This window comes from Panthera onca, chromosome D3 (assembly GCF_046562875.1).
Source record: "Panthera onca isolate mPanOnc1 chromosome D3, mPanOnc1 haplotype 2, whole genome shotgun sequence".
Classification (NCBI taxonomy): Eukaryota; Metazoa; Chordata; class Mammalia; order Carnivora; family Felidae; genus Panthera; species Panthera onca.
The window spans coordinates 81,925,389-82,213,746 of NC_138350.1; the positions used below are offsets into that span (position 1 = coordinate 81,925,389).

General features: G+C 38.3%; 1 protein-coding gene across 1 annotated transcript; it reads left to right on the forward strand.

The window, feature by feature from the left end:
* The first annotated feature begins 64,455 nt into the window (after positions 1–64,455).
* CDH7 (cadherin 7) lies at positions 64,456–173,264 on the forward strand. The gene is made up of 11 exons (XM_060614051.3): positions 64,456–64,777; positions 107,749–108,043; positions 111,764–111,883; positions 118,904–119,071; positions 121,707–121,894; positions 137,395–137,648; positions 150,033–150,169; positions 150,971–151,092; positions 151,747–151,864; positions 154,926–155,177; positions 171,473–173,264. The coding sequence occupies exons 1-11, from the start codon at positions 64,568–64,570 to the stop codon at positions 171,964–171,966; spliced, it is 2,358 nt and encodes a 785-aa protein (XP_060470034.1). The 5' UTR covers positions 64,456–64,567; the 3' UTR covers positions 171,967–173,264.
* Positions 173,265–288,358: the final 115,094 nt, after the last annotated feature.

Below are 288,358 nucleotides of genomic sequence, written 5' to 3' on the forward strand. Positions count from 1 at the left end.
CCGTGGAGCCACCCAGGCACCCCCCTAATACCTTTAAATAACAATCCTTTCTCTGGATAGAAGACAGAATGCGCGGCATATTTTAACTAAGAGTGAGTCATCTTAACAGATTTATGTAGAACATCTCTAACAAATGTAAAATAAATGTGAAACAGCAGTTTTCTTTTGTCATTGACAAATAAGACTAATGGTCAGTCTTAGTATAAATTTATTTTATCTTCTGTTTGATATAATATAAAACCTCCATCTTATAAAACTTTTAAAAATCATAAAAACAATCAATTCATATAAAAAATTGACAGGATCATTAAATTTTCAATTCAGGGAGATCATATAGTTGGAAAAAAAACACATCAAGGATTGTATAATTTAGCTCCCTGTTCACTAATGAGATACATACTATGAAAGATAGAAAGGAGAATTTTATATAACTTGTCTTCCTTAAGAATTTATAATCTATGCAGGGGTGCCTGGGTGGCTCAGGCGTTTGGGCATCTGACTTCAGCTCAGGTCAAAATCTCACAGTTTGTGAGTTTGAGCCCCGCACTGGGCTCTCTGCTGTCAGCTGGGAGCCTGGAGTCTGCTTCTGATTCTGTGTCTCCTGATCGCTCCGCCCCTCCCCCCTTGTGTTCTGTCTCTGTCTCTGTCTCTGTCTCTCTCTCTCTAAAATAAATACACATTAAAAACATTTTTTTTTTCTTTTTTTTTTTTTTTTTTTTTTTTAATTTTTTTTTTCAACGTTTTTTATTTATTATTTTTGGGACAGAGAGAGACAGAGCATGAACGGGGGAGGGGCAGAGAGAGAGGGAGACACAGAATCGGAAACAGGCTCCAGGCTCCGAGCCATCAGCCCAGAGCCTGACGCGGGGCTCGAACTCACAGACCGCGAGATCGTGACCTGGCTGAAGTCGGACGCTTAACCGACTGCGCCACCCAGGCGCCCCTTAAAAACATTTAAAAAAAGAATGTATAATCTATGTAGAAAGGAAGATATAAGTATGTTACAAGTTAAATAAGGCAAAGATAATCGTCGCAAAGTGAGGTAAAAGTAAAATCTTTTGGGGCGCCTGGGTGGCTCGGTCGGTTAAGCGTCCGACTTCGGCTCAGGTCATGATCTCGCGATCCGTGAGTTCGAGCCCCGCGTCGGGCTCTGTGCTGACAGCTCAGAGCCTGGAGCCTGTTTCAGATTCTGTGTCTCCCTCTCTCTGACCCTCCCCCGTTCATGCTCTGTCTCTCTCTGTCTCAAAAATAAATAAACGTTAAAAAAAAATTTTAAAATAAAAGTAAAATCTCTTGAATCACATGTATTCAATTTGTTAGAAAATGAAACAAACCTAAGTCATTTCCATACTAATCTCCTAATTCAGGCACTAGGGTTAATATATTAAAGAGTGTTTTTATAGATTGTCTTGGCTACAAAAAAAAAAAAAAGTAAATGGGAAAATGTCAGAGATTTTAAAGTCTAATCTGTCCTCACATTTTAAAGATATCAGATTACATGGCTTGTCAAAGATCAAAAGTTAGCATATTGAAAACTGTCAGGATTGGAAGAAATCATCCAGGCATTCCAGTTACCGACAAACTTCTCCACGGCTGAACTGAAACTGGATCATTTGACTCCCAACTGAGCATTTTGCGTTTGTTTTTGTTTTTGTTTTCTGCCGCAAAGTGGGTTATAGATAGTTGCTTTGATTTGGGGAGGACCAAACTGACTTCATCTGAAATGCCTTTCACCTTTGTTCTAGAATGCCCTCTAAAACCCCTGAAATAGAAGACATAGGAACCCCTCACTGTCCACTTTCAGTTGCCATAACAACTGTGAAATTTATCCAAACCTCAATGTCTCCTGCATCAAATCTGCATGCTCATGCAAGGCAAATATTCAAATTGGGTGAATCCAAGGAAGAGGCTGTGAGGCGAGCTACAGTCATAGCTCCTATGTCCTCCTCATGGGATCGTATCTTTTATTTGTGCTTTTGTGCATTAGTATTTTTTAGTATTTTCATAGGCCCCTTATTTTTAAGTAAAAACTTAAAAAAAAAGTTGTATGAAGGGTAAAGTCCTGAGAATAAAGTGGCCTAGAGAAACTGATTGAACCGAATAAAATTTGGTAAAGAAACTTATTGAGATGAAACTCATGTAACATGGGGGGCCAACTATACTTCCATTAAAAAAAATTATTGAGAGAGGTGTGTACCCATGAAGAAGTTTAGCCGTGCACAAGTTGCGTGAAAGTTTTGTTGATTCTGGATATTCTCTCTAAGATACTTGAGCACTTTGTAATATTTTTGAAGCCCCAGATAAACATCATTACAGAAGATTGAAAAGCCATAGGCAGTGGGGGTACCATTGTATATCTTGTGGATGTTGGAGCAGACATGTTGGAAAGACTTTGAAGAGCTGAAAAAGAAAAAGGTAGCAGAAAGAAATGATTGAAAGACTGAGTTCCAAAGCAGGTTTGAGATGGTTTGGGAAATTTGAGACTACTTCGTGATTATAATTTGAGGATCACAGGTGAAACAGCTTATGTACAAAATTAAGCTACACCACGCTCTCCCAGTAGCATGAGTTGGCTGCACTGCAAAGAAGATATTCTGATTTGTTAATACAGGGGTCTTTGGAAATATATGACAATTTTTTTTTTCTGATAATATCAGAATGTGAAAAAACGTACTGGCACCTTCAATGCCCAAAGATAGGCTCACCCTGCTCTCGAGTAGAAATTATGAAGATGGACGTAAAATGTTTGTCGGTATATAACTCCAAAAACTGCAAGACCCTTTAAATAATATTGTAGAGCACACAGCCTGTTATATAGAATTCAAATCATAAAGCCTAAGTGGCAAAGGAGGTCATTCAATGTTGAAGAAATTTATAACACAAGAAGGAAACTCTTAAAGCTGTACTCTTTGACAATAGCACTTCAAGGATGTATTGATTTACAAAGGATTTATTGATTTACAGAGATAATACTGAAGTGCATTGTTTTCCTCATAATACACGATTATCGTAACTCTTTGGACCAGATTGTCTTCACAACGTCCACAGCATATTCTAAACTGTGGTTCAGCTGCTAATGGAGATGATACTGATTCAACGAAGAACTTACGAAAGAGCTTGGGTATCAAGGAGACACTTTAGGCTTGAAAGAAAAGCAGCAAAATAGAGAACAGAGAATAGGAGAAACTATTTGCTGTTTTCTCGATTTCCAAGGTGTTGAGGAACTGTCTGCCCAGCCTACTCTCAAAGAATTGAATACATCTTAGATCTGGAAATGGCCGGATTTAATGCATGGGGGGGGGGGGGGAACATGTTGCAAAACTGTTAACATCAAATAATGAAGAACTCACTCCTGGGGTATTCGATTTGATTCATCTCAGTGATCAGAGAACAGAAAGATGAGTAGTCATGAATACTGAATGCCAATAATTTAGTTGAAATTTTAAGTAATGAAAAAAAATCTGTGAGCATCATCATAACATGAGCCGATGTATCACATTTAAAAAACTGTAATGACAAGTTGGTCTTAAGCTATTAGGATTCTTGGAGTTATCAAGAGTCTTGAGTATAGGTTTCTTGGATTTGATCATCAGTGAGCCTCTAGGATTTACTGTTGGCCTGGTTCCATCACTGGCACTTAATCTGCCACCCATATGCATTGTGACTGTTTACTTTGTCTCTCTCCTGTCATTACCAAACCTCATTGAAGCAATTCCACCATCATGAAGTAGCAATTTTACTTAGTGTTATTTGAATCCTTATGTATTCTTAACATGTTATTTTGACTTTTAATAACATTGGTGTTGGATGACTATCCATCACAGTTTATGACTATAGTCTTAGTGTAATTTTAATACCACATCACACTCAAAACTGATGTGGTTTGTGTATTAAGTGACAAAATCGTAGTACTTATGGCAGGTATTTGTTGCATTTTAGGAAAAAAGTGAATGTGTTTGATCGTTCCATGCCAACAACAACAACAACAAATTTCTAAGTTCATTAATTGATAAATAATTGGGTAATTTGTGTTTCATGGCTCCACTGTGGGCTTTGCACAACTATTTTACAGTGTTTTTAAAAATCTTTTTCAATTTGTTTTTATGTATTTTCAATGAGAGGGAGAGCGTGAGCAGGGGAGGGACAGAGAGAGGAAGAGAGAGAACTCGAAGCAGGCTCCATGCTGTCAGCACAGAGCCCGACATGGGGCTCAATGCCACCAACCGAGAGATCATGACCTGAGTCAAAATCAAGAGTTGAACGCTTAACTGACTGAGCCACCCAGGCGCCCCTGTTTTACAGTGTTTTTAAGCTATTTGAAAAAATTTGAGGTTTTATGTAGAGTGGAAATATATGATCATCGTTCCCGTTCAAATGAATGGTATACAGATGGAGATGACCACTGTCTGAAAATTCGTTATCTAGTTAGTTTTCAGGAACTGATTAATTTTGATACGTGAGGAATACTTGGACTACCATTTGATCAGAAGGTGAATCACAGATTTATAAAATAAAATCACGGCTCACTGATCCGTATGTATTGCAATGGAGCATTATTGAGTTTGTTTTGTTCATGGAAATAAAGTCCAAAAGGGATGGGAAGTCCAATCCTTTTTGCCCAGTATCTCTGACTCAGTCAACAAATAGAGTCAGGGTTCCTGGTCAGCATCCTGAGGTGAAATTGAGGGATGAATTGTATTTATGGATAATTAGATTAAGACACTGTTTGTTTTTATCTAATTTGTGTGACATGCTATTTTTTTCTTTCAATTATAGAACTAGTAAGGGCAAATTTATTAATCTTCTTGGAAAGAAAATTATTTTGTTTTGTTTTCCAAACGTGGCCTGGATTAAGTCTACTGGCATGACTAACAGAAAGATAATTGTTATAAAAATGTAATGGGTTATCAAGATTAGTATTATTGAACTACCGTTATACGCTGACACAGCTTTCATTTAAGTGCACAGAATAAATGAATAGATCTCTTCTGTAACTGAGATTCAGCTGGGCTTTTATTTGATCATCTCATTGCCTGTAATAAACTAGGGCTTATTCAAACAGAGTGAGCTAGCTCTTCTCTTTTTAAATCTGAATTAGGAAGCATTTTAATGGGTGAAATCATGGAGCTTGCATCTAGGATGCACTGCTTCCATCGGTGGGGGAAAAAACCTGATGCCGATTGAGGACATAGATGAATTAGCAATACTTTCTCCTTTTATTAAAAAAAAAAGAGAGAGAGAGATTTGCATTTGCATCATAAAGACATGCATATTTGAAATGGATTCAACCTTCACATAAATGTTGATGTTTCAAATTTCATAATTATTTTATTGAAGAATTAACGAATCTACTCATCACATTAAGCAAGAATATAGGTCTGCTTTCTTAGGGCTAAGCTTGAAGAAATTATGGCCGATTTGTGATCCCATTAACCATTCAACTCGTAAGATTCAGTGGAGGTATCTATCCATATCTCATACCTGTATCTGTATCTGTATCTATCTCTATATCTATATAATCATCTATATCTGTATCATCATCCAAATCTATATCATCATCTGTGTCTGTATATTTAGTTAGCTAGCTAGATGAGATTGGTAATCATGTATGAGTGGCACTTCTTGCCAGAATTTGACTTGTCCCATTAGGTAAACTGGTGACCACTGGCAAAGAAAAAATAATATGTAGCCAAGGTAGAACTGAAAATTATGTTTTAAATTAAAACATAAAATATCCCCTGTATTCCTAAAGCAAAGCCTATAACCAGGCTCTAAATTTATTTGTTTCTTTGTCAGGTTCACTGATTCACTTAATGTGACAGTCAATTTCCGACAGGAAGTGCTATTCATACATGATTACTAGTGTGCTTAATAGTCACCAAATAATTTCAGCGATCATACATTTCAAATTTCCAATTGAAATGTGTTGGACAAACAATTCATTACAGAGTACAAACGATGATAACAAATCACCTTTTCTTCTGTTGTTCCTCATCACCATTTTCCTTTGGCCAATAAGCCTATTTAGGGGGAAAAAAAATAAGTCGGTTCACAAATAAATAACCAATCTTTAAAAAGACCTAAGGAAAGTATCACATCTGTTGATATAAATGTATAAAACAAAGAAGAGAAAAATATTGTTATTAGCTCTATATACATATATATTAATTCATTTATTCAATTATTCTTTCAATTGTTCATTCACATCTTCTGTCAATGAATATTTGAGGAACCCTACCATGTGTAAGCCATTGTGCTGAGTGTTGTGATATAAACAGAAGTCTGCCATATACCTAAGCTTTTAGGTTTTCCAGATTTGAGCAACATAAATACATAGGCAATTTTAATATACTAAAATAAGCACTAACATAGAGGTAAACTCAGGGAAGAAGCTACTCCATGAGCATAGGTCACGTGTTTGACTTGGGTCTGCCTGGGCTAAAATCAAGATATAGTTGGGATGTGTTCCTTTTTGGAAGCTCAAGGTTAGGATGTGTTTGCTTGTTTATTCTAGTCATTGTCAATGAGGTCCCCAGTTCCTTGGTGACTGACATCATTTCTCAGCTTCTAGAAGCCACCCACATTCCTTGGTGCGAGGCTTTCTTCACTTCAAAACCAATGACACAGTCCTTCCCATTGCTCATCTCTCCTGTTTCTTCTTCCATCATCAGATATCTCTGACCAATTCTTTGTCTTCCTCTTCCACTTTTTAGGGCCATTGTGATTACAGTATTCATAGATTATAGGGATTAGGGCATAAATATCTTCACATGACTATTAATCCGCCTATCACACTATTCCTGTTCATTTTCACTGTATATGATCTTAGGAAGATATAATTATCTACTAATGCTTTAATATAAAAATCACACATTCTTCTAAAGGTTGACAAACTTCTTACTTGAAATAATCTCTCATAACTTCACTGCACATTATCCCCTCAAATGCAAGAAGTGATTCTGCTTCATTAATCATTTGGTGTCAAAAAATACTTTTTTTAATTTATGGTTTTTTAAATTTTTTTAACGTTTATTTATTTTTTGAGAGACAGAGAGGGACAGAGCATGAGCAGGGAATAGGTGGAGAGAGGGAGTAACAGGTTCCAAAGCAGGATCCGGGCTCGGAGCTGTCAACAAAGAGCCTGACCCTAGGGCTCAAACTCACAAACCACAAGATCATGACGAGAGCCGAAGTTAGACTCTTAACCGACTGAGCCACGCAGGTGCCCCAAAAACTAGTTTTTTGTATTTTACAGTTGCTTTCCCGAGTTCCTTCTGTTTGCATTACCTCAAAGTAGTATTGATTGCATATATTATATTGCAAATATTGCATATATTATATATTTAATAATATATTTTATTAATATAATCTTCATTACTTTGTAAACTATTCATATAACCTTTGATTTTTACACCCTCTTGGAACAAATTAGTTCTTATAATTTTAATTAGTACATATGTGCTTTTCCCATCTACTTTTATAATTTCAGATTAATTTTGTTTTTCTCTCTTATCGAATCATTGTTTTTGTTGTTATTGGTATTTGTTGAACACCAGGTCAGTCTACCCAACCAGAATGACTTCCTGTCAACAACAGCATTCTGTCAATCACATAACCGCTTTCTATCTTTCGTGTATAGATTCTAGAAATTAACCAAAAGCTATCATTACTTGAGAAAGAGACATTTTGACAGTGTTTAATCAACGCAGTAATATAACGACACCCTGTTTTGGGAATCTTTGCCACCCGGAGTAGAAATAGGATGGTTAGATCTGCAAGCTTAGTGACCTGAGAGCATGTTAGGAGGACTGTCCAGCTGCAAAGCAAGAAGGTTCTAGAGATGAAACACAGAGAAAGTATCAAAGAATGTTTTAGAGACCAAAGCGGGGAGAGTCAGTCATTTCATATTTGATAAGTGGGGAAGAATGGAGTAAAAGTTGAGTCTCATGTCAGTGCCTAGTTTACTGATAGTGACTTCTCAAAAATAAGGTCAGAGAGGAGCAGGCTTTTGCGGGTTAGGTAAATCGAGTTTGCGACATATTCGGGTTCTGGTGCCAATGAGAAACGCAAGTTGAGCCCTGGATTTGGGAATCGTCCATTTCAAATCCATTCAATCCATAAAAGCAATTAAGATTATGCAGGGAGAGAGAGCAGAGGAAGAGAGAACCTGGGGAATGCTGATATTTAATGTAGGGGCAGAAAAAAGAGAATTCAGAATGGCATATGCAGAGCACAGTCTTAGGGTGGTAAGTTACATTGTAGGCAAAAGTAGGAAAAACAAATCCCAGTAGACACGATCTTCTGAAGGTTTCAGATAGGTCAAAGAATTTGAAAATTAGAATGTAATTATGGACATTGGTAAAGCTCGGGAGCTATTAGGTTTTTATCATCTTTGGTAGATGGACTTAGGAAGTTTAAGTAACATGCCTACAGTTACCCGGCCAATAAACCAGAGAATATCATTTTAGCCAAGGTTATTTGACTCCTTGATCTTAAACCTTAGAGAAAAAAAAAAAATGCTCAAATAAACACAACGCTAAGATAAAGGAGTGACAAACATTTATTGGTTCCAGTGGTGGAAAGAATTTTCTAAATGTGAAAGCTTTTGAAGAAAGCTAAATTAGAGGGGAAACTTTTTTTCATAAAAATTGATTCCATATATATATATATATATATATATATATATATATATATATATAATGGCAACCTAAGAGGGAAACATTCACATTTTTAAATGACATACCTGTGAATTTTAAATTAAAATGTACTGAGCTTCTCCCAACTTTTTAAAGCACCTAAGGTGACTCAGACACACCAAATCTTGCAAGAATACCGAAGACTCTCTAGCATTACAATAATCTGAGAGGAAGTACAAGGCCTACGGGGCTGAACTGAGAATCACAATTGGCAGCTGACATGGGCCTTGCCAACTGGAGCAGATGGTATAGATATGATTTGGTTCCGTGCCACAACCTCCCCCTGGTAAGAGACCAGACTTTATGCCAACGGAAAACTTGGAGGCTGCCCTCCCACTGCACAGATAGAAGATTTTCAGGGGATCAAAGCCGACCCGCTTTCCTGTTGCGACCCTGTGGCAGGCAAGGAAAATGGAAAATTCTAAAAACAGGAATGAAGGCGGAGAGCCTGGGTTTGGTAAATCATATCCTGTGAGGCATTGACACAACGTGTTCAATTCTGTGGGAAAGATCAACAGATATGCCACTCGTGGTATCTGCTGGAGACAGAAGTTTTTTGTTGTTGTTGTTGTTTTGTTTTATTTTTATGTTTCGTTTTCTGAATTCTTTTTGCATAGTGACAGAAAAAGATGCCATGGCTTTTTGAGAACATCCACCTCAGTCAAGTAGATTAAAGAACCTTAATATATATAATATATATATATATAATATATATACCTTACTATATATAATATGCATATTATATATAATATGCATATTATATATATAATATTTTTATATATTATTATATATAATATATAATATTATATATTATATATATATAATATATATTAGCACAGGAAATAGGTCTGAGAAGCCTGTCAACAATCTAATGTATACAAACCAAGAAGCACAGCGTTGTTTGCTCTCTTCCTTCCTCTCTACCAGACAGGCTGGTGTGTGAGTTTTCTGGTCAGAAAACAAATGCTTGGTCTCCCTTAGTCCATTGGCTTGAACCACACAAAACTTCGCCAAATTGAGGCTTGAATATGAAAACATAAAGCTTTAGTCCAGCAATTCTTTTCTGATGCGATCTGAGAAGCATACCCAATGGACAGTGAGAAAACACAGGATAAGCCAGAACACTTTTGTTTTTCTTTTTTAACTCGAAACACTGAATGTGCCAAGCAACGCTTCATTTTATGCAAGCAAACAAAACCAAAGCTCCATGTGAGACTTGGCGGGGGCTGGGGGGGAAGTGTGGGGCCGTGAATAAGGAACAAAGTGCCTTTAAGATTCAGAGGAAGATTCTGTACACAAAGATTAACTTTCTGAAATCATACAATCAGACATCCTCTACATCCCGATGTTTCCCGCTGTTCTGCCCCATCATTGCCTTTACTCCCGATTTTCATCCTCATTGAGGATGAAATTCCATTTCCTTCCTCTAACGCAGTTTTTCTTCATTACTTCCTATCCAGTATGTATACATATATGAAGAGTATGAAAATAAATCACATCATTATAAATATGTATTTATCTCGTTATAAATATGTATTTATTATGTATACCATATATATGTCACCTTATACATACATTATATGTATGTATACATATATTTATGTTCCTACTCTTTATATAGTTGCTTCTTCCACATAGAGTGGAGTGGTTTAGCCATTAAATTAAATTTAGTCAACTCTCTTGAGACTCATCCTGATCTCCCCCTCCCTCTCAGCACAGGACCTTGCTTTACAAATTGATGAGTCCTCATCAGATGAGAACATGTTCCACTTTTTATCACCAAACTTAAAAACTGTATTGTCATTAGTCTTTATTTCTTCTTGTTGTAGAGGGAAGAGTGTCTTTCTTGTCCAAATAGGGACACACAGTGGGAGCAGCACCACTTCTAAGACGGATTGGATGTTTTAGGGGATGGCTATTAGTTGTCATGGCTGATGGATGAATATTACTAGCATCCACTGGGTAGAAATCAGTGAAACAGGAAGTTCTAACATTTTTTAATGTTTATTTATTTTTTTTTTTCAAGAGAGAGACAGAGTGTAAGCTGGGGAGGGGCAAAGAGAGAGGGAGACACAGAATCGGAAGCAGGCTCCAGACTCTGAGCGGTCAGCCCAGTGTCCGATGCGGGGCTCGAACTCACGAACAGTGAGATCATGACCTGAGCTGAAGTCGGACACTTCACCGACTGAGCCACCCAGGCACCCCAAGACGTTCTAACATGTTAAGGGAAGTCCCTTCATCGAAATGGCCCATCTCTTGCCATGACTTTCAAATGTCTCTCTGGAGTTCAAATAGGTGAAAAATTTGTTTATGAGCATAGAGCCTAATATGATTTAGGTGTAGCACATCACTTTTTGCAGGTGTATAATATACTGAGAGTTCCAGAAGTACAACTATGATAAGTGTCCAGGGAAATTTTATATGTCTTGTTCAAATTTTACTAAAAATTGTTCAACTTTTCCTTTTGGGGTGGATGTTCTGTTCTTATTATACCTATGGATTATGTGAGAAAATGATAAGGGCAACAGAAAATAAAACTAAAGTCAGGAGAGTGAGGAATCCTAGAGATTTGTAATTTAAATGGATGTCGGTTTAGGCCTAGGAGAAAGTGACTTTTGAGCCCGCTTTTGAGGAAGTGAAGGAGGTATCCATTTATGAATTAAGGAATGCACAAGAAAGAATAACCACTAATAGGAACCTCACACACTCATGCCCTTGAAGGTCTCAGTAATGACAGCTAGAATAGCTCTTGTTACTGGTGCAGTTAATAGGATAATCTCGGTTTGAAAATAGAGCGTGTCCTAAAAGGAATCTGTACATTTATGTCATTCATCACAAGAAATGTGATTACTCTGCAAATACTGAAATGCTTAGTTCAAGTATTGTAATAAAATATAATAATGAAAATTTGAAAACAACCTAAATGCCCATTTAAAAGCTAAAGTATTATGAAGTAATTGCAGTTTTGTTTAATAAACTTTGAGTAAATAAAATATGAATTTTACTTTTTCTATAGTTAACAGAAGTTGTTGGCTTACTACAAAGAGCAATAATAAAATATTTCTAAATGGACTTCAAAATTTAAATGATAAAGTAACAACAAAGTTTTCTCGTTTTATTGTAAATGATTGTATTAGGTATTTATATTTTATTAATATTTTTGGTTTTCATTTTATATGGTTAATTTCATATTATAAGCATAATATATATGTATATATGTTATTATATATCATTATTGTACTTCACTATTTAAGTATGTAAGGACTATGAATAATTGAGACCAAATGTTTGTAGACATCCTATTGACATTTTCATTAACCAATAGGATTATTCCTATTGTAATATTTTTTTAATTTAAATTTTTTTTACATTTATTTATTTTTGAGAGACAGAGCACAAGCGGGGGAGGGGCAGAGAGAGAATGAGACACAGAATCCAAAGCAGGCTCCAGGCTCTGAGCTGTCAGCACAGAGTCCAACGTGGGGCTCGAACTCACCAACCGTGAGATCGTGACCTGAGCCGAAGTCGACGTTTAACCGACTGAGCCACCCATGCACCCCTCTATTGTAACATTTTTATTAAAAAATAAATGGATACCTACTCACACATTTAAATAACAATGTTTGCAAATTGCAGAACACTGAGACTACATAATAGATCATACATTTATAAAGATTGAATTTCAGGTTATATTTTTGTATTTTAAATTGACTGTGGGTGTATTGAGGGGTGATATAAAAGAATGAGGAAAAAGCACCCCATCATAAAGACTTAGAAATAAGCACCCCATCATGAAGTCTTAGCAATAAGACGTAGGAGTTATATCTGCTTCCTCACCACCATTGTTTTTACCCAACAGTTAAATGTTTGTAAGCATTTCAAAAATTTCTCAAAGGATGTCTGTGCTCCTTAAAGTAGATGTCATTTGTGAAATAAAATATAAATATTCATAAATGTAGTGTGTGGGTATATACAATATTGATTTTTTTAACAAGATCTCAAAGTAGACCATTGTTGAAAGAATAGTGAAATGCCAAAGGAAGAAATGTTTCATTGTCTATTATACATTGGCACAAAAAGAGAGGTCACCAATGTGAATACTCTCTTTTCTTGTGGCCAAAGAAATTTTTAGTAAAGAAAAAATAAGCTAAAATGCATCTGTGAATCTTAATAGAGATTCAGGGAGACATTTTACAGTTTGCTTAATAATGTTATGCAAAGATCCTTTAAATACAAAATAAAAGTGTAGCAGATTTTTTTGTGATCGAGATGACACTGATTACTCATTCAAATCAAAATTAATTTCTTTCAGAATGAAAACATACCTTTTGCGTATAGTAAGTGATAATTCTGTTACAGTTGTCTGCAGAATCTCAAACCCCTGAGTGAAATGTCTCAAAATCTAGTGGTTTGGCCTCTTATAAATATTTTTAAATGTTTATTTATTTTTGAGAGAGAGTGAGACAGAACATGAGCAGTGAGGGGCAGAGAGAGAGAGAGAGAGAGAGAGAGAGAGAATCCAAAACAGGCTCCAGACTCTGAGCTGTCAGCCCAGAGTCCCATGTGGGGCTCGAACTCATGAACTGCGAGATCTGAACTGAAGCCAGACGCTTAACCAATTGAGCCACCCAGGGGCCCCTGTTTGGCCTCTTATTAACCAAGCTATGGACACAACTGATTAAACTGTTCAATTTTCACTTAAATATTTTACAATTAACTAATACTACTCTAAGTTAGTGCATCATGGGTGCTATATCCCGCTGCTTATATTTTCTTTAGAGTTTCAAGTGTTTTTGTTTCCAAAGTACTGATATTTTCCCGAAGTTTTCCAACATCCTGTTATTATCTTTTACTTGCTAATGTAGAATGTACACACGATGTGTATGTATAGTGCTCTTTAAACACTCATTTTTTGCAACAGTGCTCTATAAATAATATAATTAAAAATAGATATGTTTTGTGTTGAGCATTTTATTTTAACACATTACTGTACCTTTTTGTTTTCTTTTGTTTGACCTTCACCCACCTTTCAATCATCCCTTTTTAGTTGGCGAAATGAATTTCGTTATTCACGTAATCATTTCATTTACTTAGCAGAGCATTCTTTTGGTAAAAAAACTTTTCTAGATATAAAAATAATTGATGGCATATGATCATGTTATCTCCGAAAGTCAAGTGGCTTTAAAATGAAGGGGACCCTTGAGAGGACACTGGAGGCAGTGTCTGAGAAATTGTGCAGAACTGCTGACTGAATGGACTGAGTCTGCTGTGTCCCTGTCAATAATAAGGGTATTGTGGATTTTCACAATGGGTCATGTGTTTGAGCCGAAACCGAGCTAAACAATGGTTAACTCAAACTGTCTGACTTACTGCTCAATCATTATTTTTCACTGTAGCTATTTTAGCTGTAATTGTAGAATTAGTTGTTTAACTGACTAACCCCATTAAAGGGTAGTACGTTTTAACATATAAATTTATTTATCCCCCCCCTTTTTTAAATTAATTTTTATTTTATTCCAGTATGGTTTCAGGTGTACAATATAGTGATTCAACAATTCTATACATTACTCAGTGCTCATCATGACAAGTGTATTCTTAAACCCCATCACCCATTTCACCCATACACCTACCTACCTCCCTTCTGGGAACCACCAGTTCTCTAGGGTGAAGAGTCTGTGTTTTCAGGGTGTCTGGTGGCTCAGTCAGTTAAGCGTCTGACTTCGTCTCAGGTCACGATCTCGCGGCCCGTGAGAGTTCAAGCCCCGCATCAGGTTCTGTGCTGACAGCTCGGAGCCCGGAGCCTGCTTGGCATTCTCTGTCTCCCTCCTTCTCTGCCCCTCCCCCACTTGCACTCCGTCTCTCTCTTTCTCTCAAAAATAAATAAACCTTAAAAAAAAAGAGTCTGTGTTTTGGTTTCTCTCTCTCTTTTCCTTCGCTCATCTGTTTTGTTTCTTAAATTCCACATATGAGTGAAATCATATGATATTTGTCTTTCTCTGACTTACTCCACTTAGCACAATAGTCTCTGACTCTATCCATGTCATTGCAAACAGCAAGATTGCATTCTTTTTTGTAGCTGAGTGATATTCCACTTCTATAAAGAAGCTGTAGCAAATACATAAATTTATTTTTTGTGGTTTGTTCCTCTTTATTTTTAAATTTCATTTTTATTAAATTTTTTAATGTTTGTTTATTTTTGAGAGAGAGAGAGAGAACGTGAGCAGGGAGGGGCAGAGAGAGGGAGACACAGAATCCGAAACAGGCTGCAGGCTCCGAGCTGTCAGCACAGAGCCCCATGTGGGGCTCGAACTCACGAGCAGTGAGATCGTGACCTTAACCCAAGTCAGACGCTTTACCAACTGAGCCACCCAGGTGTCCCTAATTTTATTTTAATAAAAATTGCACGTATTTAGATTTTGATTATGACATGTTCAGAAATTTAAAAGTCATTTTGAGAATTCCAGTTATTTTGGATATAGTAAATGAATATCAGTTTGTGTAAGTTACTGTTTTTTTAATGTTTATTTATTTTGGAGGGAGACAGAGAGACAGTGTGAGCAGGGGAGGGCCAGAGAGAGAGGGAGACACAGAATCTGAAGCAGCTCCAGGCTCTGAGCTGTCAGCAGAGCCAGATGGTGGGGCTGGAACCCACAAACCGTGAGATCATGACCTGAACCGAAGTTGGACGCTTAACAGACTGAGCCACCCAGGTGCCCCAAAATTAAAGATAAATATTTCTGCTCTGATGACATGTTGAGAACATTTTGCAAATGTTTTTGATAAATTCTAGTTATTTTATAAATAACAAATAAGTATTTATTTGGGGAAATGTTTTAAATATATATATTCCATTCTCTGTAGCTACAATACACTTAGTTTACAAATAGGACAGCACTCATATATTAATATTTACATAGAATGTATGAAGGTTTATGTGAATTAATGAAATTTGATACTTCTGTTTATGAATGCGATATGATCTCAACCTGAAACATGGTACTAGAAAAGGGATTAGTATAAAATGATGAATATTTTATTGACTACTCAAGAAATAAATATCAACATCTTACATTAGAAAAATATGGTCTTAATATTATAAACTTTAGACAGTTCATATTTGCTTTATAGGGAACCTCCCTTTTGGATTAGTTTCACATATCAGTTGTAAAATTTTACAGCCCTTCAAATCTAACCTTCTAAAGGAAAATATTCATTAACAGGAGCAAAGAGAATTTTATGAATAAATGCTAAAGAAGGTGGCTTCAAAACTAAAGTAGCCTGTTAAAGGCCGTGGAATTTCATTCAAGTACATTGTTAAATTTGCTTAATTCCAATGAATTGATCAAAGTTGTATTTGCAGATTGTTCGTAGCATCCATGAATGGCTAAAAAAAGGAAGGAAAACTAATAATGTACTAATTTGGCATTACTCCCTTCTGAAACATAGGAAACTTTTGATATTTCAGTAAAATGTCTTGAAAATCTGCCATAGTGTACACAGAGATTATGTCAATCTTAATTAAAAAGGGACACAAGTCCCTCCAAAAGTAATGGGTTCAGAATGATTTTAATAATTTAAATGTCTTGGAGATACACCATTGTAAGATGCTGACATAAAAACAGAATAGACAGATGGAAAACAATAGAGAGTCTAGACATAAAACCACACATATACGGTTAACTGGTCTTCAACGTAAGCGCCAAGGACACATTGTGGAGAAAGTATGGTCTCTCCATCAAATGATGTTAGAAAAACTGGATATACGTATGCGAAAGAATGAATTTGGAATAGTATACTTACACCATACAAAACAAACTCAAAGTAGATTAAAAACTTCACCATGAGACCTGAAACTATAAGACTCCCGTAAGAAAACGTAAGAGAAAAACTGCATCACCTTGATCTTGGCAACGATCTCCTAGACATGACACCTTAAAAGCACAGCAATGAAAGCAAAAATAGACAAGTGGGATGACATCAAAATAAAAAGCTTCCGAACAGCCGAAGAAACAATTGGCAGAGTGAAAAAGCAACCTACAGAAGGGGAGAAGGTATTTGCAAACCACATACCTCGCAATGGGTCAACATCTAAAATGTATAAGGAACTCATACAGCATAATTGTAATCACAAACAAAACCAAATGACTTGAATAAAACATGGTCAAAGGACTTAACTAGATCTTCTCCACAGAACACATACAAATAGCAAACAGGTCTATAAAAAGATGCTCAACATTATTAATCATCAGGGAAATGCAGAGCAAAAGCACAGTGTGATGTCATCTCTTACCTGTCGGAATGGCTATCGTCGAAAAACACCTGTTGGTGAAGATGTGGAGAAACGAGGTGCACTGTTGGTGGGAGTGTGAACTCTATACCTGCTCTGGAAAACAGTATGGAGTTTCCAACAAAAATTAAAAACCAGAACTGCGATGCAATCCAGTCATTTCACTTCTGGGTATATTTCCAAAGGACTGAAATCGCTATCTTGAAGATATATCTGCACTCCTGGTTTTATTGTAGCGTTGTTCACAATAGCCAAGACGTGGAAACAACCAAACTGTTCATTGACGAGTACATAAACAAAGAAAATATAATATATATACAAATGTGACTGGTGGTTGTAGGGACCAGGAGGTGGGGAGAATTGGAGTTCAATGCGTGTATTGAGAATTGAATGGAGAATTGAGAATGGAGAATTACTGTTCAATGCATGTATTGCTTTAATTATACAAGATAAATAATTTTTAAAGATCTGTACAGCACTGGGCCTGTAGTTCACATTAGTGTATTGGGCATTTAAAAATTTTTCCAGAGGGGCCTCAGTCTAACTGTCCGCAACACAATATAAATGAATGAATGAATGAATGAATGAATGAATGAATAATAAACATTTTAAAATTAAATACAACTATTTAATGAGAACACTCGAGAAAAATGCAATGATATAGGCATTCTACTTCACAGCTAGTAACTGTATAAACTAGTATGCTTTTAGAAAAAATTATTTGGTAACATGTCAATATGTTAATTGAATTAACATACAGTGTTATATTAGTTTGAGATGTATAACATAGTGATTTGATATGTATATGCGTTATGAAATGACCACCAGAATAAGTCTAGTTACCCCCGTCACCATGAAAGGTTGATATAGTGTCATTGACTATATTCCCTATGACATATATTACATTCCCATGTCTTATTTATCTTCTAACTAGAAGACTGTACCTCTTAATCCCCTTCACCTATTTTGTCCATCCCCTAACTATCTCCCCTTTGGCATCCATCAGTTTGTTTTCTATATCTATGAGTCTGTTTCTGTTTTGTTTGTTTGGTTGGTTGGTTATATTTTTCCATTCCACGTATAAGCAAAACTACAGTTTTTCTCCACCTGACTTATTTTACTTGGCATAATACCCTCTAGGTCCATCCATGTTGTCCCAAAGGCAAGATTTCATTATTTTTTTTTATAGCTGAGTAATATTCCATTGTACATATATTTCACTTCTTTATCCATTCATCTATCAATGAACATTTAGATGGATTTCGTATCTTGACCGTTGTAAGTAATGCTGCAATGAACATAGGGGTGCACATTCTTTTCAAATTAATGTTATCATTTTTTTAATAAATACCAAGTAATGGAATTACTGAATCATATGATAATTCTATTTTTAACATTTTGAGGAAACTCTGTACTGTTTTCCACAGTGGCTTTGCCAATCACATTCCCATCAACAGTGCAAGATGATTCCTTTCCTCTATATCCTCAGCAGTACTTGTTATTTCTTTTGTTTTTGATACTAGTTATTCTGACAAGTGTGAAAATAATATCTCATTGTGGCTTGATTTGCCTTTCTCTAATGTTAGTCATGTTAAGCATCTTTTCACGTGCCTGTTGGCCATCTGTCTGTCTTCTTTGAAAAAATGTCTATTTAAGTGCTCCACTCATTTTTTTAACTGGATTTTTCGTGTTAAGTTGCCTTTGTTCTTTATATATTTTGGATATTCACCCCTTATCATATACATCATTTGCAAATATATTCTCCCATTCAACAGTTTGCCTTTGTGTTTTGTTGATGATTTCCTTTGCTGCGCACAAGCTTTTTATTTTGATGTGGTCCCAATGGTTTACTTTTGCTTTTGTTCTCTTGCCTGACAATGCTAGAAAAATATTTCCACACCCGATTTCAAAAAAATTGCTGTGTGTGTTTTCTTCTAGGACTTGTACGGTTTCAGGTCTCATATTTAGATCTTTAATCTACTTTGAGTTTATTTTTGTGTGTGGTATAAGAAAATGGTCCAGTTTCAGTTTTTTGCACATCACCATCCACTTTTCCCAACATTGCTTCCTGACGAAATGCTCTTTTCCCCATTGGATGGTCTTGCCTCCTTTTTCCTAGGTTAATTGACCATATAAGCATGAATTTATTTCTGGGCTCTGTATTCTGTTCCATTGATATATTTGTCTGTCTTTGTACCAGTGCCATACTGTTTAATTACTATAGCTCTGTAGTATATTTTGAAATCTGAGTGTGTGATACTTACCGTTTTCTCTTCTTTATTAAGATTTCTTTGGCTATTCAGGATCCTTTGTGGTTCCATGCAAGTTTTAGGATTATTTGTTCTAGTTTGTTAAAAAAAATGCCATTTGTATTTTGATAGGAGTTGCATTAAATCTGTAGATTTCTTTGGGTTGTATGGACATTTTAACAATATTAATTCTTCTAATATATAAGCACAGTATACCTATTTGTGTCACCTTCAATTTCTTTCATCATTGTTTCATAGATTTGGGGGGATAAGTTTTTCAGTTCCTTGGTTAAGTTTATTCCTAAATATATTGTTATTTCTGGTGGAATTATAAATTGGATTGTTTTCTTAATTTCTCTCTCTGAGAGTTTGTTATTAGTGTATGGAAAGGCAACAACTTTCTGTATTTTGATTTTGTATCCTGCAACGTTACTAAATTTCTTTTTTAGATCTAACAGATTTTTGTGGAGGTAGAGGGTTTTCTATAGATAGCATTATGTCATCTGCAAATAGTGACAGTGTTACTCCTTCCTCTCCAATTTGGATGCCTTTTCCTTCTTTTTCTTGCCTAATTGCGTTGGCTAGGACTTACAATACTGTGTTGAATAAAAGTGGTGAAAGTGGATATTGTATTATTCTTGGTCTTTAGAAAGAGCTTTCAGGTTTACTGTTGAGTATGAAATTAGCTGTAGGTTTGTCAGATATGGTCTTTATTATGTTGAGGTGTACTCCCTCTACATACATTTTGTTGAGAGTTTTTCTCATAAATGGCTGTTGGATTTTGTCAAATGTTCCTTCTACATTTATTTAAATAATCACATAAATTTTATCTTTTGTTTTCTTTTTTTAAAGTGTATTTATTTTTGAGAGAGAGCAAGCATAAGTTGGGGAGGGGAAGAGAGAGAGAGGGAGAAAGAATTCCAAGATAGTTCTGGACTGTCAGCACAGAGCCCAGACAGAGGGCTTAGCTCACAAACCAAACACTTAACCAACTGAGCCAGCCAAGTGACCTCTTTGGTTTTCTTCATGTGGTCTATCATGTTGATTGAGTTGACTCATGATTATGTTTGTTGATAAACATAAAGGAATTAACTGTAAGTTAAAAAATTACAGACCTGGAAAAGGAGACGCTAGCAGATGAATGTAGTGGCATTTGGTCATAAAACTCATGAGAATCCACATGATTTACACATTGGCTTACTTAGCCTTTACAATCTTTTATATTGTACATTTAGTGTTAGAAACCAAACAGAAAATGACTTATATAATAAAACTGATACCAGACAGCATTTAACTTTTTTCATTTATAAATATGTTTTAATATCAATTATAATACAATAATAATATTCAAATCTCATTAAAATGTTACACATATCAGAAAATTTTAGAAGAATTATCTTAGTCTACAAATAGTACTATTTTCCCTTTAAATAGGCATTCATTAAAATTGCTAATTTGAATTTGGAGAAACTAAGACATAAAACATTCAGAAAGTCAGTGATATAATTATCAATAAAATGGAAAATTATTATTTGATAATATTTAGATTTTCATAGTGCTTGATAATTCAGTTCACTTGTCTGTGTATAATAAGGTGATATTGAAAGTGGGTGTGAAATTATATTTAATAGACAATAAACTGGGAAGAGAGCATTTCATGACCAATTCAGTTTTAAGACCTGATTGTATAAAAAAATGACAAGGCAATTAGCATTATAGATTTCGTTCAGAGTACGAAATCCTGAATGGCTGATTCTTCCCAAAATACAGAGGAGTGTTGTAAAAATTGGATTCCAGAAATTATAAGACATTCCATTCCCAATAAAAGTAAGATATAAGTTAAAAATTCTATAGGATTTCAAATATAAATGAGCAAAGTGATCATAAAGTTATGCTATTTGGCATGCAACATATAAAGGGATGCTTTGTAACAACATAAAGGAGGGCTGCAGGACAGAGGTATATAGGTTGGTTCATGGATTTTGTATGCTATTGAAATTTAGTTGGTATCTATTTTAATTGGACTATTATTAATTTTGGATGTTAAATGTAATCCCTATGAAGATATATATATATATATATATATATATGTATATGTATATATATATATATATGTATATGTATATATATATATGTATATACATAATATTTTTAAAATGTACACAAAAGGAAGTTTGAAGGAAATCAAGGGTTCACTAAAAATATCAACCAAACACAAAAGAAGGCATTAATAGATGAAATAAGGGACACCTCCCCCTAAAAAAAAAAAAAAAAAAAAAAAAAAAAAAAAAAAAAAAAAAAAAAACAACTATAAGATATATAGAAAACAAATAGCAAAATGGCAGAAGTAAATCCTTCCTTATCAGTAATTGTTTTAATGGAAATGGGTTAAGCTTTCCAACCAAAAGATAGGGGTTGGTAGATGAAATAAAAAATAAAAAAAAAGTAAATAAATATATGCCATCTACATCTACTAAAGGCATAGTTTAGTTCCAAAGACACAAATTGATTAAAACTGAAAAGATGGAAAAACATTATATACAAATAGTTACCAAAAGAGAGCCGGTGTGGTTATACCAATATCAGACAAATTAGATTTAATAAGGGAAAAATTGTTACAAGAGAAAGGATATTATACATTGATAAAAGTATCAATTTATCAAGACAATATAACAATTAAAAACACATGCACAAGAGGATTCTGGGACCTAGGAAGCACCAGGAATTTGTCTCCCATCTAGACAACAATTGTATTAGCAGAATCTGTCTAATGTAACTCTTTTGGGAATCCTCTGGAGTGTATTGGAGGCTTGGAACTTACAGGAGATGTCATGGAGGGAAGATTGCAGTTAATTTCAGTCAATTTTAGCTCTGAGAACAGTTGTAGCTACAAACCCCCTACCCTTCAACCTCCTGGCTAGCAACTATGCATGTATTCCTGGATCAGCTTGCACGCACTTCGCAGGAGCTAGGGTGGGCAAAAGGATCCTGTCCTAAAAATGTGTTGAGCCTGTGCTCTCTTTGGTGATTGCTGCTTCTGATTACAGAGATAATAACAGAGGTCAGGTAGGTAGCCACTTTTGTTTGCATCTGCCCCATTGTTACAAGCCCCTCCCCCTTCTGTTGAAGTGACTTCCAGGGAATTCAAAAGGTCAGTACTCATTATCTGCCCTTTCATTTTTGTCCTTTTTTTTTTTTCCTGTTGGAAGCCAGACTCTGAAGACTAGACCATTCAAAAACAGCTACATATACAGGATAAATTAGAAAGTGATTGCATACGCCCAGAGCAAAATACCAACTCAGAAGAAACTGAGAAGACCTATAGTTTACACCTCAGACTGATTCTTGGAACAGAAACAGCCTATAATAACCAAACAAATAAAATTTTTTTTACACAAAACAGCACGGACGATGTGATTTCCAGAGAAACATAATTAGATTCAAATATCTAATATTAAAAAAAAATCCAAGATATACAATAAAACAGGAAAGTGTGCCCTATTTAAAAGAAAGAATAAATAAATTAACAAAAAACTATCCCTGAAAAAGACCCACTGGCAGATTTACTAGACAAAGACTTTAAGACAGCTCTCCTAAAGATGCTGAAAGAACTAAAGGAAGATGCAGAAGAAGTCAAGAGTACAATATATAAAGAGAATGGAAACATCAGTAAAGAGATACAAAACTAAAGGAAAAAGAAGAAATTCCAGAGTTTAAAATATAATAATGAAATGAAAAGCTCACTAGAGAGAATCAGAGGCAGATATGAGTAGGCAGAAGAAAGAATCAGAGAACGTGAAGACAGGATGATCGAAAAGATCAATTCTGAGGGACAGAAAAAAGACAGATTGAAGAAAAGTAAACAGAACTTAAGGTAATTGTGGGATACTATCAAGCCAACCAACATACACATTGCGGGAATCCCAGAAGGAGAAGAGGTGGGGAAAGGGGCAGAGAGGATATTTGAAAAAACTAATAGCTGAAAACTTCTCAGATTTGATGAAAGACCACTAATATAAACATCCAAGGAGTTCAAAACCCAATATGAAATAATGTAAATATTGAAAAAGGTCAAAGAATTGCAAGTAAGATGAGCTAAAAGGGTTTCACCTCAGGAAACACTATAATCAAATTTTTGAAAGACAAAAACAGAAAGAGTTGAACATCGTTGGCAGGAATGAAAAATGGTACAGCTGCCATAGAAAACAATGTGGTAGTGCCTTAAAAAGATGAAGATAGAATTACCACATGACTTATCAATTTCACTATTATATATTTACCAAAACAAAACAAAACAGTTATAGATGGTCTTGGATTTTCAATGGTTCACTCAACGATTTTTCAACTTGACAATGGTACAAAATTGATACACATTCAGTAGAAACCGTACTTTTTTTTTTAAAAAAATTATTGTTTATTTTTGAGAGAGAGCGTGTGCAGACCTGCCTGAGAGTGGGGAGGGGCGGAGAGAAAGGGAGAGGGTGGATCCAAAGCGGGCTCTGTGCTGACAGCAGAGATCCTGATGTAGGGCGCCAACTCATAAACTGTGAGATCATGACTTGAGCCGAAGTCAGACCCTTAACCAACTGAGCCACCCAGGCGCCCCCTTTCAATTTTGAATTTGGGTCTTTTCCAGGTTAGTAACATGTGGTCAATACTCTTTCATGATGCTGGGCAGTGGCAGGGAGCTGTAGCTCCCAGCCAGTCGTGCAAATCACAAAGGTAAACAACGGATAGAATTACAACTGTTCTGTCCCCATACACCATTCTGCTTTGGTTTTTTTGTTTTTCGTTGTTTACTTTCAGTATGATGTTGTTGCATGAGACATTCAACACGTTATTACAAAATGAGCTTTGTGTTAGATGATTTTGACCAACTAGAGGCTAATGTAAGTGTTCTGAGCACATTTAAGGTAGGTCTGCCTAAGCTATGATGTTTAAGTAGGTTAGGTGTATTGAATGCATTTTGTACTTACAATAACTTAACTTATGGGATTATTGGAACAGAACCCCATTGTAAGTCAAAGAAGATCTGTACAACAATGTTAACTGCATGATTATTCATAATAGCCAAAAGGTGGAAACAACCGAAGTGTCTATCTACAAATAATAGATACAGAAGATAAGGTACATACATAACCGATATCAGCCTGAAAAAATGAATGAGATTATGATACATGCTACGGCATGGATAGATGTTGAAGCAATATGCTAAGTAAAATAAGCCAGACACTAAAGGACAAATATTGTATGACTCCACTTATATGAAATATCTAGGCGAATCATATAGATAGTAAATTAGAGGTTATCAGGTGCTGGGGGAAGGGAAGGATAGACAGTGATTTTTGTTTGGGTTCTTGATGGAACCTTGGAGATAGTGGTGATGTTTGCACAACATTGTGGATATGTATAATGCTACCGAATTGTATGCTTAAAATGGTTAAAATAGAAAAATTTGTGTTGTATATTTTGCACCAATAAAAATAAATGAAATCCCCCAATTTACCAAAATATAACATAAGCAAACAAAACAACAATAGCAACAAGCATGGGAATCAAGAATTAGATGCAACAACATTAGAAATCTTTGACTTATAGAAATGTACCTATAAAAAAATTTATTGACAGTTAGGGTGGTTGGGTGGCTCGGTTAAGCGTCTGACTCTTGGTTTCAGCTCAGGTCATGAGCTCATGGTTTTTGAGATCAAGCCTGGCATTGGGCTCTGAGCTGTCAGCACAGTGCCAACCTAGGATTCTTTCTCTCCCTCTCTCTTTGCCCCTCCCCTGCTGAGGGTCTCTAGCTCATGCTCTGTAATAGACTCTGGGACTGGAGTTCTTTCTTATCCCGTAAGAAAGCAGGACACAGAACTAAGAAGCGAGAGATGGCTAATGTCCAGGGTGAGACAAGAGTCTCGATTAAGGGTCCTTGCTCCGTTTTTATTAGGATCAGGAGGGTTACAAACATGGTGATGGACACGCGCAAAGAGACAATGATCATTCACTCATGGGCGTGAGGGAAAGGGCGTTTTGAAGATATAGGGTGTTAGGAGCTTGGGTCAATATAAAACAAAATCCTGGCACTGGGCAGATGCTTGTTAACAGCAGACATGAGGGGCCATGTTTATCTTAGCTGGCCCAGGGGATGAGACCAAGAGAGCCTGCTACCTCAGGGTCCACAGGGCACCTTTCTTTTGCTAATTAGCTCTTCTCTGGGCAACTTCACCCCACAGCAGTCTATAGCCCTACTTACCGGTTTACCTAATTTGGTCCTTCCTTCCTGGGAAAGCAGCTTTCTGCTATTGTACTAAGTTGGGGGTGTTTCCCCCCTGAATACCTAATCTCCTTTACATCATATACCTTTGTCCTATACTGGGGCCTTTGCCCCACCTGCCTTACCTATTCTTATTTACCTAATCTTGTTTACCCAAACTTGGGTGTGAGCATCCTATGGCTTTCTAATTCTTTATGCCTTGTTAACCCATCTGTGCAAGCCCAGGGAATTCCTCAGCTTATTCCCCATAGCAAGCTCTTGCTCACTCTCTCTCTCCCTCTCAAAAATAAATAAATAAACATTCAAAATATATTTTTTAAATATATAAAAAATGAAGTTATTTAACAAGAATAAAAAAGGAGTTGATTAACAAGTTATTTCATCAAATGTAATATTTCACATGAAACAAAAACAAAAATTATCTCCTATGAAATCTGATTTTGCTGAAATGCATTAAAAGCATTACAATGCATGAAATGCATTTTAAAAGCATTAAAAATATGAATTCAGTATAAATAAATACATAAATATAAAATATACTAGGGGTGCCCGGGTGGCTCAGTTGGTTAAGTGTCCGACTTCTGCTCAGGTCATGATCTTATGGTTCCTGAGTTTGAGCCCTGCATTGGGCTCTGTGCTGATAGCTCAGAGACTGGAGCCTGCTTTGGATTCTGTGTCTTCCTCGCTTTCTCTCTCTCTGCCCCTCCCCCACTCATGTTCTGTCTTTCTCTCTCACAAATAAGCATTTAAAATTTTTTTAAAAATTTAAAAACATAAAATAATCTATATTCAATAATGAGCTTCTAAGGGCAGGAATAGTTTCATATTTTAAAAATTATTGAAGACCTTAGGAACTCTCAATAATGTGTGTTATACTTACCAATACTTGCTAATTGTAAATGTAAATAGACATTTAAAAAATATGGCTGTATTAACTAATTAAAAAAATAGAGATCCATTCATGTTAACCTAAGTACTTTGTGTAAAAATATTATTTGAAAAAATATGGACCTCATTATTTTACATTTTTGCAAATCTATTTAATGTCTGGCTTTAAAAAAAAGACACAGAAATTCTAATATTTGCCTCCGTATTCTATTTGTTACGATGTGTTGTTTTGCTTAAAGAATGTGAGAAAAATCCAACCTTACATGGATAGGTAGCCCGACAGGGAGAATCTAACTGACCCCAGAAAATGTCTCAGAGACCCCAGGGGACTTCCAGCCACACTTTGAAACCACAGATCTATCTGTAAACAAAGTTATCCAAAAGTCATCATCATTTATGACAGAGACAGATTCTAGCTAGAGTTATACTGATTCTCCAGAACTTAATACGAATGACACATTTGTCTGGAGACAACCTCAGATATTCATATTTCAGGATAGCTAAGTCTCTTCTGTTTTCCCACAAATCCTGGCTTGTCTCCATCCCTACTGTATCATAAGCAATTTTACTTAAGGTTCTTCTCGCTCATCAGACCGCCAGCTCTCCGGGGACTTCAGAAATACTGTCCTTTCACTAGTTGGGATCAAGTCACAAGCGAAAGGCACAATGAATCAGTCTTTAATGAATGCACGAGCTAGCAGATGAAGGAAAATGTTTGAAATTCTGTTTAAAAGAGAATACGATGTCTTCTTATAGGATTTGGAGATAATAGAAGTGTCCGTGTTCTGAGAGGATTGGGAAAGACAGAGAGTGAGAAAACTGTATTCATTGACACTGGCGAAGAATTTGATATCTTCCAGACCTCTGGCCGTTATCCCAGACAGTTAAAAACAAGTTTTTGTTTTGTTTTGTTTTGTTTTGTTTTGTTTTTTTCAGTATGCTAAGGTGGTTTCAATGGTAGATAGCACTGCTTTAATATTGATCTCAGTGTGTACAATCTGAAAAAAAAGAATTATAAAAACAATTTAATCTAAAAATAATTCTCTAAATTGAAATAATATGGTAGAAGAAATAAGAAAGGGAAAAAAAAACAACGTATAATAAAAAAATACTCTGTCTAGTCCCCCAGCTAGATATCTAATAGTAAGACTTCTTACACCTCCATCCAACCCCTGAAAGGATGATTCCATCATTGTGTTTCATTTATTTGTTCCTTTTCCTGCGGTTTTGTATTGACTGTAAACTTAGGTCTCTGAGTTTGTGCACACGTGCGTGCACATGAGGAACACAGGAAAAATAACGTGCAGCCTACAGAACACACATACAAAATCTTGCAATTTTTGTAGGAATTTTACCTTTTCCCAGTTATGTTATTGTAAAGTTTGTCATTTCTCTCCCTACACTAATACATGAGGAGGGAAAACATAACCCTCTATGTTTTAAAGATACGGAAACAGGGGTCACATGAATTGTCCAAAAGCATTTAGCAAGCCTGGAGTAAAAACTTCTGCATCTGTAGTTTTGTTTTCACTTCACTGCTTGCCTCTTTCCTCCTCCTCTTACCGGTCCAACTTTATTAACCTAAATGTGTGTTTCCTCTTCCCTATCATGGTTTGGATGAATGCATAGCTGACTTTGTAGATCTTCTTGTATGATGAAGCATCTGGTGGTGGCCCCGAAGCTTCTGGCACTCTGGTGAGTTCGCCCCACAGCTCAGTGCAGATGGCAGAATTATTGATGGGAACGACTGCCTCCTGTGTGAACGGCAGCCACAGGGACAGCTTCTGTCCTTGTCTTCAGCACCAAACCCCACTCTCTTACTCATGGGAGCTGTTCACCAGGCAGCCGTTGGGTGGGGGCAGAGGTGAATCCTTTGTAAGAGGACAAGGACTTAATTGACAAGTGTGATAAAGTGTTGTCCCCAGTTCCTATCTGGAAGCAAACTGGCAGTCTCAAATTCAGATGCGGAGTTAATGTCCGAGGTTTCGTTATCTAGGATACCTTCTGTATAACGCGTTAATTGCAGAGATCTTTATTGTGTCACACACACACGCTACACAGTCCAAGGACTAAACATAATCATTAATTCATATAATAGCGAGCAGAATGCCAATTTATCGTTGTCATTGATGATAAAATTTTCTTTCTGATAGATCTTATTCGCTGGGCCATTTTTGTCTCTTTGAGTATGTATGTGATAATTTTGCTTCAGTGTGGCAATTTACAAAAATGATAGTTTATTGCATTTTTTCTCCTTACTTCTGGTGCTTTGTGATTGTTGGAGTTACATTCATCAAACAGCACATTCATACGCAGCAACATAATTGTGGCCGTTTAGTATCTATAATCACTTAAAGAGAATGAGTGGGGATTAGCCCTTAGCTGGAGTGTTTAAAGAGGGAAAGAGGGAGCTTTAGTGTTTAAAAACAGATGAGCCATTTTCTACCTCCAGATTTCTTGCAGGATTTGTGCCTCGTCTGATTTTCTTTAGATTGAGGAAAATGCTTGTATCTATGAAGAATTTAAATGAGTACATTATACAAATGTTGGATTCAGGTGGAATGTAGTATTATATAGTAGTCTATTTAGGGGATTCAATGCCTGGAAATCCAGCATGCTGGAAAGTTCCATACCCTCAGACTTTTGTGTTTTAGAGACAATGTGAAAGAATTGCTTGAAAAATTCACCTCACATATAAGAGAAAGCCCCCCCCGCCCCGCCCTTCTCATGCATGCTTGTAACAAGTGTGGAAATAACAACTGAAAATGGTAATACCACAAGAATATTGGCCTCAGATTATAATCAGGTGATGTTCTAATGGAGAAACATCAGTGAGTGGTGTTGCTGAATGTATTATTTTGTGTTTGTTTGATTTTCCATCGGAGACACAACACTCTACCGTCTTTTCAATGTGAGGAGAAGGGCGCAGGGGTATTGGAGTATCTAATTTGGAAAAAGAGGTCAATTTTGAATGGTTTTTTCTTTTCTTTTAAAATTGTCTTCCTTGGGGTGCCTGGGTGGCTCAGTTGGTTAAATGTCTGACTCTTAGTTTTAGTTCAGGTCATGATCGTGCAGTTCGTGAGGTTGAGCCCCACTTGAGGCTCTGCGCTGCTTGGGATTCTCTCTCTCTCTCCCTCTCTCTCTGCCTCTCTCTCCTCTCTCTCTCTCTTTCTCTCAAAGATAAATAAATAAACTTTTTAAAAATCTTAAAATACAATTGTCCTCATTTGCTTATTGTCAAGAATGCCAGCTTTAAGATGAAGTGTTTCACAAGAAAAATTTTCTTTTGTTTAAATCTTTTAATGTTTATTTAGTTTTGAGAGAGAGAGAGAGAGAGACAGAGACAGAGAGACTGTGAGTGGGGGAGGGGCAGAGAGAGAGAGACACGCAGAATCCGAAGCAGGCTCCAGGCTCTGAGCTGTCAGCACGGAGCCCTATGAGGGGCTCAAACTCACAGATTGCGAGACCATCAGCTGAGCTGAAGTTGGACACTTCACTGACTGAGCCACCCAGGTGCCCCAAATCCCTCTACTTTCTTTTTTTAAATTCTTTTTTATGGGATAGAGAGCTTTATCAATAACTATAAGCATAGTGAGCAAACAAGATATTCAGCTTTTCCATATATATCTCATTTTGCTTAAGCATGTTATGAAAAGTGTCGGAAATAGGTGAAAATTGCATTTAGCAATCAAATGCTATCTTCAACATTTTCACTATCCTACTGCAACCGAATGGATAGCATGGTTCTTCATCTGTCTCATTTATGGCCACTGCGTAATTCTACAGGATGCTTCAGTAATAACTTCGGGATCTAAAATAGGAACAAAATGACCCATCCAAATATATCATGGAAATGTGATGACTATAAAGACATGAATAAGGAAAACTAGAAAATAAATGAGGATTTAGGGAAGTAGTGGTAGGAGTAATAATAATAATAATAATGATAATGATAATGTCTAGTTATTCATTGAACTCTGTGCCTGCTTCTATACTAAGAGATGCATATGCCTTAACTTTAACCCCCATAATTCTACAATAAAGGTTTATTTTTTTAGCAGATGGGAAAGCAGCGGAGTGAGGAAATGCAGCTTGCCTAAGATTTCCCTGAAATGGAGTGACAGGAGAGAGATTCCAAAGTGCATTTATTATGACTATGAAATTGAATGTAAGGAAAAGTAGATATTTTACTCTTGTCCAATGCCCTACAGTCCACAAAGTGCCATCATGCTACCATTTGCTCCTTTCAAGAACTCAAGGATATACAGATATGACTACCCCAGTTGTACAGACAAATAAATAAATACGTAAAATAACAATAATCACACGCTAATAAGGCACCAAGCCTCAAGTAGAGACAAGTGCACTGTCTTCTATATGAAGTCAAGCCACTTGGCCTAGAGAATGGACTGAAAGTAAAGAATAGAGATGTACAGGGAGAAGCAAGATATACATTCTGGAGGCCAATTCAGTTGAGGATTTGTGGGTTTGTGTATTTATTATTGTTCTACGGGTTACTAGAAGAAATGTGCCTGGAGGGGTACCATGGGAAGAAAAAATATTTGAGGAAATAAAGGTGGCTTACAAAGGCTTTGTGTGTCGGCAGCGTTCTGGAGCAGCTAAATCCACCCCCAGTGAAGGGAGGCAGTGAGTTACGAGGAGAAGAGAGCACTGGGTCTGACGGCAGCTATGGTGGGTTCCAGGCCAGGCTCAGACACTCCCAAGCTGAGGGATCCCGGGGACTTATTCTCCCTGCTCGTAAAACGAGAGGGTTGAATTCTATGATGTCTAATGAACTGGACGGCTTGAAAAAGTTGTTTCGACCCTAGAGTTTCATTATATTTCAAGCCTCATTAAGAGGTTATCGCAGATATCAGACAGCTCAGCGGGCTCTCCAGAGAAGGAAGAGGCCTCTGAATATCTCCCACCTGCTATCATGGGGCCTCCACCGAAACATCAACTTGAAGCCAGGGTAGGCTGTAGTATTAGCCTGCTACTTTGTCCCCAGTAGTCTGCCTTGCCATTCATTCTGGTGAAAACAGAAACATTCAGAGGAAATAGAAAGATCAAGGAGAGGGGCTCCTGGGTGGCTCAGTCGGTTAAGCAGCCGACTTCGGCTCAGGTCATGATCTCGCAGTCCGTGAGTTCGAGCCCTGCGTCGGGCTCTGTGCTGACAGCTCAGAGCCTGGAGCCTGTTTCAGATTCTGTGTCTCCCTCTCTCTGACCCTCCCCCGTTCATGCTTTGTCTCTCTCTGTCTCAAAAATAAATAAACGTTAAAAAAATAATAAAAAAAAAGAAAGATCAAGGAGAGAGAAAATGGGGTGCAAAAGACACCCCTTGATTTTGTAATTCTCAGAGGATTATCTGCAGGCTGCTTTCACACAAGACCATAGACCTGTAGAAATAAACAAGTAACAGCATATTCTTTAAGGCGGGCGAGTGGCGGTGTTTGGACAGTATGTGTTCTTCCCAAACTTTCTGATGATCTTAACTCCAGGAAACCTCCGTTCTCTCTATTCAAGGGCTGATCAGGTACCTCTCTGCCCTTAAATACAGCAAAGAAAGGGCTGTATGTTCTTGAGACTCAGTGTTAGGCACTATGTTTCTTCTGAATGCATCACAAAAAGCCAGAGATACGTTTTCTGGATCCCCCAAAACACAATCCCTCTGCCCTTCCGAAATGCATCTAAATCGATCACTTGCCCTGTAGGTACGCTGGAACTGGTGAAGTAGTCTTGCCCCACCCCAACCATTTCCGTATGGAAATGTCCATTATTTTAGTATAAATTGCTTTTTCTGTCTCATTTACTTTTTGTTGGAACATCATATCGATTTTTTTTTTAGTTATTATAAGTGTATAGGTGGGTTTACCATCTATGAATTTCATTTCAGGATATTAAATGACCATTAGAAAGCACTTATTCAGGAAGAAATCACTGGGCCTCATAGAAGTCAGGCTCACTGGTGTAGAATAGCTTACATTATTTACTGGAGTTTTCCAAGTTGGGTAGGCGATGCCTCCGTGAGCTCCAGGGTTTCCTTAACATCTTTGATTAGCCAGCTTCCTAATTTCCAAGCTTAGCTGGTCATCTGATTTTTTGTTGTTGTTGTTGTTCATAGACAGATTAGGAACACATGGGCAAAAAAGGCTGAAATCAGAGTTGTCCCCTTCTAAGCCCTGTAATAATCTGCTTAGCTAACATTTACTGAAAACATACATTGTGAAAGCTATCTGTTCAAAGGATACCACGTGGTCACTATCTCAAGAAGGTAATACTTATCGTTGGCAGGGTAGAGAGAGACACGTGAACATAAACCATAAGCCATATGTGAGAAAACAAATGACATGCTATAAAACTGCAGGAGAAACAATTCTTACAACAGCATTCAGGGTAAGTTTTAGGACAGAAATAACATTTGAATAGAGGCTTAAGGGTCGAATGAGGTTTTGATATAGTAGGAGAGCAAACAGTCTGAACAAAGTTAATTGCCATAAAAATGTGGCCATGTCCAGGGAATAATAAGCAGTCAATATGAGCACTGAAGTGTGTTCCCAGATGGGGCTCACAGGCAGGATGTGGCCAGATCTCGGGCAGTTTTAAATGCCACACTTAGGAATTTTAACCTGTCCCCTTGGACAATAAGGAGATCCTGCATGTTTTGGGGAGAAGGTGCTGGCATCATTGAAATTAGTTTGGAGAAGTTGACTGGCGGCAGTGTAAGGGATAAAAAGGAGAGCAAATGAAAAGAAAAGGGGCAGGGAGATGATGAGGGGTTGCTTCCATAATCCAGCGGTGGGATCACCTGGGTGGCCCAGTGGGTGAAGCCGACTGACTGTTGGTTTCAGCTCAGGTCATAATCTCATGGTTCTGTGAGTTCAAGCCCCGCATTTGGCTTTGCACTGCCAGCATGGATCCTGCCTGGGATTCTCTCTGTCTCTCTCTCTCTCTCTCTCGTCCCTCCTTCCTTATGTTTACTCTCTCTCTCTCTCTCTCTCAGAATAAATTTAAAAAACAAACAAACAAATAAACAAAACCACACATAACCCAGAGGTGAGTTAACACAGCAGGACTGAAGTTAGGCACTGAAGCAAGAGTGGGAAGGAGGAAGGCAGATGGGAGGGAAAACGACATATCCTAACTGTGGGTGTAGGGGGCAAGGAAAGCGAAAGATGAGGAGATGACCCCAAGCCCCCTCATATGGATGATATTAATAAGTGAAGGAGACAATTATCACTCTGGAGGACTGAATATTTAGGAAAAGGACAATGAATTTGGTTTGGAACACACTGAGTATCCCCCAAAGAAGCTTTCCCCTCAATGGAGGTACCATCAGCACTGAAAGCAAATACCACCCCCCAAGTCAATACTAACTTGTTTTCATGGCCAGTCATGGCTGGCTTAAAAAGTCACTCAAAATATAAAGGGGGTTCTATTAGGATTTACAGAAGAGGTCATTGAATCATGGGGGCATCAGCATCATTGGTGGACTTGATGAGCAAATATAAAACAAAGTTCTTGAATGAATGCTACCCTCGAAAACATGTATTGTGTACATCATCTGCCAATAAAACGCAGCTGTTCACACTCCTTGACGTGGTGGGAGGGGGGATGTGACAGGATATGACACTATGCTGAGGAATACAACAAAGTTCACGCCAATGGAGCAGATACTAATGTGCGGGCACATCCTCACTCCGCTTTAAGAAACTCGCTCTGAGGGTAACATTCTGTCCATCACCAAGTGTTAATATTTTCTTTTTTTTTTTTTTAATTTTTTTTAACATTTATTTATTTTTGAGACAGAAAGAGACAGAACATGAACGGGGGAGGGGCAGAGAGAGAGGGAGACACAGAATTGGAAGCAGGCTCCAGGCTCTGGGCCATCAGCCCAGAGCCTGACGCGGGGCTCGAACTCACGGACCGCGAGATCGTGACCTGAGCCGAAGTCGGACGCTCAACCGACTGAGCCACCCAGGCACCCCAATATTTTCCTTTTTTACTCTTGTTCCTCGGAAGCATTTCGGGGGCCCCTCACTGAGACAACAAGACTTGTTTTTCTGTGATGGCCTAATTTTACTATCCTATAAAAATAAGTGACTGCAACGATCTGGCTTTTATATCCGAAATGACCTATCGTCTCTTCATCTCACAATCCCAGGGAAATGTTCTTGCTCGGGCTTCTGGCACTGTTCTGAGTGGGTGTAGTGGGGAAGGAAGGACTTCAGAACTGGAGAGACGCCCCTCCCCAGCACTCGGTGGATTGAATTAGTTGAATTAGACATCAGCGAAGCCATTTCATGCATTTATTTTTTTTAATTTATTTTTATTTCTTTGGAGAGACATAGAGCAAGCAGGGAGGGGCAGAGAGAGAGGGAGCGAGAATAACAAGCCGGCTTCACACACTGTCAGCACAGAGACCAACGTGGGGCTCGAACTCATGAACCGTGAGATCATGACCTGAGATGAAATTCAGAATCAGGTGCGTAACCAGCTGAGCCACCCAGGTGCCTGTGAAGCCATTTGAAAGAGAGGACAAGAGCACCCAGATGAGACAGGGCTTGGGGAAAACAACACGTAGCTGATGGCTGTAACTAGAGAAGTCAAGTGTTAATAAGAAAAAAAGAGGCTAGTCGGAAATGGAAGCACAGTGGTAAATACTAAGCTATTGGGGTTGATACGCGCGAGTCTATTTTAGCCAGACGCCTTTACACTTTTAAATCCCATATTCACAGTCTTCAATCTGACTTCATGCTCACCAAGTAGCAGGCTGATAATAATGTGGCTTCCTGTGTGGTATGCCGGCAGGTAGACTGTCTGGTTGCCTCTCCAATTAGACGGCTCATTATAAATTGATAAACTGGTGTACATCATTCCTTTTGAGCCTGGAGAATCTGAGATCACCCCTGCTTCTGGTATGTTGATAAATCAGCTTTGTAAGCCACCTACACTTAGAGCCAGTCCTTGAACCATAATGAATTTAAGGCTGCCTCCCTATGAAGCTTCTTTGGAGATAGATAGAAATGCGTTCCTTTAAGGCTGCCAATATCTCATTGAGCACAACTTTTTTTGAATTGAAGTGCAATCATTGTCACCGTTGGTAGATTGAGAGTCAGGATTAGATAAACTACATAGCGGCACCTCGGACCCAGTACCGTCTTAAAGCCAGGGTAAGCGTGCAATGTAGAGTTCGACGGCAGGTCAATTTGAGGGTGAAATGGAACACTCACCAAATTTGAGAATAGGATAAAAAGAGAAAACAGTTTTCAAAGAGGACTGTTCTAAGAAAACAATGGTATATGGCCACCCTACTCAACTCAAATCAATCTTGAGACTGAAGTTGAGATTTTTCTTAGGATTCTTTTGTGAATCTATAATGAACCAGTACCGAAAGATACAGCTTTTTGTCTCTCATCCAAACATGAACCTCGCTCAAAACTTCCTGGGACAGCTCCCTTGTGGCTTCTGCACTTGGCATTCCATAGGACAAGCAAAATTTATCCATTATGATGACCTCCCAACCTGGTGACCTAAGTTGTGCACGTAGGTTATTCCCTATCTGCTGTGTCTTATCTGAGCACATCTATTCTCCAGGGAGAAAAAATCAAGTTTAGGTCTATACAAAATTGCCAAAGATTTAAAAGTGGCTTTCTTTGGAGAGAGGCAATGGGAATCCAAAGGAAGGTAAACCATTTACTTTTTATTTATAATTTTTGTACTACTTGAATTTTCTTGAATCATTTGACTTTTTTCTTGTTTTTTCAAAATGTTTACTTATTTATTTTGAAGAAAAGAAAGAGTGCATGGGCGAGGGGCAGAGAAAGAGAGAGAGAGCGAGAGAGAGAGAGAGAGAGACAGAGAGAGAGAGAATCCCAAGCAGGCTCCATGCTGTCAGCACTGAGCCCAATGAGGAACTCAACCCCACCAATGGCAAGATCATGACCCAAGCCAAAATTAAGAGTTGGATGGTTAACTGACTGCACCATCCAGGAGCCCCTTGAGTTCGTTTGGTATTTTAATGACAGTCTTTAAAGAAAAAAAGTCACCTTACCCTTTCTAAAATTCTTACGGACTTGTGCAACTGTGCAATAAAGGCCCCTATAGGAGGCCCTCGTGATTCTGAGGAGAGCGGAAGAAATAATAGGGTTTATTATTTTTAGTATCCCAGGGTCTTACAGAAGGTTTTAGTAGAGAGAAAAATCATATCTTAAAAATAATATAATATGTATAACAAAATACTAATATGCGTTATATACTTAATTTTATTTATTTTACTAGCTTATTTAATTATAGCAATGTATGTATATATTTTTGTCTATGTGCATAACATATATTACATATATGTAACATACTCACATATTATGTTATATATAAATGTATATAAGCACGAATACATATGCAATATATATAATGTAGGCTATATATATTATATATATGTATTCAGATTTGCTACCTCCTACTGTGTCATTTCTACACTGGATTTCCCTTTCTCTCCTGATTATCCTTAGTTCAGGTTTATCTCTGAGAACAGTCATGCTGACGTCCCCATGGTATGTAAAGTGAGATGTCTGGATACAGACTTCATTTGCTGAGTAAGATTCCTCTGAGCATACTTTACAGATGGAGACAGCTGCTATAAATCATGTGGAATTAAAGAGTACATTTTAAATTTCTGAAAATGGAATTAATTAAAATGAAAATATAAACATGTGGGTGCATCAGTATAGAAAAGCAATTTAAAACTCAACAGCAAATTGTTATGGCTTAAAATCAACTCCATGTTCAAGGTTGCTTTCGGGTACCATATCAATGATGGTATAAAATACATTATGAAGGTGAAATCTAAAGAGAAAAATTCCAGTATAAGTGACTCTGACAATGGAAATCATGGAGATCACAGCCAAGAAATAAGTTGCATACACATCTTCTTGGCTTCTAATGTAGATACTGTAATTCCTCTGAAACAAGTCGTCTTCCAAACTTATTGACTTTCAATATATGCCCAATCTTAGATAGATTGTGATCAGATTAAGAGCACCTCAGTCTAGTAGTAGCAAAAGAAGAGGAAGAAATTTAAAAGGGAAATACTAGAAACTAATTGGGGAGGATATATTTAAATGTAATATGTTACATATATTTAATGCATTTTTCAAAATATCACATTTAACAAGTAAATAATTGTATTGGTACTATACTTACAGTTGTTTAGAGATTTTGAATTCCTATGACAGAAAAACAGAACCTGTGAAAATGAAAATTGTTGATGCATTAAGATAGATAGGTAAGATGATAATGGAGAACACCCAAAAGCCACGGATCAAAAAGATAGAAAGTTATTTGTCTTTCATGTTTAGGGAAGATGAGCAGGTTCTGAGCAACGAAATGAGCCAGTGTCCTGGGCCCACAATGGCTCTGCCGTATTTACCACAGCTTCCAAGGCCACTCTGGACACAATCCTTTCAGACAATGGGAAGGGGAAGAACAGAAGGGTAGAGGCAGGGATTCCCTCATACGCAAGAGAAGTGGACGTTACACAAATCAGTTCTACTCACATTCCATTGAGGAGACCTTTGGGCTCCTGACCTTGTGCAATTCAAGGCAGACTGAAAAAGGTACCCTATTCAAAAGCTTACTAGAGGAGAAAGATCAGCATGGGGAGTTGCCAGTCTTAGCCTCACGGGCAGGGTGGATATTTTTCGTCCTTTCCTTGTATTATTAGTATTTATTCAGTAAAGTAATAAAAAGTCAGTGGGAATTGGGAACCATCTCCAAAATAATCCACGATTTGTTCCTTTGGGTCTTCAGTGGAAACTCAGAAGTCTTTCGGAGTTGAGAATCGGTTGTGACATAAAAGTAAAGATCACGTGACTTCAATTGCCATATGCAATCCTTTTGTGAGAAAAAATATGAGTTGCCATTCTAAGCAGGCAGAGGGTGCATCTCATCTGGTGGCCAATACCAGATGTTTCACTAAGAGGAATAAACCTCCCATCATATACTTAATTTCGCAATATTATACCATGGGGGGGCATATCTTCCTGACCCATCTGGTGAGCAGTTTCTGCCCTCAAGCATGAAGATTGATAGCGGGTGTAATTCTATCCTAGCTCGTGTACTGTAACTGCAGATGCCAGCCTTCCTCACATGAATCTCTAATTATCTTTAGGATCATTTTCTCTCATTCGCCTTCGCTTGCCTGGTATACAGGTTAAAAATGTTGCTAATTCTTGAACATTATTCTAAAAAAAAAAAACTACTTATGAATGTTTAATATATTATTCTGTCTTGTTTTATTAGCTACAGGTCACCTGTGTCTTTTTTTTTAATGTTCTATTTATATTTTATATTGCCCCCAGTGATTTGAGAGGTGCATTGACAAAATAATTTTTCTCAAAATATATCATTGTCTCCATTTCCCCTATGCCGAATGTCTTTGTTTATTTTCCATGACAATTTATAGTCATGAACTAACTTCCTTGCTGCTAATTTCACTGTAAATTTCATTGTGTTACCAGACACCCTCTGGACTCAACTCTAACAGATCAATACACTGAATTTATATTTGGTACGGAGCTATTAGCACCAGTATCAGCAGGGTAATTAACTTCCCAAATAGAGATATCATTCCCCGTCCTCATTATTAATAGCGTGTATATCTTGAGGAAATACTTCTGTTTCCACCTAACACACATCAAAAGAACTTGTGACTCAATTCCAACGTCCATGTGAATTCTAGACTTTGGGGACATCATTTCTTGGCACAGGATAATTTTAAGATCTATTAGGACAGGAATAGAGAAGAATAGAGAAATTGCCCGTCATGAAAAGAGCTACACACAGAAACAAACTATAGAGGCCGCATGGAAGAAAGAGCTCGATATGAAAGACTACTCAGCATTTTGATCATCCTTCAGAAATAATAGTCAATCCCTATCTAAATGACCATGAAATTCACTTGAAGGTCAGCATTCACTTTGGTAAAGCAAAGGCCGATGACTTCTCATTGACAAAATAAGTTGCCCTTCATAATTTAAGAGGTAACTACCTTAGTTGAAAAATATGCTATATGCTTAATGATAGTTGGAAAAAATGTGCAATGTCTTCCACATATGTGCATCTGTTCCTTTTTTTGTGTGATGGCATTATATACTAATGTAGTATAAATTAATATTTAAACATGCTTCATGTAATGAGTGCATAAGCTATGCAAGATTCTCTACTGAATTCTTTGAATAGAACTCAGCAATATTACCCATCCTCGTCGGGATAAGAAGAAAAATATTCTGAAGCAAAAGTTCTAACATATAAAAATTTCACCACTATCTATGGATGGGAGATCTGGGATTGAATTGGGCTCATGGAATAATTGCCCTGAACTCTGACTCACTAATATATGTTGAAAACTGAAAAGTGTGGAATTGACAATATGAATTTTAAGGAATATAATTTCACCAAAAAAAAAAAAAATCTCACTTATACTTAGGGAATATTTGCCTAATGTTTTTATCTCAATGAATGGGTCAGGAACATTTTATATTAAAAGTAAATACGATTTGGATGTAAATTAAAAAACTAAAACTAAAAAAAAAAAGTAAATATGAGATCTTTGAAACAAGTCCTCCTAAAATTTCTTTCTTCCCCCCAACCCTTTCAAAAGCCCTGATTTAAAATGAGAGTGCCATTTAAATCAATTTATGCTCATTTTCATGTAATTAATTTCTGTTGTTATTCGACAATATTTTCCTTTACTCTTTGTTTTTGGAATAGATTTATTAGGTTTAAACTGCTTATATACTCCTATGCTTAAATTGGGAGACAATCCATCCAACTTTGCCTAACCATTGCTTTGCTTAAGATCGCTTCCTGCCTAATGGATTTTTTTTTTCTTGATAAATGTCTTTAGCCCTCTGCATGTGTCCTGTGCACATAATGAGTTTGTTGTCGAAGTGACAGTGAGAATTCCACAGATGTCACGAAGACACAGAAATGTAAGGCGCTTGATAATTAGTTGTAACTTCATAAACGCCCAGGTACTGTTTTCTCTTATGGTCATTCATATAACTATCTTGTAGATTCTTATGTCATTATGGCCTCCCTCTCAATCTGGCCATGTCTTAATATCCAGTGTATCAAATCTAATCCTACGGTTTATTGTGGGCCACCCCAGTTGGTCTGTTCTGAGCTCTTTCCTCCCTTCTGAATGAATAGGAGTTATACTTATGCCCTGCTGGTGGCTTGAATCACCTCAATTTGTTCTGGCAATCAGAGGCGGCCACTTCACGGGAAAGGCGTGAGGACCACTGAACACCACATTAAGATTGACCTCAAGCTAAATGTAAAAGGCTCAGTCCTTTCTGCCAGGCCAGCAGAGCATGTGCAAACAGATTGGCTCAAGTGCGAAATGGTCCAGTGATGGAAAGCAAGTCTTGGTCTCTTTTCTCTGTTTCATTCTCTCTCTCTCTCTCTCTTTCTCTCACTTTTCTTTCTTCCTTTAAAAATGAAACAGGATAGTGGACAGGCTAGTATAATCTTTGCAACATCTGTTGCCTTTCACAAGGGTCTTAGCTAAGGACAATAGGTTTCAAAAGGGGACTGAGATCCTGTTGATGGGGTAAAATAAAAGCTCTCCACTGAAAGGAATACATGTTTCCCCACACAGTTGAGCCCTTTTGTGCCTTCGGTAAGAATGGACACGAAGAAACCTTTTTTTTTTTTTTCCTGATGAAACTGCCAGGAAAAAAAAAAAAATCTTTCCCAATTAGTGCTTAATGGACTTAAAGAAGTGAAGAAAAGTTACATTTCCCCCCTCCTTGCTTTTAGTCTCAATACCTCAATCTTAAGCTTGGTTAATCAGAAGTGTGAAGGAATTTATGCTTTCCCTTCTTTCACATCTGTTCTGTTACTTCTGAGCTTTCTAACTTTTTTATACTAAGTCCAGAAAGTTTAGAGAGAGAATGTTAGGCTCTTACATTTTTTTTTTTCTTGGCCAAAATGAGTATTTCACAGTGATTATTCTTTCTTTTGAATTTGATGTGTTCATCTGACTCCAATGATCATCCATTGGGCATTAAATTTACATAATTTATATAGTATCAGTAACCTGCTTTTTGTTGGCAAGATATTTTTCACAAGCAATTTTGTTCACTCCAACCATGGCATCCTTTCCTATAAATGAGATACGATACAGCTGATGTGTGTGTAACTCCTGCAGCCTTCTGTTTCTTAAAACAAAAAAGCAAAGCAAACAAACAAAAGTCAATTGCAATATCTATACTTTTATTGACTTGTGTATGTTTCGGAACCCTTCTTATAGTTTTGAAAAAAAAATAGAGAATATCTAGACTTAGAGATTTACATCTATCAAGAGAATAATAGGTTTGTATAGATTTTAATGATTATGATCCATGTTTTATTTATAACAAAGATATATAAATAATTCTGAACAAGTGTGAACGAATTCAAGTTTTTTTTAAAAAAATAATGTAGGGGCGCCTGGGTGGCTCAGTCGGTTAAGCGTCTGACTTTGGCTCACGTCATGATCTCACAGTTCGTGAGTTCAAGCCCCGCGTCAGGCTCTGTGCTGACAGCTCAGAGCCTGGAGCCTGCTTCCCATTCTGTGTCTCCCTCTCTCTCTGCCCCTTCCCTGCTCATGCTGTGTCTCTCTCTGTCTCAAAAATAAATAAACATTAAAATAAATAAATAAATAAATAAAATAAAAAAATAATGTAATGGTGGGGCACCCGAGTGGCTCAGTCGACTTCAGCCCAGGTCATGATTTCACGGTTTGTGAGTTAAGAGCCCCACGTTGGGCTCTGTGCTGGCAGCTCAGAGCCTGGAGCCTGCTTTGGATTCTATGTCTCCCTCCCTCTTTACCCCTCCTCTGCTCACACTCTGTCTCTCTCTCTCCTTCAAAAATAAATAAACATTAACAAAACTTTTTTTAATAAGATAAAATAAAACAATATAATGGGTCCTTTGACACTCATATGCTTTTACCAACATAGTATATTCATACATGATATATGTAATAAATGTTTAAAATGCCCTTTAAACATGTTAGTTAAAATGGGTATAATTTATTTTATTCCAAAATGATAATGTAAATGCCTCAAAAGTTTTAAAAATATTCCTTGTAGTTTAAATGCATGTTTATATATCCAATTCTATTTACATAGGCACTATTAAAAATATAAAATACAATGTTGTATCCATATCTTGTATGATTCTTATTACTGATTATCAAGTCATCCTATTTTTAAAAAAGCTTTAATGTGTTTACTTATTTTTGAGAGAAAGAGACAGAGGGACAGAATCGAAGCAGGCTCCAGGCTCTGAGCTGTCAGCACAGAGCCCGACGTGGGGCTCTAACCCATGAACCATGAGATCATGACCTGAGCTGACGTCAGATGCTCACCTGACTGAGCCACCCAGGTGCCCCTCAAGTGATCCTGTTTTTAAACTCAAAGTAAAAATAACAAAAGTCAATGTAAGGAGTGGAATTTAGGAATATAAAGACCATATATTACAAATATGGAAGAATATGCGGGGCATGATTGAAACGACTATATTTTGCAAAAAAAGGAATCTTTATAAACTGGGCTTTAATTAACATCTGATAATCCCATTAGGATAGGGGAAACTAAAATTACTTGGGAGTATTTCAGAACTAGTCTTCATGAAATGAGATACATCGCGTTTTGCTTTTCTTGCTTCTGATACTTTTATGTGGATGCTAAGGTCCCATTTAAATCAATAGGAGTACCAAAACTAGAAAACATTGATAGCATAAATAAAATAAGGGAAAAAAATAGATCAGAAGTCTTTTGCAAACTTACATATAATAAGGTAGATATGTCCCAGTGGGTGGTACTAAGATTTTCCAGGTAATGTAACAGGGCAGATAGACTAATACTGAGGTTTTCACTCACTTCCAATATATCCTACAGGTAACTTCTATCACAAGAATGACAAAATCTCATTATGTCTAGTGATTAAATGAAAAAAAAAATGTCTGAAGACTTCTTTTTTTTAACTTTTTCATTTTGTAAAATAAGACACACTTTATAAAAATTCTTAGACTTTTAAGTCTGCCTACTCACATGCTATGCTATGGACTGAATGTTTGTGTTCCCCGCCCCCTACCCCCCAAATTCATATGTTGAGGCCCTAATCCCCAATGTGATGGTGACTTTGGAGCTGGAGTCTTTGGGACATAATTGGATTTGGATGAGATCACTGGGGTGGAGCCCTCACCATGGGATTGATTTCCATGTAAGGGGATAAAGAGGGCATATCTCATTCTTGGCTTCATGAGGACACCACCAGAGGGTGGCTGTCTCTAAGCCAGGAAGAGAGCTCTCACCCGAACCTGACCATGCTGATGCCTTGACTTGAGACTTGTGGCTCCTGGAATTGTGAGAGATTAGTGTTTGCTGTCTAAGCTACAGTGTGTGGAATTTTCTTATAACAGCTTGAGCAGACTGAGACATTGTACCCTTGACACTAGGGATCATTATTTGTACACCCATAAACTGCTACCAGTTAAATTAAGGACTCAGATGACTGTGGTAAACAGGACTGTACACGTCCCATCTCAAGGAAACAGAAAATGCTCAAGTTCAATCATACTCTACAATATGAAAATGCTCAAGTTCAATCATACTTTACAATATGAAATTGCAGCCCAGCTTGGTCAGAATTTTGGCGTATAAAAGAGAAGTCAGAAATAGGGACCTGGATGCATGATCTTCCAATAACAAATACGGGAAGATACTTATGTAAAAAATGAAAACAAAAAACTCTGTGGGCCAAAGTCATGTGGAAGATGGGCTCCGTGTAAACCAGAGGAACCCCCAGTTGGTACACCTTGGTTACACAAACTAAAACATCTGAAACACTATTGGCCTTGCTCTTTTCTGGTATTCACACAAACAGGAGACACAATCTAAGCAAATTTTCAAGAGCAGTTAAGGAGCTGTTTTTCCAGAAATTTAGAAATATTTATTTTGTCTTAATCTATTGGGGAAAATTGGGATGTTTAAAGGAATCTAATAATTTTCTATAAAGTCATGGAGCTATTTCTATTCCTAACTATGATTTAAATAAACTTACTTTTTTTTTTTTTAATTTGTTAACTTTTGGGTGGAAACTACTTGACATTTCATATGATAATGGAATTGAATTATCAATAAATATGGATTCTAACAGCAAATGGCTTTCTTGCCATGAGCTAGTCCTTTGCCTTTTTAATTCTCCACCATATAGGCATTTTGCCCTGAAGCAAATGGCTCATTCAATTCTTATTCTCCTAAGAATGAAAATTATGATGTATATTTGTATTTAAATAAAATTTTAAGGTGTGATGGAAATCCATGTTTTCAGATTTATAATATACATTCAATTTTTGTAATTATACAGTCACTACAGTCTGAGCTGTAAATATCATATTAAAAATGAGAAAGGCTACAACCAAATTATTTTTCCATTGCTCAGACACACTATGAAATGTAAACAAAAATCTTTCTTGGTATTTGAAATGCAAAATATCAAATAATTAAGTACCAGTATCTAAGATCTTTAAGAATCCTGCTTCGGGTATTGTGGGATAGACCAATCAGCATGCTTTCATTACCGGGTTTTGATTCTTACTTCCATACTTGAAATTTATCCTACGAGTATGAACCAATCTCGTTCCCTCTCTGAATTTCAGTTTCATCATTGATAAAGTAAGGGAATATGATTAAATGTCTTCAAAGGTGTCTTATGTAGGTCATTTCATGCATAAGGTATTGGTTCCAATTATCCTCAGTGACTGGTGGTAATTTAGTGGCTTGCCAAGACCCATTAACCCTTTCAGACCAGCATCTGTATCCACAGATATATTTGCAAGGAAGTCTTTAAATTACTTACTATAACATTTTTTTTTTTTGTCTGTCAACATTAAAAGTAAAAATCCCTAGCTAACAAACATGGCATAATGAGAACTCATTTCAACCACAACTGTTCTCACACGAACACGTGAAGGCATTGGGAAATATTGTGCCTTATTTTGCCCATGAAGTATGTTTGTTCCTATTGGTCCTAATGTAACTGCATCAGTCTGAATTGGGTTTGTTCTTTATTTAATCATTTGCAGTCGGGGGACCTCCTTTAATTTGGACTTTAGAGTGACCATTTTGTTAGATGGGGAATGAAATAAAACAGAGACGCTTGTTCTATTCATTTTTAATCATTCGGCCCTCAAAGTGGAAAGGGAAACCATCTGTAGTTCACAAAGATAATGACTGCTTCAGATTTTGCCTTTGTGCGTGTAGTTCAAGTTCATAAAAAGACTACTGCTCTCCTTAACCCGAAGTATCTTCTAGGGCGGTGGTTCTTCACGACTTTATTAAGCATGCTTGACTTCTTAAAAAACTCACCTTCGGAGAAACTGGCTCATTTCATCTAAGCTTTCTCACTGAGGTATATAGTTTCCCCTCCTATTTTCTCAGATTTTCCTTCTGAACATGAGTGTGGCCTCAAAGTCATGTAGCGCCATGCAGCCGCTGGAGGCAGGGTCATTCCTACATGCACAGTTTATGTCTGTTAGGAGAGCACTAAGTATAATTGAGTGGCACCAGCTGTAAAATCTGCAGAACCCAGGGCACGCCCGTTCTCTGGACCTCCATGCAGGGAACAACCAGGTCAGCGTTGAGCTCAGTGGGCTTGGGCGGAGGAATAGTGTCCCAAATACAAGCGGAACAGCTGACTGCATGCTTGGGGAGCCCTCTTTCTGTCTCGGTGAGAAGAGGATTACGTAGAATCTAATTTTATCTGAAATAAAAAAAATCCCTTTGCTCCTTGGAGATGGTTTCCAGTTCTGTGAATAATGTCCTGATTTGCTGTTGACTCCTACTGGCTCTAGTCATGTCCTAGACCCAAGGGAAATGCCATACTTTTTTCTTTTTAATTATTATGTATGTATGCATGTATGTATGTATTTAGAGAGGGAGATGGGGGAGGAGTAGAGAGGGAGGGAGAAAGAGAAGCTTAAGGAGGCTCGATGCCCAGCAGGGAGCCCCATGGCGGGGCTCGATCTCACAGTCATGAGATCATGACCTGAGCCGAAATCAAGTCAGACTCTTCAGTTAACGCTCCAGTAGAAACTATTATCTCCGCCTTTCAAATCTGGTAACTCTCTGTGTGTGCACTGTACCCTTCCTGAGTTTAGCCTCATCTCTCCCTTCTTTTATATTTACGTGCCGGCAATACAACTGTGGGGTCTTGGCCTTTCTTTCCCTTTTGGTTCCTGCGGTGTGTGGCATTAAACCTGGAGTGCAGTTCATACTCAAGAAATATATTTGAAATGAGTTTATTGAGAAAATCCACATTTGTCCAGAGATTCTATTGCTTATCACAGAGAGTGCACTGTTTAGCAGAAGTTTGCATTGTTGCTTTTCTCTCTGAAGGTTTTCGAAGGCTTTTATGGAACCACTGTGATTCAACAGACAGCGCAGGCCTCGCCGTATTACTTCTGACAATTGTGATTTGAGCTGCTTTTTAAAAAAGTCATTTGTGTTCCGACTATTTTCAACCCTGAGATACAACTGCATTAGTATATGCCATTTAAAGAAGTAGGTGTTCCCTTGCTTTGGCATTTAATACCAAATCCAAACCAGATGTTTATCTGCTGGAGTTTGTTCTTCAGAAAGAAAGTGTTGAGAAATTTGACATGTAGCAGGAGAAAATTCTGCTTCTACTTACAAATCATACCCAATGGCCGAGAACAGCTCAGCTATTCTCAAGCCTCGACGGGAAGCCCTGGATATCTGGAGGAAACTGGATGGATAGTCAGGACCACCTCCTTTGCTTAGATCTGGGGAAACACGAATTCATCACTTTTGTATGCCATTCCTGCTATGTCCTTTTGTTCCCATTTTCTCTCTGTGGGTGTTTTTGTTTTTGTTTTCTAAATGGTTTGCGGGAGGAGTGAGCCACCTGCAAGGTCACAGCCAACACGGAACCTTTGGCGGCACAAACTGAGAGTCTCAGGGAAATTTTCCATGTAGATTTTCACTTGCTTCCTCCCAGACCACGGACCATTGAGCATCCTGCATTCTTTTTCTTTCTTTCTTCTTCTTTTTTTTTTTTTTCAAATTTTTAATGTTTATTTAGTGTTGAGAGAGAGAGACAAAGCTTGAACAGGGGAGGGGCAGAGAGAGAGAGGGAGACACAGAATCTGAAGCAGACTCCAGGCCTTGAGCTGTCAGCACAGAACCCGACACGGGGCTCGAACCCACGAACCATGAGATCATGACCTGAGCTGAAGTCAGACGCTCAACCGACTGAGCCACCCAGGCGCCCCGAGCATCCTGCATTCTTAAGGATTCAGGCTCCTGAAAGTCCTGTTGCCCTCCTCTCCACACGGAGAAACTTCTAAGGGATGACTTCCTTTGGCCCCAATAGACATCTTTGTATTTTCTAAATAATTCTGTGCTGACTTCGTATCTCTCCTGTCCGCGAATCTCTTCAGGGCCCTTCAACTGAGTGCCACACCCTGCAAGTATTCATTTTTGAACAGACTGACTTTCTGAATGATGAAAAAGGAGCCCTTGAGAATAGCCTAAGCAACAAAGTTGTATTACCCCAGACTTTGGATTCTTCCAGCCCAGTGTTCTGCGAGGGATACTGTCACCAGTAGGAGGTGATTGGGGGCGATTCCACGATGCTACTTGTAGGCACATGTCTATCACCTTTCAGTGTTCATTTATGCTCCCTTATTGATAATTATATATCTATAGATAGATGATAGATATAGATAGATTTAGATACAGATTTTCTGATTTCAAATCCAAGAGATATTCAAACATTAGTGTCACAAGTAGAGTCCAGGCCCAGATGTTTCTTTCCTGGATTTCTGGAATAATTTCCTAAACATTTCCTAACCTCTAGTCCAGTAACGTCTTCCAAGGCTGCCGGAGTGTTCCTTCTTCTACTGGAGTTATGGTAATGACTCTCCCTCATAAAACTCTTAGTGATACCTTATTGTCCTCATGGCACACCCCAAATTATTCTCGCATTCAAGACTTTCTGTCATATGGCCCCTTTTATGGGCCCCTACACTTGACATTTATGCATGCTTCATCACAACGTTTATCATGGTATATGGAGATGTACCCCCTGCCTGATTTTCACCATAGGTTGGAAGGTTCCTAAGGGTAGGAACTACATCTGAAATTCATCTCTGTAGTCCATCCTTCAGCGGGGGTTCAATTCATGCTTACCTAATTGGCCAATGAGTATATTGAGCTAGAACCTCTCCTCCTAAAACCTTCATTTTCTAGAAGATGGAAGCATGCTTAATTACATAAAATAAATTGAAGAACATAGACACCCTCTGGAAAATGCTAAGCATTACATAATGAAAAAAAAAACCATATTTATTAGCCACTGGCTTATGTTGAAGAAACTATAAATTCCTCTACTTGACAGTTTGCCTGATTTAGGTGCTTCTTTCTTCCTGTCGCATCTATGTTTTCCTACCGGAACCCCCTGAATTTCTACCGCTACTCAATTCTCAATGGTTAGCTGTCTTCAGCTCTTAGCTGCAAGATCCTTGAGCCTCATTTGGTTTTAGAGGAAGTCCAGGATAGAATGAATATAACCTTATCAGCAATCTCATCAGAACCTTCTTACTTGTACCAAATCTGCTTTGAGAGATAAAATATGTAGGGAAGTACCTTCTATGGTGACACAAGACATGACAGAGTTCGCCTACCTTTTCTGACTTCTCCTTTTCCAAAATATAGCTCTGGTACAGCTGATTTTATTGATTTCATCAAGAGTAAAAAAAAAAAATAAATTGAAAGGAGGGTTGCTTTTTTCAACAGAGAAGGGAACATTAATCAAATTTGTGTATACCATTATATGACACTGAAGAAATAAAACCTTCCACTGAAGGGATTGGAGAAAGGTTATTATATATAAGAATAGAAATATGAAAACATAAATTTGAAAATTATATGGAAACATTATGAAGTTTCTTAAATAAGCATGTGCAGTTATGACTTACATTTGTATTTCATGGAATCTTAAACATTTGCCAGACACCTTAGGATTTATCTAGTACAGTGAATTTTTATTTGTGTTTCTCAGGAAACTAGGTTTTCCAACCAACTAGAGTTTTAGGAAAAGGAGGGGAGAGTAAAAGAATCTAATAAAACAGGTCTTGTCCCTGGACTTGACCACAGCCTAAACCTGCGGAGTTCTTGTCTTACTGGCCGTTCAGAACAAATGTCAGGCTTCTTTCTGAGAATAAAATAACGAACACCTTTCAGGGACCTAGAGGGACCTGGGAATGTGTCCCTGCCCCAGCAACCCCTCCCCCCCTCCCCTCCCCACTTGATGCATCTAGACTTTCCCCTTCTTACAATACTTCAGGTTTCTCAAACACGCCCAAAGCTTTCCTTCTGTAGATATTCGACTTTATTCTGCCCAGGTTTTTTCCTTCAGATCTTCACAAGCGCGACTCATTCGTACCATCACCTCGAGCTTAAGTGCCACCTCTGCAGAGAGGTCATCCCAGATGTCCTAGGAAAAGGGGTGTCCACGATTCTTTATCTTGTCCCCGAGGTAGAGAGGCACTTAGACCTTCCTCTATGATGAATGGCTTGTGACTCTAAGGACCAGAACTGGTATTCTGTTTAACTGAGCTCATCTCACCCCTTCTACAATCCCTGTAAAAGTTATGGCTTCAGGATTGTTTTGTTTTGTTATTTATTTGAGAGAGAGAGAGAGAGAGAGAGAGCACGCACAGGAACGAGCAAGGGAGGCGCAGGGAGAGAGGGGGACAGAAGATTCAAAGCGGGTTCCATGCTGACAGCAGAGAGCCCAAAGCAGGGCTCAAACTCAGTAACCAAAGCCCAAGTTGGACACTTAACAGACTGAACCACCCAGGTGCCCTAGTTTAAGAGATTTTTTTTTTTTTTTTTTTTTTAAGAAGGCAGATTACATGGAAGCATGTGGTTCAGGATAGAAGCCAAATTTGTGATCAATATTTATGGGGAGGCACAAAAAAAAAAAAAAAAAAAAAAAAAAAAAAAAAAAGGTAAGTTGTGGGAAAAAAACTTAAAAAAAATGATCTCCAATTTGTTTTCCTTTGATTAAAACAAATATGGCACAGTACCTATTTCCTCATATCATCTCATAGATGAAAGACCCAGGAGATCAATGAGCAGGTTACAAATAGCATGGTGTCCTCAGGCTTGTGGTAATTGCTGGATGAGATACAAACATTCTCTTCTTTATTTAACAGATATCTATCATGGCCCAAGTCTGTGCGGTGTCTTGATCCTACTGAATATCAATGTGAAACCTTTGTTCTCCCGAGTCTTTTAGTCCAGAACAATTATAAGAATTGGTCCCATCCCAGCAATGCGTTCATAAGACAAAGCAAGGCGCATGCACGTATGGCCGTCAGAAAAATGTAAAGTTCTAGATTGTATGGTATTAGCCAGAATAATTAAGGATTTTAATACAGAAAAAAAAAAAAAAAACAAAACATGTCAAAGGCCTCAAAGATGAAGCCAATGTTTAATGTCTGGGTACCTGGAAAATGATAATGCCCTTGACAGAGAAAAGAATACTGGGGAAATCCAGTATTCAGATAGGTCTGTTCTGAACATCCTGAGTTTGGGTGATGACACAGTTGAGTGGAAGTGAACTATGAAATGGCCACCCAAGCGGGCCTGGAGTTGGGGAGGTTTCGAGTGGGAGATCGAACTTTAAAAATGAAGCAATGTTTAGTAAACAGCAACGCTAGGCATCTGGAACTCAGCAGGAGTTTAAAAAAAAAAAAAAATTGCTGGTGGAATTGTTAGCAAAGGACTGTTTTAAAGACTAAGAAGATGCAAGCTGAACGGGCAGGATGGACCGGATGGGGGAGAGCCAGTGTGCCTGAATGAACAGGAAAGCAGAGGGTGCTGACAAGGACAAGCCTTGCACCCACATTCGCTGTTAAGGATGGATAAGAGAAGCAGGGCACGTTCCCCTGACAGAATAGGAAAAACGAACGCACTCAGAAAGGATCTGTTCACCTCCCGAACCCTGACGACAGAACACCTAGCCGTCAGGTGAAATCAAGCACCTGAGCCGAGGAAAACAAAGCGGGCTCAACTCTCCTGGCTGCAGCGCGCTCTCCGCACAAGCCCGGATCCCCTTCCCCACCTCCCGAGGGTCCTTCCACCCCACCCCGCGCGTAAATCGCACCCCGCAGAAGTTCTGCGTTAGAGAACGCAGCGGGGAAGAACATTTTCTGCAAGTAAAGAAAGTAAAACTAGGGCAGTCCGAGGAGATTGAAAGGGCAACACTATCACGCAAGAAAACTGTAAGTTCTGATTACTTTCATGACTTTGCCTTCATGCCTCAGGAGCTCAATTGATCACGGCTTCCACGACAGGTTGGGGGTGGGAGGGGAGGGCGCTCGGGAAAAAAAAAAAAAAAAATCTCAAAACTCTCCTCCAGCTTCCGCGCTCTCAGATGCAAATACCTGGCGGAGAGATGGATGGGCCGCAGCCCCTCCTACTTTCCCCGCTCCCCTTGATTTCCCCGCGAAGGACTCCATCTGTACGGAGCCGTCAGGAGGGCGCTGGAGGAGGGGTGCGCGAGTGTGCGCGCGCGTGTGTGCGCGCGTGGCGGCGGAGCGGCTTCCTCTCCAACAGCCCTCACTGGGTCTCCAGGAGGTGCCCAAGTCTCAGTGGCTCCCCGGGCCGGGGTCGCCCGGCGCCGACCGCAGGCCTCCGCCGCCGACCACCCTCACCTCCTCGCCTCCCTCCTGCGCTGGCCCGGCGCCCTCTCGTCTTCTCTCGGGCGCTCGCCCTCTCGCCCTCTCTCCGGACGCGCGCTCCCGCTGGCTCCGGACCTGGCGTCTGAGCCGCTCGGGGAGAGGCGGCCGGCCCCTTGGAGCGGGCGGCGGCGGGCCGGGGGCGCCCGCGGCCCGGGCCGGGGCAGGGGCCCCGCGCCCCGCGGAGAGGGCTGTGATTGGAGCAGGAGCCCGCGCCCGGCCGGCCGCAGCGGGTGCCGGGCGGGCGCCGCCAGTCCGCCCCGCGCGCCGAGCTGCGCGCACTGGGTCCCGAAGCGCACGCGGGCGCCCGGCCGCTGAGCGCGCGCCCTCTCGGATGCCAACAGCCGGGTCGCTGGCGCCGGACGCCGCCGGGAGGGCAGCGAGGCCCCAGGTGAGTGCGTCCGCCCGCGCGGGGCCGGGGAAGGCGCCGCCGGGCAGGAGCGCGCGCCCTCGCCGTGCGCCTCCGGGGGCCGGACTCGGCGGTGAGCGGCAGGCGGGCGGGGGGATCCGTGCGGAGTTTCCCTCGGCGTCCCCAAGTTTCCGCTGTGCGGCCGGGAGACGTGGCTCGGCGGGGCAGCACAGACGTGCGTACCGAGCCGCGGGCGCTCGGCCCCCCGAGAGCCCGAGCCGACCGCCGCCGGGGGCGGCGCGTGTTGGCGAGTTCGGGGCGAGAGCGGATCCGCGCACGCTCCCGACGAAGCGGTGAGGCCGGACTCTTGGACCGCCGTCCTCCAGGAGGGACGCGAGTGGGCCGTCGCTGACCTGGGGTGCAGGGGGGGGGGGGGGGGCAGGACTCCGCGCTGGCGGGGCCGCCGGCTCCGCGGCGGTCTGAGACTGGAAGGGGGGTGTGCGCCGGCGTGCACGGGAGTCCTTGTAGCCGTCCACGCTGGACTCCTTTTACCTTTGGAGAAGGTGCCACTCGTCTAAGGGTGTTTTGCTCTTGCCTGTAATTAGTATTCTGCTGCGACGGTGCGTCTGCAGGGCTTGCCTCTGCTCGGCGCCCCCGCTTCCCCTCCTCCTGGCGGTACCTTAGGTTTGCGCTGGGAAAAGGGCACCCTGTTTCTCTGAATGCGCGGTGGACGTCTTCGTGGGTGCACCTGCTACGCGGCTAGTTGCCGGTATCCAACCTCCCTGCGTGGATTAATGAGAAGGGACCTTTGGTCTGTATTGGCTTCACGTTGTAGATCGTTAACCTTTTCGGATTTCATAGATATAGTTCAGGTGAGTAAAAGATTGGCCGTGAGTTCACCCAGCCTTGGGCAGTTGAGAACTGTGAAGAAATCATCAAGGACTGGGTGTCTCAAGGCTTTGGAGATCTGCAGATTGAACCGTGAATATACTTATGTTGCAAGAAATATCTTCCTTTTATTAGATGAGTGAAGTGAAATATCTTTAAGTAGGAGCCATCCTTCCTAATTCCTGTAACCAGACAGGTGTTCAGCAGATCATTTTCCATACAGAAGTAGATAAACAGAACTTTATGGCAAGCGTACATTTAAAAGATCAGGTTCACGGCACAAAAGGACACATTTTAAAAGAGTTTAGGGGCGGTAACATCCCGTGTTTTAAAGGAAAGTTTGCATTGATTCACTGCCAGCAACATCTAAATAGTTTGTGTCTTTATAAAGACAAGTTGGTGGGCGGGGGGGGGGGGGGGGGAGAGCTAAGGAAAAAAAGTAATTACGTTAGGAGGCTTTCAGTAACTCACCAGGAATTACTTTTTTTTCCCCAAAGAACTAGTCAGACTTTATGTTTACCCAAGCTCTTGGCTCGTTACGGTATGTGACAGGAAAATACATCAAGAATCAGTTTCTTCATTTTTAGGGCTATTTGGAATAGTATGAATGAAAATGCAAAAGAATGGAGACCATGTAGTGAAACTGACAACTTTGTGGAAGTCTTGTTTATAGGTTAGTGTTTAATAAGGAGTGGAGTGGGAAAAGCAATTAGGTGGCCTTCAGTGTTAATAGTCTTATCTGGTAATGTCTGTGGACAGAAAAATAAAACAATAATCAGTAGTGCAGACCATCACCCTGCAAAAAGCTATTTTGGATTGCAGCTTTAATAAAAGGGCATTGTGTGCTTACAACGTGAGATATTATTGTAATTAAGGGCTGCAATAGGTCATTGGAATTGTGTGGACAATCAGCTGACAGGCTCACAACTCTCCTTCAGTTTACTTTTGATACAATAGCACAGAGCTTTTCCCTTTTTTATAAAAGGGGAATTGTAAAGCATCTGTATTACTGCAGTTTACCCTTGAATTGACTCTAGTTTTTAGTGTCCAATGAAAAAGACAGGGTGGGGAGCATACTGAGTTTTGGCTACTGTTCAGCCTTCCCTAGATGTAAAAAACCAACCCCACTGTGTCTCCTCAGGCATGATTTCTTTGCTGGTCTCCCTATCGTTCAGCACTGTAGTTAATTTGACGGCAAAGCTGTTTTAAACTTCTCTGCATAGAGTCAGATACTTTGTCACGTCTTTCAGAAATCTTTTATAAAGTAAAAGCCCATAGATTGTTTAGTGTTGTGAGTATTTATGCCTCAGTGATCTTAAGCTTCCTTGATTTCACAAGGTTTTGCATTTGTTGTGCTAGGGGTTTGTATCCTATCATGGTTCTCTCTCACACGCGCACACAAACATTTTTTTGCTTGGTTGGAAGGCTTCAGAGCCTTAGTTTAAAATGGGAGCTTCAGGAACTTCTAAAATAACTAACACGCATTAGCGTGTTGCAAAGGGATTGTGATGGGAGCTTTTCTCCTTGGCGTAAAGGAATCCGTTGCTTCCAAATGGGGGGATAAAGGGGAGCTGAGGACAAGGAAAAAGACATGTGATCAGAGTCCTGTGTGTGACCATCTCCTCAGCCTCTGACAAGCAGAGCACATTTAGCTGTAACCAGCAATACGCGAGTGCCTCCTCTGGGGATTTGCCGGTTTTGCAGAAAAGCTACCCCTGCAAACATTTTCCCCCTTGTTGTTCGCAAGACTCCTCCCTGACAGAATTATCAGTGCAAATGACTATGCAGACATCTGTCCATATATTCATCTCAGATTATACTCTAGATTTTCATTCTGGTAGAATTTCTTTTAGGTTGTTTTGCAAAATGTTTATTGAAACATGGTGCCTTTAAAAAAAAAAAGAAAAAAACATGATGCCTTTTATTGAAGTCACATACATCATACCTGGCTCAGTGTAAATGCTAAGGTAAATTACACAGTAAAATTGAGATGGCTGGGATGTTGTAGAAGCATAAAGGAAAAACACTATAAGTATATTTTCACTGTTATAATTGTACATGCATACGTATGTTATGTATAACATATAAATAGCTCAGATGGACTGTGGGATGTCATTTTGTTTTCTTTTTAATTTGCATGGGCTTCTTCTAGTTAATTATAAACTCTTGCTCCTCTTTTCTTTTTCATTCCTTTTACCCGTGACAAGTTATTTGTGCTTCGTTGAAATCGACTCTGTAATCCACTTAGAGAAGTTTTCATTCCATGTCTGATAGCCAGATGCACGCTACAGGCTGTGTGATTCATTTCCAGGGCCCCTGCCTGAATATTTAGGCCAGTTAACGGTGGGAGGCTGTGGTCTGTGGTTGTAATGTTATCTGGCCCAGGGAGCTAATGGAGTTGATCACAGTTTCTTTACGTGAGAAGTCGCATATCATGGAGGGTCCCAGCCTCACTAATTAAAATGTAAAAAATTATACCTTTTAAGTTAAAAAAAAAAAAAAAAAAAGAAGAGGGCTGTTTCATCAGTGTTAGCATTACTGAAGCTAATCCTAAACTTTCAATGGTATATGGATAGAGAAGTTAAATGATAGTATGTTTTATAATAGAAGCTAAAGATGACACTATTAAATCTAAATAGTAAATGGCTATAGATAGGAGCAGACAGTCCTTTCAAAATATAGGATTTGTAGCAACAACCAAATAACCATACATATACATCCTTACATCTTAAGATATTGAGTTGGTAGCCTATTTCTACAACATTCAAAGAGCTATTGTTTAAACTTCAGTGGACATCTATAGTGTCACAGTGTGGTAGGTATTCTTTGATCACCAGATTTGGAAAGGAGAGGAGATTTTAAAGTTGGATCTTCCTCAGTGTGCCTTTTGGGTAATATGGAAACGACAGTCCTAAATGGGTCTGTTCCCCCTTATTCTCACTCTGCACTCATGACCCTTCTGGATAGAATAATCCTGCTTGGAGAATTCCAACTCATGGTCCTATAAAAATTGGAGTATGATTAAACTTACTTTTCTTGGCTTTTGAAGAATATAATCTATTCCAAAGAATATAATCTATTCCAAAGAATATAATCTATTCCAAAGAATATAATCTATTCCAAAGATGATAAATTAGAAGGATCTTTAGTATCAGAATGAGAAATGTTTAACATTTTAAGTTTTCTGGTGTAACCAATGATGCCCAGTGCCATTAAGAACTTGTCGCGTGACCTTGGGCATTTCACTAGAATTCTGTAGATACCGTTTTTCTTAGGGAAAAAAAAAAAAAAAAAGAAGAGGCCACCTTAGGTTTTTCTAATGTCTGTTCCAGTTTTGTGGTTCCACCACTCAAGGAACCTTCAAACATCAGGAGGAACAGAGGGTTTAGGGACTTCTTTATTTATTTATTTTTTTCTTTTTGCAACATGAACCCTCAGGAGAGCCAAGCGATTACCTTCCTCAGCACTGAAGTAACATTCTCTCTGTCCCATAAACATTATCCTTGAAAGCTCTGCTTATATGTGGTGGTCGGAAAATGTGGCCACAGATCTTGAAATGCTCCTTGCCCTGGATTACTTTCTGTCTATTGTGGAATTATGACATCTGCCCATTCATGAACAGGAGATTAGACTATCTTTTCTTTCTTTTGTATTCCCTCAAATGTATTCAGTGGTTCTACTTTAAAAATAAATACAAGTAACAATGAACAAGTATTATCCTTTTTACCAAGCAGACTGCTCTAACTTTATGGACAGAGATAAGTCACAGTGAGGACCTCAGTGGTGACAGGTGGCTGCTGTCCTGGGGAAAGCAAGGGCAAAGGAAAGTCTTTTAAGAAGGCCTTGGGTGAATCAGGAGGCAGTCTTTTCGTTGAATTTAAATAATGCTATTAAATGCTCAAGGACTATTTTAAAAAGGCATATTTTTTTTTGTCAGACAAAAAGGTACAAAAGAACAGATACATGGAAGGTTATTCTTAAGGCAATGGTAGTATTTTCATAGTGCCCTCTAACCACTGCTGTGAAATGGTATCATTTCCACTTTTGAGCATGTATATTGTTCTCTCTTCATAAGGATCCATTAAAAATATGTTGCTTGTCAGAATGTAGTTCCACTTTCAATCAGTCTGGGAAATGACAGTTTCTTCCCAAAAGGCCAACAGCAAGATTTTAAAAATTTTTGTTACTGTTGCAACTGTGATTTCTGGTACTGTTATGTTTTATAGATTAGCGAGCAAAACATCTTAGGGAATATCAGTTAGAGTCGAGAGATGTTGGACAGTCATCCATTATGGATTTTTTGCATTCTCACTGATTATTTTCTGTCAAGTACACGGAGTCCTCGAATGTTATTCTTACCACCGTTTTTCTAGAAAATGCAAGTAAGAATTTACTTTGGGGATATCACGATCCACATAATTGTGAACCGTACCTGTTTTTAAAGGAGAGGCACAAGTTGTTCGAATCTTCATTGACTTACCAGGAGATAAGAAATTATGTGTTCATGTGGTATATAGTCAGTACATTTCAAAATAGTTTCAGACCCGTGTGTGATGCAGCTCCAGACACAGAGAGCATGAGTGTCTGTCCCTTGCTTGTCATTTAGAGAAACTGTTGATAGTATTGAACTGAGCTAAGCCAGCGGTTACTTACATTGAGCTGCAAAGAGAATATTCCACCCTAACTTTGCCACAGAACCTAAAATACGAATATGTTCCCCTTTAACATAACTGATCATCCTCTTTCATAGCTCAAGTGATTTCTAGAAGGCATGTAGCACTTGGAGAGAAGCAGTTTAGCATGTATAAGTTAATTGGTAATCAGGCATGTGTTGAAAACTACTCTTGTGTTTGTATGTTAATGTGACTGGCTGAATACGATCCGTTTCATGCGATTTGTCCTGCTTTTAGCATGTTGCCTGTAATTTAGATGGAGCAGGTCCTGGCAGATTTATGCTTTTGCTGATTAGCACTTGGGATGCTGATGCATACAAAATATTGTTTTGTCGTTAAGGGATTTTTAGTCCTTGTGTTGAGGTATGAACCAAACATTGTTTTGAGCCTATGATAGTCACTTGCTCTGATTTTGAAAAGTGGTTTCCCCGAGATGTTAAGTAGAGCAGAAAATCCAAGAAAATTTTATACTAATGAATTTGTTTGGGTAAAATGATAGGAGCTATTAAGGTTAAGTGAATAATAAACCATCTACTTGGAAATAATTCTTTGCCACTTAGTTGAACAAAAATAATTGGAACCAAAAAGTAGCACGGTAAAAGTGGTGTCAGGTCAAATAAATGATGTTGACGCAGTAAATAACTACTTGACGGATCCTTACCACGGACTTTTTTTCTTTTCTTTTTTCCTTTTTGCTTCCATCCACTTAAAATTTCCTTTTGGAGGTTCTCTCTTCTGTTCTTTTGATTAAGGTGTGTTGTGTTGTGTTGATCCCACTATTATGATTTTCATGTGCTTTTAGTTTGGCAGAAAAAAAGAAGTTATATGTTAAAAAACACGGGTTTTTATCAGTTTTATTTTCTGATAGGGATTGCGTTCAGTGTGTAGATTGCTTTGGGTAGTACAGACATGTTAGCACTTTGTCCTTCTAGTCCGTGGGCAGGGAATGTCTTTCCATTTCTTTGTCTCCTCTGGAGTTTCTTTCATCAGTGTTTCATAGTTTTCAGGAAACAGGCCTTTTGCCTCTTTGCCAAGTTAGGTTTTTTTCCTAGGATATTGGGTGGTTTTTGGTGCAGTTGTAAGTGGGCTTCATCCCTTACAAGTTTTAGCTTTAAAATGTCAAGAGGAAAACATTTTAAACCTTACTCAGATATGTGTGTGTGTGTGTGTGTGTGTGTGTGTGTGTAATCTAAAATTTAATGTATGTATATATATGTATATCTTAAATTTTAGATTATATATATTAGATATATATGCATACATTAAATTTTAAATTACCAGTCCGGTAGCAGCCACTACTGTCTTTCAAACATCTGGTTGGCTCCTATTCAGTTCTTTTCTCCTGAGGTAGAACCTGTTGTTTTTCTCCCCACAGCTATAATGCTACCCATTTGTAACTGTCTGGAAGTTGACATAGATCTGTAGAAGTTACCCAAAGTGTGTATATATCCCAACACATCGTTGTTCTGCACTGTCTTTCTTTCTGAGCCAGCAATAGTGAACAGGTCAGACCTCCAGTGGGTCACCGCCCCAAGCTTTCCCACGTAGGACATAATGACACATAACACCGCTTGGATGCAGGGGTCTCGGCTTGTTTCTGAGGGGACTTTCCCTCTGTTAATGGGGACTGTTTCTGATGGGGAAACAGTGGGGACTGTTTCCCTCTGTTAATGGGGACTGTTCCCTTGTTTCTGATGGGACTTTCCCTCTGTTAATAGGAAACTCAGGAGGCGGAAAGAAGGGAAAAGACTAGAGGGATGGAGACCTAACTAGGCAGGGTGCAGGGTTTTGCTTTGGGGCACAGATTTGCGAGTCCGAATTTAACCCTTTGTGAGAAATGGCAACAATTGTGATTGGTTGTGTGCTCAAATTCATTTAAATGTAAAAAAACAATGTTATTGGGGTGCCTCTCTAAGTGCGGACACTGTGAGATGATAGGAAGCCTATTTGCAGCAGGGAATCTCAAGTTCATGCTTTGATTACTTCTCTTTGAAGACCACGAATAACGGAAGGTTTTTCATAATGCTTCAGAGCCTATCATTTCCTTCATGATCTCTCAGGTCAGGTCAGGATTAGTTGGGTTGACCCTCTGTACTGGTCTTTACCTTGAAAACCAGATCTGGTCGTAAAGGAAGGCAAGGATTTGGGGAAGCCTCATGATGAAGGGTCATCTGCCCTGTGACTTTCCCCCTGCTGTTGTCAGTTGTTCATTCCAGGCAGAGTTATTAGTCACTGTCAACAATGTTGATCAACAATGAATCTCCCCTAGTCCAATCACAATCATTCACATGGGAGATTCTGACTATATGAGTGCATTTCACAGAGGGTATTGTAGAATCATCTGCTTCATAAAAATGAGAATTTTATCCTCCAGTAATGTACACAGAGTCCGTTAAAATATTCTTGTACACTATTAAAGACCTTTAAAGAAAGGTAAATGAAATTTGGGTCAAGAGCCTTCAACTACTGCAGAAAAATATAATGGACTTTTTTTTTTCCAAAGTGATTTTGAGTCATAAACATGGAAGAGTTACCAAGGAATTTATATATTGACCTACATGGTTAATTTCCCATATTAAAAACATGAAGTTGATCGTAATGAAAAGAAAATTTGTAAATATGTTCTCAGCATCAATTGCGTGTGTCTACTTCTGTTTCTAGATACTAGGGTGGGTCTTCCTGTTCACCAAGGTTTTTATTAATCCCTGCTTTTAAAACACTTGGTTTTAAATAGGAAAATACAGATCTCCGGTCTCTTTCACAAATATTAACCCAGTGACTATAAAGTAACCCATGGTGTGTTTTATAACTCACTGCTTTTGTATGTTCTGGCTCGTTTGGTAACTTCACAGTCTTGGGTGGAAGAGAAAAGGTCTTCAAGAGGCAAGAAGAGTAATTTAAACATCTCATGTTAAAATTCCTGCTAAATTTCATAAATGTAAAAAAATGCTTTTATATTCCTATGACTTTCTTATATCATTCTGCCCTTTCATTAACAATGTGTGCTTTTTCACAGCTTAAAAAAGGCCAGCAAAACCAATTCTATATAATTGTCAAAAGCAGAGAAGTTACATCTGTTAAAAAAAAAAAAAGACTTTATAATTTAGTTCATCTCCCTCATTTTGCAAATGTGGAAAATGAAATCCCAGAGGGATCTAAGGTCATATAGCAAATGGTGGAGGTTTTAGGGCAAAGACCCCAGTGATCCTGTTCCTGGTCCAGATTATATTTCTTTTTCTTATTAGTGAACATTTTGAGTGAACTCAAATCTCTCCAATTCTGATACCAGTCTTTGACGTATAAAAATCACAGAGGACATGCCTTTAGGAAATAAAGTACTGCATTCTTTTTTTAAAAGTATTTTGGTGCCATTGTCCATATTCATCTAGATTTTTGGGTTCATGATCCATATAGTTCTCTGGCGGTGACTGGAACTATCGAGAGTGTTTTCATTCAGTGTTAAGAGTTGTCTAAAACATCTTCCTATAAAGAACATTAACATGAAAACTAACATTACTTCACAAACTAACTTTAACATAACCAGTATTAAACTAAAAAATATCATCACAATAATAGATAATAACCCAACAGCTTTTTTTTTTTTTTTTTAAGGCTGTTAGTTGCATCAGGGATCATCCTTAGTTTTTCATGATTTGCTTATTTAATCCTATGAAGTAGATGCAGTTGTTATCTGTTTTGTAAGTTAGAGGCTTACGGCTTCCTCTCTGGAACGCATGTTAGAATTGAAATAATGTGTCCAAGGCTGCATAGCTAAGACAGGGCAGACTCGGAATTCGAATCCTTCTCTGGTGTAGGTGCCCACACTTTTTCTGAGTGTATAATTTTAATAACTCCCCAAATACTGGATTCCATTTGCCACTCAGGTTCTTAGAAGTTGGATGTATTTAGGGGCGCCTGGGTGGCTCATTTGGTTGGGCATCCGACTTCAGCTCAAGTTGTGATCTCAGGGCTTGTGAGTTCAAGCCCCGTGTCGGGCTCTGTGCTGACAGCTCAGGGCCTGGAGCCTGCTTCGGATTCTGTGTCTCCCCCTCTCTCTGCCCCTCCCCAACTCATGCTCTGTCTCTGTGTCTCCCTGTCTGAAGAATAAATAAAACAGTAAAAAATTTTAAAAATAAAGTTGAATGCATTTCACCGTGTAACAGTGTTCTCAAGTTCACTTGAACCATAAAGTGGCCTTAATAATATAACTTAACTATGTTACCTTAAAAAAAATTGTCTTCGGGACCAAAGTATTTATCTCCTTGTTTTTCTGAGAAAACACATTCTCTCTTGAGGAAGTAGAGCAGCGAAACTGGAATATTCTTTGGCCCCAGGTCTCCTAAGCTCGACAGTCCTGTGACCACACTCTAACCATCCCCCTCCGCCCCGGAACATGGTTTTTTGCCACTGGCATGAAGGGAACCACATGACCTTGGCCCTCCCCACGATGACAGCCATTCCCACAAAAGCCACTCAGTATGAGTTCCTGGCTCATCGTAGACTAGTCCATACTAGTTTCTGTTTCCCAGCAAAGAAAGAAACACCTATGTGCCTTCTTTAACTACAGATAACCTGTGTCTCAGGTGGGTTAGCTCAGACCTCCCTGCAGTGAACTTTCCGCCTGATGGGGGAGTGTGGTGGCTACATGGGAATACAAAGATACGACCTCACATTACTTCTTGTTTATAATTCTAAGTCTTAGAACAACTAACCCTTCCAGAGTGATTTCTAAATGGACCTTTTTGATGCTGAGATGACCGATCTGGATTTTAGGAGAAGGTGTTCATTGCCCAGGTTATGGTGAATATGCTCCGATAATAATTGGCCTATTCTGGTAGTTCTCCACATATGTCAGCCGTATGTTGGATTATTCTGCAGTGCCCTCTGGAATTTCAAAAGTTGATAAACATAGTTGTAACACGAATGTGTTCATTAGAACAGAGATCAAAGTGCAACCTGTTTTTACAGGTGGGTGGACTATTTTAATGTATTTAATACGTTTAATGCATTTCATTTTTCTTCTACAAGATAAGACATTTTCCATAAGCAGACTTTACTGTCAGAAATCATCGAATGAGTTACAGACACTCTTGTTACAGGAGAGACAGGTAGAAAGATGGAAAAGCTTATAAGGTAAAGACAGTGTATTTTCTACTTTGATTGGGAACTATCTTTTGGCTTCATGTTCCTAAAACTGTATTTTACCTCCTCTCCCTCAAAAAAAAAAAAAAAAAAAAGAAAAAAGGCAAATATTAGCCTTCACCTTCATTATCCTATTGATTTATTTATAGGTAGTCGAATGAATTTACAAACCAAAGTGCAGCATAGTGATTTAAGCATTTTGCCAGAAATCCTCATTCCTCTGTGTTTTGGGGTATGTTTGGAAGTTTCTCTTGTAACTGACCTTGTATCTCTTGCATCGTCAAGAATTCTGCATCCGACACAAGTGGACTTTAGAAGAAAAGTTATTTTATTCCCATGCTGCTGCTGACGCCTTCTGGGTGCACGCTTGCTGTGAGTGGGGCTCACAAAGACAGCTGAGTCTTCAGACCCCTCTAATGATCTCTTCGTAATCTGTAAATATTTAGGCGAGAAGGCCCTACTGTGTGCACAAGCCCTGCTCTAGGATGTTCGATAAATATTCGTGGGGTAGCAAATAACGGCCATCCTATGGCATAACGTACCAGGCCACACAGCCGACGTGACAATAGGTTTGAAGGGTGGAAAATGGAAACCACTGAGCTTTTCAGCTGATCACAATCAAATCAGAACACATCAAAACAGCTGGTGTTCTGTGACTCAGAATCAATCAACCGGTTTTGAATCACCTCATACCTCTTTATTTCTCTTTACAGTTTCACAGAAGAGATTTAAGCCAGCATATGTCCTTCCCATTTGGTTAAATCCCTGCTTTGAGCAGCTTGGCTTTCATATTCTAATACCAGCGAATGAAACTGACTGTAACATAAAAGAAAAAAAAAATAGTGATAAAGGCTGGCATTAAGATGATTTCTTTAACCGACGTTGCTCCATTTGTATTAAGTAAACCGGGTAATCCTGCATGAGCAGTCTTGGTGTGGTTTAGAAATATGGCACCAGTCGTTGTACGTCTTGAAGTTCATCATCAATATTTTAATGATTATCCAACTCCCGGTATCTGGGGGAAGATCAACAGTAAGTTAGCAAATGAGAGTTAAAAGTTATGATGTATTCTGGTTTCTGACACTGGCTCTTCCTTTTGTTCTGCCAGGTACCTATTACACCATTCTTTGGCGAAGGTTATTCAGCAGTGGTGACCCCTTACAATCGAACACTCTACAAATTATTATCTCTGGACTCCCAGCTGACACCCTGCCGGAGGCAAGAGCTACTGAGCCAACTGGAACTGTGCCTTTTCTCTTGTCAAGGTTTTTTTCTTACACAGGAAAAAGGAAGAAAAAAAAAAAGATGAAGTTGGGCAAAGTGGAGCTCTGCCATTTTCTGCAGCTAATAGCGCTTTTCCTGTGTTTCTCGGGGATGAGTCAAGCAGAGCTCTCCAGGTCCAGATCAAAGCCCTATTTCCAATCAGGGAGGTCCCGGACCAAGCGCAGCTGGGTGTGGAATCAGTTCTTTGTGCTGGAGGAATACATGGGTTCAGACCCTCTCTATGTAGGAAAGGTAGGGCATTTGGCCTTTCAAAGTCGCAAATGATTATTGTGAATGTCTGCGATTGGATGGAGAACTGCTCTTTTTGCTTTGGGGATGGAACACGTAAACTTGTTGCTGCTGTGAAATAGTTCGTGAAGTTTTTGGCATTCGTTCCTCTGAAAGGAGAGCCTGGGTTGGTGTCCGTACGGTGAAGCCATAATTTAGGGAGTGATGCTTTAATCCTGCATCCAGATGAGTCCGCAGATGTCTAGTTTACCAGGATTGTGGCACACTGATAAAACTTTTATTTCCAAAATTAGAACAAGAATATTCGCTAATAAACGAAGAGTGGTGGGTGCTTCTAGCCAGTCGATTTGTTTTTTAGCTTCATTTTTGGGGGTCGGTACGGTGCACACAACTAACTTTATGCGTATCTTTCCTTTTCTGATACTTGCATTTGAAAAACCGCCAAGTGACATTATTGGGTCTGTTGTCCCTCAGTCATGAGCGGTTCTGACCCCCCTTTCCTCAGTGGTGGTCTTGTGTTGGTGGATCTGTGGTTTTGTTTTTTAGATTTTCTTTTTGGTTAAAAAATGAATGCGAACAGAAGTCAGTTTCTAATGGATATTAGACCAAAGGTGGGCACCTTGTGGTACGTGGGTTCGGTGGTCACGTCCTCGTCGGAGCCAAATTGGGATGTTTCCCCTCCCGCCACAGATTCTTTCCCTTTGAATACTTGGGCATGGGATTTGCATTCAAACGCTTTCTGAACTGAGGGGCCTTTGGAGAGAGCATGGCCTTTCCCCCTACTATCCTTGTATCCTGTTCCCAGTCTCTAACCTACTGCAAGTTTGATAACATTCATATTTGTAAAGATATTTGGAATTTCTCGTTTTGGTACTGGTAAAGAGTTTCTAAGTAGAATGCACTGGCAAGATGTCTATACATCCACGTTTCTGTACTTTGCCAGTTTTATGTGTCTATTCTTGATAAAATGGAGCGTAGCACACTGATGAACTTATCTGAGAGAATTTTCAATTTTGAGTGCTTGAGGAAGAATCTTTGCCGTTTATTCCACGGATCATTGTTTCCTTTGAACACACCTTAAATAAGAGTGAAACATCTGTTTTTGTTGATGAGTATCTATATAAGTCAAGGTAATCTTCATTATGTTATTTTTCTTTTAATGCCTCTATATTTTACAAATACCGATACTATATTATAAACAAAAAGGATGAACAAGTTAACGGTTTCCAGGGATGTGGAGTAGGATATGCCCAATTGTAGCATTTTTCTGACCTAACAAAGAATATGTAAGTACACAGAGCCATTCTGCCTTAACCAGTAGGGTACCATCATATATACTGTGCATGTACTAAATCTCTCTGTCTCAGTCTCTCTTATCCATATTCTCGTAAACGAAGTGAGAGCAGTAATCATTATGCGGTGTTACTGACGAGGAATCTAGCTTTTAATTTCATTCATTTGTAATGAATATTTAACAGATTCATCAAAGTTTGTTTTCGTTAGATAGGTGTATAAAAATCAACTAATTCATAAAGAATCAGTAGTTATTAGCTGAAATCACACTTTTATGGGAATGTAAAATTTTCTAAAGGCAACGAAGATATTCCCATTAATTGAGTTTTAAATGGAGTTGCTTGAATGAGGTTGAGATTTCGAAATCAACATTACTTAAAATTTTAAAAGTGCTCTTATTTTAACTTTTAAAGTTTTCACATCATAATTGAGAGTGTGTATATCGAAATAATCCCTGTAAGTCCATTTCGAATTCTGGAAATGCATGCCCCTAGGTTAAATTCCAAATGCACATAAAGCTACTGGGCAATGCTGATGTCATTTTTCTGAGAGAGATTGTGGGATTCCTTGATTGGTAATGTTATCTGTGCTTCTCTTTCAATTAATCAGCGACCATTGTTTAGTAGATTTTATGTGACAGGAAGCAAATTTGTGTTTATCTCTTGCAGGCTATATCGTGGGAGTTCAGTATTGCCATTCACAGTAAAAGAATGTCCAGGGTGGTGAATAGGTTAAAAAACCAATCAACCCATGACTGAAAAAATACAGAAAAAAAGACAGTAAAATAATTTGAGATGGAGAGGGAATTTATAGACAAAGCACCAAAGGCTTCAAAGGAACAATTTACATTTGCTTAGGAGGAGGTGGCAGAGAACTTGAATACTTTTGGATTGTATGTATGAGATGCCAAAATGAATCTCCTTGGTTTGCTGGTCTGAATAAGCAGTTATAACAATGAGTTTGACCTTGGTACATTTTCGATCACTTGGGGTATGTGGAATAAATAGATTTTCCTTTTTTTTTTAACTTGAGGAAGGTAATGGGTGTGACCAAAAGTTTTCATAGGACATAGAAAATGAAAAATTATAGATGTAGACGTGGAAGAATGGAGAGACAGATGTTCATGGAAAGGAAAGAAGGAACGCAATCGTTACTTTTTCTGGATGCATATTTAACCCGTAGTAATTGGATGGTCAGACTCTTCGCCTTCCTGACACAGTCCAGCTACTTAATTTGGAAAATATAAATAATGACTTTGATGAACATGATAGTCTAGTTTGATCACATAATGGATAAATACAGTGTGTGTCAGATCGACTTCAGTTTTATTGCGGACTATATGACTTCCTACTCATTGTGGAACTTGGATAAATTGCCCAATATTACTAAATTTTACTAATATTATTAAAATTTACTAAATATTACTAAAATCAGCTCTAAAATGGGAATAATGAAGGGCGCCTGGGTGGCTCAGTTGCTTCAGCATCTGATTCTTGATTTCAGCTCAGGTCATGATCTTGTGATCATGTGATCGAGCCTTGCGTCAGGCTCCATACTTGGGTGTCTGTCTCTGTCTCTCTCTCTCTCTCTCTCTCTTTCTCTCTCTTTCTCTCTCAACCCCGTTTCCCCACTCATGCTCTTTCTCTGTCTCTCTCAAAATAAATAATAAACATTAAAAAAATAAAGACAGTGGGGTTAATAATACCTATAATCCAAGTGTTTTTCTGAGAATAAATGAGATCAAAATATTTGGAACATATATTAATTTAATCTAGACATTCTATTTATCTACTTTACATATACTGTTTATGAAAAGAACTGCATTTCAGATGATTTATTGTGTGTCCAGGGTTGTATTTGTTATCCTTCAAGTGAAATCAGACATTATTTTATGTGCTAAATAGTACTTAAACTTTTTGCAGTCATTTAGGAGAATGGTCTGTGTAGGGTGTGCTTAGAAATACAGCACATCTTCATATTTCTTTCTGAGTAGACTATGGCAAAAATATGGTTAGTAAGCAGGTGATTCTTTAAACACAGGGAATTCACATGTCAGAGAGATCGTATCCAATTCTTTAGACCTTCAAATTTGGAGACCATATTTATGGATGGTAGGCAACAAGATGTGTTAAATGAAATTTGGTCATTAGGACATTGAGGCTAATGTGGTTAGAAGATGGCTGGTGCTATTATTATTATTTTAGGCAGTTTCCTGGGTTTGTGTAACATAACAAGTCAAGACCAAAGTAGAACAGTCTGTGGAAGGGGACCAGCAGTGCTTCTAGAACCCTCATCAAGAGACCTCCTTGGTACATACTTCTGGGCTGTGTTAGAATCTGGCATTTACCATTAGCATCCCACTTTATTCTTGTGATACAAATTGATAAACTCGTGGATCTAAATATATAGACTTAAGGAAAGAATCACTAGACGTTACTGTGGCAGGACTTCTTTATTGAGGCATAATTGATATATAACGTGTATGTATGTAAATATATACACATATATACATGTGTACGTACATATACGTACATATATATAACGTATTATATTGATATATAATATTAGTTTTAGGCTTACAGCATAATGGTTCAATATTTGTATGTATTATGAAATGTTCAGTATAGTAAATCTAGTTAAAATCTGTCACCTTACACTTTACATTGCTACAATTTTATTTTTTTCTTGTAATGGGAACTTTTTAAGATTTCCCCCCTTAGGAATTTTCAGATATACAGTGGAGTGTCATTAGCTATAGTCACCATGCGTACGGAGTACTGTTTCAAAGACTAATAGTGTGCCCTTCTCTAAGAGTAGCTCTTAATTACCGTCATGACTGTTTTCTTGTCCTTTTACAGGGAGAATTAGGTGGAGAGTCCTCCCCCGCCCCTCCCCCCCCCCCCCCCCCCCCCCGTGACTTAATGTCACCCTGAACTGGCTATTTGAAGTACACAGGAAGTAGCAGTTTCCAGCCTTCTCATTGCATCACAATGCACTTTTCTAGATTAGTCTTTTCCTTGCCTTGGCATTTCTCACTAAATGTCCCCTTAACCACCTGACACAAAAAAAATTTGTCTACAGATCCACTCGGCCTCTGTTCCAGGTATTAAGTGTTTTTCATCTCTTCTGCCCATAATGGGCTGCTAGCTGATGGCTGTGCTCCGGGCTGTTACTTTCCCTGAAATGTGTGCTTCGTGCCTGTTCCGCGGTCTGCTCTCTAGCTGTTAACATCACTCTTGCCTTTTAGGCTACTCCCCTCTCTTCCCTCCTCATTCAGGCAGAATTTATACCTGTTACTCTGGTCGAAATCAAATATATAAGAAATGCAGTGTGGGATTCACTCTGCTTTAAATTTAAGCTTGCTGGAAAGCGTCGGTGAGCATTTTCCGTGCATTTGATTGCACCTCAGCAGTATCTCCTACCAAGAGATTCTCTGTCTCCTGATAACTGAAGCTATGTTCAGCGTTCCAGAAAAGAAATATTCATCTTGAAAATAGGTTGTGTTTAAAAACTGAGTTCTGCATTAGATTCCTTAATGGGGCGAATTTATATTAGATGCACAAAAAGAAAATAATCACAAATATTAATTCCTTAGGAAAGAGCATGTTCATCATAGTCAAATTTCTATTTTATAGATTTGGGAGAGCAAGAATGCAAAAGTGTCCTCCAAATCTATAGATGACTTAAAGTTGGCTCCGGTCGTAGAAGACAGCAAAATACAGTTCGTTTGCCCTTTGTATGTATGGAAAAACCCCCTTTTCGTATTGTCTTCATAAGCAGAGTGAATTAAGAAGACTCTTGTTCTTATCTTTTTGTTTCTTTGCTAATAGAAATGGAGGGCTCCTGTGGCTTCAAAATGAATTTGGACTTGGATCAGCTCTATGGGATACAAATACGTTTAGATATTTAGAAATACTCTTTTGACAGTTATTTTTAGCTTTTATACTCCAGCATAACTAGTAAGTAGTAAATGCATTTTCTTCGCATAAGATCAATGATTCAGAGTCTTTGTTTATTTCCTTTAAACTATGATGGAAATAAAACATGTCAGTTTTTGCCACTAAAATGAAAAATCCTACCATTAATTTAGTTTAACATTGGTCGTTTTCTCTTTAAAGTTATCTTAGGTTAGAAATGAAGGTTACGATTGCCAAAGGCTTTATCAGGGGAGGCTGCACAGCTCTAGATGGAGGAGAGAGAACTCACAGTTATCAGCCTAATAATAGTCAAACTAGATAGTGTAGATTGGCTCTAAATTTTGTGAGTATCTGTGTTGGTCAAAGTCACTTAAAAATGCTGTCATTTTTAATGTGGTTTTTTTTTTTTTTTTTGGTACGTATTTTACTTGTTGCCCATTGATGGGAGAAGCAAAAATTAACGTTCATTCTATACCACTGTGTTTTTATGTTGTATGAAGCTGTGTTTTTAAGTGCAAACGACAAGAGATAACGTAAAATGATGTTATCAGGCACTTTCTATACTAAGTGCACTGTAATTGTTTGACAAGCTGTATATGCAGGGCTCATTGATAGAGTCACAGAAATTGCAGCAGTCTCTGTAACTCACCAAGATAATTGACAGATTTAGATAAATAGCAGGGCGGTCACTGAACCTTTGCTGGTTCAAGCATATGGATAAGAACTGTATTGGAAGAAATTTCATCCTGATCATTTTGCATGATTTGTATTGATTATCTGTCATAATGATTATGGTCACCAGAGCGAAATTATAGTTTGTATGAATATGCTTAACATTATCTCCCCCAAACTCACTTTGGCATGCTGTAAAGCCTCTTACGTTCTCTTCTTTTTTCTCTCTCCTTTTTCTTCTTCAAATGCTTACCAAGGGCCTATTCTATGATAGGTATTGTGTTAGGTAGGAGAGTTAAAACACACACACATGCACGCACACACACACGCACGTGCGCACATACACACACACACACCCCACTCTTCTTCATAAAATTTAGTCTCGTTGATAAGCCAAGAAGGTAACCAGATGGCATGGGGAAGCAGTAAATTCTACAGGTAATCTACAGCTGTGGAGGTGGGAAAAACAGAGGAACTAATTCATGCATCCGTGAACAAATGCTTGCATGAGGATACCTGACATACCTCTGTGATTTCACAATCCTTTTATACAATCTTCAAACCAAAGCAATAAAAAATTACTTTCTTTTAATGTAGGACAGAGTCTTTTAAAATTATATTGGGGGGAAACTTTATGCAGTAGAAAGATCAATAAATAGAAACCCTAGGTTATATACTTACAAGTTCCTTGTTTTTGAGCACTGTTCTAAAACATAATAAAATGTTATCCTCACAAATATAAAATGGAGATCAAATAGGTAAACACTTTAGAATTTTTATTTTAAAATAACTTCGGACTTACAAAAGGTTGCAGAGTACTTTTCCCAAATCCAGCCTTTCCAAATGTTAGTATTGGACATGACTATACTTAATATTTAAACCATGAAATTAACATGGATATATTACTATCTACAGCAAATCGTAGTCAAAAATTTCCAACTATTACAATAAAGTAAAGCAAAAGTTTGGTATTGCGAGTAGCTTGTTTTGAGAGTATCCTGCAAGTCGAGCAAACGTTTCTAACAAATTTTAACTTGATAGATGAGTGACGTCTTGCAATATGAATAGTGCGTGATGCCGAACATCACACGATCACAACTGTGCCAATGGTTCTTGAAATTTGCTTTTGTATACAAATGCTTTGGATTACAAGCATGTTTCCAGAACCAATTAGGCTTGCAAACCAAGGTTTTACTGTACTTTGTCTGATAGGAGCCCACCTAGTATCACATTTCACACTTATTTTGTGATCTGGGTCTTTTCCAGTCTGGGATGGTTCATCAGTCTTTCATTGTCATTCTTGACCAGTGATTTGGTAGCATATTTAAAAAAAAATTTTTTTAATGTTTATTTATTTTTGAGAGAGAGAGAGAGAATGGGGAAGGGACATAGAAGGAAACAAAGAATCTGAAGCAGCCTCCAGGCTCCAAGCTGTTAGCTAGCACAGAGCCCGATGTGAGGCTCGAGCCCACAAACTGTGAGATCATGACCTGAGCTGAAGTCAGACACGTAACCAACTGAGCTACCCAGGAGCCCCTTGGTAGCATATTTTCCGATCTGGCTTAGTTTCATGTTTCCTCCTCATGGAGATATTTTAGGTGAGGTATTGACAAGGATGCCACAGAGGGGATGTTGTTCACTTCTCAGTGCCTTTTGTCAGGAGGACGTTGATATGATTCATTAGTGTTGATATTGACTTTGGTCACTTGGTTAATGTGCTGTCTCTAGGTTCTTCTGAAAATACATGTGAAAGTTTTGAAATCTTAAAGGAGGTATAAAATTATTTAAGCTGTCACTATGGATTAGAATAAATACTACCACTGGTTTGAAGGGGCTTCTTGGGTGACGGTCCATTCATTGTCCATTTTTAGGGATGAGGGGGTCGTTTCATGGGTCGAATTTAAATCTATAATACAATCAGGTAATGTCCACAATTTTACATAGAAATTGCTCTTATTCTCCCAAAGCACATCAATTTAGTATGTCTCAGGGAAATTGATATTTTTTTTTCTTTTCAACCAGGCAACAATAATCTCTAAAGTCCAGGATTCCAATAAGATGTTTACTGACATAGAGTTACAACAAGAGCTTTCTCTCCCATTGTTTACAAAAAATAAAGAGCTGTTTTACATTGGAAGGTATGCCACAAATACTTAACCCTCATAATTGTAAATTGTAAATATCGTTTGAGAAAATAATAGATACTCAGGTTTGGCTAAGGTGGAAAAAGTAGCTCAAGAGAGTGCCATCAGATGTCTTACATTTTAAAATATTCACAGGAGAATTGAAATCTAAACAGTGAAGAGAATTATATTTAGTGTTTGAAAAGATTTAGTAATGACAGTTTCTTCTAATGATTCTCTTAAGAGCCTATAAAATTTCTGTTTCATAGTGAATGCTGATTAAATCTTCAGCATTAGAAAGGAACCATTCTTATATCAGAAATGAGATTATTGATACATTTGGAAGTAAAACAAGAAAGGGAACAACCATTAGAGCTATAATTTAGAAGAGTTAGAAAACAAATATGGATGCTTATATCAATTCTCAGAAGTAAATTTCTGGAAAAATGTTAACAAGATATTTTAGGTCTATAAAATATTTTGTTTTCTTGCAAAGTATCAGATTCAGTTGTGCTACCGCTGAGCCCTTTTAACAAATGTGTTTGAAACTTCTGCCTTTAAAAACAGCACGTGTTCGGGGCGCCTGGGTGGCTCAGTCGGTTAAGCGTCCGACTTCAGCTCAGGTTACGATCTTGCGGTCAGTGAGTTCGAGCCCCAGGTCGGGCTCTGGGCTGATGGCTCAGAGCCTGGAGCCTGCTTCCGATTCTGTGTCTCCCTCTCTCTCTGCCCCTCCCCCGTTCATGCTCTGTCTCTCTCTGTCTCAAAAATAAATAAACGTTAAAAAAAAATAATAATAAAAAAAAATAAAAAAAAAAACAAAACAGCACATGTTCAAGAAGGAACAAATACATTTACAGTGCTCTCAAATCATACTACTTACTAAAATTTAACAAATCTTGAAGGTGAATATGGTTGGAATGATAAGCAGTGGTAATAATGGAGAGATTACGTGGTATTTAGTCAGGATGCAGAAATATTAAAAATGAACCCTAGAACTGAAATCTTCAGAATAGGGTTGCAAAGAGAACAAACTATTGAGAGTCTGGGAAGAAAATGTTTAGGACTTTTATTCCATTTTATTAAAAAAAACTGCCATCCTTCAAAAAATCTCATTTTTGGATACAATACACTTCGGGAGTTTTTAACTGATAAAAGTACCATTTCAAACAAGCGGGGTGACCATTAGCCCAACCCAGAAGGGGTTGTAAAAGAGAGATCAAGGAGTGTTTGTAACCAGTTGGCCCTACCTACATTGCAGCACAGTATTCCACTCCATGGGATGGGCTCGTGGAGCATTTGTTAGGTTGGCCTGGACCAAGATAGGTTCCCAAATCAACGTAGCTTACTTTTGCATCTCATGGCTTAACATTTCACTGGAAGGGAAGGTCTGAACATACCTCAGTCGGTGGCATCTAGAGAAAAGGAAATGGCCAGGAAAATACTCATGCTGGACTCAGCCAGCCTTGGGTCTTCTTAGGCCGAGAGCCTGGAAGTTGTCTTTAGAACTGTCACCACACAAGCAAAAGAGAGAGAGCCCAAAAGACGCGTGTTTGGTTGGGGGGTGGGGTGGGGCAGTGCAATAGAGTAAGGTGAGGCCATCTCCATTCCTCGTTAAATTAGAATCCTTGTCTTCTGTAAGATAAATGCAGACTAATTTCTCAAGATGGGACTGTGTTACCGGAATGGCAATTACAAGAACCAAAATGATTAACATCATTCCGGCAAGTTTTGTGTGTAAACAGTGTGCAATTATCTGATAAGAATGCTTCCCTTAGAATATTTACTTATCTTCTTAGTTAAAATGCTGACATGTTTTAAGGTATTTAACTGAAAACACACAATCAAGATTTGGACAACACATACATAATGCTCTCAACAGATGTGGGTTTGAAAGATTTGTGATGATCACTAGTGAAATTAGTCAAACCCTACTTAAATTAGATTTTGCTCATTTGTGAGTCATCTAAGGGTCCACACTGGAGCAGAATGTGTGTGGCGAGTAAAAGATTACACATCCTGCACTTGGTTTGAAATGAAGAAGAAATAAAAGTCAGCATTTCCTTTTTCACAACATATTGGAAAAACTCAGTTCTGTATCTCACACCCACTCTATCCTTGACACAGTTTATATAATTTTCTCAACTGAATCATAACAGAGCTGAATTTAGGCCGCTAGCTAATTTTGCTTATTCAGGGGAAGCAGATACTGGTGAGCCATAGTCTTTGGGATTCAGTGTAATTATATATAAGAGAAGTGAAGCTATCAACAGTTAAGACTGATTGCTAGTCACACATGGAGTCTAAAGAGACCCAGAGCCACGTCGAAAATAAGGTGACTGGAGTTGTGCAGCAGATGCACGACCTCGGCGACGTTTTTTTACAAAGATTGGTATCGAATGATGGCATGGCATCGTGAAGCTTGACACTGAAATTAAAAACACAAGCTTTGTTGCAAAGGCTAAGTAACCTTTTTGGCTGATCCTTACAACATCTGCAAGTAGACTCTTACCTGTGGCATAACAGCTCTGTTCGGTACATTTGGAAGAGCAGTTGTGGGGTGTAACGATCCGAAACAAGGCTGTTTGTCCCATTGATTAGATCGTGTGTTGGAAACGTGAGTACAATTGATGATGGAAAGTATATGCCAATGAATGAGGACTCGCAGTAAGGGTCAGAGGGAGGCGATGCGTTCGGTTTCCGATCCAATTAAGATTTCACCGTGGCACCGATGCTGAAAAACATAGAGACTAATATTCAAACTATTAACATCTTGTAACATACGCAGTTGAGTGCCACTCTCTTCACACCCTCTGTGGCTTCTGACTTATGTTTAAGTTTGAGTCTTCCATAAATTCTGGGCACACTGACAGAGTCCAGTCTGATACAGTACTCCATTTTTTGTGTTCTAGCCAGAGCTAAAAGGATGTGTGGGAGAAATGGAAGCTTTAAGGAGGAAGGATTTTAAGTTACTCGAGAGGCTTCACCAGTTATGCAATAGCTTCTTTACTGTTTTTCCAAGCCATGACCTCTCTTGGAATTTAGCAAAAAAAAAAAAAAAAAAAAAAAAAAAAAAAAAAAAATCTTGTGTGTAATTTTGGCTATGAAATATGCATTATCGCCTTTTTTTACATGCATCACGTGTATCATTAATGTGGAAATCCAAATATTATGTAAGTATCAGATATTTTCAGCAAAAAGAAAATAAGACCCTTATTTTTACTTGTTTTTCATATTAGAGCTGCCTGGGGCTTTCAGGCCTGTTTACTATAATCTCTGAATTTAGAATTTATTTTTAATGTTTATTTTTGGGAGAGAGGGAGAGAACGCTGGGGGAGTGGCAGAGGGAGACAGGATCCCAAGCAGGCTCCGCGCCGACAACAGAGAGCCCCACGCGGGGCTTGAACTCACGAAACACGAGGTCATGACCAGAGCCAAAGTTGGACGCTTAACGGAGCCACCCAGGTGCCCCAGTTCAGAAATTTCTTATACAGTTTCTCTGATGGCTGATCAGGGAGATCAGGTAGCTTCAGGTCTCTTTTAGTTGGGGCAGGAATGGTGGTGGAAACACACATTTCAGTCCTGTGCACTGGGTTTGAGTCCTGACTCCCACCCCTGGAGACTGGTGACTTTGAGCAAATAGCTTATTTTTTTGATTCATTCACTTCTAAAATAGGAACAAAATATTCATCTCACAAGGCTTTTGAAAGCATAAAAAGTGTTAATATGAAAGCATAAAATAAAGTATGAAAGTCAGCGAATATATTTACAGAAGTGGCTGAGCTTCATGAAGAAAGGGGTCTTGTCTGCTCCAAAAGTCATTGGCAGCTATTAAATGTGCTGGAAGCTTCTGGAATCGTGAGGTACCAGAGTTGTATTGAGGAGAGTTTTAGGACCAATAATACGGACGACGCTTATTTTTAGGAACCTGAATTACATCTGGCTATTGAAATATTTGAAGGCAGGTATTTCCCAGCCCACCTCCCATTTGAAATAATGCTTGAAAAGATTAAGTAACGTTATCTCAAGCATTCCTTTTTTTGACATTATTTCCAGAATTTTCCTCAGACTTAGCTCTCCTTGTTTCTCAGTGTCTCAAAATTTGACAACCAGGATTAAATGTCAGTAATTCATAACTGATCCATTAGGTTCAAAACAAGAAAAATTGAGATTTTTATTCCCGTTGGTATGAATTCCGTCATCAACACAGGCCATGATTGTATTACTTTTCTTTTTTAATTTTTTAATGTTTATTTTTAAGAGAGAGAGAGAGAGAGCGTGAGCAGAGGAGGGGCAGAGAGAGAGAGAGAGAGAAGGAGACCCAGAATCCGAAGCCTGTGAGCACAGAGCCTGATGTGGGGCTCAAACTCACATATGACAAGATCATGCCCTGAGCCAAAGTCGGAAGATTAACCGACTGAGCCACCCAGGCGCCCAGCATTACTTATTATTCTTATTACTAGTATTATTATTATCGTCTCTTAGAGAAAACAATGCAGAAAAATCAGGGTTTAAAACTCAATGTATATGATCATAAAATAGTGAATATACAAAAGGAAGCTCTAATAAAATTGAACATTGACTAGGAACGCCAAAGTTGATCTCTCCAAATTGTGTTCTCCTCAGAAAAGTGTTAAATGAGCCTAGTTTCTCTTCTTCCAGAGCATACACTGAAAACTTCCTCCCAGGCTGCCGATGCGGGCTTTCTCATACGCTTCCTTTCGGGTGTCTGCATTTTCCTTTGGTTTTATGAGTTATACCTCTATGATTCCTATGATGGCTTGGCCCTGCTTTAAAATCTGCCATGAAACTGGAACAAGAAATACATAAAGAGAATAGAGGTGAGGGGAAGGAGATGGGCTATTTTGGAGCTGTCTGGAGGTTAAGTGCAAAAGATAGAAGGAATAGTTCAGTTGGTTTTCTTTTTTTTTTAATTTTTTTTTTTAATGTTTATTTCTGAGACAGAGACAGAGCATGAGTGGGGGAGGGGCAGAGAGAGAGGGAGACACAGGATCTGGAGCAGGCTCTAGGCTCTGAGCCATCAGCACAGAGCCTGATGCGGGGCTTGAACTCCTGAGCCATGAGATCATGACCTGAGCCGAAGTAGGTCGTTCAACAGACTGAGCCACCCGGGCGCCCCCAGTTGGTTTTCTGATAAATATGTAGAGGATAAAAGGAAACTAGGGTTAGACTCCACAAGCAAGGGCTTTATAAAAGTAGGATGGCAATTGTTTGTTTGTTTGTTTTGTTTTCTCAAAGGGAACTGGAAACTCTGCAGCTCTTTACACATTATGTGGTCTTCTTTGGGTAGACTACCTAAAATGAGTGGTAATGAGTTGATAAATTATGCTAGGGCATAGGGAGGAAGTTTAGCCTAACTGTTAAATCCTACTTCAGGCTCATAACTCGGGAAGATCTGAGTGGGAATCTCAGCAGCAGCATTTACTGGGAAATTAATCCGTTTCTGTCCGCTTCATCTCTGTAAATGGGTTAATAACAGGCCTCCTATAATACAGTTGTTAGAACTAAATAAGGTAAATATAAGTGCTTCCTGTTTGAAACATGGGGAGCACTAAGGGTTATCTGTTATTGTTAATAATAGTGAAAATATTTTTACTCCACTTTCAATCTCTACTTTCTCAGTTTGGTGTTTTCTTTTTAAGGAATATGTATTTTAAACAAACTATAGTCTAAGGAGAAAACAAGGAGAAACCCAAGCAGGATTCATCACATTGTTGTACTTTGTGACCACAGCTAAGTCCTTTATATACGTTTTTGTTTGTTTGAGAGAGAGAGACAGAGAGAGAATCCCAAGTAGATTCCACACCTGGTGCAGAGCCCAATGGGGCTTGATTTCAAGACTGTGACATCACAACTGAGCCACCCACAGAAAGGTCATTTAAATCACCTTCCTTATTCTTTTATCTATCACAGAGGGACAGACAATCCCCCTGGGCCACGAAGTAGACCCCAAACCTCCAGCAGATGACCTGTATTAAAGTGCTTTGAAATATATGAAGCATGAAACTTGAAAGCTATTTCTGATGGGGAGAAAAATTACCAGTTATAGTTATAAAATATTTAGGGTAGAAACGGAATTTGCAATTCCTATGGATTTTTTTTTTTTTTTTTTTGGTAATTGATAAGTGATACTTTGATAGGTACCGTGAAAATGCTTTCAGGATTTTGCTGCTGTTTTAAATACTATATATATTCAGGATCAAATCAGATTTAAAATTACATAAGACAGCTTTTCAGACCGTACATTAGCAGAAAGGTTAGAGCGTACACACACACACACACACACACACACACACACACACACACACAGGATTGCTTTATTCTCAAACTCTTTCCAAATCTAGAAAGTTAATGACATCTTTGAGAGTTTAGGAGGCAAGAGATTCCAGTGGCATTAGAATTCTACTGAAGAAGAGGGATGTTGGATGGAACTAGGTAAATGAGGTTGCTTGTTAATCTGCTATTTTTTTCCCCAATCGGCTATTTTTTTGACCATGCTTTGGGTTCGAACTTCATTTTTATTTGGTCGGAAGTTTGGCTGGAACCAATTGCTAGGGTGTGCCCATCTAGTACTCCATGGAGTTCTGAATGCAAAAACTAAGTTAAACTAATTCATTTTAGTTCCAAAAATGGTCGCATTTACACATCTCCAGCTTAAGTATTGAGAATACTGCTTGCATAACATTTTTGGAGTAGTAAAATTCTGACATTTTGAGAGAAGAAAAGGTATTGGACGTCTTGATGTAATTTGAATATTTGTATAAACATGTATTTTTTCCCTTCTCGTCATTGGATAAATAGAAACCAAATATTTTGCAATTCTGATAGTTTTGCCAGGGCACAAGAGGTGGGATAGAGAGTGTTCATATTCGGTAATACTACCAGCTTCTAGGAACTGCCATTGCAAAGAATCTGTTCAGGCTGGCAGGTGTTCTAGAATATGATTAAAGAAAAGAAAACAGAGGGGAAAAACAAGGCCATAGGTTATTTTTCTTTTCTTTTTTTTATAAATTAAAGAAAAGTGAAAGACGAGATTTTGAAATAAGTGATCCCAAGGATATGTGTTACAGAGGGAGAAGGGCGTTTTTAAATTCAGTTCTACAATATAAAGGTGAAGAAATGCTTCTGTAGCTAGAATTTTTTCATGTACAGAAATCATGATTTCAGTTCACTGTATCCAAATGAAAGCCATGTGAGTTTTAGGGCAAGTTGTATACAGTTTAACCATGAAAAACTACAAGGTTTCTAGATAAAATGAATGCTAAAGCCACCCAAAAGCTCCTAGGATGCTTATTGATGTCTGCAATGAGGCTAGCTTATGGGCAAAAAGAAAAACTTCTCAGGCTGGAGCAAATTCATCCATTCAGAGGGATAAGTTTATGTTTTATCCATCCAAACATAAGCATCTAGTTGAGTGGAGAGAATACATATCCGGACTTCACAAACTCTTTTTTTTTTTTTTTTAATTTTTTTTTTAACGTTTATTTTTTTTGAGACAGAGAGAGACAGAGCATGAATGGGGGAGGGTCAGAGAGAGAGGGAGACACAGAATCTGAAACAGGCTCCAGGCTCTGAGCGGTCAGCACAGAGCCCGACGCGGGGCTTGAACTCACGGTCTGTGAGATCATGACCTGAGCCGAAGTCGGACGCTCAACCGACTGAGCCACCCAGGCGCCCCTCACAAACTCTTTACTACAGATTGACCCCGTGACTTAGGGTAATTTTTTTCCTTTATCCCCTGCCCGGAGGAAGTGAGAATTCTACTAAGGCATAAGCTGCTCTCACACACCACCAGACTCTAACTGTGACTCAAGTTAACAATAAGTGTACATAAAACATGACACGTTCCCGTAAAAATAAATGCACACAAAACTAGTCAAGTGTCCCTTTTGGTGGATCTGTAACAGTGTCTGCTTAAAGGAAATAAATCCTTTACTTGTGTCTATTTTAGTTTTGATTATATCTCCTTGAAAGGTGTCATCAGCCTTTTAGTGATTTTAATCTGTTTTTTTTCAGGGAGTCAGTGACTTTTCCTTTGTGTTTACTTTATGCTGATCTGCAACTAAATGCTATACCTAAGTGTCTGTTATTGCTTTAATTGAGAACTGATGCTGTGCTGATTCAACAGTACCTTGCACTGAACTCACATACACCTGCACAGAGAAAACTGTTTTAATTTTGTTGCCAGGAATATACGACCTCCCTCTTTTTTTTTTTTTTTTATTCTACCACCAGAACTCGCATGAATGAGAGTAAGCACTTCTTTATTTTTTTATTGTTTTTATTTTTCAGGGAAAGAGAGGGGAAGAGAGAGAGAGAGAGAGAGAGAGAGAGAGAGAGAGAGACACTGAGTGGGAGCGGGGGAGGGGCAGCGAAAGAGGGAGACACAGAATCCAAAGCAGGCTTCAGGCTCTGAGCTGTCAGCACAGAGCCCGATGCAGGGCTCGAACTCGTGAACCACGAGATCATGCCCTGAGCCGAAGTCGGACGCTTAGCCGACGGAGCCACCCAGGCTTCCTGAGTGAGCACCTCTTTAAATGTTGTGCCCTTGGTGCCTCATCCTTAGGATGGCTCTTGCTCGCAGGGAAACAGAAGGGCAGGGTTAATACTTGCCTAAAACTGAGAGTGAGTTGGTCCTTAAATCGTGTGCCCTTAACTGCCTAACTCGCTTCCCGCTGGTCACGACCTTTTGGCAGAGAGGCAAAAAAGAGGACTTTCCTCTCTCAATCTCTGACTCAGTTGCACTAGTGTGGTCTACGTTTGAATCACATATGGTCTCACCAAAACTTGTTGGAAGTCAGTGGAACTATAAAGTATAAGCACAGAACTGCTTAAGATGCGACAGAATGGGAAGCATTGACCGCCTCTTTCAGTGTTTTAGAAGGAACATCTGCCAAGCTCTAATTCCGTCTCATGGATACACCATTGCCGTTTTATCAGAGAGTTGACAGTGAATCCTCAGATTTGATGGACTGTCTAGTCCCCTTTACTTAGATTGGCCCCGTTCAATCTTTTGTTTTCTTCTGTCTCAGACGTGCTGAATTTTATAGCAATGACAGTCAGTAAATGATAAAAAATAATTGAGAAGAGAACCCTTGACTTAAGTAAGAAATCAGGTTAATAACACTTAATTCTTTCTCTCAAGTCGCATGAATATAATCTGACCGTACGTATACATTTTATGTAAATCTATGCAAATGTACATAGAATAACTATTTTTACTATGAAGTACTATTTGAATGTGGTTTCTTGGTACAAGTTTAGAGCTATTTCGCTTGAGAAAAAAATAATTTTGTGTTTACAAGTTAACCTTTTACACATTTTAAGGGGCAGTGCTGTCAGAAAGAAGGAAATATACAATAGAATAGGTGGAATTCAAGCTCATTTTTAAGCTCTTTTTACTTTTGCCATTTCCACTCTTCTCTCTTCCCTCTGTCCATCCCTCGTTTCCTTACACTCTGTCTGCCGCATTTTAATATCTGACACGCAGGAGAAAGAGTTACTATCTTAAATAGGGCAAAGGACCTTGCTTTCTACCCTGTTGATTAACTTTTATCTGTAGGTAGAAATGGAATTTAACATTAACAGAAGTCTTAAAGTGGAACACAATTTTCCATTGGATGGGTGGTTATGCTGTTAATGCTTACTATTTATGGTAATTAAGTTTTTTATAAAATTGCCACAAACACCGAATTAGAAAATACTGAACCATTGCTCCTGGGGAAACCACCTAACTGGTCACATTTTCATCTTGTGATCACCCTGTAACCTTGTTTTATGAGTTTCTGTTCAAAGACACCTAGACAGATAGATACGTAGTTGGTGGATCATTAGCACTGAGCACATGTCCAACGGCACTAACTCATGCCTTAACAAAGCTTAACTAACGTACATTTTTTGCCCCTGAGGCACATCATAGCCCTCTTGCATCTGGAAACACTAGACAGCACTTTAGCAGTATGTGGAGGTGGGGGGGGGGGCAATTTTAAACCTCAAAGGCACCAACGAAAAGCACAAAATATGAAAATGTGGTACTATATAGACCTGAAAAAGTACACTTGTTTGCAACATGAGAGCTGAAACGGGAAGGCAGAGCAGTAACTTGTTCAGCCGTAGTCGGGCACCGATGAACAAGGAGACTCCCAATTTATTGCTGCTCGGCGCATGTCCACGAATGACCAAGAACATGTACATTTTAGTGAGGAGGCAAGTTCACAAATGCAGAATCTGGGATATTGAAGAATCACTGTATCCACTGTAACAAAGAGAATACGCACAAGTCCTATTTTGAGCACGATGCGTGAACACTTTAATACTGTCATTAGGCAACACGTTGCTGCAAGTAAACAAACCAGAGGAAAAGTAAATTGATAACGATGAAGATAATTTAAATAGTTATGAAAGAAGTAGCAGTTGGAAATTCTGAAAAGCCCAAAACATCGCTGACAATACATTATCCTTTATGGAAACGGTAGGGTTTTCAGTTAATTACGTGCGAATATTCGACCTAGGAGGTTGGCAAAAATGTGCTGTTTCATAATAACCATATTTCTTATAGAATGGTGTGTTAGAATCCATAAACAATAACCGTATTCTAATTTCACTGTATAAATACCAAATTTATTTAGGGGCTAGTACTAACCCCTAGTGGTATAAAAGTTTGTATGGAAAATTTAATGGTACAGAAATTCCTACTGAAATTCTGACCCATCTCCTTATGGCCCCTCCAGAGAAAGTTGGTGGGCTGAAGAAAATACCTTGAGGATCTTTGACTTAGACGCTGCAAAGAGTGCTCACAAACGTCTGATGTCATATTTTATCACCTTGGTCTTTTTGGTGGAAATCCTGAGCAGAGTAAGTCAGGCAAGAGTGATATCAGCTGAAAGTACCCACGGAGAAAGGCCCCAAAAGTGTAATGGAGCGTACATCCTAGTAGGGGACAGAGGCAAAATCAAGTAAAAATAACGTGACCGATCCTAATATATCATGTAGAGAAAAATACATAAGGGGGTGGGAATCAAGAGTATCCATAAAGCGGTGACCATTTTTTGAAGGGTAGTGAGCTTCACTAAAAAGGGCATTTTTACAAAGTCCAAGAGGAGATGCAGAATGAACCCAGAGGACACCCAGAGAAAGTAAATTCCAAACAGAGAAATAGCAAGAGTAGTGTCTTTTAGCCGAGAGTGGCCTGATCCTTTTGGGGAAACAGAAGGGGCCGAGGTGGCTGGTTGAAGTGAGTAGCAGATGATGGCAGAGAAGAAAGGGGAATCGGATTATTGGGCTGGCTGTGCAATCCCTATGTAATTCCTGTCCTCTGGTGTAACTGGTGAGCTGCAGTTCAAATATACTATGAGAAAATAAGTCCTAGGAAACCTGTCCATGTGTCTGCTATGGAGACATTGTCCTTGACCTGCCAGAATGCTTAGAACTTAAGTGGTTACCAAGTTTTGGTAGCATCTTTTAACTCCTTATTACTGAGTCATTTCGTTGGCACATTGGTTCTCTGATGCTGCCTTGCTCTTCTCATTATATCCTTATGAGCCATCGTATGTCCCTTCTGGAACAAGGTATTCAGTAGATAGACAGGTAGAGAAATAAAAAGATGATAAGGAAACTGAGCTTGTGTTCTTTCATGGTGGTTGCAGCAACTGCAGTTTGGTTAATGGCTCTTGGATTGAGTTTTGGCTAATTAGAATTTGGTTAATTTATTATAACAATCCTATTGCAAAGCAGTCCTTTTAAACTATTCTTTGACTGATTCTAAAATATTATATCTGACCTAATGTTTATGAAATTAATTATTGGAGAACCATGGCTACATTCAAAACAAGCACGTGTGTCGTACGTCATTTGAAAATACACATGATTGTATTGGGTACTTCTCAGCCCAAAGGGACATGTATATAGTTCTCTATAGAAGCAGAATGAAAACTGGATCATCTTCTTAAAATATGTGGCCAGCATGGTAGAGAAGATTATATACTGTCTTTAGTTCAATTTAGTTAAAATATGTTTGGTTAAAGTGACAGTGTGAAATTCATTGCCTCAATTTTCAGGCAAAGTCGGGTCATTTGATCCAACTTGACATACCTATTTGTAGAAAATTCATTCATTCTTAGCCTTCCAAGACCACCGTGCCCAACGTAGTAGATATCATATAAAGGAGAAAATATAAAACCCTTGGAGGTGAGGAACAAATGACAAAATTTAACGAAAAAAATATCTAATGGTGTTTAGGGAACTTAATATAATTTTCCTGGATGGTGTACTTACTCATTTTATTCTGATATTGGGCCTAAGAAAAAGCATGAAAGTTAGGATGGTAAAGTACTATGATTTAGAAGATTTATTTCCTACACAAGAACCAGGACGAGGATTACAACAAAACTGAACTTTTAAGTATACAAAATGAAATTTGTGATCATAAATAGAGCAACAGAAATTTTAAATCACATAGACACTGTGAACATCCACTTTAAAATGTGTTATAAATAATGGTAGTCTTCATTGCAAGTACAAGTCTCTCCTACATTGATGGGCGCGTGAAATCTTTGGTTCTCTAGGTCCAGAGATGGGACTTGGCATAAAGTAAATGAGGGCCGTTAATCTGAGTTAAAGCCGCCCATTAATAGGATCTGAATTGGTACATATAACATGAATTGGTAACGACGACGTTTTCCGTGTAGCGTTTAACATATTCGGGCTTGTGTTTCTACAGTGAATGTACCTGACTGTGTCATGGAAATTAATGAGGAAGTCGTTTTCAAGCCAAACATTTTGATATGACCTATGACATTTCAGGAGCATACCTAACATTGAAAAAAAAAAACCATGAAAGATCAGAGTTTTGTGGGTCCTAAAGCTTCTTAAGAAAAAAAATCTAAAAATTGCTTTTGGATGTTTTACAAAATTGTGATTCCATTTGTGTGCCAACTCGCCCCGCCCCGCCCCCCCCCCCCCCCCCCCCCCCGTCCCCACCATGTCTAGGTCTTGGGAATGGCTTGTGCAGGTACACAGCCCTGAATCTTAAGGTGCATTTGCTGCAGAATAAATCCACCTTTGCATCGCAAACCATAAATCTCTACTGAAAATGTTTAATTGGATATATTAATATCTGTCTGTGAAGGGCTTGGTTTCTTGTTCCGAATGATGTTGTAAAAGGATAGCTTTAAGGGTTGATAACTCTCTGGGTCAGATAATTTCCTTGGTTTCATGCCCATCAATGAAAACCTATTATTTCTGACACGAGACTGTCATATTTTATGTGTTTCTGCTAAAACGATTTAAGGGTCATTATCATAAGCAACATTTTTCTGACACGTGCAGGTCGAGAGCCATGCATAAAATACTTAGAAAAATTTTATCAAAAAATATTTTTAACTTTCAGAGAGATTTTATACTTATGTATATATATGCATGCATATGTAAATATGTAAAGCCGTTTACATTTTTTTCAATATTTTTTATGTTTATTTATTTATTTATTTTGAGAGAGAGGGAGAGACAGAGCGTGAGCAGGGGAGGGGCAGAGAGACAGGGAGACACAGAATCCGAAGCAGGCTCCAGGCTCTGAGCGGTCAGCTCAGAGCCCGACGGGGGCTCGAACTCACAAAGCGCGAGATCATGACCTGAGCTGGACGCTCGGCCGACGGAGCCACTCGGGCGCCCCTGCATATGCAAATATGTCAAACGAACTTGTCCAGCAAAAATACTTGTCTAACGTTTCGAATTAAATTGTGCCACATATGTTTAGATGCCTGTAGGTCTAAGAAGGATTACTGAAACTTCGATTTGGAGTGGCAGTTGTCAACTATTCTGCATTGCTGTTTCCCTGCTATGGCTGTGGCCACAGGTGCTGGTGCTCCTGGCACTGGTAGAGTGGTCTCAGTTCAATGTAACCGAATAAGAATTGACAGAGTGTTTGTCGTTCCTTCTAGAAGATACGACAGGAGTCTCCTCATCGTCCTCCCCTCTCCCCCTCCTCCCTTCTCCCCTTCCTTTCCTCTCCCCCTCCTTTCCTCTCCCCCCTTCCCTCTCCTCCCACTCCCCCTTCCTCTCCAGCCCCCTCTCCCTCTGGCAGTCTCCCCCTCCCCTCTTCACCCCTCCTGAGAGAGAAAGAGAGAGAACACAAGTCAGGGAGAGGGTCAAAGGGAGAGAGAAAGAGAGTCTCAAGCAGGCTCTGTGCCCAGCATGGAGTCCAACGTGGGGCTCGTTCCCATGATCCTGGGATCATGATCTGAGCAGAAATCAAGACTTGAAAGCTTAACCTACGGAGCCACCCAGGCACCCCCTATAGGAGTATTCTTTTTTTTTTTTTTTTAAGTTTGTTTATTTGCGATACAAAGCACTAACCGGGGAGGGGCAGAGAGAGAGGAGGAGAGAATCCCAAGCAGGCTCAGCCCTGTCAGTATGGAGCCCGACACTGCGCTCAAACTCATGAACCGTGAAATCCTGTCCTGAGCTGAAGCCACCCAGCTGCCCCTGATAGGAGTCTTCTCAAAAGCATGAACAGGGAGACTAGTTTTCAGAGGTCAGTAGCACATTTGAAGGAATTCGTAGTCTAAATTTCAGGAGATTTGGGCTAAGTGTTCAGGGCGTAGGTGGAAGAACAAAATTAGAGCTGCTTTAGTTTTGAATTCTGTGCCATGAAGGACTGGATATACTGTCCAGATATATAAAGGCAGGGGCAACAATATAATAAGGCAGAGCTGTAACTACCTGTTTATTGAACTGGCTCTTCTCTTGGATGAACTCTTCGAGGGAAAATGTGTGCCTTTTATTTTTGCATTCTCAGCACTGAGCAGATGGTCTGACGTAAGTATTTTTGAAATCTATTATGCAGATGAATATAGCCAAGAAACTACAGTTTCTAAGTAGACTGAGACTAATCGAACTCTGCACTCAGGAGATATATGGGTAATATATTTCCTGAATAAGTTGGTGAAATTCAAGGCAAAATAAGCAGTGTGAAGAATGGAGAAGAGTAAATCACATTTGCTTTTTAGCGGGCTACCTCTTGGTGAAACAGAAACCCTGAAACCGTGCCTTAAAATTAAGAAGAAAGGCAGATAGCAGCTGCCAGGATTTTTGTGGGTTTTTTCCTGTATTTTTCCTGAACTCTGTCCTCCTCTTGAACGCACTGAAAGCGAGCTCTTATAATCAGGAATTGATTCAGATTCATTAAGTGGACAGTGGATTAAAGTTGAATCATCTGGGGGGCGCCTGGGTGGCGCAGTCGGTTAAGCGTCCGACTTCAGCCAGGTCACGATCTCGCGGTCTGTGAGTTCGAGCCCCGCGTCAGGCTCTGGGCTGATGGCTCGGAGCCTGGAGCCTGTTTCCGATTCTGTGTGTCTCCCTCTCTCTCTGCCCCTCCTCCGTTCATGCTCTGTCTCTCTCTGTCCCAAAAATAAATAAAAAACGTTGAAAAAAAAAAATTAAAAAAAAAAAAAAAAAAAAAAGTTGAATCATCTGGGCAGTGGCTGGTTAGGTAGAGAGGTCCAGTTACAACAGGCATCCGGAATAACGGGTGGTTATTTCAATAAACGTTTATTAAGTATCACTAATGCACACAGTTCTTTCCCCTCCGAAATCTTTGAACACGGTGGAAGTTATTAGAGCCACTTTACTACGTGCCAGATTCTACACTGTTGGCTCAAACCATTACGTAGGTTTAAAGACCCAAGCAGTTAAAAACAGGCAACCACTTGAGATCGGCATCACTTAAATAGCTGGCTTTGGAGTCCTTTATGGAATCCATGCATCCTATATAACACACAGGATATCTGAAATTAAAGAAGGGTGGTGAGGGGAGAGGAGAGAGAAGGGAAGAGGAAGGGAGGGAGCTGAGGGAGAATGGCGGGAGAAAGCCTATCTGTCACAGTATGTGTGCAGTTCAGTTGTGCAGGTGTTAGTGGGTGTACGCATAAATGCTCCCGAGTAGAACTCCTCGAGACCATGTGCCGTCTGCTCAACTAATGCAAATGCACGAGTTCCCAGAGGCTCGCAGACTCCTGATGTTACCAGCTCACTGATCAGACAGACCTTTCACATCATGCCACTTGCCAGATACCTGTGTAATCCAGAGAAGAGCAGAATGAACGCCGTTTTTGTGTGTCCTGCCTGGGAAGAAAGAGAAGCGTAGTTGTGTCTGCTTTCACTAAGATGCAAGTCTTAGCGAGTCTAAGATGGTTAGCTGGGTGGTGAGGGTCAAAGCCTTCAATAGGAATCTACTCGAGACAGTTTCGCCCTGTTCACCTTTAGATTTTACCTGTAGCCTAAGATAGTTTGCCTGTTGAAAACCAAACTTACGCGATAGGGAAATGCAAAAAGAAAAGAAAAAAAATTCATGGTCTGCAATTATCCTGGAAGAAGTCATGTCATCATGATGATTTTAAGCTATGCGTTAATTCGCTCCTCGTTCAGACATTTGTACGTGGGCTGTAGGCTCCTGTCGCCATATACTGGGGATACAAATATACAAAGAAAGACTCCTGTCCTTCCTGTGGGTCACAATGACATGGGGCAACTTACAGACAGGCTCAGCGTTGTCTGGTAGTGGATTTTATAAATGTGCAATGAAAGATTAAAGGCAAGAACAGGAAAATCAGCCTGGGGAGATCAGGCAAAATCTTTAAAGAGGGGATAATTTTTCAGCTGAGGCTTAAAGGATGAGAAAGTGGTCCCTAAACAAATGGGATATGAGAAAAAGAGATTCCTGTTCCAAAGGAATGGTTTGTGCAAGGCATGGCTCTGTGAGATAATATAATTTCTTTAGGGGTCTGTAAGTGATTCAGGTGGCCACAGAGGACAAAAGAATAGTGGCATCCACGAATCGAGAGCCACGCCGTGAAATGTCAGTATCCTTGTTAAGGAATTTTTTGTTGGTTTTCTCTTGGTTCTTGTGTGTGTTTTGGTACATCAGATGGTTGGTTTTGAGCCAGTTGGGATTTCAGAAAGGCCAACTTTACTAATGTTAAAGACTTTTAAATTAAAGGAGGCCAGGCAGGAGGCAGAAGACTGAAGACATCAAGTCAGCGATGATCAACTACTCCAGGCAAGAGATGGTAGGGACTGAAATATGGCAGTCGGAATGAGGATGGAAAGGAGAAAATGGATAAAAGTTATTTGGAAGGTGGAGTAGGTTTGATGTCGAGACATAAGAGCGGAGCTAGGAAGGTCTGGAGGGATACAGAAGGGGAGAAGAGACGTTGCCTGTCTTAGTCACCGGTGTGTCTGCAGCATTAGCAAAGGTACCTCCCACACGGTGTTGTACGGTGAGTGGTGACTCCCTTGTTTCTGGCTCAAGACAGGAAATAATCTGATTAAGTTGCAGTCTGACACTGTTGAATTTGAAATTGCCTGAGGGGTATCCACCTGGAGATGTTCATTAACGAAACATTCAAATCCCGAAACGTAGAAGACTGGTGAGAAAAACAACTTCTTGCACCTGGTTGGGGGTGAAGCATGTAGGATTGACGTCTCAGCGACGAAGAGCTGACTCTTAGGCTTGATCACAAACAGGACCTTGGGGACCAAAGGGTAGAGGCGAGTGCTCTACAACACGCTGAGTTTTACATTCACTCACTGGCTCTTCATCCTCTCTGTTTACCCAAGTAGCCAGAAATACTTTAAGAAGACAAACGCGACATTAAATCATCGTACTACGATTTGTAGAAAGCCCACTGTTACGGACTATTTCTGAAAGGCAATTGGTTAGTTCAAAACACTTCCGCTAAATGCTGAAGTACGTACTGTATGTAGTCACTGTGTGTAATATAGTACATCAGTTAGACACCTTGAACAGAAGAAATTCTATTTATTTACAAAAGGGCTCTCAGAACGATGAACAAAAGTTTAAAGATTTCGTTAATGTTCTTGATTTTCAGGCAATGATCTTATAAATTTGCAAAATGCTTCATGAAGGATCTAATCTGAGAACTAGGAATGAAATGTCTTTTTGTCTGTTCAGACCTTTAGTCCTTATCATCTCCGTTTGAAACCTAAAACTCTGAGTTTATGTATGAGTGTGTGTGTGTGTGTGTGTGTGTGTGTGTGTGTGTGTGTGTGTATTGTGTGTGTGTGTATGTATATATAGTGTGTGTGTGTATATATATGTATATATATATATATACATACACACATGTGTATATGTGAGTGCATATATTTATGTGTATAATTTGCATGTGGATATATTCCCGTGGTGCACATCTAATCTGCTTTTTGCATTTGTATATGCATACAAATTGGTAAGGTATTTTGGTCCTGAGACTGTCCTTCATATGTGGAGTTCTTAAATAGCACTAACCTAACAAAAATTTGCTATTTATTTCATATTTTGTAGTTTGTAAGCTATATTTTTGAACCCATTCTCTCACTCGAGCCTTACAAAAACTCTTTGAAGTTGGGGGAAACATGAGTGCCAGTTAACTTCTATATATGAGAAAATTAAAGCTGGAAGAAAGTTACATACATAGCTAATAAGTGATGGAGTCCGGCCCTGGCCCCAGGCATTCTGCTCACAGACCATGCTCTCCTTTCCACTGTTAGCCACTGTCTGTCTAGATGATGCCAGACATGGCACTAGAATTCTTAGGGGATGTGCTAAATGATGTAATATGTAATAATAATTTAAAGTTCACTCTGGGAGTCTGTCCAAGAGTCCTGTCACTATTTTTATTTTTTTTTTTTAATTTTTTTTAACGTTTATTTATTTTTGAGACAGAGAGAGACAGAGCATGAACAGGGGAGGGGCAGAGAGAGAGGGAGACACAATCTGAAACAGGCTCCAGGCTCTGAGCTGTCAGCACAGAGCCCAACGCAAGGCTTGAACTCACGGACCGTGAGATCATGACCTGAGCCGAAGTCAGACGCTTAACCGACCAAGCCACCCAGGCACCCCAATTTTTATAATTTGTTTAGAATATGACAGAATTATTGGGAAAACAAACGCAAGTCGACTCGTCTGGATTCCTTCTGCCCTGAGAGTTGTATGTATTCTCCACTCTTTCTTTCCTCTCTCTCTTCCTCTTTGGCCTTTATTTTCCATTGATGTCTCTGGCTTTTAATTAATGACATTTGGCTTTCTTTGTTTAGCATGCTAATTTGTGTATATGGTTCTTGGATATTGAGTTTTGAAAACTACATTAACTAGTTCTTTTAGGGTATATGGTAGGTATTTTTCTGAAGTGCCCCTGATGCTGACATTCTGTGCACTAAAAAACAACTCTTAGAAATTCTAGCCACGTTCCGTGGAGCCCCAGCTTGGCTGCTGAGGCCAATCTTTTCTAAAGAGTGGTGAAACATATGGGAGACTTCTTAGAGAATTTGGAAGAGAGGAGAAAAGGAAAAGGAGGGTTTTCCAGGTTTTGTACTTCAGAGGACTGAATTGACATGGCCTCTAGGGCTCAAAAGGGGGTCAGTGTCTGTCGAGTACAAGTGCAAAGAACGAAATGCCAAAAGGGATACGTGTGGCTTTTCCTTCTCTCTTCCTTCATGGATCATCCAGCTGTGATTTCTCCTTCTCTTTTGTTTGTATCAAGGGAATTAGTAATTATTCTTTATCACATGGGTGTTTGTGAGAAAGAGGTAGATGCCTCAGTCTTTTTCCCACAAAGATTTTGAGACATTTCCTCGACATAAATACAGTTGTGATAAATGCCAGTGAATACACATTTCGTTACAAAGCATTTTTCACTGGATTAAAAGCCTGTATAACTGTATTATCACGGTCCAGTTTATAGATCGGAACCCCAGGTATTAGAGTTTTCATTAATGGTGGTAACTATAAATTGCTTACAACATCGGATCACACTGTACTTGTCACAGAAGTTTACTGCCACTCGGTGTGATTGCAATGGAGACTTGATTGTGTAAAGATAATAAAAATAAGATTATCTTAAAAGATGTTCTAGAGAAAATGCATGCTGTGGCAGTACTAAACAAAATGCTACCATTTATTGAAGCTTTTTCATTATGTTTCTTTGAGCAACAGATCATATTCAATGCTTCGTGTGCTCTTTTTACTTTTACTTGGCTTTCCTTGATTTTCATGTTAGATAAATGTGAAATATGGATAATTTTGGCCTGGGATCTGATGGATTTGATTGTAGAAAGCCTTAGGCAGTGTGTTCTTGCTTTGAAAAGCCCCTTGCATTTCAGAAGGGGGGAGAATGTGGGACAATATAGGAGAGTTTGAAGTAGGAAGTAAGAGACACAAACCAAAAGGCAGCACATTCTGCCTATTTTAAGATGCATTTCTTTTTCACATTTTGCCCTCAGAAATTGGAGTGTCAGGTAGAATGAATGACATCTTAAAATTATAATAGCCAGGTTTCTTTTTTGTGTTGAAATAAAGGATTATGATGCATATTACGGTCATTGGGGTCATACCATTGGAGAAAGCGAATGCTAAGCTAGACATCAGAGTGGAAAGTTGTAGGGAACCTTCCCGTAACCACGAGCCAGAGAACAGTGCCATGAGTGTGGTGTCGTCAGGTGCATGTGGCAGCCAGGTGACACTATGTGCTAGAGATGGCAGCAAAGGGGAGGACAGGTGAGAATCTGCACGTTTTTCATAAAAGTGAATTTCTTTGTTGTTGTCATGTATAAAAACTAATGCAATCCAACTCGGGGCCATAATAGGCGAAGCAATGACAAACGGACAGAATTGGCAAACCATTGAGGTGGAATATGGGAAATCGACAAGTAGGGGTGGGGTGAGGACGCGGATGCCTCAGACACAGAACCTGGAAAATTGGGTAGCTGTAAATTCCTGTTTTGACTTACTAATCGCCGGGTTTTTCACCTAGGGGAGGGCAAGAATCCAAGATCTTCTAGGCCATTCGTCTCTTATGGGGGGAGATGGGTAGGTGCCAGTGCAGGATAGATAAGAACGGGTAGAGTAGAGACTTTGTTGTTGGGAAGATCTCCCATCAAATCTGGGACATTGTCGTGTCAGCTTGAGTAAAGCATTTAATCCTGTTAAATCCCAGTTTCCTCCTGTGTAGAACCAGGCCGATCACGCCCACCGCAGACGGCTGGTAAGTGAATTAAAGGCCCCTTTACCACAGTGTCTGGCACATAATTACTCTCAATAAATATTAGTTCTCACTATCAGCTATTTGAATAAAAGAGCTATGAAACAATATGTGGAGCAGGGCGGCTAAGGGGACTGCAAATATAAAGCAAAGAAATGTAAGGTTACAGGAGGGAATCGAGAAGTTATGTTCTTTAACGGGAGTCATAGCATTTTGAGTTAGACTTGGATGAAGCCTGCAGGAAAAAACTTCTGTCGTAACTCCGTGGTCAAATAGGTCCCTTTCACATAGTATCACAGTCCAGAATTAGCTGGCCGTAGTGGTCACTGTTTTATATTGGGTGTGACAACACACATCCGTTTCATGATGGGATTCTTTATTTACTTCAATCACACGGAGTATAAAAGGAGGGCGATTCAGTTGGCTGCCCCTTCCCCTCAGTCTCCTCCTCCTCCTCCCTCTTCTTCTCCTTTTGGGGTCCACCGCAAAGGAAATTTTAGTTAATAGGAGCAGCAGAGAAAACAAGGGCGGGGGGATAGCCACCCACAAAGATGCCCTCCAGGAAGGTTTCTCTGTATTAATGTCTCTCAGTAGCAGGCTTCTACCAGGAAATCATTATCGTCACAGTACAGCTTTGTACTCTTTCAGACTGAAATATAATAATACATCTGGACCATGTGTCTGTAATATGACAGGATGAAGTACGGGGAAGATGTATAACATTGTAAATCTCAGGGAAAGAAAGAGCAAATGGGTTTTTTTTAGTGTGTATGTATTTTAAGTGATACTAATTGAATTTGTGCATATCAGACAAATGATAAATACCATGACTCTTTCCTTTTCAACAGATGTACTTGTCCAAATGGTTGCGTTTAGGTAGCATGTTACTTTCCCATACCCTTTAAAGATACCTTGTGCATGTTGTTGACACAGATCTTTAAATGAAAAACTAATTCTCTTGAATTATTTTAACCAAATTGCAAGCTGTTATACGTACATAGGATGAATTCTCCCAAGTGCCTGGAAGTAAATGTCTTAATGTCTTTTTTTTTTCCACGAGCCATTACAAAACAGACATTTTGAAATTATAGAAAAGAATCTTATAAATCTATGGGATTTTCTGAGGATATAGTAGTCTGAGCGTGTCCTAAAACACTCCCAACTTTCCCAAGGTGGCATAACTACGCAATTCTTACATGTGATCTTATAGATTCATTTAAGCTAAGGCATTCTCATACACCTAAAACTTAGGTCTCAATGTCTTGTGCGGTCCCCAGAGTAGACAGCATATGTTAGGAATCTGGATGGATGCCTGTGGGTCACTCGTGTTTACTTAGAGGTGATATGTAGAGTTTTAGGAACGAAAGGGGAGCTTTGAAGACCTCCTAGTTCAATCCATTTTGTAGATGAATGAACCGAAGTTCCAAGAAGGTACCACTTTAGCGTTGTCCAATGTTAGGGCAGTAACCTGTGGCTCTAGTCGCAGGTTCCCTGATTCTCGTCCTGTGCTGTGGTGCTCCACGCAGACGTGAATCGGTTTCAATAGGCTTCTGATTCACTTTCCCGATTGTGATTGTGCTGCCAAAGAGCTTCTTTTATTCCTTTTCAATCCCAGGCCTGTGAAATAATGGATAGCAGAATAGAGTTCCAAAATTTAATACCCTTTTTAGGAGAAGGGATAAAGAGTCATAAATGTGGCTGTTAAGAAAGTACTCAGATAACTGACTGCATTTTGAAAATTAGAATGTCTTTGGTTTCAAAGCTAAACGGAACTGCAAAACTCATTTTAGGCAAGGTAATTACTCATCTTCCTTCGCTGCACTTTAGCAGGGAGGAGGGAGGACTCAGCCACCTGTGTGTGTGTGTGTGTGCGCGCGTGTGTGTGCGTGCCCACATGCATGCCTGTGTGGGACTGGTGGAGTCCTGCTGGTAATACCAGAACAACATGTAAACAAAGACAGATAGCCTCGAGCGGTGTCTCCTGGGAAAACCCATGAGGCCTTTCCAGAGTCTGCGCCGCTAAGAGCTATTTGAAGATGTCTTGCTCTTGTGTCAACTGGTTATCGACTTGGCTTTCTTGCTGCCTGTCCTTCCACCGCGCTCTTCCTCCCTTTTTCTCTTTCCTCGTCTTCCAGCTTTACAAATGTTGTCACATTGGCTCGTGGGAACTTTTATCCTTCGGGCCTTAAACACTTCCTGGAGATGGTGAGCGGTAGGGAGCCGGGGCGTCGTGGCCCTGTGGTTGTAGTGGGCCCAAGAGGGCTCCGAAGGAACGTTGTTTTCCTCCTTTATTTCCGAGGGATCTCTTGCTTTAGAGGCGAAAACATGGCTTAGCTCTTCTTAGGGCACCCGAGCTGGAGAAAGGCCCTCTTACTTCTTAAACCCGCTATATTTTAGATGAGGCAATTACATATCCCAGGGAGAGTCCTGTCATGTGAAACCAGTGTACTTTTTCATTTTAGGAAGCTTTTGTGTTCATTGAAATTTCGCCAGGGATTTTTTTTTTTTTTTTTGAGGTATGATTTTAAAATCTGCCACCCTTTCAGCAAATTATTGCCTAAGCTCCACAGACATGCTTCTTTTTTTTCTTTTTCATTTTTTAATCTACTTAATAAACCTCTTTTTTCCCCCTCTTTCAACGCGATATCATCAGTAAAATGGACGAGCGTTTTCCTCAGCTTGTATATTTCTTTCTTCCTTTTAGGCCAACGATTCTTACATTGGGTGTATAATAGTATGACCTGGAGAGCTTCTAAAAATAATTAAAAAATAAATAAAAATAAAAGCCTGGGCCCGTGGACGCGTATTCTGCTTGAACTCTTCTGTAGTACGTCTGGGCATCATACCGCTCGCGTGAACAGAAGTCACTCGCCTTGGGTGTGGAGAACAAGCGTGTTGTATGAGGAGAAACACACGCGGACTTAGCTCTGGGCTCACTGAATTAAGGACATTCTGCTTCCTCCTCTGCTCAGATAAAAACACAGTGAGTCCTCCTCTCTCTGGTGACCTGTTCATGCACAGTATGAAGTTTCTAGAAATCAAAGCCGCTGGGAGCCTGGGGGGGAAAAATACGAGTATATCGGGTGTAGACTGAAAGAAACAAGGAGCGCTCTGTCCAGGGTTGTGTCTTTCGTGTATGTGGCTGCCCCGCGGCTTCTTCAGCTGCTGCTGCTTCTGATCTGCAAGTGCACACCTCTCAACAGGTTACGGAAATGCGCTTCTCACTCTCCTGTGCGTTGTAGGAGACTGTGTGGGACGCATGAGGACAGATGTCTGCAGGGAGCTGAGCCCCGCCACTCACTAGTTACTGAGTTAGTCTCCTTGGGGCATGCAGCAGGTCAGGTCACGGGAAATGGCCTCGGAGACCCGGATTTGCCTTGAGGGTAGTTATTGGAGGGCGTTCTTGGAATTAACACTTGGAAGGGGGGGAGGGAGGGTTGGGCAATACAGTTGCAACCTACAACTTGGCTGACCTTTGGGGAGCAGTGGAGCTGGAAAGTTTCTTCACGGGGTTCCTGAAGTAGGAGAGAAGGAGGCGCGTTAAAGCCCCCCATCACTAGTGTGGATGTGGGATGCCCCCAAGACCGAAGGATTACCTCTGACGAGGTGGCTCTTTTTGCCAATTTTGCAACTTGTCAACTTTGTAAACGTCTCAAGAGTGGCGATTTTGGGGGCAAGACCTAGTTGAGAAAGGTCAGTCGGCGACACTTCCCGTGTTGACTGATTCGGGAAAGGAGTGGACTCAAGAGGCTGCCATGACATCCCTTAGAGGCCACCCCTGCCCCACTAACATCCCTTTGCATCGTGTAATCCATTCAGAGCACAGTTCCTAGGGAAACGTGTTACATCTCTTTTCTTGGAGGAATCTATAAGAAGGTTAGTAGGATGAGGTACAGCCTATGTTGTTGCAGCTGATTTTCAGGTTAACACTGACACCCTTTTCCCCTGCCCCAGTCTGGGGTCTTGCACTTCCCCTTACCATCAAAATGGGGCAAGGGAGTCTCAAGAGACAGCCGATGTCCAGAGGCGATGCTTGCTCTTTCCCATTGTGTGAGAGAAGCCCACCTCTTCCTGGTGAGCGAGGCCAGTTGCACCTACAGGGATGTTGTTCCCGTGGTAGTGGGAGTTCAGAGACAAGGAGAGAGCATGTTCTAGGAAGTGGAAGGCACACAGTCCTCAGGTGGGGCGGGAGAAGTGAGGGATCACATGGCCGGGTCCACTCGACCCCTTTATTCTCTGGTCCTGTCTATTCTCCCTGCCCCAGGAAGCTCTATGGCATTAGATGGGGGCATTTTTCTCCCGGAGAGAGAGAGTTTTCATAAAGCAGGTGGCGATGGGCCGAGGACGCGAGGATTCCAGGACCTCCAGCACTTGAGGAAGTGTTTCTGCCCATAGGGTGAAAGTGGGGTGCGGGAGGGGTGCCACACCACAGATGCCTAGACGGATAACCTCTGAGGTCTAATTGAGATCATAAGTATTTTCTTTCTACTATTACTTTCTTTGTTTGCTTTATATTTCCAGCCTTTTAATAATAAACACATGGTAGTTGAAACTATTAACTTTTCTGAGCCGACATGGACTATTTCTTTAGGAAAAATATAGTTACCACCAGAGGCTCCATGGATGCCATTACTTACAGTTCTTGCCCCACCTTGAGTGTTCCCCTTGCCTTTCTGACTCCAACCAATGGAAACGTGTAAAATATAAGCAGGACATTTTATTATTCTTAGTTTGTCTTTCTGGCCCCAGAGGGATGCATGCCGGAAACCTAAGACAATTTCTACATCTTGAAAAGAAGTCTCACAGGGTATTGGATGAGGACATAAGTATATACTGTGTACTTTTCCCTTGTAACTTTGGTAGAGAAGGGATAGATCCCTGTTGAGTAAAGTGCATAATTAAATCAAGACAGAAAATTTTATTCAATCATCTTATATAGAATAAGTTATACATACAAACTAATTGAAAGTACTGAACTATTTTAAGCCATGACATTATTGGTCTAAAGAGGCTGCTATGTGAGTGGTGATTTTTATTAGACCAAAGGTTTTCTATCTGGGATGCTGGTTGAAAATCCATATTTTCAACATGCTGGTTGAAAATCCATATTTTCAGTGGTTTCAACTCAAAGACATTCTGATTCCATAGATTAATACAGAGCCCAGAAATTGGCATTTTAAACCAACATCTCAGGTAATGCCGATGCAGGCAGGAAAGCTACATACTGAACTTCAATAAATAATAACTTCAGCATCCAAACGGTAGGTTAAGATCAGTGAACATTCTGTAGCCTTTTAAAAACAGTTATTTAACCAGATGTTTACAGGATATTGGTTGTAATATATTTACCCTATAAAAGACTCTTTCCGCGTATCACATGCCAAAACTATCCTCTATTATAAATTAATGGATCCTGTGTATTACTGTGTGACTATTCCTAAAAAGAAATTTATTCCATCATGAGTCAAGTGCCTTTCTGGAAATCAAGCTCTGCCCTTCATCATCAGACTATTTCTTAGTAGTCGTCATCTTGTCTCAAATATCATTTCTTTAAAGAACACTTCCCTGAACCTCTGAACTCCGTTTGATTTTCCTGCCACATGATTTCTTGGCATTCTGTGTGTGCTTTTTCAATGCAGAAATGCGATTGTTTGTTCGACCTGGTCCCATGCCTGCTGCATTGACAGCCTTTCTCTCCTTGAGCTCATGAAAACAGGCCACTGTTGGCTCTACACTCTAGGCTCCCCTGGGCCATCTTGTCTTCATTCAGACACACGCACACACCTGGCCCATAGGAGATACCCGGGACTCATTTGTGATACATGTTTAATATAGGTGGAGTTTCTAGAGGAAGACAGAAACAGACTGGATTCAGTCTCTGTTTTTCCAGGACAATTCAGCTTAGGCACGAGGACCATGTCGATTGTATCCCTTTAGTTCGTGCGTAACAGCTGAAATGCTACTTCTCACGCGGTACGCGGTGCTTTTAATAACAGCTAAAGGGATACTTGTGACTTTATAAAGATGCCAGAAAAGAGTCACTAGACGAACATTAAATACTCAGAATATTTGAAAACAAGTGTACCAAGTAGATATCACAAATTACAAGTAATGTACATTCTTACTGTGGGTATAAAGTTTAACCATCAGCCCTCCTTACTAAGGTCTTACTAATAAGTGCATGTTGAATGACTACTTACTGGCTGTTCTCTTCTTGGACTAGCTCCTTTCCTCTGTTCACCCTCCTACGCTCATGTTATCTCTGAAATTCTGTTTCTCTGGATCTTTCTCCACATACTGGCCTCCATCAGGTCACATTGGACCTATACTATGCTTGTGTCAGAGTTGATACGATAGTGTGGAGTATTCTCTTTTTAGATTACACGAGCGTCAAAGCTTTCTTCCCCAAATGGAGACTCCAGAATTATATTTCTATTAACTGTTATCGTTTCATACTTTTGAAGGCACAAGGCAATACCCCTCAGAGGACTTCAGGAAATACTTGGCAAACACGTGCCGTTGCCCGCCGCAGCTTGTACACGAATGCCTTCTCCAAGATGCCATGTGCAAAACATCTGTGCAAGTCTTCAGGCTGGCCTCCGGCAATTGCCCTGTCCCTCCCTGGGGGCTAGCATCCTCGGGTTTTGCTCATGTGAGGACAGGAAGAGAGTTCTGGACTGATGGTTTATTGCCTAGAAGCATTCAAAAGAGCTTTCACATAGGCGTTATCCACTGACCCGGTGCTTCTCAACTGATCCAGAGGGAAGGGCCAAGTTTTTGTTATTTGCAAGTTTAGTGTTTTTTGAAGAACACAGAACATGCTCTGTTGTAACCCCCTAATAATTTTGTAACTGTGTTAAAAATGAATTATTTAGATATAAAACTCAGCCCTCATTTTTCCGTTACTGTTGGGCTTAGCAGACATTAGATTGCTCTGTAAAACAACTCTGGAAATTGCTAAGCTCTTCTACTCATTTTCTGTACTTGCCTCGACTTGGACAGATGGCACCCAGTCCTTGGACCCCGTGTTGAGTAGCACTGCTTTAGCTTCCTGTGACATTTTCTGCTCAACCAGCCCCATTTAAAAAGCAAGATTGAAAATTATCCTCTTGAGCAAAAAGCTTAACGTTTCCAGGGGTTTGCTTTTTATCTGCTTCTGGTTGACTACTTGGAGTTTAGAACTCAGTGAGTAAAGTACTACGGGGGAGCCCCGAAGCAAAGAACATGATGTGCTCACAATTACCTTGGAAGAGGAGCCGTTTTGATCAGGAGGAGTTTTGATCAGTAACAATTTGACTCAAGGCAGATTTCCTAAGTTGTTTGAAAGTTCTGGATGTGGCCTGGAGACAGCAATCGGAGAGAGGATGAGATGAACGCTGTGGAGATCTCTTTAGGGAGGCGCATGTAGCTGTGTGGGATAGAAAACACTTTTCTGAGTTGGTATCGTTGGGTCCCGGATGAAAAAGATGCAGCCCTTAATGTGAAGTTCTCAGTAACCACGCCCTAGGGGTAAATGTAGAACCTTTGCAAAGAAAAGGAAGATTCCCCCCCCCACCCCCCCCCCCACCCGCCTCCGCCGCCTTAGGGGATGCAGCTAGTTCTATTGTACCCGTTCTGTGTGGATTTGCAGATAGGGAGAGAAAGTTACATTTTACAGAATACGCCCAAGTGCATTACTTCATTTTATCCTCATTTCAACGTGCAAGGCCAACTGTACCATTATGGATGCTGGTCTATAACAGATGAATAAACTGTGATTTGGGAGTGGTCAAGGGATCACATAAGGGGCAGAGTGGAGATTCAGTGGCCATACTTCTGGCTCCTTGGCAATGGACACCTAACAGTTGTCCCTTTCAGCTACTAAGTAAGTGAACTAAGACCCCAGGAATGTTCATTGCCACTGAATTAGTGTAGACTTTTTCCAAGGGGGAAAAAAAAAATCTGAATAGGTCTTCCTTTTTACTTATAGTTGGCTAAAAAAAAAAAAAAAAAAAAAAAGATTTTTTTTTGTGTGTGTGACAATTTTAACCTTCGCTAAGCACTTCCGGGATTGCATCCCTTTCCTCTATTACTCGATGTGCTGTAATTAATACCTTTACTTTATAAACCGTGCATCTTCATCAAAAGATGCTTCACAAGTAAATTGTGTTCCGTTACCCTGGACCACAATGATACGTATAAATTGGAAATACTTCAACCAGAAAGAAATGGCTCATACACTTGTTTTCCTCTATAATATTTCTTCAACAACCTGGTAATTACACGGTATCCAGTGGCATGTGGAAAATATCTATTAAAAAGCATAACGAGAAAAGAAAACTCACATGGAATATGTATATTCAAGAGGCTTTATTTCCATCGGTCATTGTTTCAATCTGTCCTCTATACTTACGACTTCAACCTTGAAAAGTTTAGTGAATCATGTGAGTCCTATCAATATGTAATGTATTTTTAAACTTAAAAACAAATCTAGGAATCTATCATCAGTAAACCAATGCTGGGAAGTTCACCTTAGAAATCCTTTACTAATATTCAATATAAATCATCCATAGATTGTGATCAACTTGCTGCTCCTCCATCATTGCTCTATTTTTGTGTACAGGTGTAGTATGAACTTTTATATTGTTGTAATAATACATTTTGCGCTCATTCAAATGTTTGTTACAAGGAACATTGAATATCAACTATAATTATTTCCATCCTCATCACACATAGGTCAGTGAGGGTCACAGAGACATTTGTTGACTTTAGTTTTATTTTTTAGTGTCAAAGCTTTCATGATAAACATGATCTCTTTTCCAAATAGTTTCATCTTCTGTCTAGATTGACAATTTTTTTTCATGTGAAAATTTGTTACCTTACAAAGCATAATCCTGATACTAGAACCTCTCCAATAGTTCTACTTCTATATGTGTTCTACTCTAGCCTCTCCAATAGTTGTCACAATTGTTCAGTGAACTCCAAGTACAGGTGTTTTTTGCTTCCATTTTGCAAAGGAGGTGACTAAAAGGCAAGATCATTAGATCAAAAAACAAGCAGAATTTAAGCTGTTCATAGAGAGAGGAAAAGTTGACCAACATATTGATTTTTTTTCCCTTCGCCTTTGCTGAATTGAGATTTATGCACCATATTAAGACTCTTCTTTAAGCAGATAGGTTGACAGTTCTACAACCAGATAGTTCGTATCAGGCCCTCTTTGATTAAATAGATATAAGAAATTTGTCAAAACTGCAGGGCATTGATCTATTTTTAGTTTTGGTCTTTATAATCTTAAATTAAAAACTAAATGGTGTATATAAAGGTTAAGGACATTAAGATTCTTCCATCCAAAGGGATCCAAAGGTCTGTAAAACCCTCTACCAGCACGTGTGTGTTTGTGTGTGTGTGTGTGTATGTACTACTGTGTAAGACTTGGGAAACAGGAATAAGAAAGTGTGACTGGCCCTACAGGGTTCTGTCTCCTGGGGAACACAAATGTGTAAATTTGCAAGTACAAAATAATGTGCCAAATGTTACCATGGGCATACAAGATGAGGTATCTGAGCTCAATCTAGGCAGTTCAGAGGATTAGGGAGAACAGTCCAGAGATACAGGATGTTTTTGTTTAGTTTTTCTTTCTGCCTAATGCTATTAAAACTTAAAAGGATAGAAATTGAGGAAAAACAAGCACTGCTCTTTTACAAAGTGGATTATGAATTGACTCCATTTAATACAATGAACTGTTTATTGAGAATGTGGATTTGGTATTAAAAAAGAACCTGGCTCTTGAGGAGTTTATAAATCAAAGGTTGGATATGAGAACAACTAAACCAGATTTTCAATATAAAGCAGAATTAAATGCATTCTACCACAGAAATGCAAACAGCAGGCCATGGGGAAAAGATAGGAAGATTTTTAAGACTTCAGTAAAGGGGATTTTGCATTAAGCTGAGTTGGAGGTCAGTTGATGGAGGTCAGTTGGAGGCAAGATGATGAAGGATTTGTGTTGAAAAGGATCGTGCTGCCTGCTCTGCATAGCCGGTGTGGTCCTCGTCCGACATGCCTGAAACATGGAGTGCCTTCTGAGATGTGATGCAAAAGAGAGACTAAAGAGATAGCATATAGCTACATGGAGCACCATGCTTAGAGTTTGGGGTAAATCCCTAGACCATGGAGAGCCATTAAAAGTATTTGATGAGGGGTGTGATATAATTCAATATGAATTTTAGGGAGATAATTTCTGACACACAGAAAATGGAGAGTAACTGAAGAGTTTTGTAACTAGTGAAAGAGTTTAAGATTCCAAATTAAGATTATTGTTCTGAAGACTGAGAAGAAAGAGTTGCTCTATTGGAGGTAGTGGGTAGGTATTCTGTCAAGGGAATGATGGAACCATAATGGATTATTAAATCTATTACATTTTAGGGTGCATGTCGTGGGTGCTTTGATTTTCAGGCATGTGTGGCTTATAAAGGATCCAGTACGGTGTGATATGTTCTCACATTGTTACCATACACAGTGCTGACATAATGACATAGAGAAAACCCATAATGATTGTACCTCCTTCTCTACTGATTCTTTTGCCTTACCATGAGGTAGACCCAGCCAAGAGGTGTGTGCTCCTCACTGTGTTTATTTGGAAAAAAAAAATATTAATGTAAACATCTACTTCGGAGTCACAACAAATATTTTTAAAGGGATTTAGGAATCCATGCACTAAAGGTGAGCTTTGTGTGGTGATTAATGAATCAAGGTGTTGTTGTTATTGTTTAGATGAATCACAAGATCATGTTTACAAGGGTATTTGAAAATGAAATAGACGTAACATTGTGAAGTTCTACTCTGCCCAAAATATGAGAACAAATATTTGTTTTTGAGCGTGGTTTTCATTTATTGTTAATTCCATTGCCATATGGTGGGACCATGGAATGCTTATCTATTTATTTTTCTGCACAGAGGTTTTTGCTATGGAGAATAGTGCTTCTTTAGTCTGTAATAGTCATTCACAAAGATCACGTGTACCTGTGTGTGTGTGTGTGTATGTGTGTGCGTGCGTGCATGTGCGTTGCACACGGGCATGTTTTACCTAAGCATGCCATTAAGTCATTCTGCACTTGCAAGTTTTTCTTTGCTGAGGTTTTGTGTGGTTTCTTTGTTTTTGTTTGTTTTTTGTCTTTTTAGTAGAGGAGAATAGTAGTTTTTCCCTAATAGCGTGGGTTTCAGTCCACCTCTTAAGATTAGTATTAGCGCACAGTGTTTCACAGATTAAATGTCTGAATGCATCTGATAATCGGGTAGCCGTCTTAACATTTCAAAGTTGGTCACCCACTTGTAACTACAGATGCTTACACGAACCTTGCGAGGACACTTGAAGCAATTTTCTGCTTGTGAATTCTGGCAGTGATTACAAGCGTAGTGATGCTCCAGAGAGAGGTGTGTGTGTGTGTGTGTGTGTGTGTGTGTGTGTGATGGTGGTAATAATTGTGGGCGGGGCGGGGGTGTAGACATCTGATCCTCTAATGATTAGAGAAACCAGCGATAGGAATCATTTTTTCCTTTAAGTTCTTAATGCTGTCGGTTGACCATCAGCTCAGGATTTAATGTGTGTTATGTATTGAAAAGGAATGCACCTTCTCTCCCTTACCACAGGAGCATCGTACCCCCATGCCCTGGAAACAGCAACTAGTTGACAGGAATCAGTTAAATGAATCGTAAGGGCTGGTTCTTCTATATATGGTAGTCCCTAATGAGACTTAGAGACATGGCAAGCCTTTGATTAAAGACACGACCTGTCTATCCCTTGAGGGTCTCTGTGGTCATTGGATCATCCTCTGTTGTTTCACACCAAGGTCAGTGGGAGCGTATAGACTCTTCTAATCCTTGGAGGCAGGGATGCGGTGAGGAGGGGATAAAAAAGTAGCCGGGAGAAGTGCGTGGAGCTGTGGGGGTCGCTGAGGTGTCAGCAGCTTAAAACCACCTGTTTTCAATCCATCATCAGCGCTTGTCTCGGGACTCCAGTTTTTTGGTCTGTGTTACTGAGGGTGGTGGAGCGTTTTGCTGTTCCACAATGCCAAGGAAGGAGCCTTCTGCCGAGTTACAGAGTGCGTTGACGGAAACCACCAGAAGCGCTCAACTTCTTTAAGACTTGGGGGTGATCAGGGTGGGGGTTGCATGCACCCCTCTTTCTCTGACTTGTCCTTTGGCTGCAGCTTTTGATATGTCCACCCCACGGGACAGCGGCTCCTCTCTGGATGCAGGGTCTTGTTGCCTAAAGTGGAGGTTGAGCCTTCCAGCAGCCCCCCTCCAAACCCCCTCCCCCGATGTCATGATCCTGGTCGCAGTATCACCATGTGACCTCAGGCGAGCCACTAAGCCTTTCTTGATCTCAGTGTCCTTATCCGTTACCAGGGAGAGTGAATCCATTTGATGTGAGCGTGAAATGAGTTCCCAGGTAGAGAACATTAAGAAGAGTGCTCGACCCCTAGGATGCGCTCCGTAATTCAAACTTTCAAACTACTGTGATTCCCAGCTTTCCTGAGAGAGAGAGAGAGAGAGAGAGAGAGAGAGAGAGAGAGAGAGAGATGGAATAGTAGCCCTGAGGATGACTTCAGAAAATTAAGCAATCCCCCGTATTTCAAGAATGCAGCCTTTCCATATGGTGGGTACACGTGCGGTACAGTGACCCGCCAGATAATTCCGCACTGAGCAGGGCTAAACTGTAACTTGGCGCCAGTAATTAATTTTTTTGTATGAGTGAGTCCCGATATAAATTACAGAAACTAAAAGGTGAATCAGCTATTTGCGTGTTCTGAAGCAGAGTATAAACACAGCTGTCACAATGTGGTAGATGGAAGAATCGCTTACAGAGACAGTGGTGCAAAAAAGCGATACCTTTGGCACCTACCGCGGCAGTAAGGAAACGTACCACGGGCACACTTCCCTAAGTAGTTTCCCGCATCTTACATTTTTGAAAGGGTGCAAACACAGTTCTGGGCGGCAGTGAGAAGCCTCGTTATTTGGTAAATTGGCTGTTTGCATTCATATTAATCGAAGTCCAGATGATAGCGGTTCTAGGGGATGAAAGATTGTGGAGATGACAGATTGGGTCCTGTGTGTTGCGGGTTATGAAGTTCAGGAAAATGTGTAATTATGTCTGAGTTTCCTAAGGTTCTTCTGTTCAACATAATGTTCTGACATACAGTGGGGACAGTTCCGGATATGAAATGCAAATTAGTAGGTGCTGGCCGTGCTGCTGATGCCGGGGTTAATCATGCAAATCTAATGCAGTTCTTGGTATTTCAAGAAAGGTTTGAGCTCAAGTCTCAGGCACATACTGATTTAACATTCCTACTTCAGAGAGCAGTGTAATTTTTTTTTTCGGCTTCACATTTTCAAATATAGAACAGGATTTGGAGGCGGATTTAGTGGCTGGACATCCATCCATACTTGTTAATCATGAAAGGGGGTGGGAGGGAAGGGAACCCTTAAAGAATGTGGGGATTTCTAAGCAGATTACATATTTTATTAGATCGAAATTTACAAGTGTTCTGTAGCAAGTCCCTTTGCTTGGAATAAGATCAAATCAACCGATTATACATGTTTACTGAATGCTCTGTTCAAAGAAGATGGCCAAAACTGGCAAGGACAGATCAAATAAAAATTAACACCACCACAAGTTCCTAACTTTGGGAATTCTAGGAAAAAAAAATACCTTTGGAAATGAGACTGTTTACAGGAAGAAATGAAATTGTCTTGCTCACAAGTGCAAGCTGACGCATTCTAATAGCCTTTCTGCTGTGCACAATAAGCATCAGCTTATCTTTCCAAGAACAATAAAATTTCATGTACTGCTGCCTGACATAAGAATTATTTTTACCTATCTCCATATCGCTGACGCTCTTGTAAGTTAATCTCATCTCACATGAATTTTTCACCAGCTTCACTCTGATGTTGATAAAGGAGATGGTTCCATCAAATACATCTTGTCAGGCGAAGGGGCAAGTTCCATTTTCATTATTGATGAGAACACGGGGGATATCCATGCCACCAAGAGGCTGGACCGAGAGGAGCAGGCCTACTATACGCTGCGAGCCCAGGCGCTGGACAGGCTCACCAACAAGCCCGTGGAGCCCGAGTCCGAGTTTGTCATCAAGATTCAGGACATCAATGACAACGAGCCCAAGTTCTTGGATGGCCCATACACTGCAGGAGTTCCTGAAATGTCGCCTGTGGGTAAGTCAAGGCATGCTGGTCTTCAGTGTCTGGTCTTAGGGAGTTTGTATTAAAATCATACCATTGGGCGGCTCAGTCGGGTAAGCGCCTGACTTCGACTCAGGTCACGATCTCACAGTTCATGAGTTCGAGCCCCATGTTGGGCTCTTTGCTGACAGCTCTGAGCCTGGAGCGTGCTTCGGATTCTGTGTCTCCCTCTCTCTCTGCCCCTCCCCTGCTCATGCTCTGTGTCTCTATGAAAAATAGATAAGCATGAAAAAAATGAAAGAAAAATCAAATGATTGTAGGTACTGAAAAAAAAAATCACATTAGTATTGGTATAGCAGTTGCCAGGGAGGGTGAGGGGGAAGACTGAGATGTGTTAATAGCCAGTGCCTACATCTAATTATTCAAGTCATTATTTTATTTGGAAAATTAGGCAAGTTTTTCGTTTCACACAGAGATCTCAAAATCTTCAGTAAATTATTCAAGCCTTGCCTTTTCCTTTCAAATGTAATATTTAACTTTAAAAAAGATTAAAATTACACCTAAGAAGTTAAAAAAGAATATGCTTCCAGACTTTGCCCTGCGATAATCTCTTCTTTCTCCTGATTAATATTAATGATTCACTCTTCTGAGAATGCTTCTGTGGCCGAGGTATCAGGCAGGCCATCTAACGTTTAGGTCAGCTGGTCTACTTGCTTGTAGAGTGTGCTTGAACTCAAAAATGCCCCTCCATATGCCACCACTAATTTTTTTTGTAATTTCTCCAGAAACTTAAATGTATGAAAATTTATGCTGAATTGATCATAATGGTAAAGCGATACTCCGTTTGAGATATATAAGAGAGTCATGAAGTCTATTCTATTCGAAGGCCTTTTCACATTGCCCCATTACTGGAAACGTAGAAAGTAAAGTACTATTGGTATGTACTTTACTTACATCAGATGATATAATTTCAGTTTTAAACTATTTATTCAGATACCTTTGGAATATTTTTTTAGCCGGTATGTAATTTTAGATGATCTCGTAAAACAATAAAAAAAAAAAAAAAAAAAAAGATGGGAGCTTAAATAGACCAGTTGAGTTAGGTATTTATTTCCTGTCATTTTCAGTTTTGAAACAAGACATGCATTTAAAGTAGTAATTGGCCTTGTATTTTAACATGTAAAAATTTTACCCATTGTGATTTGTTTTATTAAATAAAGGCCACTTTATTCATTCCAGCGTCAGTCAACATGTCTACCATGGTAGTGGAAAAGATGTGTATTATGTGTGCCCTTGAGGAGAATCACAATTTAGTGCCCCTAAATTTCTGTGTCTAGCAGATGGAAAGGGAAAATTATTTGGGGCACCATTGCTCTAGCTGCTAAAGAAATAGAAACTGAAAATGAGCCAGAGGAATACCATGTTCATGGTCAGGAAATATTCTGAACTACGACGGCAGGATCTCACCATAGTCAGCTTGCATGGAGGAACTTCTTTAACCAAACAGGCATGTTGATACTTTCTCAGTACTGCCCACGTCTTCGGAGTACTTCTTGCCGTTGCTTGACCGCACAAACAACTAGGACAACAGCAGCCACAACAAGATTTTGGAGGTTTTAGAGAAAAGAGAAGGCGCATTGTCCTCTCCAAAGCACTAATGTTTGGAAAAACAGGAAGCTTTGAGGCGTGTTTAAGCAGTTCGGTTCAACTCTATAATTTTCATGTTGACATGTTGGGCTTTCTTTGTTGGCTTGCTAAGGTTTTCCTTTGCTACATAGACTGTAGCCACGCAAACTGGAGTAATGTGAACTTTTTTCTTTTAGAGGCTAAATAATGCACTGTAGTTTTGATTTCAGTGGTACCACTCTTATATCAGACAGCATGATTATTGTGCGCACATGCAAGTTATTTTAGCTCTTTGACTCCAACAGGTTCAGGGCCTTTTAGGAAATGATTTTTAGTGTCTTCTGGATTTAATTGACATTAATTGGGACCACTAAAATAATATCAGAATTTAAACTAAGAACAGTAGATAGCTACATTAAATATGTTATGTGGATCCATCGTGAGCTGTAGTTTATCAAAGTGTTTAATTCTAACCAAATACTTGCATATATACAGCACAAGCATTCATTGTTTAATATTCATGGGTGTGGTTTTCAATGGATGCTAATTTTAGATTGAAAACCTGCTAATAAGTCCTTAGGATAGTTCATCTTCTCCAGAAGAGCATAGATAAGCATGGACAATTAAAATCATTTAAAAGTATGTGTGCATGTGTGTTGGGTGTGCGTATATATGAGTCTATATATAAAGTAAGTTTCTTAGTGAACATTTTAGAAAAAAAAAGTCATATACAACCAAATTTACCAAAATGGTTTTATTTTGTTTAGGCTCTTTCCCTTTCAAAAGAATTAGAAAATCAATACTTAAGCATATTACCAGAGTAAATATTGCTGTAAAGCTGGTACAGTGTAGAGAAAATAGAGAATATCAAGGTCATTGGTTCTAACATTTTAAAATGATCTCAATTTAATTCTTAATATTTTTAAATACACATCATTCACTATTTGGTCCTGCCAGGCATCCTCACGGCACAATCAACTAAGTCTGTCAAATTAAAAAAAAAATCAGAATTTAAACAACAGTGCCATATACATAGCTTCGTAATATGCACCTGTTTTTTTTTTTTTAAAGGAAATGGGATTGTTCATGAAAATCATAGTGTTAAAAAGACGATAGATTTGTAACAAAATGGACACCAATGACTTTTTTAAAGGGCTTAGAGAGGGAAATCTATTTAGAAATATATCAAGATGAAATTTTAGATTAAAAAATATTTTCAAAACATTTGAAACAAACTTAGAAGAATACATAAAGAGATTTGCCCCATTGTCATCAATAGGACAGAAATGATAAAACAGCATGTGCTTAAATATATAAACTAAGTAAATGTGAGTGACGTTTTTAAGACTATACTCCAAATGGAAATAAAAAGAACAGATCGCAGTAAGTGCTTTCCATGTGGAGTAAGTGAATATATAGTAAAATGAGGAAGCCGCAAAGCATTCTATCACACACACACACACACACACACACACACACACCCCTGCTGATGCAATTTTTAAAGTTGCTGTGCTACGAATTTTCTTCTTGGGGCGTGTGGTTTGCATTTGATTTTATGCTTTTGTTTTTAAATCAATTCATGGAAACAATGAAAACTAAAGCTGAAGAGATGCCACCTAATATCCAGTTAAGTGTATCCATCAGAAATTGTTTATTCAGTGAGTGAAGTTTCCTTTTCTGCCTGGCTCTCCTCGGCTCTAACAGTGAGACCGCCTCAGCGACTTGGGTGTCAAGATGCTGTTACTTGTCACACTGCCTTCTGGATGGTAACTGAGACTTGGAGAGATTGCTTTTGATAAAAACTTGTTACCTGCCCCTGATGGATGAGAGGCCGAAAATTTGAGTCCCATCCAGTTCTGAGTATACTTGTAATGTGCATCATCAATCTTACTTTTTTGCTAACATATTTTTGTACCCCTTAAATATTTCTGAGGGCTTCATTAGCATTTATCATCGTTTTGGGTGTGTCATCTACAAACCACATGTCCATTTTTCATTTGGCTTGAAGTAAGAAAAAAAAAAGAATTCAAAACAAATCTAATGGAGAATCTTCAGCAGTGTGTGGGTTCTTCTGTGTTGTGGCATTTGGAAATTTTTAATTCATTGGTTTTTTGGATTGGCATGTAGGGACCTCAGTGGTACAAGTGACAGCAACGGATGCTGATGATCCTACATATGGCAACAGTGCCCGAGTGGTCTACAGCATTCTGCAAGGACAGCCATACTTCTCAGTGGAACCAAAGACAGGTAAAAAGTGAAATGTGCCTCTTCGTGTAATGTCATCATTTATCTGTTGGCATAGAATTAATATTAGTGATTTTTTAAAAAAACCCTTTTATTTATTTTTTATGTTGATTTATTTTTGAGAGGTGGGGGGGGCGGGGAGGGACAGAGAGAGAGAGGGAGACACAGAATCCGAAGCAGGCTCCAGGGTCCGAAGTGTCAGCACAGGGTCGGATGTGGGGCTCAAATTCACAAACTGTGAGATCATGACCCGAACCGAAGTCGGATGCTTAACCAACTGAGCCACCTGGGTGCCCCGTTAGTTGTTTTTATGCCATATACTTGGTACTGATAACGGACACTACGTTATTACTGGGCTTTTCTCAGTGGGTGTCCTGTGGTAAGAAACAGCCGATGATTTATAGTGGCATTAACATCTTTTAAGAATATTTTATTACATTCATCAGAATTTCTAGCAGAATTAAACAGAGTATTATATATTTAAAAAGTATTGTAGTTGCTGTCTCCTGACAAGAGAAGAAAATCTTGATTATTTATGTCACGTGTTATTTTTGTCTTGCCTCCTCTAACTCATTCACAAAGGAATCGCAGGCAGTTAAATTTAAATCTCAAGCAAAAATCTCCCTGCCAGGTAGTGGAGTAGGTAGGTTCTGTTTATCTGTCTGGAGTCTGGTTTACTCAGGGAAATTAGTTTATGTTTTTATTTTTTATTTTTGTCAATATATGGAGTTTATTGTCAAATTGGTTTCCATACAACACCCAGTGCTCATCCCAAAAGGTGCCCTCCTCAATACCCATCACCCACCCTCCCCTCCCCCCCACCCCCATCAACCCTCAGTTTGTTCTCAGTTTTTAAGAGTCTCTTATGCTTTGGCTCTCTCCCACTCTAACCTCTCTCTCTTTTTTTTTTTTTTTCCCTTCCCCTCCCCCATGGGTTCCTGTTAAGTTTTTCAGGATCCACATAAGAGTGAAAACATATGGTATCTGTCTTTCTCTGTATGGCTTATCAGGGAAATTAGTTTAAATGTAGCAATTTGGATGATGAGCTGCCCAATCAAAAATTAAGTTGATTCTTTTTTTTTTTTTAATTTTAGAAGAGAAACATATTTTTATGAGTTGATTGTGTGGAATAGGTGGTTGGTTGGCTAGGTGTTCTGTTTTGCTCTGGAGCTGGAATAATTTACATTAAGTAAGACCATAATTTGGAGCGCTGTTATCTTGGATAGAAAATAATGGTTTATCTGTTCTGCTTTTCTGGCTCTGGGTGTTGGTGGGGTGGGGGAGGTGTGGAGATGGGTGGTTTGAGCCGATGATTTTCCTCACCACCATGAAATCCAGAATTTCTCCATGTTGTAACTGTTTTGTCTTCATCATGAAGAAAATTATTTTTCAAACAGCCAAGCTTAGGATTAGGAATATTGGAGAGTACCTGTGACCTTCGATGCTGATTTGAATGCTACTCATACTGTGTTCCATATTTGTAAATGGTGATATTGATTCATTTTCAAATCACTGTGGAGGATCCATAGTGTAAGTGTCTTCTGAGAACGACAGGGGTAAGGTGCAGGAACAGAAAAATAAAATTCGATCCTAGCTCACCATTAGGATTTTTACAGAGACCGCGTTGCGTCTTTCATACCAATATGGTGGTAGAGTGTGGAAGCCACCTGGACAGTCTAACAGAGAAGAAGCAGTTCCGATTAAGCAAGTATTGATGGAGAAGTAAACAAAAGTATTCGATTGGTGATATGAATCCTGTGACTATGGAATATGTGCTTGGGGTGGATTTAACGATAGATCTGAGAAGCCTAAATTCACACACCCACCCATTCCCTTATATATCTACTCTTTACAGCCTACAAAGACATTGACAAGTTTCTGACAATTTGCTCACAAATTATACACTTCTGCATTATATAACCTGTCCAAAAATAGCAGGCACTAATCCCTAGGGTTCAATATTTTGCGGGAACTCTTGATTGGCCGGTGATTTTAGGTTTGTGGTAAGATAACAGTTTTTTTTTCTAAAGTCCAGTGGGAGTAAGGCCTCTGATTAAGTGGACAATAGTCTGTGTCGTGGGATCACATGATTAGTACTTCAAATTAATTTTAATTTCAGAATCTCAAGGATCGTGTAGAGTAGGAGATGAATTTAGTTTAATTTTGTTTAGACTTTTTCATACTGTAATTATGGTAATCATTGGGACTTCTCTTTCTAGAGTCATTAGTGCAGAGAGATTCTGGGAATTTTTATCCTCTGCTAATTTCTCGTATGGATAGTGTATTATTTGCACAAATGTATTTTTTTTGACAGAAATGGAAAGTTTTCAATCCTTAAGGGCATGGAGATCTGTAAATGAAGTTTGATTTAGTCTTCATATTCGGTGTCAGTCTGATTTGTGTCTATGTGAGAAATAATGTGATTTTTCTAAACCTTTAAATGGAAGAGTTTTTGAGAAGAAAGTAAAATGTTTGATAGGAAAAACACTGAAAATATGCTAACTCCAGTATTTGTGAAAATAAGGCACAGAGCATCACTATTAGGTACATTTCCATAAGTTTAACTTCAGTTTTCTCTTTTCCAATATTGACAATACCCACTACCGTTTGTTAACCACACATCATGAACCTAGCATGGCTAAAACCTCCAATCACATATTTCACCTGTCGCACTACTCACAACCCATGTGACCAGAGGGTAGCTGTATTTTCTACCTTCATTTCTCCATCCATAAAACAAGAACGCAAGTAGCTGCAAAAGCCAATGTTAACAATTTGCTCTAACAAGCAAAAGGAATGGCGCTAAGAGGAGGATAAGGCAGCATTAAAAGGACTGTAGAGATGCCCATCCCCTGTCTCCATGATGGCGACAAACTTCTAAGAAGCTTGTGGTCATTCTAAGGTGTTCATCTACTCTGTCACCTGCAAGCAAATAGATCCCGTGTTTCTGCCTATTTGATATGGGGCAGGACTGGCTACATAATTTGCAGTTCAAAATGGAAATGCAGGCGCCGTCTTCTAAAATTAATAGGATTTCAAGATGTTACCAGCAGAGCAAGAAACCAAGCATGGGACCTGTGTGGCTGCAAAGGGCACGTGGCCAACGAGGCTGGCCCTGAAAAGTGGATTAAATGGGCAACGCCACTTGTCATTTACGAGTTTCTTCTTAAACGTGAGAGGTGTGACTGCGCATGCCTACTGGTTAAGTCGTAATTTTACGCAGGTAATTTAGTCATAATGAAGCCTGCCTCCCAAGTATGGCCTTCGACTGCGTTCCATTCTGTGGTGTGGCTCAAGGTGTGGAGGGCCCTCACTCCCATCAGGGCTTGCTGAGGACATCCTCTCACAGGTTGGAAGAGTCCATTCCTCAGCGACTCTTCATTTGAAGTTTACTGCTTCAGAAGCTTCCATGTTTACTATCCTTGGCTCTTCTCTGGCTTTTTTGGTTCTGTTTCACATGCTTCGCTTATCGATAGACCAACCTAATATAAACAAGGCCTAGAGGCACAATTTAGGAAAGAGTGTAAACTAATAGGAAGAGATTCAGCAGGTACATCTAATGCGTCCCAGATCCGCACCGCATGAAGCCCCGCAGCCCCGGGTCACCTGGGTCACGTGGTTGCCGAATCAACTGAGACCAGCCCAAGGCCTGAGTGTGCAGACGCCCGTGGCCTCAATGATTGTTTGGTTCTCTAAACTGGGGTCGATTTCAAAACCGGCTCTTATCTGTTACATTTAAGACCTATATAAATTCTTTAGAAGATTTCATGGTAAAAGAATATGCTTTAAAAAAACCAAAAATCATCAGTGGCTGGTAGGCAGAGAATCATCTGAAAATTTATTCCCAGACTCAAAAGCCAGAGAGATGTTCAGCAGTAATGAGGATAAATTTATGTTTCCTATGCCCAGTACTTTTTGTGACCATGGATTATAAACAAATGAAAAGTTCTGGGTGATTGGGTCAGACGATACATCTATAGAAAACTGATTATTTCAGGAAGCTTAACATCTGAGCTCATCTCTCTTTTGAAGAGCTACAGGATATATTCTCATCATAAGGGGGTTAAAATGACTGATTATTGAAATTAAATAATATCGTCTTCCATGAAAATCTCACGGAGCTATAGGGATCTGGTTAGAAAAGACTAGCCTTTACGACTTCAGAGTTACAGAGTGAACAATTTGCCATATGTGTGTGTCCCTAATATATAGCAAAGTGCAAATCAAATCCAATGTATGAGAATTCTTTTCCAAATATAGACAATTTTACTTAAAAGTAAAAAGCCAGCAAAAGTCATCGAACTGGAAATATATTTTGAATGTCCGGATTTAAATTCATTTCTCTCCCAATTATCCCAGTCTTGTCAAAAATATGCTTAATATTTGAGGTATTTGGAAATTACCTTTACTACCTGGATTACTCTGCAAACGTTGTGATGATTTCTGCTTTAGAAAAGTGCTATTTATAGGATTACATGTAAAGAAACAATTAAAGGTGTGAAAAATCAGTGAGTAACTTTGAATACCAGACTTTCTTAATAGTGCTATATTTCCTTACAAACATAATGCCACCAAGCAAAACCATGAAAGGATACAGTGTTCTCCTTGTTGAGTAGTTGAGATATTAAGGGCTCTCTCCACAACATAATAAAGGTTCGAGGACGAAAGTTCACTTATACCTATTGATATTAGAAGGAAAAATAAGAGATGCATAGAAATTAAAAAAAAAGAATGGGAAATGATTCTAAACATAACTCATTAATATTTTGTCATCTAATGATACACACTTAATACTCCAGTATTCAAGATGGCCAATCCTCAATTTATTTAGAAGAAAAAAAAAAAAGGTTAGAAATAAAGGATGATTAACATGAGAAACATAAGAAAGGAAAACAAAATGAAGAGGTTTAAGTCCCAGAACGCTTAGACAAAGATTATTTATGCTCATTATTACTGAGATCAGTGCTCACTGTTTTATGAATTGGGGTTCACAGAAGTATTGAAGAACAAATATATAATATTCATAGAACTGTGATGACACCAAGAAAAATATGTATTAGACACTTACCAACTGAACCAAATGACTGTTTCCTTCGATTTTCATGTCTCTTGGATATGTCATATATTAAACACAAGCAGTATGTAGAGAGCCAAAGACTTCAGTGAAGGAGTTACTTAAAGAGACCTTGTATTGCTGTGTTTGTAGCAAAGGGGCCCAATAAGAGAAAGTGGTTAACGTTTAAAAACAAAATAAAACTGCCCAACTCAAAGAAGTGTAATCTAAGCACTTAAAATATGGATGTGCTGTTGATGTGTGTATGTGTGTGGGGGGTGTGTATTTGCTATCTAGTGCTCAGACTAAACAAAAGTATGGTTACTTAAGATAGTTTGAGTGCTGTTTAACTTGGAATCTTGGAACTGATAACAAATTGCTCAACTTTTAACTATACTATTGAAAAGCTTTTCTCGTCTGTTTCCCATGCCTAGAACAGTTACCATACTGTAGAATATCGTAAAGTATAGGGCAGGCCTAGTTTAGTGTCACCTAGGCTTATACTTCGTGCTAAAATATAACACAAACTGTATATGAGATGTAACGCGTATTATATATAAAATGTAATGCGGCATTATTACATGTGTACGTTGAATTAGCAGCCTTTAAACTATTTAAATTGGCAGCCCTGAAAAAGTTATAAATTTGGAGAATATAACTTTTTGTGCTAACCATGAGGAAAGAAAGAACCTCCGTCCCAATTTAAAGAGCTGCTTTCAGTTATTTTATTTCCAAAGAACCGTCCTCCATCAAGCAACTTGGTATGAGAAGTGCAGAGTACTAGAGTTTCTCTTTGTCAGGTCGGAATCAGTGAGGATTTAAATTCTGACTTCCCCCTAAAAGGTAGATTCTGTTTAATAAAATACATTAGACATCTTTCAAGCTATGGTCCTACGTGGATTAGTAAGACAGTCTGTGGGAAAAGATGAAGCTGCAAGACATCTTAAAGATGACCTCATATTGTGAGTTTCAAGGTCTATATAGATCATTTTTAAATAGGTTTTTTGTTGATATCACCTTTGTGTACATGTACTAAGTATGTTAGGTATATAACACACATATAATTTGTATATTTACCTATACATGATTAAACTAAATTCCACCCCATAATTAAGTATTATTGCCTAACATACCTATGCAATAATTAAATAGTTATTAATATAAAACAACCAGTTCAGTGCAACAATGATTATTCTGTCAAGTTTCTCCATTGAGTACCATGAAACCCTGGAATCAATTTCTCATACATCTGAAGCCTTAAGGGTGATCAATATTCAATGCAACTGATTAGAAGCAAATAACAACAAAACACATGAATGTTTTCAGTGTTGCTGATTTATATTAACATAGTTGTTCTCATCTTTAGTGCTTTGTCAGATCTTTCAGTATAGCATAAGATCATCCTGCATCATAACCACATCCACAAACATAGCCATAGGTTGAAATGGTGTTTTTGTTAATAAATGTAAATCATTCTCATTTTTTGCTTTGTAGACTATTTCAGTTGTTTTGCTCAAAGAGAGGTGGTAGGAACCATAGCTGAAAGGTTTTTGGTGATTTCATGTCACCTGTGATTGAAGTTGTTGGACAGCGTGAAAGAGAAGAAAAGGAGAGTTTCGTGACCATGTACCTATATGGGTAACTGCCCATCATTGTAGATGAGGACTTCATGTTATTTATTTATAAGTTGGTATTTCCCGAACCATATTTTCATAAAATCTAAACATCATCTCTCTCTCTCTCCAGTATCTAGAAGCCCTGCTTGTCCATGTTATAGCATTCTCTATGTTTTGTAATATTGTATATAATTATTATACCCCCTGGTCTTTAATATGTGTTAAGATTATTTAAAATAAGCAAAACAACAAAAGGCAACAACTCAAGAGCGACTTGCTACCTCTGTCAGTGTTCTTCGCCAGTATAAATGCAATGATTCATGATGCGTTTTACTGGGATTTGAAATTTTACAGGAGTCATCAAGACCGCCCTTCCAAACATGGATAGAGAGGCTAAAGACCAGTATTTGCTTGTTATTCAGGCAAAGGATATGGTTGGTCAAAATGGAGGACTCTCAGGAACTACGTCAGTCACCGTGACCCTAACTGATGTCAACGATAACCCACCTCGCTTTCCTCGAAGTAAGCTGGTTTGTTAAATGTTCCAAGTCCCCTAGTTTTCCTTGCCGGTCTATACAAATGTCTCTCAAAGGGAATTTTTCCAAATGCTTTTCAAACAAGTATCTTATTACAGGGGTGTGGTTTTAATTCAGAAGTGTGGAAATCCTACCTTTGTATTACTTCTGTCTTCAATATATTATTGGTTTTTCTTTGGTTCACGTTTTTAATACCAGACAGTTACTAAGTTTGTTTATAGATTCATCTGTTCATTCTAAGATCTTCTTTGCACACATTCTGTAATTATGAGATTGTTGCCAATTAGTAACATTCAAATACATACATTCTGTACACCGACAGTATTGATTTATTTTTAAAGAGAAACATAGAAGAACATGCAGCATTTTCATTTTTTACTCTACACTTTTTTTTTTTTTTTTTTTTTTTTACCATTTCATGCACATTAAACATTCCTACAGCAATTCGACCACCTCTTTCTTGTGCAAACGTTCAGTGTTTCAAAAGTCAGTTCAAAGAACCAGAAAACCATATGGCCTCAATTTAGTTTCTATGACCAAAGTGGCTTTTGACTCAGCCAAGGAAAAGGAAAAAAAAAATCTAGGTAGATATGTCTTGATTATATAAAAGCATTTCATCTCAGTCTCTTTTAGTTTTTTTTTTTTTTTTCTTTTTTTTTGTGTGTATGTGCAATATTTCTTTACAATGCTCAGGAAAATTAAGGAAATTGTATAGACTACAATATCTCTAAAATGTTTGTTCTATAGCAATGGGAAATTAAGCTCCCTTACAAACAGATCTCAGAAGCCAATAAACTCAAACAAGGAAGCTTTCTCTGTAAACATGAAGTCACTATATTTTCCAGCAAATATTCCATCTGTCAATGTTTCATTTTTATTTTACACATTTTTTATATTTATATTATTGTACAACAGACATTTAAAATTTTTTTAATGTATGCTTGTTTGTTTGTTTATTTATTTATTTACTTACTTACTTATTTTTGAGAGCGAGAAAGAGCATGAGGTGGAGAGGGACAGAGAGAGACACACACAGAATCAGAAGCAGGCTCCAGGCTCCAAGCTGTCAGCACAGAGCCCGACGCGGGGCTCAAACCCATGGACCATGAGATCATGACCTGAGCTGAAGTCGGATGCTCAACCGACTGAGCCACCCAGGCGCCCCTATACAACAGACATTTTAATGCCTCCACACAAAATCAAGTGAAATTACTCAAAATTCAGCATTCATAAAAAATGAACTTACCCTTAACTGTGCCTTTGATACCTTATAATGGGAGAAGAGAGGAAGGTTGTAGAATAAACAAAACAATCATATAATTATATTGGGCTCACAGTCAAATTAACTGTTCTTCTTTAAGCCTACAGTGATAAGAATTGATACTTGGAATTTGTGTTATTCCAGTTGTCATAATTGGATAAGACACAGTACAGGTTTTCTAGCTTACTCTAGATACTCTCCTGCTCATTAAAGTGAGGGAAGGCAAGGAGGGAAGGCTCAGATTTTCCGGACTGCCTGTAGCTAATATTCTAACCTTGAAATTTCTGGATTTTACTAAGGTCTCTTACGGATGTGTGAAAGAGATCACTTGAAAGTCATCAGCATCTCTTGTCATTATTATTATTATTTTTAATCAGTAACTTGTCACAAAATTTAGAAAATTGCCAACAATAGTAATTCTGAACTGAACATGTGGTCCTTTCATATGGATACATTTTCCTTTTTCAGTTCCTCTCGAAGAGAGTCTTTTCATAAGAAAGTGAAAATGCACCGCGTTTAACAACCAGAAGGGAATGGAATAGGTGGAAAAGGCAGGAAAAAATAGAAGATCAGGGAAAACTGTTTCTGAGGAGTTTTCTAGTTTCAAAGGGATGGTTCATGGTCATGGTCATCTGCTTCCCAAACTTTTTTTTTTTTTTTTTGACTTCGAGGATGGTGAAGAGGAATTTTTACAAATGAAAGTTTGAAAAGCTTCTCTGTTTTTGCTTCTCTTTCCTTTTGTTTGAATAATACGGCCTCTGCTCTCGTACCGTTGTGTTCCAAATCACTTCTACATAAACCCACACAGGTAATCCTTCCTGATAAATCTATGAGCTAAAACAAGACCAATATTGTCTTTCATCAACTCCCTGGCCCAGTTTTCTGACACTTTCATAGTAACAGACACTGTGATGTAAATTCTAACAATAATTCATCGGTACTATTTAGGCCTGTATTTGCCCATTGGAAGCCTAAGCTATACAATTTTTGTTTTTAATATTTACAGTAATTATATTTTAATTATGTCGATTCAATGGTTATCTAGTAATCTTCTTCATAATTGTTTTAAATATATGTTATTATTCAAAGAAGCGTATTTCCCGCCACTAGAAAAACAGGAATCGAGATTCTTCTTCACACCTTTCCTCAGACTGTTTCTGCTGTTATATAGTGATTATCTAACCATCACCATGAGATTTCTCGAGTCTCTATGAAACTCGTCATTTATCTGATATTGCCTCAGCATCTTTTTTATGAACTATGAACACAAATTAAGCAAAGATGATGCAAAAGAACCAAATAGGTTTTATTGGTTAGCTTTTGTATAAAGCTTGTTCAATTCTTGATTTGAATTTCACAGGGTCTTACCAGTATAATGTCCCAGAATCATTGCCAGTGGCCTCTGTTGTGGCCAGAATCAAAGCAGCTGACGCAGATATAGGAGCTAATGCTGAAATGGAATACAAAATTGTGGATGGTGACGGATTAGGGATTTTCAAGATTTCTGTCGACAAAGATACACAGGAAGGAATCATTACTATACAGAAGGTAATATTTTCTTTATTCTTATTTTCTGGGAGGGTGACACCACAGAGCATACTAAGAACCATGTTTACTTTGATTGAAGAATGTATTAGACAAAATGAATGGCCATATGGAAATATTGTTATCTTTAGGAAGAAAGCTATGCGTTTACTTTTAGGTGTCAGAATCATAGAGAATCGCGAATGGCATTCGTAATTATGCCCTGCAAGTCTGTTCTCTAAGTAAGAGAATAGACTTATCGTAGTTCTGTGACCATAAGGCCCACTGGCACATTAACTGCAAACTGTCAGCACAAAGCCTGCCACCAAGTTTGAACTCACAAACCATGAGATCATGACCTGAGCTGAAGTCAGAGGCTTAACCAACTGAGCCACCCAGGCACCCCACAAATGTACTGTTTCAAATGTCCTAATGGAGAGGGGAAGATGTTTCTTTGTTGACTATTCCAGGAATGAAACCCTAAAATCAACCACAAGTCTTTGTTAGCAAACTAGACAAACATTCCATCTCTGTGAAAAAAAGTATAAACTTGGAAATAGCAACCAAAGTGTTGAAGACTTGCTACATTATCAGTTAGTCCTTTTTAAAGTTTATGCTAATTGAAGTACTTAAAGAATTCATATAAACAGAGCATGAAAAGTTGTGAAGCCTATCATAACCCCTTAAGTATAAGTGCAGAGGAGATAGAAAATTATTATAATCCTAACTAAAGACTGTTTGTCATAGTATATTTAAATTAGCTCCCAACACTGATTAGATATGGGAGAAAATGAGCTGTTTACTCCCTTTGCTCTGTATAGACATGATCTTTGACAACTGTTAAATTAAAAAAAAAATGGAAAAAGGAATTATTACAGAATATAGTCTTATTGTCTCAACTAAGTACTGAAAATTAAAACGTGAAAATCCCACCCCCTAAATAATGGAATTTCATGCTGGTCTGACAATCCAGGTGTATAACTCTGTAATTAACACTCCTGGAGAATTAACACATGTCAATAAAGAAAGTTATATTTTTAGTTGTTACCGGAAAACATATGTTTGATTTCAGGCCAATGGGCAAAACATTTCTGCAATTATTTCCAGTGGACAGCTGCTGTTTTAGCTCAGCTGGTGACAATCTGTGTAAAAAAGTTTTAATAACTAGGACAGGCCAACTGTTGGCAAATGTTTTGTTGTCTAAAATAAAAGAAATGCAGTAAAGTACAGTGCTGCTCAGAGATTTCAAAGATTCAGCTGAAATATTCATCTGAAATCAGTCTGTTCGTACTGAAAAATTTTTAATATATAGAAATTATTTTTGTTGCACACGTGCATTTCATATATTATAAAGAGAGCCTAAATCGTTGAAAAACATATACACAAATATATATTTGATATGTGTTGCAGTAATAAAATTATGTCCAATTTCTTAATATTTTTTGAAGTTTTACAGAGTTGTTAATTCTGGTCACAGTCAAATAGGATACTTTTTTTGTTTTCTTTTTTAAATTTAAAGCTCTGAAGTCATTTCTAACTTCTCTTCTTTCTCCTTTTTGAGCCATATTAGCTCTTGGCTGTAGGTTTATTTGTATTTTTCGATTGTCTTTAGCACTATCCTAAGGTTGGTCATCATTACTCACTCCAAAACTATTTTAAAAGCTCCCAAGCTCACAACCTGTTTCTAGCTTCTCAAATCCATCTTTTGTTTAAATTGCTGTTCAAAATTCAAAACCACTTTATTAGTCCAACTAGATTGAAAACCGTCTCCCTTATACTAAGGAAATAGGAGACAGTGATGCGACAAAGTGATAGGAGGCAGTAAAATAATCATTAAAGAGGTTATATATTTAGAAATTCCAAGGAATTCATTGAAGGATTTTTAGAATTAAGAGCTTTCAATATGAGAGCTCCAGTAGTCAGTCAGTTTCAGTGATATTGGGGTCTGTATTGCATTCCAGGTAAAATGCTTCCAGAAGTGCCTCACAGGGAGTACAGTGAGCAAAAACCTGTATGAGTCCCATAAATTCAGTATTCTTTCTGTACTGGAGAGTAGTGAAACATCTGTGAAATCCAGAATGGATTTTTGAAACTGACTCTCAAGAGCATTCTTACTAAAACCGGGAAATTCTGAAAGAAGACAAAGGAAGCATTCTTCCGTTGTTCTTAGACTATTTTAAAATTTTCATTTAGAAAAACAGTAGAATGCTATGGGGAATCCATAAAAATGACCCTTTTTGTGATAGGTTTTTTTAGTCTCTCCTAACGATAGGAAAACATTTACAACCAGGTGCTGCTGAGATTTGATGTATGTATTTATTCTGATGATTGTGAACACCTCTAAAGATTATTTCACATTTGGACAGCCGAGTCCCATTGTCTCCATTCAGATAGTCATTTCTCTTGGAATTCGGTTATTTTGTACCTGTGAACCATGCTTCATAGTCACCTGAACTTGTTTTCTCTCGACTCTGTAGTATGATAAAACTTCAGTTATTTGTTTTTTCATAAACAATGCACTGTCATGATTATAATGGGATTTATTCCAGTTTGAGAAAATTGTTGTCATATTTTGAGACATTTACATATGTTACACTTTGCACAGAGTGAACTTAAGAGCAGAGAGCGAAGAATAGGAAAACTGTCTTTTTAAAGAAGATACATTAGTAAAAGAGAAATATGTACAGAACTGTGGAAGATTACTTTAAGTTATGCTGTTATTGCCCCCATGTCTTGTATAAAAAATGTTTATAAATAGGACCAAATAGGCAGAATCCACAAGGCTAAAGGTTTTTGTAGGTATTGCCACAGAATTAGTTTTCCGCAACTTAAATATTCCCTCTATACATTAGGAATAAACATGATTACATAGTTTAAGTGTTGTTTAAAAATTATGACAAAAATACAGTGTTTCACAGTTAAAGTGCCGTACAGGCTGGTTCTTTGGCCATTTATGAATGATTTAATGATAACCTTGGCGAGCAGTTCTACAGGGCTTCAAAATTCACCAAGTGTCAACATAAATATTCCTCCATGTGAGCGAACACGGTTTTTTTCCCCACTTAGAAGTTTTTCTGCTTGCAGTCTCATATCCTAATTTACAGGGGGTGTCCTTTAGCTTTCTACTTTTCCTTTGAGATACGTCAGTCCTGTCTCTAACGTACTTCAGTTTGCAATATGAGACCTCAGCAGGGGTTAACGACGCAGTTTTGCTTTTCTAAAATTCATTACCATAGAGTCACAGTGCAGTAGAAAAGGATGTGTGTTCAAGACGCATTTCCTGTGAAGGACAAGTACACATTCCTCTCTGGCCAACAGATGGTGTTTGGTGGGTCACATGGTCACTGTCAAACAGCATATTTAAGCTTCTTCTGGCCGATTCTGTGCTATCTTCATAATCTCCTTATATTCGTACCTTAAGAAATTCAGAATGACGCCAAAGCCACGAAATAATAAAGCATTACTGTAGAAGGATCTTTAAGGTGGCCCGCACCCATCCACCGCTGGGGAGCAAGAGTTCAAATACGCAGTTTCCTTTGAACCTTCAACTCGGCCGCAAGGATTTCTGAGCTCCCGGGTTTACCATCTTGTTATTGAAACGTGTCCTTTGTCGACTACTTGAAGTGCTGAGGGGCTAATCCCCAGAGTCAAGTTTGTATTTCAGCATTTCATACAAGGCTGTCGATGTATAGTGGAGGAAACTGACAACATTCACAATTCTTCTTTTTTCTTATTATTACATTTTTCTTTCAAAGATCCAATTCAATTAATCCCGCTGTGGAGGCACGTTCCTCAAAATGGAACAAAGATGTTTCCTTATTTGACCGTGAAAGGCACAAATTTGGAATTAAAGGCTGACTGTCATAAGGTTAATACAGTAACTCTAGTTGACTTCTGAATTTCAGATTATATTTTCCAATTAATTCAACCCATTGTTACTGTATATATTTAAGTAGATCCTTCTGTCATTTTAATCATTATGCTCATGTGTGCATATGTATAGGCTCTCTGCTTATCAACGTATAAACTTACCTGTGTGTGAATAGCCAAGAGTAGAGATGAATTTAAGGTCTTAAAAAGGAAGTAAGAAATTGACAGTCTCTGAAGGAAGTTGATAGTAATGTACATGTCAACGCATGATAGTCTTGATCAAAGAGGCAAAGGCCATGTTCGCTTGGGAGTATTTTCTGTTTGCTTTGATTTTTGATAGTTATCAGAGCAATGTTCTTGGAATATATGTATGTCAAAGACATTTTTCAGTGAGTCCATCACTATTTTTTTTTTTTTTTTTTTTTGCTTAGTATAAACAAGTCACAGATAACGTACAAATTTTTCCTTGACTTCTGTCTTTTTTTCCACGGTGTGTTGTTTCCTAAATTAGCTTCAGTGGGTAGGCTTCCAAGAAAGAGATATTTAAGAAAGAGATAAGAAAGGATTTAGTGATTGTGTAAGAAAATTGGAGAGAGAATTTAAGGAGAAAACTAATGTTTCTAGCATGGGTAACTGGGTAAGTGTGTCCTTGAATAGGGGTGTGCAAATGATTAATATGGTTTGGAATACATGTGAAGCGCCTATGATATCTGGATAATAATGTCTAGGAGGTCATGAATAAGGATTTGCAGCTTAAGGCGGAGGCCTGGAGTACAAACTTAGGTCTGGGAGGCATTACCATCTGCATGACAATTACAATTAAAGGGACACTGGAGAATTCCCTAAAGCATGTATGGAAAGTAAGGGAAAGAGGTGCCTGGCTGATCTCAGGGTTGTGAGTTCAAGTCCCACGGTGGGCACAGAGCTTAGTTAAAAAAATAAATGAATCAAGTGAGGGAAAGAATGCTTTAGACACTGGTGAAACTGAAAACTTTAAGTTAGAAGGGCAGAGAAGAATTCAAAAAAGGGAAATTGTTTTATTCTTCCAGCATTAAGGTATTTGCAGAGAGTTTAAAAATAAGTAGTCAAAAAGCAAATTAAATACATATATATACACATATATATACATATATGTATATATATGTGTATATATATATACACATATATACGCATATATATGTGTGTATATATACACATATATACGCATATACGTGTGTATATATACACACATATATATGCGTATATATGTGTATATATGTATATATATACATACAGGGGTGCCTGGGTGGCTCAGTTGGTTGAGAGTCCAACTTCAGCACAGGGCATGATCTCACGGTTTGTGAGTTTGAGCCCTGCATTAGGTTCACTGCTGTTAGCACAGAGCCTACTTCAGATAGATCCTCTGTCCTCCTCTCTCTGTCCCTCCCTTGCTCGAGCTCTGTCTCAAAAATAAACCTTAAAAAAAAGTATACACACACACACACACACGCACAGAAAGTAATTGCATATATTATCAATAGAGAAGGGAACTGATGGAGCCTGGAATCTATTTTAGGTGATAAAGACAGAATACAACCAATCAGAAAATGATTAGAAGAGTCAAGGGCCTGGAATTCAAAGAGATCACATGTCTAGACATGACCCCCTCCCACCATTTCATTTGGTCATTTCAAGGCTAGTTTGATTCACTTTTACTGGCTATGCTGTCATCACCTGTCACAAACTGAAGCCACCAACTTGTATTCTGTGTCTCTCCACAATTGTGTCAGCCATCCATTGCGACTTAACCAATTACCCCCCAAATGGACTACTTTAAACAACAGTTTTTCTTTAGGTCATGACTTTGTGGGTGAGCAATTTGGTGGGGGGTTAGCAGAGTGATTTTTCTGCTGGTCTTAAGTAAGCTCATCTAAGTGGTGAGCTCCTGGTCAGCTTGGTGGCTTCTCTATGGAGGTGGCTGTCTGTCTGCTGGGACAACAAGAGGGGAAATGTGGCTCGCATCATCCAACAGCTAACCTGGATTTATTCCAAGAACGGCAAGAACAGAAGCTGCAGGGTCGCAGCGCCAATGTCTAGAATTGGCTCATCACTGCTGCCACGTTATATTCATCAGAGCAACACAGGCCAGTCCAGATTTGAGCAGTGAGTGGGAAACACACATATGTACACACGCACACGAAAAGAAAGGAGCTATAAAACATTGTGGACGCTGGCAAAGTAGAAAAAAGATTTTGAGTCCCAGCTGTGCTCCAGAGAGACTCAGCTCAAAAAATCTTCACGGTGCACATAGAAGGAATGGTGGAAGTAAGAATCTCAGGTCAGCTGACGTCTACTCTCGCCTTCTCTCCTGTGTCAGCTTTGCTCACAAAATAATTGCGTGGATCAAAATAAATCAGTATTTGCCACCGTTTGGTAAAGGCTCCCAGGAAAACACGAGCTAAACTGCCTTTGGGTCATAATCTGGGTTCAGCTTGCCTGAAAATGCGTGAGACCCTTCTGTAGGGCGTCCCTTGGTATCCTCAGTCGTGCATGCTGGGAAATAGAGACCTCTGCCTGGGCTGTTGCGTGAACCAGGTGTTAGATGCCGGGCAGGAATGTAGTCTTTTGCAAAGGCTTGTTTCCTGTTTTCTGCTTATGAAAATCAAAACAGTCTAGTAAATTCACAGTAGGAGGTTCTGGTACACAGAACCCTGTGCCTTCCCAGAGAGATCTCTACATCCTAATCTCCGGAACCTGTGAATAGTTTATATTACAAAAGGAATTTTGCAGATGGGATTAAATTAAGGAACTCAGGATGGGGAGATTATCCTGGATTATCTCCTTGGGCTCAATGTAATCACAAGGTCTTTATATGAGGGATGCAGGGAGAGTCAGAGTCAGAAAAGAGATGTGATAACAGAACCAGAGAAAGAAGTGATACGTTTTAAAGATGGAAGAAGGCAGGCGTGGTGGGGGGGGGGGGGGAGGCGCGTGCACCTGGGTGGCTCAGTCTGTGAAGCGTCCGACTTTGGCTCAGGTCATGCTCTCACCGTTGTGGGTTCGAGCCCCACGTGGGGCTCTGTGCTGACAGCTCAGAGCCTGGAGCCTGCTTCGGATTCTGGGTCTCCCTCTCCCTCTGCCCCTCCCCGAGGCCTTGAGAAGGAACACATCCCCTGCCAATACCTTGATTTAGACTTCTGCACTCCAAAGTGGTAAAACAATACTTTGATGTCTTTTAAGCCGCTAAATTTATGGTGGTTTGTTACTGCAGTAGTGGGAAATTAACACATATGTCGAATGGAGCATTTCTGTGAGTGGAAAAGCTAATCCAGACAATAACATAAAAGAGGAAGCAAGACATTAACTAGTCTGGGTAATTCCTGATTTAGGCATTCTGTGCTCAAGTTGAAATAATGTACAATGGCAGTGCACATTTTGGTGATAACAGCCCTCACTTTCTCTCACTCAAATCTCACCCACCCCCCAGTATGGACTGCTTGTTTCCAACGTCAGTTTTATAGGATTTCTCTCCCTTTCTTCCTTTTGTCATCATCCTGAGATTAACTCCTACTACTTTTGTGTGTTTGTTTTAGATGATCTGATTTATACTTCCAGTTCATTCTGCTTTTCTTTCTTAGTCTGTGGGAACAAAGACACTGGAGCCACCCTGTGTGATTAGGAGCAAGAAAGTCAATCTGTCTTGACTCAGTTCTAGATTTGTTAAAAAGATCTGTTAGAAGCTGTATTATCTTGTGAGAATCAATGATGTTAATAATGCTGTTAAACACTTAGCATGATAACTTGCATATGGTAAGGCTATATAAATGTGTTGTATTTTTATTTCTTTTATTATTTTATAAATTATTTTTTAGAGAGAGCATGAGTGCAGGAAAGAGGCAGAGGGAGGGAGGGAGGGAGGGAGAGAGAGAGAGAGAAAATCTTAATTAGGCTCCACACTCAGAGCAGAGCCTGACATGGGACTCGATCCCATGACCCTGGGATCATGATCTGAGCCAAAATCAACCAACTGAGCCATCAAGGCGCCCCATCAATGTGTATGGTTAATGGGGAATACATCGAGCAGCTTACAGTTCTACCTCTTTGTGGATTAGTTCAACTAAAAATCTGAAATGTATGTGCATTTAACTGATTGTCTCAGATTTTTTTAAGTTACAGAATGGAGATGTGTTATGATGCCTGCTTGAATTATCTCTTTTTTTTTCATATCAAGATTAAGATATGTTAATTTAATTACTCACAGAAGTCAAAAGACATCTGTTTGGCTAGATAATGGAGATAGTTACTCCCGATATGTATGTCTTTATTTTATTCCTAATGGGTTGACATAACTTAATGTTTCGGGCTTAAACATTTCTGCAATTATTCGTAAGATCTTTGGTGGGGTACCAATTTACCTATAGAGTACCAAAAATTTTCTGTGTAGTAATAATAGTATATTAGCAAAATGTGAATATTTGTATCAAGTACCTGATAAAGAGCTGCGTTAAAGTATAATTTTTTGAAAAGATAATAATTCTCCTAGAAACACAAACTGGACATGGTGGTATCTCATAATCTTTTTTTGCTTAGTCTAAATTTGCTTATACTTATTTTGTGACATTTCAGATTATTTGTCCTTAAATATTTTTAATGCATCAACATAATGGATCCAAGTATATAATCATATAACAACTTGAAACCTGTGTTTCCCTTCTCTTATCCTCTATAAAAAAAAAAAGAAAGTACTCTATTGTCCAAATCTGAACATAGGTTTTATGATTCACAAAAGTTTTCAAGGCAAATAAAACCTTCAGAAGATGCTAAAATCACTTGCACCTGTCAGCAAAAATTGCACTGGACAAATTTAAACAGCTTAAGACAGACTTCAAGGATATTGCAGTAGGAGAAGGAGACCATAATTCAGTCTAAACTCAAGTCAGAGGAGGGCGCCTGTGTGGCTCAGTAGGTTGAGTGTCTGACCTGATTTCGGCTCAGGTCATGATCTCAGTCTTGAGATTGAGTCCCATGCTGAGCATGGTGCCTGCTTGAGATTCTCTCTCTCCCTCTGCCTTCCTCCCACTCCCATGCACACTTACTTTCTCTCGCTCTCTAAAAAAAAATTTTTTTTAATAATAATAAACTCAAGTCAGGTGAGAAAGAGGGCTACCGAGTTAGAATTTAGTATCTATGAAGAGAGATAACATTTGTCTGTCCTGATTGGCTTTACCCAAAAGAAAAGTAGATTTTCTTGTACCTTTATGACAGGGGGTAGTTTTACAACTTGGAGTAAGGCTTAGACTGAAGGTTGGCTCCTACCCTCCACAGCAGCCAGCAGCTAGAGGGTCGGTCTTCCTTGATAATGACATTTCAAAGAGATGGCTCCCCATTTCTTGAGGAAGACATTTCTGGGCTGTAAAAATGGCAAGTTTTTTTTTTTTTTTAATTTACCTCTCAAAGGGGCAGAGAATGGGCTTATGATACAAGCTGTCTAAGAAAAGGGCTGTCAGGGGCCAAAGTCAGGAAGAAGCCTACCTAAATTTAGGCAAGTGGGAAATATGAAGGCCTCCTTGGGCACAACCCAAGAAAGGGTGAAAATAAAGGCAATAATGCAGTTGCACATGATAAAGGTGTGTTTTGCTTTTGAAAAGTACTTGGGGGGAGTAACTTTAGAACTCTCATCATTGTATTTAAATGCTATTTAAATTTATCCTTGCTGAGAGACCTTTTTCAAGGTTGTAGGCCATTTTTAAGGTTTTGGACAGTAGGTTTATTTGAAATCATTGTAAAGGGAAAATTGTGAGTGGGGTTATTTTTCCATAGGTATGGCTTCATTTAGGCCCACTTACTAAAGGGAGACAAAAGGTTTCTGTTGGTTTGATCAACAAGTAGGGAGGATATTGAATACAAAACAATATGCTTTGATCCAAAAGACGGCTGGAATCTCCAGAGAAAGAAGTGTTTTACAAATGACAGTCTTCGTGCTTTTGCACAAAATCAACATTAAATATAAGACACTAAATATATAGACAGGGGGACATACACACACACACACACACACACACACACACACACACACACACACGCTCTAATCAGCTCTTATGACACCACTCCATGTTTAGAAGAGCAGAAAGAGAACAATCTGCAAAGGAAAAGGTTAACCTGGGGGGTGCCTTGGTGGCTCAGTTGGTAAAGTGTCCGACTCTCGATTTCAGCTCCGGTTGTGATCTCATGAAACATGAGATGTCATGAGACCGTGAAGCCCTGCGTCAGCACAGCCTGGTTGGGATCCTCTCTCCCTCTCGCTCTGCCCCTCTCCTCTGCACGCATTGGTGTGTGCATGCACACGTTCTCTCTCTCAAAATAAATGAATGTTTTAAAAATATTTTTTAATGTTAATTTATTTTTGGAGAGAGAGACAGAGTGTGAGTGGGGGAGGCGCAGAGAGAGAGGGAGACACAGAATCCAAAGCAGGCTCCGGGCTCTGAGCTGTCAGCACAGAGTCCGACGCGGGACTCGAACCCATGAACCACGAGATCGTGACCTGAGCCGAAATCAGACGCTCAACCGACCGAGCCACCCAGGCACCCCAATAAATATTTTTTAAAAAGAAGAGTTTAATATGAATCAATTCCTAAACATCAACTTCTGCGTTGCTCAAAAGAACAAGAGCTAAAAGGAGGCCGTTGAGCTTAATGAGAGCACCTTTGGCTATAGACCAGTAGCCAAACTATATGGAAAAGAAGAATGTAGTGCATTGATTTTATTAAATGAATTCATGATTATGTTTTAACTTAGGTTCTACTATTAAAAATGCTAAAAATGGCAGGGGGAAACTATGGAGACCCCACTCTATATGATATATTTTTTTTAAAATCCAAGCCACCATATTATAAAGTGATTTTACTGAAGGTGTAGGTGTCATGGGGGTGTCCTCTTCCAGAAGAGGAAGGCATGGTCTTAACTTTCATTGGATTTGCTCATAATCTAGCAGGAAATAATGGCACTAAGAATGATAATGACCAAGTGAATATTTGTACAGCGATTACTCAGTGTCGGGCAGTGTTCTACGTATTTTAAAGCAAGGAATACTTTATAGCAAACCTGTGAGGTCGGCGATGTAAGCAGGTGCCTAAATTTGATAATGCCATACAATACGAAGCCCTAATTGCTCTTCAAGCCTGCTTTTTGTAGCAGGAAGGGAATAGGTGGTGGGTGGACATGGCCTTGAGTTCACATAATGTGCCTGCCCTTCTACACATGTAACTTTACACTTCCATTGTAACTCCCTGCTGTTTGGTTTTCACATCAATTAATAATACCAGCCTTGCATCGTTTTCAATGTACGTTAAAAATGTGTATAAAACTTCTTGTTCATGGTTAGCCTTCAACATAAGGTTTATTATGTGTTAGGTACGGGGATTCTGGGAACACTCATAAAAGAAAAGGTGATCACGAGTATCCTTGAGATTTCAATAAGAGAAACAGAAGACAAAATTATGTGGGAAAGAAGGGCCAGCAGGCGATACGAACTGGAAGACGAAGTGTGATGCTCGTAGTGAATAGTTCATTTTAATTGTAGTAAAAAGGATGGGAGAAAGAAGGGTGAGCACCTAGTCTGGAAAAATAAGCTTATTCTGTTGGGCTCCCTAGATCAGTGGTTGACAAACAACTGCCTGTCTGCTATTGTACAGCTCCAGAGCCCAGGGTGGTTTTGTGTTTTTAAAATGATGGAGAAATCAGGAAAGACGGATGTTGTGTGATACTTGAAGGTTATATAAAATGTAAATTTCATTGCCTGCAAATGAAGCGTTATTGGCTCACGGCCACACTAATTCATTTGCAGGGGGCAGAGAATGCATACCCTGCAAAGCCTAATTATTTAGTATTATTTCCTTACAGGAAAAAGGTTGTTCACCTCTGCCGCAGTTATACTGCTTAGTGTTTAATTACGCTTTTTATTTTCATTCCCGTATAGTTAACACGTAACATAGTGTCATATTAGTTTCAGGTGTACAGCCGGCTGATGGGACAGTTCCGCACATTCGTCCATGCTTGTCAAGATGAGTGCACTTTTCAAGCCTTCATCCCCTTCGCCAGTATCACCACCCCCACCCCACCTGCGCTCTGCTAACCATCAGTTTGTTCTCTGCAGTTTTTTTCTTTTTAATCCTGAAGTTTCTCATCTCTGATGGCAAAAACAAACAAACAAACAAAAAAAACAGCCCTATTTTATAGTCTAGGAGATAAGATACCCAATAAGCTGCTTCTTTCTCTTGGTGTCTCTGACATACAGGTCACTTGACAGATGAAAGAGCAGCTTCTACAGGTCCCAGATATGTCTCTATGACATCACTGGTTTGGGTCTACATGATTTCCATTTGAACTCAGGTTCTCATTAATCCCACATCTTGCTTGCTATTGTGGGCGACAGCATGAACAGTGTTTTGGTTTGATTTCCAGTGACATACGGTCTCCAGTGATATGTAGCTTCTAAGATCGAACATAATCTCTTCAGACATTACCTTCATCTCCTTCCTTTTACTTTGCCTTTCCTCACCTGTTGCTTTAACATTTCTTTCCCCAAGTAAAACCCTGTTCGTTAAATCTAATAGTTACGGAATATGTTGCTTATATAGAAATCAATAAGAAAAAGAAATAGGAATCAAAATTCTGTTGCAAAAGCTTTTTCTTCTATGTGTTTAACAACTCTGTCTGTTACCCCACACCTCTCTTTGAAAAGTATTGTCTGGCTTATTCTGATTTGCTCTGAAAATCATTTTGTGTAGCAATTCTTTTGTCTGTAATCTTGATTCATAGCCTTTCATATGAATTCTTTTATTGCTCTATTTTCATAATAGCTCTCAGGCAACCAATCATCATGTGTGATACTGTGTTTCATTATGATTCAGTGGCATCCAGATGTCTGTATCTCATGTTGTTGCCTTTTAGACAGATTAAAAAAAAAAGTTGCTATAAAATAATTGCATTCATTTGTGTGGTAGATTTTAAATTATTGTTTCATATATCAGTCACACTTTTCCTTGAATACAGAAATACTTGTTACCTCTTTTGATAAACCTGAATGAATATCTTAAAAGTTGTGGTTTTGAATTGATTTAAAAGGAGATGATAAACAGGATTTTTAAAACACATTCTACATACACAGATACATATTATATAAAAATAAGATTCCTCTCATCATTTGTCAGTTCTATAAGTAATAGAAGCACAAAGTAAACAGGTTAATATCTGAGCTGTTTGTGCATATGTTTACGGTCTCTAAGTAAATGCATTTAGGTACATATTTTTTTTTTTATTCTCAGCAGTACCCAAATTAAATAGTGGATTATATGTATGGTGACAAGACCGTGTTAATGCAAAGATCAGGCTTCTTACAAGAGGGTTTGCATCACAATTACCCAGTGAGCCTTTTGAAAATGCGTATGGTTGGGCTTCATCCTGGATCTGCTGAATCAAAATTTTCATTGAAGGAGCCACACGTGTGTCAGAAAATTCCTCTGGGTAGTCCTAAGTCTCACATTTGATTGAGAATTATCGAGCCAGAAATATTTTTAGGTAATAGACAAAAAAGGCAGCCTCATAAAAAATATCACTGAATTTGCTAATAAGGACTTGTTTAGAGCACTGTCATGTGCCCCTGAATTTTCACATGAAACTTCAGAAAAAATTAAAACTGCATTTTCCTGTAGCAATTCTAAGAATTTTTTTTTCCTGTGGTAGAATACCAATATACCTGATTGTTCCTTCCCCTCACCCCCTACTTTGGCCATCGGGATTCTCTGTGGCCAAGTGTCCTGGCTATCTGTGGTCTAGTTGTTTTCTAATCCAACAAGAATTTATTGAGCCCCTTCTATGTACTGAATTCATAATAGGCACTGGGAATGCTAGTAATTAACAAAACAGTCTGGAGCTTACAGTCGATTGGATGAGACCGATGTGAGGCCAGTAAATAGTTCAGTAAGTTCTCCTTTATCTAGATATTGTAAACCTATTTTGAGAATTGATCTATATATTTTTTTCTCGATATTAACCAGAGATGAGCCATGGAATCTTTTCATGTAATATATGTCTGCAAATACACATGAATGTTTGTATATTTTGTACGTACATGGGTTTATGTGTGTATGTGTATTATGTTTTGTCTAAGCGTGTGTAGATGTATATATATGTATATATATTCTGTACATCATATATACATATATGTGTATATATATACTTTCAGTGTGTGTTTATATGTGCATCTCCTAATTTATATTTATAAAAAATTTTTTTTAACGTTTATTTATTTTTGAGACAGAGAGAGACAGAGCATGAACGGGGGAGGGGCAGAGAGAGAGGGAGACACAGAATCGGAAGCAGGCTCCAGGCTCTGAGCCATCAGCCCAGAGCCCGATGCAGGGCTCGAACTCACAGACCGCGAGATCGTGACCTGAGCCAAAGTCGGCTCCTTAACCGACTGAGCCACCCAGGCGCCCCTAATTTATATTTATATGACTACATTGTTGTTTTTTTTTTTAGCATCACACCTTTTGGGATGGTTGGAATGTATGAATACCTTCATGTATGTAACACTTATGTGCCCACGTACATAATAGATGAAGTTGGATTATAATTCGCAACATTACGTTTTTGCCCCTTTTCATAATACTTTTCCTGTGACATAACCATTAAGTAAAAACGAGAGTTACATGTATCATGTGTTATATTTCATACCATGCCTTTACTTTTTTACACCATTATTTTTGTCTTATTGAACGTAAGTGATATTTGGGGACAGCTTTTCAGTGGTGAGACTGAGATCGAAAGTCATTAAACTCTGAGGCTCTGTATCCCTCGAAGAAAGAGCATTTTATTGTCACAAAAAACTTCAGCATGTTGTGTGCGGCATTCTTTTTTGTTTTCCCCCCACAGATGGTGCGTTTCTAGGACAGCATTTAATTGCCCTTACAACTTTTTAAAGCTGCCAAATGGTTTAACTTGGGTCACTATTTTTGAGGAACGCGTTCGCATGTTAATCCTCTAGGAAAGTTACAGAATGGAGGTTCTGGAATATAACTCTCCACCATCAAATACAGAGACACAGTGTGCACTGGTAGAGGGATTGTGGAGAAAGAAACAATGCGTGCTTCGTCGAGAACTGGCTGTGTTTTCAGACGGCACAAACTCAACGTACCACCTATCCTGTGTGGCTGGCTCCCTTTGGAGCATCCGTAAAAGCTCAGGACTGGAATGGAGTCCCTGAAATCAATAAAGATGACCTTTTAAATAATAAATTCAGTGGAAAGTTGTATTTTTCTTTCTTTTTAGTGTGCACCCCTGGATAGTGCAGCTAAATTACATGGTTGAAGAAAATTATATTGATATCCCTGTTGGAAAGATTTTTCAATCTTATCAGTTGTCTTTCAAATAATATTCAAAAGACTTGCATTTGCCAGCGGAGTGGATTAAGTTAGCTGAAAAGCACTTACCATTGTCTGTGAGCCAGAAAAGCAGCAAGGAGTCTGATTGGCATTATTATTTATTATTTGTGAATGCTGATGGTGCATTTTCGTGGCGGAGTCCTTTCTATGCGTACTGACATTCATAAATGAAAAGGCTCTGCTTAGCTGACTATTTAATTGGTAATTTAATTTTCCTAATAACTTTCTTTACAGGACCTGGATTTTGAAGCCAAAACAAGTTACACACTCCGGATAGAAGCTGCAAACAAAGATGCCGACCCTCGCTTTCTGAGCTTGGGTCCCTTCAGCGACACGACCACAGTGAAAATAATCGTGGAAGATGTGGATGAGCCCCCTGTGTTTTCCTCACCCTTGTACCCCATGGAGGTATCAGAGGCTACCCAAGTTGGGAATATCATTGGCACCGTCGCGGCTCATGACCCAGATTCTTCCAACAGCCCTGTGAGGTAAAAGCTCATTGCTCTCCTTTTATGCGATTTTACAAGAGTGTGCTTTGCTCACAGTTCATGTCTCTGCGTTACGATGCTTTTGGTTCATGGCAGATGAAGACCAGTTTTGTATATATATTGAGCCATAGAGGCAGAAGGAACCAGGATCAGAGCGGTGCAACATTTTACTAATTTAAAAATGTTTCACCTGATTATCTGGGGCCATTATTATGTAGCAATAATTTTTAGGCATCCGTTATCATCCACAAGCCATAGCTGATGTTCCTATTCAACCAATTATCCTGAGCTCTTTCAAAGCAAACCGTGTTCAAAGATGAAGTGATGCGTGTCCTAGTTATGGGATATATGCATATATTAGAAAACTAATTTTATAAAAAATTTAAATTAGGGATTGACTTTCAATAGATCATTTTCTCATATTGGCCTGTTTGGTTAGCATGTATTTGTTTATTATTTCCACTTATAAAAAGTATAACTGTATCTGTATCTAAGGACTGTTTTAAAGTGTTTTATCAATAGTCCTGTATCGAGACTAGACACACGGTTCTAAGCAACTGATCTCTTCGCAACTAACAAAATGATGATAGGTAAGCACGTCAAAATACCATGATATCCAATTTCGCACTTTTTACATAAAACTTACAACCTATGATCTACATGTATGGTTTTGTGTATGCATGTGTTAGCATGTGTGTGCATACGATACATTATGTCTTTTTAGATAAATGTTATAAAGACGATATATTTGAAATGTCTTTGTATTGCATGTCTTAATGTGGGTTCACTAGTAAAGTTTCTCAATGTGACCTTTTGGATTTTGACTACAAAAACGTAAAGGTATAAAGTACAAAAATCACTCAGTATTTTATATATATTCAACTAATAAGCTAACCACATTTAGATTTAACTGCTATCTGGCAATGGTGAAAGCTTTGAGCTGACTTCTGAGCTAAGTCTGGACATTGACTGTAAACTGTCACGAAAAATATCCGTAATTTAGACGATGATTATTGTTAAGAAAAGCTTATAATCTTTTACCTCCCTAAAATAATAAGCTAAAATAATAAGCTTATTTAGGGATATAGATATGGTAACACACACACACACACACCCCACTCTCCTTTCCTTCTCTCTTGTCTGACATTAATATCATAGTCTAGTGAAGAATTTATTTAAAATAATTGTTCAAAAATGAAGTCAGACTTGGCATCCCCCTATCTATACGATAAAGTCAGGCTATATGGACGGCTATATTATTTTGAACACAGTGATCACAAACCATCTCTAGGAATATAATCTTCCGTGCAATAGAACATTCGGAAGTCGCAAATGTAGCAGGTAGAACACGCCTTCCCCTTCTGCCTAAAACAGCCCATCCTTCGTTGTCAGAACAGTTTCCTAACTTAAGCTCAGCTGCATCCACCAAATCCCGTTGACTTGCACACACTTGAACTTGGGTTTGCTATAGCATCACATCTCCTACTGACACACGTAAGTCTCCTTCCCTTAGGAACAGTCAGACACAGCATGATTGTAGGCACAGATCAGCTACTCAGAACAGTCAGACTTCTGCTTAAACCATTCAATGGGAAGAAAGAGAATGCTTTCATGACGTTAGGGGTGTAAAAGAAGAGACACATATATATCACGATTCGGGCCTTGAGTGAGAGGAGTCAAGGAAAATTGATAGATTGCATTGCGTTTTTATCTTGTTTCTTTCTTATTTTTCCTTTACTCGTTTGCTTGTATGTCATCCTGTTAAAGCCTTGCCACACAAACATTTTACTTTTTATAGTACTTTATTTGAAAAAAATGCAGTATTATAATTTGGGGAGGAAGGAAGAGTAGGGCTAGGAGGGTAGTGACCTGAGGTAGAGATGAAGTGACCTCCAGGTTTACTCCCTGAAGTACAGAGAGAGAAAGGGTCAGAAGGTGAACTCTGTTGGTTTTGAACGTACAGATCTCTGTGGCTTTCGTCAATGAAAGAGGCTGGCCAGGAATTTATTTTGACCTCATTTTCTTTTTCTTAAGACTAATGAAGGTGGCCTGAAAGTTCAGCTTAGTGCTATCTTATATCAGTTTTTGAACAACTAAGTCTCACAACTAAAGAGGACCGCCTTTGTTCAAAGTGGACTAAAATGTTGTTGTGTGTATTTTTTTTTTTTTGCTTTTGTAGAATTCATGTCGTTACTTAATATTTTTCAGAAAATTGTAATGTTTATTTTTGAGAGACAGAGTGTGAGCAGGGGAGGGGCAGAGAAAGAGGGAGACACAGAATCTGAAGCAGGATCCAGGCTCTGAGCTGTCAGCACAGAGCCTGATGCGGGTCCTGACTTCGTGAACCGCAAGATCGTGACCTGAGCCAAAGTCAGATGCTAAACTGACTGGACCACGCAGGTGCCCCTGACTTAATATTTAACACTAGTACTTTTGAAGCATTTTTACGCTATTTTTTTATAAGGTCAGTTCACATCCATAGCTGATTTTTTTTTTTTTTCTGCATCTGTCTTTCATATCCATTTGTGATATCCACCTTTGAAAGGCCAGGCTCCTCCTATCAGATTCTAGTTTGATGAATAGGTGTTCACTGATGTGCATTCTCTAGAAGACTAGTTCTCTTCTCAGCACTGATATTTGCTGAGTTACCTAGGGGATGCACTTAGTCTCCTAAGTTCCCATATACCTAGTAAAAAGGAAAAGTAAACCCTATCCCTGCCTTCTCCCAAGTTCTTTGAAGATTAATAAAGGGAAAGTAACCAATGATTTCAAACTGAGAATCATGACTTAAGCATTAGAAAGCATTATCATGATACATTGCTATTATTATAGTTTGTTGTGTTTCCCTGCCATCTTTATTTCAAGGTCAATAAGCCAATGAAAGGAGACATACTCTACAGGCAACCGTATTGGCAGTCTGTAGTGAAGTTTATTTGGTATTCACATAGGTTCCAGTACACAGACAATATTACATAGTTTAATGGACATGAACACGTGTTTGCATTGGGCGCTCGGGTACCTATCCAAATGTAAGTCCTCCTTCAGCAAATGCCACTGGTTGGGTAGATGTCACAGTCTTCTGAGATCTTAGGAAAAGTGAATTTCCAGATTGAGTTAGAACCCGAAGCGTCTTAGAGTTGTGAACCTTGTGCTCACACCTTTAGAAATGGTGTGGTTCTTAGAGGAGTGGAAGAGTAGTATTTGTTTTATTGTAACTGCTTGAAATGAGGCCGATAGTGTTTGAATTGTAAAACAGGATGGGAAACTGGATACTTCGCATTTAAATTTATTGACAGGTTTGTAGCGTAATACTAAAATCTAGCATAGGCTACTTATATTTGGGATGTTTACCAATATGTGGGGTATGAGACTAGAATTCTAGAAGGAAACACATTCACTTTCCTCCAAAAAGACAGAATTGAGAGCCTTGTCTCATATGATCCCTTCCTTGCTCAGCACTTTTTATTTTTACCTACCTCTGGCACCAGCCAAAGCGATGAGTAACTCTTCTCTGTGCATATGCCCTTTCTTTAAAAGAGGACTGGGCATCTACATCACGATAAAGCATTTTGACCATCTAGAAGTATAGTAGCGATAGGTGGAAAGGTTAAATGAACTCTAAGCACGGTACTTAGCCAGAATATAACACCATCGTGAAATGTCATATCTTCCTTGTAGCTTGCCTAGCATTCAGATAGGGCACCTCCCCCATCATGTCATGTATACATTGTTTTCCTCTTCCCATATAGAAACTAGAAGCCCAAAATGCAAATTAGGTGATAGTTAAGATTACTTAGCCAGAAGAAAAAAAAGGAAGAAGAAGAAGAGGCTTTTTTGAAAGCAAAAGTAGATCATTGAGGTCCAGCATATACCTGGCTCTTTATGTTTTATGTAGTTGCTTACTGTTTCATGTAAATTTTGTCCCAGAATGCCAAATATCAGGGTTTATCTGTTGAATTTGGAAGGACAGGTCACGTTCTGATTTTGATCATCTTTCTGAATGTTAGAAACTTCGCTTCTGCGCGTCTCGTCAACGAGACGGGAGACACTAGGAGAGCAGCCTAGAGCCTAGAACACTCTTCACCCTTCATGTCAGCACTTGGAGACCAAAGCACTGCATCAGCATACATTTATTGAGAACCTGCTTTGTGCACAGTGCTGGGGAGAATACTGACAGGAAAAACAAAGATGAATAAAACATTTCCTCTGACCTCCAGGAACTTCCAATCCGGTTGAAGAAATAAGATCCCATAAACGTTAAACAAAATGAGGGGGGAAAGTGTCAGAGCAAATCATGAGATAAATTGTAGTCACTCTGAGCTGACTGGACAGGAGACTTCGTTTGAAGGAGTGATCGTGTAAGCAAGGCCTTGAGGGATGGCAGAATTTGGACAGACCACGAAAACGTTATGCAAAGTCTGTTTATGTTTTATTTAGTTACATCTTAAGAGTCGAGTGCTGTTTTATGAAATCAGAAGTACTTCTCTAGGCAGCACAAACAGCCCGAAATCCCTATGCTAAAAATAGCCAATGGATTGAAACATGATATCATCACAAATAAGATTAGATGTGAAGGGGGGGGGGGGTCATAAAAATTAATGGGGATTGTTTTCAGCATTTCTAACAAGTTAAATACAGAACTACATTTGGACTTATGTTCAAGGATTCTAAGGTAATATTACTTACCTGCAGGCACTTTTGGCATTCCTGGTATTTTATGTTCTCAGATAAAAGGTGATAAAATAGTATCAGATATTACATTATGTAGTGTGACTAGTATGAACGCATTTGGGATGTTTGAATAATTCAGTGTGCAGGGTTTTTTTTTTAAAGTAGCCTGTATACATGCATATATTTGTACATATTATTTTAATCTAAATTATTTGGTAGTATCTTATTTTGTAAGAAACTTAGCCAGTAACATAGAGGAAAAATAGTGGTTCATGTGCAAAGTAGCAGAAATCTATTCCATCGGGAAAATATGAGCTTTAATGTCAAAATGCTGCCCAATTGAATATAACTATCACTAAAAATGAAAAAAAAAAGTTCACATATGGTGGAGATAAAAAAAAGTGTTTTTATTATACTAGCGTATTTAATATCCAGAGATAATTTTCAAAATGTGAGTAGAAATTCCTAATATACGTGATCAATTTTTCCATCTTTTATCATATTGCCCTAGAATTAGAACTCTGCTTGGAGTTCTGAGTTAGCTTTTGGAAGACTGCAGGTAATGAATTTATTGAAGATTACATTTCTCTTGATTTGTCCCTTATATTATTTTCCACATTTAAAATGCTTATTGAAAAGTGTGATGAATAGAAGAATACTAAATCCATAATGTGTTTTGGTGTGAGTCTTAGGGAACTATCCATGAGGAAGAAAGATTAAGGAGCTATACTTACACTGAACTGTACTCTTAGCATTGTTTAGTTGCAATAATAGAAATTGGCCATAGATAACTGAAAAAAAGGACTTATTGAAGTAATTGGGGATAGCTCACAGAATTAAAGAAAACGTTGCATAGCCAGTACTCTGAAAACAGAAGACTAAGGTTTTTCTAGAAATATGACCAGCAAGAATGAGCAGATAGTCTTTTGAGGATGGGGCAGTGGGGTGAACCCGTGCCAACCCTGTTCTTTTCTCGTGGCCCTCTGTTTAAGGTTCACGTTTCTTGGAAAGTTTTTTGGCCTGTCTTAGGACGTGTGCCCCGTCTCTTACCCAGGAAGTTCTGGGCATCTTGATTGTGAGTACCATCAAGATTGCATGAGATTGGGAAGGTTTAAATCTCCAAGGAGAATCGAGTTGCCGTTATCAGCAGGGGGTGAGAGTACAAAGAGTAGCATCTCTAAGTGCTGAACTCAGTAGTTTATTTTGAAGAAATTTCTTGTTAAAGTCCTGTAAGGCAAGCATTATCATTCCTGTGTTATAATACATCTGCCTCCTGGTCACACAGTTAGAAAATGTGGTTCCAGGATTTTAGCAAGGTCTGTATGAGAAGCTGCCCACTCCTTACAGCAGTACACACACATGCACACACACACACAACACACACACACACACAGGCACACAGAGGCACCCACCCACACATGCATTTCTTAAGATCTCAACTCGAATGACTCAGCTGTTTCTGTGTTCAGAATTGTTCGTGTATATTTATCACATTATCTTTTGCCATTTGGGGAGTAGCGGTGATACATTTGTGTTAATCTAGCTCACTCACCCACACGTCCTCTTTGTGAGTGTTCACATGCATCTCAGTAGCTGGGCGATAAGAATGCTGCTGGAGAAGAACATTTCGATTGATCTCCATAGCTTCTCAAACAGCAGCCATGGTAATAACAGGCGTTTATTAAGGAATTCTTTTCATTGCAGATGTACAGAGCGCCGAGCGTATACAGATGATTAGATGAGTTCCCAACCCTCTTGTTATCTAGCTGGAAAGAGGTGGTACACAAAATCTTACTTAAAAAAGCAAATGTTAAATCTGGAAATGATAAACCATCTTGTAAAACTGTCTCATTTTGCAGCGAAAGAAACAGAACAGTATAAATAGTGATTCGAGAGCCCAAATGAGTACAGGAGGGCAGTGGCAGGGTCGGGGCCATAAATCGTGTCCTTTATTTCCTTGCGTGTGATTTGTGGTGGGGAGCACCAGGTTCACAGATCCTAACTACTGCAGGGTTTCTTAAAAAGGCATAACTTGTAAATTGTTTTTGCTTTGGTTTTTGCTTTTAGTTTAAAATATTTGTTTTGAAAAAAGTTGTAAGATCTAGAGAACAGAGAGATCCAAATATGTGTCCTCCCAACTGTTCCCTACATTAAACATTAAGGGATTTTAGTGACAGCCTGTATTCTTTATACAAACCAAGAAAGGCCCATTATGGATTATATGCGTGTATCATATTTTTAAAACAGAGTGGCTTTAATGAACTAAACTTCAGAGATGTTGCTTTGACTATGAATTGTTCTTTTTTTTTTTTTTTCTTGGCAATATACTATAGGAACAGCCTTGATTTCCCAGTACCGAGTGCCCTAATTTTTTGTTTGATCCTTGGGAAATTAGAGTTACAAAAATATGCAGTGACTCTCTGTGATAATGTAGGATAATTGCTAAGATCAGATCAGACACTTAGAAAATTTTGGAGATCTCTGTTTCAACTCACTTATTAATAAATTTGGGCTGAGGGATTAAATTACTGGTAGTCCCTCCAGGCAGTCAGATCAAGCTTGGTGCTAATATCCTAGGGTGTCCTGACTTCGAATCCTGGGGTCCCACAGTCACATCACATCATACTACATTATTTTTTAAAGACTTTTCCAAAATTATTACTGGCGTGATTTAACAGAAACTTGATGCTGGGGGCGGGGCATGGGTCGAAATGAAGAACACTCTTGGGTTGGCAAAAATCCATAACACGTTAGCTTTTAGGTTTAAATCTTGCTGCTTTCTGATGTTGTTCTTGGGCTTTCTTTCTGAAACCGGTACCCATTTTCTTCAAAATGATGTATGGCAGGACCCTGTCCCATGAGCCTTCCTTTTCCTCCCAAATAAATCAACCACATTTTCTGATTTGCTCTTCTCCACAAGCAAAGCCCCAAACCTCTGAGGCCTGGGGGTCTCTGATTTGAGGCAGGAATGCAATTCTCCAGGATGGCAATTAAGTCCCATGCATCCAAAGCCAGGAAAATGGAGATGAGTTAGAGCAGAAGTCAAGACAGCTCCTCTGTGCTTGCTCTACATCTGGCGCCTTAGAGAGGCCCTGATTGGGGGGGGAAAATTCTTTCTCTTTTATGTAATTGGAAAGGCTTGCTGCTTTAATGCTAGAGGACTGTCTTCAAGGAATCATAGGACTAAAATAATTGGAAAGGCGGAAACACGGAGTACAGGAGGACCAACATGAGGAAAGACATCAGAAATGGAGAGACACTTGGCCTTTTAATTAATCCGTTAACATCAGTTTGACTGGCTTAGGGTTTTAGATAAGAGAGCATTGGGAAAAAGCAAAAAGAAGCTGAATCGTAAAGTTGTAAGTGACAGGGACTAAAAGCTCGTTTATGGGTAATGTGGTACATAATGGACAGGTGGCTCAGATGACACGGTTCTGAATCTTGTCTCCATCAACAACCAACTGTGAGATGTTAGTATCTAATTCTGAAATACCACCATAATAGTACCTGCTTGCCCTTGTTTGAAATTGTGCTTGGCTAGTTGCAACAAAGCTTAACACTAATGACTTACTAATGAGAAGTCTGGAGCTATGCACCCAAGGACTGACAATTTGGCAGTATAATGTCATCAAGGGCCTTGGCTTCTCATGCCAAGCACTCATCACCTCCTATTTACAAGATGGTTTTTGGACCTCTTCCATTGTGTGCGTGTCCCAGGTGAGACGGAGGGGAAGGGGCGGACATCAAATGCAAGCTGAATTATCAGCTCTTTCCTATCGTCTGTAGGGGTTTTTCAGTCATGCTCGACTCAACTTTCTTCATCTCATTTGCTAAAATGTTAATATAAGGAGATTGACACTGCATCAGCATGGAAGACTAGTAATCCCAGTTGTTCAGCTGAACACATGGCTGCGTCTAACAAAAGCAAGGTTCTATTAATAAGAATGAAGGGTAAATGAATATTAGACATGTAAGTAGAAGTCTTTGTTACACATGACCCTTCACAGTTGAGGATTCAGAGAAAAACGTCAACTCTGCTTTAAATACTCAGCTCGTTCCGAAAACGGGAAAGTTACGAAGAACTGATAGTTTTGGGGAAAGGCCGCTGGATCTGCTTTAAATCTACTGAATTTGAGTTCAAGACATTGCAGGAGTCTGGAGCAGTTCACAGCTCTCAAGAAAAGGACTGAGGCTGGACAGTGAGATTTCAAGCTGCCTGCCTAATAAATGGATAGAGCAGAAGCTTTAACTGTGGCAGATCACAGAAGTGATCTCTTTCATTGGTTCCTCCAACATGCATTGAAAGAGGCCAAGTTTTCTTAGGCTGTCATTTGCAGAGAGTAGAGGGATCATCGTGAGTCCAAACACCACTAACAGCATGAGGAGATGCACTGACATTCACTTCAGTTTGTGATTAGAGAAACAACCTATCCCCTTCCTTTCTGTTCAGCCTCTAATTGACTCGGGCCATCGAACATCTCAGGACCTTGGCCCGTGGGTCCAGACCTGTACAAGGTGCTCCTCTGAACTTCTTTAGGCTCTTCCTTTTCTTTTGGCTCAGTCAGTCCTCCTGAGAGACATCTGGCACCTCTCACTTAAAAAATGCCCATGTAATCATTACTTCTCTTGATTGAGGGGCTGCTTTTCTTAGGTAACTTTATATCGTAGTGAATGTCTCCTATATAAAATCTAGGTTTTTGTATGCCTGGAAGGACTGGTTGAAAATAAGGAACCCCTTTAAAAGAATTAACATTTATTTATTTTTGAGAGACAGAGACAGAGCATGAGCAGGGGAGGGGCAGAGAGAGAGGAGACACAGAATCCGAAGCAGCTCCAGGCTCCAAGCTGTCAGCACAGAGCCTGATGCGGGGCTCGAACCCACAAACCGTGAGATCATCACCTGAGCCGAAGTCGGATACTCAACCTACTGAGCCACCCAGGCGCCCCTGAAAATAAGAAACCCCTTTAATCCTCAGTGATCCCAAGTCCTTGTGATGAAGAAGTATGACCACCACCCGGAGTGTTCTGGACAACCCGTGTCCTCTGTGTCCTTGCCAAGACCTTCAATCTCAAGCCAACAGCTCATTCTTTCCCCACATCTGCTCTGACTCCCTCCGCCTTAGCCTCGGAGAGCAATTTGTTCGTTTTCTCCTAATACGTTGATAAGGAGTAAAATAATGCAGAATCTAGGCTACAGTGTATGGCCATTGGAACTGCTTGTACTTGGAAGTTGCTGAGAAGCTGGATGCAAGAGTAAGTGAGAAAAACAAAGTCACTGACCAGTTCTAGATTTTCTGATCGAACATTCAAGTGACTGGTGGTGTCATTTACCCGGAGGAGAAAGAGTAGGGGAAGTAGGGGCTTGGGAGACTGTAGCAGTTACAACATCACTTGGGACATGTTACATCTCAGTTCATGTCGTCTATCCATGTGGTGACATTAAGCAGGCAATTCAATATATAAGTCTAGTGGGCCAAGAGGATTTTATGTGAATTTTGGAGTAATCAAAAATACACAAGTTATTTAAGCCATGGGACTGTATAAATTTGCAAAGGAAAAGAGTTTTATATAAAGAACATAAGAGGACCTGCAGGAGAGTTTTCAGATTTTAAGTAAAGGGCAGTCATGAAGAGGAAGGTGAAGCACAAACACACACACAAACACACACAGGCACACAATATCTTCTGTATCTATTCATCAGTCAATGGATCTTTGGACTCTTCCCATAATTTGGCCATTGTTGACAATGTTGCTGGAAACGTCAGGGTTCATGTGCCCCTTTGAATCAGTGATTTTGTATCCCTTGGGTAAATACCTAGTAGTGCAATTGCTGGACTGTAGCGTAGTTGTGCTTTTAACTTTTTGAGGAACCTCCTTACTGTTTTCCAGTGTGGCTGCATCAGTTTGCATTTCCGTCAATAGTGTAAGTGGGTTCCCCTTTCTCCACATCTTGCCTGTTGTTTCCTGAGCTGTTAATTTTAGCTAATCTGACAGGTGTGAGGTGGTATCTCATTGTGGTTTTGATTTGGGTTTCCCTGATGACGAGTGATGTTGAGCATCTTTTCACGGGTCTGCTAGCAATCTGGGTATCTGCTTTGGAAAAATGCCTACTCATGCCTTGTGCCTGTTTCAGTTTCTTGGTCTTCTTACCTCCAGTGATCTGTTTTTCTGCCTTGATTTAGTCCTAGATTCTCACGAACATACTTGTGACTTGTCAGCTCTCGTATATACGCTACTGTTGAAAATCTACCTCGAGGATCTTAATCTTTGTCCACTACTTTCCACTTTAGAAATTCCGCATCCTGAAAGAGATTTATAATGTACCGATGCAATAAGAATCTTGTCAAATCAGTCTATCTTATTTCCTTCGTTCTTCCTTACCAACTTATAGATCATGGGCCTTCCTTATTATCACTCTTATGTACATGCCCCTGTTGTCCATACCCACCCCCCCGTCCATTGTCCGTGACCAGTTAAAATAACCCTATGCTCTTTATGCGCCTTTATGACAACAGAGCAAGACAGACACATAGAATGACTGGTTTCATATTAAATTGATGAACATAAATCTCAAAGTATCAATCCACAATGCTTAGCTCTTCTATTATACATTCCCTGGTCTCTGCGTGTGTATTTATATTTATTTATATTTCTGTCTCTTCTAAAAAAAAAATGACTACTCTTCTCAAAGTACCTTCACCCCTTTGCTCTCTCAGCTGATAATCTTGTTTCATATGCCATCAAGAAAATAGAAATCATCAGAAAATAAGTTCCTAACATTCTCAGTACCCAAACACCTACTATTGCTGGACAAAGACGATATTTGTTGGGTTGCGGTTAATTTTCTAATATTTTCTGATGCCTCCTCTTTCCTTGCTATGTGTCTAGCATTTTGTGATACATCAGACTGGAAGTAGATGATTCTATTTAATAATAGTGTTGGAGAACTATGGAAACATAGAATACTTTCTTAAATTGGGTATGCGTTTATCTGTTGGTTTTGTCTGTTTTTAAATGAGATCCCTTTACTCAACTAGAATGACTTGGGGGTGGCATTTAAAGACAGTCATTAATGGGAGGTGGGTGAATTTTGTATACAGAACAAATAACAGCATAATGGATTAAGAACGCAGGTAGAACATTTTTCACTCATATTTGGATAGCAGATATTTTGAGAAAATGCTCCTATACACCAAAATATTCATGTAATTTTAGGGGTTCTACCTTGAAACTTCTCTATGGAATCCTGGTCAAGATCCTGAGGGATTTTTTTTAAGTTTGGGGGGTTAAGATCTGGCTGGAGTTGTCAAGACCAAAGGTCTATGTGAATGGTCAGGATGTCTGTGTATATTTCATTTTAGAGGGACCTATAACCATGGCAGGGGCTACTAAGTCTATCGTAAGTGATTTGGGGGGAACTAACATAATAATAAAATAAATTTGAAGCTTATAATATCAAATCTGCTGTGAAGAGAACTGTACTAGGGTGTTTATTTTTTACTGACAGAAAATCAAAAAGATTACTGACAAGAACTTATGAACCAAGTATGACTTTGGTGAAGTTTTAAGCTAAGCGTGTGTTTGTACTAATATGACAGACTGTGGCGTCAGCAGGATTTGATGAGTGGCCGTGTAATTAATGAAATAAATCTAGCAAATGGTAATCAAACATAAATATTGAAGTGTTTTTCTTCTTTTTTAATGTTGCGTTAGGTATTCAATTGACAGAAACACAGACTTGGAGAGATATTTCAATATCGATGCCAACAGTGGAGTTATTACAACCGCCAAATCTTTGGATCGAGAGACAAATGCTGTTCATAATATCACAGTTCTTGCAATGGAGAGCCGTAAGTTGCAAGGTTTAGTATTCAGTTAGGATGGGGGACACTGAGAGTGGAGAGTGGGTTGTCACGAGGTTATCATTTCTACTTGAGTCATATTACGTGCTTATTCAAGCTAAGCAAAACTTTGAAAATCCTTAATTTCCAGCTGTGAAATAAATTTATATTCATTAGCTTTATTTTCTAATGCTCAGAAAGTTAATGAAAAGAGAGGACTATAAAATAATGGGCCTGAGTTACCTGCAGAGGATTTCTTGTTGCTTTGTAGTCGTATTTCATAAGCTACATTTATGCTGATACAGAGTTGGGCCAGTAGCTTCCAGAAAGTAGTAGGTTGATCTCTAGCCAAGACACTCAGATTTGCATATTAATGTCGAACTCATTTGAGTCTCTGATAAGAAAGACATCGACATAATGCGCACTTCTATGTTATGCATATTATGTACATATATATGTGTACATTATATACGTGTAGTCCTACACACCTGAGCTCTAGCTTCAAAGAACATTGAAATTCATGGTTTGTCATTCTTTCAATGATTTTCTTATCAAGGACTAAAAAAATGCATATACTGTACGTATATATGATGCTTGGATCAAATTTTCTGTTGCTCTCTTTGAAGTCTACAGTGTTAAGTTTCTAGATTTCTTTCAAAGTTTGGTCATTTTCTTACTAGGGTCATGCTTTAGAGAGGCCAACCCTTTTGATTGATCCTAATTATTTTTAATAGGACTTTCTTGAGTTAAATGGCAATGGAATAACAGCTTTACTCTGAGTAAATGATAAGACATTTTCCTCTTTATTAGAGAATCCGTCTCAAGTTGGAAGAGGCTATGTGGCCATTACTATACTCGACATCAATGACAATGCCCCTGAATTTGCTATGGACTATGAAACCACCGTGTGTGAAAATGCCCAGCCAGGGCAGGTGAGAGCTTTCAGAACACCAGCCTCCTAGCTTGTGATTTCTTTTAAAATATCCAGCAGCCGTTGCCCTTGAAATTCTGTCAGCTTTAAGATAAAATATAGTCAGCATGTCTCAGCAAAACTAACACTTTGATGTGTAGTATAAACTAATATTGAAGGAACTTTAAAATTCTGGTTTAATGGGGATGATGAAATTTCTCAGGAAGAAAGATAAACATTGTAAAAGCCATGGTAAATGGTTGAGGGCTTTGACTCCTTTAAGAAGTCTAGCATATTAAGCTTGATTGAGCTGTTCCCCACTTTACACAGCAGGGCGTAAGTACCTTGAACTTCAAAGAATTAAGCGTAGTTTAATCTCGGTCTGGTTTGTTCTACTCATCCATTTTGTTCAGTGTTTTGTAATGTTTACGGGGATGGTGTCATCCGTTGGTACAGCTTATGTCTCAGGTTCACAAAAGTAAATTCAAACACAGCGTTTGAAAAGGACACGGCTTGTTTTTCAGAGCCCTTTTTAGATTGAGTTCATATTAGCTTATCTGCTCCTTCCTTCCAGAAGGATGGTGTTTATTATAAGGTATAGAATTGCTCTTCTCTGTCACAGAAAACAAAGCCGAGCACAACAACATATTTTCATGTTTTACTTCTCCGTCCCTAGGTTATCCAGAAGATCAGTGCCGTTGATAAAGATGAGCCATCCAATGGACACCAGTTTTATTTCAGCTTAACGACTGACGCAACAAATAACCACAACTTTTCATTGAAAGATAACAAAGGTAAGGGATTATTATGGTCACCAGTGGAGGCAGCAGGTACAAACTCTCTAAACAACTACTATTTCTTGCTCAGGGATCCTGATTGTGGAATACATATACATACACATATACCTACACATACAAGGACATTAATTAAAGGGCAGTGAGTGGAGTGCCTGGGTGGCTCGGCCAGTTAAGCACCCAACTCTTGAATTCGACTCAGATCACGATCTCACAGTTTTGTGAGTTTGAGCCCCAGTGGCACAGGGCCTGCTTGCGATTCTCTCTGCCCTTTCCCCGCTCGTGCTGTCTCTCTCTCTCAAATAAACTCTTAAGGAGCTCGTTGCCCTTAAATTTTTTTTTTAAGTAATTTTTATCTGTGGATTTGCTGTCATTAAGAAGCAGCTAAATCACTTCCGGCCAAAATCCAAATCAGGGAAAAGGCAGGTCCACCTTTCTCTTTAGTCCTAGACATTTGAGGGGCCAGCGAAATGTATCAATAAAGCTATCCTGTATAGGCATAACTGACACGTTAGGAAAATAATTGGTATTTCCAATCTGATTTCAACATAAATCGATTTTGACCTAATACCTTCAATAGCAACATCAGTTATTCCTTTATTTTTACATAAAAGTAGTCCATGCAGATAATTAAAAGATCTACTCCTCATGCAAGGAAATATAAAAAAAGAATTTCCTGTCATCCTCAATCTCATTTCTTTGCGTCAGAGGTGAACACTCTTACCAGTTCCCTAAGGGTCATTATAGAAACATACTTACAGAGGCCTGTAAGTATATTCTGATTTTTCTTAAATAAATAAATATATATACGATATTTATATTTTATAAATATATACAGACTTACAGGCATATATAATTATATATAAACAACTTATGTAGACAATTATATATATATACATATAAAATTATAGACATATACACAACATATAGACGATTATAAGAACTTTTAAGGGAAGCAGAAGACCATTCTGTTGTCTAATTTTGAATCTATTCACAGGTGATTTCATTCAAGGTATTTATTTTAACAGAAGGGTATTTGCAACTGATATATCGAGAAGAATATTCCCCCACCAATACAGAAGATGTATTTCTTTCAGCTTGAATATGTGAATCAGGCTTCAGGAACAAAAAAAACAAAAAAACAAAACGTAGAAACAGATTTGCTAGTCAAACAGTGGCTCATCTAAAATGACTTAGAAGGTGGGCATTATACCTCCATCCTGTTTAGCGCAGAAAATCCAAGTTTGACCTCAAAACTTCAATCTTAAAATATTTTTCCTGATTCCATCCTCTGCTTAAATGAGAACACTATCTTGTCCCTTCTGTAACATAAAAGGAAGAACATTCTCTATGTGGGTAATCCCAAACTCTCTGGCTTAATCATATTTGCAAGGGACAGTTCTCAGCACTTGGATTCACCCAGCACAAATGCAGAGAGGGGAATTTATGACCTTTCCAAGAAGAGAGTATCTCCCCCATGTGTCATCATCATGTAGTGCCATGATTTTTGGACAGTAAACGCACACTTGAAAGACTTCCCTAAGTCAAGCCCAGAGCGTCCTAGCATGAACCATGTAAGAATTAGGAGATTAGTTCTTATATTGGCTTCCATCAAACTGCATAGAGAACATCACACATCTTATGATATCTTTCCTGAGCACAGGGCTCCCTTCTCATGTATTGGGCATTTTTGCACGTGTTCCTTGATTCGGCGTGTGTGTGCGCGTGCACAAGTGTGCTCTCTGATGCCAGGCATGTCAGATTAACAACGTTCAGCAACTCTGAAACAACTTTGTGTATCACATCATGAATACATACATCTGAGTGGTTGAGAGGCCAAGAAACAGACGTCGCGTTACTATTAAGTGTATAGAGAAACATACTGAAAACAATATCCTTCAGCGGCATGTGTGGGTTTTTAATGAACACCTCAAATTCACGTTTTAAAACAGAAGATTCGTTTACATAAAAACTTACCGGATGGAATCCAAAAAGCAAACAGTTTCTCTTGCCATATTTGTAATTGCAGGATATATGATTTCTTTGGTCTCCTGTGAGCTTGTTTGGTGCTATTTGGATAGAATAGATTTCAGCTTGCTCTTTCACTAGAGCATTGTTAATTCTTAGATAACATTGGATAAATGTCTTTGTGATAGCTTGGAAAGGAGATACAATATTAAAGTACACTGGATGAAACTAGCATCCTATTTTCCTTTATGTGTTAATTGCTGTAAGTTTAAAGGACCACATACATTCTCTAATTAGTTAATGAAGACAAGTTAGTTGGGTAAACCGCTAGCAGATAAGAAAAAATATTTCTGATCTAGAAATCACATTTATGTGATACAGACTTAATGATCACCGTTAAAAGTTTCATAATTACTTTAAACGTTCAGATGAAATAGACTATTGAATATAAATTAAACCCAAATGACCCATTTTATCACTGACACAATGTTTATACACATGGGGCCTGGGTCACGATATACACCGATATGGATTTTTGAAAACTACAGTGTCATTTCTCTCTGATAGCTATACTTAGATAAAGCCGGATCGACTTATTTTAATTGTTTCTATATTGGGTTTGAGACAGGTGGAGATTTTTGGGCCATCTCATGATTCTGCAAAGATACCCTGTTCATTTGCATCATCCTCTTTGTAAGTGTGTGGTTCGAAACGTAAGAGAAGTAAGAGGGTAGACTGCATGGAATTTTCACAAAGCTGCAGTTAGTAAGTGATGAATAAAAATTTCCATATTCAGTTTTACTTTGTCACTGTTTCCTTTGGTCATAACTCCATAGCATGAGGTAAATGTATTAAACTGTACTACAGTGAACCAGTATTGGGTAACATATAGCGCTCAGTCTAAACACACCAAACAGAAGGACTTAACTCACATACATCGTGCGCGTGTGTGTGTTTCTTCCAGAAGTTTGTACTGCTTAAACCCCCTCACCTATTTCGCCCCTCCTCCCACCCTCCCCCTTAAATGGATACAGTTTGGCAGGACTGAGTCTGCCAGAAATCTTGGGTTTCACGTTTGCTTTCTTTATCCTAGACAACACGGCTTCCGTTCTCACCAGGAGAAACGGCTTCCGGAGACAGGAGCAGTCTGTGTACTACCTGCCCATCTTCATCGTGGACAGTGGTTCGCCTTCGCTCAGCAGCACGAACACCCTCACCATCCGCGTCTGTGACTGTGACGCCGACGGGGTAGCCCAGACCTGCAACGCGGAGGCCTACGTCCTACCTGCCGGCCTCAGCACCGGAGCCCTGATCGCGATCCTCGCCTGTGTCTTGACGTTACTGGGTGGGTACAGTTTCCAGTGCTTTCGCTGCGAGAGCAGTCACGCCAACCCTGCATGGACCGTGACCCTTCTCTTTCCTTTGGCCTTGGGTACCTTTTTGAGAACATACGCAAATGTTCCCTTCTATTGTGTTTTGTTCAGTGAGCAACCCATGTTCCTTTGGCCACACTTTCCCATGGTATATTTAAAACACAGCTCAGAAAAAAAAAAAATACCAATCTCTTTTTTAAAATCGCAGTGAAGATACAGGACTGTTTAAAATTGATTTTTTTTTTCAAATTTACCATGTTGTTTTACAATACCCTACAGAGTCATCTATTAGACCAGAATCTTCTCTATGTTGTTTTTTTTTAAATTTTTTTTTTTCAACGTTTTTTATTTTTTATTTTTGGGACAGAGAGAGACAGAGCATGAACGGGGGAGGGTCAGAGAGAGAGGGAGACACAGAATCGGAAACAGGCTCCAGGCTCCGAGCCATCAGCCCAGAGCCTGACGCGGGGCTCGAACTCACGGACCACGAGATCGTGACCTGGCTGAAGTCGGACGCTTAACCGACTGCGCCACCCAGGCGCCCCTCTATGTTGTTTTGATAAGATGATTACTTCAGAAATTTTGGCTTTATATGCCCCCTCTTTTCAGAAAAGGTGTAAGGAATATTTTATAATTATTCACAAAGCTAAAGAGATTGTAATTCCAGCAGTGCAAAAGTTACAGTTTTCCCCAGAATTAACATATTTAATTGTACTCTCCTGGATTATTTCATTACATGGTTAAATAAGATTTACAACTTGTATTAGAATTACAGTTTTGTAAGAGATTATGCAGTACGCTTTTAAAAATTGGGAGCTAGCCAACATGGGCATTGAGTAATGGGTTTATTCCTTAGCTACACTCTCTTTCACAGTGTAACTTTCCACAGCAAGGACAATGAGCATTTACGATTGCATTTGAGACCGTGCTGTGTGTTTTCTAAGGTAAATGGGTCTGATATAATTTGTGAACCCATTTATAATATATTTTTATAAAAGCAGAACTTGGCGATGTGAGTCATCATTGTGTAATCTTTAAAAACAAGATTTATGGAGTTAGGTAAACCTAGTGTTTATTACTGCTCCCAACATACACTGGTTTTTCACCAGAGGAACATTAATTCTTCTAAAGCTGGCTTCTTAATCTATGAGGGGAAAATAGTAGAACTAGACTCATAAGGTTATTGTCAACCTTAAACGAGACACTCATGTGCCTACCACATAGTGGACATTCAGTAACTTTTAAGTGTTATTGGTGAAGCAAGTTCCCAACCCGTGACCTAAGCTAAGACCTAGTTACTAACACACTGTCAGTGATCTCACACAAATGTAAACTACGTTTTCGATAACTTCAGCTAACCAAATAACTTCACACAGGTGGCAGAAAGTCTCAGAAAACCATTAGACATGGCAGATCCCAGTTAAAGCCTGATGAGAATTGAAAGGACTAGCCTCAGTTTTGAAAAAGATGGAACCATTGCAAAGGTCAATGGTATGTGGATGACTCTTCTTGAACTTGGCTAGTTTATCACACACCATGTAGATTACATCGGACTTCAAAAGAATAAGGTAAAATTGGATTTCCCAGAATTTAATCATACCCAGCAGTCAATTATCTTTTTTTAAGGCTGTCTAATGAAGCCTGATTCATTGTTAGAACATACTTTTACCTTGGACTTAGGGGTTCCTTGCAATTTAGGTTGCTTGGTTCTAATTAGTTAAGAATCATTACCTAGCTGTCACTGGTAAGTGAAATTGAGTATTATTAGATTTCATTTTTGCATATAATATATATGAGGATTTGTGTGTGTATACGTATATCTTAGGGTAAGTTTATAGGTTTTTGTTGATTTCTTCAAAAGTTAAGAACTTGGCTCAGTAATCAGCATGTCCAAAAACCGGTATTTCTGTCCAGCACTGAGTCTCTTTGTGCCTTATTTCCTGAGTCTTTAGAAGCAGATAGTCGGGACTTTGCATGTTCTTTTGGTTCTGTCTCCTCAATCGTAGACTCTAGGTTTTCACACAGTATGTATCGAAGTCAATGTGACTGAGTATTTGGGGTGAGGGTGGTGTGGATGGGACAGCCAGCCTGGCACGGATCATGGCTTCTAGTGCACAAGTAACACATTCTTTCCACCTCAAGAAGTAAGATGAGTCATATTCCTAGACACTCAATACCAGGTTTTATAGTTCAGCCTTTTTAGGCTTCTGAATAAATATTGCAAGAAAAAAAGAAAGGTAAAAGGGTGGAAATAGGGAAGAACTCCTTGAGAATCTAGGTCACCTTAGGGGTGTTGTGGTCCAGTGAGGTTTTAAATTAAAGCTACTTATAAGATGAGAGAAAGGGATGTCCAGAATGCTCCTACAGGAAGGCATCGCAGAAATCCATTCCAACCCAAACCTCTGCATTTTGCAGAGGGGGAGAGTGAGGTACAATGAAGTTCAAGGATTTCAGGAGTTCATATAACAATGGCGATTATGGCATAAGATTCTAGGTCTCCTTATTCTCAGTCACTGATTTTTGGATTAATCTACAAAGGAATTGCACCTTGAAAATACATTTTTTTAATGTTCATATGTAGTCCTTTCTTAAAATTGGAAAGTCATGTTGTCTGAAGTTGGTTGTGTTGACTTCACCTCTGTGTCCTTTTAATTTCATGGGTGAAATCTTTCCCGACTCTTCTCCCATCCCCACTTTGTTCTCACCCTTTCTGACTTATTTGCATGGGAATTCTCTGAATGAAAGACATGATCCCACAGTTAGAGCCTGAAGCTTCCTTTACTTCCACTGAATACAACTTGAACGAGAGAGATTATGGTCATATTCAACGTTCATGAGAAAGTTATCAACGAGATGCAGTTATTTTGCCAGTAGAAACATTTCACCAATATATGGCAAGATCCTTTAGTACTCTAATGTCTAAATATTTTGCCCCAAAATTGTTACACATTTTGATCATAAACTCATAATTGTTGACATATATGCTTATTTTTCAACCAGGCTGAAAGCACTTCAAAAAAATTTTTATGAATGACACTAACTTACTACTTCAGTGGATTTTGAGAAGTGAGCAGACAGAAAGAATTTCAGTTGTTTTAAATACGGATTTGGGGCACCTGGGTGGCTCAGTCGGCTAAGCATCCAACTTGATTTCAGCTCAGGTCATGATTTCACGGTGGTCGTGAGACCGAGCCCCATGTCAGGCTCTGTGCTGACAGAGCAGAGCCTGCTTAGAATTCTGTCTCTCCCTTTCTCTGCTCCTCTCCTGCTTGTGTGTGCTCGCTCACTCTTCCAAAATAAACAAAAAAATAAAATAGGGTTTCAGTATTATTGCACGTCTATCCAAAGACTGTAATAGCCAGTTTCTTCATTAGTCTGCACAGTTACTTTGTTAGCTTGTGCATTTTCCTGCACGTTAAAACTGTCACTGAATTTACTATATTCAGTTTTGTTTTTCCCTATTTGGACCATTAGGTCCAAGTAATTGAAGTCCTATAACACCCCCTCTGGCTCTTTGCTCTTCAGCCACAATTGGGATTTGTTAGACTGGCCCAGCTTCAAGTGCAATAAGACATTTGTAGAAAACACTGCTTACCACATGGAATTCAAGTTCAAGTTCTTCCAGTGTGCCCAGGATGGCCAGCTTCACATTCAGCTGTCATGCGTCTTTTCACTTTTCCTTCCTGATGTATGAAGTGCTGAAGTGTACTTGCTCCCCTGTGATTCTGGCCACTCATGCTTTTGTTCAACAGGAAAATATATTCCCAGTTTTGTAAGTGACAATATTACCTAACTAAAAAAAAAATGCGGAGAACAATATGATAGCACTACGTAAAAGACTGAGCCCCATCATAATCTATAATGATCAAAAGTACTTGATACAGCAGTCCTATTGATAATAAAGGACTGAAGTAGCCAATTTACGATGGCACATGGTTCCCCTTTCAAACAAACGCAAGCATAGTAAAAAATGAATTGCATTCAATAAGCTCATACTAAGAGCTAGCCATTAGTTATGTGCTTTACAAGCATGGTCCGATTTAATGCTCGTAACACGCATTTCCTAGGCAGGTGTTAGTAAGCAGTCGTATGCCCACTTTTTTATATGAGAAAACTCTAAATTGGAGGAGACATGCACAAAGTTATAAGGTGTCAGAGCCAGGACTCAGACACAGGCGGGCCTGGCTTCTGAATGTCCTTTATAAGGCATGTTTCCCTGTGTGTTTTCCCATGTGAAAGACTCGTGTGTCTCTGGGAAATGCCTACAGATCTGTGGGTATCGCAGCCCACGTACTGCCAAATTAGAGCCAGCAGAATCTTTGATCTGCTTTACACAGCAGCTTTATCGCTTCTTTGGCTACCTCTGAGTGTCTAATTTACAGGATCTTCCAATTACTTCCAACCTTGAGAGAACGCATCGAGAATTGTGTATGATAAATTTGAGATGATACTGCATTATCACCAAAACGTATAGTATACCAGTTGTCTTTGTACACACGATATTCACTTTACTTGGGTCAGTTTTATCACTATCTTGAGACTCAACTTGCACACTTAATGGAGAGGCCTCTGTGATACTTTTGGGGAAGTAATGGGAAGTTTGGTTTGAGTTATAATGAAATGTTTCCCTTTCTTGAGACATGGAAAACAATGTCTCTTTTGTGCAGGTGATTTGCAGAACTCTAGGTGGGCACATTCATTATTCTAACGGACTGCTGGCATTAGAAATCGAATAGAATTATTAAATCCTGAACAGTTTTCCTATATCCTTACCTCTCCTCCCAATTTAGTCCCTACTTCCATGTTTTTTTTTTTTTGAGGGGAATCAGTCATCCTTTTCTTTCTTTTCCATGCCCCACAGCCAATCACCATGCCCCACAGCCAATCAGTATCCCCAAATATGAATTTTACTTTATGGATCCTTGAATCTATGCTATTCTCTGCCTTGATGTTGCACCTGATTTTGCCCAGGGCCCATCGTCGCCCTTCTGGATTATGGCAGTCATTCCAGTCTCTACCAGATGCCAATCTGTCAACATCCCAGGCAGAGTAATGTTTTGCAAAGCAAATGTGACTGTGACACAGCCCAGCATAAAATAAAATGTCCATGGCTCCCAATTGTCTACAGACAAAAATCACAGACTCTGTGACCTTACTGCTCCCTCCCAGTTCAACCTTCAGCCAAATGGCGGAGCTGCTCTTAGACTCCTCGTGATTTGCCTTACCTACTCTTAAATGACTTGCTCCTTCTGCCTGGAACACCATTCTCCTTTTTTTGCATTGGAGTCGACTTTGGGTACTGTTCCTGCATACCCCATAGCACCTTGTTTATACAAGAGCATCCTGCAAGGCTGACTCACCTGTTTCATTAGTTTGTCTATCTCCTCGAGTAGATTCCTGCTTTTAGAGGCAGGGGCTGAGCATTATTTAGTCATTATATATGTAGCATCTCATAAAATGCTGATATGACATGTAGAGGGTGTTCCATACCCTCCTGTTGAATTAGACCATGGACGATTTTAATGTACTCATTAGTGGAAAAGAATGTTTGATTTACTTTTGTCTTTATCTGTAAGTAGTATCTCCATTGGACCCAGATTTTCCCATTTCCTTAGATGATATGATTTTAGGGGCGCCTGGGTGGCTCAGTCGGTTAAGCGGCCGACTTCGGCTCAGGTCATGATCTCGCGGTCCATGAGTTCGAGCCCCACGTCAGGCTCTGTGCTGACAGCTAAGAGCCTGGAGCCTGTTTCAGATTCTGTGTCTCCCTCTCTCTGACCCTCCCCCGTTCATGCTCTGTCTCTCTCTGTCTCAAAAATAAATAAACGTTAAAAAAAAAATTAAAAAGATGATATGATTTTAAGGCATTTTTTCCCCAAATCCAGCCTATTTTTTTCTATAAAGTGGATATGGCACACATTTAAAATATTTAAATTCTATTTTCAGTGTAGTAATCCCAAGATCTATAAGGGCTCAAGAAAAAATAAATCCGAATATATGATTTTCCAAATCTGTCTAAAGACAGAGAAAATATTGCAGCAGACATTTCAAGGATACTGCATTTGTTGTTAAAATTCAGTTCAAATTTTAGTTAAAAATGCTATAGTTGATAGCTAATTTACCTCAATCACATGCTGGGATTTTATCACATATAAATCTTCATTTATTCTTTGTGACTATAAATAATAGAGTGGGTTCATAAGTACAAGTTCAAATTCTAGCCGCCTATTACTGAGCATCTGCATATATCTCTTATTCTACAGCACATAGATCCAGACAAAATGACAAGTTGAATTTTCTCATCCCTTAGATCTTAGCTTAGATGTCACTTGCAATGACATCCGCCTTTGATCACCAGACTGCACTAGTACCCCTGTATTTTTCCTATCATTTCACTTTTTTAAACATAAATTATTTCTTTGCCTGAAACATTTCAGAAGCATCAAATGTACCTACATAAAACCCAAATGGTTCTCATGGCCCACAAAGCAAGACATGTTCTGACACCTGCTTGCCTCTTGAAGGTATCAGGCTAAGCCTTCACTCAGCCTGTAGGAAGAGATGCACAGCTGCCTTTCCATCCGTTTCAAACATGGCACCCTGTTACTGAGAAATTCTTCCTGAATCCCTTCGCCTGCTGGGCTCACACGCCCCTTTATGTCCAGACTCCGTGTTACCTTCTCAGGGGGACTGTCCTCACCTACCGATTAAATTAAGAGCCATTCACAACCAGATTCTTTTTTTTTTTTTTTAATTGAAGTATACTTGACCTACAGTGGCCTATTAAAGTGTACATTATAGTGATTTGATACGTTTCTTTGAAGTGAACCCCATGATAAACGTAGTTACTGTATATCACCGTAGAGTTGTTACAAAATTATTGACTGCATCCCCTGTACATTTCCACGCCTTAATTTCTAACTGAAGGGTTATTTGTACCACTTAGTCTCATTCACCTATTTTGTCCACCTCCCAGTCACTTCCCACTCATAACCAACATTTTGTTCCCACCGAGTCTGTTTCCATTTAGGATGTAATTCTTTTTATGGCTGAACATTCCATTGTGTGTGTGTGTGTGTGTGTGTGTGTGTGTGTGTATTTTTTTTCCTGTGCGAGAGAACACTTCCAATGTGGAGGTTCCTCAAGACATGTGTCTCTTTGAATTGGTGTTTTCATTTCCTTCGGATGAAGACCCAGAAGTGGATTTGCTCCATCTTCCGGTGGTTTTAACTTTTTGAGGAACCTCCAGACTGTTTTCCGTAATGGCCGCACCAGTTTGCACTCCCACTCGCAGTGTATAAAGTTTGTTTGTTTTTCTCTACATCCTTACCAACAATTTTTTGTTTTTTTTGACAGTTGCCAATCTGACAGGTGTGAGGTCATCTTATTATGGTTTTGAATGTCATTTTCCTGGTGATTAGTGATGTTAAGCATCTTTTAGTGTGCCTGCTGGCTATCTGTAGGTCATTTGAGAAAATTATTCAAGTTTTCTACCCATTTTTATTTTATTTTTTATCTATGTATTTATTTGAGAGAGTGGGGAGAGGGGCAGAGAGGGATAAAGAGAATCTTTTTTTTTTAATGTTTAGTTATTTTGAGAGAGAGAACATGAACAAGTGAGGGGCAGAGAGAGATGGGGACAGAGGCACTAAGTGGGCTTGCGCTGACAGCAGGAAGCCCAACATGGGGCTCGAACTCACGAACCACGAGATCGTGACCTGAGCCAAAGTTGGACGCTCAACTGCCTGAGCCATCCAGGCACCCCTGTTGTAGTTTTTTGTTTTATTAGGTTCTTTTATAGGTTTGGTTTTGGTTACCATGTGTTTCACATACACCAGTGTTATAGCAGTCTATTTTAAGCTGATAGTTGCTTAATTTCCAATGCATTCCAGAAGTATGACATTTGAGGGCCCTGGGTGGCTCAGGGAAGCATCCAACTCTTGATTTCAGCTCAGGTCATGATCTCATGATTGGTGGGATGGAGTCCCTCACTGGGCTTTGTGCTGACAGTGTGGAACCTTGGGATTCTCTCTCTCTCTCCCTCTTTCTCTTCCCCTCCCCTGCTCATGCACTCTCTCGCTCTTTCAAATAAACTTTAAAAAATATTAATAAAAATAAAAGTACATTTGTACTCCCCCCAACACACACACATTTTATGTTGGTGATAACATATTTTACATCCTTTTGTTTTTTTTAATTTTCATATTAGATTTTTAAGTGGCTGATTCACTACCTGTATTATTTGCCTTCGTTGGTGAGATTTTTTTCTTTCATATATTTTCTAATATTTAGTTATGGCCTTTTCCACTTAAATTTGTTTTTAATTCCTTTCTTTTAATGCGTATTTTGAGAAAGAGAGTGTGAGTGAGGGAGCAGCAGAGAGAGTAGGAGAGAGAGAATCCCAAGCAGGCTCCACACTGTCAGCAGCCCAATACGGGGCTCAGTCCCACAAACCGTGAGAGCGTGACCTGAGCCAAAATCAAGAATTGGATGCTTAACTGACTGAGCCACCTAGGCATGCCGTAAGGAAGACATTTTAACTTTCTTTGGAAGTCTGTTTTACTGGTGGTGAACTCCTTTAGTTTTTGATTTTCTGGGAAATGGGATCCTTGGTCACGTCATGTCGGGGCTGCCTTAGTGGGATGGCTGAAGCTAGAGCAGATGTGAGCTGGCGGGGGTCCCTGGGCGTGCCATGATTGGGGCACCATGACCCGAGAGTTGAAGCCGGAGCAGGGGGTGCCCCGGGCAAGCTATACAAAACGCCTGCAATTCCTTGTCATGAAACCTGTGTGTTTCTTTTAGATCAGTTATCACAATTGGTACATCTGTTTATTTGCTTTGCTCAAATTTAAGAACACCTTGAGAGTACTGATCTTAACCTTTCTTTTAATCCAGTGTATTCCCAGGGCCTAATAGAGCAAAGGTAGAAGGAAATGCCTTTAGGGATGAATTTGTGAATAGTATTTAACACGTCCTGTTCACTTTCCTGTCTTTGCCGCTTATGTTAAGCTTCTCGAGAATCGTTCTGGTGTCTCTATTTTACCATCCAATAAATAGAATAGTATAGATAGCAAATAACTAAATAAATAGGGAGTTAGCAAAATCACATGAGTACAAGTAAAATTTGCTTTTGCTTTTAGTGTGCAAGTTATAGGACTCAAATTTTAGCAAGACCCAGAGATATAGGCGTTATGTTGCATAAGACTTTGTTATAGTAGTTTAACACATATCACCTATTATTGTGCTTACTGTATATATTTTTAAGACTTTATAAACGTAATCTTTGTAAAGTTACTATAAGATAATTTTTATGAGTTGATTCTATTATCTCCATTTTGGAGAGGAGGAAACTGAGGCAGGGCTAAGTAAAATATTTTATATAAGCCCACATATTCAGTCAATAGGGGCAGGGATTCAGTGTAAATGTGGATTTAGGGACAGGATTTGAGGTACATTCCAGGAGTTACACTATATAATAATTGGTTCATTACAGTGGTGGAATGAGCAAGAGGTAAATACAGGGAGGAAGTGAAATTCAAGGCAAAGGTGACCTGGAAGTTTCTAGTTTGGGGTCCGGGGATCTTTCTGAGAAAAGAGCACAAAATATGAAACAGATTAAAGTAAACGGGTTTAAACCTGAAGAGAGACATTTGTACAGAAAGGTGTAAGCTAAGTGATGGTAACATTAAAACATTATAATTGCCGTATAAGAAGTATTTACCATAGTCCAAGCAACCCATACATTTTCATTCATAAAAATCACAAGCGGTCATTTATGAATATGATCTGATTCATTTAGAGAGACAGATGGGAGGTTTATATGTCAGAGAACTCACCAATCGCCATATATAGAAAGTAGTCGAATTCTTGGGTTTCACTGAGCTCATGTAGAAAGAGTATTGGATGAAAAGGGAAGAAGCCAAGTACAGAATTTGAGGAAGATTTACCATAAGTATTACCCTAGAGAAGATCAGCTACCAACAAACCATGATTTGAGAGGAGAGAGTAAAAAAGATTTTTTTTAACTATAAGAATTTCTGTAACATTGTATTAAAACAAAAAACTCACCCATATCATGTTTCTGCATTGAAGTTCTACTTCAAATATGATAGATATGCCATGTAAACATAGAGCTCACTAGTGCCCACTGGATTGGGCAACCGTCAAGGTCATTGGTAACCTTAGTCTTGGAGATAACAGAAAAATTCAGATTTCTCTGGTTTCAGAGCAATTAGGATATAAGAATGTGGAAATATGAAATAGGCTGCTTTTATAAAAAAAAAAAAGAAGTCAATAAAATTGAGTGCCATTGAAGATAAATCATTGCTTAGCAAACTGTCACTTAATGACCTATTTTTTTGTGGTGGGAGTATGGAGCTCTGGGGGAGTTCCAGGCATGGAAAAAGTGGTGGGAACTTGGAAGTGATGCTGAAAAGAACTAAGATGTTTCTCTGTCATGGTTGTTTCTGATCTGAAGCCACCAAATTAAATGAAAATTCATGAAACGTAATTAGTGCCAAATAGAGAACATGTAACAGATTTTCAGTAATAGTGGTGCAAATCAAGAGAATCAAAAGACAGTGAAGAGTTAAAAAGTAGTTATCGAAGGGCTAAGTTCTACTCCCACATGGATAGAATAAGCATTTACAAATTAGTGAATGTGGATATAGATTATACTAGCAGATTTTCCATTTAAAGTAGGTCACTTTTCAGTTACACCTAATAGACACAGTAATAATTGTAGTGCAAGAGCTGTTTTGCTGTTCAATGCATCATTTGGCCATAAAATTTTAGAGTAGCGTACGTCAAGATCGTACGCAATTAAGATTTTTCTAGTATTTTTGAATCTTTATTTTGTCCGAAGACGTAGGTTATGGTTCACAAGTGTGAACTACGTCAATTTAAACTTTCAGGGAGTAGCCTCATTAGTAAAAATAACAAGAAACACCTGAAATAAATGCTAACAACAAATTGAATGAGCTATTAACAAACTAGTATAATTTTAACGTGTTACCAAAATATGTTTTTTTTTTCACTTTAACAATGTCTTGAGTGTCACATGTGCATTTTACACGAAAGCACATCTCAATTCGTGTTTCAGACAGGAACAGCCAAACTTCAAATGCTCAAAACCACACACAGGCAGCTAGTGGCTGCTGTGTTAGCAAGTGAGGATTTAGACAATTTTATTGACTAATAAGAAATTCTGATGATTCAGAGAGATCCGTAGAGAAAGTAGTGTTTCTAAGTGATGGTGGTTTATCCTTCAAGTCTTAAATCATGTTTTCTCTTTTGTGAGACTTCTCTGAACATCGTGGGCAAAGTACACCTTTCCATACGTATTTACCTAGCATATGTTACTTTGCTGTATAATCTATTGCATAATAGTTATTTGTATACAAAATACTGAACTTCATAATGCCGAGATCCATTTGCATCTCTCTCCAACCCCTACTTTATTAATTTAACTAGACTTATTGAGTGCATATTTACTATCAGATATTGCTTTTTGTGCTTAAAATACAACTGTGGGGAATAAACTCACTGACGGTATAGGGATTACAGTTGTAGAAAATCAATTGCCCAGTGGAAAAAAAAAGGAATTAAAAGTAATTTAGGTTTTAACCTTCGGTGATAGTCTCTAAACAACAGGTTAAACTTTACAAAGTGATGCCGAACAGTACAAAGACTTCCACTTTGATGTACAAAAAGAACCTTTCATCGAGGTCTCAGATGGAAAAGAACTGATTTGATGGTAGTTTGCACGACTGGGTGCTTTAAAATGATCTTGGCTCAAAATTTGAAATATGCTAAAAAATAACTAAATACATTCAGGGAAATGGTTTTCCTTTAATATAAGTAGGCTTATCAAGCTGTGGTAGAACTTGTACCACATCAGCAGCGTTCTGCCAGGTCCTGGGGACCAACACTGGATGTTGAGAATTCTGGTGTTTGCAAGCTTAGAACATCCCGTGCAGGGGATTCGGGGATGACCACTAGGTGTTGAACTCAGTAGCTGAGAATACCCTGTAAGCGTTTCAAGAGCTAATCTGGATGACTTTTCAAGCGTCTGCCGTCTTTCAGAAAACAAGACACTTGATGATGCAAGTGTAGTAGAGAGGGGGCCTCTTAATCACAGGGGCCAGTAATGCTACGGTTGACCTCTAGGAAGCGTGGCTGGTTCCACTGAAATGCTGCCAAGATGATTAAGTGAAAATGAATATCTGGCACAGACCACGGTGACGTTGAGACTATAGGAGCCCGCTAGTTTATAGGATGCTGTGTATTTTACACTTCTGTATTTTTGTCCATCTTCCCTTTTCTTTCTTTCAATGTGGGAGGACGGTGCTGTTCTCGTAGGTATGCTTCTTTGCACTGGTGGGTGTCTGCACTTTCTCACAGTGAACTGCATTATGATTTATACTGTATTTCTCTTTGTAAAGATACAGCTACCAAGTTGGGAGCTGCGTGGATGCAGGGATCCTCCCTTATCAGGATTTTGCCAAAACCCAGCACCCCAGCCGACGTACCGGGATACTCAGAAATGTTGAATGTTATAAAACTGAATTCTAAAACCAGAAATTTTAGTTAACAGTCTGCTTTTGCTGCTGCAACAGCACTGTAATTGCTTTGCTAACATCTACGCTGCCCTTCTTCCTATCCTCAGTCCAATCTGAATTATATTGTTTTTGAAAAACTAATGTGATCATACCATACCAGCCTCAGACCGCATTGGTCATCTCCACCTTTCTTTGCTCCACAGCTTTGTTGACTTCCGACCTTTGCTGACTGCTCGCTTGTACCAAGAGTAACCTTCCATATCACCCCTCCACCGTCACCCCAACCCCAGCCTTCAGTGACCCTCACTTAAATCTGCCTTGCATGGGTCTGTTTCTTCTGTGGATCTTGGAAAGATCATGTTTCCCTCTTTTGCAATCCTGATCCCAGTTCTACATTGACATTTAGTCGTCTCATTATTTGATGGATATCTGCCTTCCCATTCAATTATAAGTTCCTTGAGAAAACTTATTGTGTCTACTTCTGTGCTCAACATTATATCATCCTACCTAATGCCTACAAGAAATGGTTAATGCACATTGGTTAAACATATATAAATTCATGAGCCACAGACCCATTATAACTTCCACGTGTCTAGACTAAGTCTTTCTTTATGCCTGCACTCAGAAGTATCCTTCATATGACAGAAAAGACAGATGAGGAAAACCTCCTAAACTATATAATCTTGTGCTTACTTAAGCAGAAAATATTCTTGTTAATGCAGGGATTATCTCCATAGACCCTGAAGAGCAGTTAATACTTGTTCTACGTAAAGGTTAAATTTTATTTTTTATATGTGCTCATGTAGTTAGAAATTAATATTCTCCTAAGTCATTGAAATGTTAAATTCTCTAACCTTCTAAAACACTTCATTTTTTTTTCCCAGCTTGAGGCAAGACTGAGAAATGAAATAAACTCTGTAAGATACTAATATCCTTAACAGGTACTGAACCTACGAGCTGACAGATTCTGTGGGTTCTGTCATGTTTCACTTTTACTGAACACTACACTTGAGCATCCAAAAGTAAGTTTATCAGCAGAAAAAACAAAACAACATTTACAGGGGTGCCTGGTGGCTCAGTCGATTGGGCGTCTGACTTTAGCTCAGGTCATGATCTCATAGTACGTGAGTTCGAGCCCCACATTAGATTCAGTGCTGACAGTACAGAGCCTGCTTGGGTTTCTCTTTCTCTATCCCTCCCCCACTCCCGCTTGCCTGTTTTCTCTCTCTCTTTCTCTCTCAAATAAACTTAAAAAAAATACATTTACAGCAGAATATAAGAAATGGTGGCTTTATGTTATTTATATATAACATATAAATCTATATAACATATGTATATAACATAAAACATTATATATCATATACCATATATATAAATGACAAAGTTCATTATATGAAGAGAATTGAGAATTTTGAAATATTTTGCCTAAATACTGATTTAAATTAAAAGTGCATCTAATTATCACCTAATTCTTACCCTCTTCATAGCCCCATTCACTCTTATGCCCATCCATTTCTTCCATCCTCTGCATTCGGTTGGATATTTGCTCTGCCTGTCTCCTTCCGACATGTCTTAGAGATTTCTCCTGTCCCTCCCTTCACCTGTCCCCCAATCATGGCTCTCTCGGATACTCACTTTCTATTCTCTGTCTTAATCTGACTTCTCCAGTGATATGATATGGCCCCTCTTTCTTTCTGTTTCAATTACCTATATTTGGGTGTATGGGAACTATGTAAAAAAGTTTCAGAAGCTAAATTTATACAGAAATCTAAAGTTATTTACTCGTATGTGTTAAAAGGTAGTGGTGTGCCTTTCTCGGAACTAGCAAATGGTCACTTGAGCTCTTGGCTTGTGTCTGAATTACCGTCTATGGAAGTACTAAGCTCCTAGTGTTCTAGAAAGTGCACCAGCTTTGAGGCCGATGGAACTAGAGAACACATCATTCCTACCTATTGCATTTATTTCATGACCACAGGCAGGTTGTTTCAGATGCCTAAGACAGCTGTCAAACAAGAACATAACATGCCCCAGAGAGCTATTCTGAGGGTCAAACGGTAGACCTTGTTTGTAGACCTTCCTTTTTTGCTCTACTGCCTTTTCTGTCTCTCATTTAATCTTTAGTGCACGTGCCTTGCCATAGATTTGCTGCACCTTCTACTTTGTACCTAACTTCATTATTTCTCCTCGGTCAGAGGAGAAATTTTGAGTTGATGTTCTTAGTTGACCAGAAGATAACAATGAAAACTTCACTTTTGCACACAAACAAGTACCTGGCATTCTACTAACTCTATTTACATTCCCTCCCCTGCCTCCTACCCCCACCCCCTCCCAGTCTCTACCCTGGGACCATTTGCCTATAATTATCACATGTGGCTAGACTCAGTAAATTTGAGTACTGGCCCAAGATCACCCAGCTAACTAATATGTGAAAAGGCTGGGCTTTTATTCAAGGCCCACGCCACCACATTACAACAGAAAAGGACTTATTTAAAAGTAAGTGCTTAGAACTTTGTTAAAGCAGATTGAGACAGGATGGACTAGGTCTCACCTAGTCATTGCTTTTAATCACTCTGAATTACAGTGATGTCCTCCTTGGTTTTATTTATTCTTTTTTATTTTCAAATGTATTCTTAATGCCAAACTAAGACCTCTTAAGATATTGTAAATATAAATATTTCAAATGTCTTTTTTTAAATAGGCTGAGAGTAATGGTTACTTTGGGCCTTTTAGATCTTCAAGAAAAAAAAATTGGCTGATGTAATAGAAAGGTAATTTAATTCTTTAATTTATATATTTTGAACTCCAAAATTCAAGAATACTTTTTTTTTTTCACTCTAACTAAATCAAGTACCGAGGAAATCTGATATGTTCCCAATCCAGCTAGCATTCTGTCACTCATAGCCTGAGCAGAGCAGAATCTTTCTTAGTAGCATGTACTTATTGAAAATACAAGGAGTATATTCAGGTGGTTTAAAACCAGTAACAGCCAGTGTATCTGTTGTCCTTTGCTTTCCAGTATAACCATGTGCTTTATTACTTATTCTGATAAATCTCTTTTTGGCTAAGCTGAAAATCTCACAAGCTATAATCTCTTTCCAGGTCTAACGCATAAAGACCAAGTTCAGTATTTCATCCTGAAAGTGAGACTCAGTTTACTAGAGAAAAGCTTTTTTAATCTTCATATATGGTCTGACATACTGGATTTTCTTTAACAGCGGAATTTCTTAGACAAGTACTAGGCATTTCTTCAAAGAACCTGACCAAATGCTAAAATCCATTTCCTTCTGAAATTGCCATTGTTAAATTAGACCTAAAACATTTATGAAAGTCATTTTGCCTTTCCAGCAATTAAGGAGTTCAAAAGAAAATCACTTTGTGTTGCATAGCTTTGAAATCATTATAGTTCTCCTGAACTGGCCCTTCAATTTGCTCTATCAAATATTTTGCAGGTTGCCTTAAAGCGGGAGACATCAATTCCGAACAGGTGTGGAAAAGGGTTTCTTGATGTCTAAAAGTGTCCTTATTTTAAACGCATTTTAGCAATTTTAGCACGTCTGCCGCTGTGAATTCCCATGCACGTAGGTGGCCAACTCATTTCGCTTTGAAGAGCAGAAAATCTGTAAGTCGGGATCATAGGCCTGATTTCACCATGATGAAGGGGCAGTTGGCCATTTACTGAAACCTGCTCCTTTCCTGTCTCGTTTTAGTGTTGATCCTCCTCATCGTCACCATGAGAAGACGGAAAAAAGAGCCTCTCATTTTCGATGAGGAGAGAGATATCCGAGAAAATATTGTGAGATACGACGATGAAGGTGGGGGAGAGGAAGACACAGAAGCTTTTGACATGGCCGCACTGAGGAACCTCAATGTCATCAGAGATACCAAGACCCGAAGGGATGTGACTCCAGAAATTCAGTTCTTGAGTCGACCGACTTTTAAAAGCATCCCAGACAACGTCATCTTTCGAGAATTTATTTGGGAGAGGCTGAAAGAAGCTGACGTGGACCCCTGTGCTCCCCCCTATGACTCCTTGCAGACGTACGCGTTCGAAGGAAACGGCTCAGTGGCTGAATCGCTCAGCTCCTTAGATTCCATCAGCTCGAACTCCGATCAGAATTACGACTACCTAAGTGACTGGGGGCCTCGCTTTAAACGACTCGCAGATATGTACGGCACCGGCCCCGAGAGTTTGTACTCATAGCCCCGGAACCTTAATCTGAAATGTACTGGAGAAAAAAATAAATAAACAAAAGCAAAAACGAAACAAGGCAAAACAACGAGACAAAACAAAACAACCCACTACATACAGAAAACAAGAACTCGACTTACTAGAGAGAACGGTTGTACATATTTCTCCATTTTTAACTGTTTGGGCGTTGGCCTTGGTGAAGTGTATCTCCATTAGACTTACCCAAGGGACTGCACTGACCACAGACTCTGAGCATTCGAAGGCTTTTTGATAAAACGAAACGCTCAGTGGTTTGTGAATAGATAGCAACTCTCAGATACCTGCAAAGCACCTAACCTCTATGAGCAAGTAGTGCCCTGTGTTGTCCGTGACCCAAGCGTGCCCTGTACAAACCTTCACGGTACTGCCAGTGAGAAGAACGACACACGATGTGCCATTGAAATGTCCTAGAACTTCTCGCGACTCAAAACTCGGGACCAGTATAATTTGCGGTGATGCTTTTCGCTTGCTAGATTACAGAATCCAGCGCAAGTTTACTGCTGCTGGTTAGCAAATATATTTTATTTAGCAGTATATAAATTCTTAGAAAATCCTCCCCGGTCCTCCAATACAAACCGATAAAATTTGGTTTCAGGCAACATAAACCGTTGTTTAGCAAATAAATTACGAAGGGTTCCAAATAAGAAAAAAAAAAAAAAAAAAGGTAAATCATTCCTTTTGAGCTGCTTGTGGAGGTATGAAAAAAAGTTGCTGTCTATTCATTGATTTTTATTATCTCTTCTGATTTATACAGGAGACTATCTTTTCTTTTTTTTTATTTCATACATGGTGTTCTATTTATTTTGGAGCTCCAATCTCCACGAAATTCAGGTCCATCTGACTGCCTCATAGAACTAAGCTCGTCAGAACATGCTGATTTTTCTCCAGGCTGAGCTAAATGAAGGGAATGAAGCATGGATATGGAGAAGAAAATAGAGCAGTTGAGCCCTTTTCACATCTCAGAGAGGATCCCAGCTACAAGGACATACAAGATGTTCATCTGAGCCATTAGAATGTACCAAACAGTGGAATAAAAATATTTGTATTTTGGAAAGATTTCAGAATTGAGATTTGTTTTGGATGCAAGATTTATTTTTCAAGGTCACAAGTTCTCTATGCTCCAAAGACTTTTAAGAATTTGTTTTCCCCAACCTTTTTGGCTGTAACTGTATTGACTAAAAGACTGTTTATTTTTTTGTTTGTTTTTTTTTTTTAACACTACCTTAATGTAATGTTACAATTTTCAAAATCCGTCTTTAAATTCTGACGCACACACCTTCCTCAAGAACTAACCAAGCAATGTAGAAGGTCCATACTGGTTTAGAGGGTGCCAAGATGAGGAGACCATTTCAAGTGATCATGTGTGTTTAGGATGGGATTCTTAGAATACGAGTTTTATGACTAAAATAATATTTCCACCTATCACTTTTTCCTAGAATAGTACTAGCTCAATGTGCATATATTGAAATAAGAATGGACTTTTTTCTTTCATTTCTCTCTTTCAGAATAATTTATTGGGTTCCTAATCAATCTACAGATAGTGGACCCTGTAGAGGAAATTGCATTTTAAAAGTGCTTCTTTCTGAAAGACAAACACTGGAATCAGAATATTCATATTTTGATGACGTGAGGAGAAACCAGGATTCTGTAGACTCACGATTCATCCTTAGAAATAAAGTAGGTGAAGGTGGCCTTCAGCCTCATCACAAAAGAAATAAGTCCGTCAATCTGACCATCTGCACTCAGTCCTTTCATTTGAATACAGGTTTGTAAACATTGTTGTGGGACTAGATAGATATGCTTCTTGCTGTATTAATATACATGTATGTGAAAAACTCATAACAGTAAAAGATTCTGTTCATGACTTTTAGTCCCCTATGTAAGTTTTTCGAATAAAAAAAAAAAATACATAGTACACGTACCCAAGTCAATAAAAGCAGAGTGTGGTGCAAGAACTATGTAGGCGTTAAATCAGCAAGGTGCTGAAAAGACAGTTTTGTAATAATCCCCTGTTGTCTGCAGGAAGACAAAATCGTTTAGTGCATTTGGATGATGATGTCAAAACTGTTGCACAGATCACTAAATGGAGGTTTGAGTGTATTTTAGAAAAGAATAATCACATCATTCACCTTTGTCTTGTTTTTAAGTATATATATATATATATATATATATAAACATATCTTTTTATTTTTTTTTTTTCATATTTGCTGATCACAGATTGGGAAAAGAAAAGCTTAAATTTAAATAAAGATTTGAAATTCTTGCCTATACCCACTTGCTCTTTTATGCGTGGACAACAACATCAAGACAGATACTAAACTTGATTCAGTGGGATTGTTAAAAAAATACTTGAGATGGCTGAGAGTGTGTCCCTAATTTAGATGAAATTTATATGAGGCTTTCTATCTAAGCTTACCGGTAACAGGGGTGAGTTTGTTATTTTAGTTTTTTGGGTTTTTTCCCCCTTCCGAAATCCAGTGCCATATATGATTATCTCCATAACACTTGAGAGGCTGGGTTTTAAAACCAGACCCTGTAATAATTGATTAAAAAAAAAAATCCATGGGGCGCCTGGGTGGCGCAGTCGGTTAAGCGGCCGACTTCAGCCAGGTCACGATCTCGCGGTCCGTGAGTTCGAGCCCCGCGTCGGGCTCTGGGCTGATGGCTCGGAGCCTGGAGCCTGTTTCAGATTCTGTGTCTCCCTCTCTCTCTGCCCCTCCCCCATTCATGCTCTGTCTCTCTCTGTCCCAAAAATAAATAAAAAACGTTGAAAAAAAAATTAAAAAAAAAAAAATCCATGTTAAACTGAGTCAGGAGATTCTCCAGAAGCATTTAAGTAGATCCCTATTATCTAGTCACTAAAATTCAGTGGTGTATTAGAACCAGCCAGAACAGGCTCCCAAGAACCAATGACATACGTCTCTTCGCCATCCCCCTTCTGGTGATATCATTTGGTGGGTTGAAGTTAACCATGTAGTAAGATTTAGACCACCATGGAAATAAGCAATTTTTTTTTTTCCTGAAGAGCCACTTATTAAATGTTCACCAACATTTCACTGATTAAATTGCTTTATAAAGGCAACTTTATGATCCTAAATATAGTATGAATGGAGTATTAAATAATAATCCTTGGAGCTACAAATAGGACCCACTTCATTATAGGAAGCAATGGCTTGATAATTTCAAGTGCAGACAGTGGTCTGGAAAGTCCATAAATTTAAATATTTTCCATTTGTCCATATAGGGGCACCATTAGAAACTCAAAGCACACAAAGTAATGCATACTTTTGAACAATTTAATTTCTTAAAAATTTTTGTATTTTATGGGGTGCCTGGGTGGCTCAGTGGGTGAAACATCTGACTTCTGATATGGCCTCAGGTTGTGATCTCGTGGTTATGGGATGGGAACCCCACGTCAGGCTCCATGCAGAGCATGGGATTCTCTGCTTGGGATTCTCTCGCCTCCTCTGTCTCTGACCTTCTCCCACTCATGCTCTTTCTCTCTCTCACTCTCTCTCAAATAAACTTAAAAAATATATTTGCATTTTACTTGTTACTGTTTATGTCAAGGAGATATGTCCAAGCCCCAATTCTGAATTATCACGGCATATTTTAAGTCAGCGTAAAGAATACGAAAACTAAATCTTATCAAGGGAGTGGGCTTTTGCAGATCAAGTCTGAATTATCATTCTGGATTCACAGGTCAGTTTCGCTGTTAAAGCAATACTCTAAGGTCAGCTGCAGACCCAAATTAAGAAGGAGAAACAAGAAAAGATCAGCTCTGTGGAGGCAATGAGTAGATCCTTCTATAAGCAATTACTTAGATGAAGCTGTTAAACTTTCCTTTGACAAGAAGCTCACCGGAGGCTCGGTTGAGGTCAGGTAGCTGCCAAACACAGGCAGGAAGTAATCCTGTTCAGTAACAATAGCTGCCTTTTCACTCCACCCTCTGAGAATGTTTTAAATTATTTTAACTTCATGCACCATTACATTTACTACACTGGATGGTGAGCAGGATCCAGCAATTATTGTCATGTAAAAAGTGTAGTTATGCAAGATACGAGTATTATTTGTGTCACGGGCCACATGTCCAAAGAACTTACGTGCAAATAGTTACATCCAAATCTAAAATCCGAGGGAGCTTAAAATAAGTAGAAATATGTTGCAAAAGGCAAAAACCATCTAAATATTTTACAGTTTTTAAGCACTAGCTGTAAATATCAATCTCCAATTTTCAATTTTGATTTGAAGTCGACTGACAAACTGTTTTAATTAACCTCATTGTTTTTAAATCACTATTGAAAGGTTTATTTACAGATGAGCTCATTAAAGTTGATTAAAAGAGAGCTTCAACTTTTAACTCTTTCCAGTCCAGGATGGCTGGCGGCACAGTGTATATGACAATTAGCAGGGAATGAATTTCATTTTCTGTTAGTCTGTGTTGGTTATCTGGTCTTCATTATGCAGTTTTTAAAAAAGTATTCGTAATGTATATTTTATGTATATACGATGGTGTGTGGAAAGCTTGGCAGGCAAAACAAATGCAGTTGCGTGAGCTGACTCCTCATCGGTACAACCCAAAGAGCAAAAGAAGGAGTAATTGCATTTACGTGTTGAGTGTAATTGAAATTGTTTCAGAGATGGGGATAAGCCCTTGAGAAAAGCGAGACTTGATGCTGATTTGGCAGCCATTGTAAAGTCCATTTCCAGGGGTAATTTTTCAAGCGTGTGGCATTCTGACACTTTTTTTGTTATGCTATCTTGTACAGGCTCAGAGGTGAACTGTAAAAGGTCACGTGAGTGTGTGTGCGCGTGCGCGGGTGTTTGAGATTGGAGGGGGTGGGGCACCGGAAAGAATGTCTGAAGCAATCTTAGAAAACTGGTCTAACATTACCTTGTTACTGCCAACATATTACTGTCATTTGGCAAATTCTTAATAAGCCATAAGATTAGAATATCTGATATTGACTGAAGGGAGCAATATTTTATTCGCTTTAAAATTTTAACTTAAGGAGAAGGATTTTGGTATTAAGGGGAAAGCATTTAGCTGAACTATCTAAATAATTGGCTCACTTTCTTTTTATTGTGTACATGTGATCTCATTGTTAACACAGACTATGGAGTTTGAATTATTTATTGTGGAATGTCACTGAGCTTTGGCCTTGAGTATCAGTGTGTTGTACTACGAAGTAACCCTGGTCTGTGGTTATAAAATCTGGGTCAGAAGGCAGTTCTAGCACATTTCTGCTATGCCCTGGATGCCATTCTAATTCTCTGAACCTTTATATCTTCATGATTAAAATTGAGTTAATTACTATCCTGTCTCAAAGGCTTGTGAGCTGATTAATTGAAAGTGCTGTGTAAACTGTAAAATGCTGTAAAAACAAAAAAATGTACGGCTTTATTATGGAAAATTATGGAAATTATATGATAAGGTTGATTATATGTATTGTTACATAGTAAATACAGATAATGTCTGTTTTTGGAAACATGCATTAATGGAAAAAAAAAAGTATGCAATTAGTATCCTAAATTGGGAAAGCATTTTCAGAGAAAACTGGCATAATTGATTAAAGCCACTCCTCAAAAACAATCATTTTTGTAAGATCTTTAAAGGTTGAGGTATAATTCAAACCAATTCAGTCACTAATAAGAATTAAGGATAGCCGTATGGGCAGGGGATTACAAATAAATAACAATATTCCCTACTCGTGATCATGACGGAGTGAAAGACGAAGGCCTTCCACTGATCCCAGCCTCATTACAGATCACAAATATACGGGAACAGAGAAGTACACCATCTTCTAGAACATCCAGAGGAAATACAGTGTGGTTCTAGGGAACCCAAAGGTTTTGTCAGTCATGAGCGACATATGTATAATTAATAATTTATACACTTCAAAGAACTAAGGTACCATAATATTGACTTTACATGAAAACTATCCTGTGCTCTTGTTTTGATGACCTAAAACCACTTCCAATATCTTATGGAAGCTTGCTTATTTTAGCCTTTTATAAACAAAGAACCCATCAGAGATTAAAAAGTAACATGCATAGGATACTATTGCTTTGTCAGTGATAATCTACTCATAAAATGAGTGCTAATAAACTTTCTCCTCAACTTTAGATATTAGTTATCTGGTTATTTGAAGCTCGTATGAACAACCATTCTAAACATACGCATTAATAGCTATGGAATTACTGAGAGTGTTGAGAAGTATGGCATACTCAAGGACATTAACTCTTGCATTTTTATTGCATCAATTCATGAAATTTTGCTAATCGTTTTTATTTTTATAAGCCATAAAAATGATATGCTCCACTACTGTTTCAAGCTGTATTTTGCTTGTGCGTAGACACTATTTTTTTAACATCAAGATCTGGCATATACATCAAATATGATCAATATTTCAAAAGTAATCAGTTTTATAAAACAGGTATGTAGAAATTGCAATTTATCTGCAATGATTTTATAAGGCAAAAAATAAAAAGGAAAAAACTCACTAGACAAATTTAATGTATATTATGTTTCAAATTGCATATACATATTTAACATTATATATGAGCATACACACATGCCCCCCCAACACAATCTAAATGTTACCTGCTAAATGGAGTAAATGGCTTTTAACATTCTCTCAAGGTAATTATGACTGCTAGATGCAATCTCCGTAATTAAATTATGTGGGAATGCTGAAAAATGATACTGTACATTTGTAAAGCTGTTCTTAGATTCCAGTTTTTTTTTTTTATAAAAAGAGAAATGAGCAATTCATGTAAGTAAAATATACAAGATAACTTTCAATGAAACTATTAATGACTATTCATGAGGCTTTATTATAATTATATGAAAAAAAATTCAACGCTTTTTCTGCAATGTTTTGACTTACGTAAGAGTCAGTTGAATAAATGGATATAACCTAGTTTTAAAAATGCTAATTCAGTTAACCACAAAAATCCATCCTGAAAATGTAGTTCCATTTAGCCTGGGCAATGAGACATCATGCAAAAACTTGAAGTCTGATGTATGTCACAACCTGAAGAGATGATTTTTGTTCAAATCAAGCACTGCCTTTCAGGCAGATAGTCTGCTTGAGTACTAAGTACTTGAGATTTTTTTAGTAGATAAAGGAAAGTACAGTTTCGTAACTATACAAGTGAATTGCTGTATACAAAACGCCCAATGAATATGAATCAATTTGGGAAACCAGGCAGTGGCATTATGAGAGTTCAGTTTATTGCCACGATTTCTTGATGTGTGCTTTGCTGGGTTTAAAAATATTAAGAAGCTGTGTTGCAAATTAATTGATCGCCGAATAAAACAATTTCCCAAATTCCTGACAAACATCTGTGTCTGCAGTGGCTCACTGTTTAGTCCTGCTCCTCAACAGTGATGGTAATCCCAAGCTGGCTTCTAATTTTTACGTCTTGACTTCCTGGTACATAAAATGAATTCTGTTGTAGTTAAAGTTTGATGTTTTCTTCTAAGTGACTGATTTTTATGTGAAATCTTGTTAATAAAAATGTTCCAGAGATATGTCATTTTAAGTTTCAGAAAGATCTAATGTAACATGTGGTTTCAACTTGCTTCTAAGCCTGTGAATCGCCCAAGGAAGGCATCGTTATCCTTTTTATAATGGAGAAAAATTGAAACCCAGAATAATTATAACTTATCCAAGAAAATGTGAAAAGTAAGTGGTAGAGAAAATAAGAGAAAAAATATTTTGCCCGTTATATTTTCTACTGTTAACAGCAGACCTTCAAAGAAAACAAAAACACAAACAAAAAAAAAACGTGTTCTGGTTTGTGAGGGTAAGAAGACAGTTGAAACTCATTTCAAAATCAGACTCACCAATCTTAATTAACCTTTAGATTCCTTGCAAAGAGTGTAAGACTTCTTTATTAAAATTTTTTTTTTAAATCTCTAATTGGGGAAATGACATTAAATTGTATGTTTAAAAGTAGCAAGAAAACAAATACTGATATTGTCAGTAATCTAACATTTCAACTCTGTTCATCCCCTATTATCTCTCTGAGGGGGTCCATCGACCTAAGAATGTACCAGATTGTAGCAGTATGGCAAACTAGATATTCTGGGGGGCACCCTCTCTGCAGATTTCTATACTTTTTACGGCATTGTTGGCTCTCAGGAGTGTAAGGAAAATCCTGAAAAGCCTTATACTTTCACAAAAAGAAAAAAAAATAAAAAGAAAAAGCTGAATACATTGAAGATGAACTGTAAGCAAACATGAACGCTGAAGTTGCCCTGCAGACAGCTGTCACCCAGTGCTGAGCTTGGAGAAGGCAGCAAGACACCTACAATGAAGCCAGCACCCACGAAGGTGTTAATATCACTCGAGGCCAACTGTGCCCTTCGTTCCAGATTGTTGTTAGCCAAATATGAATGAACAATGAAAATCACCAGACGCATGAATGAGAGGTTTCACAGAAACCCCCAAGAACTTCAGATACTGTAATTATCAAAAACAAAAAGCGAGCCATATATAAAATGTTTTGGGAAATAAAAGGGAGAATAACACATGAATAAAGACGTTGCCAATCATGGAGGTATACTTGCAAAGGAACCCAAGCGTCCATCTCTAAATTAATAATTCAATCTTGAAGCTAGAAAGCAGATGGGGTACCTGTACCATTTAACACTGCACAAGAGAGACTCAGTAAACTAAAAAATAGGTTGGAAGAAATGACCTAGGCTGTGGCATAGTGAGAGGACAAAAAGATGTGATCTATAAACGCACGAGGGATGAGGATAAAATGTGGAGGTCCAGCATCCCTTGACCCATGGTGATCTCTGTTACTCAGAATTTCAACACGATGTTCAGTTGCCTTTTTGGACTCCCATCTTCAAATGATGGTTTCACTTTGCCAGAGGCTTCCTGTGCCCCTGACTCTACAACAAGCTATCCACTCTTTGCGGTTCACAGCTTCATTTATTCAGCTTGGTGGTCCACTTAACAAATATTGTTATAAATGAAGCCTCAATTCCAGTGAAAATAAATTGTGCACCCTCATCAAAACTTGGGGCATACCTATGAAAAGTGAGCAGGATGCCTAAGCAATGTGAGTTAAAGCTAGATAAATTAAAATTAAGCTCTGTGTTTTAATTTGTCTCCTCTCTCTAGGGAGTCCAGATGATTTCATCTGTGGTTACTGAAGATCGAAGTGAAACGTTAAGTCTTTCCTCTGATACAGGGAGTTTGTTTAGATTTGGACAGAAAAGATGCAACGTAATAAGGATATACGTGGCATAAATGAAAATGGTCATTATGATCCTTCCAGGTACTCTTTCCTGCCCCCCTTAGCCTCCAAAAATCCTTCTATTAATGTGTCCTACAGCCAGAAACACAGCCAGGTGTGGATTAAGTCATTCTCCAACTCTCTGGTGATATGTCAGTTACTAGTTTGGCCCTGTACCACATCTAGGGGGTCACAGATGTATTCATTTGTAAATTTTATAAATAGAATTGAACCGTGCTTTGCCATTTCACAATTTGGGAACCAAGTGGATTCTGTCAGTGCTAGGTTCACGTAAAAATCGCTGCTACTATTTTTGTCTTTTCTATTGAGCATCAAAAGAGGGTCAGAGGTGGGTGTGGTGTTACTAGGACTTAGTCTCATAAGAAGGTAACAAGTCCAGGGTTTTATGCCAGAGATCCCTTAACCTTTGTACTCGAGGCCACTTATTTCCCTCAGCAGACAGAAGAAATTAATGAAACTTAGTCTTTTAGGTCCTGATGGGGCGGTGGAATGTACGTATGCCTATGATCATATGAAAGGGACCAAAGAAAAGTCTCTTTTGTATAAGCCTAAAAATGGGTCATATTCATTTTCCTTAGTCTGAAACTTAGGCTAATATCTAGCCTCTAAATTGAAGATAATTAGTGCAATAGTGTATAAAATTTTTTTAAAAATGAGAGTATTTCTTATTTAAAAAAATTTGTTTAATGTTTATTTATTTTTGAGAGAGAGAGAGGCAGAATGTGAGTAGGTTAGGGGCAGAGAGAGAGGGAGACACAGAATCCGAAGCAGGCTCCAGGCTCTGAGCTGTCAGTGCAGAGTGCGACGTGGGGCTCGAACTCACAAGCTGTGAGATCGTGACCTGAGCCAAAGTCGGACGCTTAACTGACTGAACCACCCAGGCTCCCCAAGAGTATTTCTTATTTTTAATATGTATTGTGGAGTATTACTTTCGTTATACATAATTATATCAGGAGAGGCTTAAATCACATAAATGCTCCTTAAGAAACTTATTTATATGAAGTAAATTTTACCATCACTGCACATCTATTTTCTGAGGACGTGTATTATTATCACCATTTCACCTACAAGGAAAATGTAACTCAAAGAGTTTCGATGAGTTCGCCAATGTTCCAAAAACTTCACGGGATGGACCAGACACCTCAATGAGGCTAAGACCATTCTTCCTTAACACTATTACGATTGCTCATAATTTGAAGCTTAATATCACAATACTATCATTTCACCAATGTATATGTATATTTATTGTGCATCCAACAGTACGTAATTATAGGTGACTAAAACTTATTGCTCCCCTCTAGGTTAACATGTGGCCAGAGGGAGTAAATCTATAAAAACATGATTCTTTAGCTCTGAAGTGTTTAGGTGAGAAATATGTGAAATGGGTGTATAGTCACATTTATGTAGGCAGATCTTTGTTAAGTTTTCAATATTATTTCACGATAGGGGTGTATACGCAAACACAACAGGACTGCAAAGGAATTCCCGATAGACATTTGGGCAGTTGTAAAGCTTAATACTGGAGATTTAAGTGTTATAGATAGGGGTTAGAATAAGAAACTCTGCCTTAAAAATGGACATCCAGAACTGAACACACTGACGTAAAAACAAATGCTACTAACATTAATAGGCAAGAGATAGCTTTGCTACAAAATAGTCTTATCACATGTTTGTAATTGAAATCCTCTTGAAAACTATTACTCTACAAGCAAATAGGGGCCCCTGGGTGGCTCAGTTGGTTACGCGTCTGACTTCAGCTCAAGTCACGATTTCACGGCTGATAAGTTCAAGCCCTGCATCAGGCTCTGTGCTGACAGCTCAGAGCCTGGAGCCTGCTTCGGATTCTCTCTCTCTCTCTCTCTCTCTGCCCCTCTCCCACTCACACTCTCTCTCAAAAAAATAAATAAATAAATGAATAAACATTAAACACACACACACACACACACAAATAGGAAAAGATGCCTATAGTTCTTGAACCTATTCTAACACTGTTAAGGAGAGATGCAAAAAATGCTGGTCAAAAGTAGAGTATTAATTGAAAACTGTAACTCAAATTAGTCTTATGTCAAAATCCCTCCTCCCTTTTCAATTCAGCTTTCCCAAATCTAAACATTTCTTCTTAATTTTAGAAGTGCTCATTGAGCTTCTACTGTAAAACAGGTTCTGGTGAGACAACAGCTGAGTTAGACAGTATTACTGCACACCTGCTAGACAATTTTCTCTGGATATGATTCCTGAATTACTAAATCATTAAGAAAATTTATCCTTGCGGGCTTAATGATGTACACCTCATCAGAATTTCTGGAAGTGGAACCTTTACGTTTTGGGATACCCTCTTCTGAAATGCCAAGAGCTACCACATGAGTGTGCAACCTCATAGCTCTGTCCGATTCTCTGCCACGGACAACAGCCGATAAAGCTCTTTACATGTTCATGTTAAAAATATCGGTGGATCCAACTGCTCTCTGCATTGGGTAAGAAAGTTTTATAATTATCAGTGATTTTAAAGCACTTCAAATTGTCTTCCAGAATTTGAATATCAAAATGAGCTAAGTTCTAATAATATGGATTATAAGCTACTAAATAAAATCCATGAATTCGTGTTAGTATAAATTAATACAGAATTAAATTAGGGAGATAATTTTGTTTAAATGTTCATGCTACCAAAAGCAATCTACAGATTCATTGCAATCCCTATCAAAATGCCAACAGCTTTTTTCACAGAACTAGCATAATCTTAAAATGTGTGTGGAAACACAAAGAGCCTTTAATATACACAGCAATCTTGAAAAAGAAGGACAAAGTTGGAAGTATCACAATCCCAGATTTCAATATATACTACAAACCTATAGTGGGCAAACAGTATGACACTGACACAAAGATAGACACACAGATCAATGGAACAGGTTAGAGAGGCCAGAAAGTAACCCATGCCTATATGGTCAATTAATGTATGACAAATGAGAAAAGGCTATACAATGGGGGAAAGATAGTCTTTTCCATAAATGGTGTTGGGAAAACTGGACAGTTACCTGCAAAAAAGAGGAAACTGGACCACTTTCTGACATCATACACAACAATAAACTCAAATAGATTGAACAGCTAATTGTGGGACCTGAAACCATAAAACTCCTAAAAGAGAACGTAAGCAGTAATCTTCTGGAAATGGGTCTTAACAACATATTTATGGATCTAGCTCCTTAGGCAAGAGGAACAAAAGCAAAAATAAACTATGTGAATCACACCAAAATGAAAAAAAAATCTTTTGCACAGCAAAGGAAACCATCAACACCACAAAAAGGCAACCTAGTGAATGGGAGGAGATATTTTCAAGTGATGTATGATATCCAAAATATATAGAGAACTTCTACAATTCAACACCAAAAGAAAGTAAAAAAGAGGACTTGAATAGACATTTTCTCAAAGAAGACTTACAGATGGTGACAGATGAAAAGTTGCTCAATATCACTAATCATAGGGAATGTAATCAATAATATAACAATGTTGGGGCGCCTGGGTACCTCAGTCAGTTAAGCGGCCGACTTCGGCTCAGGTCATGATCTCGCGCTCCGTGAGTTCAAGCCCCGCGTCGGGCTCTGTGCTGACAGCTCAGAGCCTGGAGCCTGTTTCAGATTCTGTGTCTCCCTCTCTCTGACCCTCCCCTGTTCATGCTCTGTCTCTCCCTGTCTCAAAAATAAATAAAACGTTAAAAAAAATTAAAAAAAATAATATAACAATGTTTACATTTCTTGTGGTAAGCACTGAGTAATGTATAGAATCATTGAATGAATACTACACACCTGAAACTAATATAACATTGTATGCCAATTATACTTCCATAATAAAACAAATTAAATTAGGAATAAATAAAAGTACTTCCTTGCAATTGAATGACAACCAATACACGGTGAAGAGATAAAGTTAGGAAGTTATCTATGGATACTAAAATTAGGGTGTAATGTTTGATAATAAGCATATTATTTACATACTCTCCAGGTTTCTTCCACAAAATATTTATTAACTACAAAGGAAAAATAATAACTTTACAGTGGAGAAATCTGGCAGACACTGTCTTAATCAGCTAATGATCTGATCACAAACATTAGGACAAACCGTTCTCAAATGCCTCTTGACATTATGCACTGAGAAGGACACAACATCACTTCTGTGGTATTCCTAACGGATAATGTGTTTCTAATCAGGAAATGCGTGATGTAGACCCAAATTGAGAAATAACCTCTGAAGCAGTGAGTGTGTGGGTTTCAAAAAATATCAAGATCAATAAATTTTTAAAAGCTAGAGGATATTCCAGATTCAAGAAAAATAAAGTGATATATATGCAATACATCTATTTTCACAGTTAGAAGACATATATATATATATATATATATATATATATATATATATATATACATTTTTTTTTTTTGAGAGAGAGAGAGAGAGAGAGAAAGCGACCACACAAGCATGTAAGAGGGGTACAGGGAGAAAGAACGAGAATCTTAAGCAGTCTCTACACTGAGCACAGAGCTCAAAGCGGGGCTCAATCCCATGACCCTGGGATCATGACCTGAGCTGAAACCAAGAGTTGAACACACAACGAACTGAGCCATCCAGGAACCCCTCAAACTATATTTTTATGAGACTATAACATGAGAGCCAATTTAGCCTCTGCCAGGCCACAAAGTGATATCATGTTTACGTATTTTGTGTATGGCAAATGGAACTTTTGAGTACAGTAGAAACAGAATATTAAACAGAGGTGGCATTACCTTACTGCCCAAGTAAAATTAAAATAAAAGGCAAAACACAGTATGAGATTTTCACATGGAAATGCTAATACATATAATTTAGACTTAGAAGTCGTTTCTATGGTGATTGCCAAACTTCTACTAATCACTGTTTTTTTTCTCATATACCAGTATATTCTTTGTTATAAACTGCTAAAAAATGCTTTATAAGGTATTTATATTCAACCAATAGAATATAAGTAGGCATTAGTTAATTTTCCCAGAAACCCGTTAGTTTTTTCAAATAAGTGTCTGTAAAGATTGTAACAAAAGTTATCATTTTTCTATGATATGAATGACAGAGTACCTAATTGGATTGGGATAGATTCACTTGGTGGAAATCTATATATTAAGATTAGAAATTTTCTTTAGAAAATGTTAACTGTGGAATTATAACTTGTAACAAACATTATGAAGTGATTTTTAAATGGTCTATTTATCATTCATTGTACTTAAGCAAATAATAAATGGCCTAATAGTTTGAGCCACTGTTAAGTAGGTGTTCAATTATTTGTTGTTAAAAACTCTGATAGAGGCATAGGGTGTGAGTGAAGCATTTTCTACATTGAAATATTTTTAAGAAATTTAAATTATTGAATTTAAGCAGATGATCGAGTTGAAAGACTATTCTCTAACAAGTAATGTTAGTAAAATAGGAAGATCCTATACTTTATATGTTTTAATGGATGGCAAAGATACCATATAATTATAATGTTATATGTAATCAACACTATTAATATTGTTAAGTATTTTTTTCTCTGAAGAAGCGTAAATTATCTCTTAGCCTTTGAATGTATTCTCCATGTGTATAATTTACTCAGCGGTTTTATCTTCCCTTTATTCTTTCTGTCTTAGCTAAAATTTATTAAGATTTCCAATCAGAGAATCATCCTCACTTCCCGACAGCATCTAATTCATAGCAAAGCCCTACTTTTTTCAACTCTTCCCCAAATCATCTAATGCAAGCTCCAATAATATGTATTTTCTAACATCTTACTGAGATACCCAACAACTCTACAGTGTGTGTTCTTGTTTTCTGCAATGAGGATCTAGACCCATTACCAAGTTTCTTTGGCTGTAGCGCATTGACTGCAGGTATATTGCCAAAAATAATGGAGAAATGAGAAAAGTAGCTGGAAGAGAATGTGGTGTCAAGGGAGGTTTTTCACAGATTTGTATTTCCCAAATACAATATTTTTAGAAGTGGATTCGAGAGAGATAATTTAAGTGATATCTCTGAGGTGAGAGACGAAGAGATCTAGTGCCTAAAGGTTGGCCTTGGTTGCATAGAGAAAAAGATAGTCCATAACTCATATTATGAAAGAAGATAGGGCATATTGCTACCAACATAGGTAGCTTAATGTGGTAGCGGGATCATGTCAAAGTTCTCTCCTAATTGTTTTTGTTTTTCTTGGTGAACTAGAGAGCAGTCATCAGCAGAACGTGATCAGGTGGAAAGACATCTTGACGATGAAGGAGAAAAAAGGTAAGAAGCAGACTTCTAGGGAGAAAGAAGAGTGAAAGAATTAGAGAAACAGAGCAGGACCTCTGGCAGCAGGAAGAGCTCAGCACCCTTGAACTTACTGATTATGACCAGAAATCAAATAAATTGTCCCTACCTTCCCAAGTCCCAACATACTCAATACAGTTTTTAAACAAAGGTAGATAATAACTTTCTAATTGCTGATTTACTAGGGTTATCAAGCTGTTAACACACACGCATGCGCGCGCGCACACACACACACACACACACACACACATGCACACACACGTCTTGAGGTGGAGTTTTCAGAAGTAGTCATTAGGAGGGACAGTGTAGTATCACTAGGCAAAGCTTCTATATGTAAATTCCTGGATTGGGCCAATTATCTGAGTGAGTCTGGACAAGAGACTTGCCTCTGTGGCTCAAAATTTTCATCTATGTAGTAGGCTTAGCAATAGAATCTACTTTATACGGATGTTCACAGAATTAAATTTGTTAATACTTATAAAATACTTAGAACAACAGCAGGCACTGTGTTTGCTAAATAATCTTATCAAACTGAAATCGTACATCGTTTATTACTGAGTTGCTTTAAAAAAATAAAGTCAAATGGGTGAACCAATAGAAAGAACCTATCTTCATGGCCTATTTGCTGAAATGATTATTTCCGGTGATTCTTTAGACAATCTTTGCGGCCTGGGCACTAGCTGACAACTCGAATGACTTACATCATTGTACATCCACTCTGAGGCCATTCGTGAATGAAAGCGCTCTTTCCATGGGCTCAAGCATTCTTGCATCATTTTCTAAATTATGTCTAGAAGAGTATTAATAGAAACATGTTTTAAAAGTTGGAGAAAATTGCAGTTCCAGATATAAAGCAACCAATTATAAATACAGTAACAATTAATAACTTGGCTGACAATAAGGCGAAAAATGCATTCTTACCTACTTTATTTCTATTAGAAAGAGAGAGAGATCCTATGATGGGACATAATTGTGGGACAATTATATTGTCCAACAACTCTCTACACCCACCACCAAAATAAAGCCCTTTAATAACAGATGATCTTATTTTGAATGTGTCCACTTAACGGACATGTTCTTAAGGATTATCCTGAGATATCAAAGGACAGCCCCAATGTGAAAGCCTAAATTATTACTCATTACTATCAGACTGCTCTACTTTCAATATTAACATTTGAATTGTTAAGTTATTTATTTAATGGTTTTCACGCTTACATATTTGTTTTTATATGGTTAAAGATTTGTTTAAAAAGAATACGTGTTCACAGATTCTAGGAAATCAGGACTACTGAACGAAAATCATCACTCACATCTATAAAATTCAAATAATCAGAATTCCAAAAGAAAATATTTCTCGGAGGGATATTATTGATCCTGGCACTCCAAATATCTACAAAGTCTTGAAGTAAAACATTATGTGGTAATTTTATTAAGTATTTGGGGCTAGCAATAAAGTGACCAAGTCTGCCTATATCAGAAGTGAAGCATTAAGTCAAAGAAAGAATAGAGCCTCAGAACTGCCTAGAAGCTTCACAGGAAGATGTGGGGTCCACCTAGGAGAAATAAGTTTCTATTAAAATACAACAGGTATTTGGCTGCACTGATCTACTCTCTTTGGAGATACATTCGACGGGAAGTATTAGTGATGGAGCTCTTTTTACTTTAAAAAATGCTGTTCAAAGCTTTTTTCACCTCAAAGAATTTTGTCTTGCTTTACAGGCCATACCCACAGAGAAATAAAAGTTACTTTGTGTGATATTACATTGCATTTTACATTCAAGGACACTGTAAGGATTTATGAATTGTATGAAAATTAGAACATTCCTTTTCTTCTAAGAACAAATAAAAGGTTGAACAATGTGTTGTTTTTGTTCTTCCATACCTATTCCTCTGCCAAGGCTAGAGATGATGGCAAACGTATTCAGAAGACATTATTTCAAAGTTGTTGGTAATTATTCACTCATCTATTTTTGTATGTATAGAAGAAATATAACTTAATTAGATAACAAGTTTCAAATAAGGGAATAAAGAAAATATTTAGGGGCACTTGGGTGGCTCAGTCGGTTGAGCATCCGACTTTGGCTCAGGTCATGATCTCGTGGGTCGTGGGGTCAAGCCCTGCATCAGGCTCTGTGCTCACAGCATAGAGCCTGGAGCCTGCTTCGAATTCTGTGTCTCCCTCTCTCTCTGCTCCTCCCCTGCTCATGCTCTCTCTCTCTCTCCTTCAAAAATAAAAAAATAAATAAAAACATTTAAAAATTTAAAAAGAAAATGAAAATATTTAATAATTTTAAACCCTCTGGGGGTTTGCAACCTTGGGATTTTGTCCTCAAGGGAAAAAAATACTTTTCTAAACTACACAAAATTACCTTTCTGAAAAAACGAATTAAAAATGAGAAATATCACCTGAACAAGGAAATAAAAGGCAATTTAAGTTCTTTCAAATATTTAATATTGAGAATTAGTTTAATTTTTTAAGCTACAGATAATGAGCCAATGTATTTTTTGCTTATCAAACTATGCCAAGCACTGGGATTTAGAAAGTTTTTTAATGTTTTAAGCACCGCCAGAATTACTCATGAAAGAAAAATAGCTAGATGTCAAGTATCCATCTCCTTAGGTGTATATGTGTATGTGTGTGTGTATAATGTATTATGCCATTATACTTAAACTGGATTCCTAGAGTCGATTCTAAATAACAAACACGGGAAATTTTGCAAGGCAAGAGATTATTATCCCTTTGAAAATTGCTAAAATAATTAAATTATATTTCATGGAAAATAAAGCAAACTCACAGTAAATGTTATACTGAACCTGGTCACATGAGTGTAAAGGGCATTATGTAAAGAATATTTTTTTAAAAAATGTCCTTTAAGATATCTTACCATTTTTTATTTGTAGCAAAGTGATTGGTAGAATAGCTTTCCATGAAATTCATTTTATTATTTAAGAATTTTTGAGATCTTTAGAGATAAACTTGTGCATCACACTAAAAAGATCTTAGAGGAATACTTGCCCTTCTAGTTACTTCTGTACCTTAATATGAAAGAAACTCCTTTATTTTTATTTCTCAAATCTGTTTTGAGGCTGTGTTTATGGCTCACTTTTAGAGTTCCTTTCTCTATAAAATGCATACTATTTCAAGTAGCATGTTTATTATTTTCGCAGAGCAACAGGATGTAATTCAAGAATTCATATAATAAAACCACCTGAAAATGTATTAAGATATTTCCATCAATATTTTCGCAGGTATCCTTAGTCTTTAGTATTCAATTTCTAAATGTTCTGTTTTTCAAGAGTTATAGTTAAAGCTGAAATAAAATGATTTAATTTTAATTATTTATCATTTGCAAGCAACAGAGACATTTTGAATAAGGTGTTCGTATAGTCCCAGTGTCATGATTCTAGAGTCTGTGCTGTAACCTCTGAACAGCTCAGAAATAGGATGTTGTGTTGACAATTGCCTGTATTTGTTGGAAAACTGCTACCTTAGATTTATTGCACTTAGTGCACTCTGGAAAATGTAAAATTGAACACAGGAGACTAAAATATAAATTGTATTCTACAAGCAAATAAATACAGCTCTTTTGAGCTTCCAAAATAAACATAAAATACACAGAGGGGTGAAGAGAGACAAGTTCAAGCACAATAGCTGGTTTCACAAGGCTGCCTAACTCCTTAGCAACTAGAAAATATATGGTGGTTCATATAACCAATGAGTCTTTGGCTCTGTCTTGTGCTCTTTCACCTTTTACATGAGATTTTCACACTCTAGTCAGTGAAGAGCTAAGTTAATTTGAAATAAGTTTGATATTCATGGTATAAAATGTGTTAAAAGGGAACTGAGTTAGATGCATGATACATATCGTGCTCTGAATCTGTCCTTGCATTTTGATGGTGCAATATTATGAATAAACCAGATAATCATGTGGAAGAAAGACAGAGCATCCTAGAGAATGACAATAAACATCAGGAAAAAGTATAGTTCACAAGTACCCAGTCCATTATTTAGAGTGGAAAACTGGGTTTTCAGATTAGGGCTATATCTACCAAGTATATTTCAATCCTGGATGAAATATTTTAAATTCATTTGTCCATGCAAATCCTTTAGCTCTCTGATAATCGTAACATTTAACTAACCAGACATAGTATGAAAAATAAATGCACAGTAAATGTATTGAATACTATTCTTATGTTTTTTTGTTTGTTTTTATGAAGATAATTGTTACAATTATCTGAAAAATCCAGAAAGGTTATAGACTACACCACACTCTTTCCAAACACACATATACACTGATACACACATACCCACCGAGCAAAGAAAAGCAGAATATATCAAAGTGTGAAAGTCTGATTCTGTGCTCTTGGGGATTTTCTATGAATTCATGTAAAAGCGTTGAAGTTGTTATTTCAACTCAAAATGTTTTTTTTTTTCAGTATACCTTTTGCATGGATCCAAATTATTGTACCAAAATTCTAACTAGTGAGTGGTTTTCAAGAGTCCTAGTTTAAAAGCTACTTTAATTTAGAGCAAGAGAAGACAGAATGGTGTGTTTAAAATAGAAATTATCCCCTTTGCTCCACCTTGTGACCAATAAATGTGTACTCTCCTTGTACATTTTCTTGCTAGGTTAAAAAATCTGAAGGTTAGTTTAACCTTTTTGACTTACTCAACTATGTAGCAAACTTCCTTGAAGGAAAAGAAGATGCCTTTTCTTCTCTTCTACTCAGTAAACATGAAGAATTGCAAGTAGCATACCCCTGAAATTTATTATTTTGAACACACTAGCAGAAGAAAAGGTAAGGCTACTATTATAATTTGAGTAAACATTCTGAATGATTGATTAAAGATTCATTCAATCTTGAGTATCAAAGCAGTGAATCTCAGATCTAGAATAAACATCATAATGTGAAATTAAAAAACAACAAACAAACAAACAAACAACAACAACAACAACAAAAACAAAGAAAACCTCTGTGGAGTAGTCCTAACAACATAGATATTGATATATTTGCTGTGTTATTTATTCTGGAAATTCTAAGCCCAGTAATTCTACTAGGTATAAAATTAAATGAGGACTTCCATTTCTGGTAGTAGTGGAACAGCTTATATCAGAAAAATCATCCTGCAGATAACCGTTATACACTATAGAAAATATGTGAAAAGTCGCTATTTGAAGGTGCAAATAGGTAAATGAAACTAAAGAGAATTCTTTGTTGAAAAACAAAAGGAGCACAATGAATAAAGTGTGAAGTAATTAAATTTTAAAATTAAGTAATCTGGCAAATTAAAGTTGAATATTATTAAGCTAGCATAACTGAAAACTATTATAATAGATATGACTAAAAAACCCAAATATGAAAGAAATGGAATGCTAAAAATAATGAATAAGTCAAGGGAAGGTGAGAAAGATATAATAGAAAAACAAAGAGAAGTAACATGTGGAAACAAACATTAACGTTGTTGACTTCAACCAAATAACATCAAAATTATATTAGATGTAAATAGAAAAAACAATCCAATAAAAGGCAGAGATTTTCACCCTGGGCTTTGAAACATGAAGAAACAACTCTATGCTGTGTATAAACAATGCACAGTATAAAAATATAGAATGAAATTAATAATATAGAAAAAGGTACATCACGTACACTTTCTGCTTACCAGCTTGTATGTTTACATCAATATCAGCAAATGCAGACTTCAAAGTAATGAGTCTTAGGAGAGATAGACACTTGTAATGATAAGAAATATCAATTCATCAAGATATAACAAAAACATTCTTGTCAGTGTTTGGTCTTATCAGTGTTCTCCAGTTTGGCCATTCAACTAGGTGTGTATAGTTTCTAATTTGCGTTTCCCAGGTGATGTAGGCTTTGGAACATTTCTCATATTCCTATTTGCCATCTCAACTGCTTTTTTTAATTCACTGTTCTTTCTAGGACTCTCCTTCTGTCTCACCTTCATTTCCTTGCCTTTTGTTTTTAGAGAGAGAGGGAGACAGAATCTTAAGCAGGCTCCGCACTCAACATGGAATCCAACGTGGCACTTGACCCCATGACCCTGGGATCATAAACTGAGCCAAAATAAAGAGTCTGACACTCAACTGACTGAGCCACACATGTGCCCCTCCTCGCCTCTTTAAATAAAATGTTCCTCAGTGGTCTTCCAGAAATCTCTTCCCTTTTCTTTCCAGGATCTTATTTTTTACATCTATATGAAGATGTTTCAAATCTATGTCTCCATCTCATTCTCTATCCTGAGATCTTGACACACACTTTGAACTCACCCGTTAATTTTTAAAACCAGATGCCGCAATAAACTTCAAATTCAAAATGTCAAAGGAAATATATTCTTTCATAAGAGTTTGTGCTACAAGCTTATTATTTTGATTTGTCACAATTCCATTAATAATATCATATCCATCCAGTCAGCAAAGCAGAAATCTTCTTCACTTTCAACTTTTAATTTTACTTTGCCTCATATGTACTCTGACGCCAAATTCCGTTTTACTCAGGGATGTTTTACAATTTCAAAGTCTACACGGGGTCCTCATTATTTTATCAGGAATACCACAAAATCTTCCTAAGTGGCAGTCTCTTCCATTTATTAATCTCTGTGTCCATAATGATTTGTTATGTATAGAATGATGCCCACAGCCTTATTAAGGGATCAAATCTTTGTGAGATTGCTCCCATGTGGAAGGTTAGGCAGCAGATCGATAATCTAGTCTGCCTTCACCAGGGACAACCTGGTAGATTCAGCTTGACACCTCCTCTCCCTCACCCTCCAGCATGTTTTCACGGTGATATATGAAGCACAAGAGATGAGTCAGAAACACAGGCTATGCTCTCTAATACAAGTCCATGATTTTCCACCATATTCTATTGGTCAAAGAGAGTCAGACGAAGGGAGCAATATTCTCTGTCCTTATGAAAGAAGCCTCAAAATCACACGATAAAGGTCACTGAAGAACAAAGAATTGGAGACGTTAATAAAATCAGTCTATCACATGTGGTCTCTTACCCTTCCTAGAACTTTCTTATAAACTAGGTCAGCCAGAAAAAATACAGGACACTTAAAATTTGGATTTCAGATAAAGAAATATAATATAATATAATATAATATAATATAATATAATATAATATAATAAATATAATATATATCATATATCATATATCATATATCATATATCATATATCATATATAATATAATATAATATAATATAATATAATATAAAATCCTAATGCCCTATATTAGTCACGATTCTCAAGGAAAATAGGATACTATGGAGAATTCTTTCCCTCTCTCCCTCTCTCTCTCCCTGAGGAGTTGGCTCACATGACTGTGAAGACTGTCATGTCTAAATTACTTAGGGTAGACCAGCAAGACAGGACATTGTAGTTCAAATTTGAAGGCCCTCTCTTGGAAGAGTCCCTCTTCCTCAGGAGAGATCAGGCTGGTTTCTACTAAGGCCTTCAAGTGACTTGATGAGTTGTTATCACATGATGTCATATTGCCTCACATTATACATGGCAATTTGCTTTTCTTTTTTTTTTTTTTTTTTTTTAATTTTTTTTAACGTTTATTTATTTTTGAGACAGAGAGAGACAGAGCATGAACGGGGGAGGGTCAGAGAGAGAGGGAGACACAGAATCTGAAACAGGCTCCAGGCTCTGAGCTGTCAGCACAGAGCCCGACGCGGGGCTTGAACTCACAAACCGCGAGATCATGACCTGAGCCGAAGTCGGCCGCTTAACCGACTGAGCCACCCAGGCGCCCCTGCTTTTCTCAAAGTCTACTTGTTCAAGTATTAATCTCCTCTTTCTTTAAAATTATTACTCATACATGAAAGGCAAAATTCTAGAAATCATTTCCCCCAAATAGTTCACAGAATACCCTCTACTGCTTCTCCAAAGCTAAGTTCTGGCCCCTTTAAAGGTACTGATTTTCCTGCTGAGGCAGCTCTCCCAAATGATAGAGTAATACAAGGCACTGAAATTTACCACTGACTTTAGGCTCAACAGTTCTAGTTAACACATGTGAAGAGATCCACAAATGGCCGCCATTGTTTCATCTTGTCTCTGGGCAAGTAATGTAACACTTAAAGGTCAGTCCTTTCAAAGAACTTTTCCCATTCAAATACAAAGCTGGGCGAAAGTCGCATTTTAGAGTGTGCATTGACAATGCTTTCAAAATTAAAAGTACCAAGCGTGTGCAACCTCCTTATTAGAAGACACTGTTTCAAACAAAAATTGCACTGGTAGTTAAACAGGAAAGGGAGACTGTATTCAAGCCTATTGAGATAGGGAGACAGGTCAGAACTTCCTCTGAGCTCAACCTCCCTGAAACAAAGGTCAAAAAAAGATATTAAGGGCAGGGATCAGGATAAGAAAGGACATTTGTGTTTGCTCATTGGCCTTAGCAACTACTTAAGAAAAAGTAAACTCTTCCCTCTTTTCATAACAGCAGGTGATTTTTATAACTTGGAGCAAAGTGCCTCCAAATTTAGATTACTAGGCTCAGACAGATACTGGAAGATAGGGATGCTTATTTTTCAAAGGATGGTCCAGGTTCTTGAGGGGGGGAAAAAAAGTGTCCTGGGTTGTAAAATGATCAAGAGGTTTTTAAAAACTTACATCTTGGGGTGCCTGGATGGCTCAGTCGGTTGAGCGGCCGACTTCGGCTCAGGTCATGATCTCACAGTCCGTGAGTTCGAGCCCCGCGTCGGGCTCTGTGCTGACTGCTCAGAGCCTGGAGCCTGTTTCAGATTCTGTGTCTCCCTCTCTCTCTGCCCCTCCCCTGTTCATGCTCTGTCTCTCTCTGTCTCAAAAATAAATAAACGTTAAAAAAATTTAAAAAAACCTTACATCGCAAGTAAGAAGAACAATTAAAAGTTTTCTAATGTAAATACTCTGAGCGAGGTGATGCCTAGAGTCCAGAAGAAGCCTGTGGAAAGTTTAGCGAAGCTGAGAACTCTTAAAAGGCCATCTTGGTCACTGGCTGTAACTAAATAGGACTTTAAAGACAGAATTTTACAAGTGGAGGGGAATGCATATCTAAAAGATAAGAAACCAGCTTCCCTAAGGGAGACTGAAGGTTCAGATCTCAGAAAACAGGATTAAAAATTGGCAACAGCTAAACAACAAACAAAACTAGTTAATGGAGATTAGAAGTTCAACTGTCAAAATCTGTTATTCCTGGGAGGTTTCTTATTGCCTGGTCCTTTTAATGACTAAATGTTCCTATTTAATGACCTCGTACCATTATTAGCATCAGTGTGTTAATACATTTAAAATGCTTATAGCCCATGGTGGGCATATTAGCAGCCCTCAATAGCAATTATTTATTTATTCAGAAAAACTTCCTTCCTTCCTCTCCGGAAGTTTGTGTGAGTAGTGCTTTAGGGTATATGCTCTTGACTTCCAAAAATAATGGATTTGCAAATGTAAAGGATTTTCCAAACTAGCAGGTGAACAGGCATCCACAATTCTTGCACTTGCCTTGAATATACTTATTGTCATGGAAGGGAGATGAAAACTGAAGCATTGAAAGAGAAGAGTCAGTATTTCTAAATCCCGTGATTCAGGCTTTGGAATTTTTTATATGTGTGTATATAGACACACACACACATATGTAGAAAACTCTTTTTGGAATATTGGTTGAATATATCTTGAGAATGCAGGTGCATTATTATCATCTTTTCTCTAAAATGAATTTTAAAAAATTATTGTAAGGTTTACTTTTAGAAGATGAGTTTCTCATATTGAGTCAGCAGGTGCCTAGTGCAACATTTCTCAAAACCTGCTGGTCCCTGGGCAGTTTTGTGACTTTGTAGGGGACAAAAGGTTTGAAACAAAAATTTACGTTTATTTCACATATTGAAATCAAAGGTTTATTATACGTTTTGTGGAAACCCTATCACATTTATAATAATAATTACTTATGCTATATAACCTACCTTCTTGATCTGGTTTTGGGTAATATCCAAGTAACAGAAGAGGTTTTGTCAATTTTGTATCTTTTTTGTGGCATTTTTTATTTTGTTCAACACGCAGTTTTCATTGTTACTATTGTATTATATTAAATCCTAAATTTGTTAGTTGGATCATTAGTGAAAAAGTGGGTTATTGAGGTATAAATTCAGTGATTTTAGTAACACAAAGACTACAACTTAAATTTATTAACAGATATAATCAGGACCTGGTGTCCTGGCATGAATACAGAATGTAAATCTGTATGTTCTTGGACAGCCGACTGTGGAGATGATCATTCACACAAGCGGCTAAAGAGAAGGATAAGTAGGATATAAAAATTACATTGTTTTGGCCTATGAATTCATAGAGCTCCAGTTCCCACAGAAGTATCAGATATGAAACTTCATTCAAATAGCATGAGATGAACTATTAATACTTCAACATTATTTACAGATTTTTGGATAAATCAGTAACTTTTCCTCAGAAGAAGAATATACCCCTCCTTCATGGAATTCGTTAACATCAAAAGTTAGGAAAGTAGACCAAATTACCAAGGTGCAGTCAAAGTGGCATGCCCCATAACCACAATGGAACATAGAAATACAATTTGTAAACCAGTAGAAATGAGTTATTGACAGGATTGTCAAAGGGCACTAAAGGACCCACACCAAAGTTACGTCATGCAAACGGGAGAACAAAATCAGTCACAGTTGTGAGCTAGGACGCATCTTTTTAACACTTGGGTGAAAGTAGTCATATACAGAGGATGAATTCACACTTGATTCACGCGGTATATGTAGAGGGGAAAGGATTGGTCATATTGATTCAAGGTACACTATACTAAATGTGAAAATAAATAACAATAGTGCAAACTTTGGTAAGACGGAGCATTGGGATCAATACACTACGAAAACAGAGCACCACCATGTTGAAAGAGGAAACAGCCAAATGTTGATCTGTGTTTATCGAGAAAGAAATCTTAGAAACTAACAATGAGTCAACTGCTCTGGAATAAAAGTTAAAAGGATTACTGACCATTTTTCATACCGAATGGCCAATACAACATTAGCTACTGGGCGTTCTTCTGTTTAGAGTGCCACAGAATTCAATCTACTCTTGGGGAAATCCACATTTTTACTCTGAAGTACACTAACTAGAAAAGAGATGTCAAGGGTATTAACTGGGCAAAGGAGAGTGGGCCTCTTTCTTTGCTTTTTTTGATTACTTCATTCATTATTCATAAGATATGCACAAAAGGTTTGCAACGCCCAGTTATCTCCAAAGTTTGTTCTACTTTTTTTTTTTAATTTTATATGCAGAACAATATTAAGTAATCATTAATTAACTAAACCAGACACGGTTTTGTTGAGAGGCCGGTGTCTTAGGAAGCATAAGCCAAGAAAGCCTGATCTGCAGTCATTCCCATGGATTTAAAATGATCACTGTTCATGTCAAGGGGTTGTATTGCCTCTTCTTAATGAAAACGATTATAACTTTTTGCTATTATTGTTTGGGGAACTGAGAAACTGGCTTTATTTACTCTGCAATATAAATATTTTTAGGTCAAGGGGTGTCTGGGTGGCTCAGTCCATTAAGCATCTGACTCTTGATTTCAGCTCAGGTCATGATCTCACGGTTTGTGGGTTCAAGCCCCATATTTGGGCTCTGCACTGATAGTGCAGAACCTGCTTGGGATTCCTTTTCTCCCCCTCTCTCTCTGCCCCTCCCCTGCTCTCACTCTCTCTCAAAATAAATAAATACACTTAAAAAAAATAAAGTTGCAAACACCGTAATTCCTTAGTAATATTGATGTCTTTTGTAAAACAATCTATGTTTTGTTTCCTGTCCTTTTCCTAATATTTGATATATTTCTCACTTAATTCTACCTATAATTTATAAAGGTTGTATGCTAGACCCTTTAATGCACAATTGCATCCTTTTTTGCAATTTTACCTAGGGCAGAATTTAAAAGACAGTAGGTCAATATAATGAGACTATTAAAATAATGACATCTTATTAGACACAAGCCAAGGATGGCCAAGCATAATGGGTACTTTAATCTCTACAGCTCCTTTAAGATTGCTATTAATTTTATACATTTTGCTGTGTGTGGAGTTTTAAATTTTAAACTCTGTGGGCTTTGTCTTTTTTCATTTGATCCAAATTCGATTGATTTACAAACCCTCTATGTATATCCCAATTGACTTCAGCTTTTTGGGTTCAAGATGATATATTTACCCCTAGATGTTTTAACCAAGATATTATGAACTCCTGAAGAGCATCATTCTCTTTCAATTAATACAAAGCATGCTATTAATTGGTGTTATTAGTTATTATCCTTGCAGACACTTTAAAGTAATTTTCAGTGGTAATCAAATCATCTGAGGAAAGAATTATTTTCTCCCACTGTCCAATATACCACAAGATATTTCTAAGAGCAATAATAGATTTTTTATCAACATTTCAAAGAGTGGGATGCTGTTCTGAACAGAGAAATAAAACTACCAGTGAATAACGCTGTACAACAAGGGGCACAGAGATGGCCAACAATTACGCCTTTAATACAATCGCTTGAAACCACCAGTTTCAAGATGAACTTTGTACTCTCACCAGTGCAGAGATGAACTTGGCAAGCACGGAACACTGTAACTTCCCAGTCATATCTTCCCTTTTTTCACACAGGTGGGGTCTCATGGTTTGTCATTCCAGAACAACTGAAGGACAACTTTGATCTGACTTTCTTATTAACTTCCCAGTTATTTATAACTCTTTTTCCTGCCAAAGTCATCAAGTTGTATCATTTGTTTTTGAAAACTTATGTCCACATTCTCAGTCATAAAGTTAAGATTCAGTATTGTGAATCCAAAGATGGTCACGGGGCAGACAACTCTTTGGAGTTCTGCAGAAACAAAGGTTCTTGCATTCTGAACTATGGTTATCACTCTGTGTATTCCTACCACCTGCCCCTCCTACCAGAAAAGTTTACTCTTCCCGATAGAAATAGGTCCGTATCGTAAAAAGAAAAGTCATATCTGCAACGTCTTATGTATGAAAATTACTTATTTTACAGGTCTACATTTTTTACACCTTTAAGATATAATTGAGCTGCAATATCCAGTACATAAAGTATATGATATATCTTCACACACACCCTTCTTGTGTGTGTGTGTGAATTTATCACCATAATCAAGAAAACGAAAATATCCATCAGCACCCCAAATTCCTCTATTCCCTTTTGTAATTTTGTTCTTCTGACTTTTTGTGCCCACCATCTACAGGCAACTGCACGTCTTTTAATTTCTGTAGATTAGTTTGCATTTCTAGAATTGCATATGAATGGAAACCTATATTTGCTTATCAAGCTTCTTTCATTAGGTATAAACATTTAAATACCACATCATTGTATGTGTGTATGATACTTTCTTTTTATTCCTGAGCATTATCTCATTGCACTGATATACCGCAATCCTGTGGGTGGACATAAAAATTGCTTCCAGATTTTGGCTACTGCAGACAAAGCTGCTATGAATATTTGAGTACATGTCTTTGTATGGACATATGCTTTCATCTTCTCCAACAGTCGACTGTCTCTGTCATGTGGTGGATGGATGTGTTCATTTATAAGAATTCGCCGACTGTTTCACGTATAGTTTTACCATTTTGCATTGCCACCAGTAATGTAAGAACATCACAGGCGTTCCCTACCCTTAACAATACCTGGTATGGTCAGTCTTTTTGGCTTCACACATTTCAAGAGACACATAGTAGGAATTCATTGTAGTTTTCATCTGCACTTAGCTCATCACCAATGACCTTGAGCATTTTTCATGTGCTCTTTTGCTATCTCTGTATCTTTTTGGGTGAAATGTCTGGGGAAACTGTATGACTCACCTAATTTGTTTTCTGTCTCTCAGAGATCACTGTACATTCTCTGATGGCTAATGTTACCAAAGCTGTTGCTTTATAGGTTTTGTCTGGTTCCGAAATTGTTTCAGGTGGGAGAGTAAATCTAGTTGTATCTTGACCAAAGAAGAAGTTCTTATCTGCACAATTAAATGTTTTAGCCTTCTTGCAACGAATCCGTGTATATTTTACCCACATAGCAGTCATTTATGTCTAAGTAAATATTTCAGTAGTTTCTTTCTCCCTTCCATGCTTGTCAGTCCTGCCATCAAGGGGCTCCAAGAGCCATACTCTTCTGTACATGGAATTCTATTTTTATCATGTTTATTCATCTTCCTATACTTGAGATAACTATATAAATTCATCTGGGGTTTCTACACTTATCTGAATTTCTCTGCTACTAAAGATGTGGAATTTACTCTCTAATACTGCTGGGGTTGTTATAGTATATATTTTTACTGTATCTGCACACATTTCCCCAGCTGCTAGCTTTGGATCTATTTTCAGAACTATCATTAGCCTTTGTTTCAAGTCACTGGTTACTCCTCTAACTACTACAGTTGAACAGTTTGGTGTTTTGTACCATCAAATGTATTCCCACTTGGCCCAGGCAAATGACTGGGAATTAATAATTAGTATCTGTTGCTAATCCGCTTATGGAACAACACACATCTAGGAAGTGCCAAATACCTACGTTGGGGTTGCTTCCCTCATCACTGTAATATTCATTGTGCTGAAACGTTTTCACACTGTAGGACTATATAAAAAGGGTTCTGGGTGATTCTGGTGACATGAATTCATAGCTACAACCTCAAATTATAGAAGCCATCTGCACAAGTAACAGGAATAGAGGGACAGAGTTGTAAAAGAAAACCAGAAGCTTCCTGATTACACGTTAAGACTAAATTATATTTCCCATGATACTAATCAGCTACATATTAGGTATGTTCTGGGCCTTAAACACTATCTCTCTGTTTTGGGTCTAGTTCCCCGATAATTAACTCATAATTTGCCATTTATTTGGTCGACGGAAATTTTTAGTTTTTTTTTTCATTCATCCTTTTGTTGAATAATGATTTTAGCAGGGTTTTTTTCCCTTTAATTTGCTAACCCCAAATTTGTAAACAAAAATTAATTATAGAAGTTCACCTTAAAGTAATAAACTTACCACATTAATATTTTCCCTTAACGATTCAAGTGTGTTTTGTTCAAATCTACCTTCACCTCCTCCCGTTGTAACAAAGATAAGCTGAGACAGTCTTATTTCATCAAGTCCTACCATATTGATTATAGTCAAACACATGTGAGGGAATGGCCAGCTGAACCCCTGTGTCTTATCTATTCTCTGTGTTCTGCCATTTTTATCTCCCAATCAAGAAGTTAGCTGATGTGAGAGACTCATACAACAGGTCACAGAAGACCAAAATCTGTCAGGTTATAAGATTAAAAAAAAAATCTCAGAGAGAGTAGAAGTAAATGAATAATTGTGATTTTTGTTTTGTCTTTCTTATTTATTCTTTCTTTCTTTCTTTCTTTCTTTCTTTCTTTCGTCATACTGACTAAACGTTGAGTAGAATACCACTTGCACTTTTGGGTTTCATGCATCCCAATGTTTTAGCCTCACTGCTTAAAACAAATTAGGTCCAGCTTAGAACAAATTAGACCTGAAAGTCAACACATGGCCAGAAAAGACTCATCTGTGTGGTCCCCTCAAATGTGACTGGTCAGCTGAAAGAAATAGCCGATATGTTCATATCACAACATGTCTTCACCTGATGGTGAAGGTTTGGGGAATCACTCCATTGTAAATTTTAATTTAATTAAAATCATATTTTCTAATATGGGTTCACAATGGCTTTACTATGATAGGCTTGGTAAATTTTGTTGTGAAATATTTTACGGAAACTCGTGAGGCTAAATACCTTCAGTGGCTTGTCTACTGTAGTGGTTCTCAAAGTAAGGTCATTCAGCAGAAGCAAGGTCTTCCTCTGGGACTTATTAGGGATGCAAATACTTGCTTCAAACCCTCTCACCCGGCGCCTTGTTCCAGACCTAACGTTTCAGAAACTTGGAGCAAGGCCTAACTATCTTTCCACAAGCCTTCCAGGTGATTCTCAGCAAGCCAGAGTTTGAGAACTACCGCTATACACAATCTTACTTTGAAACTCAACAATTTTGGGACTGCCATAAAATGAAGTACCACGGGAAGTGTCTATTTATTAACTGATTTGATTCAGATATTAGCCTTATGAGTCTATGTAACTGATGGTGCACACAAAACTCCTTGTATCAGAGCAACGTAAAGATATGGTGGAAATGTGTCTTTATAAACATGAAACTCTATGATGTAAAATGTAGGATGTAGGATAGGCACTGAGGATATAGTAAATATCACATCTTGCAAAATAAGTTTGAATAGTTGTTTCTGAAAATTTTAAGCAAAAGAGTGGACCAATAACTATATTTCTTCGTAAAATCGATTATTTAACCTTCTTATCAACCTGCATTGAGCTTATTTCAATATTAACATAGAAATAACTGTAATAACGAAACTGTTCAGTTCAAAGTACATGGATTTGTTATTATTAAATGTACCCTAAATAAGATTAAAAAAAAAAGTTTCCCAGTGAAAGTGACAAAGCTAAATCATTCTATAAATTTTTTATTTTAAGATAATATCTTATGTCAGAGTTATTTTAACAAGTTAATGATCTTTTCTTTACCTATCAGATATAGTTTATATTTATTCCTTCATTTAGAAAACAAGAATCTCAAAGTATCTAATTCAATATACTGTAATAAAATGGTAATGTTACTACAGTTGATTCCAAGACTTAGTAGCTTTCAATATACTGAGAAACGATAGCTATAGAAATTGGAGCTCTGATCAATCCATCAGCGGATCCCCTCGGATACATGGCACGAGCATAAATCGACAGGGACGATAATAAGAATTAAGCCATGTTTGAGAGACTCCAAGAATTAATAGATGTGAATTACGCATGGGAGTTGCCTAATCATTTCCGAAGCACTATATACTCTCCCGTTTTCCATGTGAATGTGCCTCTGCGTTCCTGTCTGTATAAACAACACAGGCAGCATAGGAAAATCACGTATCCTTTGCCACAAAGGAAAATTTTCAACACCAGTATAATTTTGTTTTTCTTTTTTATTCCATCACTCCACTCATCTTGGAGGACATTTGTTTGGAAGCTTACATTAGAGAAGCTTGGAGACGTGCCATGGTTTTCAGGGGACAGAATCCTTAGAGCATGACCCAGCGTTAGCACTCCTCATGCGTGTAACAAAGTGGCAGAGGTGATATAGTGCCAACGGAAGACCGAGAGGGCGAGGAGTCCATTGCGAATCAGAGCAACTTGGAATCATTGTTCTGACATTCACTATTCTGTTGGACTACTAAATGAATCTCTCGGTATCAGTTTCATTGTCTGTAAATCAGCGTAATACTTGAAATGGATGCCGTGAGATTTCGTGTTCATGTTGGTGTCTCTCCTTTTCTACCCCCACTACCTCCTGTGGTGAGTTTATGTGGTTGTCAGTAAAAGCAGTTTACTTGCAAGGCAATGATCAGTGCATTTTCATTAGTCATTGTTTTCCCTGCTACAATGATTTTAATTTCTGATTCTCTTACTTGTGGTGGTGCTTAGGTTCTGCAGTCTTAATGAGTTTTCGCTGTGTTCTTTAGTGCTATGTGCACAGAACAGATGTGAACTTTTAACATCCCTTTAGTATTAAATATTTAATAATGTTTGAACACTAACTTCTTAAGGATGTTTTAAATCTTTCTGTAAATACACCAGTACAAATCATAAAGGTTTAGACTTTCACTGGATAGTGAGAAAAACAAGGGATTAAATCAACTACAAGCTAAGTTACATAGGAGATTTCATATGGTAAGGAGGCCAAACAACATATTTTCATCGATTTCCCTCGAGTAAGAAACTTTAGCTGCTAATTGCTAGTTAATGACCATGAAGTGCACTGAAAATATGTAAGAGCCGTATATAATGATCGAAACTTTATGACTCCTTCAAATACTATGATCATTTAACAACAGTTGAAAATTCTTTATGCTAATTGCTTCTCTTACTCATTTATATTGCAGGGTGACCGCTTCTGTTTGAAAAGAAAAAACAAATAGCATTCTTTCAGCCCTCATCCTACCCCTAGTGCAAGCCCTCTGGTTTTCATGTTTGACTTTAGCTCAAATATTCTTTTTGCTACTAACTTTTCTCTATTCCTTGAAGTGTGATGTATAAATAATGGCAGTGGATGGTTTCTTCCCTTTAGTCTCTTGTTTCAAAATTAGGTCGTCTAAACGTTGTCAAATGCTGAAGTCTCTAAAACCCCAATTCTGTATTTCTATTTCTAACCTTACGTGCCCTTGATTCTGGCCAATTGCCACATTTCCTATCTTCTCTCCCTCTGAAGGCGCAAGTTCAATTCTCCTGTGTATGGGTTGGCAGCACATTTTGTGTGCATTCTCCAAAGACTGCCATAACAACATAAAATGAGAACTTATGCTTATATCAACTTTCATGGGTTGGAAAAATAAATGCTTGGCATGACATCAATAGTTTGTCTATATCTGTTAGTTCTCCACTCTGGAATAATATGAAAATTATGAATAGGTTGTCTCTTTTATCTTTTTTCATGCATGGAAGTCCAAATTAGTTGTTGTGATTCATGCTGACCTTCTAACATCGCTTTGTACTCATGGTCCCTCGGTGCTCTATTCTGTGGCTGAACTGAGCAGCAATCAATTTATTACTGAGAACAGAAGACAGAAATGGAGAAAAGTGAAGGCTGTGCTAAGGGGATGCATGTGGTTGACTGTTATCTAGATATTTCTCTTTAGAATATGAAGTATAAACATAGTGTGTTAAAGCATACAATGATTTATAACAAGTTCTAGCTTATCTCTGGGCCTGGAATAAATTATTTGTTAACATTATATATGTTCCGCAATCTCTGAATTATCATTGTTTCATTTAATCTGTTTATTATTACCACAGGAATTTATTAAGGGCTAAATATTACTCATGCTTGAGCTTCTTTTCAAGGTAATTCAACATTAGAATTTGTTTTTTATAAGTTTGTTTTTATAATTCTATAGTTCTGTAGTTTAGTAGTTAAAACTAATGTTTTAAACGCTCTGTGGAAAATTAAATGGCAAAATAAATATGGATTTACCTATGCAAGGGACCTATAAATAGACACCCAGGTATTGAGAAAATATAAGATTATTACTCGGCATAATCCAAGTACTTGACTCCAGTCGTGATGCATTTTTGTTTGAAATGAGAAAGGGTGACACCTCATGAGCCACGGGAGCCAGAGATGTAAAGTCCCCCTGAATTTCTACGATCAGAGCCCAGAAGGAAAGAAGATACCCTTCGCTTCCATACAGTAAGAGACTTTCCGCCATTTTCGTTGTTTTACCTGTGTTAGAGAAGCAGCCCACAACCGTCGTGCCCTCTGAGGCCTTCACAACAGTGTTTCATCAGCTTCAAATCTGCTTCCTGAACTTCTGTCCCTCATTTGCCCACATCCTACTTCTACTTAGCCTTCTCAGGTAAAATGCCATTCCCACAGGGTGGCCTTTCCTGACCCCAGACCCCCAGAAGCACCCCATCACACTCTGATGGCAGTCTGGTTCTCCTCTTTCATGACATTTGTCATGACCCGGTCAATGAAGTCCTACCTGCCAAGTAGAAGAATGAAGGCAGAGAGAGTATTGAATTCTGATGCATAGTACAAACTAAGTAGATGTTTTCAGAATATGTAAAGACTAAGTTACAGGTTAAAGAATTGGTCATTTAAAGTATACGAAAGGAGCCCCTGGGTGGCTCAGTTGGTTAAGCAGCCAACTTCAGCCCAGGTCATGATCTCACGGTCCGTGAGTTCGAACCCCGCGTGGAGCTCTGTGCTGACAGCACAGAGCCTGCAGCCTGCTTCAGATTCCGTGTCTCCCTCTCTGTCTGCCCCTCCCCCACTCACACTATATCTCTTTCTGTCTCCAAAAATGAGTAAAAATGTTAAAAAAATTTTAAAATGTACAGAAAAGCTTTGTAGGTTTTAATCAGAAAAGTCATGATATGACTTGAAAATACAACTTTACCATAACTTAGTTTATGACAAAGTAGCCCCAAATCAAATGCTGAGAATGAACTAGTAAGTGCTGGGGGAAAACTGGTTTGTCACAAAGAGAAAATCAAAACTTAACTCTTACTTTGGACTCCACGTGGATTAGAAATCTAAATGTGACAAGTATTATCATACAGGTAATATTACTTGAAGAATGTCCTTGTGCCCTACATTACATGGGACTGCTAAACAAGATAAAAACAAAGAAAACCACCCTATAACATAAAGCTAAAAAGTAATGAATTTGATTATATCAAAATCAAAGAGTTCTGTTTCAAAGGATAGTATAGACAAGGTTAAAATATCAAGAGCTGCTTAGCAGATGCCGTGTGCACGTGGAAGGTAAAGGAACAGCTAATATTTAGAATCCAAAAAAAAAAAAAAAAAAAAAGTCCCGGAAATTCGCAAGAAAAGGGTCAAAACCTAAATTTATAAATGGCAAACTCTAAATGATTCAAACAAAACATAAAAGTCATGGCAACTAATTTTCAGTCAACACATGCTTGCTAAAACATACAGATTTCAACCCCATACCCTTCCGATTGTAAAAAACATGAGAGATGGGCCAAGTATTGCTGGAAATGTAGGGAAGCGGGGGCCACAGCCCTGCTGGTGGCCATGGGAATGGTGTAGCCATTTACATTTTTTTTTCTAATGTTTACTTATTTTTTTGAGAGAGACAGAGCACCAGTTGGGGGTGGGCAGAGAGAGAGGGAGACGCAGAATCCGAAGCAGGCTCCAGGCTCTGAGCTGTCAGCACAGAGCCCGACACGGGGCTCGAACTCAGGGACCGTGATACCAAGACCTAAGCCGAAGTCGGCCGCCCAGCCAACTGGGCCACCCAGGCGCCCCTGGTGTAGCCATTTGATAGAGCAAACTGGTAGTGCTTTGTCAAACCATTTTTCTGAACACTCAGTTTCGGTAGAATTAGAGACCGTAACTCTGCTCTGATTTTGCAGTGCTTTTCATGAAAAAGGAGAAGCCTATGTGACTCAACTATTAATTAAAGCCGTAGTCACGTGATGCCATTTAGCCAATATAATGTGAGCGACTGGCTCCAGACAGAGGTTGAGGAAGCCTTGCGTGGCTCACGGGGTCAGTCAAGAGAAGAACATGCCCCAGGTAGCCACAGGGCCTTCAGCCTGATTACCTCCGCGAGAGACGTAGCAAGCACACCTCAATCCAACACACGGCCTGAGCGCTAGGCTCCTCTCTTCATCCACCAAGCCCTACGCCAGGCACATTCTTTCCCTGATAAGACCCGGGATATATTACCTTTTCTCTATTACCATTAATGATAATTTAGTTTTTGTACCTATTCAATTGCTAGAATAGCATCTTTACCAATATTCCTATCTGCTTCCCTTTCCCCACACCCCAGCCCAGCCAATTCATCCTGAAATCTTCCATAATTATTTCTTTTTATTTATTTTTTTATTTCAGAAAGAGAGAGAGAGAGAGAGAACAGGTGAGCAGGGGAGAGGGAGGGAGAGAGGGAGAGAAACTCGCCAGCCTCAGGGTGGAGCCGGATGTAGGGCTGGAACCCATGACCCTGGAATCATGACCTGAGCTGAAATCAAGAGTGGGCGCTGAATAACTGAGCCACCTAGATGCCCTATAATTATGTTTTTAATGCAGATCTGATCATATAGTGCCAATTTCCTGCTAAAAATCCTTCAGAGGGTTTTTATAGTTTCTGCAGTGAAATAAAATTCACCTCCTTAATATATCGCGCCCATCAGGTGGACAGCTCTGGCGATTTGTCCACCTCTTCTCCCAGCGCTGCCCCACGGGTATACCCTTGACTCCCGTGCTGGAGGCTGTCTGCTGTTACTCAGAATTATCCTGACACTGGTAATTAGCCCTTCTTCTGTAACTCAGGAGCTAGGAACTACATTTCTCAGACACCACTGCCAGCAGTGTTCCAGTAGAGAAACTGTCAATGTGTAAGGCACTGGCGAAAGATTGGGATAGTGGAACAGAAACCGGAACCACCAATGTTCCCCTGACATCGGCTGGCACGTGGGTGAAATTCAGCAGACACCAGGTCGAGATTTCACAGTGACTAAAGCAGACGGATTTCATAGTGACTACGCTGGCTCTCGTAGGTATCTACTTCTGCGCTGCCTCACCTGAAATCCCTGGGGTTGGGCTCTGGCAAAGATTACGACATTCTACTTTTCTAAAATCCCTGGAAGTCTCCCTTGTCCTTTTGGAAGCTCACTCAGTCCGAACGTTTTGTAATTAGCGACTCTTTATATTAAATACTTTACCCGAAATCTCTAGTGTGTTTTCTGTTTTTATAATTCGTGGCAGAAACAGTCTAGGAACGAGTCAGCTGATCTCATACATTTCTGCTCTTTAGCTCCGATTTTGTTTACCGAAGATCCCTTACCATTACTGCGTTGCTTCATTTCTACTTCTCTTTCAAAACTGAACCGGAAAGTCACTTTCTTTGGGAGGCGGCTGAACAAACTTACAAATCTGATAAAGATGATCCCACTTCAACCTGACTTTCTCTCTCATCATTCGGAATTTTGGTTGTTTCTTAACTTGTGTCTACTTTTCTACTTAGTTCTAAGCCTCAAAAGAGCAGAGACTGCCAAAGTCACTAAAGAAGTATGTGATCGGTGTTTAAAGGATAGTTTAGAACAGGTGAGTATTAACACATGATGTGAATCTTCCAGATTGTATAACAGAAATGAGAGACAACCCAGCTCAGTGTTTTCTATTATTTATGTTGAAGTTACACACACCTGAGGATTGAAACAGCCCTGTCACTTGTTGTCTGTGTCACCACTGAAAAATTACTTCACCCTGCTTTGTGGTTGTTTTCACAACAATAACCACTAAATTATAGGATTTCAAGATAATAAGTATTTGACATAGTGTTTACATACAGCAAGTAATAAAGATTATTTTGCTATTGTTGCTGTTGTTGGTATTATTATTATTATTATTATCACCTGTAGTTCCAGGAATCACTATTCAAATTTGGGACCAAATACATTTTTAAGTGAATTGCTAGATATCTTTAGCTCTGACTACATACTATTTAAAATTCAGGAATCTGGGCATCTGGGTGGTTCAGTCGGGTAAGCATCCAATCCTTGATTTTAGCTCAGGTCATGATCTCACAATTCATGAGATCAAGCCCCATGTTGAGCTCTGTACTGACAGCCCAGAGCCTGCTTGGTATTTTTTCTCTCCCTCTCTCTCTCTCCCCCTCCCTAGCTCATATGCTCGCTCTCTCTCTCTCTCTCTCTCTCTCTCTCTTCCTGCCTCAAAATAAATAAACTTAAAACAATTCACATAAAATAAAATTCAGGAATCAAGGACAATTAAATATATTCATTGCAATCAAAACAGCATCTGAACTCATTATTTGTCAGATTTGAAATGGAATAGATTTGGATTGTGACAGGTACATGTACATACAAATACACATTTTCTGCAATTAAGAGTATTGGAAAAATTATTAATGGCTTGATATTAAGCTTTATTCAACTAATCAGTACCAGGTCTAACCCTTCTTAAGTGAAAGAAACCTTACAAGTCATGTACTAAAATTTTGGGGAAAAGAAATGAATCTAGACCCACATAGGGAGATTTCAGAAAAACAGAACACAGCCTTCCATGCCTCACCAATACACAAATAAGTATCTGTTTCTCTTACACTTATTATATTTCAATATGGCATATTATATTATAGCAGCCAGATTATAAGTACACATATCTGTACATATATCTATATATTCATATAACTACATATATCTAGATTAATATACATTTATATTCCATACAGATTAATAATAAATGTTATATATCTGTATATATTATAATTATATGGATGGCATCCAGATTTCAAGTTGGGATCATTTGAAATTTAAACATTTTTATAGATGTCACACTTACTTTTATATGAAAATGCCATTTACTCTCAGGCAAAGAAGTTAGTCAACTTTGTGAAATACAGACTATAAGGTTTTTTTTTTTTTTTTTTCAAGCACAATAGTATGTTTCTTTGAGGTTCTTTGTATTAAAAGATGGTTTTGAAAATACTTCATGACTTTTTTTCTTTTTGTGGCTGGGAGGAAATCATTTCTGAAGCATTTACTCTAAATGTCTTTGCTAAGTAAAACTTCCCTATATTTTAGAGTAACAATTCAAACTGTGTAGAGACAAGGTGTTTATAAATAGCCATGTTCTTACATTTATCATCATTTTCTCTCTCTGTGTGTTAAAATTAGCTATGAAATGCACATGTAGAGTGGTTTTTGTGAAGGGGCTGGACTGTATCTGTAGGTGTGCATGTTGTGTTAGTCTTGAAGCCGCATGAATTTTTTGTACGTCGTGCTCTTTGGTTGGGAGCATCATATTCTACAGGACTTGTCTTTGATATGCTAGCAATGAGGTCGCACAGTCTAGGATTCTCTAGAACAGATTTGCAACAATGATGATGACGCTGTTAATGTATTCAGTGGATAGTAGGCTTCACGTATGTTACGTAATTGAATCTGCACAACAAATATATTAAGAAGGTATTATTATCCTCATTGAATAGATGAGTTAACTGGTTTCCAGAGGGTGTTTAATTGATATCGTAGGCGAGAGCTGCACCATTAATCCAGTCTGTCTGACACTGGGATTTGATTATGATGGATACACACTGACTACAGAACAACGTTTTCAATGCGTGATACCTGGCTACAGGCTGGCTCCGACCAGCTCAGGAGAGCAGATTCCGTGCATGTCTTTTTAGTCCTCTGTTCAGTGATGTCATGTGGCTAGCAGAAATTCGGACCCGGCAAAAGCGCATTTTACCATGGGAATAACGAAATGGTACAAGTCAGTGCTTTTACACTTCAGAGAGCGAGTTTTCACGCATACCACTGGCAATGGATATTCTGTTACTATGCCATTAAGTGGCCCAAAATATGAATTGATCCTTTTTGTTTTGAATACATTCACAAAAATTCACTTTAAAAAATTGTTTTTAAATTAAAAAAATTTTAAATAATACATTTTAAATAACAATTTTAAATAACAATACATCTTAAATAACAATTTTAAATAACAATACATTTTAAATAAAAATTTTAAATAACAAAATGTTTAAAATTTTTCAAATGTTTATTTTTGAAGGAGAGAGAGCGACAGAACGTGAGTGGGGGAGGGGCAGAGAAAGAGGGAAACACAGACTTCGAAGCAGGCTCCAGGCCCCAGGCTGTGGGCACAGAGCCCAACGCAGGGCTCAAACACACAAACCCTGAAGTCAGGACCTGAGCTGAAGTCAGACACCCAACCGACTAGGCCACCCAGGCGCCTCACAAAAATCCACTTTCACCTGTAACTAAATCTTTACTAAATCTAAAGCAAATGAGTTTTTAAAGGTCAATTAAATTAGGTGTTCATAATTGTGGAGTGTTTAAATATATGTTTACTGAGTATTCTAAAATGTTTACTGAGTATTCTAAATCAGCATTCTTCTATCAGTTTTGGTTCCCATACAAGTATTAGCAGGTGTGTGACTCTCACTGCAGATGGATGGATGGATGGATGGATGGATGGATCGATGGATGGATCGATGGATGGATGGATGGATGGATGGATAGGTAGAGAGCAGACCCTGGAAATTTTAAGAACTCCTATCAGTGCACTGTAACTACAGTCTTGAGGTGTTTATTAAAATGTCCTACTTTTGCTTTTTAAATGATAATTACCATTGGTTAAATGTAATTATAAAAACTCGTGTCTTCGGTTTTTGCTGATTGTGCAATGTATACTCACTCATGTTTTTATGAATGGTACGCTGGGCTTATACTTTAATAATTAGATTTTAGTACATATGTGAATTACAGCTCAGATATGAATCTTTTCTATTCCTATTTCTAAGGTCATTGTAAACCAATCCTCCTATCCTAAATACAATGTATAAAACGTTATTATGACTGATTTCTTACCCTACTAGACAATGAAAAAGAGTGGTGTGCGTTCTTAAAGGTCTTTTTTTGCCTCCTTTGAGAGAATGAGTTAAAACAGCTTCAGGCATATGTGAGAGAGGATCATTGTAACATCCTGATGGTTAGGTGTTTAAAAGATAATGACAGAGAAAGGAATCTATCTGGAATTTGGAAGGTAAGGAAAATCCCAAAAGAGTTGCTCAATTTTAATCATTTTGAGTAATATAAAAAACTGCCAGGTTTTGATATTTTTACAAAAATATATATTTACAAAGTTTATGAGTGGATAAATGTCTGTTCCCTCAAGTGTGTGGGAGGAAACTGAGCTGGATAACTTGGAGGTATAAAAGGATGCTGGTCTACCCTAGAAAGAAAAGCCCAGTGAAGCAAAGGTTAAGGGATGGTTATAGACAAAGTATTGAATTGTGATGGATTTTTAACATAAATTTTACCTATTTTTTTCTTTGAAAACACAGTTTTTATTACAGGCAATTATCTTATTCATGGTGATATCTTCAGATAAATTTGTTACCATAAAGTGTCCTAACACTTGTATGGAAGGCTGAATAATGGTCTCCCAAAGATGCCCATGTTCAAATCCCCAACACCTATAAACGTGTTAGGTTATATGACCATGGGGAGTTGAGGCAGTAGATGAAATTGAAGTGTCTGACTAGCTGACCTTAAAATAGGGAGATTATTCTAGATTATACTGATGGGTCCAGTATAATCACAAGGGTTCTTCAATGTGAAAGATGGAGACAGTGGCAGGCATCAGAGTGATGTGCTCTAAGAAAGATTCACATCACCGGACTTTGCTAGCTTTGAAGTCCATGAGGAAGGGAATATGGGTTGCCACTCAAGCCTGGAAAAGATAGGATCTTCACCTAGAGTATCTAGAAAGGTATCTAGCCCCGCTAACAATTTGATCTTTGCCCAGCGGAACACATTTTGAACTCCTAATATCCAGAATTAAAAGAAAATAATTTCGTATTGTTGTAAGTCACTACATTTGTGGTCATATGATAAGGTAATAATAGGAAATTAACATGGGCAGGATGCTAACATGAGAAACCATTCTGAAATGCTAGTCTTTCAAAACTTAATTTGAAGGCATAGCTTCTTCAAAGAGAAAAAAAAAAGCAGGGATTCAATTACTGTTAGAACACAGGAGAGGTCAAAGCAAGGCTGAACTGATGCTAAGACACTCGGTAAGAAGGTCTTAAGATTCTGAGTAGGGGGTCAGTTCCAGAGAGAGAGGCACACCTTCCCATGACAGCACATAAACCATATGGTCTAGCACACATGGTCCAACACGAATGATGTATGGAGTCAGGGCCCTTGGTCAGGCATTACAGAAATGGTCTCTATGATCAAAAGTAGACAATCTTTACAAACTGGATCCATGTCAGCCCTTCCTTTAATATATTTGACTAATCTGGAAAAGATTTTGTGTTCTGTGGTAGAGAGAAATTAATAAAATATCGGTTATTAACATACGCCTGGCTTCTTGAATTTAATGACCAAAAAGCAGCCACTCTGGGTTGAATAATTCTCATCAGCTTGTTAGTTTCGTCAGCCTCCTGATAAACGAAACAGAGCAAATGTAGTAAGTTTTCTCTGAAATCCCGTGGCTCTGATGGATTTGAGGGATTTATAATTTGTGTGGTAAATCATAAATGACCAAGCAATTAAAGCTATTCTGAAGAGTTTCAAAACATTATAAGACTGGTTGAATTCCCTCAATCCATTCTAATTATTTAATTATTTGTAAATTGAGTGCGCGTGCACACACACACACACACACAAGAACGTCAATAATGAGTTCTCTGACACCCATCCAGTATCTTAGTGCTGTAAACAGAATGGCTCCCTGAAGGTATCTGTGTCCTAATCTCTGGAACCTCTGAATACATCACCTTAAATGACAAAAACAATTTTGCGTAGGCAATGAAGCTTACATACTTCCAATAGTGAGATTATCATGGATAATCATAGAAGTCCTAAAAAAGAGAGAGAGAGAGAGAAAGAGAGAGAGAGAAAGAATTTCCTCTGGCTCAAGTCAGAGAGATGGGGCAAAAGGAGAAATCAGAGAGATTTGAAGCATAAGAAGGTCTTGTCCCCCACTCCTGGATGGAGCTCCTCCACAGCGGATGGGGACAATTTCTAAGAGCAAAGACTAGCAAGCATTATGAAGGTCAGCAAGGACAGGATCCTCCCTGGAGCCTGAATGAACTTGATAGCAGATTCTGTCCCACCGACTCCCGTGAGGATCCCGATCTTGCCAACTCCTTGATTTCAGGCTTTGTGAGATGCTAAATAGAGGATCCGCTCGAGGTCACCAGACTTCTGACCCACACAAGCTGTGAGGTAACATATCTGTGTTGTTTTCAAGCCCTGCTCTTGTGGGAAGTTGTTACAACGGTGAAAGACCACAAATCACCTTGCTTAAGGAAGCAGGCATTGGACGGAGTCCCCAGGACTCAGCAAAGCACCTGGCCCCAGGATGGATCGGATGCCCTGGCTGGGGAAGGACTGAGAGTCCCAGAGAGCAGAGGATTATTAGCGCACCGATTTTCCTCTCAACTGGAGCGTTGCCTCTGGAATCTCAGGACCGTTACAATAACTACAAAGCTAAAAATAAAATCCACTCAAAACTCGTACTTCTGTGTGGACTAGTGCCCTGTGTTTTTGATTCACCTAGCATGCTCCTAGGCCACCTGGCTCATCCTGAACCGGGGCTGTGGCGTGTAACTTTGACAGTCACAGTATTCTGTTGCCATGAGACGTGTTAGAGGAGACGTTGCAAAATCACCCTTTTCAACCCTGCCAGGTTCTGACAGTTTGCATTCTAGCTCAGACCTCACACCTGAATTGCCCCCCCTTGCAGGACTTCTCCTGAGATTTTAAATGATTTTGTTTTCATTTGAATAAACACGTGAAGAGATTTTTGTGCAATTTGATTACCATGTTGCTTGTCAGATATCTGTAAGAGAATTATTCAGTTGAAAAATTGCACTGTTTTTCAAAAAGATGTGTTATATCTGAAACACGTACAGGAGTATCACGAGCATGCTAAGTTCTGTGAAAAGTTCTCCCTCACTTGGTTTTTTGCCGCTGATAATTTCCTCCGAATTTTCTAGGTTTCTTCACCTATATCCCTCACCTTTCTTCCTCTACCATTACGTGTGCTCACGTAAATGAAACAGTTGCTTGTCCTTGGTATTAAATGGCACCCTGTCCTAAGAATTTAAAGGCCTCCGAGTAGCATATCAGAAAGGTTAACGGCAAATGAGATGATGCATTTCAGTGATACTGTGGACTTCATTAAAATTTAGTATTCGTTATTAGTCTTTTCTAAGATTACGAGTTCCATTGAATCATTTGATTCTGCCCTTGGAGTTTCACTAATAATTCAAAAACTTTGTTTCCAGTATCTCTTGTCAGCATCTTTAAGCCTCACGCGAATGACCCAGGACCACCCAACTATCAAAGATGGGAACCGCTGATAGACTTGGGGCTTATCTGTCAGGCTGAATTGATCTCCTTTCAACATGGCTTCCCTCGTGGATGCGGTCACCATTTATATCCACGCCGCCTGTATTCTGATCACGTGTTCCCTAATAAAGAACTTCAAGTACGTGTATGATATGGTGTTTGTGTCATGGTCTATAAATAATTCATTAGTTACCAAAAATTTGAAATATGGAAAATGGAAACTGAAAAATAAAAGACACGGATGATCTCTTTGCCTAGAGATAACTACCACCATCATTTTGGTATATTCGTCTCTAGTAATTACACACAACGAATATTATACTGTGGATATAGATTTTCAACATTTTTTTTTTTTTGCCTAACATGATGAGTGGTTTCTATTTTCATTAGTTAACATTAGAATTGAAATGTGAATCGACTATCATTTGGGTGTAGCGCAATTTGCTTAATCATTTATTCGTTACTGAATTCAGTTATTAAAGTTGTGCTATTGTAAATAACACCGAAAGACGGGATGTTTGGGGTGCCTGGGTAGCTCCGTTGGTTAAGCAGCCAACTCTTGCTTTCAGCTCAGGTCATGAGCTCACCGTCGTGGGATCGAGCCCCACGTCCGGCTCCATGCTGAGTGTGAAGCTTGCTTGGTATTCTCTCTCACCCTCTCTCTCTGCCCCTTCCCAGCTCATGGTGTCTGTCTGTCTGTCTGTCTGTCTGTCTTTCTCTCTCTCCTTCTCCCTCGCTCCCTCTCCCCCTCAAAATACATAAACATTACAAAATATACATGATGCCTGCACAAAATGTATTTTCTGCCATTGACAGGCTGCTAGACATCTATAAAGACTGTGAAAGTTCATGACACAACCAATTGCTTCCCAAGTCCAGGAGACAGTGTCACATGCCTGCCTCTCCATCATTTAATATTACCGGCCAATTCTGCTAATTATATCAAGAATCGTGTTTCATTATTTTAATTCGCATTGCTTTGATTTCTAGTAAGACCATATGTTTTCAATCTATGATTCATTATCTTTAAAAGAGCTGATAATATCTGTCTTGTTTACCCGACGGATTTATTTAAATGATTAAGTTAATCTTCTCTATTATCAGCCTTCACGATATCACGTGCCTCTCCAGCACAATAATATTTGCACTGATATATGTGCTGTTCTCCACTTCCTGTCTCTCCTTCACACTCAACTACACTGTGTCATACTTTGAAGCATGGGCCATGACAGCTTTTGCTTATGCCGAGTGGCTCTACGTGTTATGGGTTCTCAAAGCAGGATGAACTGGGAAACTTGCAGGGGCTTAATGACACTTTAAGAAAAATGAAGCGGGAGAAGTAAAGCAACAAGGAGACCAGGAATGCCCTTATAGGCAAAGGAAGGACCATAGATTCTGTCCAAGTAAACCAGTGAGTGATACTAAATAAACATCGCCTTACATCTTTATTTCAACTAACCTCAAGACCAAATATAATACATGCAGTAGTATTTGAAGAACATGGGTCTTTGTCATCAAAATAAATCACAGATATTTTCACAGAAGGACAATTTGCAGCTAAGCAATAATGGGTGAATAACCTTTACGCATAGTGTTGAAGGTATAAGATGCTCACGGATGCAGAAAAAAAAAAAGCATTTGACAAAGTAAAAGACTCATTCATGATAAGAAAAACCCTCGACAAAGCAGGTCTAGAGGCAACATACCTCAGCATAATAAGGGGCATATATGAAAAACCCTCCGGGAATATCATCCTCAATGGGGAGAACTGAGAGCTTTCCTCCTAAGGTCAGGATCAAGACAAGGATGTCCGCTCCTACCACTTTTATTCATCATAGTACTTGAAGTCTTAGCCACAGCAATCAGACAAAAGAAGTAAAAGACATCCTGATTGGTTGGGAAGAAGTACAACTTCGACTATTCGCACATGACATGATACTATATACAGAAAACCCGAAAGACTCAACCGAAAAACTACTAGAATTGATAAATGAATGTATTGAAGTCATGGGGTACAAAATCAATGTTCAGAAATCTGTTGCATTCCTATACACTAATAATGAAGCAGCGAAAGAGAAATCAGGAAAACAGTGCAGGGGCGCCTCGGTGGCTCAATGGATTAAGTGTCTGACTTCGGCTCAGGTCAGGATCTCACAGTTCATGAGTTCGAACCCCAGGTTGGACTCTGTGCTGACAGCTCAGATCCTGGAGACTGATTCAGATTCTGTGATCCTGTGTCTCCCTCTCTCTCTGCCCCTCCCTCACCCATGCTCTGTCTGTCTCTCTCTTTCAAAAAAAAAAATTAAACATTAAACATTTTTTAAAAAAGAAAACAATCCAATTTACAATTACACCAAAAACTATAAAATATCTAGTAATAAACTTAACCAAAGAGGCGAAAAACCTGTACTCCAACAACTATAAAACATGGACGAAAGGAGTTGAAGAGGATGAAAAGAAACGGAAAGACATTCCATGCACATGGTTTTGAATAACAAACATCGTTAAAATGTCTCTACTATCCAAAGCAGCCTACAGATTTAATGCGATCCCCCTCAAAATATCAACAGCACTTTTCACACAACTAGAACAAACCATCTTAAACCACAAAAGACCCAAAATAGCCACAGTAATCTTCAAAAGGAAAAACACAACTGGATGTATCCCAATTTCAGACATCAAGATATACTACAAAGCTGTAGTAATCAAAACAGCGTGGTATTGGCACAGAAATAGACACATAGATAAATGGAACAGAATAGAAGACCCAGAAACAATCCCACAATTATATGGTCCATTAATCTTTGACAAAGGAGGAATGAGTATACAATGGGAAAAAGTCTCTTCAACAAATTGTGCTGGGAAAACTGGACAGCAACATGCAAAAGAATGAAACTGGACCATTTTCTTTCATGAGACACAGAAAATAAACTCAAGATGGACTGAAGTCCATCTGACCTAACTGTGAGACCTGAAACCATAAAAATCCTAGAAGAGAGCACAGACAGCAATTTCTCTGTTATCAGCTGTTGCAACATTTTTCTAGATATGTCTCCTGAGGCAAGGGAAAGAAACACGAAAATAAATGATTAGGACTACATCAAAATTAAAAGCTTCTGCACAGTGAAGAAAACAACAAAACTAAAAGGCAACCTGCTGAATGGAAGAAGATATTTTCAAATGACCTATCCAATCCAGACAGATCTCTATCACATAATGGAATATTATTGATTCAAGACGCTCAAAGTAGTCAAAATTTGAAGACCAGGTGGAAAAGGCACACCTGTGAAAGTGAACTCCTAGGGGTCGCCGTACTTGCAAATATATGTGAGCTCAAGGTGCTTCTTACTTAGCATTGACATAATAGTGGCTGATGTTTACTCATGGCTTCCTATATGCAAGATACCTTCCTATATGCAAGATACCTTCCTATATGCAAGATGCCAAGTACTTCTGCATAAAGTGACACATATGAATGTCACAGCATCCCTGTGAATTAGACACTGCCATTCCTATTTTATACCTGAGGAAACTGAGGCACAGTACATTCATCCCTTGTTCACAGGCACAGAACACATGAGGAAAAAAAAATTAGGCTTTGAGATTAAAGAGGCTCTCTCTCCCCAGAAACAGATAGAGAAAAAGTTTGGGTCCAGATGCAAGCATGGAATAAGACAAAGTTTTACTTTTGTGTACATAATTGCCATTTCTCCAAGGGGGACTCTGTTCTCACCGGTTTCCTCACTGTGCTGTCACATGAACTGTTTAAAACTTAGACGTTCCAACTTCTGCAGTCGTGCTGACAGATTTCCTGATCCCATCTGCTTTAATTCGAGCCACCTTCTAGGCTTATTCTTGGTCTCAATCTCCAAAGAGCTTTGGACGATCAAGCTCACGAGGAGCCCTCTCTGCTCTCTGCTTGCAAGGCCCCCACACTCAGTGCTGCCCTACTATGGATTCCACCGCTTTCCATTTTACCAGCTTTATGACATTTCAAGTTTTTTTTTTTTTTCCACTGACTATATTAATGATTCTTTGGTACGATAAGCAAAAGTCATTATTTTTTGATTAGCAGTGATGGTGAACCTAACATAAAGGAACATATCTGTTCTCTCCAATAACCTGCATCTATTGAAATTTATTTGATAGCTACAATGACTGTGTTTTCAGCATAAAAGTGGCATATGTGGCTAACACAGAACAATATAATTGGAAGGAAAACAGACATAATCAGGGTTGCATGGTTTTCGTATTTATATTTACACCTGCATCTCAACTAAAGTAGCACAAGTTTTGCTCCCAGAATATGAACATAAATATTGTGTAATTATGATCTCTCTATATACCCAAATACAATTTTCATATCCAAAGTGTATTTTATTTAGCTTTTCTGCCTATCGGCTTCTTAAATCTAAGTATTTTTGGGGCGCCTGGGTGGCTTGGTCGGTTAAGCGTCCGACTTCGGCTCAGGTCATGATCTCACAGTCTGTGAGTTTGAGCCCCGCATCGGGCTCTGTGCTGATGGCTCAGAGCCTGGAGCCTGTTTCAGATTCTGTGTCTCCCTCTCTCTCTGCTCCTCCCCTGTTCATGCTCTGTCTCTCTCTGTCTCAAGAATAAATAAACGTTAAAAAACAATTTTAAAAAATCTAAGTATTTTTTGTTTATCCCTTACCTCTTTCTAAAACCTATTTGAACTCACATTTCGCAAGAAGCTAAAAATTAAACAATGACAACAAAGAAATACATGGACAATGCGAATAAATAAGCTGGAAAACTATCCTTTTTCTTCAGACTGTGTTTACAATTTGATTGTGGGATTCGTTAGATTCTGGGCGGTAAGGAAAACATGATGATTTATATTAAGAATTATTTTTTTCTTGCAAATTAAATTGGGAGAAGAAAGAAGATGAAATGGACTTTTTATTTTTCATTATTTTCCTAAACATGCAAATTCAGCCCTCTAGAAAGGCACGATTTTCCCTCGGTCTAGACCAACTCAATTTACTCTGCATGTTTGTATGAGAACCATATATTGATTTTGAGAGCGATCTTATTCTTTCTTCATTACATGTGCCCGAGCCAGGAAAATCAGTGACAATGATGATGAAGCCAAGACAGTACAGTAAGGAAAAGTGTAATTTATAATACTTGCTTGCCTTCCCCCCAAAAAATCATAATAAATATTATGTCTTCATTTAGAGTAATTCTTATAGGTTTCTTGTTTAAAACTGTGATTCCTAGGATGCTGGGGACCATGCTGCAGAGTGCTTTGGGAGAACAAAAGAAAATGAGGCTCTGAATTTCTCATTTGAAAGGAGTCTGCTGAATCCCCAGCTCATCTGGGATCTTCTCCTTTCCTTCTCCGGGGAAACCAGCAGGCAGCGGTTGTTACATAAAAAGTACAAGCTGTATTATCACCTTCAGGACGGGAACTAAAGAGCATCTAATCACGCAAGTGATTACAAGTCGTGAGACCTTCACCTACCAAGAGATCATGTGTTTGAAAACAACATGTCTCTTGATGGTGATCATGACCCTGAGACGGGACGCAGTTAGAGCTCCGGTTCCATGCCTTGGAGAAGCCTGGTGGAACGCATCCCAGGACTCTGGTGTGCCCTCCCCAGTCTCCCCCTCAGCGGGAGACTCCGCGTTGTCTCCTCTGTCACCACCAATAGCAGGGAACAGGTCTTTCACTCTACAGAACTAATGTGGAAATACCATCAAGGAAAAATTCAGCTGATCAAGAATTATTTGAAGACGACTTTTCAAAGTACTTTTTAAGCAAAAGCAACGTAGTTCACGAGCAAAGTACAGAGACCCTGCTGCCCAGATGGTGCCTGGGTTCGAATCCCTCCAGGACTCCCTGCTTGTGAGGACACCTGAACCAGGTATTGTTACTTCTTGGTGAGTTTATCTTTAAAACAGAGATAAAAGAGAAACCTACCCTATAGGAGTTTGGGAGGATTTAATGGTCGAGGGATATAAAAACTTAGGAAGGTACCTGGCAAAGTGTAAGCTTTCAGTTAATGACCGTCACCTTCATACATGGAAAGATTCTTAAATGTGGAAAACTATTCCTGACTCCTAGGAATATGTACAAATTCAGAAGAAGGGAAGGTATCACCTGGTATGACTTTGGCCAGGCTAAGTCTAGGGAGGTAGAAACGCTTTAGTTTACCAAAGTTCTGTTTTATTCAGGTTTGATTAATTTGCTTACACCATAGCCTGGCCTTTTACAAGTGAAAGCGTATTTCCCACTTTCCTTAAATAAGGATATTTAAGAATAATAGAATTTCCCTGTGGTCTAAGACGTAGGTGGTTTTGGGATATGGAACAAAATAATCCAGACAGTTGTAGAAATATCCATAGGGCTTGGCTTCATTTAACTTACTAAGTCATCAAGTGCTTTCCTGATAGAGATTAGTTTGTTTGTTGTAATTTTCACTTATTAGTGTGAAGAATGTGTCATTAGTGGAAAGGATGATTTATGATGATAACAGGCAGAGTAATTAATATGCACACACACATTTACTCAAAAGTAAATATTTGAGGCATTCTTCACCATCTGAATCAACCTTAAGGAAACAAACCATAACAGCCATTTCATCAGTTTCATCCATGTCTCTGATCACTGCCAAATGATACATTGCAACAAAAATGTCCAAATATCCATTTTAGAATAAGGGGAAATATTAAGTCTCAACCTCGCTAAATTGCCTAAGAAGGTGATTTTTCTGTTCTCTAATGTGTCTCATTTCTTACTATGATAAATATGACAAACGAAAGAAGCTTGCTACCCCCCGCTGAATTCTTTCAAAGGTTTCTACGAGTTAAGAGAGAATGAAAAAGCCTTTGTGAAATTGAAATGTTTAGCTCAGCAATTTAAAAATCTTTTGTGCTGGGCTGTAGATTATAGTGCTAGCTTCGAAAGGGGAGAAGTAGTTTTCCTTTTCCAGCAGCTATTCAGCTTTTAGATGCCACATTTAAACAAATTTCAAACTGCCCCATGAGAGATTAGGGTTCGTTATAGGGAAGGCTTTCCCCGAGAATTTAGGATGGTCAGATGGGAGACCTCCTTCTTAGTTTAATGTTGTTTAATGATCGGCTTCCCTTTCACGTTTTATTTTCTTCAAGTCCTCAGAAGGAATTCTCTCTGCAGTAGCTATTATGACTTGTCACCCAGAGTGCCCCCCTCCCCAAGCCCCTGGAATGAAGATTTATTCCCCACCATCTGAGAGTCACCTTCCAGCCTTTTCAGTCCCTCCCACACAGGGCTGCTGAGTTCTTCACTGCACATCACAGCTCACCATGTTCCTCCATCCGATCCAGTTCATCCCCCTCCTACACCCAAGGGTGTAGACCCCCGGAGAACCCTCAGAAACGTCTCTGCTCAGATTCAGCTTCCCAGCCTGCTACCTCGGCCCCCATGCTGCAGCACACACATGACCCTTTAGATCTTTTCGATTTTTTTCATAGCTAAGCATTTTTGGCACAGGCATATGCAGAAGAGGGAGTTACAGCTCAATGACTGTTCACCATGCTCACATTCCACTATTCGTGGTAACTAGAAAGAAAACAGGAGGTTACCAGGTCCCCAGGATCCCCGCCCCCATTCTCAGGGCAATGGGCTATTCTGACTTCCAACACAATAGACAACCATGTCTGGTTTTGGACGGGATACAAATAGAATCACAAAATCTTTGTACTATTTGTGTTTTGGCTTTCTTCGCCTTACATTTATGAGATCCGTCCATGTTGCTAAGGGTAGTTCATTTCTGCTTTGCAACACGGTATTAATTGCGTGACTATGTCACATGTTGGCCATCCATTTATAGACATTTCTTTCTCATTCGGCTGTCATGAGTAGTGCTAAGAATATAATTATAAAATGTCCTTTGGAGAACATACTGATGCACTTCTTTTGGATGTCCTCGCGTCTTGAGAGTTGCTAGTTCATAAGGAATATGTCTTTCAGATTCTTAGAAGGTGCTAGTTTTCCAAAGTGGTTAGGACAATTTGCATTTCTACTAGTAGTGTAGGAGGGACCTGGTTGCTTCGACAGGTGATCTATGCTTGCTGACAGGGGATATATTCTGCTTCTTTTCGTTTATCCTTTCAGATGAATATATAGTAGCATCACATTAGAATTCCAGTGTATATTTCACTGGCAATCATTTATTTGAACATCTTTTAATGTGTCGATTGGCTTCTAGGTACTTTCTTTTGTGAAATTTGTATTTAATTTTTTTTTCAACTCTTTTGGGGGTACCTGGTGGCTCAGTTGGTTAAGAGTCCAACTTTGGCTTCAGGTCATGATCTCACGGTTAGGGAGTCTGAGCCCTCCACATCAGGCTGTCTGGTGTCAGCACAGAGCCCACTTTGGATCTTCTATTCCTTCTCTCTCCCTCAAAAATAAACAAACATTTTTTTTTTTAATTTAAGACAAATATTTTATCTTTTTTGGGTTGATATTTAGGAATTATTTATTCACCTAAGTCACTGATGAATATGCATTTTTCAAATATTTTCTTCCACTGTGTGGTTTAGATCTTTATTTAATGGTGACTTTAGAAGAACAAAGTTCTTAATTTTAATGCAATACATTTTATATTTTTCCCATTACAGTTAGTACATTTCATGTTCTGCTTGAGAAAATTTTGCTATCTGAAGGACGTGAAGAGATTTTCCCATGTTTGCCTGTAAAATCTCTATTATCATCATTTATGTTTCACATATAATTCTACACTTGGTGTAGATTGCTTGTGTGTGTGTGCGCATGTGTGTGATGTGAAGGTGGGTTAATGTTCATTTTTCAGGAAAGTCATAAAATTAACTGACCATTTAATGACTATAATTTTATAATCAGCCTTGGCATATGGTAGCGTAAGTGCTCTAGTTTTGGTCTTCTCAGGATTCTCTTCAATGGTTTTGGAACTTTGTCCACATCAGTTTAGATTGAGCTTGTTAATTTACACCAAAAAAAGGATGGGGCGGGGGAGATACTGTTGAGATTGGGGTTGGGGTTGGGATTGGTTTGAACCTTTAGATAATTTAGAGAAAATTAACATCTTTATAATATTGCGGCTCCCAATGTATGGACATTGGAATAGCCTTCCTTTTCTTTAGATTCCCTTCAATTTCTTTCAATTACAACTGGAGTGTTTTTAGATTTGGACTTTTCTGTATAAAGTATTTTCATGCTTTTCCAAAAAGCATAATGTTAAAAATTTGACTATTTCTTTGTTTCTGATAAGTGGGTTTTGCTTTCTATTGACTTTATATCTCACTCCGTGTAAGGTTTACCTATTAATTCTAACGCTTTGCCTGTAGACATTTTAAAAAATTTACCACATACCCTGCTTTTCATTTATGAACTATACTGCCTTATACTATCTTTTGTCTTTGTGGGGGGGGGACACTTTGGGTCAGAATGTACTGATGCGGGTTTCATGACTGAATATGGAGTGGATATTGGTGTTGTGAGTACTCATTTTGTAAACGTTATATTAAGTCCAGAGTGAATTCCTTGCAGGAAGAGACATATGTAGAGACATGGTTGGACACATGAATTGTTCCTCAATAGGTCTTCCTGTTCCCTATGGGCTGGTCAAAAAGAAGCATTAGATCACCCAAGAGGGAAAAAAGAAATCACTGTCATGACTATTTAAAATCCACAGGTGTAGTAAACTTTGATAAAACTTTGTGTGATTTTCCTCTCTGCTATGGGCATCCCCATAGGGCACCCAACACAGAGCTTGTGTGTTTATCAGAACCCTACTTGGCAAAATACCTTGGTTCTAACCATTCCCTTATTATCACAGGAAGCTTCTTTAAAGTCTGCTTTTCATAGACTTTTCGCTTAGTGTTTTAGTCTTCTTCCCTGCTTGGTTTCGGGAATCAGTAAGTATCTTGTGGAGAAAACAGATTTTATCTTTGAGAGACCCCCAAAATCCAATTTTTGTCTCTCCCAACTTTCAGTGATCACAAAATGTCCCTGTCCTCAGTCACAGCCATCTGCTGTGGCAAAGCTCAAAGTTTTTGTCTCTTACCCCATGCCAAGATTTATCATTTGCTCCAGGGAAAGATCTACCTCAGGAAGTCAGCTCACCTCTCTGAGGCACTTTCTCCTTTGGAATCTCAACACCATAAAGTCTTTGCTTCAGTAACCCTGATCTAAATAGATTATTTCTAGTTAGTTTCTTCCTTCCTTCCTTCCTTCCTTCCTTCCTTCCTTCCTTCCTTTTTTTTGGTGTGTTTTGCCAAATGTTGATGAATGTGTGTGTGTGTTTTATGACTGGCCTCATACTGCTCATACTGGTATGGTCGTTTCCATCAGATGCAATTGTGAGCATATGAGCATAGTGGACCGTTCAACGTGGGATGAAATGGGCAGATTTACTATTTGTCAAAGCCAAAACAACAAAAACAAAAACAAAAAGTAAAACCTGAAACAGAAAGAAACACAAGGAAAAATGATAGCTGCGTGTTTCAATGATTGTCTGAGACTCGTGAGCATATTAGAGTGCAAGGTCAAAGCATTAGATAGATTTGCTCACAAACATAGCTCTGAAGACGAACAAATTGCAGAGTATTAAACGGATGTATCTCCTAGTCCCTCTGAGTGGTTGTTGCCCTGCAGTCAAGATTGTATTGTAGCTGCTGACTCACTATTTTTGTTATGAGGCGTTTAATCTACATGTTGCCAGAAAAATCTTTCTATCTAAAACTGTACTGAAACAAACATGAGTTGCCTCTATTTTTTCTTATAAAGTCATACCACTGATGTAGAACATTCGAGTTGGAAGGGATAATAAAGGTTATAAACTCTGTATCCCCTTTATGGATATAATGAAATTCAAGCCAAAGACCATTAAATAATTTACTAAACACCATATATTATTTAGTGGTAGGATCAGCACTGCAATCAAATTTCCAGACTCCTGGTTCAGGATCTTTGCTTTCTACAACCAAGATTCACTCCGGATAACTATGTGCATGTATCTTCTCCATTTTCAGGTTACGTGCACTTAGTTTCCCCCTTTGATTTAAATCAAAACCCTGATTAATGGTGCTCAGTCTGTCTCCTTCATGTTTCCCATCCACTCCTTTTTTTTTTTTAAGTGTAGAAAAAATGACCTAGTTGAAAAGAGAGAACATAATGCTTTAGACAGATGGCAGGAACTGCTATGGAAGGATATTTCAAGGGGAACGATTTGGCAAAATTTGTGTGGACTTTCTTGTGTGTAAGTGCAGAGGGGAAATGCTACATGAAAAAAACAATTGCAACAGTAGTCCTGTTTGTAAACCCTGCTCGAGGATGAAGCAGCACATCATGGGGGGGGGGGGGGTGGTAATTAGGTTGAGTTTCCTTAGTTCCTGTTCCTTCTACAACATAGACACAAATTTGTAACAAAACATTCTGTTGAGATTTTTATTAGCTAACATGTGTCAAAGGTGTCACTATTTAATGAAAAAATAAATCAGAGCACAAGACTTGTACCAAAATAATATACTCTTACATTGGCCAAAAATCCCTTTATGGGAGCTTACGAATTGCTAATATCATACTCCAAATCCACATGGAAAAACTGTATTATAGGTAAAGATGAAGTTCTCTTGTTATATAAATGATACCATATCACCTTAGCACCTTACTGGCTCATGATATTTATAATAAGATTCATTTGATGAAAACAGAATACTGAAGTCAGGGAAAACAAAGTAATATAGCCGGAATCATCAATCAAGCCATTTATAATAAAGTTAGGATGGCCTTAAAAGAATTCAGGCTGAAAAATAATTGTCATTTTAGTGAATCTTGAACTCTGTTCAATGGTATAGTTGTGATTTTTCACACTAAAAGACTCCTATGAAGTGGATGCCTTCTAAAATATTGATGGAGAGTAGGAATGAGAAACATTTTTTGGAGTTATATGGATATCTATATTGTTGTAGATCACAGAGATAGATATAGATTATATAAAACAGTATTAGCGACATTCACAAATATCAAGGTATTTCTTACTGTGGTATTAAAATTGAAGATATTTATTATCATCACCCTTCTAGATGGATTGCTAGAATATAAAAGCTGGATTGGGGCACCTGGGTGACTTGGTCGGTTAAGCATCCAACTCCTGATTTTGCCTCAGGTCATGACCTCATGGTTGAGTTCAAGCCCCTTGTCAGGCTCTGTGCTGACAGTACAGAGCCTGCTTGGGATTCTCTCTCTCTCCTTCTCATCCTCTCTCCGTCTCTCTCCCTCTCCCTGTCTCAAAATAATAATAATAATAATAATAATAATAATAATAATAATAATTAATAATAAAATAAATAAAACTTAAAAAAATAAATAAAAGCTGATTTAATATAACAAGGTATTTTCTGTTTATGTTCTCTATTTTTTCCTCATAATTTGAAAATACTTTAATCATCTACTACTTTAGCTAAATATAACATTCTTTTAGCACTGTTCAATTTTCATTATTTCTATTTTAGATTACAACCTGTTTAGGATTATTTTTGTCAATGTTTGCCTTTGCTTAATTGCTGAACCACATATGTATAAGGCTAAATGTAATGATATGGAAAAATGATACCCTCTAAAAACCACACCATATTGTGCAGAAATGATGTTTAATCAATTTTCGTATGAAAACAGAGTTTTCAGAATTTAATAATTGCAAAAGTTGTGTAAAATCTTTCATTAGTTTTGACCAGGAAACTTTTACTTAAATCACATATTGGTTTTGAACCTCAATAAATAAGCTGATAATATCTGGAATACTTTTTGGTGTATAAAAGCTAGTCACTTAGATCCTGATGTAGGTTGCTAGGTTGAAAGAGTCTTGAAAAGTACAGAGAAGCAAATTAGACACACACATACACTTACTATAATGGAAAGACTATGTCCTTCGGATTTGGACAGACCAAATGTTAATCATTATTTTAGCCATTTTCCAATTCCATAGACTCAAATTATGACTATGTACCTCTCCTACATTTGGTATTGTGCTCCAAACTGTCACTGAGTTCTAGAGAGTTCCGTAGTTGTGCTATGCAAAGTAGCTATATATTTTTGACAATACTAAAGATAGTAATAACCTAACATGAAGTCTCAAAACAGAATACCCTGACACCTATCTACGCATATGATAATTGTCTAAAAAACCAACTTAAATGAGCTATGGATGCAACGAGCATCCTTGAGTACCTACTTTCAGCTAGAACTCTACTTTCTAAAGTTATCTCACTGTATGCCTAGAGCAAGCCTTTCATGTAGGTGTTGCTTCTATCTTGGACATGTCGTGAGACCCAAAAATGTTAAGAAACTAACAAAATTCACACTTTGAAAAGTGGTTGGAACGGTACTAACATTTGGTCTAGCCGAACCCAAAGTACATGTTCTTTCCATTACACTGGGCTAATCAATATTTGACTAGCCTGCTCCAATTCCCCATGTGAAGATGCTTTTTTTTGGAAAAAAAAAATTATTTATTTTTGAGAAAGAGAGACAGAGCGCAAGCAGGGAAGGAGCAGAGAGAGAGGGAGACACAGAATCTGAAGCAGGCTCCAGGCTTTGAGCTGTCAGCACAGAGCCTGATGCGGGGCTCGAACTCACGAACCATGAGGTCATGACCTGAGCTGAAGTCAGCCACTTAACCAACTCAGCCACCCAGGGTCCCCTTATGAGGATGCTTTTTGACTATAGCACTTTACATTCTCTAAACTGTATCCACATGAGGTAGATACTCTGCATTTTCTAAGAAAAAGAAAGATCCACATTTACTGAGCACTGATATGTGAGTGACAATGTAAATATGTATAATGTCTAAACTGACGTATGCATCAAAGTTAGATATGTAGATATCTATAAACTATACTAAAAGTGAATACTGAATGTATAAATGTTGATGGTTCATAATTTTACTTCTAAAGATTTTCTTTCTCCATTTACTCAAGACTTCTTTGATTCTTGATGTTGACTTGGTAAAGAGAATTTAGGAGTAAGAACATATGTTTGATCCTAAGCAAAAACAGTTTAGCGGAGAACTATGTTTACAAACAGTTATTATAAAAAGTGGTCCCTCTTCCTCCGTGTTTCAAATTTGTTTCCTTCATTTTTTCTAACATATGCTCCTTATAAGTAAAGAAAGTCAACAGAGTTAAAAAAATGAATCATTTTCAACTCTTGTACAATCTGAGCAGTCCACATACATAAAGAATGGCATGGAACAAACTCTATATTGTATTTCACACAAAATGTTATCAAGTATAATATTTGATAGATTGCTTTTCTCAAAGAATTCTGGCATCAACTGATCTCTTTGGATATTGTCTAGTATCTTTTCTTACCGAGGAGATATTCTGAAAAAAATAATTCTAGTTCTTTTTTCATTTAATAAAACTGTATCAACACAGCATGGCTCTTTTTACCAACCCCCTGGATCATGTTATTGTTTATAGCCCAGTGCCTGACACTTAGAAAGCCTTCTAAACTATTTATTGAAAGATGGGTCAGAGTAGACTGCATTCAATTCCTAGAGGTTTTGTCCTTTAGCCTCTGAGCCTGTATTTTTTGGACTTTTTTACCAAAACATCTGAAGCATGAAGACCAGACTCCAGAAAAGGTATAAGCAATTGGTCTTGTCTCGGGCTGCTCTTATATAAACTGACCCATAAAACGTTACTGATACAAAATACTGAGTAATCAAACAGAAAGGCAATATTGCGTCATACGGCGTCTCATCTCTATCACCCCCAGGGGTCTCTAGTTCCCAAGCTGGGAGTTAATATTTGACTTTGAGCATTGGTTGGCCTCTACCAGAAAGTGGATGGTTATAAAAGAAAATTGTTCCAACAGGTGATCTGCTGTTTAGCTGTACCTCCAGGAAGGTCAGGGTGATGTAGGTAGTTTTACATGGCAGAGAACAGACAACGATTTTTAAGCAAAGCATTACGAGATTACCAAAACCCTACCAGAATGAGATATTTTAAGTTGTCAACTTTCCAGGAAAAGTTAATTTAAGAACTTTATGGGAGGTTTAGATAAATAAATAAATACATGGAACACAAAACATGACTTTACTGGCTTCTTTTGAGACTACCTTACGTTTTTTAAAAGTTCTAGCAAATACCAGCTTCAGAAACATTCTTTTGACAATTCTCTTTAAACTACATCTCCCAGACTTGATGAATTTTCATAGCAAATAAAAGCAGACTATGAAAAAATATTAAACTTGTCAACTTACTTTTATTGAAAAGATAAGCAAAATAGTAATTAATCATTTGCATGACAGTCTGTCTTTCCCCATAGCTTCCTTTACAAGACCTCAGAATAAAATTAAAGAAAGATCCTAAAACCGAGAACAAGAAATCCCTTTCCTCCTCTACAATATTCTCTGCTCATCCCATTAACTTGATTGGGTTGGTTAACATACTGCATCATGGGATGATCTCCTAAAGGGACAGGTAATTATGGAGTTTATCTCAAATCAGCAAATATTTATTCAGTATCCACTGTGTGAGAACTGGGTATAGAAAAGAGTCAATCTTTCAGCTCTCAAGAACCTGAAGCAACTATAGTTTTTTCCTTAATTCTTATGTTCTTTTTCCTTAGGAAGATTAATAAGGATCAGGTGGTTATTTTTAAATTAAACGAACTGTCTGGTATACTATCTCAGTAGGCATGATTTTTGGTGGTGACTCTGACATTTGAATGTTACATGGTAAGGGTTTAGTGTAAACCTGAGGTCATTTCTGGGTTTAATCAGGATAATGACATTTTCCTAGGAAAATCTTCCTGCATGGTTATTACAAAGAGGAATTATTTCCTTTTTCTATGATACATGCAAAACTTCCAGTAACCACGGAACTCCTTTGACAAATTATCCCATAGTTGAAAAGAATAGTGTTAATCTATACATGTGGGTTTCAGGTAAATTTTAATTTCGCCCCTTTAAGCTTGTTTCCACTAACAAAATGTTTACATGAGCTCAATCTATAGCTCAGGGAAGGAGGTTTATGATAACAGTACCAGAAACACTACATTTTAAAGGGAAGTGATTTACCATACCCATGAATGCACTTCCTAGCATGCCGGGTGCGGGTTGACTTTTATCGGGTAATTATGTTGAATCTTCTCCTAACCCTTTTGTTCCCCGGGCAGCAGCATCTTCTGCGGAAAACATCATCAGTATGCCTTTCTCATACATCATCCGTGTGACAGCCTCAATGGCATGCCGAAGGAACAGCTCATCAGAACAGCAGTGCACTGCGAGGATGTATCACGGTAACATATCATCGGAGAGAGGCAGCGGAATAATATAGGGCCCGAAGCATTCAGGAGTGTTATGCAGAAACATATTTAGTTGCGCAAGACGATCCAAGAAAACCTGAAAGCTTCACTTTAGCAGGCATGTGTCCTAATCCACATCGGAGGGTGTCTGTGGGGAACACGTATCAGTTACTCTACGTGGAGTCGGACGGCCGCCTCTAGTTGGTTGTCCCAATATCTTCAGTATGTCCTTATAAACTCTTTGCAAATACAATTGAGATTTAGTTTTATAAGAAAATTTGTAGTCATTAAAGGTGATATAAAATAGCAGATATGGTTCTATATTAGGGGCACTCTGGAGTTTTTCCCTACAGGGTCTTTTAGAAGGATGCACGGATTTAATACAAAATACGCTGGAAAACCACTCTCTTCTATGAAATAAGTCTCGTCCATAAGTGACTATTTCAACTTGAAAATTTATGCAAAGCTAAACGCTCTGCAATTGTTACACGGTGGAATGCTTAAAAGTTCAGGTGTTAAGGAGAAGAATTCACCATTTTAACGTGGTTTACAATGACTCTGTCATGTGATTTCCAAGGACAATGTTTGGTGAAATTCTCAGGTCTTAAAGAGTGTCTTATGTAAGCTGAGATACTAAGTAAATTTTCAAGCTTTCAGAAAATCCAATCTTTTATTTTCATGAATATTTGAAATGACAAGATTAAAAATCTTCATGGGGGACATTCATTGTATTCATTTTTGTGGATAATGCAATACGCAATGCTCCTAGTCATAATTTTTTTTCACACATGATGTCTGATGGCCTCAGTTACCTCTGAGATGATTAGCAGAACATTAAAATATGTCCAGTTTGGGAAGCATGACATCATCTCTGCTAATGAGTTCTACTTTTGGAAGGGCAGACCTGGTCTTGCCCTGATTCTGATGTGTATGCACGCCCTGCTTCTTGGAGGTGCTACTCGGTTAGAAATATCTCTTGGCAAACCTCCCAACACAGCATTTGTCAAGATCTTATCAATCTTTAGTCCCAATTGGAAGGGAAATATTTCTTGAGTGAGTTATTTCTTCTCCATGCAACAGAAAGCTGTTGTCACCAATTTTATTGGTCAGTAAAGAAGAGGCTTTAAAGAGACTAAACCATACGTTTCGCTGCCAGTTTGTATTTTTGATATCCTCAATATGTGGTACCTTTATTTTATGAGTTCAAATATAACATTTCCTCAACTTTTTCCTGGCATGTCCATGAGCCTATCAAATTATTTTTGTGCAACTTCGATAGCACTTATCCTTATGTAATACATCACTGTAATGTATCTATTTATGTATGTCTTTCCTCACAGGCCTTGAACTTCTTGAGAAGAATTATGTTTTATCAGTCTTTGTATTCTCAAGGGTAGCACATAAGTGGCCAATGGATTCGAGCTGAAATTTAACCATCCCTCACTTTTGAGAGTTCACATTACACAACGCTGCTTTTGCAAAAGACCCACATTAATTCCTGTTTTCGCCATCCTCAAGAAAACCACGGAGGAGTTTCTCTTTTAGAAGAAAGGTGAAAGGTGGGAACAGCATTCAACGTTTATTCCCTAGGGCGCCCTTCTAAAGGCCAGAGGCATCTTGAGCAGTGAGAATGGCGCCGCCCAGCGCCTTCCCCCGGAACTACACCCACTATCTCAGCAGCAAGCCTCCAGGACTTGGAACTGTGTCTAGAAGCATTTGTGCTTTGTCTCCATTTATTTTCTGCACCCCCATGTCCTAAGGCACCAGGAAAGCCGAAGGGTGATTATTAGGGTGGGTGCAAATGCTCAAAAATATATAACTTAATAGCAATTGCTTTTTTGCTTCACAAAATTTCCATAAATTGTTCCACTCTTGGATAGTGAGGGAAACTTGTAATTTTGTTGTTACTTATGGTGACTTAAACATATGAATTCCTATTCACCTGAATGTGCTTCCATTTATATAGGTCTCATATTTATTTTGCTTATACCCTGCATACTGTATTTTTTCTGTTTGGTTGATGATATACAGTAACTGAATTTAGTTCACAAACACTAATTGAAAACACACTATTTGTCAGGGTTGCTGTTATCGGTCAGCCTAGGAAGAACACAGATAGGGAAACATACCTGCAACGTACTATGTTAAATGTGGAAATAACAGCCATAATAGTGATTAGTCATAGTAACAAAAATACCATTACAAACAGTAATTACTGAATACGTAAGTAACAAAACACAAATTTATGTGTACAAAGCAGAATGCACTGGGCCTAAGGGTTTATCTTTGTTGTTGAATTACATACTCACACTCACCCTGAGGCAGATGTCATTACTGTCCCAACTTTACAGAGGCGGAACCTACTTTAAAATTGTTTTCTCACAATTTTATTAATTTTTGAGAGAGAGAGAGAAATTGCAGGGGAGGGACAGAGAGGAAGACACAGAATCCGAAGCAGGCCTCAGGCTCTGAGCTGTCAGCCCAGAGCCTGATGCGGGGCTCGATGTTATAAACTGCGAGATCATGACCTGAGCTGAAGTCAGTTGTTCAACCCACTGAGCCACCCGGGCATCCCTAGGTTAAACCTTCTTTAAAAAGGCTATGTCACTTCATCAAAGATATAAAATTAATACAAGGTAAAGCAAAGATTCAGTCCCACGTGAGCCTAACTTGAGCCTAAGCTCTGACTACCTCTAAAGTGTTTTATTAAAAATTATAAAGACATTCTGAGGATGTAGAGGAGGCTTTTCCACAGGCTAAGGCTTCCAGAGAGGATTTCTGGAAGGAGCTTACCTAAGCTGAGTCTTGGACTTTATCCTCCGGTTATGAAGATGTTATAAAGCTGTTGGCTTTTTTTGGCCATGTTTTATTCATTTTTGAGAGACTGCAAGTTGGGGACGGGTGCAGGGGGCAGAGTATTGGAAGCAGGCTCCATGCTGACAGCAGCAAAACCTGTGTGGGGCTTGAATTCACAAACCGTGAGACCACAACCTGAGCCAAAGTCGGACGCTCAACCGACTGAGCCACTCGGGTCCCAAAGATGTTATACAGTTTTTAAGGAATGTAATATCATATTTGTATTTTTATTGGCCAACTCTGGTAACAGAATTTATTTAGGAAGCTAAGAGTAGAGATAACATAATAGAGAGCAATAGCTCTTAGACTTCGATATACATCAATAGCACCTGGAAGATTTGCAAAGCAAAGTTCTGGAAACCACCTGTAGAGATTCTATGGGTCTAAAGAGGGCTCTGGAATTTGCGTCTTTGTAGTTTTCTGGTGATGCTCATGCCTGCTGGTCTGGTGGTCACACTTTGAGAACCGCCAATCCAGATCACCACAACCATCCAGGACTATAATTACAAGGACAAGAATTTAGGCTATGCAATAAGGATTCAGAAGAGGAGGTGATCTTGATAAGTATTTAGACTGTAAGACAAGTTTAATTTCTATGAATGAGGCAATAACAATATTGGAGTTTTTTAAAAATAGCCAACTTTGGTAGGATTCTCATATATTTTAGGTTGGGTGATGGTGTTGACCAGGATGGAGAAATCAATGGGGACCATGTTTGAAAGACTAAGGAAGGTGCTAAATTTGGGGATTTTGAGAAGCAGTTCTCTGTGAGTCTCCCATGTTTCTGCTCTTCCTACAGCAGTTCCCGTACGAGGTTGTGTTTTTAAGGATATATGTGTACAAAACATAGTGTATCCTTGTGGGGACAGAGGACAGATGTGGCTACTGTTTAGGAAACTAGAGGCAATATGCTATCTGGGCAAGGATTTAGTTTCTGTAAAATTGGGGTTTCCTATACATATGGTGTAAGAAAGTTGTCCCGGTTCATTCTTCTACATGTCGCTGTCCAGTTTTCCCAGCACCGTCCACTGAAGAGATTTTTTCCATTGGATATTCTTTCCTGCTTTGTCAAAGATCAGTTGGCCATACACCGTGGGGCCATTTCTGGGTTCTCTATTCTGTTCCATTGATCTATGTGTCTATTTTTGTGCCAGTGCCATACTGTCTTGATGATCACAGCTTTGTAATACAGCTCGAAATCCGGAAGTGTGATGCCTCCAGCTTTGGTTTCATTTTTCAACGTTACTTTGGCTATTCAGGATACTTACTGGTTCCATACAAACTTAGGATTGTTTGTTCTAGCTCTGTGAAAATGCTGGTGTTACTTTGATAAGGATTACATTGAATGTGTAGATTGCTTTGGGTAGTATCGACATTTTAACAATATTTGTTCTTCCAAACCCATGAGCATGGAATGTTTTTCCATTTTTTTGGCGACTTCGATTTCTTTCATAAACTTTCTGTAGTTTTCTGAGTGCAGGTATTTTACCTCTTTGGTTAGGTTTATTCCTAGGTATCTTACGGTTTTTGGTGTAATTGTAAACTCAAAACAAATGAATGATCCAAATGTGAGACAGGAAAGCATCAAAATCCTAGAGGAGAAAAGAGGCAGCAAACACTTTGATCTTGGCTACAGCAACTTATTAGACATGTTTCCAGAGGCCAGGGAAATAAAAGCAAAAATGAAGTATTGGGACCTCATCAAGATAAAAAGCTTCTGCACAGTGAAAAAAGCAATCAACAAAACTAGAACGCAACTGACGGAATGGGGGAAGATATTTGTAATGACATATCGATAAAAGGTTAGTATCCAAAACCTATAAAGAACTTATAAAACCCAACACCCAAAAAAGAAATAATCCAGTGAAGAAATGGGCAAAAGACATGAACAGACACTTTTCCAAAGAAGACATCTAGATGGCAAACAGATACATTAAAAGATGCTCAACATCACTCATCATCAAGGAAATAACAAATCAAAACCACAATGAGATACCAGTCAGAATGGCTAAAATTAACAACTCAGGCAAGAGCAGATGTGGGCAAGGATGCAGAGAAAGGGGAACACTTTGACACTGTTGGTGGGAATGCAAACTGGTGCAGCCATTCTGAAGAACAGTATGGAGGTTCCTCAAAAAAGGTTGGAGAGCAGTATGGAGGTTCCTACCTTACAACCAATCAACTGCACTACTAGATATTTATCCAAAGGATGCACAAATGCTGACTCAAAGGGGTGCATGCACCCCAATGTTTATAGCCGTTCTATCGACAAAAGCCAAATTATAGAAAAAGCACAAATGTCCACTGACTCATGATGAATGAATAAAGAAGATGTGGTTTATATATACAGTGGAATATCACTAGGCAATCAAAAAGAATGAAATCTTGCCATTTGCAATGATGTGGGTAGAACCAGAGTGTATTATGCTAAACAAAATAAGTCAGTCAGAGAAAGACAAATATCATACAATTTAACTCATATGTGGAATTGAAGAAACACAGCAGATGAACAGAGGGGAAGGGAAGGGAAAATAAGATAAAAACAGAGAAGGAGGCAAACCGTAAGAAACTGTTAAATTCAGAGAACAAATTGAGGGCTGCTAGAGGGGAGGTGGGTGAGGAATGGGCTAAATGAGGGATGGGTATTAAGGAGGACACTTGTTGGGATGAGCACAGGGTGTTAGATGTAAGTGATGAATCACTGAGTTCTACTCCTGAAACCAGTACTACACTGTATGTTAACTAACTTGAATTTAAACCAAAAAAAAAAAAAAAGAATCAAAAACAAAGAAAAAGAAAATTGAGGTTTCCTAAGGTCACAGTGCCTCAGTGGTAACACAATTCACCATGTATACAGCACCTACCAGGGCCAACCTATATTGCCTCATGGAACTTGAAGGGGAGGGAAGAGTGACACAACCTGAAGTTCCTGCTATCTGCTCCACCATAACTAATAAAGCCCTTTGTCTCACACCTTCTACCCGGATCAAGGCAAATGTGACAGGCTAACTTGTCAACTAGCAGGGAGGATAAAATTCTAGACATTCCACAGTTCTTGACAGACTTATCTGTGGGCTATTACAGAGGATATGACCAAGAGGAAGACAGATGAGGGTCAGATGCTCAGGAGAACAGATTTGAGGAAATAATTTTGTCCATCTTCTGTGGATAGGTGGAGAGAGATTTTAATGGGATTAAAGAAGATCAGCCAAAAAGAGCACATGAGTTGATGTGGTCAAGAATGGAAATGAACTAGAGTTTTCCCTTTTAGGTCCTGTATTAGAACTGGAGGGTCACAGTAACAATCCTATGGCCTTACCTCTTGGTGGGAGAGGGACATGGCCGCAGAAAGTTGGGAATCCTTCCTTTGGAGCCCAAACCAAAGCAACTGATTTTAAATTAATTATACCATGTACTTTAAAGCATTTTTACATAAAGCTATATGTTTCAAATATGGCAAGGAAGTTGGTAGAACCAATCAAACCGGTTAAATAGTTCCACTTATATGAACTTGCAAAATGCACAAAAGCCTAGGGAAATATAGTTGATCAAAGTTATCAGGGGCCAGTAGGGACATTGCCTGCAGAATGACACAAACTTTTTCTGAGTGATAAAAATGTATAATTTCATGGTGGTGGTTACGTTACTGTCTATGTTTGTTCAAATTAGTCAAATTATGCACTGAGAATTTGAAATTTTTGTTTTATGTAATTTATATCTTAATAAAGCAGATTAAGATAGAACTGTGTAATATTTTCAGGGTTTTGTATATATAATTTAAGGTATATCTTCTTTATGAAGTTTATTAAAGTATAAAATCTTAAGATTTCAACATAAGTCTAACTTTTATCTGTGCCATTAATATTTTCTTCTTTTTGACCTTCTATCACCTATCGTTAACTTTCTCTCATATTGAATTTATGGTGTTGGCATCGTGTCGATAAACTCAGTACATTTCTTTTCTTTCCCTACCTTGAACTGACACCGTGTTAGGTTTTGTATTGCTTGTTAATATATAAACTTTTTAATGGCCTTGGAATATGTCACCTTAAACTATTCAATTTTTATATTCTCTTTCAGCTCTTGAGATCTTAGGATGACAGGATCTTGATTATGTCCCACAAGAGAAATAAAAGAAAATGGGTACTAGTCCAGAATGCCAAAAGATATCATGTCAATATTTAAGTCAGGCTGTTTTTGAAACATGAATCTAGTTAAAAGGAAACTATATATTTTTATTATAATCAGAAATACCTGAGTGCTAGTCCTAGAGTTTTGCTTGGCTAAGTCATGTAACAACTCTGCTTCAGGTTTTTTTGTTTTTGTTTTTGTTTTTTTTTTTTAATGAAATATAACTAAATCTTCACCCAAAAGTACATTCCACAAGAAAGAAAAATACTATTTGGGAAGGCAATAAATGAACATATTATTTTGGTAAATGACAGAGAATTGCATGTAGTGAATAATCAGAATTTCAGGGTAGTTTAATGGAACTGTTTCTCTCAAAATCACTAACCTCTCAACATCCTGTTTTGCAATGCATTAATTATTTTTTTCATTTATTTAAAAAGTTCTCATTTGGTTCCTATTAGCCTTGTGTCAGTTACTAGACCAGGGTTGCATATTCAACATTAAGCATATCCAATCTAATCTTAATTCTCAGATTGACTACAGTCTAGTGGAAGGTAGGCATCAAACACGTCAGCATTCTGAGACATGGATTGTAGAGACTTCTTATGGAATCATAAGAAATTCTTCTAGTAACCGTTTCTGGTTATTAGAAGAAATACATTACAAATATTCTTAATGACATTTTTATTTTTCATAGGTATCATGTAGGTTCAAGTAATTTCATTTTTTGAGAGAGAGGTGCATGCAGGAAACAGAAATCATGTCAACTATTCATTTTCTCTTCAGATTAATTCACATATAATTTGGCACAAGTACATCATTTATATCGTGAAGCTTTGTGATTTGAGGGCGAGTGTTGTATACTGTTCCATTTCTCCAGTTTGTCTAACGTGTTTAGGTGGGTGATGAATGATTTGTAAAAGTTGTGTTATATGTGACAAATATATGAGTGCATAACTAAGAAATAGCAATTCAACCAATAAGCAATTATCAAGAGTATGTCTAAGTGAGCACACAATGAAACATATCCGTGCACATGTTGAATTATACTCTTGAATAATGATGTAATGGTATCGGTGTTATTCAGTATTATACAAAATTGAAGAGAATAAGATTGATTTTCAAATTAGCATAATTTGCCACCTGGTTCATCTAATTATAACATTGTAATAAGTAATTGTATGCCATCTTTACTGAAAGTGTTGGGCATATTGTAAGCCATCTGATATCGCAATGGACGTTATCAATGCAATTTATTTATTTCAGTATTTCTGTCATTTCTAAGAAAAAGAGGTCAAAATTTTATTTGACAAGTGTTAATATTTTTTAAATGCTTGGGTTAAAAAAAAAACAGCCATTCATTTGAAAATTATAATATAGGTAATAAAATAAAATTATAGAACAGAGACTTAAAAGTTACATTAAAGTTCATAAGAATGCACGCTATTCTTGTAGATATAGATGGTTACAGTTAATATTAGACCTTCTGTTTAGTTAAAATCAATGCACCTCCGGTACAATTAGAGTAGCTAAACATATTGGTTTCCTACTGATGCTATAACAAATCGTCTCCAATTTATTGGCTTAAGGTAACAGAAAGTTATCTTACATTGCTACAGATTAGAAGCCTGGCACTGGCTGCACCAGGCTAGAATCAAGTTTTCAGCAGGGCTGGGTATCTTTCTGGAATCTCCGGGGGAGAATCCATTCCCTTGCCTTTTCCAGTTTGTAGAGGCCCCTTCCCTGCATCTTAAAACCCAGCAACATTTCATCTCTAATCATTTCTCCACAGCGACATCTCCCTCTGACTCTCTCCTTCTGCCCCTTATTCCATAGTTAAGTACCCTTCCTCATATCTGGGATTCACCAGCATAGTCCAGAATAATCTCCCTGTGTCAGGATCTATATACCCTTATAGTAGCATCTGCAAAGTCCCTCTGGCTATGTAATGTAACATATTTAAAGGTTCAGAAAATTAGGGCATGGACGTCTTTGGGAAAAGGCATTATTCAAATCTCCAGGATCTTCAGGACATACTTTTCATTAAAATGAATTTAGCTTAACACTGCCACTAATTAAATCAACAAACTTCTGTTAAGAGTTATTACAGTCAAGTACTGTACTAGGAAATGCAAAAGGATAAAAATAAATTATATTACTTGAATGGAGGAAAGTAATAGCAAGAACTATTAGTAAACCAACAACTTCAATGTATTATAACATGTGAACATATAAATTAGACTCAGTTGAACGGAGATGAGAGGAGGTGTGGTGTGACATTCTTTAAACTATTTGGTCCCCAGTGGTTTAAATTGAACGTTAGAGTTCTAGCTCAACAGAACTCATCATTAGATTCATGAACATTGTTTTTGTGAGGAAAGTAACTTGGCAGTTTTCCACTACAGATGGAACGTAAACTTAATGTAAACGATCTTGTATTTACATTTTACCCACCTATTTAAGTCACTTCTTGATAGGGTATTCACAGTTATTTCCTTTTTAGCAAATTCGGTTCCATTTTAAGACTGATACTGCGGCACTGAGTGGGAGACGTGGCTAGAAAGAATCACTTTCATAGACAATGATTATATTGTCAAAGATCTTCCCAGAAGGTTCTCCTCATCTCCTCTCCTGTCTTCCCTCCTCCATTTCCACCACAGCTTCCCAAAATACACAATAAGCATGAAGATCGGACAGTGTTCCCCACCCATGAGCTTCCAAGAAATCTCTCTCTTACCCTTCCTGTAACGTCTGATTTAACTCTCCCCACATGGTTAACTTCTAATAGACTTGCGTGAATCTCCAAATAAGCAGCAAACATTTTATGAATGGGCACACTATTTCACCACTTTTATAATCCCATTATCTACTAGACTATCTATAAGCCAAATCCCACAAAATATTTTCAAAATAACATTTTGCTGAGCATATTTTGGTAATAAGAAGGTAAGTTCTATATGTATCTGTTTTCACAGATGAGGAGACTGAGGCTTGTAGGGATTAATCAACTTGCCTGTGTTCTTGGTTAGTGACTGCTAGACCCTGAATTCTATTCCCTACATGACTGTCTCTAGACCCTTTCTTTTAAGCCCTATGTCATTCTGTCTTACTGGGTTGGATGGACTGAGGAGACAGAATTGGCAACCCCTTCCCAAACCACAGTGCTTTTGGGAACTCGAGCCTCCAAGATGGAGAAAGGATTCCTTCTATCAGGTAGGAGAGGTGTAGAAGGTACTACAGAGATGGATGGATTGTGATGTGGGAAATTCAGAGGTGGGAAAGTCCTCAAAACTACTGCAAACAATTAACCTGCCCTTGTCTTCTGCAACAATCTTAAGGAAAATGACATGTTACTCCATTCAGTGATCCTGTGTCTTTGAGACGCCCCAAAGTGACTTTAACAAATCTAACATTGACTACCCTTACAAATAAGTGTTTCATTTTGAATACATTTTATTTACAAAAACAAAACTTGTAGTTGTATCATCTACATTGAAAATTTTTTTTTTCAACGTTTTTTATTTATTTTTGGGACAGAGAGAGACAGAGCATGAACGGGGGAGGGGCAGAGAGAGAGGGAGACACAGAATCGGAAACAGGCTCCAGGCTCCGAGCCATCAGCCCAGAGACTGACACGGGGCTCGAACTCACGGACCGCTAGATCGTGACCTGGCTGAAGTCGGACGCTTAACCGACTGTGCCACCCAGGCGCCCCTGTATCATCTACATTGAATAAAGAAAATGGGGTAGCCACTTAGAAAGGTGGCAGAAAAGAACTAATAAATTATTTTCAGTTTTGGAAAATAGAGTCAAGCAAACAATCCCTCAACTGAGTATGCAACCTATGAATGAGGGCCCCAGGATAGCCCTTCATGTGCTGGGATGAAAGAAGTATTGACTTTGGGGTCAGGCAAAAATGCCTTGGTTTCTCCAGCCTCATTCTCTAGGCTTCCAGGCTTCAACACCCTGAGTATCAGAAGAGAGAGCAGATGAGAGTGCGTTCTTCATAATTAGATTGTCCAGGGTAACTCAACATTGTCATCAAGAACTTTCTAGTTATTTCAAAGACTTAGACCCCACAGAGGTCATGACTTCCCATGCCTTAGAGAGAGGCCCTTTATTCATATAAGAATATAATTTGCCTGAAGAGTGTATAGTTTGTTATAAAAATACGAGAAGCTTCTTTACAACCTTTAATTTGATAATGACCTGTTAGCTATAAGCCATGTGTAGAAGATGACAGAGTTGAGGGATGAGGCCCATGGTCCTGTCTTATTAACAGTAAAATTGCCTGGTCCCCACACCCATTAAAATGGATTACTGGAGGAGAGGAGTGAAGAGATCTACATACTTAACGCTGGATGGAACAGGTAATCTCATCTCAACTTTGGAATACCACTGCTGTATACCTTTTAAATGCAAACTCATAATAAATTGAGGGGCTACTAAACTGATTTATAAATTAACCATTGGCTGAGCATACAATGTATAGATTTTTTAAAAGATTTTATGCCTCTTCCCTCTACGTACCAAATGTGCACTCATGCTGTCTTTGAGTTCACTAGAATCTCAATTAGAAACACATCTATTTATTACAAGTTATGACAAAAGATTATGGCAGATGGGGAGTGGGTAGTAAAAATTCTGTCATTTCGACTTTCCTCTTTCCCTGAGGATTTTTTTGAGTTGTCTTTTTTATTCAAGAGTTCCCTTAGAGATATCACTTCAAAAATCCAGGCTCTTCATACCTCTCTCAAATCTTTTCAGACAATTTTAAACAGTATCTCTGGTTAGGAGACAGAGGAACCATGCTTACATTCCAACATGAATTTCTGAGTTTTACCTTGTTCCTTCTATGCTGTGATTTTCTTTTTTTCTTTTGTTAATTTCGTGAATGACAGTTAAAAAGAAAACATTAAATTCTCAAAAGGTGCCCAAGAATTATTAAAGCATTTAAAGATGCACTTTTAAGACCTGGTTGGTGCTTTATGCCCATGGCAATCTTGGCTAATGAGGCCATTTACATTCATGAACTAAAAAGATGGTCTGCAGAAAGTCATGAGATACATTTTTGCACATTTCAATACATTAGTGGTATTATCGGGACATTATTGAACTGCAAGGCCAGGAGCCTCAATTATTTGAGAAGCATATTTAAAACAGCCAAATTCTCGTTACAAAGAATTTAAATTTTTTAAAGTTTATATTGCCATGACACCATTTACAATGGGTGTTAATGATTATTCACATTAAAAAATAAAGCTAGGGTAGTTCTCCTGAGATGGACCATTAAAGCTTATTTTCATAATTTTCAGTTGCTGTAAGGTTAAAATAGAGTTTCATAGTTTTTAAAACATTCTCTGATTCCAATGAGTTTAGCCAGCTGAATTAGCTGTTTCAAGACATTAGGTGGCATTTGAATAACTAAAGCAGGAAGTTATTTAATAATATCCCAGCCTCTTTCCTCAACATCCAGTGGTGGCTTGGACGAGAGGAAAATGTAACTCAATATTTTACAAGTGATTTGCCTTTTTTAATTTTCGTCTCTGCATTTCAGCAATATCAGTGAAAATAGTACCCTTTTATGTCAAGGGCCAGGTGGAAATAACTTCAATTTTTCAATTTATGTTTCACTTCCTCCTGCACCCGGTTCACACTACTAGCTTCTCAATCCTCAGAAAATATATAGGTGAATCAGCATTATTTCCTTTTAAGAGTTTGTGCATACACACATCCCCTTCTCCCCCACACACTTCTTAAAATGATGATACAGCTCAAATGTCATTTATTTCATCTTCAGAAAGGTAATTATGTGGCAAAATAATCATCACCCTGATGGCACAAGATTTTTCTGAGCTTTTCTTTAAGATAATATTTAGATAAGTTTTATATATACACACACGACTTACTAAATGCTTTTAATGCAGTGTAAAAATTTTATATTTAAATCAAAGATGTAAATTTTCAGAGATTGTTATTGGAATAGATTTTTTCTTCAGTAAAAAGCTCAATAAAAATCCATTGACATTTGAATTTTAGTAGATTAGGGACAGAATCAATCATATGTGACATATTTCTAAATGGTGAGGTAAAAACTTTTAATGTTTTCTTTTTATAAGATACCCTTAGATAATTTAACTTTATAACATGACAAAACATTTAAATTGTAATTTTTATAACATACTGGGAACTATTTCCTTACTTCTCTAATCTTATCTCTTGACAAAGTGCTCTATGGATGTTTATTTTTGTTAAATCTTTATTTGGAATCCCTAGTTTGCCTGACAATTAGTTGCTGAAATCACTCTTATCACAAAGTTTGTATTAATTATATACGTCAAACAGTTTTTAGTATTAATCCTATGACCACCAATCACAATAGTATTCAACCCTCAATGAAAAATGTATTTTATCCACATATGAGATACACCCTTATTTAGATAGCATTACTTTATGGAGTTATATTTTATTTCCATATCTGAATTTTTAACTGTACATTTGGACAATTATGGGTGATACTCTAATTTTTCAATTTTTCAATAATAAAATAAAACAAAATAGGTCGTTTTCATTGATCAGGTTTGTAAATTAGAGCCCATCTTACTATGGAACCCATCATTCACTTGTCACACAAGGAAGCAATAAAAAATGATAATGTTGATAATTTCTTTCATCTTCTTTTAGCGATTGAAATCTTAAAATGTAGGCTTTGCTTTATATGTGCAATATTTACCAATTCCAAACGTTAAAAAATATTTATTTTCTGCCAAAACTGGGGGAGAAAATTCAAGAGGACATGACTTACCCTATGATATGGAAGGAAGGAAGGAAGGAAGGAAGGAATAGAGGGAGGGAGAAAGAGGATGAGAGGAAGAAAAAAAGAATCCCTTACAACCTAATTACATGGTCCCATATCACCCAGATGTCATCTATACCCTTTTAGAAGCAGAATATCATTACTGCCAACTCCTCATCACTTCATAAGCCTTCACAATTAGGGGCACAGTTCTTCCATGGGCAGTGATGTTTGAGCTAGAATACCACAAATGCACAGAGAATAGGCTTTTTAGATTCTGGACCGAGTACACAAATGACATGTGGAGCCTACACAGATCAGGTATTAAAGGGAGAACACACGGTCTGGAGTGCCAGAGCATGTGGGAATACGTTGTCCACGAAACTACCAAGTGAGATGAGAGGAGAATGGGAAGAGCTGAGCGGGCCACGTTATGGACGTTGGTATTTATGTTTCCAGCATGGGATTTCAAACAGTGATTTGGAATAAATTACATCTGAATTTGTCAAAGTTACTCTAGTGTCAGAGTAGAAATTAGACTGGTGCATGGGGGCGGATGCTCTGTGTGTTGGTGCTTCCTCGGTGGGTCTCATCTACTGCTATTCTTGCCGCAGGGATAACAATAACCAAAATACTATTCATTGAGCTCTTAAAAGCAAGTTTATGCGGTAAGAACTATTTTTCCAATTTTGTTTTAGAAGAAAATAAAACTTAGGGAAGTTAAGAAAATTGTGAAGAGTAACACAATTCGTAAGTCAACCAACTAAACGTTGGACCCGATTCTTCAATTCAGAATCCCAGTCTTTGATCGCAAACACCACAACCCTTTTTGCCATCATCGCACTTGTAACTTGCTCTGACCAGCTGACTTGGGGTCAGGAGTGGCCTCTGCCAGTGGCCTGAGTAGGGTGTTGCTCTTCTGGGAGAGGGAATACTTCTATCCCGGTTGGATGCAGCTTCTTTGCACTTCTGCCCTTCCTCTGGAACAATTCAGGTTAAGAATTGTTCACATTCCTCTACTCCTTACATCCACTAGGACTATGAAAGGTAATTCTGGTGGCCACAATTCCATGTTCCCAAAATCAATGGTAAATTCTTAGCCTACATGTCATGTGTTCCCTCGGCAACATTTGACACCGTTGATCTCTCCCTTCTTCAAACACTTATTTTACAAATTCAAATCATCACACACTTTTACATCATTTGCCACTCTTTCCAATTCTCCATGACTGAATATTCCATGTCTTTCCCAAAACAAAGAGTTATAAGGCCTCAAGTCTTGGTCTTTAAATCAGTGAAATAGTTTAGTATCATTGCTTAGATAACATCAGTTCACCAAATCCCACAAAGATAAACCCCCAGCTCTTACTTCTTTCTGAACGCCAGAGTCATACGTCCAACTTTCTATTCAAAGTCTCCATTTGGAAAACTAACCGCATCTCAAATTTAACATGCCCACATTTGAGGACCATTCCTCCCCCCCAAATCTGTTCCTCCTCTATGTTTGTTTTTTGTTGTTGTTGTTGCTTCATTTTTATCAGAAGACAAATGGTTAGGTCAAGACATGGAGTTTTCCCCAATTTTTTTTAATTCATCAGAAAATACATTTGAATTTATAAAAGTATATTGAATCTGACCACTTCTCACCACTTTGATCTTTATTGTCTAGCCTCATATTACATACAGAAACAATGAAATACTGATACATCCTTTTTTTTTCTTTTTTTTTACTGGCCTAATCCCCTTAAGAGAGGTCTCTACCCCATCCCCCTAACAGATGACCCACTGTAATTTGTAGCCATTTACTACTAAGTTTTCTCATAGCTCTCCAACTGAAACTCTTAAAATATACATAAGATCATGGGACTCCCAACTCTCTATCCTCCAATGGTTCCTCACACTGTGCCAAACAAAATCCAAATTCTTTTCATAAACTCAGTGTCATACATGGTCTGTGTTCTTATTATATGTTATCATTTTGTATTACCTTTACCCCTTTATCTCAGGGTCTTATTACTTGTTCCTCTGCTTAGAACATTTTTCTTCCCCTTGATGTTTTCATGGTTCACTATCTCATTTCCTTCATTCATGCCTTGCTCCAATGTTATCTCCTCAGGATGCTTTTTCTGTTCAGCCTTTCTATATACATGACTCAAAAGACTTTCACTTTTCTTGGTAAAGAATCAGAATATTTAATCAACTTGGGAAATGAAGAGGTTATGGAATTGGTTATCTACCCACTGGACTTTGAATGATTCTTATCTACTCACTCATCGCATTAGAATGTACACTTTAATATATATTTATTTATCTAGTACCTGCCTCCGTGAGTAGAATGTAAGCTCTCTGCTGATAAGGACTATGCCTCTTTCTCACAAATATTTTCAGCATCTAGAAAAGCATCTGACACATCCTAGGAGTGCGTTATATATTTGCTCAGTGAATTATTAAATAACGAGTTGGTCTTTGTGTCCACAGGGCTAATACCTACATATCTGCAGGCTAGAGTTTCTCTCGGAGGAGTTAACCAGTCTCTTTCTCCTTCACCCACTACCTCTCTGCACATCATGGAAAAGTGCTTGAACCTGGCAGTTTAGTGGTCCTGGACTCAAGCCCCAGGTCTTTGTCTTATTGACTGTGACCACAGGCACTATGTATCTCACCTTCCTCACCCGTAGATTTGGCATCTTGTATTGTCAACATGTCAATCGAATGTGAGAAACTTCTTAAAGTCCTACAACTGGGCACACAGTAAGGGTAAAAAAAAAAAGGTATTATTTATCTTTTTATTTATTTATTATTTATCTTAGAAAATCTTCTCAGATTCAACTAATTTACTTCATTCTCATTAAACTTCTAAAACAATCTATTTTTTTTTAATTTTTTAATGTTTATTTATCTTTGAGAGAACGTGAGCAGGGAAGGGACAGAGCAAGAGGGAGACACAGAATCTGAAGCAGGCTCTAGGCTCTGAGCTGTCAGCACAGAGCCCGATTCAGGGCTTGAACTCATAAACTGTGAGATCATGACTTGAGCCGAAGTCAGACGCTTCACCAACTGAGCCACCCAGGAGCCCCTAAAACAATCTATTCTGAAGTGTAACGCTAGAGCATGTTGTAAAGACCAACCCATATGTTATAACTGTATGCTAAAACATTCCCACTGGACTAATCACCATACCTTGTTTTATAGTTTCTGTCTCATTTTCCAAGTCTGTTATATGCCTGTGCATATAAGTCCTAATCCCTTTCAGTTATATGTAGTTAATTACCTTCTAGCAGAGAAAGAGAAGTCATTTATTGGTTGTCTCTTGTCCTAAATGTTCGTATGTTGAATTTTGTTGGAAGATGGCCCCTTTGTTAAAATATTCTTTTGCTGTCTGTTAAAAATTTGTATTATTCCATTTCCATTTTCATTGAAATGACTCAAATTAACCAATGAAACCTACTTTAAAATAATGTCCATCATAAAACTGTGCATGCAAAGCAGATGCCTAATAGAATGCTTATCTTTACATTTCATGTTAGATCTGTGGCCAATTATGTTTAGTCTTCAGCTTAATGGAGTCAATCTCAAGCAGAACAAGAGGTCTAAATGAGCCACTGAATGTGTTGTGCTTCCTAAGATATCTGTTTAGTTGACAGACGTTTCATTCATTGAATCATGTAAATGGATTTCCTATTTACTCATCAAATATCTCAGAAAATTGACGCTTGCAGGGTCAGTAATATAAACATGGGACTTTTTAAATAGAAAGAATGGGGCACTGAGTCATACTGTTAGGAATTCAATACCTCTAACACTCATACTTCTGAGACTTTTATTGATCCCCTAATGGTGAGGATTACTATCAGCTTGTATTCATGCAGGATGATTACATTGTCCAATAATGCTTATCCCTGTATTATAAGCAGATAGTTTGGGAAGGTCTGGGGAGAGGTTTCACTGTCCTTCTGGGCTCTGCAAGCCCCTAACTGAGTAGATGTTGGAGGGCTATCATCAGGCCTCTCTCGACTCTGCCACTGATTGTGAGGTTTTGGAAACCTGTCTAACTAGGCTCAACTTTTCTCTTTGAAAAGATGAGTTTTGGACTAAACTGTTCTTCTGCTGCTGCTCCTCTGACTCACCTATGCTGTTTCCATGTCTAAGGGGAAGCCTCTAGCACTGTGCCTATAAGCAAGCTTCTATAGGATAGGCCAATCCAATGATGAAGGATCTACTTAAATTTGGCATTTGTGTATTAACATTAGGGGGGGAAGTGTCAGGCATGTTCTTGAAAATTTGTGCTATAATATAGTCTAGTCAAGCATCCAGACTATTCTCGTCACACAAAAGCTGTAAGAATTTCATACTGTTCCCAGTATATGGAAGAGCCCATCTGAGGTCCAGCGATCACACCGTATTGATTGATTTGGTTCATCCTTCAATAAGCACAAAAAGTTTTTTTTGGCACATGATATTTTTCTCCTTAGATAAATGACCAGCGCCATCAGGAATGTGAACGTAACAATCAAGCATTTTGAGACGTTCCTGGAAACTAAATTCTATCTTCTTGCTCTCGGGGATTTAGGAACAAATAGGCAACATTTTAAATATAAAAAGGTATCTCTTTTTTACAGGATACATTTATTAGCAACCTTATCATTTGGGGTGCTGATAGAGATCTTAGAAAAGATAGCAGTAACTCACACGGATTTCTAATAAGTAAGTCTTAGTGACGCGCAAAGAGTCCACATTGTAAACACACAGCTCTCCGTTTAGACACGTTTCAAATACAAGCTGGTCCCTGGAATGTTACAGCTTTTTCTCCTGATTTTTCAGTTCAGCAGAGTGTGTCCTGATGGTAGTTCTAATTTACTATTGAGCCTAAATTAAACATGCATTAATCAGTTTACCTGCAAACACACTCAAATGTTTCGATGCGGTGGCCTTCAGGTTTCTATCTAAACACACATCTCTTTAGCAGTCCCTGATAGTTCTCCCGCCACAGGGAGCAATAAAACAGTGCAGATGGTTTAGTGTTATATATGGGCTTTAAATAAGCAGTGTGGCTTTCTTTTCTTTCAAAAAAAAAAAATCAGCTAGAATTTATTGATTGCTCATTATGTGCCTGGGGGCAATTTTCACGTTGAGAACTGTGGAAATAACTTTTCTGCTTATAGAAGTGAGTCAGTTTCCTCTTATATTCTATAACTCAGCCCTTCCTGTTGATCACTTCAACTTGGCCTCAAGTGTCACATGACTCAAAGGACTTTCCTGTTTCTCGGTAAAGAATCGGAATATATAAGCAACTCGGAAAACGAAGAGAGTATGGAACTGGTCCTCTACCCATTGGACTTGGAATGATTCTTATTATCTCTTTCCACCTTCATTTCGGGCTGTGTGATCCTGAGATTCCACGTGTGCAGAGCATCTCACTTCCAGGCGAACTTGGATGTATTTTTTTTTCCCCTCAGGTGAAGTTATTACACGGATCCCCCACTTGTTCAAAAGTTCATGCTACTCCACTTCAGTTTTATAAGACCTACAACAGACAGCACCTGTTTTTGCTAGCTGAAAACAAGCGAGGGGCACCTGGGTGGCTCAGTGGGTTAAGCGTCTGACTGCGGCTCACTCAGGTCATGATCTCACAGTTCACGGGTTCGAGCCCTGCGTTGGGCTCTGGGCTGACAGCGGGAGCCTGGAACCTGCCTGGGATTCTGTGTCTCCCTCTCTCTCTGCCCCTCCCCCACTCACACTCTGTCTCTCTCTCTCCCCAAAATAAATAAACATTAAAAACAATTTAAAAAAAATGAAAACAGCAAAAATGCCTTCAGCATTTGTTTTGCAGGAAGCACAGAGGCGGTGCTCCCCTGAGCAGTGAGAGGGACTCCACCAGCTCCCTCTCCAGGAAGGACACTCAACGTCTCAGCTTCAAGCTACCTGATTTGAACTGTTTCTGTGAGCACCTATGCCTTAGGTCAATTTATTTAGTATCTCCATTAGCATGACGTGTCTTAAGGAATCAGGAAAGGTATCTTAAGAGAGCTTATTTCTTGGGTCTGGGAAGGCTCAAAAATGTTTCCATATCAATTAATGGTAACCGTTTCTTTGCTTTATGCCATTTCAGCTTATGAAAGGTTTCATAGAACGTGCTACTTTCACAGCAGTGGGGGAAACCAACGCTGACTTGTGGAAATTACGCCCAAGCTCAAGATTCAGGTTTACCGTGTGATCTTGGACAAAAAGAAGCTAAGTAAAAGTAGCCAAAGGAGGAAATGTATCATGTGTTCTCAGTCTGGATAAGGAACTAGATAATCTGGTGGACGTTGATCGGCTGGAGATCCATGTTACACGAGGACGGAACACTCAGTTAAACTGCCCCCCATGTTGTGGTTTCGATGGTCTACTCAGTAACATTGATGGTCTTATGGTAACATTGGTGGTGCTGGCTCAGCCTAGACTCCGGGGGAGGACACTCCAAGGTTAGAGCTTGGAACCACATGTTGGCTTCTTTGGCTGCCCTTATGAACATGTTGAGAGAAGGCTTGAGTTTACAAAGCTTTTAACCAGATTGAAAGCCAAAGTAAAACGACAACAACAACAACAACAACAAAAAGAATGGATATATGAAGATCCCTGGTAATTGAGGTCTTAAAGTTACAAACCCCAAGACAAAAGAGATAATATTTAAAAAGCCTCTGGAAGACAGAGCCTGAGCCAAATTACTCAGTTGAGTACAATGACTTGGGGAAAATGTTTTAACATAATCTGAATATTGTAACCACAGAAATTACCCAGTTTAATAAAATAATGCAGAGAAAAGATCGGAATTATCAGTTTGGAGTAGGCTTGACTTGAGAGAGGGACAGAGAGAGGGAGAAAGAGAAAGAACCAAAAACAAAAGAAAGAAATGAAGCATACTTTCCAAATAAGAAACAGAAAATCTGGATATCCCTATTGGCAGATGGAAACAAATGATCTTGTACAAATCAAAGTCAATGTATACTTTGAGAGGATTAAATGGTCAAAACACCCACAAGCCTAGGTTGGTTTTTTTTTTGTTTTTTTTTTTTTAAGCCTCTGAAACTTTAGAGGCATCTGGGTGGCTCAATTGGGTAAGCGTCCCACTCTTGGTTTCGGCTCAGGTCATGATCTCATAGTTTGTGAGTTCGAGCTCCACATAGGGCTTTGTGCTGACAGTGTGGAGCCTGCTTGGGAGTCTGTCTCTCCTTCTCTCTCTGCCCCTCCCCTGCTCACTCTCTCTCTCTCAAAATAAATAAATAAACTTAAAAAAATCTAAAAGCCTCTGAAACTTTAATCTTCTACATCCTGCAGGAACCCTTCTTCCCATTGGCAGGAGATAGCTAAGAAAGACGTATGGCTTCCTCAGATGGGCCTAATCCCAAATGCCTACTCAGACATGGTATAAAATCACGAAAGATGGGAAGGAATATACACAATGCTGAAAGCTGCTATAGAGAAAAACAGGCAAGATGAGGACAATATTATCGGCAGCCCCCCTCCCAACCACAGCAGGATATCCTGTCAGTCCGTTATTCTCAGGCTTACAACAATGCTATGGAAAAGTAAGTGGTGCTTTATTCAACTCTCTTACTTTCTTTTTTTTTTATTTTTTTAATTTTTTTTTTTAACGTTTATTTATTTTTGAGACAGAGAGAGACAGAGCATGAACAGGGGAGGGGCAGAGAGAGAGGGAGACACAGAATCTGAAACAGGCTCCAGGCTCTGAGCTGTCAGCACAGAGCCTGACGCGGGGCTCGAACTCACGGACCGTGAGATCATGACCTGAGCCAAAGTCGGACGCTTAACCGACCGAGCCACCCAGACGCCCCAACTCTCTTACTTTCTGAAGCTAGGACTACACACTATTTCTAGACCTTGAACTTTAAGCAGAATTTGGTGACAGGGAGTGACTTTGCACCTCTCTCCACAAAGGAGTTGTTTTCTCTTGGTGGGACATTAACAAAAGGGTGCCCTGTAACTAGAGATACAGCAAGGGATTATGAAATTACGTGCTCTATGTCTCCAACTTCTTGGTAATTAGGTATGGATAATGTACCCAGATTCTGGCCAATGTGATCTAAGTGGAAGTAAAGGAAGACACTTCCCCACATAGTTCTCCAAACCATCTTGCAGAATCCTGCTGTTCCCTATTACTGGGCTACGCATCCCAGGTGGAATCCGTGTAAGATTCACTGTCCTATCCAGTCCTAATTGAACAGAGGTGAGCAAGGAATAAAATTTTATGAGTTTACCGTGTTAAGAATTTGGGTGAATTTAGGGGCACCTGGGTGGCTCAGTCGGTTAAGTGTCCAACTTCATTCAGCTCATGATCTCGTGGTTCGTGCATTCGAGCCTCGTGTTGGGCTCTGTGCTGACAGCTTAGACCCTGGAGCCTGCTTCAGATTCTGGGTCTCCCTTTCTTTGCCCCTCCTCTCTCTCTCTTCCTCTCTCTCAAAAATAAATAAACATTAAAAATTTTTTAAAGAATTTGGGTGAATTTATTAATCAAGCTTCGACTAACCTGTCTCATAACTTCCACTGTTGCTCTCGAAATGACAACTTTATGCTCTTGGTTCTTTGAAAATAACCAGAGTTGGGTGGCTCATTTTAAAGATATTTGCTATTTGGCTCTCTGAAATTTTATAAGTTGTGAGTTTATTTCTATTATTTTTTATTGAATATGTTGCAATCTTTACATCTGGGAACCGGTGTTTTTAATTTGCACCTTCTATGACTCAAATATTGTTTCTGCCTCATTTCCACAATCCTTTTCCTAAGAATCCATTTAAACACATGCTAGTTATTCCACACCATCCCGTTTCTCCCCAACTCTGCTCTCTGCCTCTCTGTACACTTTCTCTGACTTGCCCTTAGATGTTTCAATTCGTGTCCACCCTGTTTAATTTGCTACTAAATTTATCCATTGGTTTCTTAACTTGTTATTGCAATTTTTCTCTTCTAAAAATTGTTTTTTTTCTTCAAACGTGCCACCTTGCTTTTAAGGTTTCTAGATAATCGCTGGGGTTTTCAAGTTTGATTTTAGTTGTTTATTCTGTTTTCTGACTCTTGGTCATTTTGTCACGGGTCCGTTTGTTCCTGATTATCTTTGCTTCTATGCTAGATGCTGTATTTAAGAAAAATGGAGATAAATAACATGAGTCCTGAGTAATGTTCTATTCCTCAAAAGAGTGCTTTTCTTTACTTTTGCCACAAGCCTTTGAGTGCTGACAGTACAGTACTCTGAACTTCAAGATCAGCAGTGTTCTGGACCCTTGATAAATCATTAAGGCAGACTCCAGGTCTTGAGAGAACAGCTTTTCTTCTGGCCCTTTAACTACCAGGGGATAGTCTCTTAGGAGATCAGTCCCAAGTGTGGGTCAGATTACGTAGATTCCTGCTCTGACCGTTTATAGTTGGTGGCTACTTGATTTCTAAGTTCTGAGGCAAGAAACTTATGGGGCTTGGTCTCTTGGAGAAACTGATGTCCCAAAAGCCAGCAGAAGAGGTAGGTTGTACACAGGGATAGAAACACACTTTATTCCTTTCTATTATTTCTTGCAATTATTTAGTGAGGATACATTGACTCTAACATATCCGTCCACACCATAATTAAATCTGTATCTTAATGATAATTTTGTGCATTTATATGATAACTGCTATTTACTAAGGTGAATACGCCATTTTAAACTATGCTCTTCTGTTAAATTTTAAAGGACAAGTCATATACGTATATAATTTTACACACACACCTGTCTAAGTTCCACATTAATCAACACTGGTATGTGCAAAGAAAGATGGGACTTGGTTAAGGCAGGTGAGGTAAGACACGTGCCTCAGAATATGGTGACAAACGATGGCTAATTCTCTTTTGAGGACCTAAATGATTACATCACTCATGTCAGCTCATTTCCTTTCCCAGATTTCTACTTTTATAGTTCCACAGAAATTCTCTTCCCTTTCAGGATCTCAGGTTTTTCTATCTACCCAAAGTTACTTGCTAAGAGGAAATAAAAAAAAATCGTTTTTTTAAAAATTTTGTAACGTTGCATATTTTTGAGAGAGAGAGTGTGCAATTGGGGCAGGGGCAGATAGAGAAAGTCAGAGGATCTGAAGCGGCCTCTGCGCTGACAGCAGCAGATCCAACGGGGGGCTCGAACTCGCAAACTGCGAAATTGTGACCTGAGCTGAAGTCGGTTGGTCAACCGACTGAGCCACCCAGGTGCCCCCAGAATCATTTTTAATGTAAAACCAATGAATACTTTTCAATGAACACTCTACAGTTTCAACTTTCTCTCTATGAAAAACAATAATTTTGCTTTCTTAATCATTCCAGGTTTTGCACTTTGGGTTGGTGGCGCAGTTGTGGTCACAGGAGCTGGGAGGTAAGAGTGCCGGGCGCTTTTTTACAACCCATAAAATACTCCAGTGAAGACCGGGTTCGGCTGATTTGAAACCTAAAAATCCGAATTAGGTCACAAAAATGTCATTGTCAGAAAAGGTTCCCACGAGCCAGCACAAGAACAGTTGAAATTATATTAAAGTGTGTGATGTGTGGAAAAGGCAGACTATTTTCTCTGGCACGAAATAGAGTTTTCATTCATAGCGCTCACTGTCATCTGCTTAAGCTTTCCTCCTTTCTCCTTTCAAGAATTTATTTAGGAGGGATTTGCAGCTCTACTCTGGGATCTTCCTTTCTAACCAAAGGGAAATTTGAAATATTGAAAATAATTGCCATTTTGAAGGGTAAAATGTTAAATTCGTATCTAGAGGACACCGCCACTGTTAAAAATGTTGATTTGGCATCTGTGAGGACGGCAAGCAGTGGTGTGCATTTTCAATTCAAACGCACGGAAAGGAAGTCAAAAAGGAAGTCTGTTCATAAGTCTTGTGAAAGCACAGAACCTGTGTCCTGCCTGGCAGAGAGAATCATTTTCAAAGTCCCCCAGAAGTGTTAACTGAACGTTAATGTCAAACTGTCAATGACTGCTTCCCCAAAACAAATTGCGTCTAATACCTCGTGTGTTTTTTCACACCTCCTATTCCCCTGTTACCAATTAGTTAATACTCGCTTTGACAGAGAGATGATGGTTCTCAATAATCGAGGACTTCGGATATAGCATGAATAACTTTAATAATGCTCTTACAGGAGAAAATCTCTCATAAAGCCTCACTATATCAAATCCTAATTTAGAGAAACGCAGCAACAAGCTGCAAAGTGCTCTCAAGTTAATGTGCAAATGTTTATTGGATTCTCATTTCTCGTCAGTTTCATGTTTCACTGATGTTTCTATCCTCTCCCAGGGACACATTTCCTAAAGGAATTTATATTGTTTTTATTGATCGCCATAGAAAATTAAAGTTATATTCAGCAAGCATAAAATATATCATTCTTGAATCACTAAACAGTCTGTGCTGTGACACACATGAGAAGCATGGTTATCAGAAAACGAGGTCACATTTTAATGTGTCTGAAAGAAGTATTTATAGGAAGAGGTTGGAGATGTGGGCCGGGGAATAATAAAAATTATATATGAGTCAAGTAAACAAGCTAAAGAACCTTCAGACTAAATAGCAAGGCAACTGCGTCATAGGTAGCAGGTAAGAAAAACATTAATGTTGTGTCAAAGAACCTGGATGATTCCAAGGTATTACGCTATAATAAATATAAGATAGCTTTATCAGAATCAAATTTCAGCGAAACTCCAAGTTCATGATCTTTTACTTTTGTGATACTCTGGTTCCCCTTCCACTGGCCCTCTTCTCCCTTGCCGACCTCTAACCCAACCCAAGGCCATCATGCTGCTCCTGGGACCCTCAGGACACTGACTGGGGGGCACGTGTGTCTGCCTCTTCTCTGTACTCCTTCTCTTTCCTGTATCTTCTTCCAATACAATGTCAAGTTCCAGAGTCCACTGCTTTCACCATTTGTCATGGCCAAGATAGCTTTTGATAGAAAACCAAGCTCTCCTTAGTTTGTGATGAATACTTAGCAAGTGTCTGGAAGAAATATACAAATTACGCCTCCCAATTCTTTACTTCCTGTTCAGGCACAGCTGGCTGAGTGATCTTATTAAAGTAGAAGTCACATTATATCGGTTCTTTGGTCACAACTCTACGATGAATTTCTATCTCGCTCAGATTGAAAACTAAAGTCCTTGCCATACTGAAATGATCTACAAGACCCAACACCACCTGCAGTAGACAACGAGTCTCCTCCACCCACCCTGTTTGCACTGACTTTTCATCCTGTTGCCCACATTCCCAGCAACACCACTTTCCTCGGGGTCTCTGACATTCTGGGACGCTCCTGCCTCCAAGGCTCTGCACTTGGCCTTCTTTTTCCTGGAACGTTATTTCTCAGTGATCCACATGGATGAGCCCCTCGACTGCTTTAGGCTTTTATCCCCATATCATCTTTTTAAAAGAGCCCTTCTTGGTCACGCTATAAAATCGCATTCCCCGGTTTCCTCTCTTTAGATCCTTTTCCCCTTAGATCTCACCACTATCCAGTATACTATGTATGTGACTTTTTTTCCTTGTTTTTCTCTATCTTCTCATTAGAACGTAAGCACCAGGATGTTAGGGACTTTTGCCTGTTTTGCATACCCTAAGTGCATAAATGGCACTTGGTACATAACATACAAAAAAAGAAAAATGCTCGCCACAAGTAAATGAATATATCCCATAAGGCAGGCATTAAAAACTGAACCTGTACATACTGAGGCACAGAAAAATTGCTCAGGTCCCACAGTTGAACCAATGTCTTTCTGGCTTTTATAGCAAAGCAATTTAACCGTTTTTAAATCAGTGGGACTTTGTCATTTAACACCGGCTTTCTTGCAGCAACTTTTTCATCAAAAGCATTCTGTGTTACAGTTAAAGTTTCAGTTGCCATGCCAGATTGTTAAAAATCAGTTTGATCTTTTTCCTCAAATCTCACAAATAGAGGGCACTTTTCTAAGGAAACCAGGGCTCAGATGTGTTTATATCATCAAGCTATTAAGAGCCCGTGTAAAGGCCTAACATGGAATCAGCTGGTCCTTTCTTCTGTCCTTATAATTAAAAAGCCAAACACCCTGAAAATCAATGAACTTTTTTGGAACTATCCGAACACTGAGGTCACAGGACAAATGGCCACCCTGAAATCAGGACAGGTAAATCCAGAGTGCCACAGCCGAGGTCAGCTTACCTAGAGCAGAAACCACTGGGTCATAAACTGACAGGAACAGTTAGATGCTAATTTTGACAAATTGCTAGAGGCTGAGTGTGAACTAGCATGAGAATAAAACCTCAGAGCCACAGTCTTCAGCAAGGCTCTACATTTTTGTAGATTTTACCTTTAAGGAGCCCCACTAAGTTCTCCCAATGAAAGCCAAGAAAGATCCCCTGCTGGCTGTGGCAGATGGAGACAAGGAGTTACCATCATGAGATACACCAACAGTCTTTTCTGCAAGTAAGCCCACTCTACAAGGGGAAACAATTTGCCAGAGAGTTATCTCAGGGGGGGAAAGGCATTTCTCTGACTCTCCTCCCCTCCAGCCTTCCTTTCGCATACAAGGATGAACAAAGCTAAGACACTGCTGTGAAAGTCACAACCAAGGAATTTAGACCAACTGAAACACTGCAATTTAATCATAATCTTGTAAGATAAATAACCCTGCCTCTTTCCTCCACACCAACAGGACTCCACTAGAAGAAGAATGGGTTACAGCTGGAAAAGGCAGACTCTATTTAAGGAGTTTTTAGAGAGACTCAAAGACAACAAGAGAAACAAAAACAAGAGCACAAAAAGAAACTGAAGCCCCTGACATCTTCAAGGACAGCAAACACAGTCCAACTCAACATAAAATTTTACAGCAAAGGCTTATTACCACATGTACTATGATTGTCTAATGCACACACCATGTCTATCTTTCAACAACAATGAAAATACTATAAGGCAGGCTATCAAAGGCAAGGACCCAGTCTTAAGAGACAAAGCAAGCATGAGAACTCAATTCAGATATGGCACGAATTTTGGAATTCTTATATAGGAAATAACTATGATTAATATACTAAGGCTTTAATAGAAAAAGTATACAGTATGCAAGAATAGATGGGTGATGCAAAGCAGAGAGGTAAAAACTAAGAATCAACAGAAAATGCTAAAAATCACACACACTGTACAGGCATAAAGAATGCCTTCGACGGGCTCATCAGTAAACTAGATACAGCCAAGAAAAGAATCGGTGAACATGAAGAAATGTCAACAGAGATCTTGAGAACTGAAATGTAAAGAGAGGAAAGAATGGAAAAAAAAAAAAGAAAAAGAAAGAAAACCAGAATAACCAAGAACTGTGGCACAACTTGAAAATATGCAGCATACACATAATTGGAACATTAGAAGGAGGAGGAAGTTCAGAGAAGTTCCCGGAACTTCTGTTCCCGGAGGTACAGAGAACACAGAGCAGATTAAATACCAAAAAAATAAAAATAAAAAGGTCACAGAGGTATGTCATATTCAAACTGCAAAAATCAAAGTCAATGATTTTTGCAGAAAACAGAGGGAAAAAAACCCTTCCCTATACAGAAACACTTATGAAAGTTACAGTAGACTCTTTTCAGAAACCATGCAAGTAAGAAGAAAGTGAAGTATTTAAAGCACTTTAAGAAAATTATAAATTCCTAGAATTCTATATTAAATGAAATTATCCTTCAAAAGTGAAAGAGAAAAGGGACTCTCCAAAAAACAAAAATCCTAAGGGCATTCACCACTGCAGAAGTGCCCTGTAAGAAATGTTAAAATATTTTTAAGCATAAGGAAAATAAGAGTTCAGAAACTTGGGTCCCCGTTAAAAAAGGAAAAGTATTATAGATAGAAAAAGAAGTAAAATACATTTTTTCTTAACTGAATAACAAATAACTGTGTAAAATAATAGTAACATTGTATAGGATGATAACAGCATGTGGACAGTTAGAATAAACATCAGCAGTATTACAAACAGAGAAAAACTGAGCTATTATGTTATAAATGACCTAGAATATATGTGAGGCAGATATTGTTATTTTAAGGTAGACTTTGATTCATTAAAAATATACATTGCAAACTGCAGGGAGCACTAAAATAATTCAAAAGAAATAAAATTGCAATGCTAAAAGAGGAATCACATAAAATACTCAAAACTAGTGAAGGCAGAAATAAAGGAAAAAGATGACACAAAATACAACAAATAGAGTTACAAACATGATGATGTCAATCTAACTATCAGTAATCACTATAAATGTGAATGGTTTAAATACACTAATTAAAATGATATGTCAGAGAATGGGGCACCTGGTGGATCTGTCAGTTGAGCGTTCAACTTCAACTCAGGTCTCGATCTCACACTTGTGAGTTCGAGCCCCAAGTCACATTCTGTGCTGACGGCTCAGAGCCTGGAGACTTTCTCCGGATTCTGTGTCTCCCTCTCTCTCTCTGCCCCTCCCCAGCTCACACTCTGTTTCTCTCTCTCTCTCAAAATAAGTAAACACAATAAATAAATTAATTAATAAAACGATATGTCAGAGCAGATTAAACAAAAAAATGAGACCCAACTTAGATGGTTTTCAAGGAAACCACTTCATTATAAATAATTCGTCTAAGGTATTTCATTTAGTCTTTAACAAATGCCATTGAGTCCAGCTTAAGTGCCAGGCCAACCATTGTGTCAGCATCAAGGATGAAATGAAGTGAAAACACACGTTGTCCTTGTGAAAAACTCATGGTTCCAATATTTCTTGTGATCAGGGTATATTATGGTCTAAATGTTTGTGTAACTACCAAGTTTATATGTTGAAATTCTAACCCCCCAATAAGACACTATTTGGAGATCGAGATTGTGAAGGGGTAATAAAAGTTAAATAAGATCAGTAAAGGATGCCTGGGTGGTTCAGTCCGTTAAGCCTCTGACTTTGGCTCAGGTCATCATCTTGCCACTGGTGGGTTTGAGCCCGGTGTCAGGCTCTGTGCTGACAGCTCAGAGCCTGGAGCCTGCTTTGGATTCTTTTTCTCCCCCTCCCTCTGCCCCTCCTCCACTCACACTCTATCTCTCTCTCAAATAAACTAAAAATTAAAAAAAAAAAGTCAGTAGGGTATGACTCTGATCTGATAGGGTTGGTGCCTTATCAGAGGAGGAAGACAGGTGCCTGGGTGTCTCAGTTGGTTAAGGCTCTGACCCTTAATTTCAGCCAAGGTCATGATCTCACAATTCAAGAGATAGAGTCCTACATGAGGCTCCATGTTGATAGTGCAGAGGCTGCCTGGGATTCTCTCTCCCTCACTCTCTGCCCTTTCCCCACTCCTGCATACAAGCACACACCCTCTCTCTTAAAAGAGATAAATAAACTTAAAAGAGGAGAAAGAGACAACAGAATTCTCACTCTCTGCCATCATGTTAGGACACAACAGGAAGACAGCTCAAGTGAAAACCAAGAAGAGAGCCCTCAACTAGGAACAAATTGACTGGCACCTGATCTTGGACATCCTAATCTCAAGAACATTGAGAAAATGAATTTCTGCTTTGTGAGCCATACAATCTGATATTTTGCTATGGTAGCCCAAGCAGACCAACACAGGACATCAGCATTTTTTTTTTTTTAATCACCAGATGCTTCTAACATGTAGCCAGGATGAGAAATAATCCTCTATTATTTCTTACCATGAAAATAATATAAAAGCCAACATACACATTTTTTAATTGCCTTTCTCTTTATGCCTTTTTCCCCCTCAAATATTCCTTGTTGTGCCTCCATTTCCTTACATCCTATTCATTGCTTGATGTACTCACTCTGTCACCTTGACTTTCACTAAAGATTGCAGTGATTTTTATGACACCAAAGCAATGAGATATTCTGGTCCTCTTTTATGTAACATTTCAGCAATTCTGACATTCTTTTCCTCATTCTTTTCTCATATTTTGTATTTTCGTTTCTTGACTTTCTGTTTCTTTCCACATATTCTACTTCGTATCTTCAAATACTGCAGCGACATTCATACTCTCAATGGTCAGAAAGAGTCACATGCAAAATTTTGTCATAAAGACTTTCTTTTGAAATTTTTAAGAAAACAGATATTAGAATGAAAGTTGAAGCCTGATATCTAATGCAGGAAAATCTCCCTTTCCCCTTGCTCTAGAGATATTTCTTATCATAAACTATTAAAATTTATTATATTAGCCTATCCTTTCTGATCTCACATGCAAACCTAAGTACAGTGTATGTATTTATATATATAGATACATACGCATACATGCATACATATATTTACATATATGTGTGTATGCATGCATATATACACACAGAACACATATACACTCATTCGATGCTATTATTTGAATATTTAAAAAAATTTACATAAATTATATTGATAAGGACAAATGCAGACCCTCCCCTTTTACATCTACCTATTCCACCCCAGACAACTTCTCATTTTTTCTCCAGTGATTATTAGCTAAATTTAGAATCGTTTGTCCCCCTGAAAGAGAAAATACTTCCTATTCAGCTAAGACTTCCACTACTTGCAGAATAACCATACCTGTAAACCATCCCGTCTGTAACTTGTCTATTCCTCACTATAAATATCTGTCCATGACAAAAAGCCCCTGCCAGACATTAATCTTACAATCTGGGGTGCTTTCCCATTGCAATGGCATCAGTAAAATCAATCTCACTTTTCTAGTGTCACTGCCAGTGTCATACCAAACATAAATTGGCCTGACTTTTTACCAATAAAGGCAATTCATACTTATAAAGAAACCCATACCATTTAAGGCTCAATGCTCTTTTGAGGTACATTTACACAGTTCTTATTAATTAATTCTGTATTTTTTGTTGAATTATAACTAGGAATATTTCAAGAATGAGACTATAAGCTCATTTCTAATACTGTCCTATAAATGGATAATTATACTTCACTGGTTCCCAATGCTGCAATGCTTATTTGTAAACATCTCCATATGCATATATATTAGTTTCCCCTCATTTCTAATAAAAATAATATCATACTTCAAGCGTTTTGGATGCAACCACCCATTTTATACTAATACTTTTATCATGGACGCCAGTATTATTCTAGTTTTACAAATAGAAAAGGGAAAGAAAAGGTTAGGCAATTTGCCCAAAGAGAAACTATTTTCACTTCACAGGATTAAGCATCTCCAAGTGTGTTACATAACACCAAACTGTTTTCCCAAGTGGCTGATCCATTGTATTTGTTCAGCAGCAGGGGATGGATGCCTTTCCCCTACATCCTTATCATTGATAGTCAGACTTTTGAATTTCTGCAAGAATGAGAAATAATATTTTATTGTGTCTATTTAATTTATCCTATTTAGTTTATCCTGGATTTGTTTTCACTTTGCTTTCTTTTTGTAGATTGTTTGTTATTGTTTTTAGCCAATTTTCTCATTTGGTTGTTTAAATTTTTACTCATTGATTTGTAGGTACTCTGTAAATATTTGTAGATATTAATGCTTTCTCCAAAAAAATAGGCTGCATTTATAATTTTGTTTCTTCTTTGTGCCAAAAGTTTTTTTAATGTTTATTTATTTATTTTGAGAGAGAGAGAGAGAGAGAGAGAGAGAGCGAGAGAGAGAGCGCAAGCAGGGGAGGGGCAGAGAGAAAGAATGAGAGAGACAGAAAAAGAGAGAGAAAAAGTATCCCAAGTAGGCTCCACACTGTCAGCACAGAGTCAGATATGGGGCTTGATCCTATGAACCATCAAATTATGACCTGAGCCAAAATCAAGTCAGATGCTTAACCGACTGAGCCACCCAGGTGCCCCATGTCATGAGTTTTTAATTTGGATGTTGTCAAATGAATTGCTGTCCACTTTTAAAATTTTGACATTTATATCTTAAGAAAATGATCTTCTCCAAGTTCATAAACATAATTTGTTAGAATTTAGAGATGATGATAAATTATCTTTTCCACAATACGTTAATAAAAATAATGAAAACAAATTAATAAAACAAATGAAATTGGGAAAGATGAAGGTCGTCAGAATAATCTACTTAAATTTTTTTTTTTTACATTTATTTATTTTTGAGCCACAGGGAGAGACAGAGCACAAGTCGGGGAGGGGCAGAGACAGAAGGAGAAAGAGAATACAAAGCAGGATCCAGGTTCTGAGCTGTCAGCATAGAGCCCGACACAAGGCTCGAACTTATAAACCATGAGATCATGACCTGAGCTGAAGTCAGATGCCTAACTGATTGAGCCATCCAGGCACCCCAGAATAATCCACTTATAAGCATAGTGGTGTGCTTGTGTTTTTACAGGAGCACAAGTTTCTACCTTCAGGTAGCCACCAGATGGAGTGTATAAGACTGCAACATGAACAACTCTTGCCAATTAAGCTTCGATTATAGGCAAGGAGGGTAAAAGAGAGAAGGCTTGGGTACTAACCTAAATATTTTTGCCAGATAGAAGGCAAAGCATAAGTAAATTATCCTGTCATGTTTTTCCAAAATGTCTTTTTTGTACAATATTGAATAAATTCCTTTTTATTATTAATTTGCTAAGATTTCATCCAAGAAAGGATATGAGGATGAATTGTATTTTTTTAAGTATTGAAATGCACATAATGTTTTCATTTATTTTATCAATGTGGCGACTTAAAGTATTTGAGTTTTGAATTGTAAGCCAAATTTGCATTGCTAGAAGAAATCCAGCTTGGCGCTGATCTTCCAGTTCATGCATTTGCTCTTCTATTTTAAAACGCTATTATATCTATCTATTCAGCTCCAAGTTTCAATTAATGCATTATTCAAGTTTAGCATTTCCATTTGATATTTTGAATAGTATACAGTCCTGTGATGCAATTCTCTATCATTGCATTGGTTTATATAAACCACATGCATTTTAGAAACTGTGCCTAATCATTCTGATTAAAGGGTATGTCACATGGTCGGCTGTTTGCTCTGTTTCCTGCCATGTAGCTTTGTTTCCTGGTAAGAATGGTGATACTGCATTGAATGCTGGAGATTATATATAAAACACTATTCTGAAAAATGTCAATAGAACTAATTGTATTAGACTTTAATACATCTTGGCATATTTCAATCTGTAGTGTAATCACTAAAAGAACAAAAGATGTAAAACTAAGAAGCTAGAGTGGGGTCACCAAATGGAATAGTAAACATATTTAAATGACCCCAGGAAAGTTCTCTCCTAATGTCAGTTACATGAGGAGGAGGAAGCAAGAACTCTTCACCTAGTGTTGATAAGATTTTAAAAAGAATAAAATGCTCTAGTTTTCAACATTCCAATATTTAAACCTCAGTGTATAAATTACTTTTTTCATTCCACTATGCATTTATAATAGAATAGTCAATGTTTTGACAAAGTGTGTAAAGGTCACTGATTAATCATATATGTCCCATTGACCATTAAGACCATTTTGCACAGTTTCAGATCACAAGACCATTTTCACAGTCCCATACTACTGTGCAGAGTAAGGTTTAAACTATATAAACAAACCTTGCCATACTTGCCACTGAAAAGGACAATAATTGTGCAGGGATAGGAGAAATTCAAGTGCACCTGTTTTTACTGTTTGTTTCCTGAGGCATGAAGTATGTGAGTTAAGCACAAACACTGAGTGAATTTGATTCAATGGGAACGTGTGTGTGTGTGTGTATTATCGCATTAACCTTTTCCCAAAATAACCTAGTGACTCCATTAAATATTAGATTAGTCATGTTTTCAAAAATATGAATAAGGTGGTAATTGTGAAAGATTTTCAGCCCAGACAGTAAATCCCTGTAGAGGTTTTGAATTCTACACTGTAATTTGATGCTTTGGTGACAATTCAAGCATATACTAATGCTACCAAACACTAGTTTATTTAAAGTCATATTTATAATAAACGTGTCTGAAAGTTTAAGGTGGGGTAACATTGTGGAAGGTCTTCAATGCCTCCTTGGGAATGTGCACATAATTTACAAGAAAAAAAACACCAGAATTGTTACCAGGGCTACTTTTAAGAATGTTAATAGCTGACACTTTATAAAACTTACTTTGTGTACTATTTCTTATTTATATATTATTTGGGTACTTATTTGGGTATTATATTTATTTATATATTATTTGGGTACTATTTTAAGCATTCCACACCTATTAATTTTAGTCTCATCTTTACCCAAGTATTAATATTATTATTCCCATACTATAATTGGAGAAACTGAAGCATAAAGAGACTAAATTGATGAAACAAACACAGCCAGGAAATGGGAATGCTGGAATCAAACCTGGACTTTCTGGCGTAAAGCATACTATCTCTTCTTGTACCCAGTCATACCATTATACATCATAAATTATGCCATAACCCTGCATATTCCTCTCTAGGACTCTCTCCCAGGCCATCTCCAGAAGGTGCGTTATGAGTCGAGATTATAAGTAGATGAAATTATGATAGCTGAAAAATAATTTTATTTTGTGTGAGTTTGAAGATTATATTAAAATTTCATATTAAAACAACTGATATCTGGTAAGACAGATTTGAAATACTACAATGAGAAGAGAGAAGATAATTCTTAGATCTAAATTTTAAATCATTATTCTCAAGTAAAAATATTAGTGCTTTAAATATTTTTAACATGTGAATGAACAGCATTATAATTATTTACATTTTTATTTGTCCTATTTGCATTCACATATTTTATCCATTTTTCTACTAGCCATTCTTATTTTTGCTTACTTTCTTTCTGTCTGTAGATCTGGTACTTATCATTTAAAATATACTTTTAAAATATGAGGAAACTTATAATACTTTTTTGTTGGAGCGAGAGTCTACTTATCCATAATTTAACAATTTCACCATAAGGATCAATGTGTGTTTTTCTATCATTTCTAAAACAATGAAATATTCATATTTATTTTTTTGTTTATAATACTAATGAATAGCCTGGTGTATTATTTCTCTACGGGTGGTAGCAATATAATCTATGAACTCCACATATAACAAAAGATTATGTAAGAGAAATTGTGAAAGCTAACCTATTTGTTTTAATTGCGAGACTGGTACCTTTTTAATGTATCTTTTATAATGCCAAGACTCCTCAGTTATATGCAACTGTAGATACAATTTGTAATGCAATATTCTAATTTTTATACATCAAAATAAGGTATTACTTAAGAACAGGCAGGAAATAAAGCACCGAAAGTATCCAACCAAACATGATGATGAGTCACTCTAGCAGGACAGTTCTGGAAAGGATAGAGCTTGAAATGAGACTTCAGCTACTCCTATACGTATGTTAAATTTTAAATCCTAAACCATAAAGCCTCTATAACAATTGCTAAACATGGCTGACATGGGTATGTGTGGTATATGGTTTTTTGTTTTTTTTTTAATTTTAAGATCATTTTCCTCATCTTTCACAGCTTACTCCATCCTAGAACCCATGAAAAACAAAACAAAGGGTATTGTCAATGGTGGACACCTGTAACACAGAAGTTATTTGATAAGCAGTCGTCTTTCATTTTTATGTTATTTCCCCTTCCATACACACAGTGGTCAAGGATCTCGGACAAGAACATCAAACATCAAAGGATTTAGTTTAAATGGTTACTTGCTCATTGGTTTATTTGCCACACCTCTCCTCCTAGGCTGTGCTTAAAAGGCATATAACCTCCCTATTGTTTTTCTATTCCTGAAAATTTAGGGAGTAGAATTTGTGGTGGGTAGGCCATGATAACCCAGATCACACATCAGTCTGCATATGCCTGTAAAGCCACTTTTTAGATGGAATTAACATTTAAAGGAAACATTTTAGTCAAAAGATTACTTGGCCGTTGGGTTAACAGCCTTCGCTGAAAACAGGAAGTAGCGTGAGGAAGACAGCCTCCAGATTGCGTGTGTTTCAATATTCCCTCCAGGCTGGGTGTCCAGCCCACCAGGATCCCCTGCAGTATGCGGACTTCCCAGCCTTCATAATCATGAGTCAATCGCTTAAAAGAATATTCTCCCCATAGATAGATTAGATAGATATTCCCCCATATGCATACTAAATATATTCTATTGGATCTGCTTCTCTGAGGAACCCTGGCTACTACGTGGTTTCATTTAATTTTTGACCTTTACATTTAAACACATTTAAAGTACTGGAATTTGCCCATAACTTGTCACAAGATTCGTCCCACCCCATTATTTTGAATGCAGCTCTATAGCCAGAATTGAGCTTCTAAAATTCATTCTTTCCTAGCAGCTATGTCCCAATTGACTGAAAAGTCTCATAACACATGGGATAAATGTGTAACAATTAGGAAATTCAGACGAACGTCAAAGAAGATATACCTTGAGGCTATAACATCTCCACTTTCTACTGTCCAGTTAAGCAAAAGGAAGCCCCTACCCACTTAAAGGCAAAAATCATATTGGATTAATCAGTGATCGGTGATTCAAGCATCGACAAACTAGAGAGATATAGAAATGCGTTGAAGAGGGCAGACGTCTCCTTCAATTTTCAAATAGATTTATTTTTCAAAAGATCCTGGCTTGTCATTTATTTTCATTTGTGGAGTACATCACCACATTTCCTAACTAAACAAGTATCATTATCATTCAATATGAAAACATGAGACACTCCCACTGCCTTCCAAAATTAGAAAAAAATGAAGGCGTTAGAGTAAAACCCTGCTGTCTAATCACACATCATCTGATAGATGGGTCAATGTTATTCGAATTACTGACGTTAATGAGCTGTTTAGAATAGCTCACTTGAAGTAAGACAAGAGGCCAAATTTTTTTAGCCTTGTGTGGAAGGTTGCTGGATTGTGTAGTAATCCTTTTAAAAATATGGTTTTTTTCTTATTGGTTACTCTTCTTTCCCTAGTGTTTAAAAAATAATAGTAATGTTTGTTTATTTTTGAAAGAGACAGAGTGACAGCAGGGGAGGGGCAGAGAGAGAGAGAGAGAGGGAGACACAGACCCAGAAGCAGGCTCCAGGCTCCAAGCTGTCAGCACAGAAGCCAAGGCAGGGCTTGAACTCAGGAGCAGGGAGATTGTGACCTGAGCCAAAGTTGGATGTTTAACAGAATGAGCCACCCAGGAGCCCCATCCCTAGTCTTTTCTTCCTACTCTTTCCTTATTGTTCTCTTGTCTGTCTCTTCCTTTTCCCTCATTATGCTGTTATTAATTCTGGCATTGAACAAATAGCCTTCATGTCTTTTTTCTTTTTTTTAAACCAGTGTTCTGTAATTCTATTTTTTTTTTATGTGTACTCAAGTACTCATCTCCCACAAGCAATTATAAGTGCCCTGTCAGCACAAAGTAATTACGTCTTTCCAGATTACCTGATAATCATTCCTTACATCACTAAGTACTTTCAATTATTAACGTGTAATGTTTTCGGAACTAATGATATTAAAGCATTTGAATACATTTTTGAAATAGAAAGAAATCCATATAGCAAAGCATTTGTACTTTATTTTCTCCATTTGCACATGAAAAAGCAGTGAGTGTATGTGTAACTAATAGGGATTTCTGAACACGAAATGACCGTTCGGTGAAAGTAAGTGGCCTAAATTTTCTCAAAGAAGAGTCGTATTAGCCACGGGTGCAATTTTCTGAAGTCCGAAACTACTACTCCATTTTTATTGATTGATTCATTTGACAAATATTTATTGGCTATTTACCACTTGCCAGGAACAGTATTAAGTGCTGGGGATGCATTAGGAGACAAATATGAACTTGGTTCCTGCTCTATTATTTTGACCTGGTGGAAATAACAGAGATTGATCAAATAATCACATAACTAAAGTTGCAACTTTGGTATTTACTAGGAAGGGGTGTTACGTGATGCCAGATATAATATGGAGATCCGATCTTGTCTATGTTGAAAGGAAAAGGGGAAAATTGACGATATCCCTCAATATTCAAAGGATGGAAAGGGAATAAATGGGTAAAGGGAAATCCAGGCAAAGACTTTGGTTCTGGAGAAAATGCAAGAAAGATGAATGGCGGTTTCATAGAAAGGGGGGGTTGGAGCTGACACCAGATGAAAGACACTGGAGAGGTGTGCCCACTGTGGGGCCTGCTGACGATTACGGTTACGCACAAAAGACTAATGGAGCATCTTTTCAAGGCTTTGAGCATGCTGGGAATAAGATCAGAGCTGAAAGTATCTAGGTGGATATCTAGGAAGGAATTTGAGAAGCTATTCAAGCATTTCAGATGAGAGACAACAAATTGGGATTAAGGATGTAGGGGTAGAGAAGGAAAAATGAGAATTACATGAGAGATACTTCAGAAGACAAGACTTGGTGAATTGGGGAGGGAGGAGTGGCAGGAACCTCTCACGTATTTCTGACATGTACAACTGCAAATACAGAACAGGAAAGACTGAGTTTACCATCAGGATCATGGATTCTGTAACTTTTTGAGCATTTTCAATTTGAAGGTACTTGACGTCTTCTCAAGCAGTTATGTCAAATACGTAGTTGAATCGTAAATGGAAATTCTGGGCCGGATTTTCATGGTCAGCAGGTGTTTAATAAATGAAGAAGGGAGAGTATGTGTGAATGACCCAACCTTAACGTTAAGCCAAGTCTCAAATATCGACCTCGTGACCCTCTACACTTTGCACTACACTATGTTGTCACTTTTTGATATTTTATTTCCATGAGGTAGCTCTTAAGCTGTCAGGCCAACTCATTGATAGTTGCCTCAATTTTGTGCTTTCTTGGGATAATAGATGCTTTGGTGATTGACCCAAGCCCATTGGCTTTTGTAAACACGGCGGCTAAGGGCTTTGTAGAGTCCTCTTCTACGAAGTATTTTCCTTGACCAGCTGAAGCCACCTCATCTGAGAGGTCTCCCACACCTCACCTGTTGCAGTCACTAACTCTTTTTGCAGTTACGCTAGCTTCTTTGCCGTAAGCTGTGACACCTTTGCAGCGTAATTTATATTGCAGAGTCATCAGACTTGGTGTGAGGGATCAGCCTAAGGCAAGACAAAACCTAGTCTCAGCCCATTCTGAGCTCATTCTGGCTCAGCCATTTGTGGTTTCCTCACTCCTTTTCACCGTCTTCACTAGAAGAGCAACCCTCCTGTTGCAATGTTGTGTTACAAGCACCCTCAAACTGAGTGGCTTTAAAACAAGATTTATTTTGTTCACTAACCCAACTTTGAGTAGGCTTGATGGGAACAGCTCTCATCTGTGTATTCATTGGTAATCCCAGTGGCTAAAATCTCCTGAAGGCTGGTTCTTACAGATGCTGGTTAAGCTCCAATGGCTGCCAGCTGGAACAGAGATGTCATCTCTGTAGTCCTTCTGCATGATCCCTTCAGCATGGTGGCTTCAAAGGAGGCAGACTTCTTACATGTTATCTCAACACTCTGAAGGCATGAGTCACAAGAGGAAGGGCCAGGCAGAGGCTCTATCCTTCTTAAGGGTGAGCTACAGAAGTGACATTCATTGCCTCTACCACCTGGACTTGGTTGGAGCACTCACAAGGCTATCCAGATTCAAGGGGAGGGAAAGTGACTTCAACTCTGGAGAGGAGATTTGGGAAAGGATCTGAATGAATGCATTTGGACTGGCCAATTTGCCACTCTTCGGTTAATCACATTTATCTGAATCCCTATCTCAGGGTCCCTTTCTAGGGAACCCATTAGACGTTTTGGGGAAAAAGTGAATTGGTCTCCATGCTCCTAATATTTTCATAGAGTGCACATTTATTTTAGGAAATGCTTAGTAACTTTTATTTATCAAACTCGAATCCTATTAACATAAACTTGGTGTTTTTATTATGTGTGTTGACTCCATAGACAGCACCAATGAAAATGAATCAATCAGTAATTTATTCTTTTGCATCATTATGCATTTCATATAGAAATTTTCAAGATATTTCTCATTAAACATTTGTGATTTTTTAAACAATTATCATAGCATACCAATGAAGTGTTTCTTGTCATAGGATTTGAGCTAGTTCTTAAGATTTGGAAAATGAAGTTATATCACATAATAATGATGAAATACAACAACATGTAGTAGTTTTGACCTCAAAAAGTTGCAATAGGTTGCTTGAAAAAAAAAGAGTGAAGGTAAAGGGCTTTTATTTTTCAAGCATTAAATTGAAGATAATATGTGGGATCAAACTGTCTCCTGGGGAACAATTTTATTCCAATAGAGAGTGAGAGGAAATGGAATATACGAGTTTCTTGAATGCCCTGGAGCTACACTGATGTGGGGTCAAAGCACAGGAGTTTGAATAGTTCTAGAAGAAGATGCAGGAGAAGGATGAATGGTTGTGAAAAGGGCTGAGAAACAGAAAAGAAAGGCAGTGCACTGCACATTGACTTCTTTTCTCGTGAGGCTTGCCGTGGGATTTATGGACAGGAGGATTGAGCCAGAAGTGGAGAGCTCCGTTGGTCTAGATTACCACATTTATTGATGGCCGCACCAAGCACTGATGTTGGTTTGGATGTTTCATCATTTGAATTTTAAATGAGTTATTTAGGAGTTATCCCCTGAGCCAGATTTTGCTTTCTTGTAGTTCACCGTGTTGTAAACCAAGCTATTTTCATACCAACGCGCATGGAAGTCATCTTTCAGTTTTGCAATCTGTAGCAACACAAGTTGTTGATGTTAATTACTCCTCTGCCACCTGTGTTTTCAGTAAAAGGCTTTGCCAACTGACTTAGGTTTAACCCTTTCGCGTTTCAACTTTTGGGTTTCTAACTTCTGAGATTTAACATGTGAATGACCTTGTGAGCCATAAATAAAATATTTATGTCTCAGTGCTCACTATGGCCTGAACCTGCTTTGGGTACTTTATAAAGGTGAGTGTAAGTGATTCTCAGGGATGGACAGGGAGACAGACATTTGTCCCTGTTAATGAGAACCTGAGAGGCAGAAAAATTAAGGTGCTTTTAATGGGTCAAAGAGATGATAAATTTTACAATCAGAAGGTTTAGCATCATATTTAGTCATCGGTTGTTGCCATTTGAATTGAACAAATGATCAAGAATTCGGGAACAAATGATTTGGAAAATTTAAACAGTATTACCGAGGAAAATTAATTGATTTTACCTGGGGTCTCTTAACATTTTGAATAGTTGAATTTGCTCTTGTCTCATAGAAAAAAATTAATATTTATATATAACATATACATACACATAATATGTATATAAGATAAAATGTTCTATATACATTTTATTAAATTCTATAATACATTATATTAAATTTGTCTTAGCTTTTCATGTTCCTGAATAAGAAGTTAGTGTTTATAAGCAAAATCATAACTTTAATTTCCAATAAGTTTTTAAAGTTGTTTCACCTTCACTTGGATAATTAATAGTGACTATATTTTAATTCCAATTTGTTCTGCCCTTCATACACTGTGAATCAATTATAATGTTATACCAAGCATTTAAATAAAATATTAGAAGCAGCATGAAATTAACTCTTGTGAAATGTAATAAATCTGTGATTCAAAAGTAATCACTCCCTAATTATTGTTTTGTAAATGCATACTAAATGTGCAATATTATTTTGCTTTGTTCTCTCACTGACCTATATGGTTATTCAATTCTCTAACCCAATATTGTATATATTTTTGTTGCAAGAAGAGTCTCTGAAACAGAAGAATTATTGGGTGATATTAACAAAAAAAACACCCCAATACAATATCATATAATAATCATTTATCATATGTAATTCTTAAATAACTAAGAGTTGGATATAGAACAATAGATGAGAAGTTGATATTGTTATGTGTTTACACAGCAGACCAACCCACTTCTTAGTTGTTTTTGAAAAGTGTCTTTGTTTTCTGCATGGGGAACATATTCTTTAAACTCATCTATGATGGCATTTATAAAGGATAACTCTTAACCGTGTAATTTGTCTCATTTTATTAATGATCTAGTCAAATGATGCCAGTGGATTGTGAAGTAGGTTACTTACTTCTGGTCTGTTGAAAACACTCTTTTTCTAACATTCCCACTAAAGCTTTTTCAAATTCCACAAAATATCACAAATACCTAAATGAGAGCACTGGTTTTAGACTTAGACTTTTGCACTATATCAACAGAGACCAGCCAGTCGGTCAACAAATATTTAGTAAGGGCCTAGTATGGGTCACTAGGTATCCGTTGTAGGTGCTGGATACAGCCTCAAGCAAGTTAGCTGAAGAAAGGATTGGATACCAATTTCAAAATAAACTCCCTGCAACCCTAGCTGACTGCTACATTGTGTGTGATCAGGGGAGACCCCTGGGACACAGGGTAAAGCAGATGGAAACACAAGATTCTATCCTTGAAGGACAGAACAGAGTAAGGCTCTCTGGTTTGTTTCTTTTTGAATGCATTCATCAGCCTACACGCAGCTTAAACAGCAGAAAATGGAAGACTTACTCCCTTGGGTGTCAGATGACAAATATTGAGGCAGACACAATAGCTGGAAATTTGGCTGGGAGAGCCTCAGAGGGGATGGGGAGCTACAGAAAATGAGAGTGCTCAATTCTGAATATAAATCGCCAAATCCTTCAGCCCTAAACTGTGCAGGTCCAGGGGAGACCACCAGGGGGTCACCATAGATAAAGTGACAGCCACAGGCTTTAAAACAGAGATACCACCATACTGGGATATCACAGGACAGTGTACCCAAGGCAGCTGTACAATGCCAGGGAGACAAGAGTTTGTGCAAAGCAGCAACCTCTAGAACAAAAACAAGTACTCATTAGGTGGTCCCCATCCTTAGAGCAGTGATTAATGTATGGCAGAAGGTGAGAAAAAGAAAAATATATATATGAAAGGGCTTTCGTGAAATAAAGGTCAAGAAAAATTATCTGACTCTCTAATCGGGAATTCAGAAGGCAACATAGAAATTAGGGGGAAAGATAACATGGGAACAGCTAAAAGTTGAGATTTTTTTCCCCCAGATGAGGAAGGCCAACAAGTCGAAAACTTGGGGAGCACAGTGAGTAGAAAGAAAAATAACTCTTCTGTCTTTTTAGTCCTTTGTCCTCTTCGAGAGTCCCTCCAACTATGGCGGGCTCCAAGGCCAGCCACTGCTTGGTTCAAGTGCTCCCAGGGAGGACAGTGGCCTCCTAGCTCCTGACCAACTAGAAAGGCATGCACCGCTCTAGATTTTCTTTCCTTTAAGTCCTTTTCTCAACCACAGTTCTCTGATATCTTTGTAAAAATCAGATTTTAAATTTATCTGATTCTGTTAACTGTTCACGTTTTGTCATAAATTTCTACAACCAAACTGGAGACGGAAGTCCTATTTGTTACGTACTAGTTACACCTTTTTGTATATATATCACAATAAATTAAATATTTAAATAGTCAAGTAGATACTAACTATTTTAAAGTTTAGCAGTTAGGGTGATAATTAGGCTTTTCAGCAGAACACAAAGAATTAGTAACTTCACTGGGGCAAAATTTAATCACAAAAAAATGTAACTGGGTGATGGTGACATTAATGTCTGCATCGGCAAGAGCCTCCCTCTTCCTCTATGGATTTTCTTGCCTACAATATTCTTTTAAGATGATAAAAGCGTTGTTTATTTGGAGGAATTTCCCTACCCCTGTTACTTAAGGAAGGTAAAACTAAGAAATTTTTAAGTGTATTCATTTATTTTGAGAGAGAGAGAGAGAGCACAAGTAGGATACTGGCAGAGAGAGAGGGAGAGAAAAAATCCTAAGCAGGCTCTGCAAGGTCAGCACAGAAATCAAGAAGTCATGAGCTGAGTTGAAATCAAGAGTCTAATACTTAATCGACTGAGCCGCCCAGGTGCCCCCAAACTAAGAAATTTTAGAAATTGGATACTGACTGATCAGAAAACATTTATGTGTGAGAAATATAGTATCAAATCTCATAGCAGTTTAGATCAGTTAGATGGGTAAACCTGTTGCTTATTCATACCACTTTGAATTTCATGAAGGAAATTATGTGTTCTATTAGCTGCAAATGTGAAGACTATAAGGGTTTCAAAAATATCCTTTCCACTTCTCAAAGTTCTATTTATAGTGATTACAGACACACACACACACACACACACACACACACACACACACACACTTTATATTTTTAAGAGATTTCTTTCATAGTTCTGCGCTCTTTCTGTGGAATTTCAATCATATTATTTAATTGTGTCTTTAATATTTTTCTGAATACCTTTGTAAATGGGCATTTTTCTTTTTTAAGATTGATTCTAAATTTTCCAACATGGCCTTCTACTATTGACTTCTAACTCTTAATTTACAACCTTAACTCCGATACGCCTAACTCACTGCCTATTTACAAGGACATGATTTCAGTTTTCCACATTTTCTCTCTGCTTCAAATCCTTACACAGCCTCTTTCTAGTGCTTGAGAAGTTCTTGGCCCTCTTCTGCGCCTACTCGAATGCCCCTTTTCGTCCTCTGTGGAAATTTCACCTCCCTAACTTCTCATGTCAAGATTATCCTATTGTACATTCAAATAACAAACTGTGCTTGTTGGATTTGTTCTTGATAGTGTACATCGCCACTATTATTATGCAACATATGTGCATTTTTGGCCTATTATCTTTCTTCTCCATTGGATTGTGGCTTAAGAACTGTCTTGGAGCACATGGGTGGCTCAGTCACTTGAGCGTCTGACTTCAGCTCCGGTCATGATCTCACAGCTTGTGGGTTCGAGCCCCATGTCAGGCTCTGTGCTGATGGCTCAGAACCTGGAGCCTGGTTTGGATTCTGTGTCTCCCTCTCTCTCTGCCCCTCCCCTGCTCATGCTCTGTCTCTCTCTCAAAAATAAATAAAAATTAAAAAAAAATTACCCGGGCATATAACATGATCTGGTATCCAACAGGTGTTCAGCAAATACAGGCCTGAGGAACACCTAAATCCATCAACCTAATTTTTGCCTTGCATTTGAGCAATGAAAATGATCTCTGGGTGTCACTCTAGAATTTTAATTTCCATCTTTCCTGTGACTGCCTCCGTCTTATTTCTCAATGGATTTTTCTGAGTTTCCTTGATATAAAATAAGCGAATCATGAAAATAAAATGCATTAATTTTCATTTTCTTAATCTGACTTGGATGTACTAGACTTTGCATTGATTATATTAATGTCCATGTTAGTACCATTATAATTTATCTGCTGGCCATACATCTGTGTGATCTTTGTTGTCACAGAGTTCAAGACAGATAATTTGGGTAAGAATATTAAAAAAAAAGATGCATACAATTCTTTCTCCTGAGGATTATTTGATTTTAAAGTAAGCCAACAAATCTTCACTAAAATGAAAATCTGATGGTCACTTTTTTTTTTATTTTTTTTTAACGTTTATTTATTTTTGAGACAGAGAGAGACAGAGCATGAACGGGGGAGGGGCAGAGAGAGAGGGAGACACAGAATCGGAGGCAGGCTCCAGGCTCTGAGTCATCAGCCCAGAGCCGGACGCGGGGCTCGAACTCACGGACTCACAGACCGCGAGATCTTGACCTGAGCTGAAGTCAGACGCTTAACCGACTGAGCCACCCAGGTGCCCCCACTTTCAAATACTTTATGTGAAAGTGTAAGTTACTATTATGTTTCTGGAAAGAACATCTATAATCTGTATCAAGAGCCTTATACATATCCATTATTTTGTATATTACTTTTGAATTTCTAGCAATTCATCCTATAGACAAAAACTATATACACCTATGGAGAAGTACATTTTCATTGCAACACCTTAAGAATGATATAACTTGGAAAATAAAGTACATGGCTATCAATATGGAAATGATTATATGAGATTAGTATATTCACACAGTATAATACAATGTAATGGTAAGCATTCATTTAAAAATAGCATTTATGGGAGCCCCTGGGTGGCTGAGTCGGTTAAGTGTCCAACTCTTGGTTTGGGCTCAGGTCATGATCTCACAGTTTGTGAGTTCGAGCCCCACACTGGGCTCCCTGCTGGCCATGTGGAGCCTGCTTAGGGTTCTCTCTTCCCCTCTCTCTGCCCCTCCCCAACTTGTGCTGTCTCTCTGAAAATAAATAAATAAAACTTAAAGTGAAAGCTGATACAAAATGGTAGATTCAATAAAATACCAATTAAATGTGGATGTTAAATTATATGCATACACACATGCGACATGGTACAATACTAAATGAAAAAATAATTTTATGTAATGGTACAACTATTAAAAATAAAAGTATGTTGTAGATGAGTATGCACACCATACGTAGATACAGACACATACCTGGAAAAAACAACAGTAATATATCACATTAATTATATTTTTCTCTGCATAGGAATTATGGGTAATTTTTCCATGCTCTTTGGCATTTGCTAAAAATAATTCTATGAATTAAGGACTGCATGTTTGTTGCTTATATGATAAGATGGCATATTATTTTAAAATTTATCTTACTTCTATCTCATAAATTCAGCAATAAACGCGTTAGTGTGATTATTCCTACTTCTGATGTTTTAACAAAATTTTTAGCTACTCTTTGTTTAGCACTTCCAGTACAGACGAATCTGTGTATTTTCTTTACTTCGAAAACACATGCCACACCAAACGTTTTAAATGATTTCCTCCTCTTTCTGAGAATTCCATCCTTTTCCTTCTTTCACAATATGTTCAGAAATAGATTAAAAAAATAACAGTCTCCGTATTGTATTTCTCAGGGAAGAGGAAATGATGAGATCAATACATTGATTTTTATATGGGAGGTCTTCAAAGATGGCTGTGCCTCACTATCCTTTGAGAGCTAGAATTGGCCTTTGCGTTTTTATCCTGACAGAAAGATGCATGAAAAGTGAATTTTTATGTTAATGTTGCATTTCTGAAAGGAAGTATCTTGATCTATAAAGGTTTTATAGACTCAGATTTTTTAACATGTCCCTTTGTTACAAACTTTTGTGAATGAAAGAAAACAATGTGTTGATGAGCGAATAAAAACAGTCAGTCTATAGAAATCCGTAAGTGTCCTCGTCTGTTCATGCTGGAATAATCAACTTGTTAGTATTCTGCATTTCATGTCAGGAGATTGCCAGCTCTGGAAAAGTACAGAAAGACAGGTGCTGATTCTGACTTCACAGAAGAGTGGAAAACAGGTAAGCTTTCTATTCGAAGTCAGGAGAATATAACCATCGTGTAAAATTTGCTCTAGAACCAAATAGTGACTTATGACATGGGACTGACCTTTTCTCAAAACATGTTCCTTGCTTGGCTTCTAGGATGCCATTTCCTCTTTGTTTCCCACCCTCCCCCCAACCTTTCTGGCAGTTCCTTTGTGAACTGTTCTTAGGAAGGGAGTCCGTGATGGAGCAGGAGAAGGAAGGCAACAGTATTATCCCAATCCATGTCAGGATAAAATTAAATTCTGTCCTGTAACTTATTCTGGGATAAGCCTCATCACAATTGAACTTGCAATTTAGACCAGACTCCAATATTGGACTAGCCTCCAGCAGTGCTATGGAATTAAATATCTAATACTGGTATTAGTTCCCCTTGCTCACAATTCCCTGCGTAGCTTTTTACATTGGATTATGATAGTATGTAGTATCTGTATTACACTCCCCTGCTCCTGTGATCGTCTCCCTATAGACAGGCATTCTTTGAAAGTGGGGCTGTGAAATATTCATCATATTTGCATGGCTTACCTATACAAACATACGATGCATGTGGCTTTGAATTGACATGCTACTGTGTACCCATTTAGGGAACACTGAATACTTTGTAAGCATTGTCTTCACATGATGGGTAAGTGAAAAAAAGTATTTTAAAAGTATGGTTTTCTTTGTTAATAATTCTTAAGTGAATGTTTAGGGGGTATCATAAAAAAATAGAGGGACAGCTGGTTAGGCTACATGGCAACTTTCCCATTTCAACGTGACCAAAATTTAATATGCTTCTAGGTCGACTTCTGGCTTTGGCAGGGGTTCTAGAAAGCTGGAAAGAGTATCACTCTCATCCTTTCAACGAGAAAAACTACAGCCACACAGTCTTCATATTGACAGTTTTTCCCGAACTCATCACACACCTGGGGTCAGACGGCACCAACTAAGGACAGATGAGGACAGGAGATTTGCTTGCCTGGCTATGCCAAATGCTGCCAGAAAGTTTATCTAACATTTTCAATGGAGTTGTAAAGGATAAAGTGTTTGCTAGCCAGAGAATAAAGAACCCTTAGTGACAGAAAATACTAGGGAGGTTTATGCTGATTCATAGGCTTCTTTCTACAAATGTCAGCAGGTGCTCACAAAAGTCATTGATAAGAATCCTGAGGAAACATTTTTCATGGAACAGGGCTGGGGTGGTGGAAAAGCAGCCACAGTGAGAAATGGAACCTGTTCTCTAGATCCTTCTCCCTGGAGCCCGCATGTAGAAAAAAGTACATGCTCCTGGAGACATGGCAACAAACTAGAGTTGCACCTAAGGAACTGGCCAAAACCCATTTCAACTGGAAAAAAAATAAAGAAAAGAAAAACCATCTTTCATGACGGAGAATAGGAATACAAGTGGCACAAAAGCATACACTTGGAGTTGGGCTAAGACACTGAGAAGGCAACACTCCAACCATCCAGAAGCTCAGTGACCACCTATGAAGGAGGCTTAATCAGAATAACCTAGAACTTGCCCCGTCCTGTCCCTCCCCATCAGGATAAAACATGTCATATGGCAAATAACAGTTTACTCCTAAGGGAAGATGAAGAACATGGAGACAGACCCTCTCTGAGGTGCACCACGGGAGAAGACCTGAAGAGGACAGGCGTTGAGAAAAACTCAGGCAAAAGAGATCTCAAGATAAACATAATATTAAAGGTAAAGGCAATAGGAAGCATGTAGTGCACCAAGATGAATTATAACAATACCCATTCTTAATGTTTTAATGTTTTATTTATTTTTGAGAGAGAGAGAGAGAGATAGCAGGGGAGGGACAGAGAGAGAGGGAGACACAGAATCCCAAGCAGGCTCCAGGCTCTGAGTGGTCAGCACAGAGTCCGACGTGGGGTTCAAACTCACTAACTGCAAGATCATGACCTGAGGCAAAGTCAGACACCTAACCAAATGAGCCACCCAAGTGCCCCAATACCTGTTCTTCAACAAAGAACAACACTTAACTATTTTAACTCAATGACTCAGATGATAGGTTTTTTTTTAATGTTAATTTATTTTTCAGAGAGAGCAAGCAAGCATGAGAGCAGGGGAGGAACAGAGAGGGAGACACAGAATCCGAAGCAGGCTCCAGGCTCTGAGCTGTCAGCACAGAGCCTGACGCAGGGATCGAACCCACAAACCATGAGATCATGACCTGAGGCAGAGTCAGCCAATTAATCGAGTGAGCCAGCCAGGCACAGGCGGAACGTTCTAATAGAGGGAAAACATCCCAATTTCCAGACCATCCTAAAAAGGACATGTCCAGCATGTCCTATGAAGATATTCAGCATTCAACAAAAAATACCAGCCATAAAATAAAGTAAGAAACAGCCACATATGGTAAAGACACAATAATTCCAAGAACCAGACTCAGATATGAGACACTTGTTAGAAGAACCAGACAGAAAATTTAACATAACTATGATTAATATGGTAAAGGTTCTGTTTTAAAAAGTAGACAATATGTTGGGGCACCTGGGTGGCTCAGTCGGTTAAGTGTCTGACTCAAGTCTCAGGTCATGATCTTGCGGTTAGTTCAAATGTCCTGTGGGTTCAGCTCTGGAAGTGCTTAGGATTCTCTCTCCTCTCTCTGCTCCTACCCCACTTGTGTGTGTGTGTGTGTGTGTGTGTGTGTGCGCGCGCGTGTGTGTGTGGCTCTCTCTCTCTCTCTCTTATTAACAAACCAAAAGAAAAAACAAATGAAAAGTAGACAATATGCAAAGTTAGATGGATAATTCTAGAATGTAAACTATAAGAAAAAATTAAATGAAGATGCTTGAAATAAAATTAAACAATTATTTAAAAATGTGTTTAGCAAGGTAATCAGTGGACTAAGGAAAGAATAAGTGAATGTAATAGGAGGGTAAAAAAAATATTACACAAAGCTCAAAGAGATAAAAGAATTGAGAAAACGATTCAAGAGATTTGGACCATTATTAAGTGCTGTAACAAATAGTATAACAGTGGTATAACAGGACCCTGAAAAGAGAAGGGAGAGAAGGAATGGGGAAATACCCCCCCAAAACTGGCAGATACCAAATTAATTCCTAAATTAATGACAGATACCAAATGATAGAGCCCCCAAGCTCAGAGAGAATGAAGAGGATGAACACAAAAACAGATAAATCCCTGCCCCACCCACCCCCACATAAGCAGAACATATTCAAACAGCTAAACATCAAAGACAAAGAAAAAACTTGAAGGCACAAAAAGGCAGAGGAAGAAACATAAGAATTGCAGCTGACATCATCACAGACTATGCAAAAACAAAATAATAAAAACAGAAAATAGTCCTCTTTAGAGATGTAAAAAGAAGAAAACCTGTTAACCCACAATTTTATTCAAAGCATAAATAGAAGTTAAAAAGAAGAAATAAATACTTCCTTTAATAAAGACAGACTTCATTGCAAGTAGATATGTGCACAAGAAATATTAAAGGAAGGTCTTCAAGTAGTGGGGATGTGATAAGTGAAAAACGTTAATACATACAAATAAATGAAGATTTCTGAAAAATTGATGAATGAAGATAAATACAAATTAATGTTTTCCCTTAGGTCTAATCTAAAAGATAAGTAACTTAGGTATAAAGAGCAGAAATATATTGTGTGTTTATAGCAAATGTAAAATTAAAAAATATGACACAATAGCCCAAAAGATGGGAGGAAGATTTGGAGTATCTAATTTTAAAGTCCTTGCACTATGTGAGAAGTGAAATATCATTTGAAGGTAGTCACTGCTTAAGATGTATGTTGCAAAGACAATGTCAAACATAAAAAAATAATCCCAAATTAGGCATAAAAAATGATAAAAAAAGAAAAATGGAATAAAATATTATGTCAAGATGATAGATTTTAATTACATATCAATCATTACCTTAATTGTAAAAGTCTATATACATTGTTAAAGGATAGAGATTATTAAATTAGATTAAAACAAGCCAGACCCAACTATATGTTGACTTCAAGAAACCCATTTCAAATATGAAGAAATTTATAGTATAAAGGTAAAAAAAATGGAGAAAGGTATATTATGTTAACATTTACCAAGAGAATGCTAACTAGCTATACTGAAACTAGGAAAAAGGATATTTCAGAGAAAAGAATATTGCCAAGTATAAAAAATGTTATCATATAATGATTAAAGGAATAGATTCGTCAAGAAGTTAGAAGAAACCTAAATGTATATACAACTAATAGTACCTAAAAAATACATGAAGCAAAGAGGAGCACTTGGGTGGCTCAGTTGGTTAAGCTTCTGACCCTTGATTTCAGCTCAGGTCATGATCTCATGGTTCACCAGATCAAGCCCTGCATCAGGATCTTGTGCTGACAGCATGGAGCCTGCTTGGGATTCTCTCTCTCCCTCTCTCTCTCTCTGACCCTCCCCTGCATGCTCGTGCTCTCTCTCTGTCTCTCAAAATAAATAAACATTTTTAAAAAAATATATGAAACAAGGAAATATGCAAATCCACAATTATTTTGGAGGACTTCAATACTCCTCTTTCAGTAATAGGCAGAATAATAAAGAATTTACAACACTTATTCACCTACTTGATTTAAACTACATTTTTCAATGACCTAACCCAGCAACAGAAGAATAGACATTTTTCCACTATACACAAGGCATTCACAAAGATAGACCATATTTTAGCCCATAAAACATTAAAATTTTTAAAAATGATAATATACAAAGCATAGTCTAGGAATATAATGAAATTAGATATCACCAATAAAAAGCTATTTAAAATTTCCCAATTATTTAAAAACTAAATACTTCTAAATCACACATCAAAGTAGTAGCCCAAAAGGAAATTTAAAATATATTGAAATAAATGCAAATAAAATACGTTGTATCAAGACTATGACTTCAACTTATGAAAAAGGGGGGGGGGAAGGGAAATAAAATCCAAACTAAGCAGAAGATATAATAATAGCAATAAAATAAATCAATAAAAAAATTAAATTAAAAATAGTGAAAATATTGAAAATTAGTGACAGTAAAAGCTTATTCTTTGAAAACTTTAAAAATATGATTAAATTCTACCCAAACAAAGAAAAAAAAAAAAAAGAGAAGAAACTACTTTCAATTTTGAGAAGGAAAGAGGGAACATCACTGCAGTTAACATGAATATTTAAATGGTGGTAAGAGAACACTATAAGTAAATAGTCCAAGAATTGAAAAAGTTAAATGAAATGCAATATTTTTGAAAGACAAAATGAAATGCAATATCTAAATAGTTTTATAATGTGTTAAGAAAATTTAAATTTTAGTTAAAAATTTTTTTTCAAGGAAAACTTCAGGCCCTGATGATTTCATAGGTGAATTACATCAAATGTGTAAAGAAAAGATAAGATTGATTTTTAAAATCTCTACCAGAAAATTTAAAAGAAACAAGTTCCAACTCATTTCATGAGGCTAGCTTGAACCAAACAACAAAACCAGAAAATACATTACAAGAAAAGTAAACTCAACTAAAATAACCCTCTTGACCATGGGTTCAGAGATCATACAATCATTTGAATTGCTGCAGAAAACACAGTAACTAAGGCTCATGTCCATTACTGATTAAAAACTATCCATAATCAAATAATAGAAAGGAACTTCCTCAATCTGTGCGAAGGCATCTACAAAAATATTGCTATTAGTGTCATAGCTGTAACAACTGTGAAAGACTGAATATTGTCTCCTTTAAAATAGGAGCAAGAAAATGATACATTTCTCACCATTCCTGTTCAACATTTTATGTATCATATCCAGTGTAAATATCAAAGGGAGAAAAAACTATACAATTTGGAAAAAAAATAAAATTTATCTATTTACAGAAAACATTCTTGCCTACTTAGAAAAGACAAAGAAATGACCAAAAAGCTCCTAGAACTATTTTGCTTTGACATGTTCTCAAACTGGTGGACAATATATAGAAATAGTTGTATTTCCATAGACTCAAAATGAATCATGTGAATTTGAAGTTAAAAAGTAGTATCGTCTACAAAGCACCAAAGATTCTATAAGATATGTGCAGGATCTAAGGACTTGAAACTACAAAATGCTGATAAAAGAAATTGGAGATTTACGGAATTGGAGCAACAAGCCATGTGCATAGATTGAAAAAGTCCGTACTGTTGAATTATAACTCTTCATCCAAATCATTCCTAGTCAATGCAGAAATTTAAATGGAAACTAGAAGGAGCTAGAACAGCTAAAATAAATTGGAAAAAGAAGAACACGATTAGAGAAGCTATGATAACCTAATTTTAAGATTTACTATAGACCTAGATTTATCAAGTCAGGGTGATGTTGATTTAAGGATAGACATGTAAGTCAATGAAGCAGAATAGTAATTCCTGATACAAATCAAAACATATTTCGACAACTGCTCTCCAAAAGACATTATTAATAGAACTAAAAGACAAGCAAACACCTTATAGATTTGTAAACTGCATGCTCAATAAAGTAGTTCGTTCCTGAACATATATAAAGAGTTATTTAAAATCAACAATTAGAAAACAATCTAACCAACAGAGAAAGGTTTGGGATGAATATTTTACCACAGAAAATATATGATGGCAGATAGCACGTGAAAATCCACCCATTGTTAGTCATTAGAGAAATACAAATTGATAGCAAAATGAGGTATCATTATACCTATTAGAATGGCTTAGAAGGAAAACTGAGAATTAAAAAACCAAGTGTTGACAAGGATTTGTAGCAACTTTAATTCCCCTGCTTTGTTGGTAGGAATGAGAAGGAGAAGAGCGTGTGTAGCATTCTTTAAAATTTCCTTCCCTTCTCATTTCTATATTTATCAACTTGGGTAGGTTACCTGTGACATAAAAATAACCTATTGTGTTTCTTCAAAGTTATAGCTTTCTGAATAAATTCTGCTGAAACTTGAGTTCCTGTGTGAGCTTCAAGCCTTGGGAAGTTAATTTACAGTTGTACAGAAAGTGAGAGAACTCAGATTTAACTAACTCTGGAATTGTGTGTTTTTATTTCAAGGAAAAATGAAGCCTGCAATCTTGGAGTCATTTCTAGGTCATAAAAGCCCAAACAATGACAAAGGGACTTGTCTGGCCCTTGGA

Bases quoted from the DNA above. Each gene is read 5' to 3' on its own strand.
- CDH7 (XM_060614051.3), top strand. From the start codon at position 64,568: ATGAAGTTGGGCAAAGTGGAGCTCTGCCATTTTCTGCAGCTAATAGCG. The intron at 108,044-111,763 runs GTAAGTCAAGGC...ATTGGCATGTAG, and splicing joins TCCTGAAATGTCGCCTGTGG to GGACCTCAGTGGTACAAGTG. The intron at 151,093-151,746 runs GTGAGAGCTTTC...CTCCGTCCCTAG, and splicing joins AAAATGCCCAGCCAGGGCAG to GTTATCCAGAAGATCAGTGC.